Here is a 228,966-nt window from a genome sequence, read left to right on the forward strand (position 1 = left end):
TTCGTCCATGTAAATTTGACTAATTCTTCACTTTGTGCAGCTGCATTTTTATGTTTCGCAGCTGTCATGGAAATCCTAAAACTAGCAGAGCCACAGCACAGAGTTTAAATACAAAGCTAATTGTTATTCAGTGCTGCGTGCATCTTTCCCTGCTTGTCAAGGTAGGAAACCTTGATAAAATCTAGAAATGCAATCATCTTCCATTAACTTTCACGATGAAACAATTAACGAAACAAACACCCACCAATGTAGTCCCAGTTCACTTGTGAATTAGCCAGCATCACTGGTCACAGCCTTTGGGTTTTTTAAAGTATATTACCTGGCTTTGTTCTGTTGCTATTGCTTCCATAGATTTCTATTATTATTAGGTTGTCTGTTTCTATTATATGAAGCTACTGGGATTGGTTTTTAGGGGAACTGGAGTGTCGTGCCACCGATATACAGTTATATCTTAGTCAGGTGTCGTTGGGCATATTTAGAACAATTGCCTGAGGTAATGAACTAAAGGGCTAATAAACTGAAGCTGAACCTTGAGAAGACAGAAGCCCTGTGGGGATGTGGTTCCAAGGTCCAGAAAATGAGCAATATGTCTGATCTGGATGGGATTGCACACCTCCCAAAGGAGCAGGTACACAACTTGGTGATGCTTCTGGCTTCACCTGTATCACTGGAAGCAGATATGCCAGCAGTGACTAGGAGCAGATTTTACCATCTTTTGCTGGTGCCTTGGCTACAGCTATTCCTGGACAGAGATAGCTAGTATGGCCACTGCAGCTCATGCATTAGTAACCTCAAAGTTGGACTACCATAATGCATTCTACTTGGGGCTGTCCTTGATGTTGGTCTGGAAACTGCAGCTGGGACACGAGGAGGCACTGGCCATCGATTTATACCTGCAGAGCTTCTATATTGTAGTTCAACAACGTCTGAAGCATGCCATATTGGCTACTAACTCCTAGATTAAGCAATGTTTAGGCTTGGCCTAGTTTAGGCGGTGTTTATAGGACCAAGACTGAAATGCAGGTTACACTGTACCTTGTACAGATCCAAAAAGAAAATAAGCACAGGGTAGAATCAGGCATCAAGCAACACGACAGCCACATAGAAGGTCAACAGAACCAACCTGAATAAGAAAATGATATCTTTGGCCAGTTTGCACAATTCATTTTAGAGGAGTTATACAATGCATTAATTTGAGTCTTCTCTTGGCCCCCTCAAATACTCTGCTCTTACCCCATCCATGAGGTGCTTCCTACAGTGGCCAGATTTTGGTAGCAGCTGCAGAGTTTCTGACCTATGAGGAGGCAGGAAAGAATTTTGATTAGATAGGTACCATTTCTCAGGAAGATTCTGCACATCCATCCCTACCTGTAATATAGAAAAGGAGATCTACAGATCTGAAACACTTCTGGCTTTTATATTTTCAACAGCTGGGTACCTACTGCTTCTTTGCCTCCATAGGCTTTGATGGAACCTGAGATCTTAACCTCTAGTCTTAAGGAAAGTTGGTGAATTTGAAAATGAACACAAGAAGAGCCCTGCTGTAGATCAGACCAAAGGACTCTCTAGTCCAGGAACATGTTCTCACAGTAGCCAAACCAATGCCTATGGGATGCCCACAAGCAAGAGATGAACCGGCTCATGGCTTTGTGATCGATTCATTTATTTTATTTTTTAAATTTGGCCCTAATAAAAGTACTATGTTACAGCTGGTTTTGGATTTTTCTTTTTCCAATAGACCAATCTGCAATTGTTGTCCTTTTCTTGCTATCTCTTCTTTCATGTCAGCATTGTGTGTCCAACTGGGAGCCTGGAGCTGGTAAAGAAAGTCTCCCCATGGTGTTCAATATTTGCCATACCAAGAGGAAGACGTACAGCCAAATTTTGCCTGAAGCAACATTTCAAGGTGAGTTGAAAGCTTTGGGAGGAACATATGAGAAATTCTGAGAAGAGTGAATTTTGATAAGTGGACGTTTCTCTGAGGAATTCCATATATCTTAAGACTGCCTCTCGCCCCCTCCAAAAAACTTTTCACAGCAGTGGCAGGAGCACTCCTTGTATATGCCATTGTCACACACAAAAACACTTCAAGATCTCTGCATCCAAAACCGGGACAGTTCTTTGATCAAAGACGCCAAAATGTTTTATCATTCTGGAGGTGTCTCACTGTTAGTCTTTAATCAACAAATAATTTACTCTGTTGTAATCTGATGTCAATACATTAAATGTGGCTAATACAACTTTGATAAAAGGCTCCAATATGAGATCCTGCCGGTAAGTGAATTTTCATAATTCAACAAGATAGGAAAGCAATTGCATTAAAAAGCCTAGATAACGGTAGGAACAGATAAAGTGACATGGGCTGAAACAAAACGAGAAGCAGGGAGGACAGCTTTGCTTTTTCCCAAGTTAACAGCCTCTGTCAGATTGCCCTAGGGGCTTTTCTTCTTGTACTGTTTTTTTATGCAGGAGTGCAATCTCTTACAGGAGGGGATGGACTCTCATGCAAGAATGTTAGGAAGAAAAATGTAAGCAAAACAAGTCAGGCTACCCATCAGTCACAAAGTGTTCCTGATTCATTTCCCACTTGATGACTCTAATTTTATCCTCATCGTTTATCCTTTGTGTATCAAGAACAGCTGATGAACCTGAAAAAGGTGACATGTGTGTCTATATATCTGGTTGTTGGTGACCCTAAAGTCGTACTAACTTTGGACACTAAAGTTGTGAAACTGTGCACAATGAAGAGTATGTTTTGCTTGTTATTTATCAGGGCTGGTGTGGGTGTTTTGCTGTAAATATCAGGACTATCAAGCCAGGGCAGGGTTTTGTTTTTTTCTGGCTTTGCACATGTCTATTTTTCATCTGTGGATGACGCCACATATTTGATCTTGCTTTTCCCTGCAGAAGCTCAAAGGTGTGTATATTATCCTCCTCTCCCTGTTTTCAGTCTTGCAACAGCCTTGTAAGATAGGCTCAGCTAGGCTAATATATGCACATAAGCAGCAGTTCTTGCCAATAGATTGCTTTGGAAGGGAGGATAAATGGGGCAGTCCACATACAGGGTACCAGATCCAGGAAATCCTGTGGCCATCCTTAACTATACCAGATCTGCACAACTCATGGTCCAATGGTCATCCCACGAACCAAATATTATCTCCTGACAAGTGCTTGACAATGCCCCAAATTAGTTTCCAAGTCACAATAAGAGTGTTTTATTGCATCTCTGGTAGTATTCAGACACAGATCATAAAAAGCACAGACCTTCACAAAGTATACACAACACACACTCATTGACAACATACTTGCATGCATATCTTCATATAACTCAAATGAGAGGTGTGCTACCTACTCACCCACTAGATGGGCAGGTCAACCACTGGGTTGAGAGAGGTGCCCCCCTAATGTAGCAGTTGGGGTAGTAGCTGTAGCTCCTCAGCATTCCTCCTGAGCACCTATCAACTATTCTCTATGAGTGTTTCTGTTCCCCCACACACAATTGTTCCCATCTTCTTGAGTCAGCACCCTTCCTTTTCGTTGCTGGGGTAGACTGACTGGCCATCTCACAGGGTGAGCTGATTTTATGGGATGTTTGTCTACCATTGCTGGTTTCCTCATCAAGGAACCCTGAAAAGCTTTTAAAGGAGCCTCATTGTTTATGGAAGGAAAGAGAGATGGCGTTAATGAAATCTAGATGCCACATTCCCCTGTTATAAGAAGAAGTGATCACAAAATGTAAGGGAAGTTGGACATTGGTTTATACCTGCTGCGGTAGTTTTACTAAAGAAACTGCTGTGGATCATGATTTACGCAATGTAATTTTTTGTTGCATGACTTCCTTGAGACTGTTAACAGTTGCAACTGTTACATATTTTGGAGAACATGTTTTGGTGTTCTAATAGCTTGGGAATGTAAGAAGAAGAACTGGCCAAAAATAAGGCTTAAGATAATATCAGGGGTGACGCAAAATGGCAGTAATGGTCAGTGGGGGAGAGCAAGGTTGTGTTGCTCAACTGGCTTCCCAACATGGAGGTGGCTGCAAGTAACCAAGAGAGAGAGGAGGAGAAGCAAGGAGGTTCGCATGGTGTGGACACAGTGGCAGAGCCAATCTGACACGCCTAATTCTGCACCTGCACCGCAACAACCTCTCTGCCATCTTGCTCCTTCCCCATCTTGGTTACCAGTAGCAACCTGAGTGTTGGGAAGCCAGATGAACAACAGCACTCTGCCCCACTGCAATGTGGGTATGAACAATTTAACACATTTTGGTAATCCAAAGGGAAATGTGTCTGTCCACAAGGAGCTAATTACACACGCATATACATCAGGATCCCAGTCTGGATTGGGCCCCATGCACCTGCTACTTACCTTTTCAAAAAAACAAACCCATATTTGCTATTGCTGATGCCACACTGTGGCGTCATGTGTACTTTGGCCTTTAGCATCCCAAACTGACCACAGGCTTGTGGATACCATCATCTGATCTATAAAAATAGTGGTGTGTAGGATGAGCTCACTGTGGCATAACAAAATTAATTTTGTGTGTAATGCACAAACAATGATTCAGGTCTGCATTACATAACTGCTCTTTCTGCTTCTGAATATAGAACCTGATGTGCAGTTAATTAATAATACGCAAGGTATGTTCAAGAGTGATTTGGAGCTCCAGTGGAACAAATGTGTATATGCTTTGTAGATAAGTGTCCTGATGAAGCAATGCCAGTGTTGAAAGGTGGAAATAGCAGCAGGAGTGGGGACAGATTTTTCACACCTGGTATTTCTATAATTTCTTATGACACATCAAGCATCTCTCATTTTAGGCTAGTCAGATTTTTTTATCCTTTTGCCAAAACACATAGAGATACATAATTTCATCCAAGGGCCATGGATGGTTAACATTAAATAGAAAACTAAAAGGTAAAATCTAATTAAAACAACTAAAATTTGATGAGTGAGAAAACTCCCTCCCAGGAAAGCATTGTCCTGTGTGCTCTATGTGACTTGTTCAGAGGGCAATTTCATCAATCTTAAAGAGTGCGATATAACAGAGTGCAACGGTTGCTCACTTAGATACACTGGTGGGGGTGGGAATCAGGTCTACTGAAAACATTTTTGATGCTCCCATTTGGTATTTAAGTTGGCTGAGTAAAAAAGAAGACGACTGAGCTCATGATGACATCTTATTGTGCTATAGAGATTAGTGTGTTGGACTAGTGGTCGGTATGTTGGACTGTGACCAGGAAGATTAGGAACGCCACTCAGCCATGAAGCCCACCAGGGGACCTTGAGCCAATCACTGCCTCTCATTGTAGCCCTACCTCACAGGAATGTTGTGAGGGTAAAGTTGGAGATGGGGAGAACCATGTATGGCACCTTGAGCTCCTTGGAGCAAAGGTGGGAATTAAATGTAAATAATATGTGGGACGCAGGTGGCACTGTGGGTTAAACCACAGAGCCTTGGACTTGCTGATCAGAAGGTCGGCGGTTTGAATCCCCGTGACGGGGTGAGCTCCCGTTGCTCGGTTCCTGCTCCTGCCAACCTAGCAGTTCGAAAACACGTCAAAGTGCAAGTAGATAAATAGGTACCGCTCCGGCGGGAAGGTAAATGGCGTTTCCGTGTGCTGCTCTGGTTTGCCCGAAGTGACTTAGTCATGCTGGCCACATGACCCGGAAGCTGTATGCCGGCTCCCTTGGCCAATAAAGCGAGATGAGCACCGCAACCCCAGAGTCGGTCACGACTGGACCTAATGGTCAGGGGTCCCTTTACCTTTTAATAATAATATGTATATATTATGTACCATATTATGTACTACATCAAGTGTAGGCAATGTTGTGCCCTACCAAAGTTATTGATCTACAGGTTCCAAGATACCAGAATAGCATGGGTCCTGAAAACTATGGTTATACTAAATTTGGTACTGTGATTATAGTATCTTGTGATCAAAATATATTGAGATTGAATATAGATTTTGTAGGGTACACATGAAAAAGATCAGTTCCAAAGCGTTTGTATCATCATGACTATTGCAGGAGTGGAGTCCTCCTGGTCCTGATTTCGTATCTCTGTCCAAAGGTTGTTCTATGTATGGTCCAGGGAGTTCACAGAGAGAAATTCTATTTTCACTTATGTCATAGGGACTAAGGAAACTGGAGAAGCAAATGCACAAGACACATTGAATTGTAGATGTACTGCATTTTTTCCTCTTTTTGCTACTGTTTTAAGTTTGAATGCACACTTTGCCTGGTTTGAGCAACCTGCCAGCATTGCAGTATGACTAACAAGATCAGAAGCATCTTTATTACCATTTTACTGGCCCCGTGTGCCATTTTCCCTCTTTATTTTATTGCTATTCCACTTCTGCCCGAGACAGTAAAAAAAAAAAAGGGGGGGGGGGAGACCTACGTTCACTTTTATCCCACTATTCAGCAGATGCTAAAAGGATACTAAAAGAATGATTTACCATTACCATCCATTTGTATAATCCATCAAAATGGGTTTTAGACTCTGCTCTTCCTAATAAGCTGGAGAACATGATATAAATCCAAATTTACCTTCTGTCGAAGTAATGGGAACAGGGACATTATTGCCAGTTACTGACAACTTAGGTCAGCTTTGTATCAAAACTTTCCAAAGCTGCACAAGAGACCCTTTCCTTAACTGCAGCTTGGATGTTGGTTAACATGCTGAATGCTGGAAGATTCAGGGCAGGTGAAAGACAGTACTTCGTCATGCAGTGCATGGTTAAACTATGGAACCTGCTTCCATAGCAGGCGACGATGGTCACCAACTTGGATGGTTTTAAAAGAGGATTTGACAAATTCATGGAGGATGAAGCTATCAGTGTTTACAAGGCATGCTGGCTATGCTCAGCCTTCACAGCTGAAGGAAGTGATGCTCTTGAGAACCATTTGCTCCCTTACAGGAGGGAAGAGAGCTTGTGTACTTGGATCCTCCTTTCCGGTTTCCCATAGGCATCTGATTGGCCACTGTGAGAACAGGATGCTGAACTAGTTGGGCCATTGGCCTGATCCAGTAGACTCTTATTATGTACACAACTCAGGTTAAAGCTTCCTGGCGGGATGGGTGAAGCAATGAAAAGGTTGCTCTATTGTTGTTGCTGCTGCTGATTTGTTTTTTATTTATTTATTTTGTTTTATTAAATTTGTATACTGGCATATACCCGTAGGTCTCAGGACACTTACAACATAAAATCACAATATAAAAACACAAAATGCATAATAAAAACAACCACAACAATCACCCCCTCCTCCCCAACGCATTTTAAAAGGCCATTGGACGTCTCATGAAATCAACAGGAATACCCATTCAAAGGTGGATCACAGTATATTAAATGGAATTAAAGGTCAACAACAATCACTTAAACCATTTCTATATTTATTGGTCTGTCAACAATCCCCCTACAAAGTTGTAAAGGAAGCTAATGAGTGTTCTAGGGCTCCCTCTCAATTTGTTCACAGCACTAGCCAGACTTAGCGGCCCTCATCATTGCTTTCTGCAAACTGCTTGTGTACTTTACAGTTACTAGTGTCCCTTCCTCACAGAGAAGGTCCATAGAGGTAGACAACCTGCCCTTCAGTGAAGCTTTTCTTCCATTATTGAGGTGAGTCCACTATTAGTTTCTAGAAAAGTTCACTGAATCCCAGAACTCACTTCAGAAATAAGTGTTCTTTAGCAATAGTAGCCAATTGGTGCCCTCCAGATTTTGCTGGACTACAATTTCCATCAGCACTGCTGGCTGAGGCAGATGGGACTTGTAGTCCAATCCTATCCGGAGGGCACTTTGACTAACCCTGTTTTAGATTATAAGGCCCAAACACGCTGGGAAAATCTTAAAAACTGGAGCAGGCCTGGACTTTGGTAATCTTTTGCAATATGGCGCCCTGTGCTACCCCAAAATGGATCTTCTCAACTATGGGTCTTCTCAATTTGGGAGGCCCCTCGGCTCAGCACTCTGTGCAGGAGAACCATCTGTTGTTGTTGTTTAGTCGTTTAGTCGTGTCCGACTCTTCGTGACCACATGGACCAGAGAACGCCAGGCACTCCTGTCCTCCACTGCCCCCCGCAGCTTGGTCAGACTCATGCTGGTAACCTCGAGAACACTATCCAACCATCTCGTCCTCTGTCGCCCCCTTCTCCTTGTGCCCTCCATCTTTCCCAACATCAGGGTCTTCTCCAGGGAGTCTTCTCTTCTCATGAGGTGGCCAAAGTACTGGAGCCTCAGCTTCACAATCTGTCCTTCCAGTGAGCACTCAGGGCTGATTTCCTTCAGAATGGAGAGGTTTGATCTTCTTGCAGTCCATGGGACTCTCAAGAGTCTCCTCCAGCACCATAATTCAAAAGCATCAATTCTTCGGCGATCAGCCTTCTTTATGGTCCAGCTCTCACTTCCATACATCACTACTGGGAAAACCATAGCTTTAACTATACGGACCTTTGTTGGCAAGGTGATGTCTCTACTTCTCAAGATGCTGTCTAGGCCTGTCATTGCCCTTCTCCCAAGAAGCAGGCGTCTTTTAATTTCGTGGCTGCTGTCACCATCTGCAGTGATCATGGAGCCCAAGAAAGTAAAATCTCTCACTGCCTCCATTTCTTCCCCTTCTATTTGCCAGGAGGTGATGGGACCAGTAGCCATGATCTTCGTTTTTTGATGTTGAGCTTCAGACCATATTTTGCACTCTCCTCTTTCACCCTCAATAAAAGGTTCTTTAATTCCTCCTCACTTTCTGCCATCAAGGTTGTGTCATCTGCATATCTGAGGTTGTTGATATTTCTTCCGGCAATCTTAATTCCGGCTAGGGATTCATCCAGCCCAGCCTTTCGCATGATGAATTCTGCATATAAGTTAAATAAGCAGGGAGACAAAATGCAGCCTTGTCGTACTCCTTTCCCAATTTTGAACCAGTCAGTTGTTCCATATCCAGTTCTAACTGTAGCTTCTTGTCCCACATAGAGATTTCTCAGGAGACAGATGAGGTACTCAGGCACTCCCATTTCTTTAAGAACTTGCCATAGTTTGCCATGGTCGACACAGTCAAAGGCTTTTGCATAGTCAATGAAGCAGAAGTAAATGTCTTTCTGGAACTCTCTAGCTTTCTCCATAATCCAGCGCATGTTTGCAATTTGGTCTCTGGTTCCTCTGCCTCTTCTAAATCCAGCTTGCACTTCTGGGAGTTCTCGGTCCACATACTGCTTGAGCCTTCCTTGTAGAATTTTAAGCATAACCTTGCTAGCGTGAGAAATTAGTGCAATTGTGCGATAGTTGGAGCATTCTTTGGCACTGCCCTTCTTTGGGATTGGGATGTAGACTGATCTTCTCCAATCTTCTGGCCACTGCTGAGTTTTCCAAACTTGCTGGCATATTGAGTGTAGCACCTTAACAGCATCATCTTTTAAAATTTTAAATAGTTCAGCTGGAATACCATCACTTCCACTGGCCTTGTTATTTGCAGTGCTTTCTAAGGCCCATTTGACTTCACTCTCCAGGATGTCTGGCTCAAGGTCAGCAACCACACTACCTGGGGTATATGAGACATCCGTTTCTTTCTGGTATAATTCCTCTGTGTATTCTTGCCACCTCTTCTTGATGTCTTCTGCTTCTGTTAGGTCCTTTCCACTTTTGTCCTTTATTATGGAAATCTTTGTACGAAATGTTCCTTTCATATCTCCAATTTTCTTGAACAGATCTCTGGTTCTTCCCATTCTATTGCTTTCCTCTATTTCTTTGCATTGCTTGTTTAAGAAGGTCTTCTTGTCTCTCCTTGCTATTCTTTGGAAATCTGCATTCAATTTCCTGTATGTTTCACGATCTCCCTTGCATTTTGCTTGCCTTCTCTCCCCCGCTATTTGTAAGGCCTCATTGGACAGCCACTTTGCTTTCTTGCATTTCCTTTTCATTGGGATGGTTTTCGTTGCTGCCTCCTGTATAATGTTACGAGCCTCCATCCATAGTTCTTCAGGCACTCTGTCCACCAAATCTAAATCCTTAAACCTGTTCCTCACTTCCACTGTGTATTCATAAGGGATTTGACTTAGATTGTATCTTACCGGCCCAGTGGTTTTTCCTACTTTCTTCAGTTTAAGCTTGAATTTTGCTATAAGAAGCTGATGATCTGAGCCACAGTCAGCTCCAGGTCTTGTTTTTGCTGACTGTATAGAGCTTCTCCATCTTTGGCTGCAGAGAATATAATCAATCTGATTTCAATGCTGCCCATCTGGTGATGTCCATGTGTAGAGTCGTCTCTTGTGTTGTTGGAAAAGCGTGTTTGTGATGACCAGCTTGTTCTCTTGACAGAACTCTATTAGCCTTTGCCCTGCTTCGTTTTGATCTCCAAGGCCAAACTTGCCAGTTGTTCCTTTTATCTCTTGACTCCCTACTTTAGCATTCCAATCCCCTATAATGAGAAGAACATCCTTCTTTGGTGTCACTTCTATAAGGTGTTGTAAGTCTTCATAGAACTGGTCAATTTCAGTTTCTTCAGCACCAGTAGTTGGTGCATAAACTTGGATTACTGTGATGTTAAAAGGTCTGCCTTGGATTCGTATCGAGATCATTCTATCATTTTTGAGATTGCATCCCAGTACAGCTTTTGCTACTCTTTTGTTGACTATGAGGGCCACTCCATTTCTTTTACGGGTTTCTTGCCCACAGTAGTAGATATGATGGTCATCCGAACTGAATTCACCCATTCCCATCCATTTTAGTTCACTGATGCCCAGGATGTCAATATTTATTCTTGCCATCTCATTTTTGACCACCTCCAACTTACCCATGTTCATGGTTCTTACATTCCAGGTTCCTATGCAATATTTTTCTTTACAGCATTGGACTTTCCTTTCGCTTCCAGGCATATCCGCAACTGAGCGTCCTTTCGGCTTTGGCCCAGCCGCTTCATCAGCTCTGGATCTACTTGTACTTGCCCTCCGCTCTTCCCCAGGAGCATGTTGGACGCCTTCCGACCTGAGGGGCTCATCTTCCAGCGTCATAACTTTTATATGCCTGTTGTCTTTGTCCATGGAGTTTTCTTGGCAGGGATACTGGAGTGGCTTGCCGGTTCCTCCTCCAGGTGGATCACGTTTGGTCAAAACTCTCCACTATGACCTGTTCATCTTGGGTGCCCTGCTCGGCATAGTTCATAGCTTCTCTGAGTTCTTCAAGCCCCTTCGCCACGGCAAGGCAGTGATCCATGAAGGGGGAGAACCATCTACACTGCCCTAAATCCAGTGCTGATTGGAGGCAGTCTGGGAGTGGAGAAGCCTATCAAGTTTCCCTTTTCTCTTCTGAACATACGGATTCAGCCCGGTGATAGGATTGTGCTGCATCATTAATGTGCTGGCTATCTTACATCTTCATGATTTCTTGGTATATGCATTCTCAGTTATTCAGCAGAGGGGAGTAGAAATGCAAAGTCTGAGGTCATTAACATTAGCAAGGCAAAGGGGAACAAGAGGGCAATAACAATCTGTCTCCTCTCTGGCTATTCAAAAGTCTTTCAAAAACCTCTTTGAAAAAGATGTTGGTGGCATAATCCTCCAGAAGGCATTGATATGTTTCATTATGACAGTCGCTGGCAGCTCATCAGTTCTGCTCAGGATGTGAGCTTCTCCTTCCAGCAAGCGAACTAATTTGTTTCCTTCTATAGCTTTTAGATTCTCCAGCCTCTGGCCTTGTTCTTTTCAGTCTTACTTCTGAAAAAGACAACAAGGCAAACAAAACTTTACATTTTCCGAACTGTCTTTCTGAACTGAGTCGGAGATGGCGACGGGAGGGAGGTTGTGATTGATGTCCAAGAATAAGGATGCTGGAGACAATCATTCAGACTCGAAATCTCAAAACACTGAATTATTCTGGAATACTTCCCCAGATATCACTGGGAGCTCTGCAGAGTAAATGATTCAAAGAACAACATGGATATGACCCAACCCTTTCCACACCTGGAGAGTAAAATGCAAAGTTCTACCATACTGCAATCATGGTGTGTAGGTTTCAATTTCCCCTGAAGAAAATCATTGGGGATTCTGGTTTTTCCCCCCTCCATATAACTGCTATCAGTAAATCATGTTCTCGTTTGATTGGCTTTTGCCTTTCTTAATTTTTCTTCCAGTTTTATGGGATCCCTGTTGCCCACTTTCCTTTGGCTTACACCACATGGCTCCCACCTGCTCAATACAATTAGCATGACTGGAAGGGAGCAATTTCCCTCTTTGTTGCAGATCAGAGGTGCCAACCTCTTTGCGCCTCACATTACCATTAAATCACTGCCTTCCAAAAAGTACGCACACAACTTAGTAGGTTATAACATCCTATTAAAACAGCCCACAATTAGCAAATCCATTCACATAGCTATAATTAGCAAGATCAAAGCTGCAGTTGCCGTTGACAACTTAGTCTTCTATATTACAGCGCCAACATAATTTTACTATGATTTTTTCCTACTTAATTAAATGTGAAAAGTTGCAATCAGCATTTCCTCTTGTGCTGGCATAAGCTTCCCTAATTTGTGTCATTGTAACTGAACCGGCAGGGAGAAGAAAAGGAAAGCAGACACCAATTGCTGAGAGTGAGCAGGCCCCAACTTTAAAGGCAGACCATTCTAGCTATTAAGACTAATGTGAAGGGAGTAGATTCCATTCTAACATCTGGGGAAGCAAGCATTAGCAGCTAGATGAGGTTAGAGTTGCCTTTTCCAAAATTACCCTCCAGTGCTGGATTTCTAAATTATCTGGTCCTCTTTCCAAAGCGGAACCAAGACATTAAGAATCTTCCATTGTTCGATTTGTTATTTCTGGAATTTTGATCAATCAAATGTTATGTTATGTTATAATTATTTATTATTGCATTTATGTACCACCTTTTTCTTCCAAGGATCTCAAGATGGTGCACATGGTTCCCCTCTTCCCATTTCATCCTCACAACAACCCTGTGAGGTAGGCTAGGCTGAGAGTAAGTGAATGGCTATTGGGACGCGAGTGGCACTGTGATCTAAACCACAGAGCCTAGGGCTTGCCGATCAGAAGGTCGGCAGTTCAAATCCCCGTGACGGGGTGAGCTCCCATTGCTCGGTCCCTGCTCCTGCCAACCTAGCAGTTCAAAAGTACATCAAAGTGCAAGTAGATAAATAGGTACCGCTCTGGTGGGAAGGTAAACGGCGTTTCTGTGCGCTGCTCTGGTTCACCAGAAGCGGCTTAGTCATGCTGGCCACATGACCCGGAAGCTGTACGCCGGCTCCCTCGGCCAATAAATCAAGATGAGCACCGAAACCCAAGTCGCCCATGACTGGACCTAATGGTCAGGGGTCTCTTTACCCTTTACCTTTAAGTAAATGGCTAGGTTTGCCATATTTCAAACAGTGAAAATCCAGACAGAAAAGCTGTTGAGGTCGTTGTTGGGTTGGTTGGTTGGTTGGTTGGGGGCCAAAGATTGGAAAAAAATGACACTGCCAAAATACATACAGATTTTCCCACATATTTTCCTGATTTCCACGTCGACACTGCTGCCGACTGCAGCATTTTGGATATGTCTGGGAAATTCCAGATGTACGGAAACTCTATGACTGGCCCAAGGTCACCCAGTGAGCTTCATGGCTGAGTGGGGATTTGAACCCTTCTCCCTCAGATCATAGACAACACTCTAACCATTAAGACAAACTGACTGCTGGTCACAGACCCATTAGAAAACAAAATAAAGCATCAAAATCTTAGCTTTTTCTAACATAAAAATGAGTACAGTGGTACCTCGGGTTACATATGCTTCAGGTTACATACGCTTCAGGTTACACACTCCGCTAACTCAGGATGAGAACAGAAATCGTGCTCCAGCGGTGCAGTGGCAGCAGAAGGCCCCATTAGCTAAAGTGGTGCTTCAGGTTAAGAACAGTTTCAGGTTAAGTACGGACCTCCGGAACAAATTAAGTACTTAACCCGAGGTACCACTGTAAAAAAATCAGTAAAAATATGTACCAGTGTCTACAGATGTCTGTGGATGCACAGTTACTATGTTTATATGTGCATAAAACACAGCAAAGAAAGCAATACAGAAACATGCACATATACTGGGGTGTGGGTGTGTGGGGGGGGTGCGTGTGTAAAACATCATGATGCAGTCACAGGCAATTTAACCAAAAAAAATTATGCACAGTTTTTCATCCATGCATAAAGTAGAGGAGGAGAAAGAGACAAATGAACTGAAGGAACTGCAAGCTGCTGCCATCTTCAAATGTTGCAATTCTGGAACCAAATTTAGAAATCCCCGGACTTAATTCTCATTGCACAAGTGAAATGCAAGGCAGAATGAAGGCACAGGACAACCACAGACGTGGAACGGAATGGAAAACATTTCTGTAACATGCTTTTCACTGGGTTTTCTTTGAAGACAGTCTGGAGATTGCAACCAGGGCAGAATGCTTCCTCTGGAGAACTGAGTAGTCATTTGCACACGGTCTAGGAATGGGCTGAGCAGCTAATTCCATTCTGTTCTGGCTTCACTTGGGATGAAAGAGCAAGTAATTAGCCAAGCAGCCAAAGTCAACTCATTGATGCATCACAACCAAAAGCTACCCAGGAGAAAGAAGTCCCTAGGAAAGGGAAAAGTGGGGAGGGATCCAACCTAAGGCCAATCAGGCTGATTTATTTTTTTGATGCTCTTCAGCCTCTGTAAAGACCAAGAGGAGTCCAGTTTGATCCATCTCCGAGTGATGGGTAGATAGACAAGAGATATGATCGCTCAGATCCCAGCGCTGGTTGCACGCCTTATGATCTATCAGGTCAAATTGCTTCTGGGGCAATGCAGGCCTGAATCTTCAGAATGAAGTGCCTAGTCAACACAGACTCATTTCTGCTCCTCTGTAACCTACCTTGCAGGTTTAATTGCAGCAGGCAGAGAAACTTTCTTCATCTGAACAGGAATTATTTCAATGATGGCTGCAAAACAAGTAGTTCACAGACACATTATAAGATTTCTCTTCTAGCCCAATATGCTTGGTTTTCCATCACCTTGAGCCTCATTTTTCCATTTTCATCCATCACTCAACACCACTTTCTGAGTACAGCTGATGGCTCTATTCCAGTCTTTCTGAAACCTTGTCTGCATGAGAACCTGTCTCTCCCTGTGAAAGCTAGTTGGGTTTGTTTTCTGGCTCCAGCAATAAGGAAACCTAGATTCCTGTTCTCCTTGGTCCTGGCTGTGTCCAGCCTTCTGTTGTGTATTCTGCCTTGCCTTGTCTGATCCCTCGATAGTTTAGTTTAGTTTAGTTTATATTAGGAGGGGGTTGTAAAGCAAGATATCCCCAGTGATGACCCCTTACTTTTAACCATATTGACCAGTTTTGCCTAGAGAGCAAGGTGAATCCTGCTCATGTATAAGATGTCATTTTAGTTCTTGTGGTCTGCTCAGTTTATATCAGGGAGCAGATGATTCCATTGATTGGGATTGTATATCCAGTTACAAGTAAAGTCAGAAGAGTGTTCCACTTAGCCTAGGAACACCTGGGTTCAGGTCTCTGTGTGGTCATGAAGTCCACTGTGTAAACTTGGGTCAGTCACCACCTCCCTGGGCTGTTGTAAGGATAAAATCTGGCCTCAACCTCCTGGAGGAAGGCAGTAAAGATAAAGGTAAAGGGACCCCTGACCATTAAGTCCAGTCGTGGCCGACTCTGGGGTTGCGGCGCTCATCTCACTTTATTGGCCGAGGGAGCTGGTGTACAGCTTCCGGGTCATGTGGCCAGCATGACTAAGCCGCTTCCGGCGAACCAGAGCAGTGCACGGAAACACCGTTTACCTTGCCACTGGAGCGGTACCTATTTATCTACTTGCACTTTGATGTGCTTTCGAACTGCTAGGTTGGCAGGAGCAGGGACCGAGCAACGGGAGCTCACCCTGTCATGGGGATTTGAACCGCCGACCTTCTGATCGACAAGTCCTAGGCTCTGTGGTTTAACCCACAGCGCCACCCACGTCCCTTGGAGGAAGGCAGTAAATTGATGCAATTAATTAAAAATATAAACAGAAATCCCAAAATCATGTAATCTAAGCAGATGATGGGCATGCTCAATCATCTGTATTCATCACTTAATATAGCACTTATCATCACACACATTCTCTCAGTAATCACATTCATTCCCTCAAAATTCCTCGTAACAGCCATGTAAAGGAGGCCAGTATCAGTTCCAAACTATAATTGGATAAATGATGTTGAGAAAATTGTTTACTTCATTCAATGAGTTCATAGTTAGGCCAAGATTCAGCCAGCAGCACCTTGTGGAAAACTCTCTCCAGGGAGACTCAACTGGCATATCCTTTGTTACATATCCTTACACACTAGGCAAAAACATACCTCTTCTCCCAGGCCTTTGGCTAATTAAACAACCTATGGCCTTTTAAATGGCAGGTGTGCGTGTGTGTTATTTCTGTTTATTACTATGGGATGTAGTTTATTGGGATGAGGATGCAATGGGCTGAGGAGGAGGAGAAGTCGGGGAGCCCTGGGTTGGTGGTAGCAACATCTCAGAGGTACGCTGCAGCTGTGAGGCCACTGCCACCAACTGGTAGCTCCCCTGACCTTGCCGCTGCCTTGCCCTGTTTCACCCCTGCCCTGCTGAGTGGCAGTGCTCATGCTGAAAGGGCACTGCTTCCACCATGACCCTTTCCACATGCCATTGATATTCCTGGTTCATTCTAGCTCCCTGCATCTCTTTATTTGGTTTTAGCAGGCCTGCTCCACTGCTTATTTTGCCTTATGCTTTATCCAGGTATGACGATGTTATGTAGTTATATGACAGAGTCAGCAAAAACTGCAAAAAATATATAGTAGGGGCAGTTACAATAAGATCTATTACAGTGGTACCTCGGGTTACAAACACCTTGGGTTACAAACACTTCAGGTTACAGACTCTGCTAATCCAGAAGTAGTACCTCGGGTTAAGAACTTTGCCCCCAGATGAGAACAGAAATTGTGCACCAGTGGTGTGGCAGCAGCGGGAGGCCCCATTAGCTAAAGTGGTACCTCAGGTTAAGAACGGTTTCAGGTTAAGAATGGACCTCCAGAACGAATTAAGTTCATAACCAGAGGTACCACTGTATTTGATTATTGATGTAAACCTCCAGAATGTATTTTGTGTAGTTAAGTTTTTACTTTTCTCTTCAGTACATTGTATTTTATTTTATTGCTATGGCTAGTGGCTGATGCAAATAAAGATTCTTCTGATTCTGATTCTGTATGATGGAGATTGGTCTGGGGAACAAGGGCTAGCAGACCACATGCTGGACTATGTTGACTCTGATGTTGTGCACGTGAAATTTGCCACTGAAATGGCAGGCCTATGTCAAGTTCCTCTTCCTCTCTCCCATAACATTTAGGTATAGATACTTGCAAGAGCGTCACAGGGTACATTTTTCTGCCCTGCTCCCATTGGCTACCATGGATGGGTTGCAGAAACATTCACTGTGCAGGGCAACTTGAGATTGGTAAGAAAGGAGAAATTAATACAAAGCTGTCATGTTTGGAGCCAAACTCATCTTGACCTTAACATCTGGTCATACCCTTAGTGAAACCAGTAAGTCATTTTGGACAAAGCAAAAAGAAACAAAATAATGCTTTGATACAACTCAGTAAACAACTTGTTTTGCCTTTTTCCATCTATTCTCTTAAAATAAAGCTTTTCCTAGCAAACTTTTTAATTAGTTTCTGGACAACCAAATGCATGCTTGGCTTGAAAGAAAGTTTGCATTATCTCCTTTTCAGGTTATGAACTCTTTATCCAATATGGTGTTGTTGCCGTTGATTAATTAATTCTATAGAACTGTATGCGGATTTGCACTCGTTATTTTTACCGATTCGAAACCAAAATAGGTTATAAGGGTCAAAAGCTCCTTTTATTTCTGAATATGTCTCTTAAAAACAAACAGCCCATGAGATAAGGCTGAACACAACAGCTTTTGATGTATTACATCTCAGTGGTATCTGACAACCCTTACTCCCTGCTGATGCAATTCTTTTCTAATAATTTAGTCTCAGTCTATTAAAAGACAATTACAGATAATGCATCCAGGCAAGTGGTGAAGGATGTCCAGAACACCACTTGTTGAAAGGTTATCAAAACACCATTCTCAAAAAAAGGAGTGTATTGATTTTTTAATCATTTCAGACACAGGCTGTTATATGGATTTTTTTTAAAAAAGGACTGAACATAACTAGAAAGAGATGGAAATGGATTTCCCCTTTGCTACTTCATATGTCATAATAGAATTTTTAAAATTCATTTACAGTTAGGTAAAGAGGGCAGTCAACCATTCAGAGGTGAGGCTTGCTTATCTTAGCTAAAGACTTAATATGCTATTGATCTTTCCCCCCGATTTTGAATTTATTATTATATTTGACAGCATTGTATTTGATAGCACCTGGTGACATTTTATGCTTCTCTTGATTCACTGTTGGATTAGCATTGTTTACAGATTAATGCAAAAGATGCAGGGGTGCTAATTATTATTTATGGAGTTAAACACTGTTGGGATTCCAGTTTTGAATCTATTACAAGGCAACAGCAAGGAATTGGGTTGCTACTACTGAAGGGTAAAGTTCTACACATTCTGAGTGTCAGGATGAGGGCAGGCATAGAGGCAGCCCAACTAATGGTGTCTTCATGGAACCACTAATCCTTGTTGCCAAAATGGGTGGGGCTTTCATGGAAAGCGGGAGCCTTTCCAAAAATGTGTGGAAGAGTTGGACTTACCTTCCTTTGCATTAGAGATGGAGAACCTGGGGGCACCAAGATTTTGTTGGACTCCAACCTCCATCAACCCCAGCCATCATGACCTATAGTCAGGATGATGGGAATTATAGTGAAACAACATCTGGAGTGCAATAACATCTGTTGCTTTACAGGATAGGCAGCTGAGAGCTTTTTTGTGCATGGGGAGCTCTATTCTCCCCTTTTCAAAAGCCTCATCAGCTAGCAAGACTCTCTACTACAGCTTCCTGAGTCCCTCTTCCTATGCCATATCTACACGAAAACAATGTTATTGCCCCCCACTTGCTCCATGGAAATGTCTTTCTTTTTTTAATCAAATATTTTATTAAAATAATTCAACATTAATACATACATATTACGAATATACAAACATACATTTCATACAATCCTTAAAAATATTCATACATACCCACACTCAATCCCACAGATACTTCCTTTTCCCACCACCATCCCTCACCCCTCACTCCACCCTTGTGTTAGACTTCCATTCTACTCAATTGCAATTTCTTTCCACTTCTATTACTTTCACACACTTTTAAACCAATTTTCTACTTATTTTTCTGTTACACATTGTTATCCATCTTATTTAGTATTTCAGTATTTATAACGGAACTTGTTTATTCTAATAGGAGTTCTGATTTTTCAATATGATTTTGCAAGTATCCTTTAAACGCCTTCTAGTCCTTGTCTATCTTCTCTTTTGAGATCCTTCCAATTTCTCCCATTGTTTTGGATATATTGTAATACTCCAATAATTTGGCAAGCCACTCTGTTTTTGTCGGTATAACACCACTTTTCCAATTTTTCGCAATCAATAGCTGCTCCATGGAAATGTCTAAGCCCTACACAAATCCAGATCCTCCTGACCATTGTTGGTAGGGGATGCTGGAGGTTCAGTAGACAGAAGGTGCCCCTATTCTTTTGTGCCCAGAGAGAGTGCTGATCAATATTAGATTTCACTTCTGACTATGAAGGAGGGCTGAAGCAAATAAAATTCAACCTGATGTCATGCATGGAAGGGAATGTGGTTATGCAGTTCACCCATGCCTACTCAGTGTGAATAAAATATTGGGAGGGGCCCAAGTAAGCCCTGCCCTGCATAACTGACCACATGACTCAGTGGACAAACACCATTTGAATTGCAATGCCCATCAACTTGGGGGAGGGGGCAAAGACCCCTTGGCCCCTTGGAGTTGGTGACTATGTTGGTGTGCCAGCTATGTATGCCACCTACTTTAGGCAAAATTAGTATGTTTGATTTACTCAGTTATAGTAGTAAATCACCTTTGCCCACTGTCAGGCAGCAAAGAAACCAACCTCCATGGCAGGCTGCCAAGAATGGAAAAGAAGAAGAAGAAGAAGAAGAAGAAGAAGAAGAAGAAGAAGAAGAAGAAGAAGAAGAGGAGTAGTAGTAGTAGTAGTAGTAGTTTGGATTTGATATCCCGCTTTATCACTACCTAAAGGAGTCTCAAAGCGGCTAACATTCTCCTTTCCCTTCCTCCCCCACAACAAACACTCTGTGAGGTGAGTGGGGCTGAGAGACTTCAGAGAAGTGTGACTAGCCCAAGGTCACCCAGCAGCTGCATGTGGAGGAGCGGGGACGCGAACCCGGTTCCCCAGATTACGAGTCTACCGCTCTTAACCACTACACCACACTGGCCATCTGTGTTTATTCACTATTCACAGAGAGAAGCTTGGGAATGCAGCCTCTTGGAATAATGGCGTTGCCCCAAGTGAATCTCCACTCCTCCATCTCTCCCACTTCCTAATGAGTCATCGCTACGGGTGCTGAAAAGAGCCCTTCTGTCTTTGAGCTCTCCTGCTTTCAAGGCCCGTGGGGTTCTGGGAGAGGGAGGTCTGGAATACTTTCTAAAGACACTGAGTCTGTCAGCTGTCGCTCCCCTGGTGGTGCTTCTTCTTCTTCTTCCTCCTCTCCCATTATTTCCCAGCTTTTCCTCTCTCTCTTTTTTAAAATAGTTTTTATTAAGAATTTCAACATAACAAATTATCAAAAACAAATCATCTTCACACACCCGATTTTTTCCCTTCTCCACCCCCCCCCCCAAGACTTCCCTCAGCTCCTCTCTCTGATTTTTCAACACATGTTATTCTCTGCATATTATAAAATTGTAAAGATCCTTAAATTATCTATCTATTATGTTAACAATAATAAATTCGTGTATGTTTATTCAAAACCTGCCAAGGAGTCCAGTTCATTTTGTTGTTTTTTTAAGTAATTTGTAAAAAGTTCCCATTCTTCTTTAAAGCCAAAGTTGTCCTTGTCTCGCAGTTTGTATGTCAATTTTGCCAGTTCTGTCCAGCTTTCCTCATCATCTGCCTCTGAGCTGTGATCTCCCTCAAACGCAATTCTGAACTGCCTTCTTCTTCTCTGCAAGGACCATTCCTCCTCTGCCCAGTCCCTGATACCCACTGAACTGTATATCTGTACGAAGTAGGTGGTCGTGCCATACCTTGCTTACACAGGTGGGGTGGCTGGAATGGCATACTGGGCGGGCAGCTATGAACTGCAAGGACGCACTCCTCTCCAGACACTGGAGAAGATAGATTGTCTGATCTGCCCCCAAGTTTCTGCCAAAGATGGTTCAAGAATCAAGGCAGTCCTAAGCAGATCTGGGTCTTTCTGAGAATCCAGCACACACTGCTTGATGAAGACTAGCTGTGGTTTTCCTGGATGTCCTTTAATACAAATGACATGCATAGATTGCATCCTTCATATTAACTGCTTGCAATGTTTTGGTTAATAATTCAACCACAGACTGAGCCTATCTGTTTTCTGCTGTTTTGCAATTCAAGCAGTTAATATGTTTTTCCATGAATCTTTGATATTTCTTCTTCAAGAGAGCCTAGCAGAACCCCACAGCATTTCCTTATGATTATTTACAAAAATAATAATAATTAAAAAACCAAGCCATGCTGTATTGGGGGTGGGTGGGTGGGTGGAGGTGGGTGGGTGAAGGAGTAGCACCAACTAATTTAGAAAGTAACTAAGTAGATTTATTAACTTTTCGAGGACCATTGTGCATCCTTAGACAGAAAATGTAATAAAATACAAAACTGTGAAGGGGTAATTTAATAGGGAAATAACCTGTCTTTTTAGAAAAGCAGAAAATGAAATGAGAATTTCCATATACGAGACATCAAAATATTACACGATGATGGATAAAGATGACATTTACAAGGCTTGGTAATGTAGAATAGTGAAGTTTACAGGAAATTAATTTAATATTGTGGATGTATCTTTTTCAGAGAAACCAAATCAAATGTCTTTGCCTGACAAGGTCAAAATTTACCACAGCGTTCATGGAATGGTTGCAAGCTGATGGGGTTTCATCCCTTTTTTCAATCTGTCTCAAAAATCATTTCAGGTATGAAAAAATATATGTAATTCTGTGGTGAGTCAGCCTCCCGCAATATTAAAAAAAAGCAGCAACACTGAAAAATGTTAGAAAATTGGAAAGAGGGAAGAGTTGTGGCCTCTCAAACATTAGTGGCATCGCCCATTCCTTCCCATGGACAATTCTTGCTCTCGTTGGTTTATGACCCACTAGACAAATGCATCCTGCCAGACATCTACCATCTGAATGTGGCTCTCCAGTCCATTCTATCAGGCCCTCAGAAGTCTCCTCAGGCCACACCCCTCACTGGATCTGCATTGCACCCAGTGAAGAAGAGCCAGTGTGGTATAGTGGTTAAGAGCAGTAGACTTGTAATCTGGTTCGATTCCCTGCTTCTCCACATGCAGCTGCTGGGTGACCTTGGGCTAGTCACACTTCTTGAAGTCTCTCAGCCCCACTCACCTCACAGAGTGTTTGTTGTGGGGGAGGAAGAGAAAGGAGAATGTTAGCCGCTTTGAGACTCCTTCGGGTAGTGATAAAGTTGGATATCAAATCCAAGCTCTTCTTCTTCTTCTCAGTGTTTTGACCTGACTGGACATGTGTCTTCAACTGTGATGATGCCTCTTGCTTCTCTGGATAAATGACAGAGGTGGGGGTGCCTGTGTAGAAGCAAGCTTACTATAAAAGGGGTTGGGGAACCCTCCAGAGCAGATTTTTGGGGGTGAGGGGGTGAGGAGAGGAAAGGGAAGTCCCATTGCATGAGTGAAACTGCCCCTGTAAAGCACTGGATACGACCCAAAGCTTTGAGATTTCTGTTCCAAGCATTCTCCATATATTTGGAAAGATTTAAATATTTGCAGTTTTTGTGAGGTATTTTAGATTATAGTATTCACTTAGGTTCTGGATAGGTTCTGAACACCTTTCAATATAGGAATAGTCATACTCGTTTTATTGCATGCTATGAAAACTGGACGTTTTGTTGCTGGAATGCCCTGGGCAGATTGATTAGTATGTGAGGAACAGCAGTCATATCTCTGAAGTTATGGCTCTGTGTGCATTGCATGATGAGTGGGGAGGTTGGGGGTGTATATATGTGATTAATCTTGATTTTAGGGTGTAAAATTACACACAGTAGATGGCTTCACAGGCTTAAAAGCAAGGCAATCATTTTTAAACTCTGTTTCCCCCCCACCTAAGACAAAGTGAATAACTCCAAAGAGAGGGGGAAGTGTTTCATTGACTTCGTTAAAACACCAACATTATTGGTATGAATAAACTTTTAAGACAATGGTAGCTATCTACTTTCCTAAGCATCCATCGTGGATGGAGAGATGCCTTCAATCTACAACAGTGAATATCTAGGGGTGGTTTAGCAACAACCACCAAATTCTGCAATATCTGTCATGACTGCTTGTGCTGCTGCACTTCAGCACACTTTAACTCAACATCTGTGAAATGGGCACAGTTTCTTGCATTCTCCATCTGACGCATCAGTTGTCATCCAATGCTCAATGGGATTCCGCTCATGTTAAGTCAGTGGACAGACTGACCAGGCTGCTTTGGAAGCCCATGCCCCAAACGCACTTCAATATTAGCCCCTTGTTCTCCATGAAATTCTTGTTGGTCTTTGAGAACTGCAGCACCAGCAGTTTTATAGGCAGAAACAGGCTATTGTTAACACCCTACTGGTGATGAACTTCTTGTTAACTGCTCTAGATGCTACACTACCCAACCAGATAATTTTTTTGGTTTGGTATCTTATTATTTCTCTGAATCCTTTAACCGGTCCCCTTGGGAGGAAGGGCAGGATAGAAATTTAATGAACGAATACAGGTATGCATGATGTAGATGCTGTTTCCATCCAGTACATTTTCAAGCACAATGGTTGGTGCTGACCTTTAAAGCCCTAAATGGCCTTGGCTCAGTATACCTGAAGGAGAGTCTCCATCCCCATCGTTCAGCCTGGACACTGAGGTCCAGCTACAAGGGCCTTCTGGCGGTTCCCTCACTGCAAGAAGTGGGGTTACAGGGAACTAGGCAGAGGGCCTTCTCGGTAGTGGCGCCTGCCTTGTGGAATGCCCTCCCATCAGATGTTAAGGAAATAAACAATTATCTGACTTTTAGAAGACATCTGAAGGCAGCCCCGTTTATGGAAGTTTTTCATGTTTAATGTTTTGTTGCATTTTTAATATTCTGTTGGGAGCCACCCAGAATGGCTAGGGAAACCCAGCCAGATGGGCGGGGTATAAATAATTTTTTTATTATTATTTTTATTATTATTATTATTATTATTATTATTATTATTATTACCTCAAACTCTGCCTTTTCACTTTTTATCTGGATGGCGTGAATGCATTTCCAATGAACTCTCTCCTATGGGTGGTGCTGGCAACTACACTTCTCAGCAGTAATGTCAAATGTTTTGCCCATGGGACAGCTCAGTTGGTAGAGCATGAGACTCTTAATCTTAGGGTTGTGGGTTCAAACCCCACATTGGGCAAAAGATTCCCGCATTGCAGGATTTTGGACTGGATTAGCCTTGTGGTCCCTTCCAATTCTATAATTCCATGATTCCATGAAATAATCGATGATAATCCAGGAAAGAACTCTCAGAAAAAAAGTTTTCCAAGGAAGCACATAAATGCCAAACTGATTCCAAATTGAGACAAGGCAAGTTTGCTTGTGACTATCAGGAACCATTGTAAGCTCTTCCAAGGAGTAAGTATGACATATACATATAATTGCAAAAAAGGAAAGAAATACAAAAATTCCTAATCTATTCAGCATTGATGTTTTATCCAGGTGGTTAACCAAACCTTTATAGCACTTATCTGTGAAATAATATTCTTTTTTTTATTGAGCTGGGTATTTGCAGCACCTAACTTAGATGTGTATATTAAACCCATTTAAAATCAGTTTATTTCGAACCAATTGGCTCTGAACATCAGTGTATAATGAGCTGATTCTCCTTATTGTAGGTGTATGAACACAAGTCTACACACTCCAGCAAATTGTTAACCCGGTCTTTGATCTTGCATATCTTCAGAGCTAGAATCTTTCAATAAATGTAAAGATAATTTCTTTTTCTTAGCTGTTCGCAACAATTCAAATGGGGCATGATTGTGAAATTTAGAAGCTGATTCCTAAATCTATGCACCTATAAAACCCAGACTTCAACCTGTACTGCCACATGGGTGAAATTTTATTTTAAAAAACGGCGGGGGGGGGGGAATTAAGAGTTCCCCAACACTCAGAAAAGAATCAAGTCAACCAGAAAGCTAAAAAGGAATGAAAGAGCAGAATACTTCAAGTAAGTATTTTGAGCATTATATCTCTTCCTGGCGGGTGGGGAGAGGGGTGGAATTCAGTGGTAGCTCAGCAAATGTGACTGATCTGCACATTAGTCCAAAATGTGTAGATTATCAGGTCAATGAGCTGGAGAGTTGGTGCCTCTGGAACTAGGTAAGGTGTGCACTTGCTCAGAGGGCAGCATCGTTACTGGAGAGAGTGGGATGGATTTGTAGGAACAGTGAATGTATACATACATACGTTTCCGAGCACAATTCAAAGTGTTGGTGCCGACCTTTAAAGCCCTAAACGGCCTCGGCCCAGTATACCTGGAGGAGCGTCTCCACCCCCATCATTCTGCCCGGACACTGAGGTCCAGGGCTGAGGGCCTTCTGGCAGTTCCCTCACTGCGAGAAGTGAGGTGACAGGGAACCAGGCAGAGGGCCTTCTCAGTAGTGGCACCCACCCTGTGGAATGATCTCCCATCAGATGTCAAGGAAATAAACAACAATCTGACTTTTAGAAGACATCTGAAGGCAATGTTTAGGGAAGTTTTTAATGTTTGATAGTGTTTTTAATATTGTTGGGAACCGCCCTGAGTGACTGGGGAAAACCAGCAAGATGGGCAGGGTATAAAGTTGTTGTTGTTGTTGTTGTTGTTGTTGTTGTTGTTGTTATACATAATGTTATTTGTATGCCACCTTTCCACAGATCAAACCATGCTTAAGGCATCTTACAATGGGGGGGCACTTAACTGCAGCATAACAAAAATAGTTAAAAACAACATATCAAACATCAGAATATGCATAAGCATACTGAACAATTTCCACATAAATCACAAGATGTAAAATAAAGATTCACACACAAAAAGCCCAGTGACAAAACTCCTTACCAACAAACACCCCCAAACAGCAGCCCAAGAGTCTGCATGCAGTTGAAGAATACTCTATTTGATAGGAGTTGTTTTTCACGTGTTGGGAGGGGCAAACAGAGAACAGTATCAAAACATAACAGGGAGCATAGCACCCATTCTGTTTTTCATCTCTGTTTGTCAGCTGCAAATTAATCTCTCACACATACACCACGCACGCAGAAGATCATTTGAGCCCTTTCTATGCAGCCTTCACCTATGCAGTTCCCAGATTGCCTTGGGATGTTGCAGCAGCACCAACTACAAGGATGCTTGCAGCTGCTTTGATCATTCTTGGCCAGCACAATGCTTCAGGAATGCTTGCTTGCAAATGAACTCCACGGCCTATGATGGAATTGACCTGCTAGTGAGCAAGTTTATGGCTGCAGCCGTGAACATACAAAAGCTACTTCTGTGTGCCTCACATCATCTGTATGCTTGTTATTGTCCAGATCACAGCCAGGCTCGTCTCTAACCAGTGGTGCAGCTGGTGTGCTGAATCAGGGCACTCCTCACTGCCAAAGGCGCCGCGGGGAGTCCGGAGTTGAGCGGAGTCTAACTCGCAGTGTTTCGCAACCTGTGGGTCCCCAGATGTTGTTGGACTACAACTCCCATCATTCCTAGCCAGAATGACCAGGCAGCCTCTGCCACCTGCCGCCCCGCCACCTTGGGAGTCGGGCTCCTGCTGCTCAACAGCTGAGCGGGAGGCGTTAAGGCGCGGCCGGTGTGAACGCGCCTCAACATGCCTAGAGGCTGTGTGCTTCCCACTAGGCGCACAGCCCAGCCTTGCCTCCGCTGCCTTGGGCTCCTGCCCAGAGTCTGAGGCTGAGCAAGGGAGGCGTTGAGGTGGCCGGCCTACACGTGCCTCAACCTGCCTAAATCCCTCAGGCATGCGGTTGTTGGGAATTTTATATCTCACCAGCAGCGGGAAGCAGCACAATAGTTGTTGACATCATGTGATGCCTGGTAGCGTGAGACAGGAAGTCTCTGATTGTCCTCAGTAACTGGAGAGAGTTACTTTTGCTTCTGAGTGAAGTGAGTGTCAAGTTGGATTTCTGTGCTAGCTGCTCAGGAGAGCAGACATGTCAGATGAGAGCTCCGTGTACAGTCCATAAATAAAGTAGTGTGTAGACTACTGACTGTCTCTTTCTGTGATGGGATACCAGAAGACGAGTGTGCTCCTCTCAGGATGGAGGGGTTGCTGGACTGAGGGCAATTTCCGGTCAGAGAGTGACCACCGGAGGGGCCTCGGTGTCTTGGGAAGTTGGCACCCTTCCCGGCGGGCGTTTTTCCAACAACGGTCACGTAATCAAGCTCTCCTGGGCAGCCCCGTTGGCACTGTGGAGCTCTCCTTCGGCTCACCGGGTCACGCCCCAGTGAATGGGGCTTGGGCCACAGAACACATACCAAACTTTCTGTGGGATGGCCGCCCCTGGAGCCCTTTCCAGTGACTGCCGCAGAGAAGCCCGTTTATTTATTTCTTGGAGCATTTTAATCATCGTATCACAGAACTGGACAGTTGGAAGGGACCTCCGAGGGTCCTCTAGACCAATCCCCTCCAGTGCAGGAATCACAGCACAAGCATCTCTCTCAAAACAAGTTTGCTCCCTCTTCCCTGTGAACAGCCCTTCAAATACAACAGAATAACAGAACCATGCACAGAGTTGGAAGGGAACCCTCAGGGTCATCTAGTCCAACCCCTTGCAATGCAGGAATCTTTTGCCCAACATGGGGCTTGAAACCACAACCCTGAGATTAAGAGAGTCGTGTTTTACTGACTGAGGCATATCTAAGTTCAGCATTTCTTTTCTCATTTTGGTGCCAGGTTAAGCTATGCCATTTTGCCTGGACAATTTAAGACCAGGAGTGACTTGTCAGATTTTGGCTGGCCCACATGCATCTGACACTATATAAGTGTGTATATATATAGGTGCATTGTTAATAAATGCTGGTACCTTTCCCGGGAAAATCAGAGGCTCACTATGTCAGGTTCCTATTGGAAGACCGGACAAATGCTAGAACATTAGCAGTGGCAAAGTTTTTATCGGTGGTTGCAAGAACAAATGATCCCTATATTCTGAACTAAATGCTTGTTTAACCTGGAGGTAGGCTGTATGAATTGTGTATTGCTTTGTAATGATTTGTTGGGTCTCTGGACCGTAATAAAGATTTATGATGATGATAGGTACATTGTTAATAAATGAGCAACTAAAAAAACTTTGTTTATGTTTCCTGTTTTCTTTTCCCAAGCAGAGATAATGTGTAAGCGGGTGTCGGCTCCCTAAAAAAAGGTCAACAATTCTAGGGAACCTTTTCTAAAAAAGATCAACAACTGGGGGGGGGGGCGATGGAGGGATGGATCTTTGCACCGCAGCGCCAGCTATGCTTAAGATGGCCCTGATCACAGCCATTGTCATCAGGGTGTTTCCTAGGTGACAAAGACAACAACAATGACACTTTTTAAAGAAGTAGTAGATCTGATCAGATAATGTGCAATCACTACTGAACAGGATGAATAGTTTCTAATCCCTAGACAACTGGCACTATTTCCTGTTCAAAGAGGAAGGGAAGCCCACTTCTGATACTCCAACACCTGCCTGTGTCCAGGCTGACACCATTTAAAAAGCAGCTGCAAAGCAGCGTTGTCAGTTTTGCCAGACTTCTCTGGAATGGCTTTTTAAGGCAGGGGGGAAAGTGTGTGTTTTTCTAAGGGTGACAGTAGGGAACAGGCAAGTGCCATTGGGGCAAGAAAGGGCTGCATAGATGAGATTACAGTCAGACACTGTGACCTGCTCACTAGGTGAGAGGATAGTGCTACAGTCAATTCACACCTGCAAGAACTGCACTGCAATATTACCATTGCAAACTATTGTGATATGCCATCACTTGAAGAAGGCAAAGGAACAGGAAGACAACAAGAAAAGCACAAAAATGCAAGAGCTTGGGGTGAATGTCCTGAGGATTTTCCGGAAGAAACGAATGAGTGGATTATGTCAGTATCAGAAGAAATAGCTAGTGGGGAAGAGGGATGTTTAAGGTTTTTGTTTGGTTCTCTTTTTTAAGTTAGCCAGTCTAATTTTCCCTTCCTGGACTAATACATGGATCAAAACGCAGTTATCCTTCAGTTTTTGCACTTCTGATTTTGAGATGCAGTTCTCAGCTCAAAGATATGTACCCAAATACACAACATATATACAAACAAATGAATTTTATTTTAAAATGCATTCAAACGTTTGAGAGTAAATGCATACCAAAATGCTCAGTTTGTGAACAATACATGCAAAAAAGAATGCACATTTTGTGTGTGTTGGGGGAGTTAAATTGCAGAATGATGTGGAAATGGAACAAGACAGACTTAAAATGAAGGTTTTGAAAACTGACGTAGGCTGGGAATAGACTGATCTCTCTGTGTCTAGGGTGGAATACCTCTATCTGTTTTTCATTCATTCATTATGCCATTTAGTTTTAAAGACAATGCTAATAACTAGGATATATTTACTTATTTATATCACCTGTGTACTGCTTACCAGCCATAACGGTTCTTAAAGTGGTTCACACTAATAATTACAGAATTAACACTGTTGCCAGATTACAAAAATCTAAGCCGATTAGTTGTATTACTTTTGGTGAATTAAGTGATTGGTTTAAATTTGCATATGGGGAAAAAACCCAGAATTTCTAAGTGAGAAGCATTATTTGCTTTTATTTGATGCTTGCATGTGTCAAAGGAGGGGGCAATTTAGATTAATTTTGCCCTGCTATGCAAGAGAAAACAAGGCATATCTCTTTTAAGGTTGTGCTTGCAGTCACAAGATTAATGCTAATACTAATGTAATAATAATTTGCGAGGGGGACTTGTTCTTTTGAGCTGTGTGCACACCATACATTTAAAGTAACCCCCAAAGAATTCTGGGAACTGCAGTTAACCCTTCGCAGAGCTATGATCACCTGGAATCCCCGCTGCAGGGAAGGGCTCAGGAACAGTGGAAGCTATTTTACACCATGTCAAAACATTGGTCCGTCTAGATTAGCATTGTATATACTGAGTGGCATTTCTCTTGAATATCAGACAGTTTTTTCTCACAGGCGTACCTGGAGATGCTGGGGATTGAACCTACAACGTTTTGCAGACAAAGCAAATGCTCTACCATTAAGCTACAGCTTATGGAATTGCAAAGGAAATGGAGCTGGGGGCAGGGAGGTGAAGCCCAGATCCTGCTAATCCCTTCTTCCCTGAAAATTTCGATCTCTGGAGCCGCTGCTTTGCAGAGGAAGAGAAGAGGCAGCTTGGTTTCAGGATATGAGGTGAAAGTGGAACATGTTGTTCTGGCCTTTAATGAAAAGGGGAAGATGGAGCTTTCATAAAATCCTAGAGAGTCTTAGATGTATTGTTGTCCCCAGGCTCCACAAACAACTTCCTTTCACCTAGCTTGGTGGAATCAAAAGACAGCATAACCAAGTAAATACCAAATACCTAATAAAAAAGGCTCTCTTGCAGAAATATTGAAATGGAATGTATCCCCAACCCCAAAAAGCATGCCTCCACAGGAGCCATTTCAGTCTTCCGGAAAACTTGTATATTAAAATATCCTATTGATCAAGTTGATCTGTGGTGTAGATTCCTGTTTTATAAAGGGCAATGAGGGAAAATGGGAGTAATATGTACATCTTAATAAATGAAGCATTAAATTTCAAGTCTCTAAAATGAAGAGGGGGAACACAAAGCAGCCTCTGGTTATTTGTTAAAAATATCTCTTTAAGGTTCCTCGTGAACAAATAGCTTACCCCTGCCCTCAAAAAAATACCTATTAAAGTTTATTTACTATTTTTTTATTAAAAAAACTTATCTCTACCATATCTCAGCAATGGTAGAGCCAAACTGAAATACCCTTGAACTTATGAGAAAATAATATCTGGGATATAGCAATGTCTGAGCATCTCACCAGACACATGAGGGCAACTAAAGACATAACAAATAGAGGCACCTTCCAAGAAATGTGGACCCCTTTCTTTAACTATGTAAATGACCAAAATCAAGACCTTCTTATACCAACCGCTCGACCTTCTTAGTGGAGGGGTTACACCAAGTACAGTGGTACCACCGGTTGCGGATGGGATCCGTTCTGGAGGTCCGGCCATATCCCAAGGTTTTTGCAACCAAAGGGACTGCTTCTGCGCACGCACGATGGTAGAGCGCTTCTGCGCATGCGCACGTGGCAAAAACCCGGAAATATACTTCCAGGTTTGCCGCTTATGTATCCCAAAGTTTACATAACTGGAGGGATATGTAAGCGGAGTTATGACTGTAATATGTTTGAATGTTGAATGTGTAAGTGCAGTGCTTTTTTCGGGGGGGGGCCGCATACCCCTAAACATTTTGTGAATCTAATGGGAGAAGAAAATTAAAAAAATAAATTTTTTAGTTTCTTCTCTAGCATGGTGAATTCAGTTCCGTTGCTACCCCCAATGGCGGCCTCATTTCCTGTCACGGTGTTTCCTGAGCCTCAGATGGAAGCGGGTGTTTAATGTGTGAAGCAGTGTGGAATGTGGATGTGTGGTGTTTTACTGATGAAAGTTCGCATGTTCTTTGTACTTTGGTCCATTTATTGCATTTATTTTCCCCAATTGGAACTATAAAGTGATGGTTTTCTTGAGTCAAAATGAGATTACCCCTAAACATTTTTTAAGAAAAAAAGCGCTGTGTCTAGCGACAATGGATAAAATATAATCCATTCGATGTACTACTTGGACGCGTATTTAATGGTTATTGTATTTGAATTTGTTTAAAAAGCATTTTTAAAATTTGTTTTTAAAAAGTGACTATAGTGTTTATATGGCACTATTGGGGTGACTAAATTCAAAGCCACAGAATAGTGAACAGGTTTTTGAGCTTTGGTATGGACCAAAATGATGAGGGTGGGTGGGTGTCTAGGATGGCTGTGTAGTGCTTGCCACTGCTGTACATAGCACATTTTTCTTGGTTGAAAAGATTAATTCATTTTGGCACCTAAGAATAAATGAGTGTGTTGCCCATATCCTTCAAACAGGAGTGTCAAGAACTGTGCTCTTCTTGGGGGTGGTTCATACAACATCCCAGTACATAACAGCACCAGCGGAATGTGCTCCATCGTTTTTCAATGAATGGGCATTTAGCATTTTTAAAGCTCTACCCGTTTCATTTTTGCACCTTCCATTATTATCATTAAGACAGCAAGCACTTGCATTTGAAAGGGATATCTTTAGAGTGAAATATCTAATAAAGAATGGAAACCAGATGATAATTCCTACCAGTGGGTGGCATTTGCTCAAAGCCTTTCCCTACACATCCAATTTGGTGGTCTGTCATCGGAGAACACGGTCAAGCCTTGTTTTCCCCTCAAGTCAATTTTAATTTAGAAATAGCTAAATTTACCTTGTCTGTTGAAGTCACCTGGGCTAATACAATTGGATCCCATGCTGTTCTGCAAACGCAAACATCTCATGTGTGTGTCTAGAGAGGAAGCACCTCTAATTATTCACTGTAGGCCATCTGAAACAGTGGTTCCTCATCTTGCAGACTGGGTACAACCCATGACACCTCTCCTCCTGGCCTGCGGCTGCTGCTCCTTACCCTAAACTTTACCCACAGTGCCATATTGAGGCTTCAAAAGATCCTCCTACTGGAGGCAACATGAGTGCATTTGGAGGTGCATGGGAGGCACTGGGTAGGGGTAGAGCTGGGGAGTATAGGGTTAGCCCATCTATCTGTGACTACCCCATTGAAATGGCCCTTTGTGCCACATTTAGGGTTCAACAGGATGGTTTTTTTGAAGCCTAAATATGGCAAGGGTATAGTAGCTACAATTTGGATGGCAGTTACAGTGGTGCCCCGCAAGACAAATGCCTCGCAAGACGGAAAACCCGCTAGACAAAAGGGTTTTCCGTTTTGGAGGTGCTTCGCAAAACAAATTTCCTATGGGCTTGCTTCGCAAGACGAAAATGTCTTGCGAGTTCCTGCGGGTTTTTTTCCTCCCCCCCTTTTTCTAAGCCGCTAAGCCGCTTATCAGCTGATCCGCTAAGCCACTAAGCTGCTTAACAGCTGATCCGCTAAGCCGCTTAACAGCTGATCCACTAAGCCGCTTATCAGCTGATCCCCTAAGCCCCTAAGCCGCTAATAGCGCTAATCCGCTAAGCCGCTAATGGGCTTGCTTCGCAAGACGAAAAAACTGCAAGACGAAGAGACTCGTGGAATGGATTCTTTTCGTCTTGCGAGGCACCACTGTACTTTGTAAGAAGCTACAGTGGTACCTCAGGTTATATACTTAATTTGTTCCGGAGGTCCGTACTTAAGCTGAAACGGTTCTTAACCTGAAGCAGCACTTTAGCTAATGGGGCCTCCCGCTGCCGCCACGCCACCGGAGCACAATTTCTGTTCTCATCCTGAAGCAAAGTTCTTAACCTGAGGTAATATTTCTGGGTTAGCGGAGTCTGTAACCTGAAGCGTATGTAACCTGAAGCTTATGTAACCTGAAGCATATGTAACCTGAAGCGTATGTCACCTGAGGTACCACTGTATATGAGTATGTGAGCGAGACAGAAAATGAATGTGTGTGTTTATGTGTGTAAAGGTTGCATGTGAGTTGATTCGTGCAGATGCAGATGCACATGAGTGTTTGTATGCAGTATACACCTGCGAAGTGCTGTCTCCAGCCACTCCTGCTAGAGTATTTGTACCTCACCCGCCTTCCCACCCTCTCCCTCCGTATAAGCAGCAGTGACCCACCGCCTGGGAAGCCAGCATAACTGTTATTTCCCACCTGCTGAGATGGGGAACCAACTTCTGGTGAGATATTATTCAGCATCTTTACAGGTGAAATAATGAGCAACCCATTTCTTTTCAGGAGGTCAAAATGGAGTCTGGACTAACCATCCCACTTCCTTTCTTCCTCCCGCTTTGAAACTGTTCTATTTCCTTCAAAACCTTCCCACTTCAACCGCTGTCTGGCCCTGGGGTTCACCAGCCACAGCCAGTCAGAAAATGTGGGCCGGTGGACCCTGAGATGTACAGTGTGGATTTTGTAGTTGAAGACCGCCAGGCTCTAATTGGATTTTTTGCAACGAAGCCTGCATTGCGTTCGGGATGAAGGAAAGCTTGTTAAAGAGAACACTTGTTGCTATACAGCAGGTAATGATCGTGATATCTAAATCATTTGAAGTGGATACTATTCATTATAAAGAAATCTTTGGTCTTGTGTTGTTTGAATCTGGGGGTGACACAATTACAAAAAAAAGACAGAAGACAGAAGAAGTACCAACAAAAGAACAACGGCAAGGGAAACTTATGGAATATGCAGAACTGGCAAAACTAACAGAAAAATTACATGAAAAGGACAACAAAGACTTTAAAAGAGAATGGGAACCATTTACAACATATATGAAAAGGCAACATAAAGAAATGGACTCATTGGCAGGGTTTGAGTAAACAATCACAACTGTATACAAAAAAAAGACTATATGTATTGAGAAAATTTTGGGGAAACAATATGCAGGGTGAACAATATGGAAATAAAACAAAACAGGAGTATGAAGGAAGTCCAGGGGAGGAGGGTCGAAATATGAAAAATTGTTAAAGATATATTGTTAGAAGAAGTATACATGAAAAAATAAATAAAAATTATTTTTTTAAAAAATACCAAAAAAATGATATTCAAACTTCTATGGAAGACAACTAGGCTGGAACACATTCAGTGAATTGATTTCTTCTTCTTCCTCTTCTTTGGCCAATTGAAATTTCATCTACAACAAAATGTAGCAGCGCAGATTGGTCCTGTTCAGGGTTCCAGCTAGTCAGCCAAGGCCTTTTCCATGATATTCCATTCCATTCCTCCTAATCTTCTCTTTCCACTCTAACCCCTATAGTTAGTTAGCATTTTGAGTCCACTAAGTGCATTTAGTACTCATTGGGCTATTTTTGGGTTCTTTAGGGCCAATTATAAATTAAAATAAATGTGAAATCACAGCAGCAAGATTTTATGGAACATTATAATCTGAACTGACTCAAGCACTTAATGTTCTTGAACAGAACGCTATCTGTGCTGCACTTCAGAACAAAAGGAAGATCATGAGGGGTTCAGGTAGTCCTGCAATGTGGCTGGTAGGCTTAGTAAATCAATCCCGGTGGTGTACTATTGGTGGACCATGTATGATGCATGAGAGCATCTCCAGAACATGTGCAAGGCATTATATTTTCCCTTCCCTTCCACTCCAAATGGTAAAGCATTCCTAAACAGAAAATATCTCCATTTGAAAATACACAGAGTACTTGAAAGTAGTTGCATGTGTGTCGACTGCTATGTGACAATGCACCCAGGAAAGCCACTATTGGCCACCGCTTCCCAGCATATACACACCACATCCCCAGCTGAACTCGATTCACTTTGGGGTTTCATGTGACTAGTGACCACTGAGCATGAAGCTTATCTCTAGCTGATCAGCTACACCTATTAGATTCAATGGGGACTAGAAAAGCATTGTGCTGTGAGTCTACCCAGACACGCATGTATATCAGTGACATGTATGCATCTCTTTTTCGGGTTCAGGTTGCATGTGTAAACAGGAGCAGGGAGGGACATGACAATCTATACCAGGGACTCAGCCACATTAGTAAAAATAAAAAATAAAAAGTTTTAAATGCGTTATAATGCTGTGACACCAGATGGCGCTGTGGAGTTCCATCTTTCGGCAACATGATTTCCCATTACAGTGGTACCTCGGGTTAAGAACTTAATTCGTTCCGGAGGTCTGTTCTTAACTTGAAACTGTTCTTAACCTGAAGCACCACTTTAGCTAATGGGGCCTCCCACTGCCGCCACACGATTGCTGTTCTCATCCTGAAGCAAAGTTCTTAACCCGAGGTAATATTTCTGGGTTAGCAGAGTCTGTAACCTGAAGTGTCTGTAACCTGAAGCGTCTGTAACCTGAGGTACCACTGTATAGGCACTGGAGAAGCACATGCTCTATTGTTTCTATTTATCCAGAATCACAGGGGAATTGTCTCTCTGAGTAAGCAATCTTCCTATATTGACCTTCAATGACAGCTGAGGGGAGGGCGAGACATCGTGTCAGGGTAAAGGCCCTCCGATGCTTAGGGACTTCAAGTTTAGTTAGATATGCCATGGGGGAGACAGAGTACCTGATGGATTCATTGGCAATAAAAGTTGGGGTCCTGGCTAGATCTAACTAGCGCTCTGTGTCTGCTACACGTTGTTTAATGAGTGCTTTGGCCTGATCATATCACATGCTGAGTAGAAGACCTGGAGAGAAGCCCAGGGACACAGGTATCAAATGAGGGAGGAGGGGTGTGAAGGAGCAACAGAAAGGCAGAGGAAAGCAAGTGGACGACACACTTTTGGATCTGCCTTCCACTTTCTACTGGCATGTGGTTCCTGACATATTACCCAAATGGAATGTGCCCCTCAACAGAAAGAAAGGTAGCAGAACCTGACCTATACTGAGAGAGTCATTTCATTGCAACAGAGAAATGCCTCCGATTATTTTCCTGACCAATAATAATAATAATAATTTTTATTTGTATCCCGCCCTCTCTGGCCAAAGTTGGGCTCAGAGTGGCTAACATCATAGAAATTAGACGATATGCATAATAGAAGCGATCAATCAATTAAGATACATCCCACAATTAATTCAAACAATTAAAATTAAAACTGGACAAGTGGCAATCTTCAGGTTAAAACCGGGAGCGGTTAATACTCACCAAGACCAACTGTTTCCACTGATATCATAAGGACCTATGAGTGGGCTGGGAACCTCCTTCGTGCTTGTTCTTATACAAAGAGAAAATGAGTCAGGCTGAACCCTGACCAAAGGCCTGGCAGAACAGCTCCGTCTTGGAGGCCCTGTGGAAGGATGTCAAATTTCCATGGATTTCTATGGGGGAGGGGACAGTTAACTCATTAGTGTGTAAAAAGGGTAGGGACTCATTTGGGAAGCTCAAAAGAAAATGTCTAATCAGTTTTATTGCTTCAAAATAGCCCTTTCTGGTGCCTTAGCTGATATTCACCTTGAATCCTACTTTTAGAAAGAAAGAAAAGCAGAAATATGTCTTGTTTGCTTTCAATCTCCCTTGCCATGCTCAATTAACTCCACCTTTTTCCGTTCCCCACAAGGAGCTGTCAGTTCCTTCTGGCAATGACTGTTCAAGTGTACCCCAGACCAGTATTTTAGCTCTCCTGCATAGCAGCCCTTCAAAGCTGAAGCTTCACAGGTCGGAGCTAGACATTACAAATTAAAGGCTTTTGCAGATGATTTAGTACTGACCTTGCAAGAGCCAGACACTAGTACCAAAAGAGCTTTGGAATTAATTCAAGTATTTGGCCAGGTCGCAGGATTTAAGTTGAATAAACAAAAAACCAAGGTACTGGAAAAGAACTTAACAAATGTTGAAAGGGAAAGATTCCAAGAGGAAACTGGGTTAGTGGTGGCAAAGAGTGTAAAATACCTGGGGATTAACATGACATCTAAGAATGTGAACTTATTTAAGGACAACTATGACAAGTGCTGGACTGAGATAAAGAAAGATTTAGAAATATGGTCAAACCTGAAGCTTTCCTTGTTAGGTCGAATTGCTGTGATCAAAATGAATGTATTGCCTAGAATGTTATTTTTGTTTCAGACATTACAAATTGTTGATAAACTGGACTGTTTCAAGAAGTGGCAGAAAGACATATCTAAATTTGTCTGGCAGGGCAAAAAGCCCAGAATTAAGTTTAAGATACTTACCGACTCTAAAGAAAGAGGGGGGTTTGCCCTGCCGGACTTAAGACTTTACTATGAATCGGCAGCTTTCTGCTGGTTAAAAGATTGGCTACTTCTTGAAAATGCAGACATTCTAGATTTGGAAGGATTTGATAATAATTTTGGTTGGCATGCATATATCTGGTATGACAAGGTTAAAGTGTATAAGGGTTTCAAAAATCATATTGTCAGGAAAGCACTATATAATGTATGGATACGGTATAAAGATTTATTGGAAAACAGAACTCCCAGGTGGCTTTCACCTATGGAGGCTAAGGAAGTAAAGAAACTTAATATGACAACCAATTGGCCGAAATACTCTGAGATTTTAGAACAAGAAGGTGGTGAATTTAAATTACAAAGTTATGAGAAAATAAAGTCCAAGGTACGAGATTGGCTCCATTATTTTCAAATAATGGAGGCTTTCAAACAAGACAGGAAAATTGGTTTCCAGGTGGAGAAATCGAAATTGGAAACAGAATTGTTAGAACCCAATACTAAGAATTTATCAAGAATGTACAACTTGCTGTTGAAGTGGAATACAATAGATGAGACAGTGAAGTCTGCTATGGTTAAATGGGCACAGGACATAGGTCATGACATTATGTTTGCTGACTGGGAGCAGTTATGGACCACAGGTATTAAATTTACGGCATGCAATGCCTTACGAGAAAACATAATGAAAATGATTTATAGGTGGTACATGACCCCAGTCAAGCTTGCGAAGATTTATCATTTGCCCAATAACAAATGCTGGAAATGTAAAGAGACTGAGGGTACCTTTTTCCACCTTTGGTGGACCTGCCCAAAGATTAAGGCCTTCTGGGAAATGATTTACAATGAAATTAAGAAAGTGCTTAAGTGCACCTTTAACAAGAAACCAGAGGCATTTCTCTTGGGTATGGTCGGCCAGTTGGTGCCGAAGAAGGACAAGAATTTCTTTTTGTACGCTACTACGGCAGCAAGGATTCTTCTAGCAAAGTATTGGAAGACACAAGAGCTACCCACGCTGGAGGAATGGCAGGCGAAAGTGATTGACTTTATGGGACTGGCAGAAATGACCGGCAGAATCCGCGACCAAGAGAAAGAGACTGTGGAAGAAGATTGGAAGAAATTTAAGATGTATCTTAAGAACTATTATAAAACTGAGGAGTGTTAAAATGCTGAGGGAAAAGAAGACGTAGAATTGCAGCGATAATTGGGTTTAAAATTTAGGGTGGAATAGAGAAAGAGGACGAATTTATATTTAATTGGGCAAGATAGGTTGCTGAATAAGGGTACTAAATTAAGGATGCAAAAAGGGAAAGGTATGGGGAAGTCCGGGAAAAGAGGGTTATGAAAATAAGGTTATGAAAATATGAGTTTTTTTTTGTTTGTTTGTTTTTTGTTGTCTTTTGTTTTTGTTAAAAAATTGGAAATTAATAAAAATCTTTATTAAAAAAAAAAAAACAAAACAAAGCTGAAGCTTCAGGCTCAGTTGACTTCAGGCTAGGATTTTCTTCTCCCCGTGGAAGAATAAGTTGGGGGCATAAAAGGTAGAAGAAAGGCACTGAGGAATGCTCGAAACAACGAGAATGCTATCTGCATGGCTGGAGGCTTGTCCTTTAAAAACAGAGTCAATGAAGCCTCAGCGATGTTTGTTGATATCCCTCACGATTGTGAGGAACAATTCTACAAATGAAGTTAGATAAAAGAGTTGGGGGGTGGATTTATGCCAGAAGGTGCAATATGCACAAATGTGGAATACGTCAGAAATCCTTAGAAACTGGATCTTTCAAGGCAGGTGCTAACAGTCCTGTCTTGTTTGGTAGAAGCTGAAGACTCCAGATAAGGCTGAATGTGGCAAGTTCCCAGTGCCACTCCAAATACATACCCCACGTAAAAATAATGAAAAGTGATGAAAGGAAATGTGTTTTTCAGGGTCACATGGTGCTGCAAAGCCAGCCAAAGTTTTAACGATTAACACAGATCCTTAAGATCAACGGTTAACAAGCAAATTACTTGTAAACGATTAGCTGGGCTTCCAAAGTGTCTGACACAAGTTCCATTATATTCAGTAGAAAATCTATAAGAGCCAGTGGCAACAGCAGAACATCAATAAAAAGGCTCTGCGAGGTTTCCCTGCAAATAACCAAACCTTTCCCACTGTATGTAATGAAAGTTTGCATGTCAAATACTGTCACATAAGACATGTAGAGACACATAAGACTTTTCCAAAACATGAATTGCATTGACTCCTAAAGTGATGGCTTTGTTAACAGAGTGTTGACAAACTCGAGGTGATAGCCTGGGTGGCCATTAAGGGGAACAAAAGGAAGGGGCACTCTGTGAGACAGCAAGCTGGTGGGTCCCCTCACTCAATTAGATAGAGTGAATTGCAGTAATATGAAGTAAGAATGATCAGAAGTGAAGCAGCAAGTTGGAGAGAAAGTCAGAGAAATGTTTGAGAGCAACACCTAATCTTTGCTTGAATCCAAGGTTGTGGCTACAGGAGAAACAAGACGCTTTGAGGTGCTAATGCTGTGACCCACCCCCCTTCATCGCAGGCTCAGGTTGTATATACAGTGGTACCTCAGGTAAAGTACTTAATTCGTTCCGGAGGTCCGTTCTTAACCTGACGCACCACTTTAGCTAATGGGGCCTCCTGCTGCCGCCGTGCCGCCGGAGCACGATTTCTGTTCTCATCCTGAAGCAAAGTTCTTAACCCGAGGTAATATTTCTGGGTTAGCGGAGTCTGTAACCTGAAGCGTATGTAACCTGAAGCGTATGTAACCCGAGGTACCACTGTATGTGTAAATAAACCATATATCATAAAGACACCACGGTCTCCATCGTGCCTCATTCCCAAAGGAAACACAAACCCTGAACCCCTGGAATTTCACGTTGCTCAGAGATTGGGATGGTGTACAAAAGTATAAAGGCCAGGTTCAGAAGGCACACATTCTCCCCCTAAAACAGCCTCTTCGTTCTCTGTTGAGAAGCAATTTTGAAGTGACAGGAGAGTGTAAATTCCTCCCCTTTTTGTTTGATGACTTTGAATGCCTGTGAAAATTAAAGAGTCAGCCAAGCAGGCCTTGATGCTGGATGTTATCAGTCTTAAGTTAGTTCCCTGTTAGCAAGTTCACTCCTCTTCACAACACCATCAATTTTACCCACTCCCTTCTCCCATATTGTTAAACACCATTTGACCGAGCCCTCCCTGCATGCCCCCCTTCCATTCCTCCCAAAGTGAATCTTTAGTCTGAAGAATCTTTGCATCTTGGCCTGCTGCTGTGCCCTTGAGGGCTTCCCTGTCACATCACAAGAGGAAGAAAAAAGGAAATGCATATCACACAAAAAGGACATCAAGCTGAATAAAAATTTCAAATGCTAACGTGTGCATATAAGTGCAAATTACAAAAGAATTACTATAATTTAAGCACAAATATCACACACACCATACATCTCACCATGGTGGCATGTTCTGTGACAAGGTGCCCTAAGATGCCTAGTCTGTTTCTTACTATTTCAAGGCCCCTACTCTGCTTTCATGTGGTTCCATATCTGTAAACCAGCCCTGGACTCTAATGGAGGACTTTTTCAAATAGAGGGCTGCCATCTGTAAGCAGGACACCTGACCGCCCTTAATACCACATCTAAATGGATCTTCATATTAGTGTAATATGCTGACAAATGATAATGACTACATATTTCTCCTCTGCAAAATTATCTTGGGAGACATCAGAATGATGCTGTCATAATCTTGCTCCCTAAATAGTCTATTTACTCATTGTAAAAGGAGGTAACATACAATGTCAGTGTACACTGAGCTTTGTGATCCAGTACTTGGAAAATGCAAATTATGATGTGCCAAGATGGATCAACCGAACTATACATCTATCAGTTTGCCTCCCTAATTCTTTTTTGGGTTGTTGCTTACTTTTGCCGTGACATGAGCTCGGCCCATATAGGCTGCTTTCCCATCTATTTACATCTTTTCAACACTCATAGATTATAATTAAGTTTGCACCTCTAGAATTTCAGCCAGGGCTGAATCAAGCACTGCTTATTCAATTTGAAAATGTGAAGTTTGGGAATGAGCACTCGGGTTTGCTTTCGCTCCTATAAAAATGTGGCTTTGAGGCACAGTGGTTTAAATCATCGCACTGCTAATTCATTTTGCATCCATGTTGTTTTGTTATTTTATTATATTTTCTTCTTTTGGTTTTGTTTACATCATTTTGTCTTCATAAATAAAGCTTGCCACCGGTTTCAGGCTGATTACACAAAAATGCAGCCTGACTTTCCCTGAGCTGGTGACTTTGAGGTTAGTAAGAACAGGATCAGTGCAAGAGATTTTGATACTTGAGGTGGATTGCAGGAACAAAGACCGGCGGCCATTTTTTCCCCCCTCCTCACTTTTGAACTTAGGTGAATCATAGCTGACTAGCTCCATAGGTTTTAGTAGGACTTAATTGTGAGAATCCTAGGCACACTTCACTGGGAGTAAGCCCCAATGTCTTCAGTGGGGCTTACTTTTGAGTAGACATGTATAGGAGCATACTGGAACTTTAGCTAGAACAGGGCCCTTCAATTTTCAAATGTTCACGAGTCTTTTAGTTGTCTTTTTAAAATGTTACTCTCTGAATTAAGCAGTCTTGAATATTACAGACCCTAAAGCTCAAAAAGAGCACAGAAGGATGATGATGAGAGATGTAAAAGGTGCTAGCATGTAATGCAAATAATCATGCAGGAATTCCATGAAGATTAGAATCATTTCTGTGCAATGTTAATGACACTGCAAATTCCAAGCAATTATTTCCATTTAGCAAGCGGGAGCAGCAACATGTACATCCAGGCTGAACTGAATAGCAATAGGTGTGAGGCCTTCTCAAAGGTAAAGCAATTGCATTGCCTGTTGCATTTTAATCGGCTGTAATTTAATTTTGCCCCTTTTCCAATGGTTTAATAGCTTTCCTCCATGCTCATGCATAAGCAGGAGTCTAGGTGATTTGTCTGATAAGCGGGGGGGGGGGGGAGCCAGCAACACTTTGAGAATGAACATATTTGCTAAGTAATAGAGTGGTCTAGAATTTGTGGAAAGTGATAAAACCCAGAAACACCATCAATTCAATGACAAACATAGCTTTGGCCAACCAGTTGTGTTTGCTGTTATGATGAGTAAGTAGCCTGAGGGAGATTCTGTCGCTTGAAGCTTCTTCTTCTGAAAGGATCTCTTCAAACTAAGTGAATAGGCAACAAAATAGCAAATGTGGTTCAATGGATTTTATACATCAAGAAGATTGTGCTCATAACCCTCTGAGATCTCATGGCAATAAGCTGAAATAATTTTTGGGAGGAACTGTAAGAATATGATTTGATATTTTTAAGCAAAGCGTTTGGTGTGTTGTGAGTTATGTTGTTTTATGTGTGGTGTGAAGAATGAAAATTAATAAAAAAATATTTGGAAAAGAACAGAAAATGGAGTTGAAGAGACTTAAGATGCAAAGCAGCAAATGTACTGATCCAGCCATCTCTAGCCACTACTGATCTAAAGCTTTAGAAGTGCCTTGAAACAGGTTCAGGGAACAAGCAAACCATGTCGCAAATATATAATATGCAATGATATGGCCATCAGTAGTGACAGATTTTGTGATGTTGTCTTACTTCGTTCATTTTTCAAGTAATATTGTGACCATCTTGCTTTGCAGCTCTTTCTCATTTAGAATTGTTTTGCTCTTTCAACCCTGCACACTTCGCCTGTGTAGAGTAAGTATTTCTGAAAATTTCAATATGTTCTTTGTAACATGAATTCTGGCCACATAACCGCATTTTGGTTTATGCCATTTTGCTACAGACATATATGTGTATGTGGAAAGGCAATTACTTATGTAAAGTGAAGCTAACGTAGCAGGATTTATTATTAATTTTTAATAAAAAGGCTTTTTTAAAAATGAAAATAATATGGCCTAGAAAAGTGTCAGCCGAAGACATTTTGGCATCTGAGGTGAACCACAAAATGGTTTTCCCCACCCCACCGGGGCAGAACAGGTGAGTAAAGATCTACGTCAGGGACATGGGGGAGAAAAGAGATCTACATCAGGATCTTCTGCCCCTCTGGACCCTGCCACCTGAGATGGTTGCCTTACCTTGCCTTATGTGCTGGCAGGCCTTCATCTAGGGCATTGTAATCCTACAAATGCTCATGCAACTTCACTGAAGGTGGGCTTGCTTTGATGAGGGCATTCAATATCATATCATATCATATTATGTGCTATTTCATAAGCAGGTTTTGACACAAACTTGCTAGCCACCAGACGATCCAACAAGATCTGCAGTGCTGTGCTTCTAAGGAGAAGTCATCTCCAGGTTGCTTCTATATTTTTGCTCAGTATTGTTCTTTCCATCTCTTTTTGGCTGGGCCTTGTGATTCGCTTGTAATTAGTCACCCACACTTCGTGTAAATGCTCAGACTCTCCCAGCTTGCTAATATATGCCCTAACAAATAAATATTCATGAAATTCACCGTGAAATGCTAAAAAAAAATATCCTTAGTTAGGATACTGACCTCTGCCCCTGCAAGGAAAAAATAATTTTATTATCATGCAAAACTGACCTCTAGTGTTCCACAGACTTCTTTCAACTTTGGTATTAAAATGCATGACCTAGCCCCCTCTGCATAATACCTAATTAAAACTGCTGCATTATCGACGTGTTACAGATATGAAACAGGAACTCTTGGGTGGCCTACTTATGAGGGGAAAGTGTAGAGGAAAATGACTCTTTTATTTAAAGGGCCCCTACTGTATTGCTGCAAAACAACCGGACCTAATTCTATGTGTCCACCTCACACAAATAAACTGTAGAGCTCTTGGACATAAATGAGGGACTAGAGAAATTTAACTGCAAAAGCCACTCATTTGGTGAGTTAGGATATCAGCATAAATCTTCAGGGTTACATGGGGAAACCAAAAGACACGTTCCCTCATGGAGACCCTTCCAAGAGTCACTTGACAGTGATGCAAAAGGCGAAAGAGCACTAGATGCAACTCTTACTGTTGCATTACTATATTCCAACCACACATATCTCCCCAAGCTCTATCCAGACAAGCAAAATGAATTATCACATAACCTTGAGGTGGGCAGAGAGCAGGTGCAGTGGCAATTACGTCTTGTGGAGATAGGCTGTGGCCAGGGAGGGGTGTGGTCCCTGGGGCCACATAGGGAGGTCTAGAGAGCTACATTTGGCTCCTAGGGCTGTAGTTCCCACCCCTGAGATGAAGCATTGAGGGCAGTGCCATTTTCCTAGAAAAATAGGTGCCAGAACTCACCATGAAGGCCTCCCTTGTTCTCTTAGAATGGCAATGGCGCCCACCTAAGAGGTGCCGGAACTGAGTTCTGGCAAGTTCCAGATGAAAAAAAGCCCTGAATGGGGGACCTTGTAGTTTAGATGTGTGTGTGTGTGTGTGTGTGTGTTAACGGGCGACATGGCAGAGGTTTATAAAACTACACACAGTGTAGAGAAATTGGACAGAGATGAGTTTTCTCTCAAACCACTAGAACTCAGGGTCATCCTGTAATTCTTGCACGTAATGAATTTATGGAATTCCTAACCACCATAAATGGCAGGGGGCATTTGCTTAGATACCTGCAAAATGGAATTAGATTAATTCACAAATGATTAGATTACCATTGCTTATTAATTAGGATGGCTATATACTACCTTCAGGTTCAGAGAAATAGTAACCTCTAAGGATCAACAGCTGAGAGGGCTGCTGCCTTCAGGCCCTCTTTTTGAGGTTCCCAGAAGCATCTGGTTGGCCACTGTGACCAGGGATGGATCTATACGCAGGAAGAACAAATGCTATAAACAAGTTATAAATTAAATTGTTATAACAAAAGGGGGGGGGGGAGAGACTGTGTTTTTTTTACTAAGATCAACCTTTGATCTGATCCAGCAGAGCTCTTCTGATGTTCATGCTACTGTGATGATTTGTAAAGTACAACCTCCCTTTACACATTATTCGTGGATCACAACCATTTTATCATCACATACAGTATGTCTTAAAGAAATGACATTTCATGATAATGGGTGTGGCTGATCTATATTTAGTGCAAGTGAAAATGTTTACTCTGGGTTCCTGCCCTCCAGTAATCTGGCACTCAAAATGTGAAAACAGATGGAATCCAGCCTTAAGGATTTGTCATGTCGAACAAGAATATTCATTCATTCATTTGTGTGTCACGTTTACACACACACACACACCAGACTCAAAGCAGCTGGCAACAAAATACATTTCAAAACCAAGCAGTACAAAAAGAATGTCCTATTAGCATAACAAAACAATACAATACAATAGCAAATACAATATTATCCAAAAACAACATTTCAGAACGATAAGTACATGATTACATAAGCAACATCCAGCACCCAATAACAAAAATAGCAAGGGAGCTTTACAGTTTCACCTTGGTCCTATAAACACACTTTGCATGATGTTCCTTGCAGTCCTTCACTTTCACCAGCTTCTCATAAGGTTTCCAAAGTTTTCTCCTCCCGTAATGTTGCTCACCTCCTGTGATGTTGATGTTAGTTGCATTAACCTGAAGTTCATCAGTCAGCTCATAAAATGAAACAAGGACATTCTGTTTGTCAGAAATGAATAGGCTACCAAACAAAGCCACAACCCATTGGAACCTTCCTTTGTGTACCACTAACACTAAGCAAACACCTCTGGTACAATATTATGAACTGTTCTTTTGTTCAACTGTTTAAAACCATAAGGGGTTATGAAAAATTCAGTTGCTTGGCTGGTAGCGCATTAAAAAGCTCCACAGTCTCACTTTTCTCCATCACCACAGAGGCCTATGATTCATGACGGCAAAAAAAAAAAAAAGTACCCTCATGATATTCATTGTGTCTTGCTCTCTGTCAAAAAGCAATTTTCACACATTCCTTGTCCAATCCGTTTGAGTTGCCCACAAATGAAAACAAGGCTCATTGAATACAGTTCTGTTCTACCAAGCACAAGCCTTCGTAACTACAAGGCTCTGATGGCACTGACCTTATTAAGGTGCCCTGTCCCCGTGCCATGAGAATGTTTATGGGAGCCCAAGACACATGATTACCAATGGCACAAAACACTAAATCAGAAAGGTCACGGTGGATAAATCCTTCATAGCTGGAAGCATGAACTGATGGGAAGAAGGAACATCCATTTAGAGGGTTGTTGTTTTTTTAAAAAACAATGTAGGTCTTTTATAAAAGGAAGATTTCCAAGTTCTAAGGTACAAACGGGAGGCATCGGCATATCCCAAATGGGCAAATTTTAGTCTTGCAGTGACTAAATTGCCAAACACTTCCAAAACAGCCCAAGGAATGTGGCCAAGCCCTCATGCACCAGCCATTAATCCCCCCCCCCCACAGGCCTTGTTTTTCACTGTTTGCTGCTAGCATTTCCACCGCCTTGTCAGATTTAAAAGAGTTGTGCATCATGTGCAGAGGTTAAAATGGCAAAAATAGCAGGCTCTGGGACAGGGCAAATAAGTTTTGCTGCCTAAGGCAAAGGACAAGGTGGTTACCCCCTAGCATCCCACTGCTATTGACTCACCGCTCAACCTGTTGAGGAAGATAGGAGAGCCAGGAGTCTCAAGGGGAACAGCTGGGGCCTGCTGCACCTGCTCCAGCTGCTGAAACAATATATCTGCTAGATGAGGGAGTGAATAGGTGGTAGCAGTTGCTCATCTTCTTTTTCATTTAATTTGTCCACTGACTTGTCTCCTCTAACCCAGAAGGAAAAAGTAAGGTAAAGGTAAAGGACCCCTGAACGGTTAAGTCCAGTCAAAGGAGACTATGTGGTGCAGCACTCATCTCGCTTCAGGCCAGGTCATGTGGCCAGCATGACTAAACCGCTTCTGGCACAATGGGACACTGTGACACAAGCTAGAGCACATGGAAACACCATTTACCTTCCCAATGCAGTGGTACCTATTTATCTACTTGCACTGGCGTGCTTTCAAACTGCTAGGTTGGCAGGAGCTGGGACAGAGCAATGGGAGGTCACACCATCACGGAGATTCGAACTGCCGATCTTCTGATCAGCAAACCCAAGAGGCTCGGTGGTTTAGACCACTGCGCCACCCGTGTCCCAATAGAGGGAAAAGGTAGGCAATGACATACCCTCCAACATTTCTCCAATTAAAATAGGGACACCTTATTCCGTAGTAGTAGTAGTAGTAGTAGCAGTAATCATTTAGCCCTTCCATCTGACTGGGTTGCCCCAGCCACTCTGGGTGGCTTCCAACATATATAAATGCACAATTAAACATTAAATATTTTAAATATTTTAAAAAAAAAACTTTCAGATGTCTTCTAAAGGTTGGATAGCTACTTATCTCCTTGGCTCAGGGATCACATAACGCCATATTTTCCAACGAAAATAGGGACGTCCTGCCATACCCTCCAACATTTCTCTGATGAAAATAGGGTCATCCTAAGGAAAAGTGGGACATTCCAGAATCAAATCAGAAACTGGGGCTGTCCCTGGAAAATAGGGACACAAAATAGGGTCTGCAATGATGATCAGCAGTGGCCAGGGGTTTCTTGGCAGAGGGTCCCTGCTCCAGGGGCATTGGTCAAACCAGGTTGAGGCAACGGTGACAAAAATAAATCTCAGTTGATCAAAGGAGAGATGAAAGGAAGGCAGCAACAGGCAATGATCTTGCCCCAACTGCTCTAAAGGTGGCAGCCCACATTACTATGTGCTTCGTGATATCCTGTGCCCACCTTGACTTTCTTAGCAAGTTCTATGTTTGGCCCTAATGTTTGGATACAAAGGAGCTGCAGCCAAATGTGAATGGGTTTTATAGGGTATATTTGGAACAAGGGAGGATTCTCTATAATTCAACAACCACTTCCTTTGGAATGTAAAGGGACTATCTCTTTGATTTGCTTGGATTGGGGGCATTTTCTAAAAATGTCTGCGGTTACAGGAGTCCTAGCTCCAAAAGGCAACACCCAAACAGGGATATATCAGCAAATACATCATAACTCTCTCAGGTAAACATAAGATCTTCTAGATAAAAAGAGTTGGGCATCAAATAATGGAAGCTTTTCTACAGTTACTTTGAAGTAGCTCTGAAGTCCATTGGAAGCAATTTTGAAATGAGAGTGAATTCCAGCTTTGTAGCTAGAGCAATTAGCTGCTACCTGATAGAATTCTGAAGGCTGGATGATTATTTGCCATTTAGTCCTTATTATCCAACAAAACAGCTATTACGTTGCTGGCATTGCACATGGACTCATTGCACTAGAAGTTCCTCACCTTTGCCTGCCTGCACAGCCATTACTGAGCCTTTGCTTCCAAGCCTGTTTCCTCAGTGTGAGGTATTTTAGATATCCACACAGAAATGTCTGCGCTGCCCTTCAAAGTGCCTTTGTACCACACCACGCTCTTGCAACAAGTTAAAATCACAATACCATATACCACACTGTAATAAAATAAAGCAATAAAATGTATTCAGCTACAACAAAAGCCAGAGTCCACAAACAAATGTGACCTTTACAACAGGCACATGGCAGGCAAAAAGACAACCAAAAGACAGCCAAAGGGGGGGGCAAGGTGTTCCACAATATTCCAGATATTAATATTGCACAGCTTGAAACAGCAAGATGAATAAAAACTTACTCCTCTTGGAATAAAAATTGTCCAGACCCATAATTATGATTCAAACTCTTTGCTCACAGAACTTGTTCCTAAAAACAAAAACAAATGATACATCCAAATAATTGTACGACATCATGTGCGTGTTCAAAACAGATTCACTGTTTTAGTAATCTGAAATAACTCCCCAAAAAAAACTAAAATCAGAGCTCTCCCCCCCCCCGCCCCAACATAGCCTCCATTAGCCTGGAGCTGTTTTCTCTTCAGGAGAGACCTCATTATCACATCCTTTGTTCTCTGTGGCTTTCAGAGAAAGATGCAAAGACAACTCACTATCAAAGTTAGTGATTTGCAACTGAATAGCCAGCCCTCTCACATGACTTAAAGTTCAACACCACATGAGAGAAAAGAGAATATCCTAGGTTAATTATCAACCCATCAGGTACCCAAAGAGCTCTTCTTAGCTTCAACTGAATTTTCCATGTTAACTCTTCGGCAATACACACTCAAAGGCCCTTCCTTCTGATGTAAGGGAGCAGGCACAATGGTACGGAGGAATTGGTCCCACAGGTACATTATGTCATGTTATGGTTTATTTATCCTGCACCCAAGCCATGTATGACTTTAAAGGTAATCACTAAGACTATAAGGTATGTTCAGAAGCAAACTGGCACCTACTGCAGATGTTGCAGAACTGGTGTAACATGGGCTCATGGGTGCATGCCCATTAACTAACATCCCTTCTGCTTCATTTTGAACGAACTTCAGCTATGAAAGACTCTTGCCAATGTGGAGTCACTCACAGTAATCAAATCTAGATGTAACTAAAGCATGTGGTACCCTGGTCAGTCTAACATCCTCAAGAAAAGGTGCAGCTGGTTTAAGCTAAGTCAAAGCACTCATGGCCAGCGTTTCCACTGGGTCAGCCAGATGTAAAGCTGAGACCAGTAGCCCTCCCAAACCCTGCACCAGATTCTTCAAGGTGAGTACAACTGGTTGTGAGGCACGCAAATAGGTCTGAGACAAGAGTGGGAATTGGTTTGATGGTTGGTGATGTCACAAAAGCACAGGGGGAAGAGGATAACTACACCACCACCCCCTCTGCAGTTCTGAAAGGAAAATGGCATTTTTTTGGACTCTCATACAGACAAAAGACTGCATAAGATAATGTAGACAGCTAGGGAGAAACTAGTAGAAATGTGGGGAACTATTATCATTAATAATATTTTCTATAATGAGATAAGCAGAATTTCTCTAAGGGCCAGGGAATCTGCATACATGTTTTTCAGTCCCTGACTGCAACATCAAGTGATTATTTGCATGTGTAAAACAGCTGCTACATATCAAGTACCACTGAGTGAAGTTTCACAACCGCCTCATAGGACATCAATCACAATGCTTCCCAGAAGAGGCAGTTCACACATTTCATTTGTGGCTAATCATGTGATAAGTCACTGAGTGATGTACTATATTACTGAGAAATGCATATACATGTGTGAATCAGCCCCAGGTAGTTTCAGACCTCATCTTTTTCCAGTGTAAATAGATAGACTTTTTTTCCCAAGCAACAAGGACAGAAAACACACTTCAAACAGCTTCATAGGGCAGCCTACAACCCACAACCCAATATAATTGGCAAAATAAATTACTAGACCTCTCCTCTTCATCATTTTCCACAGCAATTTATAATGAGTTTCCTCATTATGTACCGAATAGGCAGCAATGAATATAACAAGAACACTAACCAAACAAGCTTGCTATATTGCCTGCTAAAATACTTGTTTAGCAATGTCAGGGGCGGGGGGGAAGAAACTTTACGTCTGAAATTGTATGCAGACTTACCTGGGAGTAATCAAGACCAGTGAACTCAATGGGCCTTGCTTCTGAATAAGGTCATGCTATAATGAGGCAACTATTGCATTAACTCCCTAACAATCTCCAAGCCACTTGAACTCATCAGAGTGATTAGATATATGTGCATTGCTATAGTACTATATAGGACCTTAGGGAGAAGAGTTGGTAATAAATGCATTGACAGTAATGATAATAAGAGTTGTCCTTTAAATAGGACTGAGTTGGAAAAGATGGTGATTTTTCCTGAACATTTTCACCACAACATTTGGCAATCTGAGCAGTGGGACAGCGAATGCTACAAAAGGTGGACATGTTGCAAGAATTTTCTGAGGGATATTTTAAGAGGGGAAATGGTGACAACCAGAGAGAGGTGCTTTGTAATGGTGACAACCTCCCTCACAAATGCTCCACTGCAGTCTGGCTTTATGAGAAATCTAAAACAACAGTTGATAGAGCTTTGAAGAGGGTCAGTAAGTTTTCTCTGCCCTCCAAACCCCTCTCCCTCTTATTTTTGTGTTGAATGTAGCCATGAATGGGAAGCATTTTATCCAGCCTCAAGTGATGTTACACTTGTGACAGCCCGTTCACACATGCAAGTTTTCACGTGATATTGCAGCTATCCAGTGATGAACATTGTGTGAGCCAGCCCATTGCTTTGCATGTTGGCAACAGAGCCAAAGGAATGATAAATCAAAGGGAAGTTGTACAGTAATGCCATTTTTTAAAAAAACACGCCAGATTGTTTTTATTTTATTTTTAAGGAGGATTTTTTTACATAAGCCTAAAGGGAAGATCAAAAATTATTCCAGATGATGTGTGTTTATTTACAGTGACTGAAGAGGAATGAGCAGATATTTGTTCAAGTAACTTTGGGAGCAGACTGAAACACTGCTGCAAGCTGACAGGTCATATATCCTGACAGCTCCTGGGAGCAATTCCACCCCCCATTCTGTGTTCAGGTGGCTTTTCTACCCAAGCTCATCTCTAGGGGCTGCTGTAGTTTATCATGATTCCACAGCAATACCTAAATGCAATTTCAGCACATCTCACTTCCACAGTGTTTGAGTAGTTAAAGTGACTTCTTTGGACCAGCAAGCATAAAAGGTTGCTATTTTGTCTTTGAATACACTCAGAAATTCCGCACAGGCACACTCCAGCAAATCTGTTCCTTTTTATGGAATGAGAAGCAGTAGCAGAATAAATGACATAGGACTTTAAGTTCACAACAATTTTTGGTAAATCAAGTTTGTGCTTTTTCACTTTCAGAAATCATATACTATACTTCAAATTGTTATAAAACAATCTCTTCTCTGTCCTTGTCTGGCTTCCAAAGACAAAAGTATGATTATCTTTGTCTGAAATATATCGGTGCATGAATTTAATTCAGCATTTACTAGAAATACGGTGACCTTGTGCGTTATACACTTTTATATATTGCTTAGACGTTTGTCTCGCTGTACATAACATTTTCCCCATCTGATATCGCTCATGTGGAATTTGGATTTTAGTGTTCGGTTCCCAATGATACTGCCTGGTATTGTTTTTGCTAAAATAAAAATTAACCCTCTAAGGTTATGATAGAAAGAGCCCCAGCTGTTGCAAATGCCTGAGAAGTGACATCACTTTAAGGCAGCTTCCTATGTTCCTCTCGTAGTGTTTATATTACCCACTGGGATAGAGTGAACTGGAAAGTTCTCCCATACAAGCCTTGCTAAAATGAATAAATAGCCAACTTTCCAGGCGGGGTGGAGGAAGGGGTGTGTGGTGGGGGTGGGCCACCCCAGATGTCACCACTGAGGGCAGTGACAAAATGCCAGGTGGCACTCACCGCGGGCCCTGCAGCACGCCTGAGCCATGCATCTCTCCTGGGACTGACGCAGTAGCTTGGACGCCCGCAGGCTCTGCACTGCCTCAAATGGTCTGCCTGCCTCCTCTTTCTCAGCTCTAGGGTGGCTGAGTGGGAGGAGGCAGGCAGACTCCTCGGAGGCCCCACAGAGTTTCCTGCCCTGACTGGCCCCACCCCTGGGCGCAGGGCACATGCGCCACCCCAGGCGCCCAATTGGCTTGCTCCACCACTGCTTCCAGGTATCCCTGTCCAACAACATCTGCGGGACAACACAGGTTCCCTACCCCTGGGTTACCCAGGGAGAGCTGGGCCATAAAGAAGGCTGATCGCTGAAGAACTGATGCTTTTGAATTATGGTGTTAAAGGAGACTCTTGAGAGTCCCATGGACTGCAAGAAGATCAAACACATCCATTCTTAAGGAAATCAGCCCTGAGTGCTCACTGGAAGGACAGATCGTGAAGCTGAGGCTCCAGTACTTTGGCCACCTCATGAGAAGAGAAGACTCCCTGGAAAAGACCCTGATGTTGGGAAAAATGGAGGGCACAAGGAGAAGGGGACGACAGAGGACAAGATGGTTGGACAGTGTTCTCGAAGCTACCAGCATGAGTTTGACCAAACTGCGGGAGGTAGTAGAAGACAGGAATGCCTGGCGTGCTCTGGTCCAGGGGGTCACGAAGAGTCGGACACGACTAAACAACAACATGAAATTTCTTCGGCAAACCCTGCCAACTCCTTCGTGCCTCTAGCCATGTCTTTGGGCATCTTTCTGCTTCACCAACCCTTCCCTCAGGTTTGTGTTCCTTAGCCCATTGCCCACTCTTCTGACAACATTCTGCTGTCAGCATTTTTTAAAAAAAACAACAACATTGTCCATACATATACCTGTCTAAAAGGGTGGCAATTTCTACAACATCCACATAGGAACAACAGCTGATATAGATTGTACAGCCTAGATTTAGTGTTAGCTTTTCTTTTCTTTTTTTCTGCTGCTGCTGCATCACACTGTTGACTCATGTTAAGCTTTTGGTCCTCTCAGACCCCTAGATCCTTTTCACATATACAGTGGTACCTCGGGTTACAGAGGCTTCAGGTTACAGACTTTGCTAACCCAGAAATAGTACCTCGGGTTAAGAACTTTGCTTCAGGATGAGAACAGAAATCGCACGGCGGGGGGCCCCATTAGCTAAAGTGGTACCTCAGGTTCAGAACAGTTTCCCGTTAAGAACAGACCTCCGGAACGAATTAAGTTCTTAACCAGAGGTACCACTGTACTGCTGGAAAGCCAGGTGTCCCCTATCTTATACTCCCATCACGCTTGTCCCTTAGCCATGCTGCCTGAGATTGGTGGGAACAACATCTTGAGGGCCACAGGCTGCCCCCCCCCTTGCCGTAGTGGCAGATCACTCCACACAGATGGCTGCCTTTCAAGTGGTAGTTGCAGCTTCAACAGAAGCCATCTGCAGCATGATCCCCAATGTGATACTTCCTTCTTCTCTTGGCAAAGCTCTTGTTGACTGAAGAGGATGGAGTCTGGCACAGAGGAAGGATATTGTTCGTCAGGGAGGCTCACCACTTGGCAGCAGTTTTGCAATCCGTCCACAATGCACCAACTCAAATGCCAAGAATGAAATCCCATGATGATAGGGCATAGCACTGCTTTAAAAAGTGCTTGACTGAGATGCCCACTCGTGCCTCTGCCTTGTCCTAGTGGCGCTTTTTTCGTAGCGAGAATATCCTAAGTATGTACGAGGTAGCAGAAGGCAAGAGATTTCCTCGTGGTGAATTCTATAATATAATTAGTATTGGAACAAGGAATGGAGCCACAGAGTATTTGTTAAACAGAGCAATCATCCGGTGTATGGATCAGAAAAATGCTTTGGGAGTTGTTACAGAAAATCATTTAAGCCAGCAGAACTCTGCACTGCAGCAGCCACGCAGGAAAACAAATTGCCGTGCTAAGTACACACAAGCAGGAACATTAATATTTAGATATAAAAAATAATATTGTTTTCGTTTCTATCTGAAATATGGATTTCTAAGCAGTTCAGAATGTTGCAGGAAGAAGGGAAATTGGTGGGCTATTAAAAAGAAGATATGGGGAAATCAAACTTTTATTACAGTGGTCATAGGCTGTGTACACTCATCAGTTTGAATTGGATTCAAAGCATCGTGTGTGTGTGTGTGTGTGTGTGTGTGTGTGTGTGTGTTGCATTGTCCACATGATGATGTCCTCATCCAAGTGGCGGCTTGCACTTTTCCCATACAGTGGTACCTCAGTTTATGAACTTAATCCGTTCCTGAAGTCTGTTCTTAAACCGAAACCGTTCTTAAACTGAGGTGCACTTTCCCTAATGAGGCCTCCTACCGCTGGTGTCCTTCCACCGTTTGGATTCTGTTCTTAGACCCAGGTATAGTTCTCAAACCAAGACACTATTTCCAGGTTTGCGGAGTTTGTAAGCCAAATCGTTCTTCAACTTCTAATGACATCTGAAGGCAGCCCTGTTTAGGGAAGCTTTTAATGTTTGTTGCATTACTGTATTTTAATATTTTGTTGGAAGCTGCCCATAGTGGCTGGGGAAGCCTAGCCAGATGGGCGGGGTATAAACAAATTATTATTATTATTATTATTATTATTATTATTATTATTATTATTACTATTATTATTATTATTATTATTATTATTATTATTATTATTTTATTTTATTAAACCAGACTGTTCTTAAACCGAGGTACCACTCTATTTATTCCAATTTTCCTCATCTACAGATTATTTCTTATTTAACAAAATGCATATACTGCTAGATTGTAATAAATGCCTCCAACGGGTTTACAAAAAGCACACACCTTAAAGTGATCAATAAAAACATTTAAAAACAGGTACCGAAAAACATTTGAAAGACGGCTAAGGAGATTAAAACACATGTCAACATTCTACATGTCTAAACAAAAATGTTCTACACAGGCACCGTGTACAGCCACACACAGGACTGCTTTACTGAAAACGGCATGATGTCCTCAGCTGCCTCCTACACACCTGGCTGCTGTTCTTATTGTTTTTCCACTTTAAAATATCTCTATAGAATCGTTTTTGGGTGTGTGTGTTTTTGTAAGTAATGACCGCTCCCCGCTTAAAATGGGGGGTGCCCTTTGCGTGGACGCGCGCAGCCCCTGGATCTGGAGCGGCCCCAACAGCATAGGCTTGGCTTTGCCTTCCCCCAGGTGGGATACCTGGAGGTCTCCGCCTACCTCAGTCAGTTGTCCAATCCCACCTGGGGGAAGTGTTGCCAAGGAGACCAGGCCAGGTAGGGGAGGGATTACCTGCCCACACAATAGAGGGAGGATCTTACCTGGGAATCCTCACTTGGCTCCAGGTGGCAGTATCAGGCCTTGGGCGGAATCCTTTACTCCATCTTCCTCTTTGCGGCAGCGATACCAGGGTTCCCCGTTAAAGGGGTTTTTGAAGGGAGGCTTTGGCCGTACGCCGAAAGGTCGTCATTGCTCTCCCCTGCGGCGGCGTAACGGGGGCGGCTATCTCTGCTTGAACATATGTTATCCTGAGCCGGCCCATCCCCCACCCACACACTGGATAACCCTGATGCTCCCTAGGTCCCCGGCTGGGGACTGGGGAGGGAGAACGCCCAATGCCTGAGCCAAGGTCTACCCACATTTGAAATTTAATAAAGTTGTGGCCAATTTAACCCCATAGCACGTTGTCTTGAGTCGTTATTCCACATGACGGGGGGACCGCGCGGGATCTGGGGACTCCGCCTGTCCACGCAAAATGAGTTTCTTTTAAAATAAAATTTGTGGCCACACTGATCTCAGGTGCTCAGAAGTCAGCCTCCTTGGCTTCCGTGGCTTTGGTTAAAGCTCAAAGGAAGATGCCACGAGATAACAAAAAACTTCCTGTGGAGTTTTTTCAGATCAGGAAATTCAGGCAGCTGGGGAGGCTGCAGAGTGCTGGAGACATGTTTAATTTGAAGGCAGAGGGAACACTCATCATCCACAACCATCTTGCAGCAGTAAGGTAAGCTCAACCTCTCACTCACTGAAATGATAATGAAATTCTAAACTGCTCATAGGAAGAGGGAGACAAAATGGAAGGCTTCTTCATGGGAGAAGAAAAGAAATGAAAACCTGAAGGATGCCACCCGATGGAGACTCTGAAAAGTAGGGCAAGAAGTGGCTGCTCTGCTCTGCTTCCCATGAACAGCCCTGATCTTTAGCCATAACTAAGCATAAGTCTTAATTGTGGCACCTCAGCTGATCTATAGGGTTACGCCGTGTGTATAGAGTCCAGAATTCAGGAAATGTGAGGTTTTTTATTTTAAAAAACCAACAACCATACTTCATGCAAACCTGAGAAATGTGCCAACCATGAATGAGAGAATGAACTAGATTTTTTTAAAAGCCAGACAAAATGTACTGGTTTAGTCTTTTTCTTTCTTCTTCAAATTTACTAAGTTCTCATGCATAAGTTAAAAGAACTGTCGCAAATAAGATTAATGTTACGCACATCAATGCCAGCATCAAAATAGCAACTTTGGTCCAGTGTTAATAAAGACAGTGAATAATATTAGTCAGAGACTATGTTTAAATGAAATTCACTAAATCATATTCATTAACTCCAAAAAAAGATAAAGCGAGCAAATGAAAATTCATACAAGTTCAAGTCTAAAGGCAAAAAATAATTCTTTACAAAGATGATTTGTCTGCTCTGCTATCATAATTTTCCCTCACGAAGAGGAGACATCTTATTCTAATTGCTTTTTCAGCCTGCTTGAAACAAAGAATTCTGTTGCATTTGAAAACTAAATTTTGCTTATGCCAGCTGGTTTCAAAAGCATATTAAATTTTCAACATCAAAGGCTTTACTTAACAGTTTTTAAAATCCTTAAAATAACATTTGTTAACCATTTGCTTTGCAACAAGCAAACGAATTAATCTATCCAGCAAATTGCTTGTGTTCAGAGAGGCTGGTTTAATAAAAACAGCTTATTTCTTAGAAATATCAAAGGTGCCTCTTATTTTCACCTGTTTTGTGTTTTTTGGAGGGAGGGATCCTATTACTACCACCAAAAAAATATTTCAAGCAAATTTGGAGATTCCCAAGCAAAACACCCTATTCTCTGACTTTTGCTCATACTTGCTCACTGTTCATGACAAATAATTCACCTGAAACATTTTTCTTGGTTACCAGTGAAAATCTTCTCAAAGTGGGTTGAAAAGAAACATGCAAAACTTCAGTTTCTGTTCTAATAACATCTTGTTCTAATATCCCCCAGTACTGATCTGTATTTCTGGATATTGCAGGCAGGGAATAGAGACTGTTACCACGAAAATAGAAATCTATATGGTTGCAAGAACCTGTGTCTAGTAATGACAGTGGCAAATTTTAGAACTGAGGGAGTTCAGAACGATTCAATATATTGGGCTAGGAAACACAGAAGACCTCTCCCCGTGTTCCTAAACATTACATTAATGCATAGCTTTTTGTCAACACTGCCAATATATCTGATTTGCCGCATATCTGGAGCCAGTGTGGTGTAGTGGTTAAGAGCGGTAGACTCGTAATCTGGTGAACCAGGTTCACGTCTCCGCTCCTCCACATGCAGCTGCTGGGTGACCTTGGGCCAGTCACACTTCTTTGAAATCTCTCAGCCCCACTCACCTCACAGAGTGTTTGTTGTGGGGGAGGAAGGGAAAGGAGAATGAATGTTAGCTGCTTTGAGACTCCTTAGGGTAGTGATAAAGCAGGATATCAAATTCAAATTCCTCCTTCTCCTCCTCCTCCTCCTCCTCCTCCTCCTCCTCTTCTTTTTCTTCAGCAAGCACTAACTGTGGCTTCCAAATGTGTGAATCCATTGCAGAGTAAATGCTGGCACAAATGTTTGTTTGTTTTTCCCCTGTACGTCAATGCATGTCCCTTGTAGGGGAAATGAAATAACCCGCAGGACTGGGCTGTTACTGTTTGGCATCCACAAAAAATATTTCTTCCTTGCACAAAATGTCACACAGAATAAATCAGGAATGAACAAAACCAGTTTCAGTTGTCCTTACTGAGATGTTAGTATTCACATTGTCTTCCCGTAATTGGATTTTGCTTAACCAATCCTATTAACACACAGGTTAAAAACCTAACAAAGCAGAAGAGTTTAAAAGCAAGTCCTCAAAATCTCCTAATAACGGTTACTTAGGCATCATTTAATCCATACTGTTTTGGGGAGGAGTTTGACTCATCAGCTCAACTAATCTTTGCTTCTCATGATGCTCTATCCCATAGCTCAATAAAATGAATGCATTGCATAAAAACTGCAGCAGGAACTTCATGCGTGAACTGACCTTGATCTCCAGTCATCTTTGAAGTTTTCCTTGAAAGGGATATGGGACTGAACAAAGCTGAGGTCCTGCCTATCATCAGCTTTCTATCCTTCCGGGTTTTCCCTGACATTTTGCGGATTAGGCAAAATTCACCCCTGTGCCAATTTTGCACTCTAAAACCAGGACATATCAGGAATTTTCCTGACATATGGCAAGCCCCACTGGCTCAGCTGAAATGCCAACAACTTTTGGCTTCTCCTCTCTTTGAATTCTTTCCATTCCAAGTGTTTGCTACCAGAACTTCGTTACTAAATAAGTTTGTTTTATCCTTATCCCTTCCAATGCCTTTTTCTTTCGTGACATGTCTTTTAGGTTGTATACCTGACTGTTTTATTGCTGATATTTTAAAGATACTTTGGGAGTCTTTGAGGGGATAAAGAACAAAGTAAAAATGCTTTAAATAAATAAATGACTATTTTTCTCTGCACTTGTCAGTGCTGTGGAGACGGAAGATTTTGTAGGCTACCCACAATTTGTCCTCCGCACCAGTTTCCATAGTTGGTAATTTTATGACATCTGAAAGACTCTCACATTTCTGAGTACCTTCTTTGATAATCATTAATTAAATAGGGAACCATTTTTCTGCTTTTACGTGTTCTCCCTATTAGGAGTATTAAGCATAAGAACAACTATACCTGTCAAAGTCTAATTAAGTCTGAAGTAATTTTGTAAATAGCAGAATTCTCTGAAATCCATTTCCATGAGTGCAACTGCCCTTTTTATGTTCTCTGGGGAAAAGTCATTATGTATTTGATGGAATAACATAGACTGCATACCCATTTTTTCTTACTAATTTTATTTCCATCAAAAGAAATTTAGAAATTAAAGATGAATGTGTAGGCAGAGAGCTTTGAAACTTGCCAGAAGTTTTTTGAACTACTGATTACAATGATCGGAAGAATTGTGTGTGCATACATAGTGTGGGCCAGACAATACTGGATAACCTTTTAATGTCTGGAGTCCTGTTTCCTGTTCCTTTAAAAGTTAGAAGAAATACTTCAGTGGTGCAAACTGTCAAATTGCACTCATTTACAGATTTTTTTGAGGGGGGAGATGCCCTTTCCGAAATTGTCTCTTCCACCCATAGGTACAGGAACTCCAATATTTAAAAAAATGACTCAACCCCAGTTTGCAATGTTTTCTCTTTGGATATTTGTTCTGCATTTCATCAAATCGTGGAATTGTAGAGTTGGGAGGGATAGCAAGGGTCATCTTGCAATGCAAGAATCACAACAGGGCAAATGAACACATGGTACCATATGCTGGAATAAAAGAAGAGGTTATGATGTATTTTGATGAATTATCATGCACTGCTGTCAGGCTAAATGGCAGGTTATGAGTACAGTGGTACCTCGGGTTACAGACACTTCAGGTTACAGACACTTCAGGTTACAGACTCCGCTAACCCAGAAATATTACCTCGGGTTAAGAACTTTGCTTCAGGATGAGAACAGAAATTGCATGGCGGCAGCCGGAGGCCCCATTAGCTAAAGTGGTACCTCAGGTTAAGAACAGTTTCAGGTTAAGAACGGACCTCCAGAATGAATTAAGTTCTTAACCCGAGGTACCACTGTATAAGGAATGAAAAAACAACTCTCCTTAGAAGAACAGGTGTCCCTGGAACTCATTGTTGTTGTTTATTCAATTTATATACTACCCTATAGGGGGTCTCAGGGCAGTTGACAAAATAAACTCAAGATATAAAACCACAAAATACATAATAATAAAAACAACAACACAATAGCCCCCCCCAAAAAAAAAAACATTTTAAAAGGGCATAGGATGTAAATCAGATCAACCAAAGGCCTGGTTAAAAAGGAACATTTCTGCCTGGCGCCTAAAGGTGTATAATGAAGGCACCAGGCGAACTTCTCTGGGGAGAGCATTGCACAGGCGAGGAGCCACTGCAGAGAAGGCCCATTCTCATGTTGCCATCCTCTGGACCTCTCGAGGAGGAGGCACATGAAGAAGGGCCTCAGAAGATGATCTCAGGGTCTGGGTAGGTTCATATGGAAAGAGGCGGTTCTTGAGGTATTGTGGTCCCGAGTCATTTAAGGTTTTATAGGCCAATACCAGCATTTTGAATTGGGCCCAGAAACTAATTGGTAGCCAGTGCAATCGGAGAAAACATGATGCTGGACTAGATGGGCCATTGGCCTGATCCAGGAGCATAGCTGTCAACTTTTCCCTTTTCTTGCGGAGAATCCTATTCAGAATAAGGGAATTCCCCTTAAAAAGGGGAAAACATTGACAGCTATGTCCAGGAGGCTCTTCTTATGTCCCCTTTTCTTTGAATTTCCCTCAAGAAAAGCCGGTAGGATCTGAGACATCTGGAATAATAAATACCTCTTTTATCCATGCTATTACTTTCTGCTTCTACTCCCATTCCGTTAGAACTCCCCCCTACTTTCTTGAAAGCAGTAGTCAAAGCAAAGGAAATCATTTCCATAAAATGTTTATGTGATTGGGATGTGTTTTTCTTCATTATTTGCAGAGGGATATACACAGATAACCGCACTGAAAATAGCTCAGGAACCTGATGCAGAATTAACAGCTACGTATCCTGATTCTTGGGAGTCTAATTACTCCCAATATGCTCTGTCTGCTTATTTTTAAATAAATATATCGCATGGACGCTATAACTCTGCAGTTCTCTCTCATCCAAAGGAAACTAGACCATCAAGTTCTAGCCCTGCTCTGGGAAGTGAGAAGCACTTGAGACGATCAATTTTCTAAAAAATAAAACCAACTGGCTTTTAAAAGTCATAGGTATTGATGCATTTTGCCATTTCCATTAAAATTGTCATTTCTCAAACATATCATTTTTGGGGAAACATGGTCTTCAGTTTAACATGCATTCCTTGGCCTATTTAACTGTTGTCAGTATTGATGTTGCCCTCCAGAGCTGGAGAAATTTGAATCATAGACTCATGAAAATGAATCAGCCAAATTCTGAAATTGAGGCATGAAGGATTCAGTGTGCTGTAGACGTAGATGGTGGGGAACCTATGAGCCATTGAGCTAACTAGACCCACCAGGTTTCCCCATTTGGTCTACGATACCATTATGGTCAAGCCACACCCACCTGCTCTGCACCTGACATCATATTTAACATCAGGGTGGGGCAGGTAGAAACCCAGCTAAGCCAAAAGGACACCAGGGATTAGCTGATCTGCAAAACTCCTGCAAAGCACTTTGCAAAATAGCCCTTTGTAAAGGGCTTCTCAGGACCCAACAAAGTGGTCTGCAAGACCATGATGTGATGTCAGGTGATGGACAGGTGGTCAGCTCCACCCACCTGTCAATCCTAGTCCACGAGGGGTGGGGGAATATAATGAGAGAGATGTTTTGCAGAATGAAAGAAAGGACACTCACACAACTCCTCAGTCGCTTTCAAAGAGAGGTGAGTGGAATAACAAGGTCCCATATCCCATCCATGGAAGTTTTACGAAAGTCTCCTCGCCCCCTTGATAATTTCCAAATGCATTTTCCTTTCTCATTAATTGGTGGCTAAAAGTTGGGGAAATCTTCGGCACAGCAGCAGTCGTCATAAAATTTTTAGAGCTCGATGGAAAAATTCCCCCCTCCTAAATCTGTGCAGGCCAGGTTCTTATTCAAAGAACAGGAGCATCTTCTTCAGTTTTTGGCGATCCCTCGTAGCTGAGTAAGATTGTCTTCCATAAATATGGTTTTAACAATGAGTCCGTAAGTGACTGTGGAGGCCAATTCTGGATCCACAGTGGGGACATTGGTTTCCGGGCGGGAGTTGATCATATTGAGGGTTTGCCAAGCGTGCCTTCCTCTAGCACGTTCCTCCCTTGCGTCCTGAGTTCGAGTGTCTTCAAAGCCCATAACAAAGCCCAACTGGAGCGCTTGCAGGCCAGTCTTTCCCAGTTGTCAGTGTTTATGCTACATTTTTTTACATATGCCTTGAGAGAGTCTTTAAACCTCTTTTTGTTGACCACCAGCATTACACTTTGCATTTTTAAGTTCGGAATAGTGTAGTTGCTTTGGAAGACAAGAATCAGGCATCTGAACAACATGACCAGTCCAATGAAGTAGATGTTGAAGAACCATTGCTTCATTTCTACAGATTAATCTCACTCTTAGGGCAACTGCAGAGCTAAAAGACCTCCTTGGAGGAAGCAGAGGATACAATGTAGGATAAACTAGCACCTCCGAAACAGAATTTGAATTTTTTCTACCAGTATTTCAGAAGCAAACTAGACATGAAATCAAAGTTCACTTTTGGTTTGGGGCTTTGGAATCTCTGGGAGCCTGGGATGCATAGTGTCTTTCTCCTCCTGTCACAAACAGATTTCCTGAAGCTGCTATTTGCATTCCAAGGGAAGTTGCCATTGGTACCTTTGAAATGAACACAGCAGCTTCAGAGAGGAGATTTTTGTGAGAACCGTGGCAGAGCCATAAATATGTAACCTTTTCTCCCTCAAACCCATATTCCTAAAGCTGCTCAGGCTGAAATACAATTGCTGTTTACGTAACAAAAACACATATTGATTTCATTAACATCTCGTCTGCTTTAGACCTCACAATACCATTGGGCCGGTGGAAAAAAGAACTAAACAACGGCTCCGGTTTAAATATAAACTCAGATCTAACCTCATTGCATAGGTTTGGGGAAAACATTTTTCTTTTAGCATTGGTGCTTCATGGGTCAGTTGGGAATAAGAGCCTACCCTTGAGGGCGATTCTAATATAGATTTTTGTAAGAATTGCTACCAACTGTACAGATTATATCTACCACAACAATGGCAGCAATTTATTTATTTTTTATTTCTGCTACCCAAAATAATAATAATAAGTAAATTGTGGTTATCTCCTGCTACTTAGCAGCAATCTGGAGCACTACTGAACAAACAAACAAACAAACAAACAACTCTAATGATTTTATTGGGTCATCAACACTCAGTAATTTTTAATTAGCGGGAAAAGGTACCATGTGTGCCTTTTAACAAAAATGTTTAATGTGATGCTAGCAGGGAGAATCTACTTATTGTAAATTTATTGTTATGTTTACAGAGGTCGGCGCAGAACAAATGTTAGTGACTGTTGGCTTATGTCAGACAGTGGAAAAGGGAGAAGGATTAGATGAGGAGAAACTTTTTCATCATTAAATTTAGCAAAGACTGCTCACCCTTAAGAGCATACTACAGGGTTTTTTACTTTTAATTAAGTTTTAACTGCTGTTTATGGAAATTCTCCTCTAAATCAGTATCAAACATGTCCTAAAGCCATTCATACATAACCACTAATTCATTCTGTGCTTGACAATCCGTCTGCCGGAGCTCTGTCAGCAAAATAGCTGATTATACTAGATTTGGTTGAGACTCATTTGCAATTTCTGATTAAACTGCTTTTATTGTACTGGATTGTAATGCTAATCAGAATTAAGCTAGGTGCTGAAACATGACCAACATTTATCAGAGAATGAGTTTGTTTCTTTTTCTTTCTCTCGTTTTTTAAAGAAGATCAGACCAAAAGTCTAAATGGAACTAACCTGTGGTCTGTTTATTAAGATTAGCACTAGAGCAAAACAAATTTGCAGTTCAAGGAATTTCCTAATTCTGAGATTTCATTTTGCGAGACTCTGGGGTGGGGTGGCGGGGAATGCAACCAGAGGTTTCAAAGGCATGAGTTGATGATTAAATTAAAATGCTACAAGGCTCTAAGGTAAACATTTGTACATCCTGTACTATTTATGCTTAAACAATAAGGACTTTGTTCTGCATATTCTATCCTAAATCAGGATCAGGATCTAATATAACCAAAACCCTCAGTTCCAAGACAAGCCTCAATGAGATTAATACCAGCCGTTAATTACTCTAGGCTTCTAATTGCAATATGCCATGAAATGCCAGCCTGAGCATTCTGTGCTGTCCTTCCGTTTATGATATGAAAGGTAATGGAAGATTGGTAAAATGTAGAATAACCTTGAGATGCAGTTCAATCCAAAAGCCAGTTATCCCATTGTTTGTAAAGCTACAACCCTATGCAACACTTCCTTTGGAGCAAGTGCCCCTGAACACAGCTAGACATACTTTGTTTTATTTTATTTTCTAAGAGATGCACTTCTGAAGAAAAATGTATAGGATAGAAGTGGTTCTATACCTTCTTAACTGGGCATAAGCTCCATTGAATTCAATGGGATTCACTTCTGAACAGACTTTTAGAGAATGGCAGAGTTATTAATAGATTTAGTACTAATCAAAGTCCAACAATAAACTCAAAAGTACGTCTCACTGAGTTCAATGGCATAAGAAGAGCGTGCTGGATCAGGCCGCTGTTTCCTGTTCTTTCAGTGGCCATACAACACTTAAGTCCTTAAGTCCTTAGGGTTGCAGCCTTGCTTCCCAGTACATATTTTTAGGGACTGCTTAATTCAGTGCTTCTCAAGGAAGAGTGTGGTGCAGGGGTTATAGTGTTGTACTAAGACTGTGGCGATCTGGATTAAAACACCCACTCAGCCATGAAACGCATGGGTTGCCCTTGGGCAAGTCACCAACTCTCAGCCTAACCTTCCTCACAGGGTTGTTCTGAGGATAAAAATGTAGGAGAGGACCAGGTATGCTGTTTTGTGCATATATTATGCACATAGGGCCATGAATACAACCTGGGCCCCTCCCCCACAACACCACAAGAGCTGTTCAACTCCTTCCCTGCTTCCTCCTGTTCATTCCAGAAATGTCATCTACTCTTGTTCCACTTTCCTCCCTCCCTGTCTCACTCATTGTATTTTGGATGCTATGGATTGTATTCAGAAGTTCAGGCTCAGTCACAGAACAGAGCAGAGTGGGTGAGCCTTAATTCCAAACTCATATATATTGATGGTGTATGTGGGGAATAATAACATTTTCAGCTTGGAACAGCAACGAGAAGACCCTACTGGCAAAAGGCACCATCACAACTGTGCTGCCCCTTTAAAACTAGATATTTTATGGATATTGCTTAATAGGTTACGTTGCTCAGAGACAAGTACGAGGGGTTACTGGTGAACTAATCACAGTGGAAGACCAAACTGAGGCGATCACTTAAGCAGTGGAATCTTCCATGTGTTATACCCAAAGGAATTTTACGCATAAATAACAAAACATGTCTGCACATATGCATTATTTACTACTTTTTAGTGTACGATTCCTGGACTTTCTAGGAAAAAAATATAAAAAAGATGCTAAATGAGCAGCTCAAACAGAAGCAGGCAATCGATGCAAGAAGTGATCTGATACAGCAAAGCTTGAGTGCGTTGGAATCCACAAATCCATATCAAGATTGGTTTCCAATGGATTCCTCAAGTATCCTTAAAACTTATGCAGGGTGTAGAGAAAATGGAACGGGGGGGTTGGGGAGAGAGTTTTTCTTCCTCTCTCATAATGTCAGAACTCAGGAGCATGCAATCAGATGGACTGGAAGCATGTTGTGGAAATAATTGGCAGAGGAGAGGAGAGGAGAGGAGAGGAGAGGAGAGGAGAGGAGAGGAGAGAAGAGAAGAGAAGAGAAGAGAAGAGAAGAGAAGAGAAGAGAAGAGAAGAGAAGAGAAAAGAGAAAAGAAAAGAAAAGAAAAGAAAAGAAAAGAAAAGAAAAGAAAAGAAAAGAAAAGAAAGCACTTCTTCACACTACATGTAATTCACATCTGGTTTCCACTGCCACAAGATGTAGCGATGAACACTGGCTCAGATGGATTTAAAGGGGCTTTAAACCAATTTGCGGAGGAAGAGTCTATACATGGTTTCTACAGAAGAGTACATTCAGAGGGAGTGTGAATGCAAGTTGCTGAACAGCAGCGACAGGAATCAGAGGGTTACTGCTTTCAAGTTCTGCTTGTGGTCTCTTGGAAGCATCCAACTGGGACCTATGAAAATTTGGATACTGGCTTAATCTAGCAGGGCTTTTTTTGCATTCTTAGCAGTGTACACGGACCTTTACAGAGGAGTGTAAGCAACAGACAGATCTCAGCCCTCAATAGCTTACAGCCTAGATCTGGACACTGAGAGTTGAAGCATACAATAAAGCCAGGGGAGGCTACAGGAAATGAGTATTTGTAAATGCGCATGCACACACACACACACACACCAGGCAATTCCTCACTCAGTCTGAGAAGCAATAGTGCAGCTGCCCTCTCTAGCTACGGTACTTGGCAAATGTGCCACATCTCTGACATCCATGTTGAGCTGTAACATTCAAATGCACATTTGAAATCTAACACGCATTGGTTGATTTCTTGTGGTTTGGTGTCCTGGATGAAATCAGCTAATCACCTATGTATGCTGGGCCTACTTGGGTCATAACGAAGCATGACTGTCCCACATGCATGTCCTGTGATGTCAGAGATGAGACTGGTGTTCTGGCTAGGTGAGGGCAGCAGGGACACTCATGGTCCCCACCACATATATGGGTCACATTGAAGAGGTTTCATCTGATCCAGACATTAGTGGTCTCATCATTAATTTAGTCTTCCACTCTAATTGAAGTAAGAGTGGAAGACTAACTTAGCGAGACAGCTTTGCCAATAAAACCCTGGTTTGACTAGTATTCTGGGCTTGAGCTTGCATTAATTAAAAATAATGAAAAACCATCTGTGAGCAATCTATGAACCCAAGTAGTGCATAGTGGCAATACTTCCTGAAGAAACTAGCTAAGGATCACATGTGTGAAAATGTATCCATTGTTGTAGTCCAAGCTATGAAACTGGATTCTGCACTTGAGGGTGTTACTATTTCACTATTCTTTGTGAATAAAGCCAGAATAGATTATAGGATGTGAGATTTTACATCAGATTGGCATCTTTTAGGGAAAACTTGAAATAAGCTGAGGCCTCTTTCTGATCAAATTTCTCACTGATATCTGGCGTTTCTGCTCGTCACTGTAATACATTTATCTTACGATGTGAGAGGGATGAAAAGAAATTTGTGATTCAGCAAAAAAAAAAAAAGTACACAGTAAAACGGTAAAATCTGTTCTCAATGCTCAGGCTAATTAGTCTGTTTAATTACACTGTCTAATTGGAGACTGTCTTGCTGTGAACAAGAATGAAGGTGTCAGAGGCACTGGATTAAAATGCTTTGCTGATTAGACTTTTTTTTTCCTTTTAGAAAATTAGAAATGTTATACATGTTCACATCGCTCTGAAATGGAAAGAAAGAAAGAAAGAAAGAAAGAAAGAAAGAAAGAAAGAACGACACTCTTGTTCGCCCACCCCCAGTTACATTTATTACAGTTTTGTGGGACTCCATATTATTTCTTTTTCTATTGATGTCCAAAATAACAGCCTCAAATCCCTATGCGGAATTTTCATACTTTCATATCTTTTTTATAGACAGTGTAATCAGTGGATGCTGGTCCATTATGGCAACTGGGGCACTGCCCCTTGCCTTAGTCTCCCCTAAGTCAGTCCCCACCTCCATACCTTATGACCCTGCCTTTTGGAAATGAGGCACAGAGGAAACTGTGGTGTTTTTATTTACACATATACCACCCCAAAAGGGTCTTCTTTCTCCCTTAGCTGCAGCCTTGATTTAAACAGACATGAAACGTTGATTCTCTTCCCAGTTTGTTGCTTTTTCCTTTGGTCCTTGCAAATGCTAAGCTGTGGCTTCATCTTTCTAACTATCTCTGAGTTAAAGGATTTGCCCCACCAATTTGCCATCTGACACAGAGCTTCCCTTCCCTTCCCTTTGTTTCCCTTAATGGCCCATCACCCAGGCAATCACCTCACCAGGAATCTAGTCTGTCTTATATTTTAGAACTTTCTGGATCCAGGGGTTAGAAGGTTTTTCCCATGCAACCTACTACCTCTCCCCCTGCCCCCATTGTGCATGGTGGAGAAGTGGAGATGGACGTGTGCAGTGTTCTTTGCAGGCCCTCTCTGCCACCACCAAAACCACTGCCGTTGTCATGGTGGTGTGAGGTGAGGCACAGGCAGAGGAAGAAAATGAGAAAGGAAGAGAGCAAGTAGCTGCCAGGTATTGGCTGCGGCAGGGGAGGCGGCCAGCTGACTCACGTGGCAGTGAGGCACCAAAAGACCCACGTCCCGATTTTCAGCTGAAGAATGTTGGAGGGTATGCTTTAAAGAGGTGCTTTTTGCCATACGGTACAAAACACTTGATTCATGGCTCTCCTCCTGTCTGTAGTGGTCCACACCAATAAGTGGGATTGTCTTCTTCAGTGAAATGGAGCAGAGGTAGCTTAAGTCTGCTCCCATCACAGCTTTTTGCTATGTCTCTCCTCTTTGATCAGCTCTTCACTCTGATTCTATACAGACTGCCAGAAGCCCATCTGGAAGCAGCTTCACCTCCCCTAAATTGCCGCATCCCTACTTGCTTCAGAGGGGATGAATTTAATACCTGGCCAGGGATTAAGTAATATCTGGCTGTACCAATCCCACACTCAAAATTAAACCCTTCGCAAGCACAAAGTGCAAGGTGCTCGTGCACACAAATGAAAGGGAATTTTGCCACTGAGTTGAGCGGGGTGTGAATTGAATCCACAGTCTGGATATGAGTGAAAAGGTAAAGATAAAGGGACTTCTGACCATTAGGTCCAGTCATGACCGACTCTGGGGTTGCAGCGCTCATCTCGCTTTACTGGCCGAGGGAGCCGGTGTACAGCTTCTGGGTCATGTGGCCAGCAAGACTAAGCCGCTTCTGGCGAACCAGAGCAGCGCATGGAAACACTGTTTACCTTCCCGCCAGAGCGGTACCTATTTATCTACTTGCACTTTGTGCTTTGGAACTGCCAGGTGGGCAGGAGCAGGGACAGAGCAATGGGAGCTCACCCCGTCGCAGGGATTTGAACCGCCGACCTTCTGATCGGCAAGTCCTAGGCTCTGTGGTTTAATCCACAGTGCCACCCGCATCCCATCTGGATGTGAGTAACCGTCTTTAATTAATAAAGAGAACTTTTAAAGCGCAAAACACATATCCATAAATTGCTTATGAAGTACTTGTGAGTCCTATAAACTTTACTTTCCCCCGCTTTTCAATTATATCAGTCCCACCAGTCATTGTTAGCTAAATACAGTCTGTCTTTTGGCTTACCCTATCACTCTTGGTAACATTAAAGCGTGTAGGCTGAAACTTAAGTCTCACACTGACTTTCTGTCAGAGAATATAAGGGATTTTTTTCTTTCTTTAAAAAAAAACATGTTGCATTTGCCTGAAAGGTACCATTTAAAGCAAGTAGAAAATTCATAGCTCTTATTTATAGTCCCATGATGGATTGTTAACCTAATTGCATTAGACAAACCAGAGATCAGTAAAATTCTATGAGTTGAAGTGCCGTCTGGAGTAAATTGCCACTGGTTCATCGGCAGTGCATAAGAGCTATGCTGTTCTACACCAATCAGTAACCAGCTTACTCAACATTTTCAGGTTTCAAAGGCTTGCCTTTTGCTTGTCAGTTGGTTATTTTTTACAACGTGCCTCCAGCAATCCCATGAAGATCACCCTCTCATGATACATCTGCGATGCAAGAGCTCATGTGCTGTGAAATGTCCATGTGTTCCAGCTGCCCATGCGGATGGGAGGGGGGAGCGGAAACGGCTGTTTAAAATCTTAAACTATATTAGTGGGGATTGGAGTTAAGATCGCTGAGTATTGTGTCACAGCTGTTTCCCAAACTTGCCGCAGATTGGATTGGAACTTGAGCATTAGGTCTGGTCTAACACAAACAGCTGATTACATAATAAAACTGTCCCTTGACTGCACCACTTCAGATTGCAGATGGGAGATCTTCTGATTAATTCTCCTTCATTTAAAAAAATATCCATTCACAGAGAAAACTCAAGGTTAGGGGACAAGGAGGCTAAATGAATCTTTCCCTGTGTTATGTACTGAGTTGAATAGGATCCAAAATGCAGCAGTCTGATTGGTCCGCAGGAGCCACCCAATCCAGCTCCAGGTGGAAGTGAATCCACAACCTGATTGGCCTACAGGAGGATCCCGGAATTAGCCAATCATGTGCAGCCCATTGTGTAAATAATGTATATAAAGCAGATATTGTTTGGGAACTTCCATTCCTCCTCACCACTATGAGCTGAATAAAGAGCATGAAATCCACTCTCGACTCCGAGTATATTTCACCCTGGTAGGCTGCTTTATTTATGACAAGGATGGGGAACCAATGGCTTCCTAGGTGATGTTGAACTACAACTCTTTTCATCCCTGGCCATTGGACAGGTAGGCTGAGAATGATGGGAGCTGGAGTCCAACAGCATCTCAAGGGCCACTGGTTCCCCATCTCAGATCTATGGGTTATATTTGTATGGTGGGAAGCATTTGTGCATGTAATCCCTTGCCTACAGAGGAGTCAGAGCCAGCATGGTGTAGTGGTTAAGAGCGGTGGACTCGTAATCTGGTGAACCGGGTTCGCTTTCCCGCTCCTCCACATGCAGCTGCTGGGTGACCTTGGGCCAGTAACACTTCTTTGAAGTCTCTCAGCCCCACTCACCTCACAGAGTGTTTGTTGTGGGGAAGGAAGGGAAAGGAGAATGTTGGCCACTTTGAGACTCCTTTGGGTAGTGATAAAGCGGGATATCAAATCCAAACTACTCTTCTTCTTCTTCTTCTTCCTACAGTATGGCGTGATATAACTGTGGTACTCTTTGGTTTCTTTGGACCTTAGAATTTCCAGGCCTTTTGACATGAGACCCTGAAAATCAACTCATATTTATGGATGTTCAGGGGATGGGAAAAAAGAGCTGTTTTAATTTTTGTCTTGCATTGGAATATCAAACTTGGGGCAATAATTACCAAACAAGTGATCCACCTTGTGATTTAGAGATGGCAATAACCCTAGCTGATGATGGCACTATGTCAGAAAAAGTACATTTTAATCAGGTCTTCACCAGGTCCTTCCAGGTCTTCCCCATCCAGCATAGGTCCATTTTCTGCACCAAAGTCCATGCTTTTGGTCATACCATTTTAGGGCCACTTTAGCTGCAGAAAATCACTAGAACTTGCAACCAGTTTGCATGGTACGTTCTTTACCGCAGCATTCCCTGACTTGATTCCCTCAAGAGGCTTGGCACCCCAACTTGCCTTTTCCTTCACACCTCCAGCCTTGCTGGCTAGCACTCATGGGAGTTGTAATCCAAAACATCTGAACGGGACCAGGTTGGGCAAGGCTGCTTCACAGTATTGAGTACTCAGCGATAGTTAGATTAGAAGAGAGGTGAGCTAGACTTAAGATCTTCCTCAGTTGAATTGCTCTACTGTATTTATCTTATCCTGGGGAATATATTCCATATGGTGATAGAAATGTTTGTGGGTCGTGGTTTGGTGGCAAAAGTTTCCACCTGCAACAATGAGTGAAGCGCTTCCAGATAAATATGGTCAAATGGATCCCATGAACCACTCAGAAACCGAACTGTTGCCAGTATTTTTCTTCCCCTAGTTGCACACAACAATGCTATGCAAGTGCCCGAAGCCTATTCATTTTTGCTTTCTAATATGCTTTCACATCAGGATGATTTTCCATTACTTCATTTCTGTAATAACACACGTTAGCAGCTGCAGGTTAATATTAAAGCAAGAAATTGACCTAAGGAGGTTCCAGCTAAATATTCTGCCCGGTTTCCTTCCACGGCCAAGAATGAGGGATGGATTCTTTAAGAAAGTCATTGCTTTTTAATGGATCTTTCATACTGCGTGATTTCCTTATTACACAGAAAAGTTTATATAGCCAATATTTAGTTTATGTCCCAAAGCAGGAATATTGAAATGTTGGAATGTTTTTCAATGCAAATCTATTGCTGATACCATGGAGACCTTTTGATACTATATAAACATTTTAAGCGAAATAAAACAGCAGTTCTTTTGAATTAAGACCTGAATATCACCACACATACCTTTGGATTCTTAAAGTTTAACCAGCGATAATAGATGTCTATTTCATTTTAACTCTTACATTATTATCCCTTCCTGTAAAAAAAAAAATATTTATTTACTTTTGAATTTATTTATATACTGATGTTTTTGTCTTAAAAGTCCGCTTTCGAAAAATGGAAAACTTGCCATGATTTTCCAAACCACATAATGAATATAAAACCACATGTAAATGAAACACTTGATTAAAACAGTTAAAGATTGGGAATATAATAAGGAGCTTACAGTTGTTCCCAAGGTTCTCATTTACACTCTTATATGCACATTGTAATGCTACTTCTGAATATATGTTCATATCTTCACTGTTCCTAATCGTCTATTTAGCTTTTTGATGGCCATAAAAACATTGAGTTGATGTTCCCAAGAAACTCATTATTGCTTTAATAGTAAACGCTTTATTAAACCATGTCCAGATTGGAGCAAATTCTCCAGTGAGGTCTGGATATACCATTTAACTATATGATTTGTAGTGCCTCATGGTCATCCAGGTAACGTATGAGAGTTAACTGATAAACAAGAGACAGAAAACCAAAGATTTGGTGTAAAGTTACTGCAAGATCATCTCATGCTCCTTTATCATAACCTTATAGCACTACAACCTCCTTTCCTCTATAGGACAGCTGATTCATGTATTACCATAGCAGTGGGGGAAGTTTCTTCCCTGTATAATTGTGGTCTTCACAGTAGGTGTGAACTGAGTGAAAATAAACACTTGAAGTGCCGTTTATTTCAGTGGGAGAGTTTAGGACAGGCTTCCTCAACCTTGGCCCTCGAGACGTTTTTGGCTTACAACTCCCATGATCCTTAGCTAGCAGGACCAGTGGTCAGGGTTGATGGGAATTGTATTCTCAAAACATCTGGAGGGCTGAGGTTGAGGAAGCCTGGTTTAGGATATGAACAGCTCACAGCGATTAAGATTCAAGGACTTCAAGGTGATTCACTTTGGCTGAATCTGTACATCCTCTCTTCCTTTCCTGCAGGTTCCATGCCTACCCAATCTGCTCTGAAAGATCCCTCAGCCCTCTAGAAAAGGTTTTGTGGTGGCATGGTGAGTCTGTTCTGCTGGTGGAGAGATACCACAGAATGTCACCTTCTGTACAGGGCTATCTGTACAGAGCTGTCTTAAGTATATGCAGCGCCGGGGTGCAGAGACCCGCCCACGCGCCCCTCGCCAGGTTGGCCAGTCCAGTCACGCAGGAGGGCGGAGCTGGCCGGCATCCTCAGTGTCTTACTGGCTTGGTCGTCCCCGAACTCGCAGCGAAGAGCCACTCCGACCTACGGATGGTGTGCTGGTCCCGTGGGTTACCCGAGAGATGAGGTCCAAGTCCGGTCCATAGTCAAAGGTGCAACGAGGAGGCAGTCCACAGTAGCTGAAGCTGGGTGCAGGGCAGGGAGCCAGGTGAAGTCAGGAATAGGCATGCAAGCAGGGAGTCAAGGCTGGTCAGGAGCTCAGGCAGGAACTAGCAACCAACAATGTTGCTCCCGCAACTTGGAACTGGGGCTGGCTGGTTTTTATCTGCCCCAAGGCATAGGGCGGCCCTGATCCTCTGGTGACTCGCCTCTCCTGGCCTGGAAGCGAGCACTCCTCCTGCAGGAACTTAGTTCCCTCTGCCTCTCTGCCCTGAGCCTCTGCAGCTCAGGAGAGACTGGAGGGTTACTGGACCCAGAGGCAACCTCAGCTTCCTCTGATGGGGCTGAGAGTGGAGCACCTGCAGGCAATGGGTCCCCCATCACCTCAGGAGCCAGAGCAGACTCAGCTGATGCCTGCACCTGAAAATCCAGCACAAGTGAGGACCCTTCAGGCTCATGCCCCAGCCCCAGCTGTGCAGGCTGGGATCCCTCAAGTTCAGCATCCGAGTCCAAATGCCAGGCCATCACAGACGGGCTCAATTCTCGGGCCCCAGACTCTCGGCCTGGTGCCTCTGAGAGCCTGGCGCCTGGGTGCCCCACACCCCTAGCACCTATGGGTAAGCGGCCCTGCTTCTGTATTTAAATGATAATCAAGTTATTTAAGATAAAATAAAAACCAGCCACCTGTAACAGTTTAAATCGATCCATTCTATACAGAAACTGAAACAACCTCAATTTCAAAGGAACTTTTGCTCTTTGACAAGAGGGAAAATGCTGCAAAACACAATTCAGGACTTTCATTCCTGATTTATTAATGGTTGTTAATTGCCACTTTAGGGCAAAAAAAAGGAAAAACAATTCAGCACTGACTTTTTGAAGAGCGGCTGTTAATCACTATTTTGGATTCGTGGCTGGTGCCTTTGGATACTGTTTTGTATCGCTTTGAATATTCATGTGTTGCTCGTGTCATCTAGTGTCACTAATTAGCATTTTAATCATTGATTTCCCTACCTCTGGTATGTATGTCATTTCCCTTCCCTGCCTACACCTTTTGCTCTTGGATACCATATAAAAGCCTTTTATTGTGTGTTTTGTATTCATGTTTGGTTCTTTTCTCTCCACTCAAAACCTCACCCTGCTGGCCATGTGCATTAGATGGTTAAAAAAACACAATGTGTGATTTGGCAAAGTGGTTTTGCTCTTTTTGAATGTGGCACAGGCCCTATGTGATAAGGGAGAAGATTTGTAAATATCACTTTTAAGTTACTTCCCAGGCAGTGCACATGGACCAAAGAACTGTATTGCAGCCTTTACTAACACACAAGCAAGCATCTGGTATTGATTAATTTCACTTGGGCTCAAACCTGTGGCCAGAAATGTTTTATTGTAGGGGCCTAAGCAAACACCAAGAGAGGAGAATCAATGGGAAATATCCAGAACTTAAACACAGGAAGCTTATTAGAACTGTATATTATTATATTAAGCATTAATACAATTTAATTACATACAATTTTAAAACAAGGTCCTAGTTCATGTCAGCTGCTTCAGTGATTTTATACTCAGTTGACCGGAAACCTAGAATGTGGGAGCAGATTTATTGTCTAGGGAGCAACTGAGTAGGGTACAAGCTCCATCTTTTTCTTTTTAAAACCTCAGACTTTTGTGTGGTCCCACCCACTTTTGCCTCTGGTCCCATCAGCTACTAAACCTAGAAGGTTAACCACAATGGAATAGGGCCTTTAGACTGGAAAAAAAAATCCCCACCCCTACTTCAGATGGGAAAATGTGATAAGCCACTGGTGGTATTTGACTCCTAGTAGGTTAGCAAAAACTGTATAGAACAAGTACAAATACCTGCTGGAAATGTAAAGAAAAGGAAGGTACCTTTTATCATATCTGGTGGTTGTGTTAGGTAATAAAAGCTTTCTGGGACATGATATATGATGAAATGAAAAAAATGCTTTAAATAACTTTTGTTAAAAGTCCAGACGCTTTTCTATTAGGAATCATAGGTACCGACATTCCAAAGGAGCAGAAAAGACTTTTTATGTATGTGACAACAGCTGCTCGGATGCTACTAGCCCAGAGATGGAAAGAAGACAAAGTCCCTAACAGAGAGGAATGGCAAACTAAGATGATGGACTATGCCAAAATGGTAAAGCTGACTGGAGCTCAGGAACCATGAAGACAAAAACTTTAAAATAAATGGGAAAAATTTATAATTTATTTAACAGACCACTGCAAGCAGATGAAAACATTAACAGGATTTTAATCTCACTTGCAATGTAACAGATACTGTGGAAAATATGTATGGATACAAAATATAGATTATGGACTAATATGCAGTTGTAAATGTTGACAATAGGACCCATGGGGGGAAGTCTTGAGATTCAGAGTAAACATTTGGATTGTTATAAATTTATGTTTGTAAAATCAAATAAAAATGATTTCAAAAAAGAGAGAGAGAGACGAAAATGTGATAAGCCAAACTTGCTGTGCTTGCAGGCTCTCCTGGTCATTCTTCTGAATGGGGACCTTGACTTCTACCCCAATATCCTCCCTGACAGCACCAGACTGAGTACAGTGGGGCAGAGATGAGTTTTCAGCAATTTGTAAATAGTGGTGGGTAGGTGGGTAGGTGGGTAGGTAAGGGACGCGGGTGGTGCTGTGGGTAAAAGCCTCAGCGCCTAGGGCTTGCCGATCGAAAGGTCGGCGGTTCGAATCCCCGCTGCGGGGTGCGCTCCCGCTGCTCGGTCCCAGCGCCTGCCAACCTAGCAGTTCGAAAGCACCTCCGGGTGCAAGTAGATAAATAGGGACCGCTTACTGGTGGGAAGGTAAACGGCGTTTCCGTGTGCTGCGCTGGCTCGCCAGATGCAGCTTTGTCACGCTGGCCACGTGACCCGGAAGTGTCTCCGGACAGTGCTGGCCCCCGGCCTCTTGAGTGAGATGGGCGCACAACCCCAGAGTCTGTCAAGACTGGCCCGTACGGGCAGGGGTACCTTTACCTTTACTTTACCTTTAGGTGGTGATCAGCTGGGGAAAGGTGGGTTTAAAAAATACACAAAAATATCCCCGTGCCCTTCTTGAGGCAAGTGTTGGTGGTATTTTCATCTACGTCACGCCCCCCCCACTTGTGCAATTCCCTCCCTGAAGCAGCCATGTCCTTTGCCTTCTTTGTTATCACATAGGTGCTAGGTAAAGGGGTCTTTATTTATTTTTTAACCCAGGCATTTGAGAGTTGTTGGTTGCTTTTAACTGAATCCCACAGCCTGCTGTTTTATTGCAGTCTTAGTGAATGCATTTGTTTTCATGGTGTCTTTATGCGGTCGTAAGTCTCCCTGAAATCAAGTTGATATAGGGGAGCCTATAATTTTAAGACATAAAAAGCCAATTCTGAAATGCTGGCATGCTGATCTTTCTCTGAAGTAATCACAGAACCTCGAGTTTCCCTAGAACACAGTGTGATGTGCACGCCAATCTCTAAGCGGCGAACAGTTTCATGGGTGCCAGCATATTCCTTAGGTTGGTTTGGAATGAAGGCCACTGGAAGCTGCTCACACTGAATCGGACCATTGGCCCAGAGCCAGTGTGGTGTAGTGGTTAAGAGCGGTAGACTCATAATCTGGTGAACCGGGTTCGCTTCCCTGCTCCTCCACATGCAGCTGCTGGGTGACCTTGGGCTAGTCACACTTCTTGAAGTCTCTCAGCCTCACTCACCTCACAGAGTGTTTGTTGTGGGGGAGGAAGGGAAAGGAGAATGTGAGCCGCTTTGAGACTCCTTAGGGTAGTGATAAAGCGGGATATCAAATCCAAACTCTTCTTCTTCATCATCTAGTTCAGTGATGTCTACACTGACTGGCAACAGCTTCCCAGAGTTGTAGACAGGATTATTTCCCAACCTTACCTGCAGATGCTGGCAACTGAACTCAGGAAGATCTGCATGCAAAGCTCCCAATTCCCTCCCAAACATCAAAACTGGGGAGGATTGTGCTCCTATTTCCTCTATTAATTTATAAACAAATGGCAGCCACTTTTTAAAAAACAAAACTTCAAGTGGGAGAGAAATCTCAAGCTTGGTGTGAGGTTTCTTTCCCTCTAAGAGGTGGTTAGTTCACACAGGTTTTGCGTGACCCTAATGAAATCTGTACAAAAGTTTTTGTTTTTTTAAGAAATGTGGAAAATAGAAAAATAAATGTGTGTGGTTTGAAATGGGAATGCTTAATTTAAGAAAAGCATGATTGTATGTAAAATTTGCATAATGATTGGGAGACATAAAAAAAAAGACACGCGCTTACAAGGGAGTAGTGAGGGCAAAGACAATAACAGATGACACAACAGAGATGTGTTATAGATAAAGAAAAGAAATGTTCCCCAAATTAAATTGGCAATATGAGAAAGCGCAATTACTTACCACAATGGACTATGACGATAGATGTTGTTTTTGAACTAAAAAAATTAATAATTCAAGATATTAAAAGCCTCCGATCTCTCAAGAAGAGTGGGGAAAAACAAGGAACAAAACTATAGAGAAAAGATCAAACATATATTAAGTGGGGAACAATACAGAGGTGACGAACAAACCCTGGAGCATCAGCGTTCACTGATTAAGAAACATCCGAGAACACAAAAGGAAAATGAACTTTTAAAAAGATTATTAGAATGTTATTTTACATAAAAATAATATCATTTGTTATCCCATTGCAATGAATTTCATATAAACATGTGCAGTTGTTAACAAATGCTTTCAGTCTTTTCTTTACCCGAAAGCTAACGAGTAGGGAAATGGGCACTATAAAATGGCCAAAAAATAAATAAATCTGTATCTAATTGAGGGAGGTGTGTGGTACCAGCATGCAGTATACATGGGCAAATGCTGGGGGGGTGGGGGGCATAGTGGCTATAGGGCAATGATGGGAGCAAGCTTCTGGAGGCCACATGCCAGTGCTGGATGGGGCCAAAGCAGAACACATATTCCTATACCCCTCCTTCCTCCATTCAGGCAGTTACAAAAACTGAGGCTGTTGAACAGATTCTTGGACTGGAGTATTGTTTATGGGGGGTTGAGAGAGCTTGTTGCTGTTATTGATATTATTGTTGTTTCTTTAGTCTTAGATCTTATGATTTACGTGGAAATTATTTCCATTTGGTTGTGTACATTTTTTGGTTTTTTTATTTATTGTTTATGACTTGTGCTATGTTTGTAATTATGTAAATCTTGTCATGTTGTAAGCCGCCTTGAGCATAGTTTCAACTATGGAAAGGCGGCATACAAATAAGGCGATGATGATGATGATGATGAAGCAGACGCACTCCAGCCATCAAAAACCCTCAAGGAGGGCACAAAACAGGTTCCGTGGCTGCCAAGAGAGAATTCTGAGGAAGAAGAAGAAGAGGAGGAGGAGGAGTTGATATCCCGCCTTTCGCTCCCCTTATGGAGTCTCAAAGCAGCTAACAATCTCCTTTCCCTTCCTCCCCCACAACAAACACTCTGTGAGGTGAATGAGGCTGAGAGACTTCAAAGAAGTGTGACTAGCCCAAGGTCACCCAGCAGCTGCATGTGGGGGAGCAGGGAAGCGAACCCGGTTCACCAGATTACAAGTCTACCGCACTTAACCACTACACCATGCTGGCTCTTGAAGGACCACATTTGGGCCCAAGTCTTCTCCACCCATGCCAGAGCACGATTTCTGTTCTCATCCTGAAGCAAAGTTCTTAACCTGAAGCACTATTTCTGGGTTAGCGGAGTCTGTAACCTGAAGCGTATGTAACCTGAAGTGTATGTAACCCGAGTTACCACTGTACTATACCACTTTTCATAAAACTTTATAAAGCAGTGGACATTAAAAAATATTTAAAAATACATATGGCCAGTTGAAACAATGAAAATAGTCAGTACAAAAAACAAACAGGAGTAAAATTAACTTATTTCAAATGCTCCTTGGAAAATAAAAGTCTTGACCTATCTTCAAGAAGACAGCTGGTTAAAAACTTTAACAACTAACAGTTTGGGTATCTTGAGCCCAACAGTAAAATGTCCCCAATAGCATTGCAAAGCACAGAGCTTCAATCAAGTGGCTCTTCAGACGTTAAGGAGGAAATCAAGAGACCCTCCATGCGTATCTTGATTTGTGTCTGAGCACAAATATTTGATTCTGGCTTCAGAAAAACAAGGGGAATTGGTTTTCCTATACTGTTAAATGAGCACCCATTTCTAGCAAGTAACTGATTGGAGGATAACAAAATCCTGGTATAGAAATGATCGAGAAATGCTTTCTATAGCTCTTTAAAATATGCTTTTATGTTGATCTGCACAATTCATTATTCCAAGTCCTAGGAGAAAACAGAATGGAGTCAAATATTATTGATGACCGTGATGTTGGGTAGAAACTGGGAATCTCAGTGGCATAGAATTCCTCCTCAAATCTTACTCAAATCCTGTGAATTTTCTTTTCTTTTCATTTCATTTTCATTTTCCTTCTTTTTAAAAATCCTCATTATTTCCACTAGAGGATTTTGCTTCTGAGCCATGGGTTTTGTTTCCTCCTCCCCCATAGATTAGTCCAGTCTTTCCCAACCTGGTGTCCTCCAAGTCCCATCAGAGCAGCCTACAGGACCAATGGTCAAGTAGTCATCCAAAACATCACATTTCTCTGCCACACAAAAACATACATTCAGGTACAACAATTCTCTCTCTCTTGCACATACACATAAAGCCTCTGTTATTCCTATCCCCACTGGCATCCTCATTATCTTCTCCAAATTACTAATTATCACTTGGGTAATTAAGGTTATCTTATTTCATTAAAGCCATCTATGACCTGAAGCTCCTGCCATAAATTTTATGATGAAATTATTAGGAAGTGATCGTTGGAGAGTTCTCATCTATGGAAATGCAATATTTAATTTTTATTTTATTTTCATTGTCACGCTAGTTTTGACTGCTGTTAAAAAGGAAGAATCAAGGAAGGGATGGTGACTGGTATAAGCAATGAGATTTTGATCAGCCACTTCAACTTGTGCTTACAGATTTTCCTGCATCAGCAGTAGGAAAGGCAGTCTTTATTCTATTGCATTGTAACCCAAAATATTTGTATTGCAGTCTCAAGGCAAAAAATATCTTTAGTAAAAGTGAGCACTGAACAACAGAGCTGCTGTCTTTGGTGCTACGAATGGGGGGTCTTCCTGAGTGGAATTGGACTGGCTTTGGAACTGCTGTGTTCAAAAAGCCTTCCCATGACTGTGACACAGCCCCTGCCCAAATGGAAAGGAATATCTTGGAAGAAGTTAGCATCTGTAAAAAGAAGGACTAAAATGGAGAAATGCTGCTTCCATTGGAGGAGAGTTCATTAGCAGAAATGGAAATGGTGGGACTCTGCCTGTCATTGGCTCTGGCTCCAGCTGTTGTTGGTCTCCCTGCCTTCTACCCTACCAGTCGCACTGTTTGTTAGGTTTTTTTTTTAAAAAATAAGCATCTATCTCAAGAGAAATACAGGCACCAGTCGCCACTGGCCATCTTCCCAAACCTTCCACTTTTTGGCATGAGCCTGGCAGGGTTTTGGATGTGGCAGCTTCGCTTCCCCCTCTCCCAGTCCATTTGAATTGCTCTGAAAGTTAATACAGTCATACCTCAGGTTGAATGTGCTTCAGGTTGAGCGTTTTCAAGTTATGCTCCGCGGCAACCCGGAAGTAACGGAGCGCGTTACTTCCGGGTTTCACCACTTGTGCATGCACAGACACTCAAAATGACGTCACATACATGTGCGGAAGTGGTAAAATGTGACCCATGCATGCGCAGATGCGTCTTACATTCTATTCAGGATACGAATGGGGCTCCGGAACGGATCCTGTTCACATCCCGAGGTACGACTGTATTTAAACAAAGTGGCCAAGTACAGTGGTACCTTGGTTCTTGAACTTAATCCATTCCGGAAGTCCATTTGACTCCCAAAACTGTTCAAAAACCGGAACACTTACTTCTGGTTTTTTGGCATTCGGGAGCCGATCTGTTCAACAACTAAGCCATTCAAGAACCAAGGTACCACTGTATGAGGATGTGATCTAGGAATGTCAGAGGATTCCAACAAAAGCAGAACATGTGGTGGAATAGAAACACCTGCGGATTGGAAAATGATGCCTTCTTACATCCCTAGTGTGATCCAGCCAAAACAATTCCAGTTCAATACGAGTCGTTATCTGTGCATAACTTTCCTAAAACCAATAGGACTTTAAAGTGCTCAGGTAGCTAGAGTGTGTTCTTCATGATCCCTAAAATACCAAGAAAATCCCACAACATTCATTCTGTTACCATTCTGTTTGACTTCACCCCCGGAGGCATACTCCATTGTCTTTTGACACAGACAGATGCCAACCAAACAAAATGTGTCTGCCAGGAAAGAGCACAAAAATATGAAGAAACAAAAAAGATGAAGCCAATGAGAAGTCGCCTAAAACCTCATTAAGGAAGTTTAAACTGACAAGGAACAGAGGATTGTTCTGGAAGTGAACAGAAGCAATAAAAGATTATTTAAATACACAAATAGAAGAGATCAATGAGTGAAGCAAGTAGACCATGAAGAGATGGTGATGGGAATTGAAACGATGGAACAAGACACAGGAGAAAAATTAAATTAGTTCTTGTCTTCAGTATTAAACACGTAAAATTAAAACTGAAATACAAGGAATGGAACTCCATTTTCTAAGAGGGGTGAAAGAGTAGCAATAATTTCATAGCAATAAAAACTTCCTGCTTCCCACAATCATCGAAGATAGACGATCCTCCTGAGCAAAGGAGCTGCGGCCTAAATTGTTGTCCTGTCAGGAAGGATAATAGCTCCAAAAATAAAGATTCAACAAATATTCCTGTGAAGAGGACAGGAATTAGAAAGATATAGGCCATAATAACAAGCTCTGGGAAAAGATTTGGTGCTGAGAAAGAAAAAAATCTTGTCAGGGAAGAAATGCAGCAAAGACGTGCCAAGAAGATACCAGTGCCAAGATTACACCTAACTGAATCACAAGTCTGGTATTTCCTGTAAGATAGATCCCAGAAAAATGGAAGGGGGGAATGAGTGTTTAGTTCCATGGCCATTGGGTTATAGCAGGAGTGAGAAACCAGTGACATTCCAGACATTACTAGACTAAAACCCTAATGATTCCTTAAAAATTGACCATGCTGGTAGCAGTTGATCTTGGTTTCAACACCCAGGTGTTTGTGGTTCTATCTGGAGGGCTATGAAGCTTCCAGCTCTGGCTTTCAGAGTGCAACAAGGTCTCATTTTGTCCTCCATGTTGTTTAAACATATGCATGAAACTGTGTCAACTCATCTGGAGCTTAAGTTGCAAGCTTTTGGGGATGGTAACAGAATCTGCTCCAACTGGATTCCACCTGAGATTTTGTTGTTTCATGCTTCTGGAATGTTTTCCAGAAGGGAACTTGGCAAAGTGGAATCAAGATAAATTTGAGAGGACTGGTTTTTTGAAAAAAAATCCCAGGAGAAAACTGAACTAGTCGCATTTTAATGAACAGGTCCCTCCTCTCTAATTCAGCAGTTCAATTTCCTCCCAATTATTTTTCCTATCTACTTAATTTGCAGAACTGTGCAATGAAGGAATTCCAACACTGCAGTATTGCACAGTTTTCCAATTAATATATTGTCTAAAAAAAAACAAGGATAAGAAGAAGAGTTTGGATTTGATATCCCGCTTTATCACTACCTGAAGGAGTCTCAAAGCAGCTAACATTCTCCTTTCCCTTCCTCCCCCATAACAAACACTCTGTGAGGTGTGTGGGGCTGAGAGACTTCAGAGAAGTGTGACTGGCCCATGTGGAGGAGTGGAGACACGAACCCGGTTCACCAGATTACAAGTCTACTGCTCTTAACCACTACACCACACTGGCTCTAAAAGAAACCATTCCTCTAGGATTCTTTCTGTTGGAGGTTTTATTTATTGTCTGAGTTTAGATAAATGGCAGCTGTGCATCTTTACTCTAGAACCAGAATTTCTGGCCACTGAAAGGGAACTAACTGGGGCCACATCTGCACTATATATGTCAAGCACTGTTGTACCACTTTAACATCCATGGCTTCCCTGAAAGAAACCTGGGAAGAGCAGTTGTTTAATGGGTGCTGAGAGTTATTAGGAAGCTCCCATTCCCCTCTCAAAACTACAATTCCAAGAGTGGTTAAACAATCTCTCTTCCCATGGAACACTGGGGAATGTAGTTCTGTGAGGGGAATAGGTGTCTTCCAAAAAATATCAGCAACCTTAACAAACCACAGTTCCAGGATGTTTTGAGGTAAGTCATGTCTGTTAAATTGCCTTCAGTGTGTACTGTAGATGTTGTCTGGGTGTCAGAATCCTGACACAATTAAGAAGCGCAGCAACTTCATTCCATTCATCCGTAATATTGACAACACCAAGGTCTATTTCTTGTTTTCATCTGATCCTAGAGAGGCAGTAGAAACTCTGAAAAGTCTGATAGTTGTGTGTGACTCATAGCAGTAGTAGAACATACAAACTAAGCCCAGAAAGGGGGAGTTACTTTTGGCTGGGAGTGGTGTGGGGGGGTTGAGTAGCTTAGATTCAGATGCATAGCCTGTCTTGATTTGGATTAAAGTGCCTTCGAAGATATCGGTTCCTAGTTTGAGAATGTTCCTTGATCTGGCACAGACACTTTAGTGGAGTGACTTTTAAAGTTGTCGGGCAGAAAAGAAGATGGGAAAGTTCCCTTCTGCAAGTTTCTTTCCATTTTTGAACTTCTCATGATCCAAGCCAGTATTTCCCATTCAAAGTCTTGCAGGGAACATCAGGAGATGTTCTGACTTTCAGGCATCTTTTTAAGAGTAGTGATGATGATGATGATGATGATGATGATGATGCCAGCAGGCCTATGCATTCATTTAAAATGTCCCTTGAATAGCCAGTCATTTTAATGATGACTTCATATTACAGTGGTACCTCGGTTTACATATGCTTCAGGTTACATACACTTCAGGTTACAGACTCCGCTAACCTAGAAATAGTACCTCGGGTTAAGAACTTTGCTTTAGGATGAGAACAGAAATCGTGCTCCGGCGGCACGGCAGCAGCAGGAGGCCCCATTAGCTAAAGTGGTGCTTCAGGTTAAGAATAGTTTCAGGTTAAGAACGGACCTCCGGAATGAATTAAGTACTTAACCCAAGGTGCCACTGTAGTTTTAAATGTTTTTATGTTGTTGTACACCACCCTGATGTTTTGCAAGAAGGCAGCACTTAAACATTTCTATCTTTAATAAAATAAAATAATGTTTCCATTCTTTTAGTTGTCTACAGAACACATGCACTATTGTCCTATACACACTCCCCACAATTTCCACTCTCGACTATGACACAATACTGGCCACCCAGCCAGTGATTTTTTAAAAGTGATTTTAAAGCTATGCCTCAGTGGAGACAATAAATGAAACATAACCACAGAACCGCTCATCAGCTTTGATGTGATTACATCTCCTACCACAATATGCCTAAAGAGAAGTAATAACCCAGTTGTAACTCCTACAGGCACACAAGAAAGAAAGAATAAAGGGCAAAATATATGAACTCTGGAACTATGTATATGAGATTTCCCAGCAGTGTGGAAAACAGAGACTAAAGTATTTGAAAAAGCTGTCTGACAGCGTAAAATTCAATTCATAGAAGCTTGCTCCATGGCAGGGATGAATTAACCTGCTCCTTTGGGGAGTGGTAGAAAGTGTTCGCCATGTACCATACCTCCTGAATATTTAACTGAGTTTTAAAAGCTATAGGGGGCACCATGTGTTTAGTTTATTTTCCAAATAAAAACTAAATGGGTGCCATCTGCATTTAGCAGTAGTTCATAAACTGCAAAATTGGTTCAGCTTTAATCGATGCTCATTGTTCTCTTGATCACAAAAAAATAATAAACACATCAGTAGTATACTATATCATCAAAGTTACGGTGCCTTGATGATACATTACAGCAGTATGTCACTAGGGAGGCAGCCCTTTGATAATGCACTACATTAAATATATCATCAAAGCGCCATCATTTTGATGATAAAGTGCTGTACCAGCTGGTGGGAAACATCATACAGTTACAGTTATTTTTAGGAATACTTTGAAAATGGATTCTCTTTAAGGAAGGCTGTGCAAGGTAGTATGTTAACCAAAAGGTAGTTTATGAATGAGAGGAGGGGTAGGGAGAGAATGGAGTAGCTGAGGTCACATCCACAGCATATATTTAAAGCACAATGAATGCACATTTACAATGCATGAATTCCCCCAAGGAATCCTGGGAAATGTAGTTTTTCAGGGTGCTTTGAATTGAAGCTCGGTAAGGGGTAAGGTATTGGGCTTCCTGTTTGGAAGGTTGGCGGTTCAAATCCCCATGACGGGGCGAGCTCCCGTTGCTCTTTCCCAGCTCCTGCCAGCCTAGCAGTTTGAAAGCACACCAGTGCAAGTAGATAACTAGGTACCGCTGTGGTGGGAAGGTTTCCATCACGGTGTTCCGTTGCGCCAGAAGCTGTTTAGTCATGCTGATCTCATGACCCAGAAACAGCGCTGTCTTTAGCATATGCACTGCCGGGATGCAAAGACCTGCCCAGCGCCCCCAAATTTAGTTTAGCCCCCAAATTAACTTTTATTATGCTTATGTCAGACACCATGCTTACACCTTATCTCTTGTTTACGAAAGAAGGGAGGGGAAAAGAAACAAACTTTTTTTATTTGCTCATTTATTTACAACCTGAAGGGTTACATACCCTTCAGGTTACATACGCTTCAGGTTACAGATTCCGCTAACCCAGAAATAGTACCTCGGGTTAAGAACTTCGCTTCAGGATGAGAACAGAAATCGTGCTCCGGCGGCGTGGAGGCAGCAGGAGGCCCCATTAGCTAAAGTGGTGCTTCAGGTTAAGAACAGTTTCAGGTTAAGAACGGACCTCTGGAACGAATTAAGTACTTAACCCGAGGTACCTCTGTACACTTATACTTAAGTACACAACACCACTACACTTAAACTTATAAGTATTGTTTAGGCACCTACTTAGGAGAAACATCAGTCGTGTCAAAGGTGCCGCTGAACCTGCTGCCGCACAACAGCTCAATACAATATATAACATAATATTTTTATGTAAGAGTTCATTTCGTGTGCACGGTGCCATTGTGAATGACAAGCATCATAGTTGAGTCTGACAAGCACCCCCGTTGTGAATGACAAGCGCCGCCACTGCTGGTGTGGTGCATCTTTGGTAAATGAGCGCACAAAGTCGAAAGTCCTTTAGTGAAACAGTAAGTATACATTTCGGTAATACCTAGGTATCTATGTATTTTGGTTTCCTAGCTTGATCAAAATTATTTATTATTTCATAACAGGTAGATAGTTAAGAGCTTAGGTGGCTTCAGCAGCGGGTGCCTGGTGCCCCACACCCCTTGCACCCCCAGGTAAAGACGGCCCTGCCCGGAAAGCTGTCTGCAGACAAAGGCCGGCTCCCTCAGCCTGAAAGCAAGCTGAGCACTGCAACCCCATTGTTGCCTTTGACTGGACTTAACCGTCCAGGGGTCCTTTACCTTTTACCTTTTTTATAGTTCCCAATGCTCTTAACAAGCTACACTTTTCAGGACTGGGGGGCTGGGGGAAGCCATGGTACTGATTCAAATTGTATAATGCAGATAGGGCCAGTGTCTGCTGAGTCTGTACCTACCTTCCTTTGCTGAGCATGTGTCTGCACATATGTCATAGCTGTCAAGTGTCCCTTATTTGAAGGGACAGTACCTTATTCCAGCGCCATGTCCCACGGCTGTCCCTTATTGATGGATGTCCCTTAAATGTCCCTTAAACGATGTCCCTTAAATTTCAAAGGAAGCAGCTCCTCTCCCTCCCTCCCTGCTGGCCAGGGAGGAAGGAGGCTCCAACTGTGTTGCTTGGCTGTGTTGCTCACCCAATAAGAAGTCTAAGAACAACTGGGAGGTGGAGCTTGCATGCCTTGTGTGTGGCTAGTTAATGCAAGCTGAGGGGTTTTTTGAATGCTGAACGCCATTTTGTTGCATGTGCTGCTGCAAACTTTGCAGTGCAAAGCCAGGCTGGGGAGCCATCTTAAGTTGAGGCTGCATAGGCCTTGTGGTGCATGTGATTCAGATTCTATTCAGTTGAACCTCTGGTTACAAAGTTGGTTGGACAGTGTTCTCGAAGCTACCAGCATGAATTTGACCAGACTGCAGGAGGACAGGAAGACTGGAGTGCCTGGAACAGGTGAGGCTGCAGGTCCCTTATTTTGGCTGCTGGTCCCTTATTTTCAAGGCTGCTGGTCCCTTATTTTCAAATCTGTAAGTTGACAGCTATGACATATGTGCAGGTTGCTTACATCCCCCACATCATAAACGTATGGGGTGCATGCGTGGCACGTGTCTGCTAGTATGAGGGTCTCATTATGCAGGCCAACCTTCAGTGTGATCCTTCGTTTTTAAAAAAAGGTTAGCTACCCCTGCTGTAAATGGCTTCATCCTCCTCCTTTCCTCCCCTCAGGGAATCCCAGAAACTACAGTTTTGCAGGAAAGAAGGGCTACTGTTCTTTGAGAGAGAATTCTCAGCATCCTTATCAAACGGTATTTAAGTTAAGTCATTACAATTAACTGGCATTAACCCAAGCCAAGTCTGTAGCATAGCCTCACCCTCAAAGAATTGTGGGTATTTAATCTTGAGGCCAGATGCAGCTTCTTTAAATAGCTCCTGTTGCCATGTCAAAAACTATTTGCATGCAGCAGCTCACCAAAGTAAAACGTTTGCTATAGCATTGGGAAAGTATTCCAGCCTTCTACTCCAAGGGAGTCTTGCTGCTCCTTATAGCTGCAACCTGGGATTCAAACTGACCCCAATCATGGCTCTGACTCCCTTCAGTTTGCCACTTGCAGACTGAAGCCTCTTCACATCATCACCACCACCGTTGCAATCCTAAACTCTACTCTGCTTTCTCTCTCAGAGCTCAGGGTGGGACTCCATGTAATTGCCTCTGGCACAGAGTCCCTGCTTCCTTAAGAGCTCATCACCTTGCCTTAGCAGCCATTGTCAGGCTATTCTGGGAACTGACTACCTGCTGGATCCGGGGATCCAGGGGTCTTGATTAAATTCTAACCCCTTTCTGGTTCCAGGAATTTAGGGAAGTCTTCCTCCCACCCACAAACTATAACGGTATTGAAAATGCATTCTGATGGATGATAACTGACTGGGGCAATACAACAACCATGGGAAAGAGACACTAAAAATCATTTGACTTTATTGACTCCCCACCATTGCTCACCTCTCACCACCCCCTCCAGTTTTCATCTATGATGGAAAGAAGCAGAGGGAAATGACAGAGTAAGATAAAAAACACAGATAAGCTGTCAGTGAGGGGAAATCAGTATCAAATAGTCACTTTGCCTCACTGAGTAAATCATCACTTGGTAAATATATCAATAAATAACTTCAAAGCTTCTGAAAGATTGCCTCGGTGACATTGTAAAAGGATTGGTTATAATATTGTGTCATTTCATACACCGCAAGTGGCCGGCAGATTCAGAATTATCCACTCATCTCCGTGGTGTGTGGTGTTGTTGTTTTTCCTCCCCTCACCTGGACGCTATGACTGTTTAGCACCTGGTTTAAATAGATCTGTGAATGAAAAGAACTTGTTTATTGCTCCTCTTGAAAATCCCATTTGAATAACGGTGGCTTTGCCCGCCTTCCTCCTCCTCCAAAGTTCAACAGCGTCATCCGTCAGCTTCAATTAACTTTGCAAACAATATGGCAGGACTTGAAAGATATTAAAATGGAAATTTCCAGGCACACGGTAACATGGTGGTTTCGGAGAGAGGCACCGTAATGATAGTAATCTGCTGCAATTTGGAGGCTCGCAACCCCCACCAAAATCAATGGGTGGCGGGAAGAGATCAAGGTAAATTGCATTTTCATAACGCATGTGTTGTTGATGTGGTCTGGGGAAGATAATGATCTTTGGTTTGTGCATATCTTATCAGCTCTACTGCTTTCCTATAGCACCACTACACTGAGTGACAGGAAAAATGAGATAAGACATCATGGGCAAATTGAGACTGAGCCAGTCTTTGTTCTGGGTTTAATGTGACTGGCCCATTTTAGCTGTGGTGCACCACAGCCAAAGCACAGCTAAGTTCAATGTGACTAACCAATGCGTATTGCCTGACCCATTTTCAATAAAGTTGGGAGATATGGGTTCAAGCCAGAAACAAGAATTATAAACTCAGCAGACCTGAGGACCAAAAGTCTAATCCCTGAGAGTTTTGGGGGGTTTTCTTCACAGTGAGATAAATCCCAGTTTGTAGATTCTGTCTCTTCATCATACACAAATGTAACCAAGAAAGCAATGCTCAGATTATGCAGGGAAGACTAGGAAAATGGAACTTAATTTAATCTGCAATCCTTACTCATTGATGCACCTCAATCTTAGTCAAGTCATTACCACCTTTAGAATTCTAAAAGCCCACATAATTCTAAAAACCATGCTGAAGGGAAGAGGGAGTTAAAAAACATATATGAACAACCCATTGATCCACAGGCTCCGTGGGTCCACAGACGCCCTCCTTACTTCCCAGTTAATTCCTTTCTTCTCTGCCCAACTTTACTACGAACAGCCAAGGAGTGCACCAATCAGCATCTCAGGTGAATTTGTCTATGTTTGTAAATTGTGTGAGAAATGGGGAAACAGGAATCCCAGATTTGGACAGACTCACCACTGCATGTGTACTGCCTATTGCATGTACCTCTCAGGGGCAAAAGAATAGAGAGTTGCCGCTGAACTGAAGACTATCTCTCATAAAATACTGTACACATCTTGAAACAACATAAATGGACCCAAACTGGCTAATCATAATCTTGAAACCAGCCCGCTGATTTTGGGACTTGTACATAGTCACCAAACACTGAAAGATCTTGTAAACTAACCCTCATCTTAAAAGGTAAAAGATACAGAACCCCTGGACAGTTAAGTCCAGTCAAAGGCGACTATGGGATTGCAGCGCTCATCTCGCTTTCATTCTCGCTTGTCCACAGACAGTTTTCCAGATCATGTGGCCAGCATGACTAAACCACTTCTGGCACACAGAGGACCGTGACAAGTGCCAGAGCACAAAGAAACGCTGTTTACCTTCCCACCTCAGTGGTACCTATTTATCTACTTGCACTGGTGTGCTTTTGAACTGCTAGCTTGGCAGGAGCAGGGACAGAGCAATGGGAGCTTACCCCGTCGCAAGGACTTGAACTGCCCACCTTCCAATCGGCAAGCCCAAGAGGCTCAGTGGTTTACACCACAGCGCCGCCTACATCATCTTACTACTCAGCCATAAACCCAAGGGACTTCAATAGGCCTTTCCTCCTGGTTGTTAAGCTTAGTATTTCAGCAGTGCTGAGAAAAGCTCCATCTTTTCTCCTGAGTTCCAGCACTACATAAAGATTTCTTTCTTGTCCTATATTATTAAGAATAAGGGTGGATAATTGTTTCAACTGAGTTGTAACCAAAATGGACCTTTTCTTTTTCTCTAGTGAACCCTGGGTCAATTATTTCCCACACAATTTGTTCCGACCTATAAGCAAAATAATAGTGACTTCAGAAAAAGACATGAGCCCTAGTCAAGTGACTTTGTCCTGATGCATCTACCAGTACTTCATTTTACTTATGTGCTGGCACAGCAAATCTTATGATCAGCCTGTGAAGTGTTCCTAAGTGGAAATAATGTATTACCTTAAGAAACTACTTGGAGAATGAAAAACTACCTTACATGTCTGGCTATGATTGTTTTTCAATATTATTATTTATGAACAGACTCTGCAGACTTGAATGCACATTGAAGAAGGGTTGACACCAATCAACCGTGTGTAAGTGTGTATATATGCATGCGTGCATGCACACACACACATGCGCACACACACTCCAGCCTGGTTTGCATCAGGCCCTCTGGAATTTGCATTCTAGTCTCTGTGCAGTGTGCAGGCATGCTCATAGATGTTTACTATGGAAAGAGCGCTATTGGTCGCCTGTTGCTTATATCACAATCCCCACTTCACCCAGCATAGGCTTCCCTGCTGTGACATCACAAACTGTTTCCAGACAATAAGAAAGGCTGAGAAGGTAATGTCAGTAATGCAGTATTGTGGCTTCGCAGGGAATACAGAATTTGGCTTGGCTGAGAGGAAACAGCACACAGGCCAACAGATAGGAAGAGTTGGTTGCTTCTAGAAGGTTTGGAGGCAGGGCTGCTGAGGTTAGAGGGGGCAGCAAAAGAGGAAAGGAGTGAACCTGCACATTGAGTCAAAATACCTTGTCAATGCACAGTTATCTGTTTATTTTAATAATGTGGTCCCCTGCCCTGTCATTAGTTAACATGTAACAATATGATAAAGATAAGAAAGGCTGATCTGATGCTTATAGCTGAAATCTCATCACAGTCAAATATTACGTGTGGCTAGACACCAGCGAATAATGTTGTGGCATCCTTCCTACTCGTACAACTGATTTTTAAACAAAGATGACCCAATGGCTTCATATGTATGCAACCGTCTTCCTGTTGAAGTCAGCCTCAAATCTCCCATTTGGTTTTTAGCAGTGCAGGGTTGTTGCCATAAGACTGATGTGTATTGGACACATACTTCATGACTGCAATATCAAGTGCATGAATGAATGAACCATCATGGATCTATGTTTTCAAAAGAGCCAGTTCACACATCCAACTGCTGAGAAGCAACAACCAAAAATAATAATCAAGTGAGATTTATTGATTGGTTTGGCCATAAATTAATTGAACAGATTGCCAGCCTCCTGGAAGTTGGTTCACTGTGTTTCATACACTGTGTTTTATTTCTTATTTTTATCCACACTACCAACAACAACAATCTAATTGTCCTTCTGTCTCAGATTAGCTACAAACAGAGACATGCAATCAGCATGATTTGTTGTCAATTCAGCTGAACGCTGAGGTAAGGATTTTGCATCCTGTCTTCAGGTGCTGATGCAGCTTAGCAGATCGAGTATCTTTTTCAAACACTCTTCCTGTTTAATAACAATGCCGGTTCCTGGTGGAATAATCTGCATGCTGGCGGAACGGTGGGTCATATCCAATGGTAACCGTGTGCCTTAGTGCAAAGGGCTTCCATTAGCACAAATCAAGGCACCCAATTTTGGCGGATTTCTCCTCCCTGCTACTGCATTATATCAAATTGTGTTCCAGAGGAACCCTCAGGAATAACTTGGGGAGGGGGCACAGTAGGGGAATTGATGAAAAGCAAGCATCCTAACTTGCATAAGTAGAAGCACTATCTGCAAATGCAAAGACACCTGATGCAGTACTGGATCTGCTCAGAGGAGCAGGCAGTGGCGTAGCGTGGGTTGTCAGCACCCGGGGCAAGGCAAGTAATTTGCACCCCCTAACCCGTGGATTTGCGCCCCCTAACCCTAACCCCCAGGTGTTGCGCCCGGTGCGGCCGGCCCCCCTGCACCCCCCCACGCTACGCCACTGGGAGCAGGAAGTGTAGCCACTATTTTTTTCCCCTAACCACAACAATGGATTTAATGTTTTGCACTGGTGCAGTGTCCAACCACACACACACACAAACACACACACGGAAGGGGAGGCCCAGCTGAGCCTTTGCAAACTTGATACAAATGTGAGAGCCAGAAATCACAGTTGTGGAATGACTTATGTCCATTTCCCAGTTCCCAGACTAGAAATACTGGCTAGAGAATGTGTGAAATCTCACAGTCAGAAACCAATAAGTGCTGGTGGTAGTTGACCATCTGACTCTCAGTTTTGTGATGAATCTGCTGTCCTCTTTTTGCAGGTGCAGGGATGGAGAGCAGCACCTGCATAGCATGGGGACTGGGATTTTGCAGATCAGCCCCTATTATATTTGATATACATATAGTAGAGCTGAGCCAACGTTGCCAGATTGGGGGGGGGGGTTCCCTCCAGGAAAACAAAAGGCGAGGTGGTGGGGGGGGAATGAGGGAGCAAAAACACATGGGGGCACATTTCTGGGGAACAAAATGGAAAACTCTTTAAAAGTTCAGGTTAGGGGCTTACTGTGTTGGCAACAGAAGTGGCTTTTTTAATTAAGAATGTGTCAGGCAGGGTAGCCAAGTTAGTGCCCTCCAGATGTTGTTGGATTACAACACCCCTCATCACTGACTATTGGTCAAACTGGTTGGGGCTGATGAGAGTTGGACGTCTAGAACATCTGGAGGGCATGACATTGGCTGCCCCTGATGTAAACTTTAAATTAGTTTGAACAGGAAAACAAGTCTGATGAATGCATTTTCTCCATATTTCTGACTGCTGAGCAGCCTACATCTTAGAGATGGTAGGCAGAGAATGACACAAAGTTTCTTGTGTCTCTTGGGTGATTTTGAACTTCAATAGACCTTTGTTGCATTTGATGAATTAAAAAGCAGATTGTTGCATTGTATTTTGTCCGAGGCCTATTCCCTTGTGTTGTGGGTATTGTAGCTCTTACTGTGATATACTGAATTATTAATAGAATTGTGCAGAGGTAAAAAAATAAAAAATGCATATAAAAAACAACTATTTTGCCTTTGTTCTTTGCTCTTAACACCAGTGACTTGATATTATTTGCCCAAGCCTTCGGAGTTCTGCAGAAAGAATGCTGAATGGTCAGATTCATTAGTCCCAGATGGAAAGTAATTAGGTACAAGTTGAAAGTTATATTCAGCGTGTAAATCAACCTGCAGCTACTGCAATACTGTTTGAGCCACTATTTAAAGCAGGGGATGTGGAGTTCATTCACCACTATGAACTAACAATAGAGATTCATTCAACATTGAGTTGCCCACAATTTCTCAGAAAAGAGTTTTGTAATTTGAAAAAAAATGTTGGAGAATTTCACCTCTCTTGCCTGTTTTTAACTCTAAGGCATACATGGGAGATATGATCATATAACTCCCAGTGTTACATCCAGTTTAGCCCTGATCTAAAAAAAGGCCTTCATAATCTCACCCTGCCTCAAATGTTCTCCCTCCCAGGGACAAATGTATTCTGTCCTGCTATCTAACTCCTGCCCGCCTCCAAAATACAATAGAAACAACATTGCAAGCAGTATGAAATATTGGCTGATGGAAACAAATATCGATGTATTACTTAACTTTCTCATTACAAACATGTATTTTACATAAAACTGCTTACAGTTACAGATCTTTATTTCCTCTCGCTTTTTTTTTTTTTTGCATTTTAAACCCAGCCCCATTTCATGAAAAAGTCATTAATAAATCTAATCTTGCAAAAAAAGGGGGAGGATGAATTACTTTGTCCACCCGACCTGTTCTCTTTGTTTCCCTTATCTTAGCTTTACCTGCTTCCCCCTCCCCTAGCCATTCATCATGCCTTTGTTTGAAATCTAAATTTAACTTTTTGCATTCAATACCTCATCAACACAGCTTGCAACAAATGGTCTTTTCACACTGAACAATGCAGCTGAATTAAACTTTCCATTTGATCCTAACGTGGTTTGCCTTGAATTATAACTGATGATGGTCTTTTTCTTCTGGGAAATGAAGCCTCTGTGAGTGACTGTGTGGCATATCCAGACACACTGAATCAAACCAGGGTGTGATTCACGCTGAAGCCCCTTCTCTTGAGGCACCCTTGTACTGGTATTTTCTGAAAATGTTATGGCTGCTCACAATGTACAAAATACAATTCTGCATCTTCCTTGTATATAAAACTGATCTGTGCTACCTGCCAATAGCAGAGTGCAATAAAAAGTGGGTTGATCTTAAATCACATGGCCTATCACTCAGGTAGCTGTTGTGTAAGAAGCTGTCTTATACCAAGTAAGATCGTTGGTCCATCTAGCTCTCTACGGTCTTCTCTACAGTATCTGGAAGTGGCTTTCCAGAGTTTGAGACATGCATCTTTTCCAGACACTCACCTGTCCATCACCTGGCATCATGATGATGTCAGGGGACAACAGCACCTTTGAAAAGTGTTTTGGCAGGGTAAGTGGGTGTGGCTTGGGGGAAATGGCCTCATGGGCCAAATTAAGACTCTTGCTGGGCCTATTTGGGCCCATGGGCTAGAGGGTCTCCACCTCTGGCCTGGGGGCAGCAAACACAGCTGATAAAAGTTGGGGAGACGGCTATGGATAGCTGTAATGGGTGCTACTGTCCCCTAACTTCTAAATAGCTTGCAGGTCTTTCCTTGAGCCTTTGCCCTAGTCATTATTATGACATATTGGATTTGATCATTATTAGCTGCCATGAAAGTGACAGTGGGAAAAGGAAGTGCCATATTTTTCGCTCTATAGGACGCACTTTTCCCCCTCCAAAAATTAAGGGGAAATGTGTGTGCGTCCTATGGAGTGAATGCAGGCTCCTTGGCTTCAGCGATAGCAACGCAAAGCCTCCGAAGTGCAGAGGGAGTGCTACCTCCGTGCTCTGGAGGCTTCACGTTGCTTTTGCTGAAGCCGGGAGAGCAAGACTCTCCTCTTTTCAGCAGAGAGGGAGAGCTGCACAGCGCTCCTTCAGCGAAGCAGCAGGAGAAATGGAAGGGGCTCCGTTTCTCCTGCCGCTTCGCTCAAGGGGCGTGAGCAGAGAGGGGGAGAATTTTTTTTTCTTGTTCTCCCTCTAAAACAAGGTGCATCTTATGGTCGGGTGCGTCCTATAGAGCAAAAAATACAGTATCTGTGGGATTGAGTGTGGGTATGTATGAACATTTTTAAGGACTGTATGAAATGTATGTTTGCATGTTTGTAATCTAAAAAAGAAAAAAAAAGAAAGTGACAGCCAGTCATGCCTCTTCCCAGCATTGCTACGCATACACACACCTGCTTCTTCACACAGCAGAGGCATCACAGAGATTCGCCATAACTTTCCTATTCCTGCTGTCGGTTCAAGCTGAGGAAACAGCAATGCTGGCATTTCTGAGGAGGGTGGAAGGAGATTCTCCATGACTGGCAGGACCATTTTATATATATTTTAAAAATGTTGATGCTTAATTTAAAAGAATCCTTTTAATTCCAGTATAACCTTTTGTTGACTTGGGATTCTTGCACCTAGTTCTGTCTCGGCTGCTTGACAGGCACAGAAACTTGCAGGACAGGATGGATCATTAAAAAAAAAACACATTTCACATACAATGCATTTTATACCCTGCAATTTAAACCAAACTGAACAATTATATCAGTTTTGCAAGTCTCAGCTCTGTGCCACCATGGCCACCTGCTGTTCTGAGCCTACGGTAGTTTTCCACCCTCATTTATTTGATGAATGCCGTATTTAAGAATTTAAGGCCTTGTTAACCTTTCACAAGTTTGTCTTTCCACAATAAAAGACATCTTAAAAACCAAACTGGCTTCGACTGCAACTAGAACAAGTGGATGCTGTGCCCTGGCTGGGACAGAAGCAGGCCATTCCCATATTTCCTGTTTGATTTATTCCAGTTTTTAAATACCTCTTAAATAACACTCCTGATTTTCTTCTACGCTCACCTTGGGACAGTTTGCTTAGCCTGAAATTGAATAAAGGAAAACAAAAGCAAGCTGAACTCCATTAAGAAAGGAATTCCAGTAAACCTCATCAGGGAATGAGTATTTCACTTGCGAGCCACCAGTCTTTTGACAGCCTCTCCACACCAGGGACTGTTTAGCACTCCAAAGGCTGAGTGCATCTTCTATTTCCCAATAGCAATCCAAACAAAAGTGTATTAGTTAGAGATGGAAAAGGCTTATTAGACTGGTTGAGTTCATCCTTTTGCAGTAGCCCACAGAGGAATGTATCTAATATTAGACTGATGTTTCAGATGATGATAACAAAGAGGACAGGTAGACCAAAACTATGTGTGAAGACAGGGAAATTAAGGCTTTAGAAGTGGATGTAGATGAAGCCCATATTGAAGTAGGATACGAAGGGAAAGCTTTTATTTCTCAGGTGCAGGAAAGTATTTGTTCACTCAAGTTAAACTGCCTACCAAGCAAAAAAGACACACATATATAATCTATAACTAAGACTTCTGTTCACTCCAGTAGTGCAATTCAGTTGTGACATCTCCAGGGTCTACACTTCCTAAGGAAAAACTCCTTACATTTATACCCCCTGTACCCTTCCCAACAAAAGTAAGACTGAGTTTGTGGGAGTTAAACTGTTTAGCAACCGAATATCATATAATCTGGAGCTATCGAGTTATCATAACTTTCCGAAACTGCAGTCAGAGATTTGGCTACAAATGTGAAAAGGGGGGAAATGTGACCAACTCAGGCTAGGCAATACACAGAGCTACGTGCTGGGAGAATTCATAGTCAGCACATGTCATATTGTAACAGCTTGCTTTAAATTTGGGGTGAAGAACCTGCTTCCAGGGGCCACAAGCGGCCATTAGGCTAATTTTACGTGCCCCTCTGCAAATGATCAATTCAGATCTGTGTTACTGGAAGAAGGAAATGGGGGAGGGAGCTGAAACAGATGAAGATATGGAAGAAGAACCGAGAAAGAAGAATGGGGACTAGATCAGGGGGCAAGAAAGAAGAATGGGGTTATGCTGCATACTCCACCCATTTCTTTCTCTTGCACCACCAACTTTTGGTTTTGACTCTGCCCGCGTTTGACTCCTCAGACTTAATTTGTTCTGTGGCAATCTACTATATAATGTTGAATGTTGTCTGTTTGCTATGCACCTGAACACTTCTTAAGATATTGTAACTTTGCAAGTTGGTTCCTGTGATCAAGAAGCAGTTGTTTGTTTAAGATTGAACACAATTGGATGCCATTTTGAATCAAGATGGCGAACGTAACCTTTGAAAACGGCACTGGTTTTTCAGTTTTTTAAGAATTCCGGAGCAATGCTGGGTATGAGGCTGCTGGTTTATTAGAAATGGCAATTAATACAGAGTTGCTAAGCATGCTAAATTATACCCCCTCTTTCTTGCCTAGCCTTCTTTCTCCCTGCTCAGAGGTGCCAGTAAGCAAGGAGAGGGAAATGAAACAGGACCATCTTATACAGAGTCAGACCATTGGCCCAACTAGCTCAGTATTGTTTTCTCTGGCTGACAGTGGCTCCTTAGAATTTCACACAGGAGCAAATAAGGTAAATTCATTGTCCATGGGTCTACTAATGTATTGTTTTTATGCATTTTATTTCATAAAATTTATATACAGCTTGATTGCAGAAAGCCTTGAAACTTATCAGCACTGGGCCATAGGAAGCTGAATCCCAGAAGGGCTGAGAGAGGAGCTAGTTAAAGCAGTTGCAGGCATAACATCAAACCCCGATTTGCAGCATGATCCATGCTTCTTACTAGCTTAGTGGTGTGCTACGCATTCTTGGCACAATTTTCTATATTCCCTGTAGCATGCAGAGCAGAGAGTGCAACTCGGAAGGTGGGAAATGACCAGGGATTTCTTTCCATTCACATTTTTATGCGAACACTCCTGAATTGCACTTCAGGAACCAATCTGAAACACAGCCTCCTTTCAAAATTCGTACTTGTCTGAATTTTGCAAGGCAGGTCACCCCCAACCTCGAAATGCATCAATGTGCACAGAAATGTGTATATTGTTGAAAGTGAGGTGCAAAAATGTCATTAAGTTACTGCAAACTCTAACAATCGAGACAGAATGCTTAATGTAAGGTAAAAGAGGTTAAACTGCTATCAAACCAGTGACCACAAATTATTAGGAATTGTACCTGCCTGCAAAGGTCTTTGCAAAATCAGAGGATGTAATTACCCCTTTTTTATTAATATAAACAATGAAGGGTTACCAGGTAATGGAGAAAGATTTCCACATTTTGACTCCTCCAGCCTGTCTATTGCACACTGTCAGTGTCTCCACCACAACTAATTCACACCTCAGATTCTGCTCCCCCAACCCTTAAGAGCGGGCATAGGCAAACTCCGGCCCTCCAGATGTTTGGGACTACAATTCCCATCATCCCTGACCACTGGTCCTGTTAGTTAGGGATGATGGGAATTGTAGTCCCAAACATCTGGAGGGCCGGAGTTTGCCTATGCCTGCTTAAGAGTACAATGCATGTGGCATCCCTAGTGCTGAGCAACTCCCGTATGTGCAGCTGCAAGTAAGAAAATAATTATCTCTTTATATAACTCATTCTGCACTGGGTCAGGAAATATTGACAATAGCGTTAGTCCAGGGTCCACAAGAATCAGTTGTTGCACTATAAGCGGAGACATCTCTGCTTCGCCTCCTTGACATCCATGGGAATGGAAGGAGTTTTCGTAATAACTAACCGTGTGTAAACAAAATCCAAACTGCATCCCTAAACTATATCTAGTTCAATATTTGGGAGAGGAAAATGAGAGTGAAATTATCTTTCCTGCACTACTCACATTAGACCAAATAGGAAAGCAAATTGCAAGCTATAGATGGAGACACTCTGAAAGAGAGACGGAGAGAGATCAGGATAGACTGGCTGTTGACCAGGAACTGAGCATCTGCTGCTACTATTATCTGTGTTCATTTGCAGTCTACATTTTTAATGCTTATCAATTTTTTAACTTTATTCCCGTCCCTTTTTTCCTGCCTGCTGTTGTAAGCTTCATAAAAGATGGAAGAGCTGGAGAGGATTAATATTCTTTGAATTACATTCGGCAGAGGAGTCACGGCTGTGTCAGTTTCTCAAATCTAGCAAGATATTTACCTTCCTCGCACTATTTTTCCTCTCCCCACTGCTCAAAGTCTTGCATGTAGACACTGTGTTGAATATTTAACGTGAGGAATTTTCTGATAACTCAAACATCATTATGCTTCTGCGAGCCACACACTACATGACATTTGAGTTCTTGCTTTAATTTACATCCTTTTCCCCAGGATTTCTGGAGTTTTATTGAAGGGAAACCTTTCATGCCTTGCAACACAATACCTGGGTGATTGCATCAACTACTCTAGCCCATATCAGACTGAAGAAAACTCTGGTTTCTATCCTGTTTTGTGTGTGCATGGGTGTGTTTTGATAGAGCAGCAGGGAGATGGTTTTTTTATACATGAAGGTTGGTAGTCACTGACTTTTGTAGACTGAGCACAGTGATTGCAGCACCAGCATATTTTAAAAGATGGAAATTATTTAAAGCCTAACGACTACACATAACTTTTGATGTGTTGCTTGAAGCAATGGTTGGGGTTTTTTAAAAAATGCACAGAGCGCATCCCTAAGTCAGATCGGGACAACAATGCATGGAGGCAGGATATTTATAAACCTTCTCTTAATTTGGGAGTGCCAGGAACATGAACGAAAATATAGTCAGATCATTGTAGTGAGTCTGGCCTGTCTCTTAAGAGACACGCCGGATCTGTAACAAATACTCCCCTCTTCTTCCTGGCTGTGGCTCCCTCCATAGTACAGTGGGAACAGGCTAGAACCTATGTAGCAAGTCCTGTTTGCTTTGCTGAGCTGCTGATCTGCTGCTCACAAATAAATACAGCTGTCGATATTTTCCTGACTCCTGCTGCTTCCTGGTATTAGAAGAGAAGAAGAAGAAGAGTTTGGATTTGATATCCCACTTTATCACTATCCGAAGGAGTCTCAAAGGAGCTAACATTCTCCTTTCCCATCCTCCCCCACAACAAACACTCTGTGAGGTGAGTGGGGCTGAGAGACTTCAGAGAAGTGTGACAGCCCAAGGTCACCCAGCAGCTGCATGTGGAGGAGCGGAGATGCGAACCCGGTTCCCCAGATTATGAATCTACCGCTCTTAACCACTACACCACACTGGCTCTCTATTAAGGTGGTCTACCTCTATTAAGGTAGACGCACTGCAAGGTTTCTTCACATAGTGAGTACCTTCCCTAAACCCAAGGAATCCTACACACCAAACACAGTATCATCTATGCGCACTAGCAGTGGCTTTCCATGGTTTCGGGCAGGGGACATTTACAGCACTACCTGAAGATGATGAAGATTGAACCTGGGACTTTTTGCCTAAAATGTAGTTGCTCTGCCACTGAGTTACAGCCCTTCTGCATCATAATGCGTAATAGACTGTGACCTGATCCCTTTAACATCCCATAGGAACACAGGAAGCTGCCATTGATTCATCTAGCTCAGGGTTTCCCAAACCTGGGTCTCCAGCTGTTTTTGGATGACAATTCCCATCATTCCTAGCTAGCTAGCCAGGGATGATGAGAAATGTAGTCTATAAACAGCTGGAGACCCAGGTGTGGCGTTTGCCTCCTAGGTGGGTCATAAGGAAGGGGTTAAAATGAGTGTGATGTGATTGGCCAGTGGAAACTGATAGGAGGAGTTAGGGTTAGAGGGGGAGTTGTGTGAAAGTCAGTTGAGAGTTGGGAGTTGAAGAAGGAAGAGGGAGGATATAAGTCTGTGGGCTGGTCGAGTTGTGTGGTGAGAGAGTGAGAGGAATTGTTAGGTGGAGTCAGATAGATAGATAGTTGGGATAATCAGTTTGAAGTTGTTAGGAATGAATAGGACAGTTAAGGAACTAAGATTAAGAAACTGCCAAGAAAAATTAACTGAAACCATAAGCTTGTTCATGCCTATAAAATAAACTTGATTATTTGTTAATGTTAACAACTGTCTGGACTCCATGTGTACCCGTGAGAAACGGGTTGGTGGCAGCAAAGAAAGCAATTATAGTGGTGGCACAGGGTCAATAGACTGTCAAACATCCGGGGACCCTGTGTGATCGCCACACCAGGTTTGGGAAATCCTGATCTAGCTCATTATTTGTGAAGCTGGGAAGTGTTATTTGGGTGGTGAAGGTGTGGTAGGACATTTTTGTACAGTTGTATCCCACCATCCAGGAGAAGGAAAACTCTGATCCTAAACCTCTGCAGCTTTGCAAGATATCTTCAGGAGAAAAAAAGGCTAAGGAATAAACCCTACACAAACCCAGAGCCGAGTCCCTAAGACGGTGGGATTGCATCTTGTATGCCTCTTTCTGGCAACTCCTGCAGCCAAGTTGGTGCCAAACGTATTTCCATAGCTGTCAACCTTCCCTTTTTTTCGGGAAATTCCCTTATTCCAGTGCCATTTCCCGCTGCTTCCCACTGCTATCCCGGATTGTTAGATATCCCGTAGACTGTCCCCGGGACAGGTGAGGCTGCTGATCCCTTATTTTCAAATCTGAAAGTTGACAGCTATGCGTATTGCTCTGCTTTCCTTTGGACCATATCAGCAAGGCTGATATGCACACTGCCCAGGCTTGCGCCCTGGGGAGATCAGATCAGATCAGTGCTGCTAATGCAGCAGTTTAACTTCACCCCTGGGTGCACTCCATAGTCTCTCAAGACTGATGGATGTCAACAACAACAACAACATCCTACTTTAGATACTTGGAGTACATGGTTCTCTCCTCACTTTATCCTCACAGCAACCCTGTGAGGCAAGCTAGACAAAGATAACCGACCTAAGGTGACCTAGTGAGCTTCATGGCAGAGTGGAGCTGCAAACCCTGGTCTCACAAATACTAGTCCAACACTCTAACCATTACACCACACTGATTCTTCAAGAGCAGGACACTGGTCTCAGAATATTAGTGCCTTTCCCAGAAGAATTAAGAATTAGCGTCCTTCTGATGTCCTTAAAGATTCCAATTATTTTAGCTCTGTAATTAAAGTGTAGACAATGTTTGCTTACCTTCTGTGTATTACGTCTCATGTAACTAGGAACATTTTCCTATGAGTATTGTAAAAAATAATAATCATGGAACCATTGTAAGATTAAATCAAGAATGCAGATATAAAATGGCTACTTATCTATTTTTGTAAGTAATTAAAATATAACTATATCTGATACTGTTAAAAAATTTCCCATTTACTTTTAACAGCATTAGCGAAAGCACATTCTTCATAGTTCGTCCCCCACCCCCAGCATCCTAATTGATTGGGTAATTTAAAAGTAGGCAGAATAGTAGTAATCAAGAAGTAATCATGCATTTCCATGTTAATATAGATGCTCTGTTTTCCAGCTTTCATCTGCTCTGTGCCTATTCATTTTCTCTCTTTTGCCACTCAGAGTTACAATGATCAAGCTAGAATGGTGCTACAGAAGATGCGAAGACCTTTCCAATACATTCCCCATGAGGGAGGGTGTGAGCCAGCAGTCTGCTCTCCTGGGACATCAGTGCTGGATGGCTGTGCAATTTTAACTTTGGATGCCAATCTATTTTTAATTGCTTTAGTGCCTTTAAAACTGTTTTGCATCTGCTATTTTAATATCTTTATTGCAGCACGCTAAGGGATTTGGCGGTAGCGAGCAGGAAGCCTCTGGCAGCGATTGGCTTGTGCTGCTTAACAATCACAGAGGAGATGGGCTCAGGCTGCCATTTGTTGCTTCCGTAATTCTAGAGATATAACTCTAGAGTAATTCTAGAGATGGGCTGCGCAGATGAAGATCCTAAGAAGTAGTGGCATAAGAAGTAAGGTGACCATGTGTCCTCCTTAATGGAGAACAGCTTGTGTTCAAAGGACTGTTAGTGGTCTAGTTGAAGCAATCCACTATTAAAGAGCTGTCTGGACCACACAAGGATGGTGCCTAAACATTACTGCAGAAGGGGATAAGAACTTGCCATGCAGATGCCATTTTAAGATGCCATAGCAAATCGGATTTCATAAACAGAAACACTTTTCAAGTTGCTACTATTTTGGTATGGGGATTCTTGCAAAGAATTGCCAATCTTGATTCTGTAGCATCAGCATGAAAGAAAACTACAGAGAAAAGATTTCTGGCTTTCATTCTCTCTTTGAAGTGATATGCGCACCGAGTTTAATTGGAGTCAGTAACTTTCGGTGACTGATAGCAATGGAAGTTGCTGAGAGAACACATATTATAAAGCCAGATCCACAACCCCTGCTATTGTTTAGGAATATATATGTGTTTCTCTGTTGCAAACAAATCTATCCATGATATCGGATCTGCTGCCACGATATATATCTTAGCCTAAAAGCTGATTCTGAACAGTCCAGTGATGAAGGAGGACTTTGCAAACCAGCATGGGCTAAGTTCAGATGTTAACACCATGGCTGGTGTTACAGGTCATTCTTTTCAAAGTGGATTTGGGGGCAAACCCATCAAAATGCAGCATTTTATAAGAAATAACAGGATAGATACAAGATAGCTAATGTCATATCTATAAAGGTAAAGGGACCCCTGACCATTAGGTCCAGTCGTGGCCAACTCTGGGGTTGCGGCACTCATCTCACTTACTGGCCGAGGGAGCAGGCGTACAGCTTCCGGGTCATGTGGCCAGCATGACTAAGCCACTTCTGGTGAACCAGAGCAGCTCACAGAAACGCCATTAACTTTCCTGCCGGAGCAGTACCTATTTATCTACTTGCACTTTGACGTGTTTTTGAACTGCTAGGTTGGCAGGAGCAGGGACCGAGCAACAGGAGCTCACCCCGTCGCGGGGATTCGAACCACCGACCTTCTGATCGACAAGTCCTAGGCTCTGTGGTTTAGACCACAGCGTCACCCGCGTCCCAATGTCATATCTATACTGCTTCCCAAACCAGTGGTGAGAGTGCAGTGAATACAGAGTAAATGTGTGTGTACATAGTCCATGTTTATGTTATTGGGAATGAGCTTGTTCCTCTCTCCTCCTCTTACATGGCCATGAGGAGAATGGAAACATTAGCTTCCTGGTTTAAATTAGCTATCATTTGTTATAATTTCTGAACTAGCAACTGCAGTTAGTTTAAGCTGTGGTTTATTGACACAAACCAGGATCTTGGTGGTTTCTTTCAATAAACCATAGCTTAAACTTACTGCAGTGTGGTCAGGTTCAGATGGAACGAACAGTGGCTAGTAAGCAAATGCTTCCTGCTGCCAACATGGAAGGTTGTTGGAACTTACTTCCACCTTTGGTGGAAGTGTGATAAGGTTAAGCAGTTCTTGTTCATTATATTTTGGGAAATTGATACCATTACAAGTCAGTCTTCATACAACACTGACCCCACAGCTTGCACTACGAGGTTATTTGAAGGCACAGAAGAAAAACTCAATAATAAAGAATCGACCGTCCATTTACTTACAGTAGTTAAACTACGATAGCCCGGTTTTGCAGATACCTTGCTAGTGCTTATTTTTACATACTAGTGTTCTATATTTTGGGAAATGGCACTTCTAGAAAAAGCCAGTGTATAAGCTAAGGGTCTCAATGGGTCAAATTAAAAGAGAGATCTTTTTCCATTTGGTACAATTTGATTATGTTTGTCAACCATGAGGTCAATTGCCACTGAGGGCTTTCCAAAGGTTTTGGTTGATATATTTGCTATGTCTCTCTCTCTTGAATATGTGAGGGGTTGTCATATATTTTATAGTTTACATGGTGAGATTAAAATAAATATATTTGATTATTCTATGCCCCCACCTTTTTCCTGTAAGTACGTTCATATTGTTTCTACATCTCTGGGCTGATCTTTTTTTGCATTTGGATGTTTATTTATTGCTTTCTAGTCCCTCTGTTCTAAGAGGTTTTGTCTAATATTCTGTATTGCACTATGTAATACCAATACAATCTTTTTCATTTCTTTTTCATTTCTCTTGTTTAAATAAAAATCTTTTTTAAAAGAAAGGAAGTTCCATATTCAAATCTCACCTCAACCAGGAAATCGGTACTCCAAAGCAACTCGTGTCCCCCCCCCAATACCTCTAAAATAGCAGGATGCTGCTCCACAGAAACTTGAAGAAGGATGTTCAACATGGCTGCCTCTTGTTTTATGGAACAGCATCCCTGTTGAGATATGACAGGTGCTCATTATTTGCACTTTCTGGAAACAATTGAATACATTCCTGTTTTGACAGGCTCTTCCAGCATGATGAAAAGGTCTCTACTATAGAAGTTTATTTTTGCACTGTTGTTCTTTTTTGTACTGTTTAAAAAAACTAATTTTAGTTACTTTGAGGTATGTTTGTAAATTGCCCAGAGATTCATTTAAAAGATGATTCGGAAAATATGATCCATTAATTAATTAAACTTAATTGTTCCTTTTTTCACAAAAGCAACTCAAAGCAACTAAACAGCAATAAATAAGCAACATACATTAAAACCAACCAAGAAAAATCTAAAACTAAAACATTATTATTACCGTGGCACACCACCCCAATCTCAGAGTGATGCGAAATTCCAGGGAGGTTTCAGAAGTTTACCTCAGGATTCAAGTTTCCTTTCAGGAATAAGAGACTGAGGTATCATTATGATATATGGTTTGTTTACACATATATACAACCTGAGCCTACGATGGAGGGGTTCACAGGATCAACACCCCAAAAGGGTGTTGTTTCTCCCATAGCCACAGCCTTTGATTCAAACAGAAATCAAATGTTGCTCTCAGGTGTTCCCTTGACTCTCTCTCCAGCTTGCTGCTTTGCTTCCAAGTCACATCACTGCTTCTTCTCCAAGTCTGAACTCTGATTTTTGTCTGTCTTGCTATATGTGAGTTGAGGGAGGAGCCCCAGCCATTTGCAGTCTCCAACAGAGCCCTTCCTTTGTGCTCCTTACATCTCATCAGGAGGGTAGCCTGGCTGTTCCAAAATTTAAAAGCCTCAATTAGAGTTTAACACTTATTGGATCCAGGGATTAGAGGGGTCTGGCACCCAGATTAACACCCCCAAACTCACAACATTACTGCTGCTGCTGCTATATATAGTACTCCCCTGGGATATGTAGGACATATTATATAAATCCTACTAATTATATTTGGGCATTTAAACATAAATTGTGTGTGCCCTCTGGCATGCTGAGAGCCGTGTCAGCCTGTCCTCCTTCTCACCAAGTGATTTCTGTTGCATGGCAACATGTTCTTAGGTCCCCTGTGCCCACAGTAAAATAACAGTGCCCCTTAACTCCCAACAGAAGGAAAAAGGGATATTCTTCTGACTCTATGCTCTTCTACATAGCACCATTCTTAAACTTGCCTGTCTTCTTTACATGTTTTCATGAATAAATACACGGCACTGACTGAAACACAGAGAAGGGAGCTGCTATTTCCGTTAAAGTTCTGCTACCCTAGAAAAATACGAACTGCTTTTGTATGTGTTACCGAGAGCTCAGTCTACACGTTATGTGGATGTGTAAAATCTCTGCAATTTGCACAACAGTTCAAAATGAGTTTCATCATCACCGGGGCACAGCATAGTGCCTTGAGGTTCGCATGGATGCATCTCCAGGCATGTGCACTGGAGACAAGATGCCTGCACTCCTCAGACACTCCTCAACCAATAATTTGGATTAGAGATGCACTGGGAAGGAGTGTGAACTCTAGTAGCTCATAGAAACAAAGCAAGTTCATGTCAATGATTTACCAGAGCCAGGTACCCACTTCGCCGTCACCCCACATCAAGGCTGTCCTTCAAAAATAAGGTCACTTGGAGATTATGGTGTCTCACTATGGGCTTCCTTCTACAACTACAGTCAGACCATTGGTCCATCTACCCCAGTATGGTCTACACTAACTGGCAGTGGCTCTCTAGGTTTTAGACGGGGCTCTCTTCCAGCCCAACCTGGAGATTCAGGGGATTGAATATGGTATCTTCTGCATGCAAAGCAGATGCTCAGCCGATCAGATAGGCCCTTCCTGTGTAAAACACGAAAAGTGAGAAAGTGAGACTCACAATGGAATTTAATCACAATGTTTTCTTTCCTTGGGAGCTATAGGTGTTACATTCTTAGATGCAACAACACCAAGAAGTGTTAATGTAATTCTAACAAGAGGCATCATGAGGAGCAAGGGACTCTGTTGGAGAGTTGCTGGCCAGTGGGGCAGCCATGTTTTCTTTGGGGGAAAACACAATAATACCCTTTGGAACAATCATGTTGTGCCATTTCTAGAAAAATTAACCAACAAACTTAAACTAGCATGGGGACAAGCAAAGCAGGACATCTTCACCCCAGTGTGTTTCCTCTTATCACATATACAGCACAACAGGACAATGACCTATCCCCCCAACAACATATGAATCATTATGGCTAACCTGACACAACAACCCCCCCCCCAAAAAAAAAAAAAAACATACCGCAACCAACCAAGCACAACCAACCAAACCCTGGACCCTCCAATCTCTCTCAATGCCAATAAAAACAAGTAACTATATAAATAAAGTTTTGACTGTTATTGGCATCAAGCTCTTAATATGATTGATTAGTCAAGGAGGCATGAGATCAAGACCCTGCATAGATGTGGATGGTGTTATTCTCTGGTTGCAATTATTTCACTATTAGAGTGTTAACAGGCTCTCCAAGGCTATCTCCATCCTTGCATTTTATTTACTGTAGCTCAAATTCGTGCAAAAATGAAATCATCTTCTTGTTTGTATAATTGAGATTCCATAAGCATTTTGGAAACTCAATTGGCTCACTAAACAACACCTCACTTCATGTCATAAGCAGTCATTGTTTGCCAGTTTTAACTGTCAGCTAACAAATAATCTTTTAGAACACGTAGAAAAATAATTAAGTGGCAAAAAATCAGCCATCCATATCAGAACAACTGAACGCTATATCAATAACAGGACATTTACTTGAAACTTCAGCTCAATAGGAGTTGAATCCACAGTCCTTCAGTGCCAGACACCTCATTGATTCAAGTACCAAAAAAATCTTTAATTACCAAGTAACAAGAACTTTCAGGTGTTCAATTACTTACCAGACGGAGCCCATATAGTATCTGAGAAGCATATGGAAATTACCAGAGAAAAATGAGTACTGTTTTTATTAAAACGATACAAGAGTGGCTCAGTGTAAATCATACCAAGATCCATATGCCAATAGAACATCCCAGGAACAAGATTTTACATATCAAACACTTGGCTTCATCAACAAAAGATCTCAGCCTATTGAAATTTGCATTCAGTTGTTGGAAGGCGCTCCTAATAAAACAACATTACTTCCACATTAAGGTGTACATATAATAACAGCAATTGAAAAATGTATAGAATGTGAAAACGGCAAGTTTCTATTTTACTCCGGAGGCCTGCACCACATTACGGTGTTTCTCCTTAGGTTTACTTCTAGCAAAGCATTCACACAAATGCAATCTACCCACTTTTTTCAGACAAGTAAAAGTGTTATCACTGCATTAAAAGGCAGCATGAATGTCCTGTTTTCTGAGAGAAAATCTCTTAGATATAGATATCCATTTTATTTTATGTTAAAAGGTGTTTTTTTTTCTTGTTTAAAGGGGGGTGTTATCACCTGCCGGAGCAATTTAGCACTTGGTTTATGTTGTAATTTTCTTAGGTCTGAGTTAACATCTACTGATGTTACCTTGTAATACTTCCATAATGTGAAGCTTTTGTCTTGTGGTGGTTGGATGGCTAGATATAAATAAATGCATCTTGTCTATTTTTTATGATACAATAATATAATAATAATAATTATGGATTGCATTCAATAGTGGCTTTGCACTAGTGGAAAGCAGTTCTGTTTGCTCGTGACGAATTTTCCTATGCAGTATAGTCTACCGTATCCCCCAAAATCTGCTTCTGAGGGTACTCTGGAACAGTATAGAAAATGATGCCAAGTGCTGCGGTTTGCGTTTTAGCAAAACCCAAAAAGTTCCACCTTGTATAAACAGAAGTGTTTCCTGCTGGCTCACTGTTGGATATAAGCCAATACTTGTTTAGTGCTATCTGTGTACAAGGAGCTTTAGGGAATCATCAAAATTTAGACAGATCCCAGCCACAAACTCAAGTCTGACAGAGAGAGGAAAGGCAAAGAATGACAGAGGTAAAGAGTAACAAGGGATGAACGTAAGCAAATGCTGTACTTAATAGGAATAGATGGATCAGCCTCAGTATTGATTTAGGAGACAGAAATCTTAAATCACCTGGGAGTAACACAGTCAACTGAGATGCAGAGACCTCTCGGTCCCATTGCATGCCTGGCAGTATCAGCTTAGGGGCAGGAAGCTTCAGGAAGGCCTACTGGTACTTTGGCCCTGTTTGGTCTTCTGGGATTTCAGTCAAGTTTTGAAATACGTCTTTAGAAACACTAGGCAGATCGAAGAAGAAGAAGAAGAAGAAGAAGAAGAAGAGGAGGAGGAGGAGGAGTAGTTTGGATTTGATATCCCGCTTTATCACTACCCTAAGGAGTCTCAAAGCGGCTAACATTCTCCTTTCCCTTCCTCCCCCACAAGAAACACTCTGTGAGGTGAGTGGGGCTGAGAGACTTCAGAAAAGTGTGACTAGCCCAAGGTCACCCAGCAGCTGCATGTGGAGGAGCGGAGACGCGAACCCGGTTCCCCAGATTACGAGACTACCGCTCTTAACCACTACACCACACTGGCTACAAATACATGTGCTGCAACTGGACCCCACAGAATTTATCAGCAGTCTTGCAATTAAGGATGAAGTCTTCTGGATACTAGTTGCTGGAAACCTCAGAAGGAGAGAGTGCTCTTGGGCTTAGGTCTTGCTTGAGGGTTTCCATGGGCATCTGGTGGCCATTGTGAGCACAGGATGCTGGACTAGAGTTCCTGCTCCATGACTGCAGTCATGGGATTTTTGTCTATCACATGACGGTGTATGTTTTGACTCCACAGCGTGGGAAGTGACGGAGACAGGATGTTTGTGTTACTGTGTTCCGTGAAGTGGGACTATTGTCCTTTGTTCTTTTTCTCTTTGCTGTCTGATGCTAGAGAGAGGGGGGGCCATGTTGCAGTGCTCAGTGTGTGTTGATTTACATATAAAGTAGATTAGCCAAAATGCTGAGTTGCTGAGGTCTGTTACGCAACTGCGCAGACTCTGCGGATCCCTAAGTGTGCCGGTGTCAGTCGGCATCGGTCGCTGTGATGTTCGGACTGAAGAAAGCTTTTGAAGCTCCCGATCGACCGACCAGGAGGGAGGGAACAAGCCAGTCGGGCATTTGTCTCTGCCAGGGTCCTACTCGAGTGTAGGCTGAACTCCTGACAATGAGCCACTGGCTCTTCTTATGTGTGTGTTTTAACACCAGGGTTTTTTTTTCTGAATGCAAGTTTGTCTTTCCAGCTGCTTCTAGATCTCAACCAGTTGCGCAGCCTCCCACTGCCATAGTTGGCCCAGTTGGCCAATTATGCATCACCAATGGTGCTTGATGGGGCTAACCGAGATATGCTTCCTGGTTTTTGCCAGCCGACTAATGATTGATGGTTGGGGCAGGGTCATTTAAAAATGTTTCATTCATATAAATATCTTTGGAGTTGTTCTACAAATATCTTTGGGGGAAGGGGTGCTATGTCATGCTATTGTTTGTTTTTCAACAAATGAAATAGAGGCAAATTTATACACTCAAATATTGATTTATTTGCGGTCATTACTTCTATTAAGTAAAGGTAAAGGGACCCCTGACCATTAGGTCCAGTCGTGACCGACTCTGGGGTTGCGCGCTCATCTCACTCTATAGGCCGAGGGAGCCGCCGTTTGTCCATAGACAGCTTCCGGGTCATGTGGCCAGCATGACTAAGCCACTTCTGTCGAACCAGAGCAGCGCACGGAAACGCCATTTACCTTCCCACCAGAGCGGTACCTATTTATCTACTTGCACTTTGACATGCTTTCGAACTGCTAGGTTGGCAGGAGCAGGGACCGAACAACGGGAGCTCACCCAGTTGCGGGGATTCGAACCGCCAACCTTCTGATTGGCAAGCCCTAGGCTCTGTGGTTTAACCCACAGCGCCACCCGCGTCCCCATTACTTCTATTACTTCCCTATTAAAACGCTGTTGTACGCTGAATTAATACAGACGTAGGATCAGCATTAGCTATCAGAGAACCCTAGAGTGAGTCAAAAGTGTTGAGTTCTATCCATCCCACAACACACACACTTCCTCTTGGCCCCAAATCACCCTCTTGCATAACAACCCTGCCCCTCCTGTCCCCTACTTACTTTGATGCAGCTGCCTTTACCAATTTAGGCAAGAATAGCTTGGACACCCAGCAGATGCCAAGCATCCAGCTAGCACCCAAGACAAATGTCCTATTCAGTAAATCAGTGGGCTGGTTTTATGTAGAATTACAACTCATTACTTTAGAATTTTTCATTATCTTTCATTTTGCAGCAAGAAAAGACAACATTTTGAAGCTTTCTGCATACCTTTCACTTTTTAATCTTATTCATCTCTGCAGATACAGTTAACAAGATTGCAACTTTAACACATTTTTTTTTACAGCAAAATAATGTTAAGGGGTTGCAATTAGTGCCTTTTAATACAAACAGTTTCATTTGTGAAATAGGATTTTAAGTAATAAGCCATCTGTTGTTCCCCTTTCTAATGGTTGCAACTTATTATGTATTTTTAATGGTGATCCTAATTTAGATCACACTTCATCACCGGGAAATAAATAGATATAGGACTGCTGTTTGTTTTCATCATAATTTTATGCATTAAATGCCAAATGTTTATTATCTCTTGCAATAATAACCATAACACTTCTAACATATAAACGTTGTTTCTCAAGAATTCAGAGGAAAGCTTGTCTTTATATAATTCCTTTTCAGTACCATAATCCTCTATGGAATGGAGACAAAGAGCCTAGTCACTGTAACATCTTTGTTTAAAAGGCAAGAACACATGATGACTATTACTCTTTAAGCACTTCAAACTCTTTAATACACTGAAAGAGGATGCATATTAAAACACAACCAACCTGATCCTAAACCATTTTTTCTTGGAACCAAATCTCATTTGTTTCAGTATAATATGGAAGATCACAACAAAGACTGGTCCACGTTAACAGGCATTTTGAATATACACACACGTGGGTATTACTTTGCCTTTACAACAGTGTTGGCTGGTGCGCATTGGGACTGGAAAGATGGAAGGCATAGAGACCAAAAGTGGGTGGAGCCAGAGCCAATGACAGGCAGAGCCACCCTCGCATTGGTTGTAATTAAGATGTCTAGGATCTTGTGAAACCAGGCAGCACCTCTGCAGGAAGGAAACTTCCTGGCTCCTACACACCAGCCTCTACCACTGCGACAAGCAGCAGCTTTGACAGCTCTTCCACCACCACTGCCCTGAAAGGGCCTTTGCCAGTTCTGGTTTCCACACCATATATTTAAAGCACTCTTCTACCACTTTCACAGCCATGGGTTGCCCCAAAGCATCCTGGGAAGTGTAGTTTGTTACAGATGCTGGGAAGTGCAGCTCTGTGGGGGTATCCGAACTCTCAGCACCTTTAAGAAACTACCATTCCTAGGATTCTTCGGGGGACGCCATGACTGTAAAAGTGCCTGCACGGAGACTGGTTGAGGGTGATTGGAGTCGGAACTTAACAAGTTCTGGGCTGGTTGCTGGAAACCACAGGTTCCCTGTCCCTGAGTTATACAGTAAAATGGAGTTCTAGCTTAACCACCCTCCTGCAAAAATAATTTCCTGCTTAAGGAAATCAGGCCTGAGTGCTCACTGGAAGGACAGATCCTGAAGCTGAGACTCCAATACTTTGGCCACCTCATTAGAAGAGAAGACTCCCTGGAAAAGAACCTGATGTTGGGAAAGATGGAGGGCACAAGGAGAAGGGGACGACAGAGGACGAGATGGTTGGATAGTGTTCTCGAAGCTACCAGCATGAGTTTGACCAAACTGCGGGAGGCAGTGCAAGACAGGAGTGCCTGGCGTGCTCTGGTACATGGGGACACAAAGAGTCGGACAAGACTAAACTACTAAACAACAACATTGCCATATGTTGGTGGGATGGCCTGTGGCCCAAGTGAGATGCTATTCCTCCTGCCTTTAAAAATAATGAGTATGCTGCATTCTGAATGCTGCAGCAATGAGTAGAGGATGTGCTAGGAGACTAGAAGACTAACAGGATGGGAGAAGTCATGTCTACATCATCTCCACCAAACCTCATCACTTATAAAGGTATAACATGACATCACTTCCACCCTCTTCTAAATATTTTGAAATAATATTTTACAACCTATGACAGGGCATTAAGTCAAGGGGCTAAATGTAAGCCTTGACAAAGCAAGAAAACCAACAAGAACAACAACAGCAACAACCCTATGTTACTTGGTGGTCTTCACCTCCAAGTAATTCACTTTTTTCTTGGGATTAGGTTATACTGGCTGATGTGCTGCCTGCTTCATTTGCATCATAAGGATGAAAATCCAGTTGAAAAGACAAGGATGTATCTTCTCCTCCAGTGACAGATAAAATGAGAAGAACACTTCAGGTGCTAAGAAATGCTGTAAACAATGCAGCTCCTAATATAGAAAGAGATCAGTAGTTGCAGATGCATCGACTTGATGTGTTTCCCTGCTATTACCTTGACTTCTACAATCAGCAGACCATCTCCAAATGATTCTTCATTCTGGCAACACACAGTGAATAAAAAGTAGCCAAGCTAAGAGCCATAAATGTGCAGGGATTGCCTACCAGAAGGAGATTACATCTTGAGGAAGCTATATTGCTGAATTTTAAAGCAGAGACATTTGTGTTTCATTATAGCCTTCTGGATATTTTTTTCTGCCTACCTTTAAAACTGTGGGGCAAGTTCCCTATTTGTTCCAATAAAATATTTTATTTCCAAATGAAGACTATGTGCAAAAATATTGTTAGGCTCACCCCACTTCTCCTAGCAATGAGAAGTTCTGGGGTGCAGTGCTTCCCTGGGCTTGGTTCCCAATAGAAAGAGGTGACTCAGAATGTAATTGCTTTTGTAATATTTACAAATATAAAGGTTGAGCAAAAATGGAGACACAGCCTAAACACTCCAGCTGGCAGTCCAAGTCTGCCATTCACACATCAAATCTCCAAGCACTTTCAGACACTCTCAGGGCCCGGACTCAGCTTCTTATGTCTTTCTCAGTCTTCAACTAAAACTGCAGTCTGTGGTTCTTTTCAGCCAGAGACACCTTGCCCCCTCACACTGGCAAAGACACCTTCTGTGCCAACTTTTAAATGCCTGCTGAAAACCTTTCCACTCTGCCAGGCCTAGGCTGGCAATTATGAATACATCCTCCACAATGGTCTTTTGAAGTTTGTTTTTAACTTATTTTTAACTTTTTTGTGGGCCTATTTGTGGGTTTTATGTTATTGCATTGTTGCAAACTGTTGTGATATATCATTATCATTATGATAATGTAAATATGTAAAAATTTTGTTTAAAATATTCATATGGGAATGTCATCTCTTCCAATTATCACTGCCCTTCATAGCACCCATGGAGACACATTAGCAGGACAAATGGCGACTGGTTCTCAGTGGGACTAGTAGGGCAGAAGTTGGGGTGGACCAACAGTAGCTGGAGACAATGATAAGCAGATCCAACTAATTCTAGATTTGTCCTCATCCTCTTCAATGCAGGAATATGCAACTACAACATATAAACCGGGCTGAAGTCCATATTGTGTTTCATAATTTTTGACCTGGCAATATATTTTGAATCATGGTGTGTGTGTGCATGTGTGTGTGTGCTATGCAAAAATCACAATTTGGTGGGGAAGCTGGTCCTGATTTCCAACTGCTGCTCTGGGAGTCCCCGCTGGCCCCTTGCTTCTGGGGTGTCCCCCTTGGGTCGCCCCTTGCCCTGCCCATTGGCGCCCCCTTCTGTGAATCTTCCGATTCGCTGGAGAGGCTCATGGAATCTATCGGGCTGCTGTCATCTTCTCCTACGCTGCCCTCGGATTGCTCCCCCTCGCTCTCCATCTCCTCTCCTCCCTGCGCTCCCGCTGAGTCCCTGACACCCGTGAAGCCAGTCAATGCCTCTACATAGCTCCATCCTTATTTCAGGCATTGTGATATATCAGCATATTGTGATGCTTAGCTGGTGTTACATCACCATGCTGAAAACCAGATATCGCCCAGTCCCACCCACCACCACCCCAGGCTGTCTGTTCCAATAGTGAGCACATCTTACTGTTGAATGAGAAAATATATGAACTGGTCCTCACCCTTCATCCCTTCAGCTTAGGGCTCTCCATGGTAGAGGAAGCATACCAGTTTTGCAGTTGTACTTCAGTTAGTTCAACCAAAGACCTTTAGATTAGGACTATGTGATTCACAACCAGGCTACTTTCTTTGATTTAGAACAGGTGTAAAGAACCCCCAGCCCATGGGATAATCTTGCCCCCCCCCCAGAGGATACAAATTGGCCTGCAAGGCCATTCCCCCCCAAAACTGACAACATAATCATACTGCCTTTAGCAAGAATAAATCCATTTAAAATCAGCAGTTTCCAGATTCAAAAGGTAGTGAATCTGGTTGTTTTCACTGCTGGTTTGATAGCCACAGAAATGTCATACAATGGAGGGTTAAAATTCTTCTCAAGGAATCCTCAGCTGAAGATGCTAAAAAACTTCACATTAAGAACTACTGAAATGCAGAAGATCAGTGACCTAGTTGTTCTGCTATTCGTGTTATCAATACAATTGACACTAATACATATCATTTGTAAGCCTCGTCTCCTTCTTCGAATCAATAGGAGCAGCCAATTTGAACCCATCAATGCACTAGCCTTTGTAACAGTAGTTCACTGAATCCTCTGATAATAGTCTGGCAATGTGTGCTCTTCATAACTACCAGCATTTACTGAATGTTCCTGGTGCTTAAAATAAGGAGAGACCTGAAAATAAACTGCATTTCATTCTGTGCTATACAGAAAGGAAATAAAAATGCATCTCCATTATGAATAGAGTTCCCCGACACTTTCGTCTCAGTTCACATTTATTAAGGGCTTTATATAAATATTCTTAAATTATTGCAAGGTCATTTTAAAATACTAGTTGCATAGGCAGTTTTCCCGGGTCTTTCCTAAGACTTTTCTTGATTCTGCTATATATTTCTGAATCTGATTTTTCCACTACCAGATATTGCTCATGCACTTTGAAATTCTGCTTTGAAAGTGCCGCTATCATATTGTTTGCTTGTCAAACAGCTTTAATGGCTAGACAATGCTATTAGGCATGGTACCAAAATGATGGATGAGTAGCTTATTCCCACCTGCTGCTTTTCTTACTCGGTACAGATGCCAATTTATATAATGTAGCTGATTCCCACTAGCAAATCAGAGGAATTACTAAGCCAAGAGTGCCTAGCTCTCTTTTTGTAGACAAACAATTCTGCAGAATACATATTTCCTTTTTTAAAAAATTATTTGTTTAAAAAATGTAAGAAGTGTCCTGATGGATGAGACCAAAAGTTGATCTAGTCTAGTGCCATGTTCCCCCAGTGGCCAAATATCTGTCTATGGCAGCAGTTCTCAACCAGTGGATCCCCAGATGTTGTTGGACTACAACTCCCATCATCCCTGAGCTCTGGCCTTGCTAGCTAGGGGTGATGGGAGTTGTACTTCAACAACATCTGGGGACCCACAGGTTGAGAAAGGCTGGTCTATGGGAAGCCAACATTTAGGAAATAAGCCCATAGCATTTTCCTGCTTAGGCTCTGCAGCAACTGATATTCAGAGATAATATATAGCCATCATGCCTACTAGTCATTGATAGCCTAATCCTCCATATATTTGTCTAATCGTCCTTTAGAGATGCTGAAAGTTAGCAGCTATCACTATCTTATGGTAGCAAGCGTCATAGCTTAACAACATGCTATGTGAAGACATACTTCTCTTTTGTCTGTCTTGGATCTCCCACAATTCAACTTTATTGGACTCCATTGGATTAATGGACTATTCGGATATGCTTTACATGGGGCTACCCTTGAAAATGGTCTGGAGGTTGCAACTGATGCGAAATGCAGTAGCCAAGATGAGAATTTCAAAATGTAACTTCCATTTTGAAAGAATAGCGCAGGTGGCCAATTCTCTTCTGAGCTGGATTAGTGGTGCTTTTGGTAACATACAAAGCTCTGGATCAGGCATAGGCAAACTCCGGCCTTCCAGATGTTTGGGACAACAATTCCCATCATCCCTGACCACTGGTCCTGTTAGCTAGGGGTGATGGGAATTGTAGTCCCAAACATCTGGAGTCGGAGTTTGCCTATGCCTGCACTGGATGACTTGGGCCCCAAATATCTAAATAAACACATCCTTCCATACCAACCTGCTTGCGCATTATGCTCAACAGAGGAGGCTTTGCACGTTCACCTGTCGTCGAATGAGTACATGGTGTGCATGGAAAAGTGACATCTGTGGTGACCTTGTCCTTATAAACTTCCCCTCTGAAATACATCATGAGCCAACACCAATATCATTCCAGCTACAACACTTTGCCCAGGCTTTTAGGTGGGATCAAATTTAGTGCTGGCTGGTAGAATCTTGTTACATTCAGATTTCCCTGCCATGGTATATTTTTACTGATGGTAAAATTATTGCTTGCTTTAGGTTTTGAAATATTGTTAATTATGGTTTGAACACAGATGTATTCCCACCCATAAAATATTGCATAAATTTAAGCTGTATCAGGGCACTGTGGGGATGCCAGTGCAAAAAAAAAAAAGTAGATGAAGCAAAAGTGAAACCCCAGAGGTTGTGCTTTCCATCTATTGTCCAATGTCCAGGGTCTGCTCTACACAGGATGAATCCAGGTGGAAAAGGTTTATGTGCACAATTTTTTTGGACCAAAGAATTTGACCGGCAGATTTGTGGTAAAGGACAACAGTGTTCCCATGAATTTAAAGAGCTGATAAGCTAGTTACCATGAACAGGCAGATAACCAGGATTGTGCATTTTCTGCAATGAAGCAAACCACATTACACCACCGATCTCGTTTTTAGCTTGCCCCACATTGGGCCAATCTATGGGCCCATCACCTCCTGGCAAATAGAAGGGGAAGAAATGGAGGCAGTGAGAGGTTTTACTTTCTTGGGCTCCATGATCACTGCAGATGGTGACAGCAGTCACGAAATTAAAAGACGCCTGCTCCTTAGGAGAAAGGCGATGGCAAACCTAGACAGCATCTTAAAAAGCAGAGACATCACCTTGCCAACAAAGGTCCATATAGTTAAAGTTATGGTTTTCCCAGTAGTGATGTATGGAAGTGAGAGCTGGACCATAAAGAAGGCTGATCATCGAAGAATTGATGCTTTTGAATTATGGTGCTGGAGGAGACTCTTGAGAGTCCCATGGACTGCAAGAAGATCAAACCTCTCCATTCTTCAGGAAATCAGCCCTGAGTGCTCACTGGAAGGACAGATCCTGAAGCTGAGGCTCCAATACTTTGGCCACCTAATGAGAAGAGAAGACTCCCTGGAAAAGACCCTGATGTTGGGAAAGATGGAGGGCACAAGGAGAAGGGGACGACAGAGGACGAGATGGTTGGACAGTGTTCTCGAAGCTACCAGCATGAATTTGACCAAACTGCGGGAGGCAGTGGAAGACAGGAGTGCCTGGCGTGCTCTGGTCCATGGGGTCACGAAGAGTCGGACACGCCTAAACGCCTAAACAACTAAACAACAACAACATAGCTAAAATCACCCTTAAAATAGTGACATTGCCCTACATAGTTGTTTCCATACGACTTGAAACAAATGCCATATTTATTTGAAGAGATGCACAAAGATTTGCATCTGTTCCTATTTTACACCAGTTGGCCCACGTATTCTCCTCTCTCATACAATTGAGTTCAGCGGCTTCTTCAGAAAAGACATAGCCCATTGAGCTAAAGAAGGCTTGATAATGAAACCATTTGTGTACACACCATTAGCCATACAGACGTTAATAGCTCTTTTGGCATCATTATATATATAATGAAAAAGTTGATGCTTTGTAATCTTATGGAATTTTCTTTAACATAGATGGCAGCTGTATGTACGCTTTCCACAATTATTTCTCAACAGTTGTTCATTTGCTGTAAATCTAGTCTTAGAAAAATAAAATAAAATATAGAATCATGTGAAGTATATAAATTGCCTATCATCTGTCATCGTTCCTGAGTCCCGAGTTGTGGCTTTGCAGCACAGACGCACAAAGAGGAAGAAACAATGACGGTCAAAGCAAATGACAGAAATTGTGTTGTTTGTGAGAGCTTGTCTACATCCTCTGAAAACAATTTTGTGGGATGGCCTTCTGAAGTTGGGGCATCACATTCTGAAAGGTCCCCTCCCCACATTAAAAACGAACACCATTCACTTAGAAAACAAACATACCAGGTAGGTTGGCTTGGCCCAAACCTTTCACTGAAAGATTCTAATTTTCTACAACCAGGGATAGCTTCTGTCCCCTCCCCATGGGGGGGAACAATAATCTCTTCTTACATATCTTCTATCCTTCCTCTAAAGATCTCAGAGCTGTCCACACATAGGATGCCTCCATTTTATGCTCACAGTGTGCTTTCCTCTGTCCTCCACACCTCACCTACCCTGGCTCTCAGTCCTGTGCCCATCTTTATCACTTCCTAAAGCATACCATCAGAGGAGGGCTATTTATTTCTTTAAATTTATTTGTTCTGCCTTCCCTTTCACTCGCAGCATCCTGTGGCAGCTTACATTACTATTGCATCATTAATCATCACATGATTTTTCCAAACGTGTAAACAGGCTCTGAGTAACATTTTATTCTAAGAGGGAAAACAGCACCCCGGGCCTATCCATCACTGGAGCATAAATGTTGCATTTGCTTATGCAGGCTCATGGCCTCAGTTAATCCATGCAAATAGCATAGACCATCTACCTGGGTACTTTCCTCTAGCCTTCACCTGACCTTTCTCCGTGCCAATCCACCTCACCATCTGAGGAGGCTCTTCTTCAGGTTTTTGCCTTTCAGGTTCATATTTTAAAAGTACTGGTTTGAACAATCTGATTCAGAACTATTATTGCTTCTTGTAGTGTTAGAAAACAGTTTTTCACGGCTACTGAAACATTAGGTGGTTAGAAAAATGAAGAAGGAAGGGGGGGGCTTTCTTTTTCTAACAAACTCCCTTGAAAAATCAAACGGCTAATTCCAATGCTATTTTTCTAGGAAAAGAGGTGCTGGAACTCACCATGAACACCTCCCTTGTTCTCTTATAATGGCAATGGCACCCACCTATGAGGTGCTGGAACTGAGTTCCCGTGAGTTCCGGCTGGAAAAAAGCCCAACCTATTTCTCTTTTTTTTTTTTAATTTCATATTTATTAAGATTTTTGAATACAAATGCATAAATAAAAATTACTTATATCATAACATAATTTCGTCTCTTCTTTGGACTCCCTCTCATCTCCCGCTCCCACTTACATCGTTGCAAAAGATTTTTTCCAAGCAAATTACCCACTTGTTTACAATATTTATCACCGCTCATTTAGGTAAAATCTAACAATTCTCCAAAATAAATTTATATTTTCCTTATTTCTCACTTATCTTCAAAATCAAATCTAATTCAATGGTAGGCAATTATTTATGATCTAGCATCCTTCTTAGCGTTCAACCAAATTGCAGTATTTCTGTAAATAAGTCTTAAATTTCCCCCAGTCCTCCTCAACCCTCTCTTCTCCCAGGTAAGCCCAACCTATTTCTCACTTCATTAATGGTAACTGTAGGAATTTCCTCATTGCAAAGACACCGTTCCTCCCTTTGTGCATTAAGTAATCATGGCACCATGACTGTACTCCTGTTATTTCAGAGATTTTCCTCTCACTAAGAGACTGCTCCGTATTCAAGTGTTTGTTCCTTGGAACTCAAATTTTAAATTAATGCCATGCAGAGTTCAAACGTGTAGCTGCCTAGGAGATGTTTCGGTCCTGGTGATTAGCATATATTCCCTATATAAACATCACCCTTTTGTGCCATGTTTTTTTCTAATCATGAGAAATTTTAATTAGAGCTTCTAATGGCCCACTCCATAAGATTATTGATATTGAAGTGAATGAACTGGGAAATGTATTCCTAGGAAAGCAACAGAGTAAAATACAGATCAGTGGACTAGGCCACTGGAAGTACATCTCAAAGAAGTATTATGTGTGCTCAGCTTTAAGCTTCCATCATATATAGACTTCAATGCATACTGAGATGTTGTAATGTTCTAGGTGTTAGGATATTTCCGTTCCACCTTAAAAGGGAGCAGGATGTTTGTGTCACAGCCTGCGTATTTCCTGTTCACAGGATGTTTCTGTTGTGTTATTGCTTTCGTTTCTCTCTGTGTGCCTGAACACGCAAGCAGGCAGTCATGTTTTTTCCTTTGTTCTGACCAACGCTGAATAAACTTCTAAATAATGCTCTCCTGCATGCATCTTTCGCCTTGCGAATTCTGCTGATAGAGCATGCATCAGCTCTGGAATGTGGCAAGCTATTTTCTGGAGCTCGTGTCACTAATTGCTGATACTGTATCTACGGGAGATCGATGGATCGTCCGGAGGCGACGTGGGGGCCATGATGGCTGATACCTCCCTGGCAGTATCCCAACACTAGGTGGCCTGCTTTACAGAGGTCTGTGTCTGGTCGGCCGGGGGCTAGGACGATCCCCAGGCATACGACAGGAATGATTCCAGCCTGTCTCTCCCATCAGCGTGCAGCATGCAGCTCTAAGGAGTTCCAAACCACCTTCCCCAACGTTTATAATGACTCATGTCTTGGAGACACTGAGCACATATTCAGAGATAAACGCAGTCAGAGCTAGGCTGGGGTTGTGAACACTAAAGCTACTTTATTAAGCATAAGGCAGAACAAAAGAAAACATGTCTCCTCTCTCTCGCCTTTCTCGGAGAGAAGTCAGAAGTAAAAGCAAAAACAAATGGAAACAGAGTACAGTAAACATCCGCTCTCGTGATTCCAACAATCGGTGCTGGAATGCATAACATAGATATGTGATGAACCAATCCTACACAATATCTGCACAGTGAGAGGAATAGAAATCCAACATCCTCCCCCTTTCTATGTATCACTGGGCAGTATGTTAGTATAACCACAGTTTCTGTACATAGGCACTGTGTCGTTCCCTGGGAATGACCTTGGATAACAAATCAGCAGGAATCTAAGTTCCTGGCATATAGGACACCGTTAAGAGTCCATTCTGAACACATTCCCTTGCACATCGTAATTTCAATTGCAAGTGCTTTGTGCTTTGCTTACAACTCTCAGAAGTTAACAAAGACAAGCATGGGGGCTATTTGAATGGTTTTCAGAGAGCAGGCCTCTGTTTAAAGGTGTTCTCTATTTGAAGAGCTGTCTGGTTGAAGTTTAATGATGAAGAACCGCAAGAAGGATGAAGAACTACAAGGGGGATAAAGAATCATAAGAACCATGAAGAACCATAAGAAGGGAGAGCAGGGGCCTTGAAGATGCCCATCTACAGCACTTGAACAGCCAGCACACAAGTATTGGGACTTGTTGACTTATTCATAAATAACCTGCAATTAGTCATGAGCAGTCAGATGGCCAAGTTTGTTGAAGATACCCAACTAACTGCTCAAGGTGGTATGAAAGGAAAGGAAAGGAATAGCACAGAGCTTATGTTGTCCTCCTCTGCCCCACTGCCAGTCATTTGTAGATGGGCCTTTCCCAGATAAAACATCTGTGAGGACTCAAAGGGGCACCAAAGAGATTCCCAACGACTCTTTGGAACATCAAGGTCCAGAGGACTGTTAAGGAGAAAATGCTTTTTTTTTTTTTTAATTACAATTGAGAAGTACAGCAACCCGGGGTCCCTGCTACTTAGCCTTTGCAAGGCACACCCATTCCAAAAGTGATTGCTTCAGAGATAATCCAACGAAGCTCTTAATTAAAATCTTATTGATGTATTGCATATATGGAGTTAATTAAATACAACTTCAGGTTTTGCATACAAACACATATTTATCTTGCCAGGGAAATAATTGAAAAGAAAGCACTTGATAGATCAACCATCGTGGAGCTGTTTGTGTCAGAAGAGCTTGCTGTTTGTATAAAGCAGCAATTAACAGGGAAAGCTTGCAAAACTTTCTTTTAATTGACCAAATGACAAAATTTAGTCAAACATTTGTTTCCTTAAGCCAGATATTTGGGGTTTTAAAAAACCTGACAGCAGCACCCAATGCTTAGATTGCCAGATCTCCAGGTTTGACTTGGAGTTTCCAGGTTTGTCGGGTCACGAGCCAGCTGCAAATTATTGCATAGATTTTGCAGGGGTGTCTGCCCTCCTCCACTCTGTGAATTAACCTCAGGCTCTGCAAATTATTGCACAGACTCTCCGGAGGGTTTGTCCTCCTTTCTCTCTCTCTCTCCCTCCCTCCCTCCTCTCCTCCAGGGCTATGTGGTAGGAGGAAGCACAAAGGAAGAAAAAGAATGGGACTGGGCTTAAGAAAAAGAGGATCTTATGGGTATGTATGCATGCCTGGCATGAGGTAAGGTAAAGGTAAAGGACCCCTGGATGGTTAACCCTGGATGGTTAACAAAAGGCGACTATAGAGTTACAGCACTCATCTCACTTTCAGGCTGAGGGAGATTGCATTTGTCCGCAGACATCTTTCTGGATTATGTGGCCAGCATGACTTAACCGCTTCTGGTGCAACAGAACACCGTGACAGAAGTCAGAGAGCATGGAAATGCCATTTACCTTCTCACCACAGCGCTAACTATTTATAGAATCATAGAATCATAGAATCATAGAATCATAGAATCACAGAATCATAGAATCATAGAATCATAGAGTTGGAAGAGACCACAAGGGCCATCGAGTCCAACCCCCTGCCAAGCAGGAAACACCATCAGAGCACTCCTGGCATATGGTTGTCAAGCCTCTGCTTAAAGACCTCCAAAGAAGGAGACTCCACCACACTCCTTGGCAGCAAATTCCACTGTCGAATAGCTCTTACTGTCAGGAAGTTCTTCCTAATGTGTCCGCTTCTCTGGAGCAGCAGAAAACAACTTTTCTCCCTCCTCTATGTGACATCCTTTTATATATTTGAATATGGCTATCATATCACCCCTTAACCTCCTCTTCTCCAGGCTAAACATGCCCAGCTCCCTTAGCCGTTCCTCATAAGGCATCGTTTCCAGGCCTTTGACCATTTTGGTTGCCCTCCTCTGGACACGTTCCAGTTTTTCAGTGTCCTTCTTGAACTGTGGTGCCCAGAACTGGACACAGTACTCCAGGTGAGGTCTGACCAGAGCAGAATACAGTGGCACTATTACTTCCCTTGATCTAGATGCTATACTCCTATTGATGCAGCCCAGAATTGCATTGGCTTTTTTAGCTGCCGCGTCATACTGTTGGCTCATGTTAAGTTTGTGGTCAACCAAGACTCCTAGATCCTTTTCACTTGTATCTACTTGTACTGATGTGCTTTCAAACTGCTAGGTTGGCAGGAACTGGGACAGAGCAACGGGAGCTCACCCTGTCACAGGGATTCGAACCACCAAGCTTCTGATCAGCAAGCCAAAGAGGTTCAGTGGTTTAGACCACAGTGCCACCTGTGTAGCGAGGTGCAGTATTGCAGAAGCATGTGGAATGAGGAGAGACAGGAGTGGACACTGGAGAGTCTGGACCAGATCGGGTCTTTATTTTCATTTGGCATTGAGTGAAGACCACCAAGTCCATTATTTCAGGGGGAAGCAGGGGTGGGCGGCTGCCTCAGAGGCAGAAGAAAAGAAAAGCCTGGACTGGAAAACTCTCAGTCCCATTCCAGCCTTCCCCCCCCCCTTCTGCCTCCATGGCAATCCCCCACCCCCCAACTCCCACATGAATTAATCCACTTGGGAACCCAAGGAATAGGCATTAGAAATCACACTGGATATCTAAAAGAATAGTGCAATGGAAGGGGGACAAGTGAGGATCCTTGCAATTTTTACTTTGGTAGACTACAACACCCATCACATCCAGTGCCTTGAACACAGAGCTTCAACTGGACATGAGGACACCTCCTTTAACTAAAGTTTTTATCTGAATTTCCAACTAGTGACATATTTGCTCGTTTGTTAGACTTCCTGTTGTTTCATTTGAATGATATGATCTCAGCGACTGTGGTTATTGCTTAATATGTCATGTTTAGCATCACACAGCCCACACCCATGAGATCACCTTGATTCACCCCCAGGTCTCAAAGTTTGGGCTCCTTAGAGGAAGAGTGGAATATAAAAGTGGGGGGGGGGGGAGTGTTCATGAATACAGAAGATATATAATAATATTCAAACAAGCATTATATGATATGGTTAAAGTGTTGCATCTCACTAAACATTAAAAAAGGTAAAGGACCCCTGACAGTTAAGTCCAGTCACAGATGACTCTGGGGTTGTGGCGCTCATCTCGCTTTACAGGCCCAGGGAGCCGGTGTTTGTCCACAGACAGTTTTTCTGGGTCACGTGGCCAGAATGGATTAAGCCGCTTCTGGCGCACAGAACACCGAAACCAGAGTAGTGCATGGAAACGCCACTTACCATCCCACCAGAGCGGTACCTATTTATTTACTTGTACCTTTTTTTGGCGTGCTTTCGAACTGCTAGGTTGGCAGGAGCTGGGACCAAGCAATAGGAGTTCACCCTGTTGTGGGGATTCAAACCGCGACCTTCTGATCAGCAAATCCAAGAGGCTCAGTGATTTAGACCACAGCCTGTCACTAAACATTAGCAGCTTTTAAAAAGGGCAGAAATGAAATTTCATAAACATTTCAAATTTGAAAACATTAAAAGTTCTACATTGCAAACCTTGCCATCAGATTTTTATTTCCAATTCCATACTTCCCTACTATGTTTCATAGATTAGGACTGCAGATTACTCAGCTCCACAGAAATTGATTTTTACACATTGCTACATATTAAAAGGGTGAAAAATTAATACATTCATCTGCTTGTGTTGAGCCTCATCAATTTAGAAATGTTAAGTTTAAATATAATTATGGATCCCATTGCAGTGCTTTTGTACATTTACAAGATATCCAGAACTCCTTAAATATATGTTGACTGTTTCGTATCTTGATTAATTAAGCTATTTCATTTCCACTAACTTGGTTTAAAAATATATATTTATCTAATGTAAGATAACTACAGCTTGGATGGACAAAATTATCAAAGATTTTTAGTAATGTATGCAAGGGGGGAATGTTGAATCCCTGTTTGCAATCATCTGGATTAGTAGGAGAAGAAATCAACAAGGTAGAGGTGTAATTAATTCTAATAAAGTTATTTGTTGTCTTTAGAGTTATTTGTTAGCATGAGCCAATGCACCGACATTAGTAAAGCCAAGGGTAATTTATATTGTCAGGACACTCAATAGAAAAACAGACTGCAAGGTATCCTGTTCCACTAAGTTGAAAAAAAAATGTGTTTGGCTACATATTGACAGGTTTAAGGTTGCGTGAATTTTACAGATAATAAAGGAGGCAAAGTTTGGTGCTAGAAGTTGAGTGTCCCCATCAGAGGTACAACCCCGAGTACATCTTATGCAAACATAATGAAAAAGTCCTTGAAAACAAACCCTCTGAATTAATGTATTCAGAAAATGTATTAGGAAAACATTTTCAAAACATTACATATAAGCACTAATTGGTGACTAGCCAAACGAAGAAGTTGAGCCCTTCAGGAATCCAGAAACATTATGACAGTCTACTGATTTCTCTAAAATGCGTAATTGAATGACAGACCACTTTTTCATCATGTAACACATTTCTCATCTCAAGCAAAAGTCCAGTCCAAAAACCCCATTCGCATTATATGAATATGCAAACTAAATGACCCCGAATGAATTTATGGGAAAAACTTGTCTAGCTCAAGGCACACCTCTATATAAGGCAGGTGTCCCCAAACATGGTACCTTCAAGGTGCATTGGATTACAACTCCCATTAGCCCCAGCCAGCAGGGCAAAGGTTCAGGAAGATGGGAGGTATAGTGTGAAACATCTCAGTGGTACCAGGGTTGGAGAAAGCTGATGCAATAAGTGGCATGGATGATACAGGAAACAGATGGAGGTGTCAGCAAGTGTCAGCAAGAGGAGCCAGACAGAAGAACAGAAGACAAAAGTCCCAGTCAGGACGTACAACAACATTAACAATTTGGGAACTATGTACAGGCCAGAGAATAGGATTGGCTCTTCTAGATTGCATGACCTCATGATTTTGCAGATCCTTGTCCATGGAGTCTGCATTTTGGCTTGAATTTATAGTGCATTGGCTCTCCTAGTGCAGCCAGGAGCAGGAAATTAGGGTCTGACCCACAGTCTCTCTCTTGGAGCCTTCTGGGGCTTGTAAATGCCAAGGAAATCCATCCAAAACTATCCCCTTTCCTGTCTCACAGCACAACCAATAGTAGGGTTTTGGGACATACCGTATTGGCCCGAATATAAGCTGCACCTGAATATAAGCTGCACCTTTAAAATGAGGGGGGGGGGAATACCTGAATATAAGCTGCTCCATTCCTTGTGCTCCTGGCTGCATATTGGGGGGCGGGAGCCACACTGCATTGCCGGCGGCCTTTCCCCCTCCTAGCTCTCTCCTTTCCCAGCCTTGGGGGAGAGGGTGGGGACTACATGTGGAGCAGGCACTACTTTCCCACGATCCTAGCACTGTTTGCCCCACGCTCCTGGCTGCATACCATAAGGTCGTGACTATAAGCTGCACTTTAACTTTTCATGGTCAGAATTTGGGGGGAAAGTGAGGCTTATATTCAAGCCAATACGGTATGTGACTGGAAGGAGTTGCAAGATAATAGCTGGGGGAGGCAGTGGCTCCTATCATCATAATCTCTGGCTGTATAAAAGAGGCCCATGTCAAGGAGAGAGCTTGACTGGCATCAGAAGAGCAAGGAACAGCAAAGGCCACAGCAGCAAAAACGACAACACTGGCATCACTAGGAAGCTCTTTTGCTAGTGGGTGGGTGCTGTTTCCAAAACCACCAACTCTCTGCTTCAGCAAGATCCCCAACAGCAGGTGGAGAAACAACACCAGACTTTGGGAGAACCTTGTGCTGTATCGATGGAAGTTGATCCATTAGGGGAAAGTGAGGTGCTGCCACACCAACTTCGGTCTGCCTTCAGCCAGCCCCCACCTCATTATTTCATACCCCTCAACTATCCCGGGAAAACCGGGACATCCTCATTTTTTGAACAACAGCAAGGTGGCCATTTGGGGCACCATGAGCTCACCCCGAAAAAAGTCATGTGGGTCACGTGACTCACCTGGGAATGTAGCCCAAAGAGGTTTGTCCCAGTTTTTGGCCTGGACACATTGGAGGGTATGTACTTCCTTACTTACAACCAATCAAGAGGGTCTGATCAACCACCACTGCCTCTCTAAAAGTAAACTTATGGCACTGAAAGGAGAGCTCCCCACCCCTTGCAGTATCTTTCAGGCTTCGTGGTTTGCTTAATTGCACTAAAGAACATGAGACAAATGTTTTCAGAATCAGTGTGACAGATCTGCTGCCTTCTTGCAGAGAGCCAGTGAGTGCTTTGCGGCAATTTGTATGTAATAGCTTTGCGGTGCCCGTTTCCGTAAGTGGGTGTTATCTAACAAATCTTTGTTTCCAAGCCCTCTCAGGCTTTAAAGTCCCATCTTGAAGCATCTGCAAGAGTTTTGTGTAGAGAAAAAGAGGGGCCTGGTCTACCTGCCCAGATCCACTGTGGGAACTGCTAAAATAAATGGCTTGCTTGTTTTCAGAGATTACTCTGAGCAGCCCTCCTAGCCTCCATCAAGCAAGGTCTTCCAGCATGCAGGGATAATGTGGAAATTTGTTTTCAAGAAAAAAGCTTATCCCGTCGAGTGCTCCGTTTATTCTGCTCTTGCAATTTTCTTTAATGTCTCTGGCAAACAACAAGTACAATGATAATCTTTTTTTCCCCCTCCACCACAGGATTGTGGGGTTTCTTTTTGTTGTTGTTTTTACACAAAGAAAAGTTCAAACTCTAAATGACGTACTATTGGTATTTTTACACTATACAGATTTATAGGGATGTTAGTCCTTGGGAGACCAACAGGGAAGGAGAGGATTTATATTCTTTACTAGAATAGTTGTTGGTGGGGAGAAATGGTACAGAGAGACCTTCGGGGAGAAAACAGCTCATTGAGCAATTGCTTCAGGCAGTGTTTTAAATAAAATCAATTCCGGATATAACACCACTGCCATTTTCGTAAAACAAATAATGAACCTAGATTCCATTTGTTTATATTAGGAGCTCATTTCCACATGCTGGGCCTAGTAAAGCTATTGCCCCCCTCTTGAACCTTTGGCGGGCAAATAGAACTTATTCTCAGAATCAATAAAGCCTAAAAGGCAAGGAGGTTTGGAAAGTTATTGTCAAGACTGTGTGGTCACTTATCTGCCATTTGTATTTGACTTCCCGTTCTGTGTGTGTTTGTTTTTCATTCTAGTTGTTTGCAGACTCCTGGGGAGTTAAAATGTGTAGGGAAAAAACATCCAGGTAAGCATATGGTTCGAGATGATAATATGTGACTTGTTTAGGATGTTGATGCTCTTGGAAACTTCAGGTATGGTCTGGGTAAGAAAGAGCAAAACAAAAAAGCCCCAAACACAATTCTCTTCCAAATCCTCTATTTCTTTTTTTGTCTAGTACTCATTTCTTAATCTGCAGAAATGTTGTTATCTCAGTTGTTAATGATATTTAGAGCCTCGTGTGTAATGAGTCTGCAATTAATCCCAAGCATATTGTGTGCGGTGCTTAGCTTTCTTTTAAAAACAAAAACCACATTTCTACGGCTCTTCTGTATTAATATTTGATAAACCTCAGGCTTAGCTATAAAACAGAAGATCTAACTCCAGTCTGCTTTTCTCCAAATCCATTGAGGCTTTCCTCTTAATCACAACATTCTAGTGCCTTTGCTATCTTCAGTTCTTTAAAGCAAAAAAAAAATGTGAAGGTAAAAGGTAACAATAAAGATCCCATTTACTCTTCGCCAACCATCATATGGGTACTACTACTTCTGATATCATATGTAGCTGGGCATCTTTCCAAAACCTGATTATGAGCTGAATTAAAAGTAAGGGTCAAACTACACGTGATGTTCGCCACAAAGCTCTGCCCTTAAGTTTCGGGTTGTTGTTTCCAACGGCTAGTTCAGGGGGACGGAGATTCGGATTGCCAGCAAACGTCCCATTGAAACAAAAGTGTGCTGAACAGAAAGTTTTGTAAAGGTAGATTGAGCTGCAAGTGGCTTAAGTTCTGAAGTAATAACATGACAGCCCAGCTCATTCCACCAATCGGATCACATAACTTGCCATTTTCTTGTCCCATCGGTATTCATTTATTCCTTGAACACTGTTGTTTACCTGTGAGATGGACTGTGAAATGGACTATGTTGTAAAGTTGAGAGGTAGTGTCACACAAGTATGGCTGCAAATGTCACTCGATACTGTAGCTGTTGAACTTCCCATAATTTGCTGGATCTTAAGAGTGGTGATATTTCTAACATTTACAAGAACTATATATCAGTGGAGAGGAAGCCATGGAAGCCACAAACTACAGAAGATGAGGTTGCAGATTGGAAACAACATAATTATGGGGACCAATATCCCACTCAGAAGCACGAAGAGACATTGCATTAGGTGCTATCAGCATCTAAGCAAATTCCTTGCTTTTTATTTAGCTCTTATGCCATGTATTTAGCCGTGGCTCATCACATACATTCTCAGTCTGAATATTTTATTTATCACCATCTGTTTGGAAACATCACTTACCCTCATTATTTGAACATTTGATTCCAACCCCATTTTCCAAATCATCTGAATATCTGCATTCACTGTGTGCCCCCAATGTAACACTGTAAAAATGCAAACCTATGTGAATAGAGCTCTGCTTTGCCTGAACTTGAGCTTATTGGAATGTTGTGATGTCCCCCAGGCCATTCACAGCAATGAAGCCACAATAAAAGCATATTATTGTGTTTGCTGCAGAACAGGCTTTATTTTATATATATGCATATATGTGCTCTGAGAAGGAAGTGCTGTTGCTGAGCCCAGAATTGAGGGGCTAGGGAGACTGAGGAAAATTTCCCCCTTATTCTGTCAGATATATGTCAAGGTTAGTCACATTAAGGAAGAAGTCTGCAGCTGGATTCAAAAAAATGGGCTTTCCCAAACTATGAGGCTGTGGGGAATATTTCCTTGCAGATTTTGTTGTGTTGGTCTTTTATTATTTTAAATCTGCTTTGGATGTGTAGGGATATGAAGGAATTTAGGGGAAAGAAAGTGAAGGATAGGTATGCTGAGAGTTTTAATATTTTACAGGATGCCAGTAAGAGAAGAAGAAAAGAGCAGGAAGACAATGCACTCCACCATTAATGAAAGCAATTTCTGACATCAGAGCATCTACAGTCAGTCAGATGTAGAAGTGCTTTGTTCTTCCAGAGTATCCAGAGGGGAACCAGGAAAGAGTAGGTGGGAGGCAGCACAAAAACTGAAGTGCAAGGCACAAGTGCATCTAGAGGGCTTCAAGTGCCATAAGGACTAGGGTTGTTCTGAGAGTAAGGTAAAGGTAAAAAGGTAAAGGACCCCTGGGCAGTTAAGTCCAGTCAAAGGTGACTATGGGGTTGTGACACTCTTCTTGCTTTTAGCCCGAGGGAGCCAGCATTTGTCCACAGACAGCTTTCCAGGTCATGTGGCCAGCATGACTAAACTGCTTCTGGCACAATGGGACACTGACAGAAACCAGAGCATACAGAAATACCATTTACCTTCCCACCAGAGTGGTACCTATTTATCTACTTGCACTGGCATGCTTTCGAACTGCTAGGTTGGCAGAAGCTGGGACAGAGCAACAGGAGCTCACCCCATCGCTGGGATTTGAACCAGCGACCTTCTGATCGGCAAGCCCAAGAGGCTCAGTGGTTTAGACCACATTGCCAAGCAACAGTAGGAGGGTAGATGGAAGTAAAATGTTTTGGGGAAACTATGATGACTGCACTCCTGCAAGTAAAAAGGCTGTCATGGGAGAATGTGGTAGGTCTTTCCTTTATGCATGACAAAAAAAAAAGGTTGGAAGGGAACTATTAGAGTGGAGATGTGTTTGGTATAGAATAGGAACACTGACCTTAGGTATTTTATGTATTTGTGTATGTAGTCTATCAATTTATGATTTGGTTTTCACATAAGTCTCAAGGAAAGTCGTCTTGCCATCAGCTACATTGTACCACAAGCATGGCAGCTGAGGAGGAGACAATGGTGCACTGGACGTATGAGAGGAGACCATCCCTGGCTCTGACCAGATGTAAGGGGACATTGCAAGGGCGTGGAGCAGAGTAAGAGCTCTCCTCTTCTCCACTCTGAAGGTTTGAATTTCAGCTAAGGCTGCAGCACAGCACAGTGTATGCTGCAATGTTGCCTGGAAAAGTTTCACCTCTGATGTTGTTGGGCTAGGAACCTTCAGAAAGTGGCGAAGCAATCGAAAAGCTGCTAGTCAGGGAGACGTCTGAGTGGGCAAGAGCAGATGGACAGATGAACAGCAAGAAGCAGTCGGCTGAAGAGGACCAAAGAGACAGCATGAGCAGGCAGAGAAAGAGTGGCCACAATCCCTGTTAATGTATGAATCACCTTTTCCATAAGTCTCAAGGCAATTTACAATCGTACAATAATAACAACTAAAAATAGATTTTAAAGCAATGCAAATGAACACACATATAGCTCAGAACTTAGGGATCCCCGATGTTACGACACAGTTCTGAGCTCAAAAACTTATTGAAAGTGTTTTTAAAAGTGCATTTTGAGAGAAAATGTGTTTTAAGATATGTATTTAGGCATGTGCTTATATGTGGATTTTTTCTTGTTTTTTTAAAAAAAATAAAATTACAATTTACTAAAGAAATGGAATAGAATGAGTGAACATATTGTAAGTGAACACATGCAAAAGTGGCGTGGACTGGGAATAAACTGATTCATTCATTCCTGGTCTCATCCACTCAACTCTGCTACCACAACTCCATCCCATAGGCATGCTTCTCACAATGTGGCTGCCTTGTGGAGGCCATGAGAAAGTATGGCAACTGTTCCATATGGTGCACCATTATATGTGTCCTCTTTTCATGCGGACTAGCTCAGTGTGTTTTGCAATCAATCACCAGGAATGTTGGCAGTGGCATAGAGGCAAAGATGGTGGGGACTCATCGGCATGGCTCACTAAATGGTACAGCTACTACACAGGAAGCTGCCTCATATTGATCAGACCAGTAGTCCATCTAAGTCAATACTGCCTACAGTGTCTGGTATCAGGTTTCCAGGATTTCAGAAATGGGTCTTGTTGCATCCCTACCTGGAGCTGCCAGGGATTGAAACGGACCCATCTGGAGATGGTTTCCAAGGCCTTCAACTCAGTTCTGTATTGTAAAATGCACCCCCAAAGAGATGACACCTTGCACACTTTATAATTAGTCCATCACAGTATGGAATATTTGCTTCCTCATACTGAGTATGTGTGTGCATGTGGTTAGGAATCAAGCTAATGGCATGTTCATCACAGGCTGATAAGCCCTAAGCCTAACAAATCATGACAATGTCTCCTTAACCAATTACCCATAAAAGGCAGACTAAAGTAAAACAAAGCATCGCCTTAGTAGATGTGAATATCTGATGGATGACACCATAAATGGTGGCTACATCGTAGACTCTGACCGCTCCATATTCATTTATGGGTAATTTGGTCTGGATAAGTGACTGTGAATCACTCCCTTGATGAGGAAAGTTTCTTAGAAGGAAATGTTACCCTAGAAGAGAGTTGTTCCCAGTGCTGTATTAGGAGGTCCACAACGGCATTCCAACACCAACAACATGGAAAGCAGTACCCATCGTCAGGTTAGCAATAGCATATTTGGAGCTTGAATATAAGCTGTTCAGCATGTAAAGTGACACTAACAGTTAAACTTTATACAATGGTACCTCAGGTTACATACACTTCAGGTTACATACGCTTCAGGTTACAGACTCCGCTAAGCCAGAAATAGTACCTCGGGTTAAGAACTTTGCTTCAGGATAACAAGAGAAATTGGGCAGCAGCGGCACGGCAGCAGCAGGAGGCCCCATTAGCTAAAGTGGTGCTTCAGGTTAAGAACAGTTTCAGGTTAAGAACGGACCTCCGGAACGAATTAGGTACTTAATCCGAGGTACCACTGTATACAGTACTGATTTAAATGAACCAGATTAGTTTCTGCACCTAATGACCTTCTAATAATAATAATAATAATAATTTATTTATACCCTGCCCATCTGGCTGGGTTTCCTCAGTCACTCTGGGCGGCTTCCAACAAAAGATTAAAGGCAGAGGTGTAGCAAGCCCAGGTGGTACCTGGTGCGAAAAATTTTTTGTCACACCCCCCCCACACACACACATATCGACAGCTCAGGGTAGGCCGAGGAGCCGCGGGTGGGTGCCAAATGTCCAACCCCCCCTTCCTACGCCTCTGCGCTCCCACTTCCGCAACTCTCAAGTACCTCGAGCCATCAGGGGAAGGTGGGGAGCTATGTTGCTTTGCCAGGGTGATGGCAAAGCTGCGTCCTCTCGGGAGCCACAGCTCCCATCCGTCCCCCTCCCTCCCTCCCCAGCTTGCTGTAAAGCGGCAAAGTGGGAGCCACTTACGGCAAGCCGGGGAGGGAGGGAGGGAGGCTGGGAGGGGGGACCCCACTGCCGTCGCTATGCACAGCACATGCGTGCAACACCGCACATGCATTGTATGTAGCGGTTTGCCACCGGCACCACCAGAGAGCCGTACGGATGGTGGCAGAATCCTCCACTTGCGGCTGTAGTGACTAGTGGCGACGGAGGCATCACACCGCCGTTTGTATGGCGCTCAGGCGATGCCAGCAGCAAACCGCCATGTACAGCGCATGTGTGGCATCACTACGTGCAGCGCATGCATGCAACACCGCGCATGCGCTGTACGTAGTGGTTTGCTGCCAGCGCCGCTCGAACACCATACAGACAGTGGCAGGATCCTCTGCTTGTGGCTGCAGCTGCAAACTGAGGATCCTCCACATGTTTCTTGCGCCATCGCGCCCGGGCCAGGGCGGCAGGGCAAGCACCCCATGAGGTACCTTCTTGTCACCCTCCCAGACATTGAACCCGGGGTGTACACATACACCCCGCGCCCACCTTGCAACGCCACTGATCAAAGGTACATTAAAACGTCAGGCATTAAAAACTTCCCTAAACAGGGCTGCCTTCAGATGTCTTCTAAACATCAGATAGGTGTTTATTTCTTTGACATCTGATGGGAGGGCGTTTCATAGTATGGGTGCCACCACCCAGAAGACCCACTGCCTGGTTCCCTGTAACTTGGCTTCTTGCAGTGAGGGAACTGCCAGAAGGGCCTCAGCGCTGGACCTCAGTGTCTGGGCTGAACAATGGAAGTGGAGACGCTCCTTCAAGTATACCGGACCGAGGCCATTTACGGCTTTAAAAGTCAGTATCAGCACTTTTAATTGTGCTCGGAAACGTACTGGGAGCCAATGTAGGTCTTTCAAGACCGGTGTTATGTGGTCTCGGTGGCTGCTTCCAATCACCAGTCTAGAAATGTAAATTCTTGGTTGAATATAATATCTTTCTCTAACTTTGTACCATTCCGACTGCTTCTACCATTCCGGCACCCCACAGTTACCAGGTTATTGGTAAATTAAGGGTTCAGGTGGAATAAGTCAGACTGAATGGTGGCAGCAACACAAGTTTGGGAGAACCATTTGAGTGGGAATTGAGTTTTCTTATTATAGAGTGAGTGGTAAGTAAATACTCCCCTTTCCCTCCACAGAAGCTCAAACAGGCTGTTGGCAGGCCCAACAGGTGCTAGTAAGGATGAAGAGGTGCTCAGCCCACAACTGGATACATAAGCCACTACCCTTCAGCCATGATACACGTGACACTGGATGGCCAGAGAAACTCAATGCACCCCTTGAGCTCTTTGCAAGTTACAATCCCTCCCACTCACCCACACATCCCATTAGGGGGGATTTCATTTGTTATGCCATACTAAACAAGCTGAACAAAAGAACTTCCACAAAGCGCGTGGAAGTTAACTATGGAAGTCTTTGCTCTGCCATGTGGATTTATCTATCTTACGCAGGTCATGTAAACGTCGAGGTGGGAAGAAAGCCACAAAAGAAATCTGCCTGCAACAGAACAGCCTTAGCCGAAGCACCGTAGCATGCAGGAGTCAGGGAGTTCAAGGAACAGAGAAGATTTCAGAAGCATCTCCTGTCATAGAGGGTAACACAGTTGGCCTCTGACAAAACAAGGAATGTTGCTGTTTAAGCCTAGGATAAAAAGAGCAGCAGGATGAGATTTAGGGTTCAGCATTTGATTGATATTTGCATTCACCGCAACCAAAGCAAAGCAGGGGAAATGCTAACCAGGTTGAGCGGACCTTTGCAGCAGCCCTGGAATGGAGATCATGGGAGTGCGAGACAATCTTTCTTTCGGAGCAGAATAATGATAGATTCATGCTCCTTAGAGAGGAGAAGGGGTCACTCTCGCCAGAATGAGAAATAATGTACACATTTGTAATGCCGACATGGCAGGAAGATGAAAATAGAGCTTAGGTTGGTTCATGTTAGCAGGCTCAGAAGGGTCAAGTAAAGCGGGGGGCAGGGGGGGTAGGTGCCTCCAGATACTTTGTTGGGCCAGACAAGTTGCTCACATAGACCAAAAGGACCTTTTGCTTGCTTTTCCTCTCACATCTACTGATGTGATTTTAGAGCCTAGATTGAAGCCAGTCAAATCAAAAGTTTGCGTGGAGTGCCCATTTCAGACGAAATGTATTGTTCATGGTAGAAGCTGGGGGGGAGAAGGGGGGATCTCATTATTTCTTCAGCACACAAACTGAGTGTCTGCTCAAAGGACTGTATGGACTTGATGAGTGGGGGAGACTCTGTGCAGTGTATTTTTTAAATTATCAACATATTATATTGGTTTGCCAGCCGCTCAGACGGTACCAGTTTGGAGAAATGTGGGGGAACCCTTCGATCTTTAATTCATCCTTAAGTTTTCTTTGAAGCTTTTTTTTCCTGTGGAAGAAACCTGACTGCAATGAAAGCAGAAATCAAGAGAAGGGGTTTGGAACTATTTTAATTCAGGGTGGATGGTCTACCACAGAAAACGATTACAAATGCAAGTGAAATTTCAGGATTTGATGTTAAGTGTAGGAGCATTCCAACGCTAGACAGGTGTTTACTTTATTAAGATTTCAAATGAAGCATGGATAGCTCAGAAAAATGCACTGCACTCATAGATGTAATGTGGTGGGCGTCCCCCCTCATTACTTGTTTGATTACCTTAAACATAAAGACATTAGAAGGAAATACTAAGCTCAGTCTTTGGAAATGAATTGGATTTTCACCAACTCTGCATACAACAGTGTACCCAAAGGACAGTAACAACTGTGGCCATCATTTTAAATACCTCCTTTAACTCAGTTATATGTCTTGCTAAGCTTCCTGATGTAAAAAAAGGTACAAATGCCATTCCCTTCATTTAAAAACAACATCTGCATGTCTGTTTATCTTAGACTGATTGTAAAATGGGATTGATTGGAATATTTCACAGAAAGAGTGTAGTATTTAAAGATAATCTGAATATAAGTGGATATAGAGTCTATTGCTCTCAATATTGCTCCAAAACAATCCCTAAACTAGGATTGGGGCTGGGGATAACTCTGGATTCAGTGCAGCAGAAATACATCAAAGATGGTCGTCCAGCCCTGGTACCATGGTTACCAGCTTGTTTTTTGGCCTTGCACCAAAACATATGTTCAGTTCAGTTTATTCTCAAGAGTTTTGGCTTCCCCTTCAGGCACATCTATTATGCTGACTGAAATATGAAAGAACTATGTGGAACCAAGAAGACTTTAGTCTTTTTATTTGGATAGTTTTTTTTCAGATTCCCCCCCCCCCCATACTAAAGATTCCAAATCAAAAGTGTTACAGTATTGCAAAAGTAATTTGTAGCTTAGACAATCGCTTCATTTACATTAGCTGGGAAAATGTTTGGCTGATTTTTATTGTATCAGAACATGCCTTTTTGTTAGCCTTCTGCAAAGGTTAGCACCATCTGCATTTAATTGCAAGAGGTGTGAAATGAAACCCTTTCAGGCAGAGTCTGTTTTACAGCAAATGTTCACAAGTTTCTTCAAGATTACATAACCACAGAGAAAATACTGCCATTTGGTGCAACAGTTTTTCATACTACTGTTTAGTAACTACCGTCATTGTTTTTTTAAATGTTGGGTGTTTTATGTTCCTTCAAATACTTTGTTTAGAACAGTGACATGAATGAATGCATGCTTTCACTCACTATTTTTTTAAAAAATATATATTTTAAAGAGCTGCTGTGAAGCACTACCATATGAATTCAAGTTTCAGCTACTGTACCTCATACCACTGATTTTTGCCCTCATCACACACGCCTGATAAACAAGCTGAAGTTTGCTTGTTCCCTTATTTTGGAGGGTGTATCCAGAAACTGATTCCCCCACCCTCATGCCTATACCCCTGAATTCCTGTTCACTGTCAATTACATCTGTAAAAATGTCCGTTTTATTTTTGCCTTTTGTTAACTTGCTTTCCACCAAGTCAAACCTTGATCCATTAAGTCCACTGTTAATTCTGTCTTAATTCCTAGTGGAAGCGCACAGTGGTGGTTTTGAGGGAGCCCAGACCCAGCCAGAGAGTGTGACAAAGAATGGTAGCTGTGAATTAATCCATCATTCAACAACCAGCCAATTGGCTGACTGGCCGGGTAGAGAGGGACAAAATGAGGCAACAGAACCTTGGACAGCTCCATACTGACATTCTGGAGCTTCACCAAATCCTCATCTCAAGGGTGAGGAAACATATTCCAAAGGTCATTTCCCCCCTGGGAAGCCTTCCAAGGCCACATGCCAATGGTGGCCAGGGCCCAAACCAAACGTGGGCAAATGTAATTTTAAGCCATGTTCAGTAGGTTAGTTTCTACACACACACACACACACACACACACATTTTCCATCCAAACAACCAAGAGGCATTATCAAATATCAAGGACACATTCCAGCCCAACAAAAAATAGTTGGGCTGTGAATCAGGGCCACTGGTTGGTGTGGCCCAGGGAGAGTTCTGAGAGCAGATAAAGAGGCTTAGAGGGCCTTATTTGGTCCCAAGGCCCAGGTTTTGCCATCCTGCTTTATATCGTCTCTTGGCCTGACTACCTGCCCCAGGCTCCAGCCCCTATCTGAGAGACAAGACCTCTAAAGGGGCAGCCCACTGGCCTGGGACAGAGCAAAGCATTTCACCATCTTCTTGCTCATTCCCAACAGGTGGGAATTCACTGTCCATTTGTGACCGGACAGTGGAGAGCATGAGGACTTTGGTGGCCAGAGTATCGATCCCTCAAGGAAATCTAGCTTAAGGCTTGCTGTCTCTGCCTGCTCTAGTCCGCTGTATAAGGTGAAGGTAAAGGGACCCCTGACCATTAGGTCCAGTTGTGGCCAACTCTGGGGTTGGGGCGTTCATCTCGCTTTATTGGCTGAGGGGGGAGCTTTCGGGTCATGTGGCCAGCATGACTAAGCCACTTCTGACGAACAAGAGCAGCGCACGGAAATGCCGTTTACCTTCCCGCTGGAGTGGTACCTATTTATCTACTTGCACTTTGACGTGCTTTCAAACTGCTAGGTTGGCAGGAGCAGGGGCCGAGCAATGGGAGCTCAACCCGTCATGGGGATTCGAACCGCCGACCTTCTGATCGGCAAGTCCTAGGCTCTGTGGTTTAACCCACAGCGCCACCCGCGGCCCACAGTCCGCTGTATAGGGACACATATATTTCTGTCCTTAATTACAGCTGTCAGTAGAGATCTATAGAAGTAATAGATCCTGACCTTCCGTTTCGATATCTGTCAATGAGGATCCATCCTAAGAATATCCAAGATTAATTTATTGTAGCTATATTTATGAGAATGGGTTTGGCAAAGAGACGGAGGAGCAGAAATTCTAACTTGTGAACCGCCCTGAGACCTGTGGGTATAGAGTGGTATATAAATTTAACAAAGAAACAAATTAAGTCTAAAATGCTGTTGGGATGTGGGTGGCGCTCCTGCCAACATCCTGCACCTGCCAACCTAGCAGTTTGAAAGCACATCAAAGTGCAAGTAGATAAATAGGTACCGCTCCAACGGGAAGGTAAATGGCGTTTCCGTACGCTGCTCTGGTTCGCCAGAAGCGGCTTAGTCATGCTGGCCACATGACCCGGAAGCTGTACGCGGCTCCCTCGGCCAATAAAATGAGATGAGCGCCGCAACCCCAGAGTCAACCACGACTGGACCTAATGGTCAGGGGTCCTTTAAAATGCTGTCATGGAGTCCTGCTGTCAATGTTTATGTTATACAACAATGCAAGTTTAAACGGAACAACACTTCTGATATTACACAAGCTGAAGGAAAATACCATCATTTTCCTCCCAGTCCTAAACTGTGACTTGTCCTACCCAAGTCTTTTTTAGGCAAACTTCTTACAGCAGCTATCTATGTATATTTACTCAGAAATAAGCTCTGCTGAATACAATGTGAGTTATTTCTAAGTAAATGAACATAAGATAATGCTGTTAGACTACTTCATTTGAGTTCACCAGGGCTTACATGTAGTAACTGAACTAGTTACAAATATCCACCGAGATACACTTCATTAAATATTGTCTGTTTACAATTTCACTACATTTACAAAAAAAAAAAAAAAGGCAACTGTCAGGACTCATATTAAAAAATACACTGAGAAAAACCTAACCAAGGAGAACCTTCAATAACTGCAAGCAAAGAGATAAATGACAAATGAATCTCCTAGGGTCCCAGTGCCAGCTCTAACAATGCCTATATACACATAAGCTAGAAATAAAATGTAAGCCTTTCAGCATGCCCTGAAGGCTTGTAAGCGTAGGATACTACACAAGCCCAGAGAAATAATGGAGAATAATTATAAGGGCCGATGTTATTCCCAGTGAAATCAATAGAAGTGAGTGCAAAGTAGCTTAACTTACACATTAACCATCTCTTTTTTCTCTGGGAACAGATAAGATGGACATAGAAAATCGTATGCTTTCTGCCTAAAGAATACTCTTTTGAGATTTTTACAAGACCATGATCAAACTGTGTTTTTGTTCTTACGTTTATTTATTTATCCAATTCCAGTTGTGAACCACTTCCCATAAAGTAGCTCAAAGCGATTTCATGGAAAAACAATTCCATATATGAAAGCAATTAAAAACAACTCCATATATATACAAAGTTAAAAATTACTTAATATGTAAAAATTATTTCAGATCCAGCACAGATAGAGACTGAGATAATGAGTGCTCTGTTTAATGTGGATAAACTAGAGCACATCAATAAACTTTTTAAGTCAGTCCCCTGAGAAGGAGCTGAGGTTCAAAATGTGTTTGAGGTCCTTTAATAAATATTGCTTTGTACTATTTTGGATGCTAGGCATCCTCACTTCCTTTTATGGCATTTGCCAATACAGTGGTACCTCAGTTTGAGAACAGTCTGGTTTAAGAACAATTTGGTTTACAAACTCCAAAAAAACTGGAAATAGTGTCTTGGTTTGAGAACTTTACCTCAGTCTAAGAACAGAATCCAAATGGTGGAAGGGCACCAGCAGCAGGAGGCCTCATTAGGGAAAGCACGCCTCGGTTTAAGAACGGTTTTGGTTTAAGAATGGACTTCCGGAACAGATTAAGTTTGTAAATCAAGGTACCACTGTAGCTTCTTAATGTGAATGTGATCTCCATGGGTACAGACATAGCAGTGTAACATATACAGTGGTACCTTGGGTTAAGAACTTAATTCATTCCAGAGGTCCGTTCTTAACCTGAAATTGTTCTTAACCTGAGGTGCCACTTTAGCTAATGGGGCCTCCTGCTGCTGCCACACCGCCAGAGCACGATTTCTGTTCTCATCCTGAAGCAAATTTCTTAACCCGAGGTACTATTTTTGGGTTAGCAGAGTCTGTAACCTGAAGCGTCTGTAACCTGAGGTACCACTGTATTAAGAACGTAAGTAAAGCTCTGCTGGATCATGTAGTCCACATTCTGTTCTCACTGTGACCAACCAGATACCTATGGGAAGCCTGCAAGGAGAAGGTATGTGCAATTGCCACTTGTGATATCCAGCAACATCGCCACAAACGCCTCCCTCATTCTCTTACAATGGCGATGGTGCCTACCTGAGAGGTGCTGGAATTCAGTGTCGGCTGGGGAAAAAATCCCGGATTGCAATGAAACATTTAGATACAAGTCACTTTCAGCACTATCCGAAGGCTAGTTCAGGGAAGTTTTTAATGTATGATGCTGTATTGTGTTTCAATTTGTTGGAAGCCGCCTGTTGTTATTGTTCTATACCAGGGATGTCCAACAGGTTGATCGCGATCTACTGGTAGATCCCCGTGAGGTTTTGGTAAATCACGGTCGATCTCCAGCTCCCTTTCCTTAGCGTCGCTAAAACTGACTCCTGCCCCGGCCCCTCGCCCCACCCTCCATTGATGTATGATCTCTGGAAGGGAAGACAGAGTTTTGATCCATAGCAATTTTTTTGTGAGTGACCTTATCCCTTTGACCCTTGCCTTTAACCCCCTCAAAAGCAGAACACCCCAAGATTTTCTCTTAACCCCCCCCAAAAAAAATGGGGCTTCTCTCCTCCCTAAAAAAGCTCAACAACTTTGAGCTGAACCACCCAAAAGTAGGGGAAGATCACTGCCAGATTTTCATTCTGAAAGTAGATCACAGTCTCTTGAGAGCTGGTCACCCCTGTTCTATACATACCTATTCAGAGGTAAGTCCCATTTAGGTGAATGAGGCTTAATGCCAAGTGAATGAATATAGAATCACATCCCTGTTTGCTTAAACGCCTGATTTAAAGCCCTCTTTGGGGGCACAATTGCTCCTCTAGTCAGCAAGGAGTTAGCAAGAGTGTACCACACCACACCGTCTCTGCCAGGCTGTTTCCCAGTTCTTCCTGTAAATAAGGAAGCAATGAAAAATAAGGCAGCTAACACTACCCTCTCCAAAATCCCTTGCTCCTTGAGCATATATGCAATTCCTCTCTCCTGTCAAGCCACAGCAATATTTTTTAAAGAGAAAAAAAAATTCAACAAAGCAAATAATTGATCTAATATATAGTACCATTATTATACAACGTTGGCCATGACTAAATAAGAAAATGAATTGTGACTTTCTATTTAATGCTGTCATTAAAGTGTTGCTGCTTGTTCTGGTGTAATGAATTGTTAGGCACTGAATATGGTATTGATTATTGAAAGTGTTCCATGACTTGCTGGTTTTGATGATTTCCTCATTTTTGTAACGTACTGATTTGAATTGTGTTGGATCTATGTGTACTGTGAACACACTTTGAGTGCCATAATTGCAAAAAGGGGGGCTATAAATTGTTTGATGTTAGTATTGATTTTTAAAACAAAAAACCCTCCCATTTCCCAGATTTAGAAGACTGGAAAACTAACTCACAAGTTGGTCTTTGCTTCCTAAGCAAAAAAAAAAAAAAAAATCACTCCTAATTAGAGATAGGGGAGACATTTGATTGCATTTGCATTTAAAGGTGAATCTATCTTTTTCATACTTTGCTTTCTAATTAATAATAATAATAATAATAATAATAATTTATACCCTGCCCATCTGGCAGGGTTTCCACAGCTACCCTGGGCAGCTCCCAGAATATTAAAAATAGAATCAAACATTAAAAAGTTCCCTAAACAGGGCTGCCTTCAGATGTCTTCTAAAAGTCAGGTAGTTGATTATTTCCTTGACATCTGAAGGGAGGGCATTCCACAGGGCGGGTGCCACTACCGAGAAGGCCCTCTGCCTGGTTCCATGTAACCTAACTTCTCGCAGTGAGGGAACCGCCAGAAGGCCCTCGGAGCTGGACCTCAATGTCCAGGCTGAACGATGGGGTGGAGACTTTCCTTCAGGTATACTGGGCCAAGGCCTTTTAGGGCTTTAAAGGTCAGCACCAACACTTTGAATTGTGCTCAGAAACATACTGGGAGCCTATGTAGGTCTTTCAGGACCGGTGTAAAAAACATGGAAACCGAAACAGAGCCATCCTTTGCAATTCACACTTCTCTGAATTTTGCAATGTAATTCTCCAACCAAGTAATGTGTAAAGCAATGCCTATGTTAGGGTATAATTGGTGAAAATAACATTAAAAAATTCATTAGGGAAAATAGCTTGGCAAAAATGTGCATGTTAGGTAAAATGTCATACAAAAACATGTATGTATTGGGAAAAATTCACACTAAATGCTGATGAATTTTCAAAAGGTCTTTAAAAAATAAAAATAAAAGTCAAACCAATGTGGAAATGTCGAGAACTGAATTTAAGATGAGGGAAATGACAAACTGAGATAAACTGTCAGATTTGCCCATCCTTACCCCTCATCCTATGTCCAGCCATGCTGGAAGTGGGCAACTATTTTGTGTGTTTTCCTCAACTCTTGGTGGTAGAAATATTGAAGGAAAATCCCTGGAAGACATAGGAAGACAAGTTCCAGATTCCACCCCAACAAGGGTTCTGTTCTCTCTTTGTGGTGCAGGCAAGAAAGAGGGGGAGAAATGCAATTTCTACCTTCACCTTATTTACTAGATTTCAATAGCTGCTGCCTTGCTGCATTTTAATTCATTGTTCTGTCTTGCATCATCTCTTTCCCTGCCCACACACAGAGCTTATCTGCAAAGCTTGACTTTCTCTTTCCTTTCCTAGTTAAAAGGCCTGAGTTCACAATCTGCCAGGGGACAGACTTTGAGATCTCGCCCCCGCTTTTATTCTGCAAGGCTACAGAGCTATCTTAGAGTTCTTTGCAGAAAGTGGAGAGCAATGTTATGCAAAAGCTTCACAATGAAGCTGATACTCAGTTATTCTCTTTACAGTGGTACCTCGGGTTGCAGACACTTCAGATTACATACGCTTCGGGTTACAGACTCCACTAACCCAGAAACAGTACCTTAAGAACTTTGCTTCAGGATGAGAACAGAAATCGCTTGGCAGCGGCACAGCAGCAGCAGGAAGCCCCATTAGCTAATTAGTACCTCAGGTTAAGAACAGTTTCAGGTTAAGAACAGACCTCCAGAACAAATTAAGTTCTTAACCTGAGGTACCACTGTCTTATTCCTTTTATAAAAAAATCCTTTCTAACTATTCAATGTTTTTTACTGTTGTTTTGCTTCCCCTTTAGATAAATCAGTTTATGCTTGGTGAAAACAATGGTCAAAATTCACATAAATGTCAATATCTGTAGACCCTGGACAGATGTAGAGTTTCTCTGCGAGTGCAAAACTTTTGCAAGCTTGAAACAGTCTATACTGGCTTATTTTGTAAAGGGGGGAGGGGCGTTCCAGTATATTTCTGACACCTAATTGTAATTTTCTACACAGAATTCATATATTTCCTGCTGATAATGACACACAGTTCTGACAACCTCACAGAAGGTTCAGCATTCTGTTTTGTTCTGTTTTGATGAAAGCTGGTTTTCAAAATTGCTAAGAAATGTAATCAAAGCTAGCAATACTGAAATATCACCCCTTATTTATATATATTTCAACTATTAGAATGCTTGATTTGGACCTAGGATGATAGGTGAATTTCACTGTTGCATTTCACACTTTTAGATCCTGCCCTTTACCCAATGGTAGAACTACAAGTTACATGACAGACAGACAGACAAAACACCAACAGCTGCATTTCCTGGAGAAAATCAGCTTTGGAGGGAGGTGGCATGGAGAATCTCTGGAGGGCATTTCTCTGCTCCAAATCATCCCCTCCCAAATCTTCTTTTCACTAGAAAACATCACTCTTGAATGCACATATAATATATAATTAAAATCTAAGATCCCCCTGGCATTACGGCCTATGACAAATCAGAGTCATTTGAGCACAAAGAAAGGTGGGGGGAAATGCATGGTCTCCAAAACCTGAGCCCGCTAAATATGAAAGCTTCTGTCTCTGGGTCACTTCAAACATGCATATTCATGACTTAATTTATTAACGAACCCTTGATAGCTCACAGACAAATATGCTGAACAACATAGCATTTGAGGAGATGTGAAGTGATACATGAATTGGCATTTGATCTGTGATGGTTCATTAACACATACATGTGTGAAGCATCCTTTAGTTCCAGCATGTGCCACAAAGCTATTGAGCATGTTAAAACAATGGCAGGCATGGAACGTCTGCTACTCACCCGAATCCCGCTGTTTATGGAGAGATCTGGCTAGAGAAATAAAAGCATGCAGCATAGCAGGTAATATTTTTAAAAGGAAATATCAGAAGGTCATAAAGTCAAGCGGAAGCCTTCTAGTTCTGCAGAAGGTCTTCAGGTGGAATGTTAAATAAAACATGGGTGCAAAGGGGGTAGAGAGAAAGCACAACATGATGTCTACAATCTTAAACAGGGCCGGATTAAAATATGCTGAGGCCCTAAACTATGCCTACTTTAACAACCCAGCATCATTACCAAGCCTATGTATTACACTGGTACCTCGGGTTACAGACGCTTCAGGTTACAGACACTTCAGGTTACAGACTCCACTAACCCAGAAATAGTACCTCGAGTTAAGAACTTTGCTTCAGGATGAGAACAGAAATTGTGCGGTGGCAGTGGGAGGCCCCATTAGCTAAAGTGGTCCCTCAGGTTAAGAACAGTTTCAGGTTAAGAACGGACCTCCAGAATGAATTAAGTTCTTAACCCGAAGTACCACTGTATTCTAACAGAAAGGATCATGAAAATAGAAACAGTAAACTCTTGTATTTGCATATAGTGATACTGAGACAAGTGTGCAACTAAAAACTAAGTAAAATATATATCTTGTAATAAGCCTACAGAATTTACATGCAAAATCTGCATGTGAAATACCTTTCTATGAAAATGCATTATAATGCAACAACACAATAATGTCAAACTTAAAATTAAGTATTAAAAATTGTATTTAGAGACCACCCATAAACTGAGGCCTTCCTGTAGTTTAGCTTGTGCTAAGTAAACCCATTGCTGGTTTTTAAGATGGATTGCACAGACTTAAGTTGATGGTTGAATGGGGGGGGGGGAATCTAATAATATACAAAATGGGAACGCAATTAAGAATAGCCATTCGGTCTGTGCCAAGTATCTGACAACTTTGATTCATGTATCCAAGTTTTCTGGAGGAAATGGGCTTCTCTTCCCAAATTTCTCAAAAGTACAAATGTTCACTTTAAAAACAAAACAAAACACGTATTCAGTGTCATTTCTACTATATGCTGCTGCTATGTCATTTCCGCCCCCAGGGTAGGGATACTTTCTCCCTCCTAGACTTATCCCAAACAATCAGGGATCATGTAATGAATGACAATGAATATCATCACACTGTGTAACCAATCAGCTTTGGCTATGTGCTTACAATCATTCAATGGAACAAAGCCCATTTAGAGTGAGGAAGTGCTTCCTAGACTGGTCACATGAGTGATCCTATCTAATCATGGGCCTCTGAAACCTATTCTGCATAAGGCAACACTTTTGTCCTCCCTTTGCAGTTATACTTGAAAACAAATTGAAATGCTGATTAAAATGTTCATGAAAATCCTTGCCTTTGGTTCAGCCGAGCAACCTATTGTTTCTCCATATAGAAGGACAAAATGGAATAGCATTCTGACTCCCTCTGCTGGATTAGTTTTTCTTATCTGTGTAATAAGGCTATTAAAAATGCAAGGCTGCATTCTTATCAGTCAAGACTGAGGAGTTTTACTGTAAAAACTCTGCATTGCCATAATAAAATGTGGAATATGGAAACAACTTTTTATCAGTAAGCCATCCATTGGTTGCCTATTGTCAAAATGGAATGTTGAAGCTGAAGGAGACTATAAGCAGTAAAACCAGAGAGCTGAAAACTACTGAACACAAGACAATATCTAGGCAGGCCGTAAAGAGCATAGTGCAATTCTCTTTCGGATTATGCTAGTGATTGTCTGACAGCAGACAGTCCAGCATTTGCCAAGTTCTCCCTGCCAGGCGAGAGCAGTCCAGTTTTGCAAACTGCATTTCTTGCAGGAAGCTGTGCTTGAATGCAGTCCTCTACCGAATTTAGTGAGGCTTACTTCTGTGTAGACATGCATCGGCTTGCACTATTAAGAAATCTTTAAATCAGCGGTAGCCAGCATGGTCCCTCCAGGTGTTACAGATTACAGTTTCCATCACTCCCAGCCAGCATGGGCAATGGTAAGGGATGCTATGAATTACAGTCGCAACACCTGGAAGCACCATGTTGGTTGCCCTTGTAAATGCTACATTCATGCCATGGAAGGTCCTTTTAGATGGATTCATCTCTCAGCTTTAGTGTCACTGTTCAAGCCCTACGACCACATTGGCAAGGTTGATCTATTTCCATAGAAGCTGCATGCTTCTTTCACTAGAGTGCTGATTCCAAAGGAAAGACCCACGCCATCAGACTCACGCATGTGGGCTGAGCCTTTTAAATCTTGCACCATGGGACTGCTGCACAGTACCCACAGAAAAGTGCTTCCCACAGTGCAGAATTTAAAGAACATGGGAATAAATCTCAAAGAATTCAGTAGGAAGTAAAAGTAAAGAGTAAAGGTAAAGGAACTCTGGGCAGTTAAGTCCAGTCAAAGGGTTGCAGCACTCATCTCACTTTCAGGCCAATGGTGACTAAACCACTTCTGGTGCGACGGAGCACCGTGACGGAAACCAGAGCGCACAGAAACACCGTTTACCTTCCCAGCACAGCGGTACCTATTTATCTACTTGCAATGGCGTGCTTTTGAACTGCTAGGTAGGCAGGAGCTGGGACAGAGCAACCCGTTGTGTGGATTCGAACTGCCAACCTTCTGATTGGCAAGCCCAAGAGGCTCAGTGGTTTAGACCACAGCACCACCTGCATCTCAGGATTGTTTTATAGAGTTGTACATCTTGAAATATTAGAACATGGTTTGTATGGAATAAGCTTTTGTAGGCTACAGCCCACTCCTTCCAATGCATGGAACCATTGAGAACAGTGGTTCCCAAACTGTGGTCACCAGTGGTCCATAAGCTTCAGCATGTCCAGATTACATATTCATATTTCTTCAGAACTGTATCTTATTGCTTCTTTTATTGCTCAGATTATATTTTCTTGTATTACAATTTGAATTCCATTGGAATGCAGATAGCAATACAATGATATGCAATATAAGGAATAAAAGAAGGAACAAAAAAACAATTTAAAGTCATACAGCATCTAGCACAAAAATGTTGTGATTGCTAAGCCAATGCCATCAACACATTTGCAAGTGGCCCATGGGAGGAATTTTTTTTTTATAACCCCTGAACTAGAATGTTGGCAAGTGCATGCGTATTACAGATATAATAAAAAGCAGTTGTGTGATCTGCTCATTGCTTATCAGCTAGAATCTGCATCATTGCATTTTGAAATTCTCACATGTGCCAACTTTGATGGACCAAATTTGTGTAATTAATTTATTGCATTTTAGACCAAGAACAGCTGAAGACACCGCATTGTCTCCCCCTGCTCTAGCATAATGCCCAAGAGACTTCATCTCTGGTTGATTTTTGAGTCTAATACTGTTGCTAGTCATCTCCAGATCCTCTTACAGATTCATGTATGAACACCCTCTCAGTTATAACTTTCCAGTTCTTATGATATCCTCTAAGGAATACAAAGATTTTACAGACGTTTTTCATTTAGCATCCCTTCATGACAGCAATGCTTGTAACACACATACTGAGACTAAATGACATTGGATTTTTTTTTCGTTTCCTCCTGATTTTCTTATCTTGCAACTAAAACGTAGCTTTTGCCCTCCAACAGATAGACTCCCAACACTTTTTGCCAAAACTTTTAATCATAAGCATTCTTCTCCGAATGATGGGCTCTTAGCTTGTTTATGCTGGAAGGGGCAGTAGGGCATCTGGATTGGATTCAGATGGTCCTGACTTCAGTTCCCAGCATATCCAGGTTGGGCTGAGAAAGAACCCTAGAGAGTCGCTCCCAGTCAGTGTAGACAACACTGATCTAGGTAGGCCATTGACTCACCACAAGGCAGCTTCCTCTGTTCCTATGCAGAAAAACCAACAAAGGCTCTTATGGCACCTTAATGACAGTGGATTGGAAGCAGACTACTCATGGGTGGAAGTTCACCCATAGGATGCTCCACTAGATGAAGGGAAGAGGTGACTTTTACTGGCTTCCCCTTTCCCCTTTAGTGCTCTGTACACCCTCAAGCTGCTCCAATGGGTTATGGGGACTATTAGGAACAGTGTCAGAGATGGCACTGGAGACTGCAGGAAAAACTGGCAGAAATGACCTACATGCACAGGTTTCCCAGAGCCTCTGCAGGTTCTCGGTTCCTTCCATGAATTGAAATCTGGATCCAACCTAATCAAATATATTATAGCATCCACTTTCATGGTCTTGAGTATGACCTATATGATGAAATAGACTCTCGCCCACAAAAGCGCATGCCATAATAAACAGGGCACTTTGTTGTTTTTTGCCAAAGGATTCAATTAATTCTCTTGGGGAAAGCACAGATCTAAAACAATCAGCCTGAGAAAGTCAAGTCCGTAACAGAGCCATTTATTATTTGCTAAGATTCATGTCTGCTGCTTTAAGCTAGATGGTGGCATCTGCACTTAACTCTCACAGCGGAAGAATGAATGTACCGCAGTGGACAAGGGCTTTAATGAAGGAAAATTGGGATGGCCTAAGTTTTGAAAATAACACAAATATCAGGACAAAGAACTATCCAAGATACCCTACTGTAGCCAAATTGCTTGCACTTTTTCCCATGAGTGGAGATCGCTATTGACTCTTGCTAGATAAAGATAATGTTTTGGAAGTTCCATGGAGTTATAATGGTTGGAGTCAAATAAAGCATATTCTTTGTCAATTTGCAAGCTTGTAGCCAGGTGAATACATAGACAGCATGACACATCTTTCTACAGAAGTGCTATACAAAGGAGACTTTTGTGATACTATACTAACACTTCAAGATTCAGAGTACACCTTTCAGCCCTAGGGCCAAAAGAGTTTTATTAGCAAATTTTCAACACAGTGGAAAACACAGTCAGGCAGCAAATGTTCAAGTAACTGCAGCTTCAGTTACAGAAAATATAAACACAGGTGTGACTATAATTAATCCACAAGTATTTCTTTTTCAGCCAGGTAAATATAACAGTCCCCTGCTGACAGAGCGTTCCGGAAAACTTTCACATTTGTTATGTTTTATGGACAAAGGACAAAATGTGATGGTGATGGTTGTCATTGTCATTTTAAGCTCATCCTTTAAAAAAAGGAAAATGGGAGAATGATGGTGGAGACAGAGGCCAAAACTACATTGAACAACAGATCAAACCACGGAACCTGGAACTCCACCAAACAGCCATTATACAAGTGGCAGGTGGGAGAGTGTACTTAACCCTTTCATTGCTTGCCCTTTCTCTCTGAATTCCCTTTATTTCCCCCCCCACACACACACACACTTTTCTTTTTTTAAAAAAAACACATATATGAAACTGGCTGGAAAAGGAGCATATGATCTAGTAGGAGGAGCACCAGACAGGGCAGAACTCACAACCATACTGACATTTTTCTGCTATCTTACATTGATGATGGGTATAGAGTAATGGATAAATGAGCTTCACTTGATTGCTGCAACTGCCTTAAGCAACCCATCACACATCAAGCACACAGTCAAGTGTAATACCAGCTCATGGTATCTCAAACACTTGCAGAAATGGATGAAGAATGTAGGGAGGGTCTGCAGGCCTCCACCTATATATATTCCCATCCCCAATGACATGCAGTTTCTCCTGGACCCATCTCCACCACTCATGTGTTTTGGGTCTTGAGGAAGCCTGTCCTCATAGAGCTTTATGCAGGTAGACTTCCTCATGTGAACAGTGGGTATGGAAGGAGTCACTCATGATTAGGGACAGGCGCTGCAAGCTCAATGCTGCAGGGTAACTTCTACAAACAATCCAGAAGTCCACAGATAAAATGTCAGCATTAAAATCACATTAAAAGGCTTAGAATAGTTGTCATGTTATTTGCTGAGTTAAGGTCTGCAGGACCTTTAGCTAATCAGGGTTTGCCTATGTGTCAGAAACTGCCCTCCCTAGAAAGGATTGGGAGGAAGGAACATATTGTTTCAGGGATGGGTTAATGAATTGGCAAGATAGGAACCTGCCTAGGCCCTCACATCTTTAAGAGTCTCAAAATCAAGAAGGAAGGAAGGAAGGAAGGAAGGAAGGAAGGAAGGAAGGAAGGGCAAGCTTCTGTGCAAAAAGTCAGCCAATGAATCTTCCTTAATCAAGAAATGCTTTTTAGAAACATGCTTGCCAAATGGTAGGAATCCATAAAGAAATAAGGCAAAAATGGACTGTAGCTGAGTGGATAGGTGCTACATCCTAAATGTCCTTCACCTCCAGGTTTTCATGGAGAAAACTCGAGCAAAAAAAAAGAGTGATCAGACACAGAGCCTCAAATCATGGACAGTGACAGGAAAGTGCAGAGGAAAGGTAAGGGCAGGTAAGTCCCCAGTTTTTGGTACATCTAGCCCAATTTGCTGCAGCAAATAAGAGTTTAGAATAGGAAATCCCAGCCTGGGGTTCATATGTAGGGCAGGATGAACCAGCCAACCACTATTGCAGCACATTGTCACAAAACATGATGTTTATGCCAGTACAGTGGTACCTCAGGTTACATATGCCTCAGGTTACATACGCTTCAGGTTACAAACTCCGCTAACCCAGAAATAGTGCTTCAGGTTAAGAACTTTGCTTCAGGATGAGAACAGAAATCGTGCTCCGGCGGCGCGGTGGCAGCAGGAGGCCCCATTAGCTAAAGTGGTGCTTCAGGTTAAGAACAGTTTCAGGTTAAGAACGGACCTCCAGAACGAATTAAGTACTTAACCCGAGGTACCACTGTAATGGCTGCAGAAATGTCAGCTCAAATGCTGAGTATTAGGTGAAAAAATGATTAACACTGCCTGTGTACTTTATAAATACAGGGCAGGAAAAAAAGTCACTATACAAGTGCAAATTATTCTTATTTACTCACAACTTATATTTGTGTATAGAAAATTACAGTAGGAACCAAGATCATACCACCATGAATAAAACCGTAAGCCAAAGTTTGCCGTCGTTGATTAATACAAATATTTTTGTTATGCATATGTGAGCAGTTTTACAACATCAGTCCTCGTGTGCCACAGTGAGAATCCTTCAGCTTATTTTGATTATCCTCGGAAGGAAACACGAAATTACATTAGGCAATGTTTATCGACAAATATTTTGATAGTGCCTTCATAAAACGGGTCAAAGCTTTATTTGGGCGGGGGACACAAAAACGCACCTGAGATTAAACCATGTTCATTTTTATGTCATGACAAGGCTTAACTGACAAATGGGCTCTCGGTCCCTGGATAGTCTACTCAACTGGATCGTAATGTACCTTATCATTCTTTCTTAAATATTAATCTAGTTTTAAGAATGAAAATGGTTATAACCAGTGCCTTTTTCGAGGGGGGAGGTACCGGTACTCACCAGCAGTTCCTGCACCCACCCTGCCAAGACCATCACAAGCACCACCAGAGAGCTGACCAGGGCACATAGTCAGCAGCAGACTACAGTGCACAGTGAATGATTACTGCCAGGTCTTGAGGAATCAGACCCCTCCCACGGTGGCAGTCCAGAATCAGAGAAACGATAAACATTCTTACCAAGCAATTTATTCAATAATTCACAGAGAAGGAATGCAGCCTTCCCTAATAAAGGCATTGCTCCAAGTAAAGTCCCACCCCCCACGCCATGTCTCCCCTATTCAACATCACTCCTGGATCAGTTAATCTGAGCTTTCTGCCGCTGAGCTCTCTGTTCTAATACCCTCAATGCCCACCTGGTCCTGGGAGAAGGGGGTTAAGAATGCTTTCCAAGGACACTGAGTCTGTCAGATGTCTCTCCCCCTGTGCTGCTGCTTGTTCCTGCTGTTCCTCTTCCAATATTTCCCAGCTTCTGCCCTCTGCACCCTTCCGCAAACCACTGTTCTAAATCTATACTGTCGCCCTGTTCTCGGGAAGGTTCAGGGAAAGGGGGGGAGCAGTCCCAACCATTTCTCCACAGTCCAGCCCCTGACAGATACTGAGTTTAGACTCTGTATCAAAGACTTTAGCTGATGGAGTGTTACTTTTAGTGTAAATAAGTACATATGAATTTTTTGATTTTGTCTACTGCTTCTGCCCCTTGGTGCTGATGTAGAGATATGTGTTATTATTGTATGGTGCTCTCCAGTATGGTGCTGGACCACACTGGTCATGCTGGCCAGGGTTGACGGGAATTATAAGTCCAGCAGCACGTAGAGGGCACCACATTGACTAACAGTGCACTCCAAATTACTGCTTGTATCATGTCCAGAATATTTATGCCATGATGCAGAACATCTTAAGAACAACCTGTGCTGCATATATTGGATCTCTGCAAATTAATTAGTTTTTCAAATGATTATGTCACTTATTTCATATGCTACCAGTGTTCGGGACATCTTGACAGATCCCAAATTTAGAATTGTGACCTTTTTCAACTATCTCCTGGAGGTTAATAATTAACTGGAACACCTCTTAAACCATATTAAGTATTTTTGATGGGAACAGCATGAAACAATTTCTTTGATCAAAGGGATTAACTAGTTCTTTGCCACTGCAGAAATTTCTACAGAGCCAGGATCATTTATGTATATTTCCTTATTATTAGAACTCATGCCACCATCTAAGTACGAAGTACTTGGATTCAAGAGCTATTTCTTTTTCCTGGTGACTTCAGCAGACCTAAAATATTTTTTACACATAGCCCATTGGCTGCTGTCTCTTCTGTAGTTGCTCCTACATCAGTCATGGTCAGCAGTTGCTTGTGTGATATGCAAAATACATTGTTAGAAATTCCACATGGTTGGTTACACCAGGGGCGAGAGACCTGTGGCAGTCCAAATGTTACTGGACTACAACTCCCAAGTTCGCATTCATGTCTCAGCAACATCTACACTGGCTTGGTCATCTCCATAGAATGGAAGATGGTAGTATCTCCAAGGATGTCTCTATGGGGAGCTGGCTTCAGGCACCAGGCGCAATGGCAGACCAACTCTGTGTTACAAAGATGTATGCAAACATGACATCAAGGCTGACAACATCAATCCCACTGTATGGGAATCCCTTGCAGATGACCACAATGCCTAGAGACAGACAGTCAGGTCATGCATCCATAGCAGTGACCAGAGGAAGAATGACCTCTGTAAGGAACACAGAGAGAAGAAACGCCATACTGCATCTGTAGCAGCACAGCTGCACACCTTCATCTGACCCAGCTGCAATAAAACATGTCTCTCCCATGCCCATGTCTACAGCCACAGCAGGTGCTGTTACCTTCCAACAGCTTGACTTCGCCCCCAAAGATGTGTTCCTCCATTGTCTCCCGAGACAGACAGATGCCAACAACAACAAAAACAACTCCCATCATCCTTGACCACACTGGCTGTCCAACAACATCTGAAGGACCACAGGTTTCCCAACTTTGTTTTACACAGACCCTGTTCACAAAAAGGAGCCACAGAGGTTGCACCCACATCAGTTAGGATGTTTGAAAAGTTGGAAAGCTCACTCTCTTTTTACCAACTGCCTGTTTCATTCCCCCCCCCCAAAAAAAAGAAACCAGCTCCATTTCACCACCTTTGTGGATGGATTTTTAAAACACTCCTACAGATAGAGTTCCACTGCCCTACATCAGATCCCTACAAAAGGCAGCCCCCAAAGACTCCTTTCAGAACTCAAAGATTGCTCTCCCTTCTCCGTCTGAGGTTGCTTCCAAACAGGTGTTTATTGTAGGATCCTCATGCTTGCTTCCCCACCCCCACTTTCCGCAGCATCCACATGATGTCCTTGGCATCAGCCTGCATCTCACCTCCAACTTAATCTGGGTTTATCATTTCTAAGAAGTGAAAATACAATAAAAACCCTTGGCAATGACTTGTTTGTGGAATCTCAACAACCCATTTGCAAATTTAGCCCCAGACTAGAAGGAGGAGCCTCTTGAGAGTCCCGTGGGCTGCAAGAAGATCAAACCTATCCATTCTGAAGGAAATCAGCCCTGAGTGCTCACTGGAAGGACAGATCGTGAAATCTGAGACTCCAATACTTTGGCCACCTCATGAGAAGAGAAGACTCCCTGGAAAAGACCCTGATGTTGGGAAAGATTGAGGGCACAAGGAGAAGGGGACGACAGAGGACAAGATGGTTGGACAGTGTTCTACCAGCATGAGTTTGACCAAACTGCGGGAGGCAGTGGAAGACAGGAGTGCCTGGCGTGCTCTGGTCCATGGGGTCACGAAGAGTCGGACACGACTGAACAACTAAACAACAACAACAAGAAGAAGAAGCCACAATCATAGGTACTCAAGAAGAGCCCTATGGGATCAGGCCAAAGGCCCATCTAGAACATAATCGTGTTCTTATAGTAGCCAACCAGAAGCCTATGTGAAGCCAGATGCTGCAACACTCTCCCTACTTGTGATTTCCAGTAACTCCATCTCCACCCCTTTGTTCCTGTTTGGTCCTTTATAGGAAAAAGGTTCCCCACCTGAACAGAGAGACCTTGATTTCATCAGCTGTATGTCCCTGACTTTCATTCAGAACATACTAAGTAAAAAACAGGTATCTCCTAGTTAGTGTAGGCAACTAGCCACAATCTCTCTAAGGAAAGGATGTGGCTGGCAAGTTTGACCAGTAAGATATTTAAGTTGCCTTTCTGGTTCCATTAACCCTGTCCTCTCCAAACACAGACTCCATAACAGTTACCGTAAGTAGCAAACTCATAATGATAAATTTGTAACATGTGTTGGTCTTCTCCTTTAACTGGGAGAAAATCTTACCCTTTATCATTTATAAACTTTCTCTTTCCCAGTCTAAAATGTGTTGCCTAATTCAGCAAGGATTCCTTTTTTACAGCACAATCATAATGACAATCTTATAAGTCTTGTTGAATTGAATTGGGATTACTCCCAGGTAGGTGGGGTTAGGATTGCAGCCGTAGTCAATTAAAAAGATGTCCATTGGTTAATCTAACTAATCTATCAATTTAGTGCCACACCCCTGCATTTTATCCTCAACCATCATATCATGCGAAGTTCAGCTCCTAATGAATGGAAGTTCAAACATGAATCCAGCTCAGAATCGACATAGTCTACTGGTGGCAAGGACGGCAGCAAACTGTTTCATCACCTTGAGCAACCAGCAGCATTACATATTGCTGTGACATGCTCCCATGCATGCCTGCTTTTTTCATATTCAGATACTGTATATCTGCCATTTGAAAGGCATTATTCAATTCATCATCCCGCTCTACCTCTGCAGCAGTAAGGATACTTTAGGCAAAGGGTGTCCTTTTCTGTTGCTCTATTTGTTGTAAGAACATTGCTGCATTTTCAACGCACCATGCTTTGCTTTGAGCATAAGAAAAACCCAACAGTACAAATAAGAGGAGATCATGTGGAATGCAGCAAGATACTCAAATTCACCCAGGTGCATTGCAAGGCAGCCTTCGGGCTCCACTACCACAAAAAAAAGGACTTTAAAATTCTATCATTTAAAAAGTTGTGTGGTGACGTTTAGCCTTTATATTGTTGTCCAAAGTTAACTGGCAAATTACATGAGGTGAGTGGCAATGATGTTGGCGGACAGATTTACCACCAAGCTGACATCAGCCATTTTGTGTAGATGGTTGGCTTGCCCACATACCTCTTGAATGGCAATATCGTGTTTTTTACATAACTCTCTACTGTAAATATTTGAGAATATATGGGAGCAAATACCACACCCTCTGCTTCAAGCTTCCGTTGCACAAGCCAAGTAGTATATTATACTTTGCCCAAACTAAACATTACAAAAAGCACGGCTGCTATTTGCCCCAGAGCAATATAGTGGGTACTCAGATGTTAAAACACAATTCTGTAGTGCAGTGGTCACCAACATTTTCGGGTCCATGGGCACATCTGTAAACCAGAGAAAATCTCATGGGCACTACAAACACCCTGAAACCAAGCACGCACAGTCTTTTGGCTACAATAAAATGCTTCTTTCAAGCTTAATTTCAGTGTGGGTGAGGAAGGGACCCTGTGGCCACCAAGGAAAATCTATGTGGACATATGTGCACCTGCATGTGCACACTGGTGACCCCTGAGGCAATGGGCAGTTTTTATTCTGCAGCTTCCTCTCACTTTCCCACATGCAAAATATTCAAATCCCCAAGGTACCATGGTATGTGTGTGCATCCATCTTCCTTTCTTCTCTACCACTGTGAAGAGCAGGAAGGGACCAATATGGTGAAAGCTAAGACCATGAATGGTGGCAGGGGGCGTATTGAGGCTCTGAGCTGTGTAGGGCTTGGGGGGGATAATAATTTTTATTAGTTTTCAATTACAATAATCCAATAATAGCCTCATTATAACAATGCCAAATTATAATACAGTTACTAATACCAATCATTCAGATGCCAAATTATATAATTTAGGTGCCCCACACACACATGATAGAATTGATGGTTTGATGATTTACTTTATTTCTGTGTTCCAAAATCTTATTAATTCCAATTACACTCCAGTCAAAATAACAATCCCTTATACAACTGCAATATTAACGGCTTCCATACATATTGACACATTAAATGATTTATAAAGCTGCAAGTGAAGCATTCAAACTATATCCTTGTTCTTACCGTGTGTGGCAATGATTCTGTCCGTGATGATATATCTTGCACCACCTGGAGATTGGGGTGGCATGCAACTAGAGTTTACCACTTAACCTACACCATCTGGCTGGTTCTCCTGCACTTTTGCATTTGCCCAGGGAGTGAGCAGCAGGGAGAAGAGGACAGGCCTCCTGCCCCCCCCCATGGAAAAAGAGCCCCCCATTGCAGTAATCCAACCTAGAGGTTACCAGAGCATAGGCCACAGAAGTTAGGGTATCCCAGTCCAGATAGGGGCATAGCTCGGCCACCAGCCCAAGCTGTCAGAAGGCACTCCAAGGCCACCAAGCAACAGTACTGGCTCCAGGAGCACCCCCAAGCTATGTACCTTCTCCTTAAGAGTATAACCCCCCTCAAGAACAGGCAGTCTCCCATCCATCTGGTCTAGGGAACCACCCACTAACAGTGCCTTATCTGGATTGAGCTTCAGTTTATTGGCTCTCATCCAGTCCCTTACCAAGGCAAGACACCAGTCCACTGCCTTGCCTGCAGATAAAAATGAGAAATAGAGCTGTGTGTCAGCAGCATATTGCTGACAACACACTCCCAAACTCCAGCTGATTCCACTCAGCAGCTTCATGTAGATATTAAACAACACGGGGGATGGAATTGAACCTTGAGGACCACATTGAAGACCACATTTTGCCAAAAAAACATTCCCCAAACATCAACCACTGAAGACAACCATCCAAGGAGGACTGGAACCACTGCAAAGCAATGCCGCAAAAACTCAACTCAGATAGCCTCTCTAGGAGGATACAGTGGCTGATTGCATTGAAAGCCACTGAGAGGTCAAAGAGGATTAACAGGAACACATTGCCCCTGTCTCTCTCCCGACAGAGATAATCATATAAGGCGACCAGGGCAGTTTCTGTGCCAAAGCCAGGCTAAAACCCTAATTGAAATGGATCTAGAAAAGTAGTCTCCTCCAAGAGTGCCAGGATCTGGACATTGACCAGCCACTCAGTGCCCCCCAAAAGGGAAGATAGCAACTGGCCAGTAGTTACTTCGGTTTTCAGAATCTAGGGGTGGTTTCTTAAGGAGCGGTCTTATCACTGCCTCCTTCAAACAGGCAGGAATCACCCCCTCTCGTAAAGAGATATGTTTGTAAGGGTGCCAAATTTACAAAACATGTTTTAGAGGACAAGCTATGGCAAACATAATGCATCTTAATGGAATTGTGGTGAAATGGATGGCAGCTAGAGAAGGAGTTTCATATTGATAGTCATATTCTTACCATAAGGGGTATATAAAATATGGTACTCACATTTAGAGGCACTTAGATATGGGTTCTTGGATACAGGTGCTGGACTTTTTCTGCGGTCTTCATTGCCTTTAGGAGGAAATAATGGGTCAGAGTGTCAATGAGAATCATTTGTGCTTTTATTCAGTCTGGAAATGCAATGAAAGGGTAATAATAAAAAGACATTCTGAATTCTCCCTTTTAGAAATATGTAGGCTTGAATGAACAAAGTAACAAATCCCCTTCCTGGAGGTATAACATATTATGCTGAGGAATAAATATCCATGGATCTTACTCTTTCTTTCTCTGTTACTACGATGGATTCATATCCAACCATTTATCGATTTAAGGCTTTACTTAATTTTTATGGCTTCCCACATGAGGAATATCAGTTGACTGCTGAATGGTTTTGGTCGTATATCATGCAGTAAAAATGGAACTTAAGTAAAAAAAGCTTACATAGAATCTTTCCCACTTTCTTGCCAGAGCAGCTGTTGATGTTATACTAGTGCAAAAAGATGCTGCAGGCAGGACATGGGCACAGAAGTTGTGATCAGAAGTTCCTTCTCCTAGATTAGTTGCTGACCAGAGTTAATGAGCCACTATGGACCATCACTGTCAGTAAAAGGGCAAGTAAGGGGACGACTCACACTCATCCAAGATGGAAACTCAAGACTGGTCCAGGGCATGATCTCACCTATCAGGTTTGTTCACTGTCTACCTACCAATAGATAAATGAATGGGAAATGAAGTTGAGTGCCAATGCCCCCTCAGAATTCTCTACCCTGTCTGTCTGGGGAACCATTTCCTCAATTTTCTCCAAGGAATGAGCAATTCTCCAACAATGTCTTTGGAAGTGGGGATTACCATTTACAGTTGGAATAACACATCTTCTTTCTGCTCCCCTAAGTTTTTCTCCCCATCAATGCAGGTTGTTTTGCTGGCAGTTTGGCCACCATTTTGTATCTCTGCAATATTTCAGAATTCAAGTGTTGTTAACAGAACATTGGGGGAGAGATGGTTGCCACCACAAAAATTGGAGTGAGCCAAGGACCTTCTGCATGAAAAGCATGTGCTTGAACATTGAGCTATAGTTGTTCAACATCTGTCTCTTCTATACCAACATTGCTTAATGTTAATGTTTTATTCTTATCCCTCCTTGCTCACTCTCTACCTGCTTGCTGGTTACTGTTTTTGCCACCCCCTTATCTCACTGAGAAACAAAGCTCTTTGATGGCAAGCGCCTCATAGAAGGAGGTTGTGCCATCTCAGGCTCGAAGCTCTGGGAACTTTGCTTCCCAGATAGAGGAGGAGGAGAAAGGAGTAGTAACAGGGCAGCCAAGAGATCAGGGAGGGACAAGCGTTAAATATCAGTGTTCAATTGATTGATGATGTGCTACAGAGAGTTGTTTCTATAAAAATTAAAAATAGACAAAAGAGCTTCCTCTCTGTACTGAATCTGTCTATAGCCCCCTAAGAGAATAAGTGACACATGTTGACATAAGTAGAAAGCTCAAGGAAGCATATTGTAAAACTTCAATCGGGTGGTTTGAGTGGCAGCTGGAGGAAATAGCCAAGCTGCTGTTCTTGGTTCGCTGCTCAAAGACTACCTTGCATAAGAACTGCATTGCAAGATGAGATGAGACCACTTAGTTCAGTGTTCTGTTTTGGACACAGCAACTAAGCCTGATGTTTGAGGAAAGTATTCAAGCAATTTATCAGTGCATGGCATGGGGGAAGTGGGGATATTTCCTTACTCATTCTATAAAAGCAAACCCCGACTTCCACTCCAATAATTTTCCTAAACCCATACTGCTGCCACCATTTAATATCACTTACAACTTTTGCACCCTTTATTTACCAATAACCCTGATAGCTGTGGGATAAAGCTAGTCACACTCAGTTACTATATTTAACAAAGATATTGGAGTTTACTTATTGCAAGATTATGTACTGCAGAAGCTTATGGTTCCTTTAATATAGTACTGTCTGTCTTTTAATGAGTGCACACTTTGTTAACTTGCTACTTTCATTTTAAATATCAACAGCTTGTTTTAAAACTACAGTGGTACCTCGGGTTAAGAACTTAACTCATTCTGGAGGTCCGTTCTTAACTGAAACTGTTCTTAACCTGAGGTACCACTTCAGCTAATGGGGCCTCCTGCTGCCGCCGTGCTGCCCCCGCACAATTTCTGTTCTCATCCTGAAGCAAAGTTCTTAACCCGAGGTACTATTTCTGGGTTAGCGGAGTCTGTAACCTGAAGCATCTGTAACCTGAAGTACCACTGTACTACAGTATTACTAAACCCAGACAGCTTTGAGGAACCAGTTACCCTATTCAAACTTTTCTACCTTATTGCCTTTATATTTTCTCTGCCCCAGTTAAGCCTCACCAACACTATAACTGAGGCATAGCTGTCAACTTTTCCCTTTTCTTGTGAGGAATCCTATTCAAAATAAGGGAATTTCCCTTTAAAAGGGGGGAAAGTTGGTAGCTATGAACTGAGGATTCATGTTGAAACCCCATTCCAACCCCTACTAACCTACTGAAGGTCTGTTTTTGCTGCACTGTTGTGGAATCTTCCTCTGACTCCCCTACCAGACACTAGAGACCAGCGTTCCAAACTGCCTCTCACTTCTTAGCACTGGGGTCAGCTTCTCCCCTCAACTCCGCACTCTAAGCCACCATAAGAACATGAGAGCCTGCTGAATCAAGCCAGTAGCCCATCCAGTCCAGCATCATGCACTCAAGCGACCATCAACCCACTCTGTCTTTCTCTGGGGGTCTTCTTTCATCTTCCTTGACCATCTTCCTCTGCTGCCTTCTTATTCTGGCTGTCCACCACAAACATCAGCCAACACAGACTGACCCTGACTGACTAGCACCCACTTATTCTGACCCCTCCAGCCCTAGCCAATCACACTCACTTACTGAAAATTCTAAACCAGCACCCACCAATCAGGATGTGCACATCTTCTATCCTTCATTTGCATACTGAGAGTTCTATGTCTAACCTCTTCCCAGTGACAGTTAAACCAACTTTTACCTGACCAGAAAGAAGACTTCCCCCATCAAACACCTCACAAGGTTCCAATGAGTTCTTTTTTTCTCCTTGCAGTTCTTTGTTGCATCCGCATGTCCCTTCTAGGACGCATGCTTGTCCTCATACTAAGAAGACCCTTGTCCAAGTAAATCGTATTTGAGAGATCTTTTAGGTGTTGTATCTTCTCCCTCCCCTTTAAAAATAGATCCACGTTGGGATGGTTATCCAGGGCTGGTTCTATCATTTGGCAAAACCTTGGGAGGAACTAGTTTATTGTAGTTGAGGATCCTGTCCCATTGCCTGTGCTGGAAGTTAGGTTCAGCTGTCAGTGTGGTTGGCTTCAGTACTTAGAAGGAACAGATCACCATCTTTTCCCTTAGCCCAGGCAGCAAAATGTACTGGGCTGGTGCTGTGCTTATCTGATATTTGCACTTGAACTGGATAATTATGCCCTGTATGAGAAAAACCAATTTTCATTCCAGTATCTCAATTGCAAAAACAGATCACACATCACACATATTTCTGCTCTTTCCTCTCTGCCCACAGACTTTCAAAATGGGTGATTGCCGGGGGGGGGGGGCATCATGCTGGTATCTCAGCTTTGAAAAGTAGATCTACCTCCTGAACATGCATCCGAATTTCATCCAGATAGCTTGATGTTAAAGGGAAACAAGTAAACAAACAGAGAATGTCAAGTAGGCATGTTAAAAATGAAGGGCTCGCGTTGCTTTAGCAATTATGCGGCGTGAGAATGGTCAGAAATAAAGAAGAGCTCAGGAAAGTTCAAAATCTCACTTGAGAGCTGCCCAAGACAGGACCTGCAATTTTGATTAATGCAAAGGCTTCACGGAGACCAAAAGTACTCCTTTAGCACCAAACTGTTATACTTTCTCTCCATTTTCTATCCCGGTCTTATCTCTTCCAAGCCCCCTGTGCTTAAGCAGCAAATGAGGCCGATGCTTTCTCCAGGTCCTCCTCCTCTTCTCCTCCCCTCCTCATCCTGAATTATCTCAGTCCTACAGCAACGCTAGAAGAAGTTTAAAACAATGATGCATTGTGAAGTGATATTAAGGCTCTTTAAAAAAAAAACTATTTGCCACACGCTTTTTCTGGACTGTTACACCTTCTCTGTGTGCAAATGAAATTCTCTTCCTGGAGAAAGATAGATGAAGTACAGTTTTTAGTGTTCAATCTCAGGTTGCAGTCAGCCCACCTCTCATTGAAATCCACAGCAAAACACACTTGATTTTAATGAAGTAGTAATACACTCCAGGTAGAAACATTACCATCACTCAATTTGGCAAAGTCAGAATACAGGAAGGGAAAGCAAATAATTTAGAGGCCCTCAAACTGAGTGTTTCGGATGATGGCGGGCAATCTGGCTTGGGTTCTGAATCGATCAATTCCACAAACTGGTTGGAACTTGTAATGGGGCGAAAGTATGTTTTTGTTAAGCACTAAGCTTTCTGAAGCAATGTTATGTGTGATTAGCTCTCCCAGCCAGACACTGCTGTTAGTTTCTTGGTCATTGATGTGGCCCGTGTAACTATATAACCATCATGATCATATTTATTTCCTATATAATTCACTTGGTAGAAGTGCTTCCTTCTATTGTGCTCTCTTGGAGACTTTCCTTTCTCCGCCGTTGCTTGCTGCCTTTCAACTAAAAATAAGTCATTCAGTCTGAAAGCGTATGGAAAAATGCAGTGTCTCACAGAGGTGCAGCATAGAGGCTGTCATTTGGACAGGATTGATTCCCACCTAGGATTCCTGAGACGTAGTTTTTTAGTCCATTTTGAAGCTGGCTTCATAGCTTGCAGAAGCATCTCTTTGGGATTCACTGTTAAATTAGAAATTGGGCTCATTATTCACACTCTTTGGCCCAGAGCGAAATAGCCGCATTAGACATGCCCAAGTGATTAGATATCCTCAGGGGGAGATTGGACTCCTTCCCCCTTTTGAAACACAGACTCTCATGCTACACCATAATCCTGCATTTGAAAGTTCTCTCTATTTCAAGAGGAGTTTGCAGTGTGCCATGGAGGAGGCTGCTGTTTGAAAAACTCAAAGCCCCCTTAATTAATTTTCCCTTAAACAAATACAGTGGTACCTCTGGTTACAGACACTTCAGGTTACATATGCTTCAGGTTACAGACTCCGCTAACCTGGAAGTAGTACCTCGGGCTAAGAACTTTGCTTCAGGATGAGAACAGAAATCACGTAGCAGCAGCGCGGCAGCAGCAGGAGGCCATTAGCTAAAGTGGTACCTCAGGTTAAGAACAGTTTCAGGCTAAGAACAGACCTCCAGAACAAATTAAGTTCTTAACCAGAGGTACCACTGTAGAAGTTTCTTCATAATGATCACCCAGCTGGATCAAACCAAAAGAACATCTAACACAGTATATGGCCTCACTGGTGGCCAGCCATGTCATGTGGAAATTTCACTAGTCATTCGTGTTGGAATAACCATCCCCTGCCTCTCCCAGCAGCCACTTCATCCATTTGTACTACAACAAAACATTACCTGACTTAGAACTCTCTAGACCTGAGGAATGGAGACTAGGAAGACTTAACAGCTGACTGGATTCAATGCCCATTCATGCCACAACGTGGCACAATATATTATCTTGGCTGAAAGTGGAAATGACAGGAGCCGCAAGGAAAGGCTGTAGTTCAATGGTAGAGCAACTGCTTTGTATACAGGTCACAAGTTCAATCCCAGGCTGGGTGAGATCCCTGCCTGGAACACAGAACAGCTACTGCCAGTCAATGTTAGCCGTACTGAGCTAGATGGGACAATGGTTGAATTCATTATAAGAAAGCTTCCTATATCTGCACACTTAGCCCAACTGAAACCAATCTATTTAACAACACAGTAGGCCTTACTGTCTTTAATGGAACTTACACCCTAGTGGCTGGAGACCCTGGTTTGGGAAACCCTTATTTATGGGGGTCCCTTCCAACTCTATGATTCCATCATTCTATCATTCAAGTGTGTTTGGTATTGCAGTCTGTGTGTGCTTTACTCTGCATTGTATTGCAACCATAGTCTTTCACTTATCTGGAGTACATCAAACTCACAAAGCAGGAATCAGCACTTGATAATCCCTTACAGTAGAGAGTGCACTGTAGCTATTCACATTCAAGGCCTTTACCATGGGTAATGTTTTCTTAGCAGCATGCAAAAAGAACTCTACATGGAATTAACATTTAAATGAAGCTATGCTGTGCTTTGGCCATCTATTATATGTGAACTATATGAAGAAAAGAGTGACTCCTCTTAAGAGGACTAGGTAACTTGGAAACAGAATTCTTTACAGAGGCAGTGTATCTAGATGTAATTACCTCAACCAAATTGCTTAATCCCATAGCAACTCAAAAAATATTGCAGTGGAATTTCTGATTTCACTGTTCTTACTAATTGCATTTTATATATTGTTGTGTTTCATATTTTGAAAAATGGTGTAGTACAGAGTACTCAACTGCAATCCTATGCCTGTCTACTCAGAAACAAGTTAATTTGTGGTGCTTACTCACAGATGAATGTGCTCAGGACTATAGCCTATCAATTCTATGTGTATCTACTCAGAAGTAAGTCCCCACGAAGTTTGGTGGGATATGGTCCTTTTCAAGTGACCATAGAATTGCAGCATAAGAGTGTGAGCTGGGAACAGGGAAATCTGATTCAAAAGATTTTGAGCCATGAATTCACTAGGTTGCATTACACAACCATTCTGTCTTAGCGTCATCCTTTCCCACATCTATAATACACACAAAATTCTGTACTACCTTACAAGATAAATGTACATGTTGCATTTGTTACTGAGATAATGAATGTAAGATGCTTTGAACCATGATTATGCGACTATCTGAAAGCTAAGTGCTGTTACATTCATTGATGCAGTGTCTAAAAAAACTAGACCAAATCTTCCTTAGTGTTTTTCTTCCTTCTTTCTGAGCTCTCAGAAGAGCAAAAGGAAGTTTGAAGTATGCACTGTATCTAAGACCTTATTGAAATACGCCGTTCTCCCCAGTGCCATCCATTTTTCATAAGAATTGTCTAAAATGACCAAGAGCACAACAGCCTATAATTGTTTCCGGGGTCTGAATTGAAATATTAAAGTCCCTTTTTTAAAAAAAAAGATATAAGAAATTATTCTGTATCAATGCCCTAAAGAACAATTAGTGAGCTCTTAAAGAAATATAGACAGCTGACATGAATTTGCTCTGAGGTACTTGCACTGAACAAGAGTAGCGATTAGGTGTCACTTAAACACAGCGTTTGTTAAACATGAGCTAATAAATGTACTCATGTGATTTATGCAAAAACTACAGTGAATACCAGTTTCTCTTACGCTAAAAGCCACAAGAGGGTGTGCCGCCAGTTCTGATTTCAAAAGAAAAAAAATAGTATGATAAAGCGGTTATTGTGTGTTGTTGTTGTTTTTTAACTGTTAACTTTTGTGCCATCTTCCTATTTACAGACCAGAATTATAGTCTCTGTATCTCTCTCTCTTGGGACAAGAGTAAATCTGAAAAGATTTTCGCGGGGGAAATTTCTGGGAACTCTGTTTTGCACCACCTCCATTTGGCGAATATTCTCTACCATTTTTGTAGTAGTCACTATCCCCTCCCCTCAATTCCAAGGAGCAATGCTAGGCCTGGGGCATTGTGGGGGATATAAAATGGCAACTCAGTTGCTGCATTGGCAAAGGAAACCTTGTGATGTGGGGGGGGGGGGGGTTAAGGACCTTACTAAGGGAAAATATCTCCTTCCCAAGAGTATTTAGTGACACTGTACTCCCAATCTCATGATGTGCAAACAGGGTGAAGAATTTTTGGAGCCCATCTTCACTCAGCTATTATTACATTGGTACCTCAGGTTAAGTACTTAATTTGTTCCAGAAGGCCGTTCTTAACCTGAAACTGTTCTTAACCTGAAGCACCACTTTAGCTAATGGGGCCTCCTGCTGCTGCTGTGCCACCGGAGCACGATTTCTGTTCTCATCCTGAAGCAAAGTTCTTAACCTGGAGCACTATTTCTGGGTTAGCGGAGTCTGTAACCTGAAGCATATGTAACCCAAGGTACCACTTTACAATTTCAGTTTCTTAGCCGCCCTTCCCCATAAGGTCACAGGTTGGGTTCAAACAATTAAAAATACAATATTAATTCAGTGTAAATCAAGTTACCATCACAGCCATAGGCTTGGTCCCAAATATATACATATACACAACTTAGGTGTCAAAGACTAGAGTGCAGCAGTGCATCTTCAGCATATGACAGAAACTAAACAATGATAGTGTTAAATGCACCTCTCTGAGGCAGTGGCCAAGCTGCATGGCCCGAAATGGGGGACAGATAGCAGGCAGGGGCGTGACTGGCACATGTCCCGGGGGCATGGCACGTTGCCCGGGGGGCATCGCACGCATCCTGAGGGCGTAGTGCCTGGTGCAGTGGGGGTGCGCAGCACATGTCTGGGGGGGTGGCTGCGATGGTCGGTCCCCCCCCATTCCTCTGCCAGCACTCTGAGGCGGAAATATTATAATTTAGAAGCTGCCATAGATAATGCCTTCTCCTGGACTGCCACCCCCTAAACATCTGAGGTTGTGAAACTACCAAGAGGGTCCCCTCTGCTGATTTTAGCAATCAAAAGTTTATAGGGAAAGAGACACTCTTTCAAATATTTGTGGCAAGAGTCATACAAGGTTTTAAACACTAATTTTAACACCTTGAATTAGGCCCAGAAATGAACTGGCATGCAGTGCAGCTGTTTTTAAACAGTGTTTATGTGAGTTATGAATTAAACCCCAGCCAGTAACCTGGCTACTGCATTTTAGATCAGTTGAAGTTTCAGAGTCATCTTCAAGGGCAGCTCCATGTAGAATGCATTACAATAATCCAGTCTGGAAGCTACCAGAGCACATAGGAGCCACTTACTGTAATATACAATTACTGGCTTACACTTCCATGTGTGAAAGAGTTAACCTGAGCCCACAGCTCAGGTTGCCTCTCAGCAGCACCTGTTCCCATCCCTCGTCTCACTCTCCTTTCTCTTCATGCTTCCTGAAAAAAGGAACCATGAGGCTCCCTGCAAGTGAAGTGAATCTCTCCAAAAGTGAGATTTTACAGCCTGCCTCTTTGCTAAACCAAAGATTGCATGATCCTTTTTGTAAGGAAATCAAGTACATTTGTTTTGAAGTTGTTTGAAGCCTTTGTTCATCTTTGTTTTACTGCCAACAGATGGGTACTTGTTTGCTGTAACAGATTTCTGGAAAATCTGTGAGTAAAACATTCACTTATTTGCAAAGCTAAGTGTCTGTGATTTATTTTAGCCTAAGTATTTTCATTGGGAACATTTATTTAAAGGTAAATGTGGATAGATGCAAAATCCAACCAAGTTTAAATGTGCCCGGAGCAATCGCCACTGTGCCTAACTCTGCTACAAGAAAGCAAGAAATCTCTCTTCCCAGCCTCTCTCTCCAACACCACTGACATTTTAAAAACCACTTACCGTATTTTTCACCCTATAGGTCACGCCGGCCCATAGGGCGCCCTTATTTGGGGGGGGGGAATAAAGGGGGGAAATTATTTTTTTTTCCCGAGCCCCAAAGAGCAAAGAAGCCAGGACAGCGAGCGGGATGGATCCCGCTTGCTGTCCTGGCTTCGTTTTTAGCCTGGGGCTGGGGGTCCGGGAGCGAAGGCGAGGTTGCGCTCAACCTCGCCATTGCTCCCAGAGCTTGCTTGCAGGGGTGGGGGTGGGGGAAGCCCGAGCTTCCCCCAACCCCAGCCCCCAGAACAGGCTGTTGCTCGCAAGGCTTGCAGACATCTGCACGAAGCACGGGGCGTGCTCCGGAGTGCGCCCCGTGCTTCGGGCTGCAGGCTGCTGCCCGCGAACGCGGCGGGAACTCCCGCCGGGCTCCCAAGGCTTGCAGATAGCTTCCTGAAGCCTGGAGAGGGAGAGGGGTCAGTGCGCACCGACGCCTCTCGCTCGCCAGGCTTCAGCGAAAGACTGCATTCGCCCCATAGGATGTGCACACATTTCCCCTTCATTTTGGGAGGGGAAAAATTGCGTCCTATAGGGCAAAAAATACGGTAGATCTGTTGTGTGGGGAAGTTTTGGGCCTCCAGATATTGCTGAAATACAACTCCCATTATCCCTGATAATTGGCCATGTTTGCTAGGGCCTATGAGAATCATAGTCTAGCAATATCAGGATTGGAACCATTGATTTGTCCTTGTAAAATACCGCAGTCTCTGCTTATTACTGCTTCCTAATATTCTCCGCAGGGATGCTGGTGGCACTGTGGGTTAAACCACAGAGCCTAGGACTTGCCGATCAGAAAGTCGGCGGTTCGAATCCCCGCAATAGGGTGAGCTCCCGTTGCTCGGTCCCTGCTCCTGCCAACCTAGCAGTTCGAAAGCACATCAAAGTGCAAGTAGATAAATAGGTACTGCTCTGGGGGGGAGGTAAACCCTGTTTCCGTGTGCTGCTCTGGTTCACAAGAAGCGGCTTATTCGTGCAGGCCACATGACCCAGAAGCTGTACGCCAGCTCCCTCAGCCAATAAAGCGAGATGAGCGCCGCAACCCCAGAGTCGGTCATGACTGGACCTAATGGTCAGGGGTCCCTTTACCTTTAATATTCTCTGTAGGCAAATAGATTTCACATGTGACACCTCTACTGTCTCTAAGAAAAAAGGTATCCTGGTAAACCTGTCTGCAAATTCCATTGAAAGGGGAAAGGGAAGCAAAACTAAATTTGGGGAGGGAGAGGGAATTCTTTATTAAGGGTGATTAAAGGGTTTCTATACTAAACCATTATTTAAACAAACTGAAACATTTCTTTAAAATCTAGCTAATTTCAGTAGCAGAGATTCAATAATTCAATTGGGTATCGAGGACCCGTGACTACCCTGTTCCCTAGGGTGCAAATAACTAGACAACACATGGCATATTGGTTGTGGGATCAAATAAGGCCACAACTTTATTGGCTACATATGTGAGGTTTGGCCATAGGCATTGTGGTAACTGGCATAGTGAGAGAGAAGCCAAAAGGTCCCACAGGCCAGGCACTTAAAGTTCCCCTGGGCTGCAAGGGCTGCAATTGGTCGGTTGGGTCTGCGCCCAGGGGAATGCCCCCTAACTCCTGCCGCCATTGGTCCGTTTGGTGGCACGAAAACAATCCAGCCTGCAATAGGTTGGTTTACCAGGGTGGCCCAGTGCCCACCCACAAAGCCACCTGCCTGATAAGGGGGTGAATAGACTTAACTCTCAAATTAAAATGAATGGGATTTAAACATTCCTGAAACTTAATGAATTGTGCCCACTTCCAGAACAGCGCGCTCAGCGTTGGGTCGGAGTTTGAGTTCTGAGACAAACTCGGCACCTGGAGAGGCGAAGCAGGAGCAACAGGAGACGTAAATTGCGCCTACTCGAGTGGATTTCCCAGGAGCAGAGGCTCAGCAGCGCAAAAAAGGGGTTTCCCCACACTAGAACTGGACTTTAAGACGCTTTAAAAAAGAAGAAATTTAGGAGAGAACCTCTGTGCAAAGGAGCTACACCGCCCTCTGGTGCCTTCGCCTCCAGACCCCATGAGCTAGCTCTGGACTCTCCAGTAAGATATTGACACAAATTCAAGGAGCGCCCCCCCCCCAATTTATACAGTGAGAAAGGGGTTATCTAAGCCCCAACAATACATTAGAAACAAAAAAAGGGGGGAACTAACAAACAGATAAAATTAAGAAGTTGCGAGTGGATGCTAAAAGGGGGTCATCCCTCACAACAGAAATTAACGCTGCAGAATCAGCAGTGCGGTAGAGATCTTGAGGGGCTTCTCTGATAAGGGGGTGAATAGACCTAACTCTCAAATTAAAATGAATGGGATTTAAACATTCCTGAAACTTAATGAATTGTGCCTTGTGGAGGCAGCCATATTTTACCCTAAGGACATACCTGGGAATTATGCTACATCAGAGCTGCAGAACATTTCCTAAGTCCAAGGGCCACATTCACATCCATGCAGGGCCGACCCATCCATGAGGCAAGGTGAGATAACTGCCTCAGGTGACAGAATCTTCAGGGGCAGCCGATCCCAATGTACAGTGGTGCCTCGCAAGACGAAATTAATCCGTTCCGTGAGCCTCTTCGTATAGCGGTTTTTTCTTCTTGCGAAGCAAGGCCATTGACAGTTTAGCGGATTAGCGCTATTAGCGGTTTAGCGGCTTTTAGCGGATCCGCTGATAAGCGGCTTATCAGCGGATCAGCTGATAAGCGGCTTAGGGCTTAGGAAAAGGGGGGAAAGGGAAAAAACCCCACAGGAACTCGCAAGACATTTTCGTCTTGCGAAGCAAGCCCATAGGGAAATTCGTTTTGCGAAGCGCCTCCAAAACGGAAAACCCTTTCGTCTAGCGGGTTTTCCGTCTTGCGAGGCGTTCGTCTTGTGGGGCACCACTGTACATCTTTGTTTCCTCTTGTTCCTGATACAGTATAGATTTCCCCTCACCCCTTCTTACCTAACAAGGAGGGAGACACCACTTTGGGGTCTGCCTCAAGTGCCAAACTATATTGGGCAGACCCTGCTTCTGGGCAACCTTTTGTGGGCTGGATACCAATAGTGGAAGAGGTCAGAATCAAAAGTGGACAGAGCAACGAATGTACATTTTACCTTTCTCCGTAGACTAGTTTCTACACACAGCCCTATGTACCCCTCTCCTCTGTCCATACAAGCAAAAGGCTATGCTGGAGTTCAAGGATGCATTTCACCCAGGCAAACCCACTCAAGGAGGATGCAAAACAGGGCCAGTAAACAGTGTAACCTGGAGAGAGGAGGCGTGGCATGAAGGGTCCAAGGGCCAGAATAAAAGACCTGGAGGGCCGCATTCACACACACCCCTCTCCCCACCACCTGAGGTTCCTCACCCCTGTGTGACACCATGGTACAATTTTGTTCCCATGGTGTGTTCTGTCCCAAAGTAGAATGGGATGCCACCATGAAACCAAGACCTGAAACAGCAACAAAACATTTTTCCCCCTGGGAAAAACATCCATCACTTCCTCTTCTTTTAAGACACATCCACCCTCTGTCTGACAGTTCTGAGACGCATATGCACACAGAGATTAGTAATCCATATTTCGGCAGCATTTTCTACCCTTTCTCCAAAATGCCCCCAAACACTGGGGAAAACAAAATGAGCGCAAAATTTTTCACAAAAGTGTGTTGGGCTCATGGGGGTGGGTAGTTATGTTGAAGCCATCATTGTTCTATCAAGCAATGCATTTCCCATGTTCGTATATGTCAGGCTTTTTTAAAGTCTTTTGTGTGATTTATCTGTCCGTCACCTTTTTCTTATCACTGTTCTTTCGCTATTCTTGAAACAAGAATGAAAGGATAAAGGAGAAGAGAGGCAGCCAAAGAAAAGGAAAGAGAAAGAGGCAGAAAGACGGCTGCAAAGAAAAGTTTTGTCCCATTAAAAAAACACACGAAATATCTCATTCAGCCATCGCTCTGTCACCATTATCCCTTGTATAATGACTGGCATGTTCCCGTCTTCATTCAGGAGTGTTTTTAAAAACCATGTTGCGCTGTCAGGAAATAGAGCCTTGTTAAGTCAGGCATGTTAACACTTGCATTGCTGATGCGTTGCCACCGCTTTATAAAATATAAATTGGCCATTTCCCGCTCCCCACAAGCTGTTCCCAGTTAAGAACAAAAAAAAAAAAAAAAGGATTATATCCTTGCTGGGTTGTGTCACTGTGACCAAATCAGACATCTCAGGGAACAGGTGCAGTTGGCACAAGAGTTTTACCTGTGCAAATGCAGCCTTGGCCACTGCAGAGACCAGGCCTAAAACCAGATTGAAATGGATCTAGATCAACCATCTCCTCCAGAAACCCCTGGAACTGACATCCCACCACACGCTCAAGTAACTTAGTGCCTGGCCTGAGGTCACCTAGCAAGCTTCGTGACTGAATCGGGATTCGAACCCTGGTTTCCCAGGTCCTAGTCCGACACTCTAACCACTACACAACACTGGTACCTGGAGATCTGGATTTGTGACTAAATCTCAACTCAAAAGGTCGGCGGTTCGAATCCCTGCGGTGGGGTGCGCTCCCGCTGCTCGGTCCCAGCGCCTGCCAACCTAGCAGTTCGAAAGCACCTCCAGGTGCAAGTAGATAAATAGGGACCGCTTACCAGCGGGAAGGTAAACGGCGTTTCCGTGTGCGGCTCTGGCTCGCCAGAGCAGCGATGTCACGCTGGCCACGTGACCCGGAAGTGTCTCCGGACAGCGCTGGCCCCTGGCCTCTTAAGTGAGATGGGCCACAACCCCAGAGTCTGTCAAGACTGGCCCGTACGGGCAGGGGTACCTTTACCTTTACCTTTTTACCCAACTCAAAATAGCAAGCCTGGGAGCTTCCTTTGAAAAGTGCTTGGCCCTTCTAGCACATCACAACAACATTTCCGCCTCATAGTCTGACCTACCCATCAAACAAGATGGCGCCAATGGGACTATAGAATTGGAGGAAAGGATTAAACCCCCTCACCATCTGCTGCAGTCCCAGTCCTCAGAGACAGGCACAGCAGCAGAAGACAACGCAGCCGAACACCGGCCAGGGGCCCAACACTGTCTCCTCACCATTGTCCCTTCCCCAGCCATGATGTCATTTCCTGTGTCTGAACTTTGGTGGGAGTCATTTTCCATCTCTCCACTGACTATGAGAGGTCCTGCCCATCCACTTTTCTACCAATAGTGGACTTGAATAGGATGAAGGGCAAGAGGACAAGAGAGAATCTGGAGCCACCCATTGCCTGTTGTGATGCGTTTCCTTTTGCAAAGGCTCCAATACATTGGTGCCACCATAGAACAGGTTCTGCTGGTCCCACCTCCTCATGAACTTCAGATGGGACTCATATGGAAGTACAATTGGTGTTCACCTATGTTTCTTGTACTACATGGAAAAATGTTCATTTAATATGTGCCAGCCTAATGTATAATTTCCATTTATATTTATGCATTCTGAATGATAAGACCCAACACTCGGTAAGCAGAGGAAAACTAATACAGAGAAGTGTTCCTTTCGCACTTTATTGAATTGGAATATTAATCATTGTTATCCAATTAGTGAAACTGTTTAACATATTATTCTGCTTTCTTAAAGCATATTTAAAGTCACTACTGCTAAATATACTTTGTGAGGTAAGGAACAAACATTGCTTTTTTAAAAAATTAAATTGTCAATTACTATGAATCAATATGAAAATTAGAAAGTCTCTTTCCTCGGCCAATCCAAAGGTTTTGACCAGTGTTTCACTCACCGACCAACCTTTCAAATTGGATTTTGCCTAAATTGGATCTATTAAATTGAATTCTAAGGCAATTCAAAAAGACTGCGAGCTTAATTGGTTTAAGATGAGTCATTTTCACTTTAGTTACTTAAAGCAAAAGCATTTCTTAAAGGAAACGGTAAATGCCCAGCAGTCATTTTGCCTTATCAGTGTAGAATATTGTAACTAACTTTAATAAATAGTCTATGTAAGTTGGCAGTAACAACAAACTAAGCACTGTTGGTCATTGGAGGGGTTCTAGCTACTTAATAGTTGGTTGCTATGTTTTCGTTGGTTTGTTTTTACTGAATTCAATGGGAAGTTAAGTATGCATATATTTTCATCAATTTGTCTGAAGTATCCTTTCCCATTGTGTTTTCTTCCACCTGTTTTGGACCACAGTCACCGTGAGCCTCAACCTGCATGGCCATGTTGCATGGGGCTGATGGAAGTTGTAGTCTAAAAGAGCAGGAAGCCAGCAGGATGGAAAAGGCTACTCTACTTGGAGATGAAATGCAAACACAAAGTCAATGCAATTCATCACATCATTTCCATCTGCTCCACATCCCTTCCTGAGGACCATCTATGCCGCCAAGAGGACACCAAGATAGCAAGGTGCTTTTCCTCACCTCCTTGGAAGTCTAAAAATCCTGCTGAATACATGAAGCAGCAAATGTTAAGAGGTAAGATTCCATGACCAGATTCTTTCCTCCTCTTCAATCCGCTGGTTGTAGGCTCCAGGAGGACATCTTAAATTAGGGATGCCATCTGGACAACATGGGTCACAGTTCAGTAGTGGGAGGCAGGTGGCATTGCATCTGCTCCCAGTAATTATCCAAATTTATCTCCCAGCTGGGAAGCAGAATCCTAATAATTATAGTGTATTAATAGCCAGACTACTTAATGGGCTATGGTAGGACTCAACAGATGAAAGGCAAATTAGATATTAGTTCAGTAAATGTTGCTATGTATAGTTGTGGCTGCTTACGACAATGAAAATCATAATGTGGAATTAAACATGAATGTTTGCAATCACTGGTTGCACCAAAATTTGGCTGATGTTGCACATTCCACTGCCCATCCAGTTGAAGGTAATGCAGTGCAGATAGACAATATTCACATATGATTTATGTCCACTGTTTCTGATACACCAAATGATACATATGTGGATGCTTTCTGATCCATCAAATGATATCATACTGTATCTGGTCCTTTTATTTATTAGTATCAGTGTAATCTTATGGAATTGACAATATTTAAACCCTTATACAATTTCCCAGCAGTTGTATTGTGAAGCTAGAAACTAAAGGCATTCACGGGTAAGATCACAACCTGGCACAGTTGACATCTAACTTGCAGGCACCAAGCAGGGTAGTGTGGCTGTGCTTGGCTTTAGGTGACTATGTATACAGAAATGCAAGTCCTCAAAGAATCTGGACCAGAGGTGATGGAGCACAGGGACAAAAGGGTCAATATGGGGGATCCAGAAACTGCAAGGTGTAGGGTCTAAATGGAGAAATCATTCCTAAATCAAATACATCTGGGAACAGGAGGATGTTAGGTATGGATAGGGGAGCCAAAAGTCACATGACCTCAAGATAATTTACCCATAGAGAAAATATTCATTAAAAGGCTGATTGGTCAAGTGGTCTCCTCATGAAGTTAGCAGCAATCAAAAAGCATTTCAGCAGGAGTAAGGATTTAGTAGTAAAGCTATTCTGTACATGGGCAGGTGGCATATGAAGTTCCTGCAGGTTCACAGCAATCCAGAGATTCAGTGAGATCAAGGAGATTAAATAATGTTTGTATGTCCATCTACAGTGGTACCTTGGGTTAAGAACTTAATTCGTTCTGGAGGTCCTTTCTTAACCTGAAACTGTTCTTAACCTGAGGTACCACTTTAGCTAATGGGGCCTGCTGCTGCTGCGATGCCGCCGCCACGCAATTTCTGTCTCATCCTGAAGCAAAGTTCTTAACTTTGCTTTGCTCTGGGTTAGCGGAGTCTGTAACCTGAAGCGCCTGTAACCTGTATCATCTGTAACCAGAGGTACCACTGTACAAAGCAGCTAACTTTGGGAATGGAACACTGGCTGCACAGGTACAGGATCTCATTTTCATAGCACTGCTGAGCTTTACAAGCTGCATTCTAAACCAGATAATTACAAACTTCACTAATAAAAATGAAAAATGGCATCTTTATGGTCCTACCTCTGAAAACATGGTGGCCTCCCATATTTTTGCCCTTTGTTTTATAACAAATGTTTGGATCTGTTTTTCCAATGTGAAATAGAAAAGCTCAGGTGCTTTAGTGCTTTCTCAGGTGTAACAGGGGTGCCAGGAAATTCAGTTGTTTGTGTAGCCCTCTAAGCCATTCATCTCCTGGAAGCAAGCAGATCTGGAGCTTGTAAGGAAATGCTTTATTGCTTTTGCCGCTGTAGCCTAAATGTGAAGACATCACTGCTCCCTCAAGCTTAAAGCAAATCCTTTAGCTACACACATGCTTTGTGCAAATTATGCCCAGAACATTACAGCAAGAAAGTAGTGGAGCTTGAATTCAACAATGTAAACATGTTTTATTCCATATGATTTATATACCAGTGAATTTTCTCTCATCTCTCTCTCTTTACATCAGAACAAAAATCTGAATTGCCGTACTACAAGCTAATGCATAAGGTCTCATTCTCATCATGTTGTCATGACGATATGAAAAAGCCAAAGGCATATGGAAGAGAAATACTGTCAACGCAAAACTCCACATAGCTGTGGCCATGGCATTTCAAAGATAAACATTTGAAAAAATAATATGACTGGCTGCAGTTGTGTAACTGAAACACAACTGACTAGGCAAGCAGACAGTACTCTAATGAACAATATCATTAGAACATGTTTTAAGTTAGAATTGCCCTAGTGGAAAATGGGCCCAATTTCACCTAAAATGAATTTTCAAAGTGAATTTGAGTCAGGATCACTACTTGGGGCAAAATAGCTAAGGATTTTCGAAGGAAATAAGCAGAGCTTCAATAAGACCAGCAAAAATTATTGTGGGATTCTGCATATCCCTATATGGAACTCCCCAACTCTTTTTAAACAAGTGCCTTGAATATCTTGTGGCTCTTGTGAGCACTGGATATTCTTTTGGGAATTTGGAGCTGAGTAAGAAATTCTCCATGCATTGGCAAACTTGAGAAGATTTGGAACTACGTTCAACGTAGAATTTCCATCAAAGTAAACTTTTGAGGTAGATTTGAGGAAGATCAGGGGAAGTTTTGATACGGTGAGCAACCTTCCTCAAGGGGTTCCATACACTCTTAACTCTATGGACTTCATTTCTAATCATTGCTTTCTTCTTTGAGTAAAAATACTACCTGAGACCTGAGCCATTACCCCAAGCCACATGCCATTAGAGATGTCTTTATAGACATTACCCTGCTTTGACCGATAGGCATAGCCACATAGAAAACACCAAGAGAACCAACTGCTATACTTTATGTTCTTCTTATATTGGGGTTTTGAGGCAGCTGTCAATCGAGGCACCATATCATATCATTGATATGGTGCCTCCACTGATTGATTGATTGATTGATTGATTGATTGATTGATTGATCAATCAATCAATCTCCTTTATTGGCATAGAAAAAGTGCACTGTATACATGGACACAACACAGTTAACAAAACATAGTGGAGATACTTTAGGATAAAACTGTCCAGACATTATGAGGTATGAAAATAGCTCTTAGGACCTATGGTGACATAATTTCATGGCATCACTCAAAAATTTTGCCACAACCTTCACAACGTCATTCCTACAATTGTTCAGCAGATAAGGCAACCTGGAAGAGTCAGTGCGATAAATCTCCTCCTTCATTTAGGGGGCCAAATACTTGAAGTATTTATAGTGTAGTGAGGCACCACATGACAAGCATTTGTGGATGTTAGACCACTCTGCTTCCAAGTTGTACCATAGGCAATCTGCACCAATGTAACTTCCAAATTTCTTTTTTTGTACTAGGCAGTGTCTGCAAATTTTTACATATGTCTTATCTTCCATTGTATAATAGAATGTGCAATGCCTTATTTTCCACTACATCCCTCTCTTTTCTGGAAAAGAATTCCCCATGTCCAAGCTTAAATTCACTTTCTGCACTTTGGGATGCTGAATGTCTAAGTGCTGGAGAGGGGAAGGAGATTTGAAAGGTCTATTTTGGCCAAAATGGGGCCCAGAGCAACAGGAAGTGCCTGTCAACATCACATTCAAAGTCACTCCGAGTCAGTGAGTTATGGTGACAGGATAACCGATTTGTGACAATGGGCCACAAGTTATTCATTAAGAATTGCAGGCATCCTTTCAATTGTCCACTCTGTCAAGTGGTGTTTTTTTCATTTGAGCAGATGGTGAGTCTTCAAGCTGCTCATTGTAAACTAAAAATAAACACTGCCCTGGGACTCCAGAAGCTCTCAACATAACCTTTAAGAATCTGACTGACTGAGCCGTTACAAAGACAATTAAATAATTACAATATTGCATTTGTGTAAACACACTTAAGGTTTAATAAACTGTACACTGAGCATGAAGAAACAAGCAGAGCATACAGAAAGCCAGCTCACCTTGCCTTTCTGATCATTCCAGCTCAACAATCTCAATTTTTCATTGTGTCTATTGGATCCAATGCTTCCAGCTAAAAACTGGGACAAAAAGTAATTTATATATATAGTTTTACTATATACCTATATAGTCAGAGAAACGCATCTGGTTATTTTAGAAGCCCTATTTGGGCATTATTACCTCCATGTGAGTGGGATGCGGGTGGTGAGTGGGACGCAGGTGGCGCTGTGGGTTAAACCACAGAGCCTAGGACTTGCCGATCAGAAGGTCGGCGGTTCGAATCCCCACAACAGGGTGAGCTCCCGTTGCTCGGTCCCTGCTCCTGCCAACCTAGCAGTTCGAAAGCACGTCAAAGCGCAAGTAGATAAATAGGTACCGCTCTGGCGGGAAGGTAAACACCGTTTCCATGTGCTGCTCTGGTTCACCAGAAGCGGCTTGGTCCTGCTGGCCACATGACCCGGAAGCTGTACGCTGGCTCCCTCGGCCAATAAAGCGAGATGAGCGCCGCAACCCCAGAGTCGGCCACGACTGGACCTAATGGTCAGGGGTCCCTTTACCTTTACCTCCATGTGACTAAGATGATGTGGAGATAGAGCTCCCCCTACCCTAGCTGCTGCATCCCCTACCAGTCCTGTCCACATACTGTCCATGCATTGGGACTTGTCTGCAAAAGGGAAGCCTGTTGAACAAGTGTAGACTCCCCATATAATTTGAACCCAGTGCATGCTGCTAGCTATGGGGCTGATGGGCAGCCAGCTTTCTTCCTCTCGGGATGCTCTGCCAGAGCAGCTCTATCATTTTCTACAGGGTCATGAAAATTAAGGAATTGCTCTCCCACAAATAGGAGAAAGGGTTGTAGCTCAGTGGTAGGGCATCTGCTTCCATACAGAAGGTCCCAGGTTCAATCTTTGGCATCTCCAGGGCTGGGAAAGAGTCCTCCCTGGAACCCTGGAGAGCCACTGCCAGTAATGAGCTGGATGGATCAATGGTCTGACTCAGTTGAAAGCAGCCTCCTGTGTCCATAGTTTGTGCCCGGTGCGTGGAGTTGTGAATTGGAGGAATCCATTTTGTGTCAGCTCTATGAATCCATTAATACAATATCTAAGTCCAAAGCAGTCAAATCTATTTCTCCCTCCCCACAAAAAAAAAAAAAATCCAAAGTGATTCCAAGTGAATTCACCTATATATAATCATGTTATTAACATGGTCTAATTAGGAGGTCCTTACAGTGGTACCTCAGGTTAAGTACTTAATTTGTTCTGGAGGTCCGTTCTTAACCTGAAACTGTTCTTAACCTGAAGCACCACTTTAGCTAATGGGGCCTCCCACTGCCACCGCACCGCCGGAGCACAATTTCTGTTCTCATCCTGAAGCAAAGTTCTTAACCTGAAGCACTATTTCTGGGTTAGGGGAGTCTGTAACCTGAAGCATATGTAACCTGAAGCATATGTAACCTGAGATACCACTATATTATCATTAGAGCAAGCCTCATTTTTGAAATGCCATTCGTCACTTTCCATCGAACCTCAATCAAATTCAAATTTAACTAGGATTTAACTAGGAAAAGCACTGTTTATTTATCAAGTGTTTTTGGAGTGTGGGTGTTTTCCAACCAACTATAAGTGCATTGTCTCAAAACTAAGGATCTTCCCCAAGGACCAAGGTCCTTGTTCAACAGAGTAGCATCCTAGTACTTATGTGCCCTACTGCCCCCACCAAACTCTTAGTCCAGTACACTGTAAAACTGATGGTGCTCCCATGCCCCTCCCCTTTTATTTTCACCAGCAGCAAAACCACCCCAGTAGAGAACAAAATGTTTTTCTTTCCTTCTCTCCAACTGTCTCCAAGAGTGATGGAGACTGTCAGTGAGGAGCCGAGCATTAGCCTTTGGCAACAAACGGAGTAGATGAGATTGTCAAACAGAAGCAAGACGTGAACAAAATTGAAAACTGCTTTGTGTTTAATACCTGGAAATGCTACACTGTGCGCTTCTGGGAATTTCAACTTTGTTTATCATGGAAGGCCTAGTGCATTCCATTGAGCTCAAAATCTCTCCTAAATAAACTTTTATTCCGCTCAAAGTGTGCGAGAGAGTATCAGCTACAATCTACACAGTAATCAGTGTGGGCCATTTCATGTCTGTGATTCGTACTGTGAATGCTAACTTAGGTCTGTGAGATTATGTGCCGGTTCCACTGCCCATTTCTGTTGCCTTTATTCACACTGAGATCTATGTTGATCTTACTTGCTGTTTATTTTCTGTGAGAAAAATATGTCTATACTCGGTCTGATTTATACATTACTACCATGTAGTCTGCTTTTTTAAAAAAAAAAGCTTTTGTGTGGTAAGGTGTTCTTTTTCCCCTCCTGTTGCTGCATCGCCATGTGAGGTAAAGCTTTGCTATTTGAATTTCTGCCCATGAGCCTGCTATTAGAGAGACAGCAGCTGTGTGAATAGATATTTATATATGTATTTATTTATTACAAATTTATAGCACTGTTGTTTAGGCCTAGGCGATATCTGGTTTTCAACATCGCAATATATTACTAGCTAAACATTACGACATATCAATGTTGTAGCAGAGATGAGGAGCTGATGAGTTCAAGACTCCCCTACACTAACTGTCATCAAAAAAGAGGAGGGTTCTTCATGAGTTCTCAGCTAAAGTTGAGTATGGAAGAAAAGGAGCAAACTCAGGCACCAATAATTAGGGTTGCATACTAGTTCTTTCCAGAAGGGTAGTAATATTAGTCTCTTGCATCAAAAGCAAAAGCAGGCAACCTTATTCAAGGATAAAGTAACTCTTGTTTTCTCTTCCTTGGCTATTTCACCAGTTGAAATTTCAAATGAATATAACATAAAGCTCAGTCCCAAATTCATATTACAAATCCAAGGGAACCAGGAACCTTGTGTGACCATGCCCATTTACATATCTACATTTATCCATACTCAAAACTGAGTCATAGCAGAAATACCCCCCTTCCTGATGATGATAAAAAGGTAAAGGGACCCCTGACCATTAGGTCCAGTTGTGACCGACTCCGGGGTTGCGGCGCTCATCTTGCTTTACTGGCCGAGGGAGCTGGCGTACAGCTTCTGGGTCATGTGGCCAGCATGACTAAGCCTCTTCTGGCGAACCAGAGCAGCACACTTTGACGTGCTTTCGAACTGCTAGGTGGGCAGGAGCGGGGACCGAGCAACAGGAGCTCACCCTGTCACGGGGATTCGAACCGCCGACCTTCTGATCGGCAAGCCCTAGGCTCTGTGGTTTAATCGGCAAGCCCTAGGCTCTGTTGATAATTCATAGTAAATCAGGCCCCCAGCTAAGCTTGAAGGTTGCTGTAGAATGAATGGGAGCTTTTTCTTTCTTTTTTGCCAGTATACAAATAGCTGGTTTTGCTGGTGATACCAGGGACCACATGCAAATTGGTCCCACCTCCGGGTTCTTACAGTGGCCAACCAGATGCCTATTGGAGGCTCACATGGAGAGCATGAGTACAACAGCACTCTCACCACTTACGTTTCTCATCACTATTCTAATCGTTTGTGTTTCCACCGCAGTATATCTCTGTTTACACTACTGGAGCTAAGGCAGGACTAAGGTATCCATTAGAATTTCAAATTAAGACAAGTAAGTATGCCAAGAGGGGCATACAAATCAAACTTATCTAAGCCATATTTACAATTGCTTCCCTCAAGGTTATGCGAAGGAAGCAAATCCATTCCGCAAATTGTGACTGTCGGCTATTGTCTTAAATATAAAGATAAACACTATTAATGAATCTGTTGATTAATGTTTGCTAAGCATTTTTGAACAGTGACAACGTACAAATTGTGGCGGGTTATTTTGTGAAGCTTTTCACCCACGTCACCCAGTTGTATCCTATCGAAACCAGACGCACCTGGGAATTGTGAAAGAGCACTGATCTGAATAAACTAATCTCTTTTTATCTGGCCCTTTGAGCATAAAGGAGCTAATTTCAGTTTCATGACTTGAACCTATAAAACTTTATCAGCTATGATATTGTATGCTGCAATAGGTTAAAAAAAACACAACCCAATAATTATAGAAGGGGTATTAATCAATGTTTACTGGTAAATCACTTATTATTCACAAGAGTCTTACCTCATTACATGCTGGCTGGACTTCAGATAGCAAAAGTTCAGGGTAGAGTTGAGTCCTTCCTAGGAACAGAAACTTTGGGGGAGGGTGAGAAAAGGTTGTGGCTTTATATTACATACTATTAGAAGGAGTTGTTTGTCATCGTAATAGGTGTAGCGCTATCAAGGTCCTGACTACTAGACTCACAGATGAATGGAAATTAATTCAAATTGTTTTCAGTTCAATTTGATTCCACATTATTTCTTCACTGAAGTGAAGAAGGAAAAGCCTTCAAAACTATTTGGCTGATGAGCCAGAGGGAATGTCCGGGATTAACTAGAAATCAAACAAAAGTTCTGGGAGGATGTTCTGTTGTTTAGAACAGTTGCAGATATGGAAACAGGTATTTGTCACAGGAACTTAGTGGTCTAAGCTCACTACCTTGCTGTAATTCTATGTATTGTTTATTTCTTTATTATACTAGGTGCTGATGGCAGCACTCCAGATGCTTGAAGCAGCTGGGAAAAACCAACAAAACAATCCAAATACACACACACACATCGGTAAAAAGCAAACCAACAATAAGACAGCTTCACACTAGCTTCATATGTATTACTTTCGAATAGATTTTGCTTTAGGCTATTGTTTGTGCTGCTCTTTCCCCTTTCAAGCTAGCAACTAAGTATCCTCCTCATTTAGCAGGCCACCCCGTTGCTTCCCTTTTCTATGCAGATGATGCCGTCATCTTATCCAGAACAGCTGCGGACCTAGCAAATGCAGTTAATGCATTTATCGCCTATTGTAAGGCGGAAGCTCTTAATATTAATTATAAAAAATCGAAAGTCGTCCACTTCACTCGTTCCCGCAAACTCAAGCTGGAGCCGCTTAAGATCACAGGTGGCTACTTAGAAAAGGTAAAAGCCTTTAAATATCTAGGCTTAATATTTACTTATAATCTCTCCTGGACCACCCATCTACAGTCTGCCTCTCTTGCTGCAACCACGACCTCTAATGCCATTGTCCGATTTTACCACCAGAAGGGCGGCAAACACCTTCCAGCAGCAATTCAAATATTTAATGCTAAAGTTGTCCCTAAATTACTATATGGCTGCGAAGTATGGACTACAGCAATATCAGGCAACTTGGATCGCCCACTTCACATGTTTGTGAGATCTCTTTCCGGCGTCCCGAGATGTGTCTCAGGTGCAGCCCTACGACTTGAGTTCGCCCAGCCCTCAATCGAAAAACGAGCATGGAGTCGAGCCATTTCCTATAGCTCCCACCTATTAGTATCGGATGCTCGAATTAGAGGTGGTTTCTCCAACCTGATCCTAAGAGATATTCATAATTCTCCTTGGAAAACTACAATTAATCTCAAACTCCGCTCTCTTCTCAATTTGACCCGTAAAACTGTTTTTAACTTAGAGTGTATTAGCCCGGCGGCCCTACCTTCAATCAAAAAGAAGTTACAGCAACTTGATTTCTCTAACACAACTTCCCATGCAAGAGGGCCGTGTTCAGGCTTAGCCCAAGCTATCCCACCCCCTGAAGGGATCCCTCTATACTGCTTTACAATTCCTTCGGAGGCTAAGCGAAGGGCCTTTACCTGTGCCCGTCTCAACTGTTTTCCTACAGCAGTTTTGTCGGGTCGCTATTCCAGAGCTCCCATCGCAAATAGAACATGCACCTGCAACGACATGGCTCTGGAGACTATGGAACATGTAATGCTCTTCTGTACTAACTGGACAGATGAAAGATCTCGGTTTCTAATTCCTCTCGTGAACAAGCTTCATCTCCCAATCCAGCCCTGGATAGTGTCCCTTCTTCTGCAGGATTCTGACTGTTGGATTACCGAGATGACAGCTAACTTCCTGCTTAGTGTGATGAAGAGGAAAGCGGCACCAACTTCTTCTTTAACACCACAGTTGTAGTCGATATGCTGCACAATCGAACCTGTTTTTGCATTCTCTGCCACTCGATGTTTTAAATCCCCTGTCACTTTTGTTATCCTTGTATTCGCCTTGGATGATATCTACCTTTACCTCCCCCCCTATTTTATGTTGTTATTTCTATGTATATTATGCTATGGCCACACGGCTAATGCAATAATAAAGTTGTTGAACTAGAAATCAAACAAAAGTTCTGGGAGGAAGTTCTGTTGTTTAGAACAGTTGCAGATATGGAAACAGGTATTTGTCACAGGAACTTAAAGTGGTCTAAGCTCACTACCTTGCTGTAATTCTATGTATTGTTTCTTTATTTCTTTCTTTATTATACTAGGTGCTGATGGCAGCACTCCAGATGCTTGAAGCAGCTGGGAAAAACCAACAAAACAATCCAAATACACACACACACATCGGTAAAAAGAAAACCAACAATAAGACAGCTTCACACTAGCTTCACATGTATTACTTTCGAATAGATTTTGCTTTAGGCTATTGTTTGTGCTGTCTTTGGCTTCCTTAACTCTTCTTCTTAAGTGTACATTTGCACAAAAATGCATTTTCATGAAACCAAGAATGAGATGTTCAAAAGATACAGAAACCACAGATGTTCCTAGAAAAGGCAAGGCAGACTGTACATATTCAGGATTGGTAGAGTCTACCCAAACTCCACAGAGATAGCTCTGAGATGACCAAGAAACCATAACAGAGTATGGCAAGGTCTCTGGGTTTAAACTCAACAGACTAAAAAGAAAACTCATGGTAAAAAAATCTACGGAATCAGGAAAAAAAGGAATTGGGGGACAGAACAGGATTGGAAGTAGTGAAAAAAGCTAAGTATTTGGGGGCTAAAGATTACAATGAAAAATTTAAATTTGTTTGAAGATAATTATCAAAGAATCTGGAAAGAAATTAAAAAACACTTGGATATCTGGTCAAGACTGAAATTATATTTCTGGGGAAGAATTTCAGCAATAAAAATGAATATACTTCCCAAGCTACTCTTCCTCTTCCAGATGATTCCAATAATAACAAGAAAAGACTGTTTCAAGGCATGGAGGAAGGCTTTGAATAATTTTTTTGTGGCAAGGAAAGAAACCTCGTATCAGGCATAAACTTCTAACAGATAGGAGAGGAAGAGGAGGTTTTGCACTTCCAAATTTTAAAATCTATTATGAAGCCGAGTGCTTAATATGGTTAAAAGACTGGATTCTGCTGGAAAATTTCGACATTCTGGACTTAGAGGGTTTTGGCAACAGATTTGGGTGGCATGCCTACCTAGGTTACAACAAGTCAAAGGTCCACAAAGGCTTCACAAATCACAACATTAGAAGCGCTTTATATAAGGTGTGGACCACTAACCAACCTTTGTTGGAACCATATACAGCATGGTGGCTGTCACCATTAGAAGCATTTTCAGTTAAAAAAATAAATATGTCAGGGAATTGCGCAATATATAACCAACTAGTAAGACAAGAGCAGGGTTAGCTAAAATTGAAAACATTTGAAGAAATTAGGTACCATCTCATGGGCTGGCTCCAATATCATCAACTAAATAACATTTTTACCTTGGATAAAAAATCAGGCTTTGAAAAAGAAAAATCAAAATTACAAAAAGTATTATTAGGAAGTAACAAAAAAATAGTATGTGATCTATTATTAGAATGGGATCTAAAGGATGAAAAAATAAAAGAAACACAGATCAAATGGGCCCAAGATATCAGACATGCAATAGAACTAGACCAGTGGGAAAGACTATTGAAAATTGACGTAAGATTCACTGCCTGTTAAGAGAACATGATGAAGATGTTTTATAGATGGCACATGACACCATAGAAGATTGCCAAAATCTATAAGACCAAATCCAACCTTTGCTGGAAGTGCAGGGAAGTTGAGGGTACTGTGATGCACTTATGGTGGGGATGTAGAAAAGTCAAAAAAAAATGGAGCTGCATACATGAAGAATTAAAAAAGATGCTCAGAATATCTATAGGGGGAAAATCCGAGACATTCTTGCTGAGCATAGTTGGAAAGGAGGTACCACAAGATAAGAGAAAACTATTCCTATACACAATCGCAGCAGCCAGAATACGCCTTGCAAAGAACTGGAAAGGAAATCACATGCCTACAAAAGAGGATTGGTTAATTAAATTAACAGAGTTTATAGAATTGGCAAAATTAACTGCAGTAATAAGATATCAAATACACCAGAAACTAAGGACACGATGGTTACGGTTTGAAGAATATATGAACAAATACTGCTGTAAAGATAACGTCCTGATATGTTTAGACTAAGCTTGTAAGGTGACTTGATATTATACCATAATAGTACTATAAAAGAAGTAATTATAAAAGAAGGGAGGTGAGTTAATACCTATCTATGTAATCCATTTGCATACTACCTTTTTCCAAAAGAGTTCATGGCAATTCTAAGAGGTAGGTTAAGGGATGAGAGTGATTTCGCCTTATGAGTTTCATGTCTTGGCAGTGTTCAGAAACACTGAAGGAAGAAGAGGAGGAGCTAAGCAATCACGAACTCCCAATCTGTGCTGCTGGCAGATGTTAGGATACAAGTGGAGATATCACTCCATCATGCTCTTCCATCCAGTGTTAGGATACAAGTGGAGATATCCCTCCATCATGCCCTTCCAACCAGTGTTAGGATACAAGTGGAGATATCCCTCCATCATGCCCTTCCAACCAATGTTAGGATACAAGTGGAGATATCCCTCCATCATGCCCTTCCAACCAGTGTTAGGATACAAGTGGAGATATCCCTCCATCATGCCCTTCCAACCAGTGTTAGGATACTAGTGGAATTATCCCTCCATCATGCCCTTCCAACCAGTGTTAGGATACAAGTGGATATATCACTCCATCATGCCCTCCCAACCAGTGTTAGGATACAAGTGGAGATATCCCTCCATCATGCCGTTCCAACCAGTGTTAGGATACAAGTGGAGATATCACTCCATCATGCCCTTCCAACCAGTGTTAGGATACAAGTGGAGATATCACTCCATCATGCCCTTCCAACCAGTGTTAGGATACAAGTGGAGAAAATCCCTCCATCATGCCCTTCCAACCAGTGTTAGGATACAAGTGGAGATATCCCTCCATCATGCCCTTCCAACCAGTGTTAGGATACTAGTGGAGATATCCCTCCATCATGCCCTTCCAACCAGTGTTAGGATACAAGTGGAGATATCCCTCCATCATGCCCTTCCAACCAGTGTTAGGATACAAGTGGAGATATCCCTCCATCATGCCCTTCCAACCAGTGTTAGGATACAAGTGGAGATATCACTCCATCATGCCCTTCCAACCAGTGTCCATCACACAGAGATCCTCTCTGTGCCTCCCAAAAGCACAGCAAAAGGGAACATGCTACCACTGGTGGTATTTCCACCAGTAAGCCCCCAAAACAATGTATTCCAGGAGAAGGATGGAAGAGGACCAGTGGGTCTAAAACCACCCCGTTTTCTGTGAAATTGTTTCAATTTAAATAACGCTTTAAGAGTGTTTTAAGTGAATCAAAATCAAAGCAGTATCATGAGGCAGAGTGAGCTGGCCACCTCAAGCAGCCAATTTTTGGAACGGGACCTTTTTTTTTTTTTTTAAGGAATTTCCACTGGCATAGAGAGGAGGGGATGTCGTAAAAAGAGAACTTTTAAACTATGCCAACAAAGCCTTTTAATCTTTATTTAAAGGCACAAACGTCTATAATAGATCAATACTGTGATACATGTATTTTAATATTAAATGTCTTTATGCCTCCTAAGTGAGGGATTTGACACGTTCTATATTCTCTGCGTTCAATATCTTTTTCAGACTTTCTCTCACTGTGGCTCCATTTTTAGCAGCCTCAAACAATTCCAGTTCCATTTTATTATTGTTTAAAGATTCTTCACAGCACGGCTGCTCAGTGTGATGAAAATGAGAGCCCCTTTTCATCTGCGGAAGGTGTTTTGTTTTGTTTTGTTTTCTTTCTCCTTTTTGTGCAATGTGCTGATCCAGTTTTGGTATATCTTTCTAATAATTATTACTCCAAATAAATAAATAAATTATAATGACAATTCTCTGTGAAGCAGCAGCTCGTCACCATTTTGTTCAGATGTAAAGAGCTTTGACGCCTGCTCTCACTCTTGATTCTAAAAAAGGCTCGATCACTTAAAATATTTTGCAGCAGCTTCTTGAATGTTCCTCCTCAGTCATCTTTCTTCTAAAGCCCCAAATGTAATTTCTCCCCAGAGAAGAGTTGCTCCTACCCCTTGAAACTTTCCCAACTGAATATCCCTTTTGAGTTGGGACAACCAGAAATTTATCCCCTTTTTGTGCTAAATTTATATTGAGCCATTCATCTCAAAGGAACCTCCTCTTACTCCAAAGGAGCCCCACACATGAAACATACTGGCAGTTTTGTTTTCAGTCCCTTTCCCAGTAACTCCTAACACGGAATTCACTTTTCTTTCTTTTTTTACACCTTATGCCTTTCCTCCCTCTGTGGGCCTATTTCTTCACTCCAACTTATTAAGGGGGCTCTCTCAGTGGGCAATGTGGGCCCTTGGCCCTTGATTTCTGGCCCTACACAAACACACACAGTTGAGATCTATATATATTCCTTTGTTTGACAGCTCAAAAGAGGCAGAAAATTGTCACAGTTATTTATTCTCCTTCGTAAAGAGGTACCCCTTGGATTTTCTGCCTCAGGTGCCAAAACATCTTACATCCAGCCTGACAATGATGAATCTACTTGGAATTCCCCGGGGGAACTGGGAATTTGTTAATATGGAGGGGCGGTTGGTGTCAGCTTGTTTTCAGATGCACGTTAGTCGCTCTAACACGCACACACAAACCCTTTTAACTGAATACATTCCCCCTCCCCTTTGGGGATCTTTTGCACACTATATTTCAAAGCATGATAACCAGTACTCAGCTGACAAGAGAGCTGATTTGAAGAAATGGAGCCCCTTAGAGTTCATGCGGAATGCTCTGCAGTTAATCCCGTAGTAGTACAGCTGTGCAAGCAATTTATACAACTCTTCATACTCCAGATGCTGACTGGAAGAAGTGCAGGGACATAAGTCTCACAAAAGATATCCACACAGCCGGCCCAATACATTTTGGCACCCGAGGCGAACCACAAAATGCCACACATGCACACCAGCAAAGGAGTGAGGCATAAAGATCCATGTTGGGAACAAGGGTGGGAGGAGACTAGCAGCGCCTCCTGTTCACCAAGATGCCACTGTTGAAGTGGCCACGGGGGACCACCGATGAGGGTAAAGGTAAAAAGGTAAAGGTAAAGGACCCCTGGACGTTTAAGTCCAGTCAAAGGCAACTATGCAGTAGCGGCGCTCATCTTGCTTTCAGGCCAAGGGAGCTGGCGTTTGTCCACAATCAGCTTTCCAGGTCATGTGGCCAGCATGACTACACCACTTGTGGCACAATGGAACACTGTGACAGAAACCAGAATGCACGAAAACACTGTTTACCTACCCACCACAGTGGTACCTATTTATCTACTTGCACTGGTTTGCTTTCGAGTTGCTAGGTTGGCAGGAGCTGGGACAGAGCAACAGGAGCTCACCCCGTCATGGGGATTTGAACCGCCAACCTTATGACAGGCAAGCCCAAGAGGCTCAGTGGTTTAGACCACAGTGCCACCCGCATCCCATACCACCAAAGAGGAGGCAGATCTAACCCCTAAGGAGCACACTACAGCGGCAGTGGGTGGTTCATTCCTCGGAGGCCACACCTGCTGTCTCTGTTGATCCTGCCACCTGATGTGGTTGCCTCACCTTGCCTCATGGGTGGACCAGCCATGGGTATCTAGTTTTCTAATATTGCAGAACGGGAGGCCTTCACTGTATCTAACAATCTGCAGCTTTCAGGAACTGGGGGGAGGGGGCTGCAGCGCAGTGATTCCACCGAAAAACGAAAGCAAAAAAGTTTATAATCCTGCATTCCAGAAAGAAATAAGACTTCTGGAAGGTATACCTTTCATAGGAGAAAGTTGAAAGCAGAGTTGGAGTTTGTGACTCACCTCAAGGAGCTGAGTCAGACTTACAATTATAGAGAGCTGACAAGAGTATATAATTAGAGGCCAAATTGTAGTTGGTTGGTATCAGGGATGCTGTGCTTAAGAAAATATGGTTGAAATATCCTGAGCTCACCTTGGAGAGGGGGGAAATTTTCAGAAGCTTCTGGAGTAACAAACTGCCAAAAAGAAAACAAAATAAACCGGTGGCCATGGACAGAATTTCAGGAATACCAGAGAGAAAATATGGGGGGGGGGGACATCCCAAAATGAAACACGCCAGAAGGCAAAAAGTGTTAGAAGAAGAAAACATAGGAAGCTGGATAAGGCATGAAGTGTTGGAAGGAATGTTTGGTTTTCACAGTGCTTATTAGCATGTGGGAAATGCAGCAACCAAGGTAACTTTGCAGCCAGGAAAATACATAAAATGTGTAAAATAATGCACTATCTATAACAAGAATCAGCCTGGCTCCAATAGAGAGGCAGATAAAGCATTCTTCGTTGGAATGGTACATGCAGCCAATGTATCACTAGATTATTTTGTTGTAGAAATACTGGAGGCATTGTAACTTTGAAAGGAGATTATGGGACATGAGTTAACACATAAGCAGAGCAGTGAGGGGAAAATGTGTGATTTTCCCCCACCACCAGCAGCAGCAGATACACAAGACTACAGGCTAACTTGCTTGCTCAGAGAGTTTTTCAGTAGATGCACCAACCAAGATAAACACCTCTCCCACAACCTCAGCGCTACCATTATAGATTTTGGTGTGTTCTCTGTTATGGTTCACAAGAGAGAGCTAGATGCGCAGCTCACGACATATGCTTCTTGGCACATCCAAACCCCTCTTACCAAATGCAGCAGTCTAGAGAAGGTGTGAGAAAAAGCTCAGCTGGCCAGCTGGCCGGCTTGGTCAAGAAGAATAGCCAAAGATGTATAGAAAAATATGGTGATTGAATCATAGAGTCAGAAGGGACCCAAGGGTCATCTAGTCCAACCCCCTGTAATGCAGGAATCCCAGCTAAAGCGTCCATGACAGATGGCTATCCAACCTCTGCTTAAAAACCTCCAAGGAAGGAAAGTCCACAACCTCCTGAGGGAGTCTATTCCACTGTCAAACAGCTCTCACTGTCAGAAAGTTTTTCCGAATGTTTAGTCAGAATCTCCTTTCTTGTAACTTGAAGCCATTGATTCGAGTCCTACCCTCCAGGGCAGGAGAAAACAAGCATGCTCCCTCTTCCATGTAGACAGTCCTTAAGATATTTGAAGATGGCTATCATATCTCCGCTCAGTTTCCTCTTTTCCAGGCTAATCACACCCAGCTCCTTCAAGCACTCCTTGTAAGGCTTAGTTTCCAGACCCCTGGTCATCTTGGTTGCCCTCCTCTGCACACATTCCAGCTTGACAACATCCTTCTTAAATTGAGGTGCTGAGAATTGGACACAGTATTCCAGGTGTGGTCTGACCAAGGCAGAATGGAGTGGTACTATTCCTATTCCTTTCCCTTTTCTATTATTGATTTGGGGATTAGTCCATCCTATCAGTAATGTAAAGTCTAACAGCAGCCTCCCCCCCCCCCCCAACATCTCAGGCAAGTCTCTCTCTCAGCCTTCCACTTGAGATTTTGTTCCTAGACTGAGATACCCTTGCCAAAGTGATCCATGCCATTGTAACTTCAAGATTAGAATACGGCAATGAACTCTTTGTGGGGCTACCCTTGGTGTCCCAGTGGTTGCAGCTAATGCAAAATGCTGCCAGAGCTTTGTCTTGTTTCTGTCTGGAATCCTATTACACCAATTCCGCATGCATGAGCAAAACTGCACACAATTCGGAGAAATTCGCACTAAAATCCTGGTGGATATTCACAAGGACTTAAAAAAGGAACAATGTGGAAATGTGGAGAGCTGAACCTAAGTCAGGGGAAATGAGAAACTGAGAGAAACCGAAATTGAAAAGCTAATTCACACAAACAGATGTTTTGGACTAAGGCACCAGATATTGAGGTGGGTGCCATATCATTGGGTGCTTCTCAGTGGGGGAAATCCATTCATATGCAAATCAGCACAACAGGAAGAAAGCTAGGATATATTTCTTCCCTGTTACATCTAGTTGTCTATATGCACGGATTGTGGGTTTTTCTGTTTTACAAAGGAGTGTTCAGCCATGCAGCCTTCCGCTTGCATTCTCAAGAGGCACAGTTAAGGAATACACACTTCATCAACTATTTCTATGAATTAAGCCTTAGAGCTTAGAGAGAGAGAGAGACCATTCGTTATTGTTTTTCCCTTCCAAAAGGAATTAGAGCCTACAGTAAAAAAAGTACCTCCATCTCTTCTTTGCCCAATCACATTCTTTACCAGATAACTTAAGTCAAACTGGAAGTAGATTTTTCTACAGCTAAGGTCAATCTAGTTATTACAAAGGCCAGCAATATTCCAAAATACTATTTTTTTGAATTAAAGAACCATGCTAGTATTGCATGCTGGGACAGTACCGACTAGTCGCAATTCATCTTCCAGGGAATTACCAGCCTAGCTGACATTCCACAAATCCATTTTAAACATTAGCCGAGCCTCTGACCCTTTCTGAGAGTTCAGTGGCTATGGATATGTGGTGTTTGGCCCAGCAGTCCCATCCTTCAGCTGCCACCAAAGGAAAATTGGGTCCCCCCCCCCCATGAATGTTGCAAAACAACTGCCTCCAGTCCTCTCTTTCCATTTATTTGAGCATCAGACTGAGACAGTACAAAATGTCTCACTTCGCATGCAAGGAGGTGGGACAGAAACTGAGAAAGCTCAGTTTATTCGCACAGGAGAATAAGGTGACAACTGAACTGCTGCTCAAATATAGGGCTCAGTCTAAGGTTCACTGTTGAAGCTATATCAGAGCTCTGCTTTAGTATTCAGTCTTACCCCCTGCACAATGCATCACCATTCTCTGCCATTGACTCCTATTTGTTTACCAATGATGCTATGCAAAGGAATACGCCAATTACATCCATTAGGATTATGACTTGTCTATGAGGCTTCCCTACATATACCCCTCCTGCCCTGCCCCCAAATTATTAGTATTATAATTATTAATTATTACTAGATTCCCCAATCCTTGAATTAAAGTCTGCCATTTATTTATGTTTCACAGAATAATATAAAAATGGCAAACTGCTGTCAGCATTTAAAGAAGATGCATCTGCCCCCTAATTACATAGAATTATAAAGAGGCCCTCTGTGAAAATTGTATATTGATCATTCAGCCTCTTTTATGACAGTGCACACTAACAGATGTCCTATAACCATACAATCCGGCATAATAGCTGCATACAAACAAATGCTTGATTGGTATCAACATTTCTGTCATGCTCTTGCCCGTGTTAGACATGGAAATGTCACCCTCTTTGTAGATATGAGAAATAGAATCAAGCGCCGTGCTCAGTTCTTACCTCTGAACGATAGTCCAAAGAATATTATATCTGGGGCACCCACAGGTTTCCTGACACTCCCTAGAAAAACCTGAGAGTCTGACAGGAGTGAGTGTCTATCATTCACTGTTGCAAAGAAAAGCTTTTAAAGACCAGAGCTGGTCTGGGAGAGTCTAGCGGTCAGAGAAAAGACCACACTATTCACATTGTTTCTGTGTTATGATCCTTCATGTACAGAAGCCACTACACTTGATCCAAAGGAGGAATATTTTCAAAGTCACATATTTTGTGCTTATAGACACTGATCTTCAGTTTGGGAGAGATGATGCTGTGATTTGAGGTCTTCAATAATATTTATTCAGAGTTATACACTTTTAAGGGACGCGGGTGGCGCTGCGGGTTAAACCACAGAGCCTAGGATTTGCTGATCAGAAGGTCGGCGGTTCGAATCCCCGCGATGGGGTGAGCTCCCGTTGCTCGGTCCCTGCTCCTGCCAACCTAGCGGTTTGAAAGCACGTCAAAGTGCAAGTAGATAAATAGGTACTGCTCCAGTGGGAAGGTAAACGACATTTCCGTGCACTGCTCTGGTTCGCCAGAAGCAGCTTAGTCATGCTGGCCACATGACCTGGAAGCTGTACGCCGGCTCCCTCGGCCAATAAAGCGAGATGAGCGCCACAACCCCAGAGTTGGTCACGACTGGACCTAATGGTCAGGGGTCCCTTTACCTTATACACTTTTATTTTGGGATTTATTTATTTATTTCTACTGTCATCTACTGGCACTGTTTTATATTGTATTCTGTGTTGGGTGCTTTCAGATAGAAAAGGGAGCTATATATAAATAGCAATGCACCAGCATCTGTGGAGTTTCTGACATCTTTGCTCAGGACTTTGTGGCAGGCAAATAAGCCGTGTCTGTTTACATGTATGCCAATTTTTATAGCAAGTGCCAGGTACGTCAAGATTTATGAACCCTCTGAATGGCCATAAATAATACTCATCAGCATCACCTTAATCTACCATTCTGCTAATGTTAAAGGGTTTTTAAAGCCTGATCACCTTCTCTGTCTTGCATAAATAGTATCTTTAATCCATAGAGAAACAAGTTGCTCACAAACTACATCGCAGGTCAGATGCATATAACAAGCCAAACCTAAGCTGTGTAATGCCACAGAACTCTCTCAATGGATCACACCAAAGATTCATCAAATAGGGATGAACAAATGAAATTCTTTCGGCTTCTCCCAGTTTCTCATTTTTCCACTCCTGAGTACAGTTCTCTCCATTTCCACATCAAGTTCTTTTTGTTTTTAAAAAATATGTCTGAATGAAAATTTGTACAAATCTTCAGGTTTCATTTCACCTTATGCACACATTTTTTTCTATGAAATTTTGTCTATACGTATTTTCACAAGCAACTTCCCCTAATACAATGCATAATAAGATACTCTGAACCTGACTTTAAGGTGCCCATATTGGAAGAAAGGAACTACAAAGAACAATTATAACATGAAACAGTGGGCTGAATCAAGACAAAGGATTTTTTATCACTCCAACCTTACAACTGTATCCTTTATACACCTGCCAATAATGCCGTCACTTTGAGCGTTGGATGAAGTGGGCCTGAGTCCACAAAAGCTTAGGCTGTAATAAATTTGTCAGTTTTAAGGTGCCACAAGACTCTCTGTTGCTTTTGCTGATTTACGTGGTACTGTTTGTCTATTGATCCTTCCACATCCACCAAGCCTCAGCCCTAAATGGAATTTCCGTTGGGCAAACAAACTGAATCCACCCACTGCTCCTGCAAAATTTAGTGGTGGGGAGTGAAGGGAATAAGAGATTCATTTTTAAAACATAGTGGCTTGCACAAAAATGAGATTATTATGTGTAATTGTAGAGCGGTTGGCTGGATTTGGTGCATTCATAATTTATGATCGTATCTTCTGTGTTTGTTGTAGATGGTCGTGCACAAACTAATCAAGCCCTCTTGCATGGTATTAGATTTTTAGGGAGTTTTTCATCTCAATGCTACCAATCAATTTTCCAGGCTAATGCAGTAGCAGGTCTCACATTTAAATGCAAGCAGCAGAGTCTGCTCTTAAAAGAAAACCATCTCATTAAAACTTAGGGAGGAAAGCTTGTTCTTAGGCTCATATAAAAGCTTTTCACTCTTTGTAGGACCCCAAGGAAATGATCGTCACCATCCCCACCTCCACCCGCTACTTGCAGCCTAATGTCTAACTTCTAACTAATGTTTAGTTTCTCATCTGGTGCTGATGACGGTAGAATCACATGGCTATGCTTTTCATGCTTGCAACTGTCGTATCACAGAATCCTCATTCACCACTTCTGTCACTGTAAGGTCACTTCCAATGCATCATTCAAAGCCCTCTTATACCAGTCTTGGCTTCCTAAGAGGGCAGAGGGCTAAGGGGATGTATTATATATATTGTTTTTATGTAGGTAATGTTCGCATACTGGAGGATAAATGTTAATGGTTACTACAAGTGCCATCGCTAACGTGGACTTTGATATTTGATAAGCAGCAACATGTCCACTTTCAGAATTTGAAGGTTTGGTGAAACGCTATAGTAGCTATACTAAGGGTTGCATTTCAAGCTTATTGAAATCAGACATGAATGGTATAGGAGGTCTTAAAATAATACAAGAGCAAGAACTGAGTGTTTTTGTCTAGCCGGACCATGTCTTTGAACTCTGATAATAACTCTTACTCGTAGAAACTAGCCTAGAGAGCAATCCTATGCATATGAGGCTGACATAAAGTAAGCCATTGGAAAATTAAGCTGGCATGAAGTTACATCAGGTCCAAACAGGTCTTTGAAATGCTTGTTTTTTTGCTCTCTGGTCCTGCCCTCAGAACTGTTGCAATGCATGGAAGCCCCACATGAAGCACTGAGGAGTCGACTGTATTTTAAGCAGGACTTTATTCCAGTTGCAGCCTTGCATCATCATAAAGCAGTCTTCTTACACCTAGGAATCAGCATCCACAACTGGGATTTGCATACAGAGGAGAAGCCAGTGTGGGGGAAGTGAGGCATACCTCTTTATACTAACTGGCTATAGACCAATCAGGCAACTCCCTATGTCTCGTGATGCTGACTCATCACTGAGTCAGCATTTCCACTTAGCACAGTGTTAACTCCTTGATACCCACAACGCTCCAACAAGAACACTCACTTGGGGGGGGGGGGCGGGATTTGCACAGGCTGGAATGACCAAGTTACACCAGGAAATCTTTAGTTGAGCCAAGCTGGGGGTGGAGCAGAGATCCACTGCATCCTAAGCAGCTCACCCCTGCAGATCTTGCCATAGGATTACCCCCCTAGTGTACAAAGGCAACATCTACATCAGTTTTGCCTCTGGTACCACCTGCTACCAGCATGTGAACCCACCACCTCAAAAAAGCTTATCCCAGACAGCCCTCTAACTGAAATAGGTTCCCCCATCCTGGAGCCAGAAGAAAAATGTGATAGGACTGGCTTGACATGGTGGGTGTAAATCGGTAAAACACACACACACACAAACACACACACCAACTTTCTGGAGGCACTCGTTGCTCATGAGTAGATCTAAAAATGAAAGAGCTTTATTATTATTATTTTCCTCCTCTCCTTTAGAGCTTCTGTAGTGGTAAAAATTACTTTAGATCTGTAAGGAATGTTAGCCCTTTCAGCAGAACTTTCCGTACATACTGCAGAGTTAATGAGGGCTCTTTGCTTGAAGCTATCTCTTCAAAAGACAGGCACCAAAGAGAAGGGAAATCACCAGTGAATCTTTATGTACCTGGGATGAGGCAGCCTGTTTGAAGCTGGGCAATCAGCTCCAGAGTTTAGAAAAGCTGGAAATGTGTGCATTAGTTTTTTGTGGTGGTGTTGGTGTTTTGTAACTTCCCTGATCAGTTCTATCAACAACAACTATACATTTTCCAAGAATGACTTGTCTGCCATTGCCATCCATTTCCAGCGAAATGTGTTGTTGAAAAGGAGTGTTGTTGGACTTGTTCTAGACAACCTTTGAAATTTGCACAGGCACCAGTGAGGCCAGCAACCCATATAAACAGAGAAAGCAAGAGAACCCCAAAATTCTCTGACAATGGCAGACACACAATATTTCCATGGTGGACAAGCTTAGGTGGAAAGTATTCTTTGAGGGTGAAAAGTCTGAAAGTCACTAGTCCAGGGTAGCAGAAAAAGAAAAAAAGAAAACTTTGAATCAGTCCTGGGAGGAGCTGCCAGGTAACCTCCAGCCATTTATACTGATATACTGGAGAAATACCAACTAAAGAACAGTGGCAAGAGAAGTTGATGAACTATGCAGAACTGGCAAAAATGACAGATAGACTAAGAGAAAAAGACAAGAAAGACTTTGAAAAAGATTGGGAACCATTCATATTATATTTGTAGAAACAAAGAAAGTCAATAGATTTGATGGCAGGATTTAAATAAACATTCACATTATTAGCATTAGAAAATGTTTAGAAGATAGTGAAATATGATGGTGTGTTTACAGTTATTTTTATGTCTTTAGGCTTGAAGTTATGTTATTAATAACTGTTTCTGTTGAGAGAGCAAAGTGGGTGAAAATAGAAGCAAACCAGAAGCGGAAGTTGGGGAAAACCTTGGAGGGGAGGGAGGGAGGAATATATAGTAAATGTTAAGAATTTGAGGTGTATGTAATGAACGAAAAAGAAAAATGAATTTTAAAAAGAGTGTGTGTGTGTGTGTGTGTGTATACACAGTGGTACCTCAGGTTAAGTACTTAATTCATTCCGGAGGTCCGTACTTAACCTGAAACTGTTCTTAACCTGAAGCACCACTTTAGCTAATGGGGCCTCCCACTGCCACCGCACCGCCGGAGCACAATTTCTGTTCTCATCCTGAAGCAAAGTTCTTAACCTGAAGCACTATTTCTGGGTTAGGGGAGTCTGTAACCTGAAGCATATGTAACATGAAGCGTATGTAACCTGAAGTACCACTGTACACACACACACACACACCGTCCTCATCTACCCCCATGTTCTTCAGTCAATCAACTGCAAGCACAGAACGTTCCAAAAGCTTCTGGCTCAAAGGTCAGGGCTACAAGAATGAGAATCAGGTGGAGGAACACCTACGAAACTCTGGGAAACACTAGCAGAAGAATCACTTAATAGGTTCAGCTAAAGATGCCTGACAAATGCAATGGCATCTAGAGTACATTAGCATGCTCCTGGGGGCACAGTCCAATAATCCCACTCCATCTGCAAAATATCCGAGATCTTTAATTATCCAAAGCAGACAAACTTTAACTTTATTTACCTTTCATGGCTCCCTTGCACCAACATGCATTATTTATGGAGCGCTGATAAGGCATGCCATAGTCTTGCCCAGCTTCTGTCACCCTGCTAGCCCAAAGGAACAGTGAGTATTGAACCAAACTGTGCCCATATATTGAGTCACCCAAAGCCCATTGACTTGCAAAAGATTAATGAGCAAATGCAAGAGAGCTGGAGGCCATTAACTTCAGTTGGCCATTCATTCTGCAAGTTAACACTGTGGGTGAAATCATTACTGGAATTATGAGTGACTTTAAATTAACTTTTTATATATTCTTCCCATTATAATTTGTTTTGCCTACAGTGTTATTATATTCTTTGTCATCTGAATTATAGGTACAGTTTGTCCAACAGGAGCTCTGACACCGAGTACTTTAAGTACAATCGATACCATTTGGCTGCAATGCGAGTTGCGCTCGTTGCAACTTTTTGTGTTATTTTGTTATATTTTAGACTTCTAAAAGGACAGGGTCGACTTTGTCACAATGCTACACATCAGTACATGGTTTGATCATGATAATAAGTAACACTTAATGTATATAAAGAGATGTCTACCATTTACAGCAGGAATGTAGAATGTGAGGCCCTCTAGATGTTGTGAAAGTTCAGACACAAAAGTTGTTTTTTGCAAAATGTCAAAAACAGAATTGAAGGTTTTGAGCTGTTGCCATACATCAAGATTTGCCAGGGCATTTCAGTGATTTCTGCCTAGACACTGTTTACGCAGAGGCATAGCAAGGTCAAATGGTACCCAGTGCAGAAAATTTTTTGTCACCCGCCCCCCCACATTGATGACTCGGGGTAGGCTTGGGAGTCATGGGTGGGTGGCACGCTGAATGTCACCCCCAGGACACGCCACCCACCCTTGACTCCCAAGCCTCCCCCAAGTTGTCAAAATGAAGGCAAAGCATTGCAGCTTTCCCCCCCCCTTCCCCCAACGGCTCAGGGTAGGCTTGGGGGTCATGGGCAGGTGGCATACCGCATGTCACCCCCCTCAGTGATGACACCTGAGGCGGTCCACACCCCTCGCACCCCCCCCCCTTCCTACACTTCTGTGTTTACAACTGCCAAATACCGGCTATGTCCAGGAAATTCCAGACATATGGCAGCCCTACACTGGGCATGCTGCTCTGTGGATGATGGAGTCCCACAACATCTAGAGGGCCAAAAGTTCCCCATCCCTGATTTACAGCCCATATCTTTCAAAATCTCCCATCAAAATACAGTCATAGTAAAACAAGTAATACCTTAGAATTAAAGAGCTGCTTAAAGGTAAAGGGACCCCTGACCATTAGGTCCAGTCATGGCCGACTCTGGGGTTGCGGCGCTCACCCACGTCCCATCAAAGAGCTGCTTACATTATCATAACTACAAACATACCTGATCACTAGCAAGAAAAACACAAGGTTTTGGAGGAAGTTATAACTATCATAAAGGTAAAGGGACCCCTGACCATTTGGTCAAGTCATGACCGACTCTGGGGTTGCGGCACTCATCTCGCTTTATTGGCCAAGGGAGCCGGCGTACAGCTTCTGGGTCATGTGGCCAGCATGACTAAGCTGCTTCTGGCGAACCAGAGCAGCGCATGGAAACGCTGTTTACCTTCCCGCCGGAGCGGTACCTATTGATCTACTTGCACTTTGACGTGCTTTGGAACTGCTAGGTTGGCAGGAGCAGGGACTGAGCAACGGGAGCTCACCCCATCACGGGGATTCAAACTGCCGACCTTCTGATTGGCAAGTCCTAGGCTCTGTGGTTTAACCCGCAGCGCCACCCGCATCCTTATAACTATCATACCTACCACAAAATTTTGTGTGTCAGGAGTGTTCAAGGCTAGTAGGACATTTATTCAGGCAAAATTATTTTGTCTCTATATTTATTTAGTCTAATTATTTTCATTTCGCCTGTTCCCTACTTTGCAAAATCAATCTTCTCCATAACTCCCATTTTCGAGCAAAACCATCCTTTTATCTAGCTTAAGAAACCACACTGTGTAGGGATGGCCAAAATAATACCAATGGACAATATCAGGCCTAAGCTAAGCGATACCTTGCCTTGGCTTAGCACAGGGTGGTAGTGAAAATTATTTGAGAGCAGCAAAGCAGCTGTGAGCTCCTCTCTTGGAGCTCTCACATTTGCATGGTCTTACTAAGCTAAGATCTGTCTTACAACTGCAGGCATTGCATAGTGCCAGGGGACTGCCATCGGAACAGGGAAGAAGAGTTTGGATTTGATATCCCACTTTATCACTACCCTAAGGAGTCTCAAAGCAGCTCACAATCTCCTTTCCCTTCCTCCCCCACAACAAACACTCTGTGAGGTGAGTGGGGCTGAGAGACTTCAGAGAAGTGTGACTAGCCCAAGGTCACCTAGCAGCTGCATGTGGAGGAGCAGGGAATCGAACCCGGTTCACCAGATCACGAGTCCACCGCCCTTAACCACTACACCATGCTGGCTGAGGGGCAGTTGGGTTACAGGGAACCTCCGAAAATCTTGTGAAGCAGTTCCTCTTCCTGTGGTGGGGAAAGCCACACCTCCAGTGGGGAAGAAGAGAAGGGATCAGAGGATGCTGCTGGGAGACTCAGCACCGCTCCTGGTCAAGCCAGCCAGGAGGGAAGCATGCCTCTTCCATTGCCCACCCTGCACAGAGGTGTAAAACGCAAAGAAGGAAGGAAAAGGCTGGGGGTGACTAAGCTATTATGTTGGGGAAGGACCCAGAAACGACCACTCCCGGATTCTGCTAGCAGACATGAACTTGTGGTACTGCACTGTAAATAGTTTTGCACCAAAATAAAAAACCTGTAAAAGACAGGTCGGAGCCCTGACTGGTTACTCACGAGCAACCACCACTGCCATCTGACACATAGAATTCAGAGTTCCATAGAATTCAAGTTCCTGCTAGCTGGGAGGGGAGCCGAGAGGTAGGCTGATAGAATGAAGAAAGGTACAATTGGAAGCCCATAGCTAGTAAAATCAGTTCAGTAACACTACTAAACAACTAAAAAAAAAAAAAAATCAGCAGCAGCTAGACTAGAACCATAGATCTCCTCAGGCACCATCAAAGATATGGCACGTGAGTATTTTTTTTTTTTTATAATAATAATATTTATTCAAAGTTTAAAAGTTACAAAAGAGAAAAGAAAAAACAATACCAAATCCAAAAAAAAGAGTACAACAACAACAAAGAAAAAATAAGAAATAGAAATACACTGGAAGAATGGCAGATGCAACTGATAGACTATATGGAATTGGCCGAGATGACTGGCAGAATCCGAGACCTGGGAGAAGAACTGGTGGAGGAAGACTGGAAGAAATTCAAGGACTATCTACAAAAAATATTGCAAATTGCTTGAATGTTAAGAAAGATGTAAGATTAGTAAAAATATGGCTCCAACAAACGAGTTATAAAGAATTTACATTTAAAGTAATTGGAAGATGAAAAGATAAACTGTGGATAAGTAATACTTTATGATTAAGCTTCAATGTGAGTAGGTTAAATCCCAAAATTTGAGATATTAAATTTTGAAATTATATTATATGAACTAAATTAAGTTAATAATTTGCTGGTAAAATTTATGAGTTTAGAAAGCAGGAACAAGGGTCGTGAGGAAGTCCTAAGATGAATATGAAATGTGGATACTGGAAAAGACTGTGTTATTATCTATGTATTTTATTGTTAAACTAAAATTTAATAAATATTATTAAAAAAAAGAGAGAAATAGAAATACATTCTCTTAAAAAAGAAAAAAAAAACAAATTAAACCTTTATATAACTTTCTCCCTTTACTTCTTTCCTTGACCTCCTCACACCTCCCAGTTTTGTATTCTAGTTCAAATCGTTGTTTCAGCAAATCCTTCCAACCTAATTTTCCTTTAAGTAATTTAATTTAATATGTTATGTTTTAACGTCTTCTCTTTCGTCAATTTCATCAAATCATTTTTACTCAATCCTTTATATCATTTCTACCCAAACCACCTAACTTTCTTTTTCCAACATCTTTCTAACATTCCTTAATTTTACAATATTTTTGAATATATACTTTAAATTTTTTCCAATCTTCTTCCACCGACTCTTCCCCTTGGTCCCGGATTCTGCCAGTCATCTCAGCCAATTCCATATAGTCCATCACTTTCGTCTGCCATTCTTCTCGGGTGGGTAATTATTGTGTCTTCCAATACCTTGCGATGAGTATTCTTGGGAGGGGAGCCGAGAGGTAGGCTGATAGAATGAAGAAAGGTGCAATTGGAAGCCCATAGCTAGTAAAATCAGTTCAGTAACACTACTAAACAACTAAAATAAAAAAAATCAGCAGCAGCTGGACTAGAACCATAGATCTCCTCAGACATCATCAAAGATATGGCACGTGAGTATTAACTCACCCGAGCTTCAGGAAAGATTGCTCTAGGCACCTGTCACAGAGTATATTTCATAACTTGTGTCAGGTGCACACAGGCTTTCAGACAGTTTATTGTACTGGATGTGATCCAAGCAATGTCACCATATCCTCCACTCTGATTGTACTTTTCTTTACATTGCTCCTTTCCATGGAGGTCACGTCCCATGCTTAGGGCTTCACCTGAACTGTCATGGCCATCACTAGAAAAACGGAATTGTTTATGGGGCTGCAGCTACTGCGGTAAGTTTTCTTTTCACATCTACTTTGTGTAAAGGCCAGGGTCCAGTCCTACCATTAAAGTAAAGTGAGGAAATTGCCCCAGGCAGCAATTGACAGTGGCCAGAGGCAGCAGATTCCAGCCATTTGCCTCTTGGAGGACAGAGTTTCATATGCCGTGTAGTCTCTCCTGGAGCCTATAAACTACCTGCTGCCTTCAGATGCTATCTTGTCACCAGAGTTGAAGTAAAACCTGCCTACCCGGTCAGCTTCTGAATGTGGAATAGGAGCACGGCACCATCTTGTCCTTTGCCCCAGTAAGAAGGTGTCTTAGGCCAGCCCTGGATAGGCTAAATATCCTATTTTATGACATTTAAATTAGAAGAAGCAGCCAACACATTCTACATCCTCCTCCCGACCTGCTTCCATCTGCCATGAACTCTCTTGCAAAGTTGGAATTATTTCTGGCTTAGAATTTGAGCTGACCTAAGAGATTATTTTGCAACAACAGTAATAATAATAAACATTTGTGAAGCCTTTCGGCACTCTCGTCTGACTCATCCTCAAATCACTGCTGATCTCTGTGGTTATCCCATGGTACTCTGTCAAATTCCTGGAACAGAATTCTTCTGCAATTCCCTGCAGCTCTCTGAGCTTCAGCTAAAGTGAATTGCTATAAATGACAACATTTTGCCCTTGAATGAGTTTGTGATGAATACTGCTTATCACATGCAGATACTCCCGACGTGAAAATTGCACTGCTCAGGTTAAACTCCAAGGGGATGCTGTAAAGTAGTACCTACTTTTTATCATTATTTTTATAGAAATGCCAGATCCAGCCCTACTAGGCTGAGGCCATGATCCAAAAGAAGTTTGGCGTTCAAATGCCAATAATTTCAAGGAAAGACTGAGAACTTAACTCTGGATGTGGTATGGTGGCTCAAATATTGTGCTTAGGTTTGGGGAAATCCTGTTTTGATTCCTTTGGGATCTTTGAAGCCCAACAAGCAGCCTGAGGCAACTCAGTCTCTCTCAGCCTAACCTACTTAACAGAATGGTTGACGGGAAAGCAACTAATCAAATGGAAATGGAACGCAATTTACCATTACATTAATGATCATGTAGGGTTTCCCTGCTCACACACATATATAAAGAGTATAAATTTAAGGAGAACATAGCAAGACGTGGAGTGATTTCTTCCATTAGAACCCAGTGCAAAACTTAGCTGATATTTACCACTCCCTAACAGGGAGGGGAGGGAGAGAATTAGGTAAAGTAGGCATTTCAGTGTGAACCTAACTAATCCCAGGAAATGCAGCTTTCCTTCAAAATCTGGACTTCTCCAAATTTCCCTATGCATTTCTCCCAAGAAATAATGTGTACAAAATTGTGTATATTAGGGGGAAGCGTGCATTTCATAGGTAAATAAAGTATTTACATACCACCCTCTCTTAAAATATCAGGGCAGTATACAGCAATAAAAAGAATTAAAGACCATTCAAAGCAGTATAGTTCAATCATTAGAAGGATGAGCTATTCAAGAAGATTGTATGTAACTGCATAGGCCTCTTGGCATAAGAAAAGCTCTTCAAGAGACACCTGGAAAGAGTGTCCCACGACATATGACTGCCCACATATATTGCATATATGAATTCACATTTTAATGAAAATAACATACAAAGGTGCATTACATTAAGGACTTCAAAAATATGTATATTGGCAAAATCACATTAAATATGTGTACATTAGAATAAATGCTCACTAAAATCCTGGCAATTTTCCCCAATGACTTTTTAATTTTTATTATTGCAAACTGATGTAGAAATGTAGCTAATTGAAGATATAGGGAATGAAAAATCAAGAGATACCAAAAAGAACAGATTTCTGCATCCCTTCTCCCAACCTCCCAAAACTGGTTGCACACCACTGTGACAAATTCTGAACTGAATTGCAATTTCAGTGTACAGTTTTCGCTGTGTGACAGATTCCGCAGGAGTGTCTGAACCCATGCTCTCATCACACTGTTAAAGGTAAAGGTACCCCTGCCCGTACGGGCCAGTCTTGACAGACTCTGGGGTTGTGCGCCCATCTCACTTAAGAGGCCAGGGGCCAGCGCTGTCCGGAGACACTTCCGGGTCACGTGGCCAGCGTGACATCGCTGCTCTGGCGAGCCAGAGCCGCACACGGAAACGCCGTTTACCTTCCCGCTGGTAAGCGGTCCCTATTTATCTACTTGCACCCGGAGGTGCTTTCGAACTGCTAGGTTGGCAGGCGCTGGGACCGAGCAGCGGGAGCGCACCCCACCGCAGGGATTCGAACCGCCGACCTTTCGATCGGCAAGTCCTAGGTGCTGAGGCTTTAACCCACAGCGCCACCTGCGTCCCTTACTCAGTAGTAAATTGGCCCTTACTAATCATTTTACGTGCCACTGATTTAAAGCAGAATTTAAAAGTAAAAGGTAAAGGACCCCGGACGCTTAAGTCCAGTCAAAGGCGACTATGGGGTTGTGACACTCATCTCACTTTTCAGACTGAGGGAGCCAGCGCTTGTCCACAGACAGCTTTCCGGGTCATGTGGCCAGCATGATTAAACCGCTTCTGGCACAACAGAACACCATGACAAGTGCCAGAGTGCACGGAAACGCCGTTTACCTTCCTGTCACAGCGGTACCTATTTATCTACTTGCACTGGTATGCTTTCAAACTGCTAGGTTGGCAGAAGCTGGGACAAAGCACGGGAGCTCACCTCATCGTGCGGATACGAACCGCTGACCTTTTATTGGCAAGCCCAAGAGGCTTGGTGGTTTAGGCCACAGCACCACCCACATCCCTTAGTAGAATTTAAGCACATCCTTAACTCTGCAACGGAAATCAATGGGACTTTTTTTAAAAAAAAATTGATAGGCTGAGTCATGCCCATAGTTCTATGCGCACATGCTATGTATAGTCTCACTTGAGCCACAAACTGAAATGACCCCATTCAAGTATGCCCTGTGCTTTTTCCTACTATGGTCTTCAGCCAGGGGCAATGAGATGGTTTACTTCAACTCTTCTAACCTTATTTTGCTGTTACAGATAGGTAGCCGTGTTGGTCTGCCATAGTCAAAACAAAAAAAATTCCTTCCAGTATATCTGAAGAAGTGTGCATGCACACGAAAGCTCATACCAAGAACTGACTTAGTTGGTCTTTAAGGTGCTACTGGAAGGATTTTTTTTTTTGTTTTGACTTATTTTGCTGGTCTGCTTGAGGTTGACCATCATCTTCTGGCTGGAACAAAACCAGATCCAACCTGTTCTGCAATGTCCCTTAAATTATTCACTGGTCCCACAAATTATCCATGAGTTCTCGGCTGGTTTTTTTTAAGCTGTAAGGCACGATAGCACCTGCCAGCTGCTATCAGCATCCCAGCCTGAGTTACTTGAACACCTTCTCCTTCTATGAGGTCATTGTGTGACTGCCATGGAAACCATTGTTCAGCGATTAGTTCTGGAGGCGTCCTTGACTTCCTGCTTCAAACTTAGCCCCAGTGGTTGTTCTTGGCCTTATCGCCATTCCCCACAGCTATAACAACAGAATTTTGCCTGTTTCCCATAATAAATCTACTTTCCAAATTATCTATGTCTGGATAGAGATGTTGATTCAGGTACTGACATTTTTACTCGGCCTCAGAAATGTCTGGGCCAATCAGCTCTGGAGGAAAACTACAGCTCAATGTGGGACACCTGCCTTGCATGCAGAAGGTCTGGGGTTCCATAATAAACATAAATTAATAATGATGATGATCCCTGACATCTGGAAATGTCCCTTGCCTGAAACTCTGGAGAGCCACTAAGCTACATGAAGCAACGATCTGACTCAGTACAAATCAAGATAGCTCAGTCGGTAGTGTATGAGACACTGAATCTCAGGGTCTGAGACGGCCTGGGACTCGGGCTCGGACTCAGAACCAAAAGAGTCTCAGTTTGCACTGGATCCTTTGCCTTAGGTGGCATCTGAACCAAGTCTGGGGCCTGATTCTGAAGAGCCCCAGTCTGCATAGGTTCCCCTGCAACAAACACCAGCTGGGCTGAGTCAGGGGCCTGAGCCTGCCCTGGCTCCAGATGCGGGGATTACCTCGTTGCCTTCAGCTGGGCCATCACTTACAGCTGCTCCACTACAAGTTGGGTCAGGTGAGGCTGAGGCGGCCTCTGGGTCTAGTAACTCACCGACGTCTCCCAAGTTGCAGAGACTAAGGTCTGAGAGGAGGAGAGACCTGAGTACTCGCAGGAGGAGTGCTCACCTTCGGGCGAGACAGGGAGGTGAGTCATCAGGGGATCAGGACTGGCCGTTACCCCAACAAAGATAAAAGGCTGTCAGACCCTGCCCCAGGTTGCGGGAGCAACATTGCTGTTTTCCAGAACCTGCCTGTGATCCCTTGCCTGGTTTGCCGCCTTGTGTCCTGCCTTGGCCCTGCCAGACTGACTCCTCGCGGAATCCCTGGATTCGGGACCGGACCTGGACTGTGCTATTTGGGTTACCCCTGGGCCCAGCACAGGGTTGTGGGTTCAAGCCCCACGTTGGGCAAAAGATTGTTGCATTTGATGACCCTTGTGGTCCCTTCCAACTTTGCAGCTCTGTGATTCTGTGATTCTAAAACAGCTTCCAATGTCCCCGAGTATAGAGTTTGTGTGTAGATAGGCGTGTTGTGCGAATCAGCTCTCCATGGAGACATTCCTGCTGCAATTTTCATGAGCCTAACAGCTCTAAAAAGAGAGGAAGGGTAGAGTCACGGCACTGATCAGTGACATAAACAATTCACTGCCCCCTTGGGACCCTATGCTTGGAACTGAATAAGGTATCGCATGGGGGTTATTTTACTGTTTGAACTGGCACTATTCAAAATCAACCGACGCTGTCGGTACTATAGGTGGAACAAGAGGCAGGTGAATCCAGCCCTGACTGTAAGTATCTAACCCCAAATTGTTGCTTCCTTCCGTATTCCTTTTCAAGACAACTAGTATAAAGAGGAGACCTGTGAAGGGAGGGGAGACCTACACAGAGCACTTCACTGAATTAACTGTGTCACAATGTGAGCAGAGCTGAAAGGAGACAGCTGGTTAAGCCTTCGGAGCAGGCTGGCATTTTTGCGGGGAGAGTGCAGCGTTCCGCGCTTTTTTTATTATTATTATTAATGCACGCGTAAGTACTCAAAGGAGCCAGAAGAAAAGGGACTAAGCAGTTCTTGTTGATCAACAGATGCCTGTCTTCTTTCTGTCAACAGCTCGCATTCAAGTCAAAAGCAGGCATGATCTAGCCCCCTTTGAAACAGGGGTTTTAGGAGCAGGATTTATAGGAGTGCAGAGTTTCATGAGGAAAAAAATACAACTTGAAAGTGCTTTGGGGAGAAATGAAAACTGCTCACCAAATGCAGAGCAAGGCTTCCCCCTAATGGAGAAAGTAGATTTTGCACAAATCTGCTGAGGTTGGATAGCATCTGTTAGATATAAACATAAAAAATATAGGGGTCTCTGTGTGTTGTCAGAGTTTCGTTGAAGGAATTCATAGGCATGCTGGGAGATTTAGGTTTGTGCAGTTAGAGTGGATTAAAAATGTTTTGTTGCCCTAATGCAACAAATCCATTTTTGAAAGGAAACATTGGCTGTCTGCAGATAGGAAAACGACAAAGAAATGCATGGGAATGTATGGGGTGGTTATTAAAGGGAAGACGTATAAACGTATAAACTCATTGGCATACAATTCATCAGAACGAATGCTCAATAATGAACTGATATAATCTAACCTCCATTTAAGCTTTGTGCAAGCAAATCACGATGAATGCTCAATAAATGGATCATCTAGGGGAGCCCAAAATTAGATGGACATTTATGTAATGTTAAAGTGTGGCAACAGAAGGGATATAGATAAATACCAATATCAGCTCAGGAACAGTTCTCTAACAAGTGTGTGAAAAAGTGTAAGTGAGCCAATCTTATTTTCAGTAGAGCCAGATAAAATCAAATGCAGAAGTGGGTTTTGAGAAGTTGGTGTTATCTGGTGGAATGAAATTATTACTCAAAATTATACATGAGATTCCAGAATGCTCAAAGGCATGAAGAAATGGTGTACATTTTTATTTTTATTTTAAATGGAACAAATAAGATCTATGGAACTTTCTGGTTTTCGGTAGCAATGAACTTTAAGGGGAATTGTTTTAAGATGGTCACTCAAGGCAAGTAACTGGTTGGGAAAAGTTAAAGGTTTATGGGGAAGGAGATGGAAAGTTCTAGACATGCAAACCCAGGGAGCCATATGTAATGCTCCACTGGCATGAGAGATTTCTGTGCACGCAACGGAGCTTTCTCTTCCTGCCCTGTCCTCTTCAGTGCCCCGCCCCCTCCATGTATCCTCAAAATCAGCTCCAAAAGGCTGGGGGAACCCCTGGAGCAGATTTAGGGGGCACACAGGGAGGAGGACAGGAAAAGGAAGTCCCCCTGCACCAGTGGAACTGCATGCACAGAGCACTGGATACAACTGAAGGAGTTATATTCCATATGCAGCAAGAGTTTGGAAAGGTGGTAAAGAACTAGAAAATGATAGTGCAGATCATTAAAGATATTTTGATTTTGCAATGGATCCAAATTGTCTGTTTTATTAAAAAGAATTATCAAAATTTCAGTACCTGCACTGCTCATTGTTTTGTGTAGCTCTATAATCATTGATTTGTTTTTTAATTCTCTGTGTGATATGGGTAGGAAGGCGGGAGGATGTCAAATTTGTATTTTGTAACCATGGCATATCTGTGCGGTTTATTGTTTTTAGTTTTTGTTTTTGATGGGTATTGCTTCCGTGCAGGCAAATTTACCATTTACACTAAACACACACACACACACAAATAAAAACAGGAGGGGTTTTTATTTTTTAAAAAAATAAAACCCGTAGAGAGATAGGTACTCATTTTATACATTCACGCACTCTCTAGAATTGACTACCCAGAAACCTATAAAAGCAACTGAAAACCAAGCAAGACTTAGCAGCTGAAGACACTTGGTATAAGCAGAAATGGTTAAGGTGACAGCATTTTTTATAAAAACCAGCAAAAGTATAACCAGATTTTGAAAAGTTGAGATCTTGTCATTAAATTTTGGATGGTTATATCAGATTTTGATAGAGAGGAAGCATTTCTGGTGTGGTTAGCTGTAACGCGCAAGAGGTTGGAAAAGAATATTGTTATTGGGGTTTTGTTTGAGTCAGGGCTTTTCCTAGGAGCCATTGGCATCAGAGACCGAGAGAGGCTGACATTGGATCTCCTTCTCTGACATCAGAGCTCTGCCTCTGATGTCAGTGGAGTATATCCAATCTATCATAGAATCCCATAGAACTGCACCCTTAGTGTAGCAAATGATGTGTGAAAGAGAGAGGCAGATGCAATTTATGTTGTGTAACTTTTCTAGAAAACGTTAAATCAAAAGTTACTCTGATTATTTTCCCAAGCTTACTTTCTGAGGAGCTAGGAGGAGGAAATGACGTAGGCTGGCAGGGAGAGTGCGAGAAAATCAGTGGGTTCTTCTCTATCTCATATTTTTATCAAAGCCAGAGAAGAATTTGGGGGCTTATAAATCACATCTATTCCGTATGAGCCCCCACTACCACCTTCTTCCAAGCCTGATAGCCATTCCATGTGAGAGAGATGTGAGTCAGGGACCACCTTCCTTTGTTATTTGGTTCTTGTTTTTTGCTGTGCCGCTGCAAGAAGAGGGGGAAGCAATGTTTAAAGCAGTTCCCCCCACCCTTAAAAGGGTTGAAGCTATTGTTGCATTATTTCTGTAATTACAGTTTTATTGTTTCCAATAGTATTCCTTGATTCTGTTTTGCTTTGAGTTCCAACCTACTTTCCTTCTGTCATGAAACAAGAATGCTTGGGGGGGGTGGTTTCCTGGAGATTCATACATATTTTTTAAAAATTCCCATGAGGGAATGTGGTCCTCTGGCTGATAAGAAGTTGTTGTTGTTGCTGCTGCTGTTGTTGTTGTTGTTATTTTGCAGGAATGTTGAAGTATCCCTGCATGTTGTTGGTGATGAGGAATCTTCAAAAATAACTTCTGGTAGCAAAAGAGTCTAGCAGGGATTGTCTGAGGAGTCCTTGATCCCGATTTCCCTCTAAATTCCATCTTCATCCACCACAACAGCATCTCTTGGTGCTCTGGAGAGAAGGTTGCTGTTTTTACTGGGGCCGTTTCTAAAGAGGGATCTTCCCTCTGTTGAGGCCCTAGGTAACCCACTTCAAGATCAATAAGCAATTACCAGGAGCAGGATGTCAGCAGTGGGGTACCAACAGCCTTTCTTTCAGCAAGTCGTTTTCAGTAAGAGAAGGGCCAGGACTGTATATTATATGTAACCCAATTTTATAACAACCATCTCTGGGGGAAAGGATTGCTTGGATCCACCTCATTAACTGACTAATGCAGCAGTGGATGTTTTCTTTGTTCCTAGATGACAAAAGGTACCACTTTCTAAGGCATGACTTATTGGAATTGTGAGTTACTTCCTTTTGGAATCATTCATTCTGTAGCTGGTTGAGCCGTTTGTTGACTTAGCTAAGGAAGTTTCTTTTTATTACCAAAATAGAACCTAACCATGAACTAAACTGACTCACCATATCTTGATTTAATTAAAAAAAACCACCTATCTAACAGACCTGCTTGTCAGTATAGAAGCTCACCTCTACATTATATTAATGGGGGTTCTCCTCAAAAATGGCTGCTGTAGACCAATAAAGCACAAACAAGTAAGGAAGTGGAGAAACGCCCGCTATTTGGATATCTGAATCAGCCATGTGTGTAGCGAGATTTTGGTATAATTATTTGTGTTCGGATAAGTGAATTTTTGCTTAGGAAGCAAGTAGATAGCGGGACCTGTGCGTATTCATATTAAAACAACCATATAAATAACAATAAAGTAATAGTTAAGCCAGTTACTACAAGCAAATAGGTAAAGCATCAACTACAACTTCTGTAGCACAGAGAACATTACAATTTCATGTGGTTTCATCAAACAACATCCCCCTTCAACAAGGACATCCCAAGAAGGTGTTAGGGCTTGGACAGGTTGGTATAGGGTGAGGTGCTCCTTCAAGGATTGGGGTGCTGTGTAATTTATGGCTTTATGGGGAGGGAGAAGAAGAGGAGGAGGAGGAAGAGGAGTTTGGACTTGATATCCCCCCTTTCATTCCCCTTAAGGACTCTCAAAGCGGCTAACAATCTCCTTTCCCTTCCTCCCCCACAAGAAACACTCTGTGAAGTGAGTGAGGCTGAGAGACTTCAGAGAAGTGTGACTAACCCAAGGTCACCCAGCAGCTGCATGTGGAGGAGCGGGGAAGTGAACCCGGTTCACCAGATTACGAGTCCACCGATCTTAACCATACACCAAGCTGGCTCCCCGGTAACATCAACACCTTAAATTGGTCCTCCTCCCTTCTGCCTTTGTCTCTTCCCACCAGTGCTTTCTCATGGGTAGTGGCAGCTGAGGGAGCCAAGTTGCTGCTCTGAACTCTCTCACCACAATCCCCATTTTTTTATTAAAAAAAAACCATTAGTGTGCTGAACCCCTGGCCTACCTGGCAGCAAGTCAACATGTCAAGTCCAAAGGTCAGGAAATGTAGTCCAGGGTTAATCCAAGTAGTCAAGTCTGAAGTCCAGCAGTCAGGATACAGTCCAGAGTCAAATCCAAAGCACAGTCTGTAGAGCTCCAGATGCAAAAGTCAAAATCCCTCAACATGGGCAGTCGAGCAGACGCAGCACCTCAGCTCAGCTTCACTTTTGTACTTTGCATGCTGATAGCAGCATCTGGGTTTGATGAGGCATGGGACCCTCCACTGTTACAAGTTATAAAAGATCTAGAGAGAATTGTCAAAAATGGTACTTGTCAGGGGTTCAGGAGCAGAGGCACAGGGAAGAGAGGAGATGGAGAGCGAAGGGGAAGAATCCGAGGGAAGCGTAGGAGAAGAGGACAGTGGACCGAGGGATTCCATGAGCCTCTCCAGCGAATCGGAAGATTCACAGAAGGGGGCGCCAGTGGCCAGGGGTAGGGGGTTCCCAAGGGGAACGTCCCAGGAGCAAGGGGGCAGCAGGGACTCCCAGAGCAGTAGTTGGAAATCAGGACCAGCTTCCCCACCAGAGCAGAGTGGGGGGGAAGAGTCCCAAGGATCAGGGCCAGTGCATTCCCCACCAGGGAGAGAAGATAAGGCAGGGCTGACCACACCTCCATCGGAGAGTCAGACAACGGAGGGGAGGTCAGATCCGGCCAGTATCCCGGAAGAGGGAAGCAGTGACAGAAGTAGTGTAACCGTCAGGAGGAAGGTCACTGGGTTGGCGCGAGAGGCAAGTTCAAATGTACAGGAGCGCGGGACAGCAGAGAATGAGGATTGGGAACCGGGTCCTAAAGCCTGCCGGAGAGAGGGGGAGGAGCTAAGCGACTCAGCATTGGAAGAGTCCAGAAAGGGCAATGCCCCAGCGGGCAGGAGGACCCAGAGGAGGAGAGAGCAGCGTAAAAGGTGGAGCCGGGCTAGGATCTTAAACTGATGTCATAGGGGAGGAGACTCAGACGGTACTTCGCCAGTCTAGGCTTTAAGACGTAGAGCTGCGCGCTGCGGCTTTGAAATGGAAACTAAACCTCAATAAAGACTTTTGTACATAACGACAGCCTGGCGTTGGTCCTCTGTGAGCTGGGACCTAGAGGCAGCTCTGACAGTACTATTTATTGATAATTCAATATCATTACTGGATTCTGTAGACGTAATTTATCACTGCCAAGCACTATACTTTTGGATCAATAAACAGAAATTGAAAGAGAAGATCTTAATTATAAGCTTTATGTATATTGCAGTTTTGGTATGTTTTTGTATAAATAGATGTGATTCCTAGGCACCCTTAATTTAAACTGCTTATTTTAAGATTTTTATAATGAATCATAGAAGGTGATACAGATTTGTTCTTATAACTTTTTGTCTATAAATCATTGCATTGATGTTGTTCTTAGCTTCCTCCTGCTTTGAATAAAATAAAATAAACCAGAATCCCAGAAAGCAATTGAAAAGGGCAACTTATTGATATTTTGGAAGATAATTTGTGTCTTACATACGCTTAGATAATGCATTGTGGAGGTTGTGACACCACAGAGAATAAACTCAACAGATGATTATATATTACTGAAATTGATCTGCATACTGGTTAAAAATGCTATTTTAAAATGATATTGAAATGGAGAGTAGATCGTAATTTGAAATTCCCTTACTGGTGATACATTTACAACCAGACTCATAATCCAGAAGAAAGATGTTCAAGTTCTTCAAAACTAAATTAAAACAAGATAAAATACAGGTGAAGAGTTCCTGTTAAACTGTAAGCTCTATTAAAGGAGACTGAGTAAAATGGTCAGTTAAAATGGACCAGTTAAAATGGTTAAGGACACACAAGAAATGGAAAAATCACTGACTAAAATCCCTCCTTCATGAACAACGGAATTCCCGAAACAGATATTAACTACTGTATTCCTTAACTTTTGGGACATAAAGAAGAATGAGTAGAATACGGCTTTTTATTCCAAACACTAATGGATTAAATCAGTCAGTCAAAAGAGAGAAGAAATGGTACCCTTTCATAAGCAAGCCAAACCAGATCTTGTATATTTATACTTGTTCGACAATGCAGGAAAGACAGACCACACAAGTTAAGTTTTCCCCTGATCCTCAGTATAGCTCTACCACTCACTGATCTCAATATCTCGGCCAAAATGTGTAAGAAATAAAATAATTTTAAATAAATAAATTAAAACTTACCTATATAACATGATTTCAATAAATGGTCATGAGACGTTCATAATAAAAACAATCCTTAATCCAGATAATGTAGATCAACAACCAGATCTAGAGAGCTGTTAACTGACCAGTCAGCTAGTGAACTCTGGCCAAGCAGGCTCTCCTGATTGGTTAAAAACCCTTGATGATGTCATCAATGTAAGGTTTGTAACAACAATGCATTGAGGTAGGTAAACATCATTATGTCATAAGTGCTGTTAACTGAGATCTGTAAGGACTCTAGCTGGGCAGAAAAACCATTTCCAGGACTCAGCAGGAGAAAGAGTTGAATTGACTGGTTTATGCTGATAACATAGCCAAGATATATAGATATAGACTTTAGCTGTCTAGCTATTTATAGAACAAGGAATCTCCACAGCTTACAGTAAAATCCTATGTGTGTCTACTCAGCAGTAAGCCCCATTAAGTTCAATGAGATGGACAAACAAAACAAACAAAATATTTAAATTGTAGCTGAGATCAGTGCAGAACCTGCAGCACTCAGAGAGATCAAAGTCATGAAGCAGTATCTTTAAATAGCCTTAAAATAAAATAAAAAATATGATTAGTAATGGGACCAAACAATCTTCTTTAGGCAGGGTGATCAAGTGGTGCCACCTCTGAAAAGGCCCTGCCCTTCATGAACACTTTCTGTACTTCAGATGGCAGGGGCACACAGAGAGGGTCTCAATGGAAGATCTAAAGTCCAAGCAGAGCCATGAGTGTGGAAGTTACTGTATTCTAAATATTCCCCAAGGACAGTTAGGGTTTTAAAGACTAAAAATAGTACTTTACTTGAACCCAGAAATGTATCTGAAGCCACTGCAGATGATACAGTATCTACTCTGAACAGTGAACATGAGAAAGCATTTTAGAAGTTTATTATCTTCAAAGGCAGCCCCACATAAGATTATACTATAGTACAGTGGTACCTCGGGTTAAGAACTTAATTCGTTTTGTAGGTCCGTTCTTAACCTGAAACTGTTCTTAACCTGAGGTACCTCTTTAGCTAATGGGGCCTCCCACTGCTGCCGCGCCGCTGCTGTGAGATTTCTGTTCTCATCCTGAAGCAAAGTTCTTAACCCGAGGTAATATTTCTGGGTTAGCGGAGTCTGTAACATGAAGTGTCTGTAACCTGAAGTGTCTGTAACCAGAGGTACCACTGTAATCTAAAACATCTGGAGGGCATTGTGTTGAGGAAGGTTACTGTAATCCAATCTAGAAATGACCAAGACCTGTGGCCTGATCTAGCTTCTCAAGAAAAAAACACTGCTGGTGCACTGGCCCAAACTGATGAAAGTCAGTTCCAGCCACTGCTGCTCACTGACTGTCCAGGATGAGGGTTGGGCCTACAAGTACTTTCAAACGTTGAGCTTCATATGCGAAATAGGCGGAATACTGAAACCTAGCTTACCAGAATCCTCAACCAACAGTAGTTCTGTCTTGTCTGAATTAACCTTTGGTGAGTTCACCCTCATCAGAATTCTGGTCTTGGACTTCCAATGTCTCCCTGGCACTTGAAGTTAGAAATAGTTAGACACTAGCCCAATTATACGGCTTTCCCAGTGCACTCATGTGGATGTCAAGAGGCAAGATGGATCCTTGTGGAACTCCATAATCCAAAAGTTCTGGAGTGGAACAGCAGCCTCCCCACGCCACATTCTAAGATCAACATATCAGGAAAGACCAAACCACTACAAAATATCATTTCCCCCTGCTATTCCTATTCCAGGCAGGTGATCCAGAAGAATACCAGGATCAATGGTATCAAAAGCCACTGAGAGATCTCAAGGATCAACAGTATCACAGGCTGGCCAAGGCAGGTTTGCTTCCAAAATATGTTTGGAAGCCAGACTGGATTGGATCTAACTAATCAGTTTCATCAAAGAATACCTAGAGATGGATCTCTAGCATATACTCAAAGAGCTTGCCTATATAGGCAGTTTTAATAACCACCTGTCAGGGAACTGCCATCAGGGCCAGAGGGAGAGAGCGGGCTCCAGAGGGGTCCCAGAGAGCGTCCCGGGATGGGGAGAGGCAGCCCATCTTCTGGGGAAGAGAATCAGCGTAGCACCAGTGGAGAAGGGGGGCAGATGGGGGAATCGGCGAGGCGGTCCCATGACTCCTTGCCAGGGACCAGCGGGGAGAGTAAGGGTCCTCCGCTGCCTACACCCTCCTTGCGCAGAAGGCTTCCGCGCAGGGAGAGTAGGAGGAGTCTAGGCGTCAAAGAGCTTCTTTGCTGGAAGAAGTTCAAGAAACGCCCACTGATGGATTCTGCCAGCAATTGAGACAGCCACGGGTGAGTGGCTGTCCAGACAGAAAAGGTTCACTCAGGCAACCAAGCCAGGTTTTGCACCAGTTTACGCACGAGCAACCCCTAGAACCATTACACCACCACTCTGTTTAAAATCTCTTATGTAGGCTAGCTTTTTGAGTAGAGTCAATTTATGTAGGAAAAAATCAGGTTACGTAGTTTCTAGATGTGGGTTTTGGAGTCATTTAGCTATTCTGGCATATACTATTTTTCCAATGGGTGATATTTTATCGGGGGGGGGGGGTTCAGAATATAAAGTCTTTGGTGTAAGCTTTGGATTGATTTAGCAATGATGGTATTACGTACTATTTGTTTATTGTTTCATTTCGCCCTCTAGTTGGGAGATTTAAAGGCTGGTGGCTTGGAAAGAGTGCATCCTACATTTGGAGCCACTTATTCTATATAATCTATTGTTTGTATGCCGTGTCTCCATGTAAATTTGCTCAAAGCAGCTCGCAACACAACAACAACAAATGTAAATCCATGCAGTCTAACAGTAACAATCAAATCATTTCAAAACATAATGGGGCAAACCAACAAATAGCAATTCAACATGATAAGGCAATATTATGAGCCAAGACTGGATCGCTGGCTAGTTCCCAGTTACAGAATTGTCTTTGAGAATATTGTGTAGATGATGCAGTATGAAGAACATTTTCACTTACCCAGTGAATTCATTTATATGTAATCTAATGGGTGCAGAACATTTGTTAGGAAAGCAAGCAAGAGTAATATATGTTAGTCCTTTCCTTATCTCTGTCCCTGGACAACCTCATGTTCTGAAAATATTGTAAAAGGAAAAGAAAAGAAAAACTTCCTGCCCATTATGGGAAAGATAGTCACTTATGTTAAGCACACATTTCCAGGTCTTTTTGATACCTTGCGTAGAATTTTATTTAATGTGCCGGTCCACATTTTAGTCAGTAGGGGGAACCGCCTGCTCATTGTGAAAACATTTCACTTCCCACTTTATTTAGCTTAAATTTTGGTGTTTGACTTCTGCTGTGACTCGGCTCAAAGGTCAAGGCTGAGGCGATATCAGGAGAAATGTTCTCTCGCTCACAGGATCTCAAAATTCCCTTGTCACCGAAGAGTGAATGTTTTGTCCCAGGGAGAAGAAAAATGTTAATCCTCTCCCCTTATCTTTCCCCCATCTCCACTTTCATTCGCAAAAGCTTTTGAACATTTTCAACAAGAGGGAGAAAAAGATTTGGCTGAAGAAAACAGGATTCTCTCTGCCGCCAACCCCCGGCACAGAACATTAAATGGCCTGTCTTGCAATAATAGACTATTCCCCCTTCTTCATCCCTATGCTTGCATTGTTGCATATGTCTGTAGATCGCCAGTGCAGGTCTTGAGGGAGCTATTGTTCATTGTAAAGAAATATAAAAGAATGTCATTATAAGTTCGAATTTCTACAGTGCCTTTTGCTAGGTTTAATATATATATATATATATATATATATATATATATATATATATATAGTCGCATAAGGGCCCTGTGGGAAAAGAAACATCGATAGTTTGTCTGTACTGCAGACAGAAGAAGTGGCTTGACACTGAAAAGGTCTGCGGTGGGAGGGGGCAGAAATACCTTGACCTACCAGAAGGCAAAACAAAAGCATCAGTTGAGGCCTTTTCTTTCAAAGCCCTGATAAATGTGAGGTCCTATTACCTGCTATAATCATTGTTTTGTTGTGAGTGAAGCCTTCCCTACATTCCTAATTTGTCTCAGGGACAGAAAAAAAAAACAGACAAGAAAAGGAAAATCCGCTGGAGCCAGTTCAAACGAACAAGGAGGCGCACCCTGACAGACAAAGGCTACCTGGGCAGAAAGTAGCCTCCCAAACTTTCTTCCCTTTGCTGATAATGATGATAATGTGGTACCTTCAGTGTGTGTCCTTAAGAAGTTACTCTGGCAACCGCACATTATTTCCATCTGGTGACTTCACAACACGTGTGTGAGAGAGAGGGAGAGGGAGAGGGAGGGAGGTATATACATCCATTGACTCACGCATATCCCTGTAAAAGATTCAAGGTAGGTAGTTTATTCTTCCATGAACATCAAATGACCTCATAGCCCTCAACTGCCCTGATTAAATCGGGACATCCCATTTGTGGGTGCTATGCTCTTAAGCATGGTGCCCCAAAACACACAAGGTCATGCCATTGTGCGAGATCACAGAGCCCCAAAACGCACCTTAATCAATTCAGAATTCATACAGTAATCATGTCCTTAAAAGATGCTTGTTAACTAGAGAAACTATGTGCTGAATTATTGGAGAAACCTAGGACTCAGCTATGTAGCTGCAAATAAAACGTTTTAAATGTGTTGTAAAGTACAATATACAAATGCAACACTAGATGGCAACAATGAGCTATGTCAAATTCAATGTATTTTTAAAACTTTTGTTGTTGTTTTTTAAAAAAAAAAACATTTTCACAGCCTTCTTTTATACGTATATAGATTCCACCCTGGTCTTTGTTCTGTGGTACAAGGCCAATGAGATGCCCAGTGAGTATTTGGAAGCATTCTTCAAACTCAAAATCCCCTTGGGGATCATACTAGCAAGAATATTGGCACTGAAAGTGTCATTCCAATTGACTGACAGTGCTTTCAGTAACGGATTGGTGGTGGTTTTGGCCTGTGAACTATGGAGCGAAGAAATTACCTTACGCGGAGAGATCCATCTGAACAATTTACTACTCTACCAAGTGAGTGATTCTTTCCAGAGGATGGAAAGAGTGATTTAAAGACACTCAGAAATTTATTGGGTGTGATAGAAGTGAAGAACAGCTGCAAGGAGGGATGACTTCTTTGAGTAACTAAAATCTTTTGGTGGGAAGATGCACTCCATCACTCTGCTCTAAAAAAAAGTCATGCTGCACTTCTCTTGTAGGGATATAATAGATGATCGTTATAAAGTACTGATATACTGGGTAATGATACATACAGTTATTATTTTCTTCATTATCAATAATCTCCTGCAGTGGATCTGAATAAGACAGTATCATTCTTCAATTAATAAATTGGAGTCTTACGTTTGCATGTGGTGTGAGAAGTATGTTTCTGAATCCTGCACAACTCCTGGGTACAGTGTGCCATCGGCTAGAATGACATACAATAGTCCCACACTGTAATGTTAATGCCAGAATCAACCCCTCAGTTTGGACAGGTAGCTGACTGTGGTCTTTATTCTTTTAGGAGGGGTTCAAGGGGTCTTACCAGGAAAATATTAGAACACATTTCAATCTGGACAAGCCAGATTGAATTGTGTATTGTCTTAAGAAACTCACATGAGTTTGCAACTAGTTTTCTGCTGTGTAAAGGGGAATGCACTCTGCTAAGTAAAGGAAGTTGCTAGCGCAAGTTAGGTAGGATATTAATAAACAATATATCCTCTCCTGCCACCTTGAACATTCCCACAAGAAGAAGTCCCAGCAAAGAAAGAATGGATACAAAAACTTGTGGAATGTGCAGAAATGGCAAAACTTACCGGAAGAATAAGAAATCAAGATAACAAACTTTTTATAAAAGAATGGAAATGGTTTGTTGAATATTTACAGATAAATAGTAAACAGATAAAAACATCGGCAGGATTATTGTAAAAACATGCAGTTTCATAAGAGTATATATTTAAAAAAGACGAATAAATAAGCAAATTAAGTTAATTTGGATATGCAGAAGATATTAAAAATAAATTTAAGGAACCTCAGAAAGAGGGGGAAGTGAGTCAAGTTTTGAAATGTCAAAATGATTGTAAAATCAGTGAAATGTATAAATCTTTTTTTAAAAAAAACAACAACCAATAATTTGCAATCAGAAGAATAGGGTGGGTCCTGAAATATCTCTCACAGGTGTTAATAAAACAGGGTAGAGAGACGTGTCTTCAGCATATGATGAAAGCTATATAATGATGGACCTCTGTGGGCATAGGTGCCTTCTCATGCCAAAGATTGTGGGTGCCTGCAACAAAGAGTTTCAAAATTGACTTTGTAGGGGCCCAGCCCCACAAATATATTATTGTGGGTGCCAAAGCACCCCCTGGCCCCTGGAATTTGCTCCAGTGTCTGTGGGGAGGGGATTCCCCAGCATAGGGGCTGCCACAGAGAACACCTTCTTCTGGGTCCATCTCCATCCCCCAAACCTCCCATGGCAGCAGAACCTCTAAGAGGAGCCTCTAGTGGACCCAAGGAGCCCTTCCATTCATGGAAGAGGAAAGCTGGATCCCAGCCAAAGGTTTTTACATGTGACCAGTTTTTTTAGATGGGTTTTCTGTGTGAGCTAACGCAAGCAAATACCAATACTAGAGTGTATATGAAGTAGAGTTTTAATGCTAACTTTTTGGCCAGGTATCCTGGAGGTTGTGAAGAAGTTCCTGGTTTTGAAGAGGAACATGCCTATCAACAAAGCTTGCTGTGGTAGCCAAATAATAATAACAACAACAATACAGATAGATCTATCCACAATCCTTTTTCTAAAATGCCATTTTTTCCCCCTTCCCTTTTATTTTCACTGAAGCTTTGAAGTAAATACGAAGGGAGCCAGACCTAAGCAAATTACGTGAAGACTGAAACATTTTTGACATCTCGAGGCGGAGGTTTCTTTTTACCCCTTTTCGGTGCTCGGGCTTTGTTTCATCTCAAGTACACGAGTGACAAAAGTGATGAAGGAAGATTGGACAGCTGGTCTGAGCTTCCTTGTGGAAGATGTAGACAGAAGCATCATGCCGCTTGCCTCCTTTTCGGAGCCCCACACAGCCTGTTTGAAGAATACCTTTAACTGCTTTCTTGCTGGAGGAAGAAAGCAGAGGAGGATCAAGGAGGATACAGTGTCACCTCCATTCTTTTCATAGGCACTGTTGAGCAATTGGCTCAATGGAATGGGTGAAATTTCAAACCCATTTGCAACTGGGCTTCAGCAGGGCTCCAGGGGACTGCAGGAGAATTTTACAGACACCGCCCTTCAATATGGGCTTCCTTTATATATCTGCTGGGGGGGGGGGAGAGAGAGAACAAATGAAAAGGACCCTGCAAGAAAAAAATGAAGTGGTTTCCTTTCAATTCAGGAAAGTTATTTGCCATGCTAATTTACATGATGAACTTACTAGAAGTTAGAACATCCGAACACACAAAATTGTTGTTTAGTCATTTGGTCGTGTCCGACTCTTCGTGACCCTATGGACCAGAGCACGCCAGGCACTCCTGTCTTCCACTGCCTCCCGCAGCTTGGTCAAACTCATGCTGGTAGCTTCAAGAACACTGCCCAACCATCTCGTCCTCTGTCGTCCCCTTCTCCTTGTGCCCTCAGTCTTTCCCAACATCAGGGTCTTTTCAAGGGAGTCTTCTCTTCTCATGAGGTGGCCAAAGTATTGGAGCCTCAGCTTCAGGATCTGTCCTTCCAGTGAGCACTCATGGCTGATTTTCTTAAGAATAGATAGATTTGATCTTCTTGCAGTCCATGGGACTCTCAAGAGGCTCCTCCAGCACCAAAATCCTATATTTAACCAAATATAATACACACGGAGGATGCCCTCTGTTGTGTACACAGCCCTAAACAAGACCATAACCCTGTATATATATGTTCTCAAACCCAGTGCAATCAATATGGTGGGATAAGTGGAATAGCCCCTATTGATTTTGTCCCTGGCCCTTTATACACTGATTGATCAGTGTAAACCCAATTTGAATGTGCCCAAAGTGTTTGTGTTTCGGCTCTCTGCAAGCAATCTAAGCTTTGCATTGCATTGCACGGCAGTGTACAGACTGTGCAGGCAGACCCTTTGTTCCTACAGTTCATGTGCACACTGCTCCTTGTGCACAGAAGTGAAGAATAAGTAGAATAAGCAGTGCTACCATCATGATTAAAATCCAACCCTGGACCAAAGCCTCTATTTGTTCCTGGGTGCAAACTGTAAACTACATGTTTCGCCCTGTGGGATAGCACTGGATAGAAAGCTATACCATCTCTTGCAATGCCATGGTCCTGATCCAACTCCTGTTTACAAGCACCAACCAATTTATGAGCATCCAATTGACACACAACTGCACACACAAGCATCACAGCAACACTGAAGTGGCTTGAAAAGGCGACGGAATGGGGTGGAGTGGACTTATGTGTGCTCCACTATCGTGTGGCCCAGTACACAACCCCCCACGCAAAGTGGGGGTTGCCTGTACAATATTTAATACAATGGGAGAGTCCATTCATTTAAGGATGGACTCTAATACACTGTTTGAATAGTGTTATGTACTGAAGTTCTCACCCTGGGCGAGCAGGGGGATACTGTAGATAGTTTTCACTCAGGTCCACATATGCAAATAAGGGATTGAAAGTGACGTTCAGTGATTGGATAGTTACAGAAAATGGTTACTGTTGTGTTCTAGTGGAGCTCTATATAAGCAGGCTGGCTGAAGCCTTCAGTTCAGTTCTGTTCTGGCCTGTGAATAAACAAGAGCTGTTTGAAGAATCGCCGTGTTGTCTGATGCCATCACCCACGTGGACCAGATGATCAAATCCATAACTTGTCCCACCTTTCAAATG

At 42.6% G+C, this 228,966-nt stretch overlaps 2 long non-coding RNA genes across 7 annotated transcripts; one reads left to right on the top strand and one right to left on the bottom strand.

Moving 5' to 3' along the window:
- Positions 1-972: 972 nt before the first annotated feature.
- On the bottom strand, positions 973-220,192 carry LOC307223656. 6 transcript variants are annotated; one of them, XR_013842159.1, is made up of 4 exons: positions 165,401-165,725; positions 162,882-162,947; positions 45,809-45,927; positions 973-1,294 (listed from the first exon to the last, which is right to left on the bottom strand). It is a non-coding gene; the product is annotated as an uncharacterized lncRNA (long non-coding RNA). The 6 variants fall into 6 exon arrangements; XR_013842160.1 differs by lacking the exons at positions 973-1,294; positions 45,809-45,927; positions 165,401-165,725 and adding exons at positions 11,220-11,707; positions 217,872-218,150; positions 220,092-220,192; XR_013842162.1 differs by lacking the exon at positions 973-1,294 and adding an exon at positions 11,220-11,707.
- Positions 220,193-224,413: 4,221 nt separating this feature from the next.
- LOC307223993 lies at positions 224,414-225,471 on the top strand. The gene is made up of 2 exons (XR_013842363.1): positions 224,414-224,460; positions 224,890-225,471. It is a non-coding gene; the product is annotated as an uncharacterized lncRNA (long non-coding RNA).
- Positions 225,472-228,966: the final 3,495 nt, after the last annotated feature.

This window comes from Podarcis cretensis (genome assembly GCF_951804945.1).
Source record: "Podarcis cretensis genome assembly, chromosome: 9".
Lineage (NCBI taxonomy): Eukaryota > Metazoa > Chordata > Lepidosauria > Squamata > Lacertidae > Podarcis > Podarcis cretensis.